Source organism: Rhinolophus ferrumequinum, chromosome 20, assembly GCF_004115265.2.
Source record: "Rhinolophus ferrumequinum isolate MPI-CBG mRhiFer1 chromosome 20, mRhiFer1_v1.p, whole genome shotgun sequence".
NCBI lineage: Eukaryota > Metazoa > Chordata > Mammalia > Chiroptera > Rhinolophidae > Rhinolophus > Rhinolophus ferrumequinum.
This window is the reverse complement of record NC_046303.1, coordinates 17,935,805-18,224,162: the sequence shown is the minus strand read 5'-3', so window position 1 is coordinate 18,224,162 and position 288,358 is coordinate 17,935,805. Positions and strand designations below refer to the sequence as shown.

The following is a 288,358-nucleotide window of genomic DNA, read 5'->3' as shown; positions in this document are numbered from 1 at the left end:
TTACTCCCCACCTGTCAGTCACTTATGTAGCGCTCTCAGGTATCAGATTGATTATGAGAGAGAGACAGAGACAGAGAAAGAGAGGCAGAGACAGAGAAAGAGGGAGAAAATATAAGAGGACACATTCACATACTTTTATTACAATATATTGTTATAATTGTTCTATTTTATTATTATTGTTGTTAATCTCTTACCGTGCCTAATTTATAAACTAAACTTTATCATAAGGATGTATAGGAAAAGACATAGTATATATAGGCACTTTGGTACTGAGAAATCTCATTGAGAGAAAACTTTTGTTCGATGTTTTGTTCTTTATTCTGGGCATTTTCTAATGCTTACTTCTTTTGTTTCATTGTTTACAAAGTTAAGATGACACTGCACATTCAACTTCGTAGTCTGCATTGCCAATTCATATTCCACGGCTAGTATTTTCACATGCTCAAGCTATTGAAAATAACATTTTTAATGGCTAGATAATATTTTACTCTTTGAATACACCATTGCTTCTTGAACCATTTTCCTACTGTTACATTTGTGGTTGTTTTCATCTATGTGTTTAAAATAGATGTTTTTCTCCACTGAAGTGTTATTTTTCAGTGATTTTTCAAAAAGGAATATATGTATCGAATGTATTTACTCTGCACCCTATTGTGTTTAGTATAAAATGTCATATTACTTACAAACTACAATGGATTCAATATTCAAATGTACCCATACAAATAAGGCTATTACCTCCCCTGGAAATAAAAGTAAAAGTTTAATAAGAATTTTGAAACTAAGAGGTGTCCTTTTTAAATATTTGCTATTTTATTGATTATTGGTCCTTTTGAACAACATCTTTCATTCTGCCTCCCCACTAGATATTTGTGATTATGACTGTCATATGATTTTGACAGAACTTGTTAAAAATCAGTATACTTTATACTGCCCATAAATAAGTATAATGTCAAAAATCTTTACTGATGCTATGGCTCTCCAAATATGGATCCCTTATCTTTAGTTCTCCATATTCAGTCTTTTTTGGTAGCTTGGAAGCCACCTATCTAAGTACTTTGGGATATTTTCTACAGTTAAAAAGTTAAAATTAATATAATTTTGAAGCTATAGTCTATTTAACATTGATTTTGCTGAGCTACCTTCTCTTTCCTAATAGGTATTTTAAAAATATCACTAACAAAATATCACAGTTATATTTAATAAAGGTAAACAGCATGACACCCAAACTAGTCCTAAAATTAATTAAACACATCATATTTTCTAAAAGCTCCCAAAGAAATTGAGCTTCGTAGTTTTTCTTAGGAAACTAAGTTCACTTCTCCTACAACATTGATGGGCCGATCATTCAGAAGAAAGAGATGCTGACCAGTTTGCTTATATTTCAATTTTAAAGTTCTTGGCACAAATACGACATGTTATAATGTGTTTGATAAGGAACGGCCAACTTGACACGCAATCCCTCTCTCTCCAAGTGTTCTCTCCCAAGAGATCCATGGGATGGAACAGAGAAGAGCCAGGTAAGAAGGAGAGAAAAGATGATTGTACCTGTTGCATGTTACTGTGAGTCTTTATAGGAACGTGTTTTCCACGCCGATGGACTGCTCCAGGGTTAAGACTATGCTGCATTCATCCCTGTGGCCCCCAAAGGCTGACACAATGCCTGGCATGAGGAGTACTCCATTTTAATATTTGTTCTAAGACGCAACAGGTAAACAAAGAGGATTCTAATTTAGCATCTTAAATTTTTTTTTTTTTAAGAAATCAAAGCACTTTAAATCTGGGACTTATTTCAGGATAATGACTAACTAATATGATTTGGTTGAAACCATTTACAGTCTTTCTAGGGACTTGTTAAGAAGATTAGAGCTGATCGACCTGGTGGGCACAAGGAGATATAATGACACAGTTGAACTACAGGCTTCAGGCACAGGTTGCTCAGATGCCGGAGCTGTTCCGCAGGGAGTTCTAAATTGAACTAAGTGGTTATTTTGTGCTATTAATGATCTGATGAATTTTTTCTGTCTTGAATAATTCCTCCTCTTCCTGTACATACATATTTGGGGATTAAAAAGTGTATTTAAAAATCTTTCTGAAGTATATGAATCTTGACTTCAGCTCAGTTTGGTCCTCTACCCCCAGGCAGGATGTGGATGCCTAAGGTGTGAGGATTTTAGCAATCTGACTGATTCCTGGGGCTTGGCCTGGCCAGTATAATGTGTTGGAGTCAAACAGAATTAGATTTGAATTCTAGGTCTGCCACTTTCTACCTGTGTTACCTTGACCAAATTTTCAAACTTCCTGTGCCTTGGTTTCCTTATTTGTAAAAACCACTATAATAATATCCACCACACTGGGTTGTTGTGATTAATTATTCTAGTCCTTTAATATGCCTGACACATAACGAGTGCTGGATAATGGTGTTTGCCATTGTTTTTCCTTTTCTTTTTCTTTTTTTAAAAAGAAAAATGTGAGTTTATTAAAAAACAAAAAACAAAAACAAAAGAAAAAACCACACAAAGATTGCAGGTGGTGTTTTCCTTTTTTAACTTGTGCCTGTCCTTATTTCCCCTTAGCACCTTGGTATTCCAAATCACTATTTTATTTTGTTTGTTTAATCACAGTATTAGTTGGACTTACTGTAGACGTGTCCAGTGGAAAGGGCTTCAATGAGATGAATGGAAACAAATGGCCTGCAAAAGGTTTTAAGGGCTGTCCTCCAAGAGAGGGACTGATGATGGCACGCTATGAGTCAACACCCAGATTCTCGCGCTGTAAGAACGACCCAGTGAAAAAGAGCTTAAACCGCATAGAAGCTAATTATTTCTTATGTAATCATTCCGACTAAGGAGTTCAAGGATGAACTGTTGACTCCACGCTGTTGGAGAACTCACTATCTCATCTGAGTCTACCTGTCTACCTTCTAGCAAGTGGGTTGGAGAAAAAGGACAAAGACGAGGCACATAGGCATATTCTTTCCTTTTAAGGACATGACCTGGAAGTTGTATATATCACTTCCTCTTATGTTTCTTCCACCAGAACTTAGTCATATGGCCACAAGGTATAGGGAAGCTGGAAAATATGGTCTTTCTTTTATGAGGCCATGTATCTAGCTAAAATTCAGGAGTTCTGTTACTTAGAAGGGAGAATCAATTTTAAGAAACAAATATCAATCTGTGCCGTAGGTATAGTTTGGCCATCAGCTGAGAAAGCTCAGAGGAATCTAATCTTTTCAATGTCCCAGAGTTGGTCACGCTCAGGGAGGCTGACTCACATCGAAAAGCTCACAAGAGCCCGATGTATAAAATCAGAATGCAATAAAAATGACTCTGAAAAATATTGTGTCTAAGGAGACTGGATGGATGGGTTGTTTTAAGCACAATTGTTTCATGTATATAAGCTACACAGGATGCAGAGGTTGGATACAAATTATCAGAAGGTTGCTTGGTAAGCAAAGAACCAGAACTTCTTAGTGCATAATGGCACCTAGCCCTGCCAGCCTGTTGCTTCCATCCTCACCCTGGTTTCTCTCCCTGGCAGGTTTCCAGTGGGCCCTGCCAGCCACTATCTCTTGGACTCTCCATGGACCATGTCCTCTTTGCTGACCTATCTCCTTTTGACCAGCATCTCATTTCTTTAGATATATTAATAACTCACCAGATTTAATCCCTTCCTACTCAACCTTGGAGTTCTTTGTGCCTCTCCTTTTCTCTGCTCGGATCCATATGTGTTGGTTTATGGTTTTGATCCCATCTACCACTCCACTTCTATAATACGTGAGCTTTCAGTTATCATTTTATATATGCATTTATCATTTTATGTATTTACAGCTCCTTTAGGGCAAGACCTTCACCTCATAGCCCTCGGCTCCCACGCTCTTCAGTAGTCATCCACCGTGGCATTCCCAAGTGTCTGTGATGTTGAGGATGACCAAAGGATGGCAAACGCCTCCACTGACACAAGGCTCACGATGTCGCTGTCAGCAGAGCCTGAGGTGGTTACAGGTGCCCCAATGAAAGTAAGGTTGGTGCCAGAAATAAAATGTTGATAGAAATTTAATGACACCGGATAGTCAGTAAATTTAAATATAGAAGTTTTGGCTTTCATACTTTGCAATTACAATAGGAAAAATGAAAACATATCACATGGTTGTAGAAACCTTAATGTAACCTTGCTGTATTTCTTCGATATTGCGTTAAGACTTTCTGTAGTAGCTGTGTGTGCATGTGTGTGTGTGTGTGTGTGTGTGTGCACGCATGTGTACATGCCTACTCTATTTCTGTATTTAGTGAATGATGTGGGGATGCATGACTGGCTTGGTGAAATTGGGTACTTAGCATTACTAAGACCAGATGCCCACTAAACAGAATGCCAGAGAAAAATGTTGGCATTTTGTTCTTTTGGAGAGATGACTGCGTCTGATGATTCCATGACAAGCTGGTTTGAGTCTGGGTGAAGTCACAGTCCATAAGCCCTCTGAACCTAGCAGACCAGGCTGAGCTATTAAATGTGAATAATTAGGATGTGCAGCTCAGCCATTTCTGTGCCAAGGAAATAGGAATAGAGTTTTGATGAGGAGAAGAGAAGGGAAACTTTTAAATCATGGGCACTGGAAATGTTCATGGGGTGAGGAAGAGGGACTGACTAAGGGCCCAAGAGCAGATTTGGAGGGGGTATCCTGGAGGTCAGACAAAAAGGAGGGTGGAGAAGTTACACTCTCAGAAGGGTGCTAGAGAGTCACTCCAGACAGAAAGGGGGTAATGGTAGTTTGGGCCAGAACCAGTCTTGGATAACGAGGAGTTTGAGTTGTGAGCTATTTAGAGAAATTTATCAGAAGACAAGGAGGAATAGAAAGGCAGATGAGAGGTACAGTTAGGTCAGGTGAACCTCCCCCTCTCCTCCATTCCCCTTCCTTGGCATCCAGCTTTGTGGGACGGGGGCCGTTTAGCCATATTACACATCCACGCTAGGATCATACTAACAATCAAGAGGGCTGTAGGCACTGAAGGTGCCCCACGCTGACAAATATGAGAATCCAGGACTAATGGGAACTGCTGGCATAGATTCAAGAAGCATGAGAAAGGGAATGCTTGCTGTACCCAGTTGGGCAATCAAGGAATGACAGAGAGACTCAGGGAGATGGCCTCTTGGACGGCCCTGGAAAGTGGCCTCGTCTGGGCTGGAAGGCTCAGTATACCCTTCTCTGGACCTGGGTGTATACATACTGGCCGACTGGTAGGGTAGGCCCTATTTTTGTGGCGGAATGAGTCTGCCTGGCTTTCAGGAGCCCAAGAGCCCTAATGACCCGTTTATAATGTCTTTCGGCTTATTTAGTAGGCTGGTTGGTTGGATTTTACTATTGTTGCTGCTTTGTGGTTGTTTTGCAAATCACTTTTAGGGCAACGTGTTTGGAGGCCAAAAGGAAGCAGCTAGAAAAGAGAGCAGCTGAGAAGCTGTAGAAGATGCCAGGGGGCGGAAGGTCGTAAAAGAACCAAAAAAAGATGAGACTGAGGGCAGAGAACTAACGGAAGTCTCTTTGCAGGTAGATATATTAGGATGGCCTGTCAGTCCACAGTCATCTATTAAGTGCCTAATAGCTGCAGGGTCTGTGCTTGGCAATTGTCATAAACCCAAAAAAGCAGGTTCTTAGAGGTCAGCTTGGGGTATGGCATTAAAAAAAAAGATAAAATATTTAGACTAGCTTTTGGGGTTGGGGTTTGATTTTTCATGAACGATGAACCGAAGGGTAGATCAGTGAGAGTCTAGTGGAAACTGGCCAACAGGAATTTATAGTGGATCTTTAATATCTACAGAGTTAGCTAATCCATAAGAACAAGTGAAGATAAGTGAAAAACAAAAACAAAACCAAACCCCAGAACTGCTTTATAACAGTAACAGGGTCTAGGAAAAAAAGGGCAAAGCACCCAGAAGGACTGTCCACACTCCTAGGCTCCCCTTTCCACTGGCGTTACCTCATGGTTAGTGAGAAGGCAGTTTCTGAATTCCCAGGAGAAGTGGAAAAGAAAAGGCACATTTGCTGTTGAGTGAAAGCAGTGCACCAGAACAATACAGGGGCCTATTTCTAGCAATGAGGGCTGAGGCACATTATTCATTCAGCGGCCCTATTGTTTATAATTCTTGCTTACATTTGCTGTCATGCACTGGGGTTAAAATTTACACCCTTTTTTGGATGCAAGAAGTTATTTTTATTTATCCTCCTTTGTTAGCTGTTTCACTTCACAATAATTAATCAAATCATCAAAGCAGCAGCAAATTGGGGAGTGACGATTTATTTGCATTATTTGGCTTTTCTAATGGGATATCTCAGAGGGTGAAGACTCGGCTATAATATGGCCCTCTTATTTTATGACAGGTTGCAATTTTCTTGTAATGTTAGATGCAGCTCATCTTAATAATTATGCTAAATTAAGTAGTCCTACACATTATAGAAATGGATGGTAAGATACATTAACTAATATTAAGAATTTTAATTAGGTCCTACATATCATAGAGATATGTGTTAAACAAGAATTCATCTGAAATTCAGAATTTGAATATAATTCCACACAATTCAAACAAATTATTAGTGGAGAGGGGGTTACCCCAACCTCCCAGCCTTTTTCCTGATATGAAATTTTAAAATGGGTATTAAGGCTACACATAAAAGTGAAAAGGCCAGCTAGTTAGGAATTCACCTCAGATTTTTTCCTTTTCTAGTCTGTCCTGTTCCATGTCTTTCTCTCTTGCTGTTTAAGTATCAATAGCAGGGGCACTGGTCAAGAAAAGCAACTTCACAGTTCCTGTGAAATCTTTGTGTAAAATGCTGAAGAAGGAAAGGATATAAGCAGAGAGCCAGGCTGTGGTGACAGCGGTGGGATTCGTTCTGCCTCACCTTACAGGGCTTTGCATCCACATCAGCTCCGTGACCACAGCTTTCTGGATGGCACTGGGGATCCCTGAACCAGTAGAAGAGGGAGACTTAGAAGACCATACCCTACCCTTCACCTGGAGGTCCTAGTCCACCCAAGACTGGGTTGAGCTTGTGCAGAGGTTGCATTAAAGGAGCCGTTACTACACAAGACCCTGTCCCCTCTTAGCAGGAGAGGAGTATTAGGAAGCAAGTCACCGCATTTAGAGGGGTCACAATTTAAATGCAATGATTAAAGAGTATGCAACTTGTTGATCTTCTGTACTAGTTACGTTTTTCAGTTTCCTTCCTTCCTTCCTTCTTTCCTTCCTCCCTCCCTTTCCTCCCTTCCCTCCCTTCTCTCCCTTCTCTGCTCTGCCTTCTCTCTCTCTCTCTCTCTCTCTCTCTCTCTCTCTCTCTCTCTCTCTCTCTCTCTCTCTCTCTCTCTCTCTCTCTCTCTCTCTCTCTCTCTCTCTCTCTCTCTCTTTCTTTCCAAACTGAAACCAACTTTCACTGCTTGCCATGGGCCAAATAGTGTCCCCTTGAAATTAATATGTTGAAATCCTAATCCTCAGTTCCTCAGAATATAACTATATTAGACTTTGGAGATAGGGCCTTTAAAGAGGTAACTAAGGTAAATGAGGTCGTATGGGTGGGCCCTAATCCAATGTGACTGGTGTCCTTGTAAAAAGAGGAAATGGGGACATAAACACACACAGGATGGACAATGTGAAGATGGAGAAGGCAGCCATCTACAAGCCAAGGAGAGGCCTTGGAAGAAAGAACTTGCCAACACCTTGATCTTGGACTTTTAATCTCCGGAACTATTTAAAAAATATTAATTTCTGTTGTGTAAGCCATCTAGTCTGTGGTACTTTGTTATGGCAGCCCTAGAGAACCAATACACTGCTCCTCCCACTTCCTTTTAGAAAGGTGGAGATTTATTGAAAGAATATTGGGGAAGCCCATGCTATCTACGGAAGAGCTGGGAATAATACCGTGTTTCCCGGAAATTAAGACCTCACTGGACAATCAGCTCTGATGTGTCTTTTGGAGCAAAAATTAATATAAGACCCAGTATAGATTAGATTAGATTAGATTAGATTAGATTAGATTAGATTAGATTATACCTGGTTTTATATTAAAATAAAACTGGGTCTTATATTAATTTTTGCTCCAAAAGATGCTCTGAGCTGATTGTCCAGCGAGGTCTTATTTTCGGGGAAACACAGTAATCCTGAGATGGGGGTTCCTCTTCTCCCAGCGTTCTGGGACCTCAGCTGCAGGATGGAGTTTGTGGATTTGCTCCCTGGAGATTTGCCATTAATGAGATTTGGCCCCAACCACTCTAGTTTCCAAGTGTCACATATGATGCTTACCTTCCAGGCTCAGCTTTGGTCAGGTGCCCAGGCCTCCATTGGTCAGCTGTGGCCACAGAGCTGACCACAGGGCCCCCGCCTGTGTGTCAGAGCTTGCCAGAGGAGGGGTGCTTACTGGCGCTGGGCATTTGCCTCACTGGTGTACTCTACAGCATCCCCCACTCTGCACACAATTGCCTCAAGCTCTTCCCTGATCCCAGGTCTGTCCACGGGGCAGCTCATGATCCAAGGTCAAGAGCTCAGAGACACCAGCCAAGGACATGCTTCGTCCCTTGTCCTAGGTCTAAAATTGTTGTTACAGTGTTATCATAACTTGCATGGAAATGTAAATTCTGTTGCTGACAGCTACATTTGACCATGGATTCTTTGCTCCTTCATCAAAAATCAACGTTAGTGTTTTATTACTTTTCTCCTCACCTTTAGTAGCTTCCTACTGCCTTCAGCATAAAACCCATACTTCTTCGTGTGGTTTATAAGCCCTTTACTATCTGGCCATTTCCTTTGGATTAAGTCTTGCCTCTTTCCAGAGTCCCACATAACACTGAGTTTCTTATCATTTCCTGAACCTGACTGCTAGTTTATGTCCCTCTGCCTTTGCACACACGTTTTCCTTGGCCTGATGTTCTGCCTTCCCCTTCCCACTTCTGCCCAGGTGAACACACATGCATTTTGCAAGGTTTAATATGAAAATTGTCTCCTGCGGGAAACATCCTTGACCTTCTCCCGGTCCTTGACAATTTATTACTTACTTCTCTGTGCAACCACTGCATAGTTTTTTCTAAAATCCTTCTCCCCTTTGTAACTATGAGCAACTCAAGGGCAGCGGCTGCATCTTACTCATCTCTGACCTGTACTCTCAAATCTCGTGGGTACTCATTCATGTCCCTGTTGTTGCTTGGGTGCTGCTGATGACGCAAGCCACGCAAAGCAGCTCGCGTCTACCTGCCATGCTGGTTAGGACTGGTCTTTCCTGGAACACTAATCTCCGCAGCCCTTCCTATCATGGAGTCTGTGGATGAGAGGCTCCCTAACTGACAAATGGCAACACTCTGTGACTTTGTTACAACTCCGGACATAGACTGTGTTTATGTAGCTAGCGTGAATCTCAGTCCATAGGTTCATGAGCACAATGTCACATGCTGTATTTTCTCTAAGCTGACTTGATTTCTGATCATCAGTCCTGCCTGCTGGGAAATTCAGTCTTCTCCTTTTGTTCCCCTGAGGCCATTTATTAAGCACCTAGTATGTGCAGTGCAATATGGAAGATATACGGTTGAAAAGGTATCTATCTTGATAGATATAGATATAATTGCACATTATTTTTAATAGCATCCCATTCTACAGGATTTGAGGCAGCACAAAATTGAATTAGAGAAAGATCTCTTTCACACACACACACATACACACACACACACACACACACACACACACAGCAGGTCCTCAAATAATATGTCATTCAATGTTGTTTTGTTATAACATTGATGAGATGCCTTAGGAATTTAACTCTTGTTTATATCAGTTAGCCTGTGATAAAACTGCGTTCATTATACTGTACATTTCTTTTAAAGTCGAACAACCTATCGACGTTAAGTTATGTTCTATTACAGGAATTTTTTGTTAAGAACATCATTTTTTCTTCCCATGCTTAAGAAGGGCTGGTCCCTTTTCAATCATTTAGTCCTGTTCCTCCCGGTTTACGCTGACCCAAACAGAGGAGTCCAAAACATAGATCTGGAAATTACGCTGTTTTTAGTGCAGCTTTTAAGTGGACTTTCTATTTATATTTAGAGAAAAATTAGAACCAACCCAGTATTACAAGAAATGTTAAAGGGACTTCTTGAAGAAGAAGGAGAAGAAGAGGAAGAAGAAAACGGAGGAGGAGGAGGAGGAAATATGAATAAAATGACAATAATTACACATCTATTACAATTACGTTAAGTGTAAAAAGATTAAATGTGTAAAAGATTAAATGTGTAAAAGATTAAATGCTCCAATCAAAAGACACAGGGGGGCTGAATGGATAAGAAAACAAGACCCATACATGTGTTGCCACGGGTACCCAGTTAAAATTGAAAGACACACACAGACTGAAAGCAAAGGGATGGAAAATGATATTTCCAGCAAATGGAAATGAAAAACACAGGGGTAACAATCCTTAAATCAGACAAAACAGATTTTAAAACAAAGGCTATAACAAGACACGAAGAAGGACCCAGTAATCCCACTGCTGGGTATTTATCTGAAGAAACCCAAAACACTAATTTGAAAAGACATATGCATCACTATGTTCACTGCGATACTATTTACAATAGCCGAGATATCAAAGCAATGTAAGTGTCCATTGATAGATGAATGGATAAAGAGGTGGTACATATATACAATGGAATATTACTCAGCCATAAAAAAGAATGAAATCTGCCATCTGCAATAACATGGAAGGACCTAGAGGGTGTTATGTTAAGTGAAATAAGTCAGACAGAGAAAGACAAATATCATACGAGTTCACTCATATGTGGAAGCTAATAAAACAAAATAAACAAACAAACAAAACAGAAACAAACTCAAATAAACAAAACAGAAACAAACTCAGATACAGAGAACATTTTGAGGGTTGCCAGATGGGAGGGGTGTTGGGGGGGGGGCTGGTGAAAAAGGAGAAGGGATCAAGATGTGCAAATTGCCAGTTATAAAAACAGTCGTGGGGATGTAAAGCACAGCATAGGGAATAGAGTCAATAATACTGTAATAACTGTGTATGGTGCAGATGGTTACTAGATGTACCGGGGTGATTACTCAAGTTATATAAATGTCTAATCACTAGTTTTATACCTGAAACTAATAGAGTGTATGTCATCTGCAATTGAAAAATAAAAAACGATTAAAAAAATATATATCTAATATGTCAGAACGTGACCTCATTAGGAAACTGGTTTATTGCAGATGTAATTGGTGAAGATAGGATGAGGCATGCTGGAGTGGGGTGGGCCCTCAATCTAACATAACTGGTGTCCTTATAAAAAGCGGAAATTTGAACACAGACACTCAAACAGGGAGAACACCATGTGAACATGGGTGTCACCATTGACAAGCCAAGGAGAGAGGGCCGGAATGGATCCTGCCTTCCCAGTTCTGAGGAAGAAATAACCCGACAAGCACCTTGATTCCAGACTTCTGGCCTCCAGAAATGGGAGACAATAAATTTCTGTTTTTTAAGGCACCTGGTCTGTGGTACTTTGTTATTGCAGCCTTAGCAGACTAGTGGAGACACTTACGTGTCTTGGCCCAGTACTTGGTGAATATCCTCTAGATTCTCATCACTTTTGGGTTAACGAGAGCTATTTTCCTCAAACTTCACTGTGCATAGGAGTCACCTGGGGATCCTGCTGAGATGTACCTTCTGACAGAGGAGGTCTGGGTCGGGGGGCGGGGGGCAGACCTAAGACTCTGCATTTCTAACAAGCTCCTGGGTGACGCTGATGCTGCCAGCCCACAAACCACACTTTCAGTAGCCAGAGGATCTGCCTCGCAACTGTGGCTTCATCTAAGAATCACTGGGGATCATTTTGCAGTGCGAGATATTGGATCTCACTGTGGAAGGGAACTGGGCATTGATGTTTTCCACAGCTATCCAGTGGTTCCAATGTCCAACCAGGTTTGAGAACCACCGAGCAAGGGCATGATTAATTGGATATTTATATTCCAACATTAGGCTACAGACTTGATGAAATCAGAAAGGTGGAACAACAGAGGAAATCTGTGGGGACAGAGCCAGGAGTGCAGTTTCCAGGCTCTCGGCCTCACGTGGAAAGGTGCTGGCTCAGGTAGTAAATGGCCATCGACTGTGATTGGATGGCCATCAGCTGTGGCTAGTTGGCCGTCAGCTGTAACCAGTGAGCCATTGGCCACTAATATAATTACCGTGGCTACGCTAGCAGAAAATGGGGGCTAGCAAGAAGATGGGGGGCTAGCAAGTAGATGGTGGCTGAGCTAGCAAGAGCGGATTGCAGAGAGGCGGATGCCACCAGCGAGAATATAGTGGTATGACCCCCCCCAATCTATGTCTCCGGGGGTGTTCCTTTTTGGCCTCACCGTGTCCTGTGTGTTCTTATGTGGGGAGCGGGAGCTGAAACCCCGAAGGTCACCCCGAGTGACAACATCCCTGTGTTAAATTCTGCGAGAGAATATTGTAAGTGGTGACTCTTTCCCCCAGTTTGTGTGTTTGTCTAAAACAGCTGAGCATGATCAACAGCTCTTTTCTCGTCATCAGAAGAAAGCAGGAAACCTCTATTTAATAGGTCCTAACACTACCGTGTTTCCTCGAAAATAAGACCAGGTCTTATATTAAGGTTTGCTCCAAAAGACGGACTAAGGCTTATGTTCAGGGGATGTCCTCCTGAAAAATCATGCTAGGGCTTATTTTCCGGTTAGGTCTTATTTTTGGGGAAACACGGTAAATAACTCAGCCCCTCCCCCTTGGCAGTTTTCAGACTCCTGTTCTTCCTACTTCTTTGGGAGCCTGGTTGCAGTCCCTCATCCTCAGAACACACCTTTCTCTCCTCTTGGTTTTCTCTTCAACCTTCTGATATTTCATTTTGCCTCCCTTTGATTTACCCGCTGCAATGGATGGCCTCCACAGCCCAAGTCCCTTCTCAGCTCAGCTCCAGAGAGCCCAGCCCAGAGCGGAGCCTGGGTTCCAGCTCCAAAAAGTGGGGAAGGACAGATGGATCCATCCATCCATCTATCCACCCATCTACTCATCCATCCCACCATGCATGCATCCACTCATCCTCCCATCCACTCATCCTTCCATCCACTCATCCTCCCATCCACTCATCCTTCCATCCATCTACCCATCCATGTATCTGGGTCTCCAACAAATATGTCTGCTACATTATTTGGGAATAAAATGGTGGCCATGACTGCCACAGTCCCTTCCCTCTCATTAAACCTAACGTACATCAGTCAGGACAGCTGTTGCACATTGCATATGAGATGAGGGTTACAAAGGAGGAAAGCAGGCCACTGTGAGAGTATACAGAAGGAGACTTTAACCTCTCCCTGTGTAAGCAATGAGAGCTTCTAAGGAGATGATTTTAAACTGAGACATAAAGAACCATTAAAAATTGTTCATCAGTTGGTGTAACAAGGATAAAGGGTAAGAGGAAAGAAAAGGCTTAGTGTCAGGAAAGAACATGGTATTAAAAAAAAAACACTGAAAAAAAGCTTGGTAGGACTAGAGCACAGAGAATAGGGGGTTGGGAGCGGTCAGAGAGGTGCTGTGGATGGTGGCGCAAGCCATGTTGCTGGGGCTTTATCCCAAGTATCCACGAATGTCACTCTAGTTCCTTGAGTCCGAAAATTCCCCAGCATTTTACTTCCCTTTGCTACATTCAATTCGAGGAATGAATTTTCGGAGCCCCCAGTCTACGTTATGCTCAGCACTGCACTAGACGCTGTGGGGCCAGGGACACGATGTGAAAATGCGAAAAAGCTTAGCGTCTGCTTCTGCAGACTTGTGGTCACAGGGAGACAACAGTGTCAAATGCCAGATGATGGGACAAAGTGAGCACCACAGGTGGAAAGCATGACAGGGTTTCCGCAGAAGAATAGGACTTCAGTGTAAATAATATGCCTCCATCCATGCATCCCTCCACTCGAATCTATTTAGATTATATTCACATAATAAATACAGATAAAAAGTTCTGGGCTATAAAAACATCTTCAAATTGAACCTGGGCATTTTGCTAAGTCTGGGGCTTCGATGTGGGGAGGAGCATGAGTTCTGCCTTGAGTGCTGTGTCTTTTCCTCAAGGTCTATACAACCCTCTTCTTCAAACCACTCAGGATAGAAAACCAACTCGTCAACTCCTCAATGGTCAGTTTGGCCAGAGTGAAAAATGGATCATAGTGTCGGTAGAAAACAAGATAATGGCACGTGAATGAACGTTTAGCATTCAGGACCTTCTATCAAAGATGAAGGAACCATTCGGGCTAAATTACAGTGGAGGCCTGAACTCTGTGCCTATTTATTCTTTTCCTGTATTCTTGGGCCCTGTATCCTAACGGAAATTCTTTTGTTTCTCTTTCATAAAATTTTAGGGTGCAAATTTAGACAGTTCTACAGGGGTACGACTATAGTGTTGAGGAGGGTTACGGCCAAACAATCTCTCTAAACAGCAAGACCCAAGAGGCTGATTACTGAACTCCTTCCTGTGAAGCTTTTTTCTTAATGGGATGACTCAATCCCACAGAAATCCGCAGTAGGGGGACCTAAGTTGGGACAATTACATTGAATCATGTGCCTTCCCCAAACAATTTACTCTGTGGGGAAGTGCCCAGCTTGTGCCTGCCATTCTTTCATAGAAGCCTTATTTTATTTTCTTTGCCTCAGTGGGAGAGGAAATGGATGTTATCATTGTCGTACCCAGAAAGGGCAACACATGCTAGATACATGCATTTTATAAACATCACTTTAAGAAAGCTAAGGGGATTTTCTTTTTTTTTCTTTGGTGAGTCAGAAGACTGCTTGGAATTTGTGCATTGCTACATTGGTGATAAAAAGTAAATAGTCTGGGATAGAAAAACTCAAGAAGAATTAAGTAGGGGCAAAGGCTTCTCCTGCGGGTGGGAGTAGAAGGAACAGGAGGGGGAGAGGTGGACAAGCTGGTCTGCCAAGATGAACTCTCTGATATATAACCAAGGTAGGACCAATCGCTGTGTATCTCGTGACCAGAAATTAACTGATGTACGTGCAACACTCATTTCATTTGCCTAATTACCATATGTTCACAGCCGCACCACAGGGCTTTCTTACAAATGATGCCCCAGCCCAGTCCACTGGGTGGAGGGTGGAATGTCACTCTGCCGTGGTGTGTGTGGGAAATTTGCATGTACCGTCTCCCCCACCAAATTATTAATTGGCTCCTGGTGAGGCCCTGGTTTCCAAGGTTCTGCTTAATTACTATTCGTGTCAAGGTTAAACATCTGCCCGTGGTAAACGGGGGTACCTGCTACCCCGTCTGCTCTCGCCACCCCACCAGCATCGTGTTTACATTCACAGCGAGGTAGCTCATGTCAACACATCCTTCCCATGAAAACAACAGCCTGTGTTGCCATGACACTGTTTATGCTGATCGCCCAAGGTTGTGTGGGTCGAATGTAAACAAGGAAAGGAGGTGGGGCAGTCGCCTGTTCTGTGCCATGTGTCACACAGTGTCAGGCGTCGGGCTGTGCGCTGAGAAGGCAACTGGCTCAGCGGTGGATCGAGGTAAGTCCCCTTCCCTCCCCTCCTTGCCAAGGAGCGACACTGCTGCCCAGTGTCGAACAATATTCTTAACTCATCTCGCAGCATCTCTGCCTTTCTCTGGGTTTCTTGGAAGTGACATGCTTCCGTCTCCCAGTCCCGTGAGCCACCACATGGAAAGGTCGGGTTTGGGAACATGATGCTAAGATGTGCTGTTATTTCATGCAGCTCATGTGTTGTCCAGTCTTCCATTTAAATGTACCAGTATCACTGATTTACAGATCAAGGTTTAGGGCAGAACAATCCCTGCTACACTGACTTAGTCAGGACCAAGCAGTGCTGTAAGCATCTGGATGTCAGTGATTTTGATATGCGCTTCAGGTTCATCTCAGATGCCCCTCGGTCCTGTAGGCCCCATATGCCCCTGACCTGATGGGAGTGTTAGGCCAGTTAGGGTACTGAGCAACCCCACTTCTTGGCCTTCCCTACACCTCTCTAAGACTAATCCATACACATTGCACATGCTAAGCTACATTTGCAATTGGAAAACCACATCTCATTTTTCATATCCTATGTTTCCTTCAACCTGCTAGGGGGAAACCAATTTTAATAGCAAAAAGAGATAGAAATTAACCTAAAGGTACAGTTTTAAAATAAATCAAGAAATGGTCTAGAACAGGGGTTGGCCAAATCCAGTCCACTGCCTGTGTGTGTAAATAAAATTTTATTGGAATACTGTTATGCTCATTCATTTACATATTGTCAGCTATGGACTGGATTGTATCCACTTCCCCACCCTACTCAAATTCTTATGTTGAAGCCCTAAACGCCAGTGTGGCTGTATTTGAAGAGAGAGCCTTTAAGAGGTCGTTAAGGGTACATAGGGTCCTAATCTGATAGGATTGGTGGCCATATAAGAAGAGGGAGAGAGATTTCTTTCTCTTCAAGAACACACATGGAGGTAAGGTCATGTGAGGACACAGTGAGAAGAAAGCCATCGATAAGCCAGGAAGAGTGGCCTTACCAGAATCTGACCACGATGGCACCCTAATCTGGATCACCAGCCTCTAGAACTGTGAGAAATAACTGTTGCTTAAGCCACCCAGTCTGTGGTATTCCATGATGGCAGCCCGGGCAGCCTTACACATCGTCTGTGGCTGCTTTGGCTATGGCAGAATTGAGTGGTTGGATAAAAACTGTATGATGTGCAAACTCAAAAACATGTACTGCCTGGCCCTTAACAGAAAAGGTTTGCTGGCGTAGAATGCCTGATGCATTATATTTTTAACCTCCTAAACCGCAATTACTTTTGCACCAACCTAATAGAATGCCACCTTCCCAAACCATATTTAGAGACTAAAACCATATTTAGAGATTAAACAATGAGGGGAAACACCCTTCTAGACATTCTACTAGATGCAGGCAGCAATGTAGCAGTTAAACAGGTGATTATAGATACCAATTAATACGATATAGATAGAAGAGATAAACGCTACATGGCTAAATATAGACAGAGACTAATTATTGATAGAAGTGGATTGAAGTGAAAGAACACAACTGAATGAATGTGAAGTTTGGAGCAGAATTTTGCATACATGGCTACTTTAAAATTGTTACTTTCTAAAACTAGGGAGAGTTACAAACTTAAATGCCTCCAGCAAACAGATAGGTAGTGTGTGGAAACCTGACCAGGAAGAGCACATACTCTCCCCAAATGGCAGATATAGCTCAGCTCCAGCTGATTCTTGTCAGTCCTTCTGATTTCATGGAAAAAAGCCCCCAAATCTGAATTTTTGTATGAAATCTCCGATTTTTAAAATTAGAAAATGCCCAGTCCTACAGAGCAATGTGAGGAAAATTCTTAACTCATGAGCCACTAGTTTGTAATTTTTTGTGTTAATATATTTCATATAAAAGATATTTTTTTAAAGAAAAGAAAAAAATTTCGTTTGCTGATTTCCTTAATAACCACTGAGGGCATTTCTTCTAGAGATGCTTGAGTTTCAGATAGGTTCAGTTACAGTATATTTCCCATGGTTCCAAATTTATCCAATGGATTAACCATTGGGGTGTCTGTCACTTAAGCCCTATTAGTCCCTCATTTCAGGCAGGTGTAATGTGGTGTGATGAAGGAAATATTGACTGACAGGCTTTAATTACACTTAGTTGCTTTCACTTGAACAAATAGTACATATATATTTATTTATATATGTATATATGTATGTTTGTTTCTATACATACACATATACATTTTTTACAGTTGTAGAAATTCTATGTTGTTTATTTTTAAATTTTTATTACATTTATTGTGGAGACATTGGTTAGTAAAATTATATAGGTTTCAACTGTACATTTCTAGAATACATCATCTATATATTGTATTGTGTGTTCACCAACCAGAGTCAGTTCTCCTTCCATTATCATATATACATTTTTTTTCTTAAGTGAAAGCAAATAAGGCAGCAAGATCACGTTCTAGAGAATTTCTAGCTCCCAACATCAATATGCCTGCAAAAAATGGTAAATAATATTGAATGATGACATTTCTTGCGGTCTGGTTAGAGCAACAGTTGTAAAATTTATTGCCTTGTTTTGTTAAAGCAAAATTTCCACTGCCTCTGGCACATTCAACTTTAAAAAAAATATAGTTGCATTGCTTTAACATTACCATTTTATTAAGGAGAAAAAACTGGGGTTGAGAAAAAAGTTGTTTGAACCCAAACTTATAATGAAAGGGAGAGCTACAACCAGAGAATCCTATGCTTTGTGGGGACTGGGGTTAGGTTCTTTGTGGTCACTTTGTGTCTTTAACAAAGCTTAAGTTATAGACAGCATCTGATACAGATTGCACGTACACTAGAAGCCCTCTTACCCCAGGGGTCAGTACCATTATTGGTTACTTAATCAAAAAATTTAGTTATAATGGGAAAACATTTTTTAAAAAAGATTCATACCTAGCTTATTAAACATTTTATTTTAGTGTAAAATTATAAACTGGACATTAACTTGCCAATTTAGTTTTCTGATGAGGACCAAGACCTTGTCTTTGAAAATTCTAATTAGAATTTCTCAACATCTTTCTTGAATTGACTATACCCACAATCCTTCATGCACAGAGTTTCCAGCTTGCTTTCCTCTAAGTGGAATGAAGAATTAACACACAGGCAAAGCAATCTGAATATGGGGGTACTTCCTGACTATGATTATTTCCCCCAGTCTATCATGCTTGTCTCATCACTGATTTGACAGCAATTTTTTAAGTGAATGTATATTTAAGTCTTCTCAATGTTTCAGCATTCATGGAAACCACAACTTTCATTATTCTCACATTCATACTTCATTGCTCTAGATAATATTTAATTATGTAATTATAATAACAATTACGACTGGGAAATATACATTTTGGGACATACATACTGCTAACTTTTGGGAAATATTCAACTCAACGGGTGGGGGAGGACAACTGAGGTTATACTTGAGAGAAACGTACCAGCTGGGAGAGTTCAGTGAAGTCAGTGTTTATGATCTAAAAGAGGGAATGGAGAGTTTTGCTTAATTCTGTATATTGTTTCCATAGAGGTAAACTCAGAGAACTTCTACTGTAGAGCATTACTTAAAGAAAAATACAGAGTGCAAGGGGAAGAAAATCCCTTTCCAGCATGTGATAGCTAAAATGGTTATATATGAGGTCGGACAATTAGGTTTGCGAATTCATCCTAGAAAAAGTGCTACATACCTCATTGTTGAATATCACTATGGTCACCTTCGAAGTAGTCCCCTTGAGAAGCTATGCACCAGTGCCAGTACCTACTCCACCCTTCAGAGCAATTTTGGAACTCTTTTTCTGGAATGGCCATCAGAGCTGTCCTCCTATTACCCTTGATGTCCTGAATGGCATCAAAATGTCTTCCTTTCAATATTTCCTTTATCTTCGGGTAAAGAAAGAAGTCATTGGGGGCCAGATCAGGTGAGTAGGGAGGGTGTTCCAATACAGTTATTTGTTTACTGGCTAAAATCTCCCTCCAGACAGTGCCATGTGAGCTGGTGCATTGTCGTGATGCACGAGCCATGAATTGTTGGCGAAAAGTTCAGGTCATTCTCATCTAACTTTTTCATGCAGCCTTTTCAGCACTTCCAAATAGTAAACTTGGTTAACTGTTTGTCCAGTTGGTACAATTTCATAATGAATTATCCTTCTGATATCACAAAAAGGTCAGCAATATCGTTGCAACAAGTTCGCGAACTTAATTGACCTCATATATTTTTCAAGAAGTTTTGCAGCTTCTATCTTAGCCCTTTAGCAACACTTCTGCCATTCTATAAAAAAGTTTAGTCCAACCTACTGGAGGATGAGAGGCCATGCAAAGAAAAAATTGAGGTGTCCCCACTGATAGCTCCAGGTGACTGTCAGACAGGGAGAGAATGGCTGTCCTGTTATAGCTAAACTCAGCCTCAAGCTGGCCCACCTGCTGAGTATTGCTGAACGAGTGAGCTCAGATGAGCCCGGTGGAATAATTTCCCAGCCATCCTATGGAATCGTGGAAATTAATAAACCACTGTTGTACGTGAAGTTTTGGGGTTGGCTGTTAGCAATACATACATGATACGATGGCTTAAAAGATAAATAAAATTTAAGGCAATATAACTCTCTTCATAACTAATGATATTTACAGAATTTTCCAATTTAATAAGGATTTTTGATTCAACAAAATAATTTGATTCAATAAAAAATGAAAGCCTGGGATTAAATTAGAGATGAAAGGGGACACAATCTTGTGGTTTCCCAAAGTCACATATTTTCATAACTAGCAAGAGCAAAGACGGCCATTAACTAAATGCATTGCTATAAATTCCAAATTATCATTGATTTTATAATCTGAGATTTGCAGTGGATAGAAAAATTTTGTCTATATTTTTATAGTAAATTTGATAGTGTGTTTAAAATAATATAAATCTCCTCTTTTAGAAAAGATAATATGATATCGGAAATATAAATCTCCATTTATGAAGGGATTTAACTTCTAATTAAAGGGTAACTATGAAACAATCTCTATGGATCTAAACCACTTTGTTTTTTCCGAGTTACTGTGTTGTAAATCCCATCTCCCTGTTGGCAAGGAAGCTTGTCAAAATGTTTTACTACAGAGCTTGTCTTTACTCACCTAAATTGTAGACCTTTATATTTTTATTGCTGTCAAAAGTTTGTAAAATACATTTCAGAAAATTGTGGAAAATCATAAAACCTGCCTGGGGTAGGAAATAATAATAGTTCACAAATTATGCTTACTGTTAATCAGTTCAGACGTAACTGAACTACAAATGAACTTTTATTTTTTCCTGCCTGAAGCTAAGCCCCATGTTCTCCAATATATTATGATTTCTTATCATGGAAACCACAGGCCTTTTTTTTTTTGTCTTTTCTCTGCAATGGTAACAAATATGAGAGCTTCTGATAGTTTCAGAATCTTACACAGAACAAAGCATTGTTTATTACTCTGGAGAAGTGGTAATCTAACACCACCTGCAAATAGACTAATACCTGCATGGATGACCAAACATGATGACTTGCATGGACCTCCAATGCAATAACAGTTACACAACTGTTAGTAGTTCCACGGAAGAGCAGGAAGACTGGTGCAAAGGTCACATGTCTCCTTGCCCCTGGATGGAAATTTCAAAGTCATGTGACTATTATTTTGTGTGCTGTAGGTCCCATTGCAAAGAGTAAGTTATTAGGAAGAAATTTTCCTGAAATCACAAATTTTAAATATAATTGTTCCCATAAGCAATTGATTAATTTTTTCTAGCTTCCATTATTAGAAGCTATGAACAATTAATAACCTATCAAAAATTTGTAAAAACTAACGGTAGTGCATTAAGTTTCTTTCATTATTTTCCAAGAGCCTATTCATGCTTAATCTTTGGTTTGAATGTATATCTAAAAGCTTTTTGTTCTTTCTTTCTTTCTTTTTTTTTTTTTGTAATTCCATAGATGTAAACACTTTGGTTAGGAGTTTAATGGGTTTATAAGATTTTGAGGAACATACCGTGTTTCCCCCAAAATAAGACCTAGCTGGACCACCAGCTCTACTGAGTCTTTTGGAGCAAAAATTAATATAAGACCTGGTCTTATTTTAATATAATATAAGACCAGGTATAATATAATATAATATAACATAATACAATACCAGGTCTATAATATAATACCAGGTCTTATATTAATTTTTGCTCCAAAAGACGCATTAGCGCTAACGGTCTGACTAGGTCTTATTTTTTGGGAAACATGGTAGTTACAAACCATCCAAAACCTCAGCTGAACAAGGACACTCTAATTCTTTCCCAGCACCCCCATCCCATACAAAACTAAAATAAATAAATAAATAAATTAATTAATTAATTAATTATAATTTAAAACTTGCTCTGTTCAAAAGTGCTTTAAAATAATCAGAAAGAGAAATATCCATAGTACTTTTATAAGAAGCAACTCAATGACCTTGAATACTTCAACCTATTAGTGAGGACAGTTAAAATATAACCTTGAATATAATCTTAAGTAGTTTATGTAGAACAAATTTTCAATAAATGAAGTTTCTATAAAGCACGTGGCTCTCCAGAACTTGGCAGAATTTAGAAAGAACCATTTGGAACTTAGTTGGGTATCAAGGTAAGCTTGTCCTAAATGAAAAGGAACACATACCAATTTTTATGTAATTTGTATATCCTCTGAGTGTATCTATGTTCCTCTTCTTTCCATTTAAACGCATCTACATGGATAAACCCATCTACATGAATAAAAGTTTTCTCTTTCAGGGGATGCATAAAGAGTTCAATGTGGACAAAAGCATCTTTCAGGTAAATGGAATGGGAGTTTGAAGACCCTTAAATTCTAAAGAGAGGAGTGATTTTTTTTTTTTTTAACCTATGGGTAGTTATCTTGGGGCATTTTAGTTGCACTCCAAACTATACAGACTAATACTCCTGATATTAAAATACAAAAAATTAAATCCCTTTACATTCACATAGAGAAATGCTATTTAATAAAATTACATGGAATCTATGCTGTTCTCCCAATTAGGAAGCTGTTTTTACCTCTTACGAAGAAGATAAGCTTAACAGAAATGGTGTTTTTGCAGTATCGACCTGGCAACTGCGTGCTGGATGCCTGAGAAGATGAAGGCATGTACGTACTTGTGGGGAAGTGTTGGTGATGAGAAGAACAGAGTCTAGGCTAAAACTATAATTTAGGTTTAAAGCCAGAAAGGTCTAGATTGGGGTAGTGGCAGTGAAAACTGAGAAAAATGAAAAAGACTTTGACAATGAACTGTCAACATCACCTGGCCAGACTGATTAGACAATAGGGAAAAAGCAATGAGAGGAGTCAAGATAACTTTGTAATTGTCACGTGTGGGGGACTGGGATGAGGGTGGTGCCATTGACAGAAGTGGGAAAGCATAGGGGCTCCCACTTAGAGCATGAAGAGGATGCTCAAAGAGAGCCGGCCCAGAGAGGACTGGATATAGAACACTCGGTCTCCCAATGAGACGTTGGCGCTGATTTGACAGTCAGGAGAGAGCCACTCAAAGGAGATTGAAGAAAAAAATAAAACCAGCAAAGGAGATGGAACAAAAAATGAGTACTGTAATATGGAAGCTAAAGAACAAGAATATTCAGTTGTCAAATACAGTCAATATGGGACTTAGAGGAGGTTCTCGATTATGTTACATAGAACAGTTCTCCCTGTGTTTCCATACCCCCAGCTCCTTTTCCTGATCGACGCTGTTTAATGTCTACAGTGATATGACAGAACTTCTTTCTGTAGTACTGCCTTAGTAAGTCAGTCACACTGCAGTACGCTCTGTGACACAGGAATGAATGTAGCAGCCTAAGGGCCCAGTTCACCTAGTGAGTGAAGAAGACAAGAAACTGAAAGTGAAACAGAAAAAAAAAACCGCTTCCCCTGATTCACAAGATTGGGAAGGCAGGTCTTGAAATGTCCCCTATTCAGATGCTAAAATCAGCTTACTTCCTCTCATCTCCCAAGAGGATGGGCATTTGGCTCAGCTGGTGCTGTAACATTCCTTGTTTCTTTCTTCCATCTCTATATCTATCATTTATTTCACCCCAACACAAGACTACATCTGAAAATTCTCTTTAATATCCTCTTTCATAAATCTCCTTTACTCCACATTTTCATACTCACTCAACAAAAGTTTACCCCCCCACCAGAAATAGCTATCCTATCCTTTAATAAATTTATGATTTTACGGATTGCTTTGAATGAGCTGATCAGAGTTGAAATTATCCACTGAGAATGAAGAAGAAATAAATGGCCAGAAAATCACCCACGTCACCCATGTATTCAGACACCCATTTAGTGAGCACCTACTATGTACCAATCACCAATATACGTGCTTGGGATACAAATGCCAATTAAGACATAGTCACAGTAGCCAAGGAATCTTCAGGGAGAGATGGAGTCAGCCTCTCTAGGTGGGCCCTGGAGAAAGGATCATTAGGACATAAAGCTGCCCCCTCTCACAAGGGTTTTTGTTTTATTGTTAGTCCAAAAGGGTGTGTGTGCTTTGAAAGATCTAGATTTAATCAGGGAACCAGGTTTTTTGGGAGGGTTGGTTGGTAGTTTTTCAAGAGTATAGTCATATCTGGAGTCTATCACAAACGTCACGTCCAACTTAGTTTGTAGGAATTGGTTTATGTCTGCGTTGGGTATAAAAATAGGCTAACTGTGGGGTTCAGTAAATGGTGAAAGACAGGAAAGCTTTCATGTGTATATTTAGGAAGTTGTTGCTGGGGCTTCACTGCACATGGAGATTCTATCCTTGGTCTGGGTCTTTGTGTCTTCTATTTAGAATCTATAGTTCCTTAGGAGCTTAATAGAAGTGAAATGGCAACTGGAGTTTAATTCTTTTCAAATGCTCTTTTGTACTGAAGTTTCTCTGCCATTTAGGAAAATTAGGCAGATTGAACCAAGAATCCTTAAATTAAAAAGAAATAGATGCCTTTATCTACTACTTTGTTTCACATTGCAGAATCCCACATAAGGCAACATTATGGCTTCCTTTATGCGCCATTTACAAGCCTTCTTGTCTGGCTTTCCCTATGGAGAGGATGAACCGGTTCTCAGCTATCACCTCCCTCTCTCCCATCACCACAATATTCTCACTTTGTAATTCAAATAAGTTTCTCTTGAAAAACAAGTGGAGGGGTGGCCAGGTGGCTCAGTTGGTTAGAGTGGGAGCTCGCAACAACAAGGTTGCCAGTTTAATTCCCACCTGGGATGGTGGGCTGTGCCCCCTGCAACTAAAGATTGAAAACAGCGACTGGACTTGGAGCTGAGCTGCTCCCTCCACGCTAGATTGAAGGACAACGACTTGGAGATAATGGGCCCTGGAGAAACACACTGTTCCCCAATATTCCCCAATAAAAAGAAAAAGAAAGAAAAAGAAAAACAAGTGGAGCAGCCTTAAATCTTCTGAGGCAGTTAGGCAAATTTTGCATTTTCTGAGCCAGGCTAATCCTTTCACATTTTCAGAAATAAGTTTATAAGCCCATGTGCCTGGTGTGCAATGGAAGTTCTGTGACAAATGGGGACACAGAGTGTCCTCCAGGCAATCTGTGGGACACGTAGTAAATCCTCCTGCTTTGACAGGTCGGCAAGTGTGGTGAGAAAACCAGATCGATTCCCCTCAGCCTCACAAAGGATCCTTCGTGGAGCATGGCTGTTAAACCAGAGGAGATGCTTAATGAAGTAGATGCTGAAAGCTGACAGGAGTATTGGAAATGAATAGAGAGAAAATGAAAATATTATGCACCAAATTGGCAGAACAGGAGACTGAGTGACTATTAGTGGACACAAAAATAGAGCATGGCTGAGTGTTTTCTCAGGCCAGCTGGTGACAATATCTGTGCTGGAGGAAGTAGTGAAACGAAAATCAGCACATGAGATGGGGAGTGCTTGAAAATCCAAGTTACACCACAGAAAGCTGGGCCTAAATTGGAAATTCAAGCCTGCCAGCATTTTGGAAAATAAACACAGCTATGGTGAAAGGGAATTTGAATATCTGAGTTGGAGAGGAAGGTGAAAGCCGAAAGACAGAGTAATGAAAGATAACCAACAACTAGAATCTGAGGGTGGCAAACCCTTTATCCCCTTTATCTCTTTGTTTTTCTTTTCCATCTACTAATTTGTTGCTTGGTTGGTCTATGATTGGGCACCATATTTGTGCTTTCTATTAGTTTTCTTTTGCATTTTCCCCCTGTGGAAAATAACATGAAAAATAACATTATAATTCAAGTGGAAAATTATTGCAAAATGCGGAAGCATAATGTTTTACAGTTTTGACTGGTGTTATTAACAGGTATGTCCATAGAAATAGTAGCGTGACAGAATGGGAAAATAAATGCATTGTAATCGATAAGTAGAAGAAAAGTTGCAAGGATGTTGTTACTCTTCTGCTTTCAAGGAAAAAAAGGTCTGGCCATTTGAAAGAATAAAAAATACCATTGAAAAGTACATCCTTTTAATGAGAGAGAATCTTAGCCAAGTTTGGTTCATCTGAGGCAGCAGGACATTGCTTATGGCTCCCTGATCTGTTTGACATATTGCTGTCATCACTGATAGATTCCATCCAGAAGTTGTACATGGAGTCCTGCCATTATTAACCTGAGTTCAGGTTAGGACAGAATCACGGGAGCAGGCTACCTCTCTTCTGAAGAAATCTCCTGAGAGAAACTTTGCTGCTCAGCAATTCCTGGACTGAAATGAGAACTCTGATGGAAAATGAGAAAGAATAAAGCAAGGGTTAACACTATTACAAGTAAATCCACTAGGCTAGACATGTTTAAAATATGAGAAGGACATCTCTGGACATAGATTTAGGCATCTTTACCTCTTATCACTTGATCAACATAGTAAGAGGTAATAGGAATACAGTAATACCGTGTTTCCCTGAAAATAAGACCTAGTCAGACAATCCGCTCTAATGCATCTTTTGGAGCAAAAATTAACATAAGACCCGGTCTTATTTTACTATAAGACTGGGTCTTTAATATAATATAATATAATGTAATGTAATGTAATATAAAATAATATAATAATATAATACCCCGTCTTATTTTACTATAATATAAAACTGGGTATGATATAATATAATCCCGGGTCTTATATTAATTTTTGCTCCAAAAGACGCATTAGAGCTGATTGTCCGGCTAGGTCTTATTTTCAGGGCAACAGGGTATGCTATGTTAGATCCATCTAACCAGTGGACATAGATTTAGGCAACTTTTATCATCACCTTGATTGACATGACAAGAGGTGATCGGAATACATAACATGCTATGTTAGATCTATGCACTGGATCACCATCTAACGGGAAACTGGCAGTCGGTGTATAGGATGCCAGGGTTCCCTTGCCTGCCTCTAACGGCAACCCCTCAAGTGAAACAATAGTCTTTTTATGATCCTACCCACAGGACTTGGAGCTTTGGTTCCAAATGGAATGAAATCTTTCCGTGGGAAAGTACCTGTTCTTTGAAGCTGCTTTCCCAGAGGTGTAAAGGTTTGCATCATGGTGTTTTACTCTTTAATTTCCACAAGGATGAGTCTCAGGAGTCTGAGGTCATGACTGGAGGAATCTATATCCCCACATCTTCGCTCCGTCACCAGTTTCAAAGTTGATGCCAAAGAATGGGGCACAGAAGCTAGCAGAAGGGACAAGGGGAAGCAGGGGAGATGAGTGAAACAAAATGGATTATGAATTTGAAAATTGCCAATTATCTTGTATCATACAGCTCAGAGCCCTGGCACAATCATGAGCCACAATCCAGATTTTTCAGCTTAAATGGCTTTACATTCAAGCAAGCAAATTAACCATAAAATAGAGGGGGGGGAAAAAAAACAAAATATCCCAAGAAAGAATAAACTGCAGATAATAAGCACCAATCTGGTGTTGAATGCAGCCCAAGACACCAATTGTTTTAAGTCACGACAAAGACAGCTGAATGCTCCTCTTGTGGATGCAGAGCGAGGATGATTGCCTGCCATGAGGATCTTCTCTCACAAATAACAGTTTTTTCGCTCTTAATTTTCTGCTAAATTGGAAGCTAACTGCTTCCCACATTGTCATCGGAACACCTGCAGCTGTGCTGGATTTCTGCGCACCATTTCTTTTAGGTAAAACAGCACTCAACTTCCTTCAGCTCCTCATTATGCCGAGGTCTTCCTTTCACGGAGCTGCCGCACTAATGATTCAGGCAGGCTGGTCAGTCATTAAGTGACAAGCAAATGATACCGTGTGCAACGTGTGAGTAATCGGTCTGAACAAATGAAATCACACACTTGCCTTTCCCATCATTCATTTCACAAACAGTAGCAATGTGCTGCACAGCAGGTAGTTCGGTTAAAACCAGCCTTGTAAAACGAATTTCCTGCAGCCGTTTAAGTGAGCTGCCATGGGCTGGATGCTTCAGCGAGTGGAGGGGGCCCAGAGGAATTAAAAAAGGTTGGGGTGGAGGGAGCCGGGGAGGGAGGTGCCGCGAGTTGAGCCTCGGTACATACATTAGAATAATTAAGGGTTTTGTGTCTTACGGGCATGTTTTTCATTTGTATGGATCTCAGAAGTGACTGTTAGATTAGCAAACCCAAAACATGCAGCATATACCTCTCTGTGCTTTGACAGGAGGTAGCTGCTAAGAGGCTGAAGCGAAGTTCCCAAATAAATATTCTAAATTTGGAGTCACGAGGACGTCATTGTAAATCAGATGGATTGCTAGGAAGCCAGTGATGCAAATCACAGTGATTAAAAAAAAAAAACAAAACAAAAAAAACAACTTCATGGCTTTTATTTTCACAGTAGAGCCCCTTTTGATTCATTAATTATTTTGTGAACAGTGCAACTGGCTACTAATAGAAACATGCCTTGCGTGCTAAAGCTTTGAGTAGTGGGGAAGGGCCAGAGGTGGTGGCGGGAGGAAGAGATGCAAAATTAGAATGACAGGAAAATCTTCAAAGTCTCAAACTTTTGTGCCTTCAGGCCTCTAGCCACTCGATCCCTCACCATGGCAGGTGGGACAGAGAAAGGAGGGCTGCTTTCTTCATGGCACTGGTGTCTCACTCACAGAGTCAACCCCACTGGCTTTCACTGGATGGTGGCGCTGGCCTATAAGGGAACCGACAGCATTTTGGTTTAAAGTTTGGTTTAAAGCATTTTGGTTTAAAGTGTTGTGAGTTGTTGTGGCAACAATGCCAGGTTGTGGGAGGACACCCTAGAAGTTTGCGTGCCACATCAGCCGCTCTTTTATTCCCATACCATCAGGAACACAACTGAACAGGGTCTCAGAGCTGGCACCTATTTTTCCTCTCACCGGTAATCCCGATTTTGGCTTCAAACTTACTCATCATGTTCTCTTAGGCAGCTGGTAAAAGCTCCCAGAAGAGGGCCTGGGCAATCTGGCTTGACTGGAACCACACGCTATGTGCATACCGAGAAGCTATGCCAGGCAGTAAAAGAGGCCACAGGGGCACAGGCTCTGGCATCCCCCAGGACTGGGCTTGCCTTCAGCTTTCCTAGACACTCACAGGCAAAAATTAGTGTCCACAGGCTCCCTCAATTCTCTGACACGCAGTATAACACAGAACGTGTTATAGGACTGAAAGGAAGAACATTCCTCAGTCAAGAACATTTGAACACCATGAAGTTCCTTTTGGGTGAGCCCAGTGTTCCCAGTCTGGGACCCCTTTGTGGATGGGCTTGAACTCACTAACTAAAGTGATTGCAAAAAGGGAATGCATTAAGGCCTCCTTGCAAAAGAATGATACACCACTCTCCCTTCAACCCCACCTCCATCTAGGCGCAGCTATGCCTCTACCAAAACAAGACTGAGGCAGCGCTGTCTTTGATTTGCAAAAAGGGTGCACATAATATAGAAAATTGTACAAAACACTCCCTCCTGTGTTCGCCTTCACCAGGGGTAACCACTATTGTGAAGTTTGTTGTACATTATCCTAGAGACTTTCTACGCTTATACCAACATACACATATTTGTAACCCGGCCCTGTTTTGCAACTGATCCCGACACAGTGGGCACCTTTCCATCGCAGCACCTGAAGATTTACCTCGTTTGTTTTAACATCTACAGAATACTTTGCCCCTGTGGGTGCACTTTAATTTATTTAACCTGTCTTCTACGGAAGGACATTGGGTTGCTTCCATTCTTAATCTGTTGAAAATCACAGGGCAGTGAAAATCCTTATACCTTCATGCATTTGTGTGAGTGTCATTGTAGGGTAAATTCCTAAAAACAGAGGTCCCAAATGGTATAATCCTTACCAATCTGACAGTTGATTGTTTTTCACATTCAGTCCTACTTAAAATGAAACATGAGGTTGAGAATTGTTTCATGTTTCAAAGACACGTACAATTCTTTTTGACTGTGGCTTGGAGGAAAGACCTAAAGGTTCTCAATCCTGGTTGCACATTCGAGTCACCTAGAGTCATCATTTAGAAAACATAATCGCAGGGGCACTTCCCTTCAATCCTGAACACGTTCAGCATCACCTGAGATGCTTGTTAAACATAGATTGCTGGGCTCCTCGAGTTTCTGATTCAGCAGATCTGTAATGGGGCCTGAGAATGTGCATTTCTGACAAGTTCCTGAGTGCTGCTGCTGCTGCTAGCCTAGGGACTTCACTCTGAGATCTTGATTTAGTTAGTATGAGGTAGGACTGGAATCCTCACTGAACACAGTTCTCAGAACTTCGGCAAAGCAACATATACAGACATCAGTATGACCATAGGCTAATGATATACACGAGAGTTCAGTTCTTTCAGTGTCTCCTCAACGTTATAAAGAAATGACGTTGAATGAAATAACATCATTCAAGGACATTGAATGTATTATTCGTTTTCCCAGGTGATTCAAAGGGGCAGCCAGGCTGGGGAACCACTGGGCCAGACAAGAAGCGTTGTCCTGTGGATACCTGACCAACATGGCCCCCGGTTTTCTCCCACATAGTAACAAGATAGCCTCAGTCTCCCTCATGTCTTCAGTACTTCTGATCTAAGGGAATACCGTTCCTGACAGGGCTCTGAAGAAAATGGTGACATTGCTTATTTTGAGGAGGAACATTTTTCAAGTACATGGATAATTAGGTGATCAGAATATGATTGGAAACAAGATTGGGAATTTTAGGTAAACTCTAATTTAAAACACATACTTTCCCCCCCTTAGAAGCGTAAGTAAATTGAAAACATAAGAGAAAGTTGGTTCCTTATAAAATGGATATAGAGAATTTACAATGGGGTGTTGTGTAAGAGCCCATTACAATTCGGAGCTTTCCTGTGTGTGAAAATAAATTTTGCTTAAAAATCACAGTGAAGTAGAAATTCCAGAGATTGTGCAACTAAATGATACCCTTACAAAAGAAACTTACAGAGCGATGATTGTCAGTTCATTTCTGGAAACCCCATAATTTATTCTTATGAAAAAACCTTTAAAAGAATTATAGAGATGAATGTCAAGATGAATGCTGTGTTTGAAATTTCTCATTCACCCAAGATTTTGTTTGTCTGTTGTTCCTAAATATTGGAAGAGGCAGGAGACATCCTCTAACATGCTAATTCACTTCCTGGTAGTCTGTAACACTAGACTGATTTGATTCTTTCTTACTTATTTATTGATTTTTTTTTTTTTAAAGAGTTTTTGGCAACATTGTTTGGCTTTGGGATAAGAGCCACTTGATACTGCCATAAAGAAATCCAGGGGGAGTGGCGGGTTAGCTCAGTTGGTTAGAGCACTGTGCTCTTAGCGACAAGGTTGCCGGGTTCGATTCCCACGTGGGCCAGTGAGCTGCGCCCTTCACTACTCAATTGAAGACAAAGACTTGAGCTGGGCTGCCACTGAGATGCCAGTGGGCAGCCCGATGCCTCAGTTGGTTAGACTCCATGCTCTTAACCGGTTGCTGTTTCAATTCCCGCATGGGATGGTGGGCTGTGCCCCCTGCAACTAGATTGAAAGTGGCGACTGGACTTGGAGCTGATGGGTCCCGGAAAAAACACTCTGTTATCCAATACTCCCCAATTTAAAAAAAAATTAAAAAGAAACAAAGAAATTTGGGAATTGTCTGATCTGTCTTTGTTTTCCAAATCTGTTATGAGGACATGTGTAATTGGTTCTGATGGATCATGAAGGCAGAAGTTAGGGAACATGGACTTTGCTGAATGAAACGGAACAAAAGGAAGTAAGTCTTCAGAATTAATACTGCTACTCTGTTTACCTCTGTGTCGGCATACTTCTTTATATGCTTACAGCAAGCCTCACCAAGTCTGCTACGCATTTATTTCACTGCTATACATTCTACATTCCGGTGAGAACACCAGCTTTTCCAGGTATTAGCAAGAAGACCAAACGACAACAAAGACTGATGTCTGGCTTTACAAGGAAAGGCTGCATTGAGTTTAAGTAACAAAGGCAGGAGTGCTTCTTAATTCCTTCCCTAATGTAGCTAATTGTGCCCAAGATCCTGGGATTGGTTCAGTTCCCTCATTTGGCTGATTTATGAGACAGTGTTTCACCACTGTCTAACCAAATAGGTTTATTTATTTGGATCTGAAATAGCTAGAAACCTAAGAGTTGTTTGATTTGGGGGAAATTTAGCATTTAACTACTTCTCAGCCTTTACCTACCTTCTTGGATAATAACACACAGATCCCTGCATTCCAGAGAAGAAGATAGGGTAAGTATTGCCTGTACGTTATCATCAACCCTTCATTCAGTGCCAGCCGTCGATGCACAGGACTTCCTGCTACCTGCCTCCATCTATTTGAGGATCATTTTGCCATTCATCCAACCTCTACCACGTGGATAAGAAGGGACAGCAAAGCAGGTTTTTAAATGCAAGCTATTCAGTTTTGCTACATATTTGCTAGTTGTAGGTTGGAGGCAGCGAGATATGAAGCTTGACTGCCTGGAGTCAAATTACAATTTGCTGAGAGATCAGAGCTCTAGTTCCCTAGCTGCTCTTTAGTAATCACACTCCGCTGTGGAAAGTGGCCTGGCTGGAAGCTTTCTGCCACCCTCACTGGCTAATTACTGAAAGGTCGTTAGTGTCTCTGAGTGGGGAATAGCAGCTGACTGAGGTTTTCTGTCTCCAATCCCTTCTTTTTTTCTCTCCTCGCTGCACGCCCACCTTGGCATGCTGTGACACTGGGCAGGCAGTCAGGAATTAGGGTGCCCCCCTTCTCTGGGTCCCAAAAGCTATTAGACACCATCCCATTGAGGAGTCATTCTACCCATCACAGAGCTCACACCACTTTCCACCATTTACATTCTCTTAGAAAGCCCTCTGCTTCTGCCCTTCTGTGAGTTCCCAGGCTGCCCTGGGCTGTAGGAGCTCTGAGCCTTTCTTCAACAGATTCCTACTTCCCGGCTTTGGATTTGTTCCCAGGAGATTTCCCCCAACAACTCAGGCCCTAAGTCCACAAAGGACTGTGGCTTGCTTTACTATCACGTTCCACTTGACAGGTAGCATAACAGGTTTGCTTCTTCCATTTGACGAAGCCCAAAGTCAACCCTGGAATAATGTCATTTGCAACAGGCCTATGTGATGCTTGCCGCTTAGTGTACAGAATCTGGAACTTCCCACTAAGACAATTATTTGTCAAAGGATGAGAAGCTAACATATAGAAGCTGTACAAATCAATTAGGAAAAGACAAACAATCCAAAAGCAAAAGCGGCAAGAGGAGATGAAAGGATCATTAAAAAAGAGAAATCTTGAAGTACCAAGAAACATTTGAGAGAAAACTGAACCTCACTACCATGTTTCTCCGAAATTAAGATATAGCTGGACAATCAGCTCTAATGCGTCTTTTGGAGCAAAAATTAATGTAAGACCCGGTCTTATTTTACTATAGTATAAGACTGGGTCTTATATAATATAATATAATACCGGGTTATATTTTACTATAAGACCAGGTATAATATAATATAATATAATATAATATAATATAATATAATATAATATAATACTGGGTCTTATATTAATTTTTGCCCCAAAAGATGCATTAGAGCTGATTGTCTCGCTAAGTCTTATTTTTGGGGAAACACGGTAGTAATCAGGGAAATGCAAATCAAACCACCATTAAATTAGCTAAAATTTAAACCTTTGTTCATATAAAATATTCCTTAAAACATTTACTAGGGGGGAAATGAATATTCTGAAGTCCTGCATGTAAGTCCTGCATGAAAATTGTGCAGCCCCCGGAAAGGCTATAGCAATGGGCGGGGAAGTTGATGGTGTACTTGACATACAGCCTTAACATTTTTTCCCAAAATATTATCCAGAGAAACTCTTGCAAATGCACACAACACATTGTTTACTGGGATGTTCATCAAAACATTGTTTGTAGTGGTCAAAAGAGATAGAAACATTCTCAATGTTTATGAATAGGAAATACAGAAATAAACCATGGTCTACACTCATATAATGGAATCGTATATAGCATTTAAAATCAACCTAGAGGTACGTGTGACAATATGAGTAATTCTTGAAAACATAATGAAGTATAATACAATTTACCTAGAGTTTAAAAGCGCACCAAGTGCTACTACTACCTATAAGACCCAGTCTTATATTAAAATAAGACCGGGTCTTATAATATAATATAATATAATATAATATAATATAATATAATACCAGGTATAAATAATATAATATAATATAATATGATATAATATAAGAACAGGTCTAATATAATATATATAATATATATATAATATATATAATATAATATAATATAATATAATACCGAGTCTAATATAATATAATACTGAGTCTCATATAATATAATATAGTAATATAATATAATATAATATCGGGTCTTATATTAATTTTTGCTCCAAAAGACGCATTAGAGCTGATGGTCTGGCTAGGTTTTATTTTCAGGGAAACATGGTATGTATACTATTTCTAAATATATGCCCATGTGGTCAAAGTATTAAAACATAGAAGAGCTAAACATCAACATTAAAACTGTGGTTAGCTCCAAATGTATCCAAAAGATTTTAATACTTTAAATAATGAAGCAAAATGGTAAAATGTTTGTGTATACAGAGGGTGCCAATAAAAACTATACACATTTTAAGGAAGAAAAACACTGTATTAAAATTGTAATACTCAATATGTACCATTAAAAGATGAATACAAGTCATGTGTATACAATTTTTTGGCACCGCTGGTATTAAATATGGGTGGACATGGGTATGGGTGCTTTTCTGTGTATTTGAAATATCTCTTTTTTTCATCATTATTATAATAACTTCCATTTTAGTCACAAATAAATCTTTTAACCTCTTGATATGATGGATACACCCAACAACTGTACTGAGTTTCTTCTTTCTTTCTGGTTCTTGGGCCTCTTCTCCAGGGCTTTCACATGAAGCTTAGGGATGGAACCAAAAGTTGTAAAATGGACATGCTGGACACACAGAATACTTTGGACCAGACTGAGACCACAAGTCATTGCTCAGACACTTACAGAAAGCTCTTTTTGTTTCATTCTCCTTTAAATGCTACATAGGAAGAAACAAAAGATGCCCCCCATGGCTTTAAGTCAAACCCTTAATTTTATTTGAATATAGTTTCTTTTGTCATTTAATTACTGCCATTTTTTCTTTTCTTTTCTTTTCCTTCTTTTTTTTTTTTTTTTTAAGGCTTCCAGATTGCTGTGTAATTTTGTATCTATGCAAATTAGACTAAGAGTCCAGGAAGACCCAGCCACATAATTAAGGACAGAACAGAATCTTTTCCTTTACATCATTTTCCCCTATTTAAAAAAATGACATTTTTTGTTTTCTAATCATACATTGTTGTCTTTCAGGTTTTCACTTTAGACAAATATTTTCTGCTCAAAACCTGTTGTAATGAATTTGCAGCCTCTCAAGTAAACATGGATTTAAGTTGACAAATCATCTCTAGAATTCCTTGGCATTTTTGCTCCGCACTTAATTCTAGGAAGAAACAGTGGGGACCATGTGAAAAAATTCCTCCCTCATTCAGGGCCTTTCCTTGAGGGCTTTTGTAGGATCTCAAATTAGAGCATTTATTAGATTTAGAAAGACCTCCTAGCTGCATCTGGATGTCTTTTTGTTGCCTACCTGGCCTTCGATTCTGAATTATTTTAAGAGCTGTCTATGCAGCAACAATGGGTTATCAGTCAGTATCTAGAAAAACAGGTGGCATACCTAAGTTTGGGGATTTGAAGAAAGGTCAATATAGGAACTGTTTACAAAGATGTCATCAGTGTAAATGAGACCACAAGACTAGTGAACCTGGGGCTGTTATCACCCTTTGGCTTCAACAGGCAAGGGAAAGGGAGTAGTTATCTATAGGAAGAGAGAGGTATGTGGAAAAGGTAGCCGATAGGAGCTATGACAAAGTCACTGCAGGGAGGAGGCCAGGAAATAAATACCCCGAGTCACTCTCCTTCCTCCATCCCTCCATTCCCTTATCGGTGCTCCCCATTGGCCAAACTCAAGGAATCACAAGGTACAGAAACTCACTGATGTCAGGTCAAGCTTTCAGGGCACAGAGTAGGGCTATTAGGGAGAGTGGACATCCAGCTTAGCAGCCAACCCAGAAAAGGTCTGTAAATGCACTTAGGTGTCTACATGCTTAACATTCCACATAAACTAATGGGCATTAGAAATTATTTCAAGGATAAGACAGTCTCCATTTGGGTAGTTGCAGTAGTCAAACTCTTTATGCAACTTACGTATCAGTTGGAGATGCTCTGATTCCCAAACTATTCCACTAGTGGGGCTTAACAATCACCCCACTCAATAGTATGCTCTGACTGTATAAATAAAGATGATGGTCTGAGTGTATAAATAAAGACGATGCATCGTAGGAAAAGGCAACATGTTTTGCACTGACCAGGAATATAATAAATTAAGAACAAATGCAATTAGGTACAATAATAGCTGATTTCTGACATCAAGAAGAGACCTTTGTGTACTTCTGTGAGCACTGATAGTGATCTTACTACTCACAGAAGAGAGGTCTGAATCATCAAAGGAAAAGTGTATTGTGTATTATGTTCTCTCTAATGTGAATATTTAGTAAAACATCTATTCACTATGATACATTAGTAAATTTGAAACAATGGTCAGCTGCAAAATATATTATTTCTATACTAGATGTTGGTAAGATGAGTAAAGGCACAATTCCTCTCCCCAACACAAAAACGAATGGTCCTATTCTGCAACCTAGGAAAGTAATATCTAGGTTACTTTCTGTAAAAATGGTCAAATCCAAGCTCAGACAGGCAGAGACACAGCCACAACCACACCCGGCCCACTGCACCTCGTCGCTGGCTCTGTCTGAATCCTTTCCCACATAAACCTCCTTCTTCTTTCAGTTAAATACCATAAAACACGTGTCTTGCGCTTACCAGCATGCTGGCACTTCGTAAATGTTTGGTAAATGCTAGTAGTAGTAATAAAAATATATGTAATACCAATAAGTACAAAGGAAGTTCATAGAACATCCAGAAAATGTTTTATTAAGAAATTAACATTTGAGATAGTCCTGAAAGGATGAGTGGATTCTAACAAGTGAATAAGAGAGTGGGATTGGCAAAAGAGTACTGGTTCAAGGGAACAGCATTTGCGAAGGTAGTAAGTATTGGTTATAAATTAGGTGCCAATTCATTAGTCATATTCTTGGGCTTAAACAGATGTTTGACTTAATATTGGAGAGCTGTTGAAGGAATTGGGGAGGGGAATGGAAATAATAATAAAAGTAAGAGTAGCTAATGTTTATTGAGCACTTACGATGAATTAGGTACTTACTACAAATCATTGCTTACGTGTGTTAATTCATTCATCCTCACAAACATACTACGAAATAGTTGATATTGACCACTATATTGGGTTAGGTCTACAGGTGATTTCAAGATTGTACACAGGGATTGAATTCATATATACTTGTATACTTCCTAGGGGGAGAGGAGAGAGGGAATCTTCTTATATAATTTTAAAATATCAGAGTTAGAAGGTGCTCTAAAGTTATTAACTCACATACTCTTCACAACAATCCCATAAGGTAGGTCCTATTATTATATCAACTCATAGACAAGGAAACTGTAATAGAGGAAGTTCAAGTAACTTGCCTGGATTCACACAACTAGCAAGAAGTAGCAGTACCAATATCTTTGATTTCAGTAGTTTAACACTGAGGTCGTTTTACTTTTTACCCCTGCTATGCTATTCTCCCACTTAACAGGTATCCCTTGTAAACCTGTTAGCTGTCCTTAACTAGGTTAAAAACTGGAGCTACAGAGATAGATGAAAAGTGGCTCTTGTCTTGAAGGAATCCAGGATTTCAGGGGAAAGAGTCATAGTCGCAGACAATTATAGTAATTATGCTAAAAGCTATGGTGAGGGCCTCCACCAGAGCTACAGGGACTCAGAACAGGGAGTTCACTCTTTGGGGGGTTCAAAGGAAGTGACCACTAACTAGGTCAGGAAGACTGTGTACTGGTCTGTCAAAAATCAAAAGAACCCATTGGGCAAGAAAGGCAACATTTGCAGGAAAGATGAAGAGGCGTGAGAGAACACAGTAGGTCAGGAAATGGCAGGGACTGGTTATGGAGACAAGAAACAGCTGAAAGGGTAGAATGAGAAGGTCTTAGAATTGCATTGGTTGGAGGGGTAAGTGAATGGGAGAGTGGCAGGATTCTGATCTGATGCAGTGGGGTAGAAAATAGGGTGACTCACCAGGATAGGAAATGGGCCACATGAAGGTTTAGAAGAAGGAAGGCTAATGAGGGGACTTTCAGACACATTCATCTGAGATAGGTGTGGGACCTCACGGTGAGGTGTATGCAGTAGGCAGTTAGAAGTAAGGGTCTAAAGGCAAGAAAGCTGACATCTGATGTGATGTCTAGGGTCTATAATAGCCATCTGTAATATATCATATCATTTAATCATCATGAAAGCTAAAGAATTCCACACCTAGAAGATGGTTTCAAGTGTCAACGTATACTATACACTACAAAATTCCTTGGAATTCCATGATGGCATTCTCTTGGAAATAAAACAAGAATTGTGGAATTTGCTCTTTCGAGAAGGAATTTGCATTTGGAAAAAGTGAAGCAAATTACTCAGGATAAAATATTTTGGTAAAAACACACACACACACAATTGTATATCTAAAAGACAGAAAACAATGTTTTTAATTATGGCCTGGTGCTGGTTCTAAAGGTAATTTATAAAGATGTCTCTTATTTCCTTAGAATGAGATTTGCTATCAGGATTGCTAAATATGGTAGAGACTAGGTAGGCTTAAATGGAGGTGAGAGGGATAAGTAAATGGTTGCATTTCAAGGGCAATCAAATACAAGGTTCTGTGAAGATCAACTGATTTGCAGGCCCAGGATGAGGGTGAAGCAAGAAAGGTGCCTTGGGACTCTGAGAGTGAGGGTCTCCTTACACCTTTGTTCCCTAGATGCCTCACTCACATTTCTCTGGTGCTGGCCCTGGTGATCTGATTAAGAATCATACAGAGGCAGAAGGTGGCATATAGTCCAAGGGAGAAGAGAATGGAATCAAACAGATCTACTCACAGGTATTCTTGAAGCCCAGGTGTCACATGATGAGGACATAGCTAGTGGTTCTCAACCTGCCTGAATATTGGAATCTGGAGAACTTTTAAAGAAACCGATGCCTGGATGACCCCTCCATAGGTGCTGATTTCACTGGCTTAGAATGAGACTCAGACACCAGGTATTTTTCAACATTCCCAGACGAATATTCACAGAGGGTTTTGAAAGGCTTACCTAGAAGAAACGACAACTATAGGCGGGGAAAACAGGGCAACACCAGATCCAGAAAAATGTCAAGTGTATGGCTGGAACCATCCAAATCCTTAGTTACTAGAAGTCATTGTCATTTACTAGTAACATTATAATAGTGTCCTTATAAGGCCATTCCTACTTTGGCCACCAACATAACCATCCAGGATGAGGGGGCGTGGCCCACCTACATAAAAAGGTATGTCCATGAAAAACACAAAGCTACAAATGGCCCCTAGAAGATAAAGAGTGCTGGATTCCTTCAGGTCCATTTCACAAAACTAGGGAACCTTCGTGAAGACTCTTGAATAAGAACTCTTGACAGCAACGGCTAGTGTAGGGCAGTGGGGCTCATTATGATGTGTGAATAGAAGCAGACTGAAAAGTGTCTATTATCAGCATGTCGGCAACATTCCAAAGGTAATCCAGCTATTTCCATGACTCCAGCTCTTGGCTGTAAATTACAGAACAGGGGAGTCTTGCTTTGAAGTACATACAGTCCAAGAGCAGAGAAATCCTATCCAAAATAAAAAGAAGAAACCCACCCTCCTTTGCTTTCCATCTTCATGGAAAGTTTCATGCTTTTTTTTTTTTTTCGTTTTCTCCTTGGCTCCTGACACCCTCTAATTAGCTCCCATCTCTGCCTCTGGCACCGTGCACGCCGTAGGTGGCTGGTGTGACATCGGATGCCTACCCCTGCAGTGCAATTAGGCACCCTGTGGCGCACAAACAAAAAGCCAAGAAAGCCTGACCCAACTATTTTCCTATGAATAGAACGTGCTGTCTTTATGAGATGAAAGGTGTTTGTGTGTGTCTATTTGTATAGAGATGAGCTATACATATGTGCATAAACACAGGGGACTTTATGCCCGTCTATTGCATGTGAGTTGCTATGTCTATTTAAAAAGGTTCAGGATTCAGGATCAGAAGTATTTTGCTGCGTCCTCAAATAGGACTGGAAACTCCTGAAAGACTAAATTGTCCTCCACCTTGGAAAGGCTAAGAGAGAAGATAGTGAAACTTTCTAAGAAGTAAGCTGGAGCTGAGTGAAACTTCCTTAATCTTGAGATTAGAGAAGTTCCCAAATAGGTAATCTTCCCTTCTTCCAGTGTCTTTAATGACATCATTAGGTGGAACTTCTTCCTTTGTCTTGGATATAGAAATCCCAGTGTCCCTGCAGTACCGGTCCCCTTCCACCTCCAGTTGTTGAAGGGAAAAATTTTTTTGTTTTCATGGTCAGACATCCAATGAGGATTTATCAAGTGACTAATGAGGATTTATCAAGTGACTACCAAGGGCTAAGCATCCTGCCTCATTGAACAAAAGGCACTTTAGATCTTACTGAGGTTTTTTTTTCCCTAGAGAGCTATATCACCACCCCACCATGGGTGCTGATGTGTTGAAAGCTGATGATGGTGGATGGTAATAATCAACACTGAAAACGGTGCCACAGAGGAGGATTTGCCAGGGGACAGCCTTTCACTGAGGTGGTGACATTAGTACCGGGAAGTCCCAGTACTAATACTAAAGGGATGAGTGCTAGGGCCGGAGTACTTGAGAATATGGTGGCTAGTTAGACCTACTGAAACCCACTCAACTCTTAAATGTAATGATGTGCACACTCTGCTCTTCTCCTTACTGATGACCCGAATCTGGGAGGCAGGTTATCACCCCCTGCCCTATGCCTGTTAGACCCTAGAGCTGATCCTTCTGCTATGGTCTCAATGTTTGTGTCCCGCCCCGGGCCCAACAATTTGTATCTTGAAATCCTAAGTCTAAAGGTAATGGTATTAGGAGGTGGAGCCTTTTGGGTGATTAGATCATGAGGGTGGAGGCCTCATAATTGGGATTAGTGCCCTTCTAAAAGGCTCCAGAGAGCTTGTTTATCCTTTCTACCATATAAGGACATAGCAAGAAGGCCCTCTATATGGTCCAGGAAATGAGTTCTCACCAGACCCCATATATAAGATTAATATTTTCTTTCTCTCTGTATAGTTTGGGTATATTTATATCTGTACCTATATATAGATAGACATAAACTATGTGTGTACATATACATATATATGTGTGTGTGTATATATATTGATGAAGATCCTTTGTTTGATCAAACTTTAGTCAGGCTCCTGAACTTTCTCCTAGGCCCTTCGGTGCACTTCCTTGTAAAATCCAGTTTTAGCAAGAACCCTGCTAGATCACCTTAGCAAGAGTCCCCTGTCTTCCATATCTGATCACCACATCTATCAGGGTCTTCATTCTCCACCATCCCCCAAGCGTTGTCTGTCTGGTCACCCTAGCCTGTCTCTGGCAAGAATCCTGTTAGGTCAGATTAGCCAAACCTCACCTTACTCCTGATGTTTCCTCTTAGTCATTTTCTATCCACTGTCCCCCACCCTACTCCTTAGCTATAAATTCCCACTTGCCCCTGCTGGATTCAGAACTGAGCCAGATTCTATACTGAGGTCTCTCTCCCCTATTGCAACAGTCCTCAATAGAATCTGTTTTTACCTCTCTAACTACAACTACTATCCAGCTCTGTTTTTTTTTTTTTTATACTTTTAATGTCTAATGATGGCCTCTCAGAGAGAAAGACTTTTGTCCTTTAAGCATTTTAAAATTATTATCCTGAACTAAAATGAGCGACAAGCCAATGAACCTCTCAGAAGACTTAGCAGGGAATCATCTAGATACTGAAAATTTTAATCTCTATATTTACATACATGCATTGACTTCTGTAGTAGGAAAAATACCAAATGTAACCTAGTGTTGAAAAACTGATCTGAAACCTAGCCTTTGTGCTGAAAAAAAAGAGAGAGACTTGGGAACTATTATTGAAAAAGTAGGAAAATTTCTGTAATCTCCCAGGATGGATGATGAAGTCGTCGTGTGCCTCATGCCTCCCTTCTGTTCAGCCTTCCCTAGTGCAAACACCGTACTCAGCTTGGCTATACAAATGTTTAGACCATTTCCCTGAAAGGCAGGAGGGGAGGCCTCTGTACAAAGGAAAACAAGGGAGATCCCCTCTGTGACTGCGGAAGCCACTTACGTCCGTCCATCCGTGGGAAGTTAATTGACTTTGGACCGAGGGTGGAGGTACTTGCAACAACCTAGGGAGAGACATTTTTACCGATGCTGCAGTCTGATCTGTACCTGTATTCTTAAATTTGAATAATTGAGAGGAAAAAAAACCAATTCTTGCATTCTCTCCTTTGATTCATCATATACAGGGGATGTTCTGGCAGGAAGGCCTATCCCTCAAAATTTCAGAAACTCTGGGGGCTAAAGGAATGCTATAGGAAACGATTCCACCCCAAGTGAACAAGGATCAAAACAGTAATATTCATTCCCTCTTTTTTCAATCATTAAAAAAAAAAAAAAAAAAGAACCTGTTGGGCCCACTAACATTTTCCTGGTCCCCATAACTTTTAAGGACAAGCATCAAAACCTATGTCTAAGATCAGGGTAGAATCATGGGATACTTGCTTCTTTTCAAAATTTGATACACCAAGGAAACGCTAATGGTCAGAATTCATGGTTTTCTTCCATCACTCACTAGCTACATTAGGATGATTATAAATTTACTATAAGTAACATATGGACAGAGACTTTCGTGGGTCCTAGAGAATGACACAATTATTAGTTAACAGTTCACACTGGAAGAAAATTGAACACACTTTTGCAGGTATGATCCATGCTATACTCCAATATGAGTAAAGAAAACAACATCTCTTAGAGAAGCCTTGTGATAAATGAAGAAAGCAGACACAAAATTGGGTAAAACTATCCTGCTCACCAGTGTTTCCCAAGAAAGTGCCTGCCCACCATGGTGCCTGGAACATAGCTGCTATAAAAAGTATTCACTAAATGAATAAACAAATGATTTGAGCTATGGCGAATGCATCAGGAAAAAAATACTGGAAGGGAAGTGCCCATGTGTTACAGCATTTTCCTGTCCCTTTTAACTTTTTTGTACTCTTTGTACGGATTTTCTACAATAAGCACATATTTCTTTTATAATTTGAATAAATTAATAAATACTAAAATATAGTACTTGTTTTCTAATTCCTCGGTTTTCCCCATCTGAAAATTTTGAGGTCTGTTGGCCTCTTGCTGGCAATTACTTTTATATTTTATCCTATGAAGGGATATTTTTTTCCAAGTATTGAAATATCAGTGTTTTCAATACATATTAAATTGTAAGGAAAAAAGATGCTCTTTCACTTGGAAAGCTTATGGTCAACAAAGCAAGTTAAGATAGCACTTAACAGAAAACTACAACTGGGCTTAATAGCAACGTAATAGGTGCAAATAAGTAAACCAGGAAAATCTGTCTAGAGAGTAGAAAATGACAATACTTCATTAGGTTAGTGATGCTCCCTGCCATTTAATTTGTTATCATTACAGAGTAAAACCTGGGAGGCTGATGAAAACCCTGCAGGCGGGCTAACCGTTCTGTGCATTAATTTGCATTTATTCGTTTCATCACTTCCGCGTTATCTCTTCGCGCTCATCCATCACGGTGCTTTGTACGAGGCTGGTTGACGTTCAGGTCAAACTTGTGGCAAATAAAAGACTCCTGAAGTTCTTCCAGTCTTAAAAGACTGCAAATAGTACTGACTTGTACTCCAAGTGCAACACTCTCATGAGTCACAAAACCTCAGGCAGAACAGCAGAGGGCCTCATCACCCGAAATGCCCTTCGGAGGAGCGTGTATGGCAGCCTCAGCGGGGGCTGGAGACCGAGACCATAACGAGAGGTTCTAGGGGCACGGAAGCCTTCATTTGTATCATATGCTCTATTTACACTGGTTTAGAAATGTTCAAACTCCTTTCACAGCCTTAATCATTTTGATCTCTGTAACTACCTTTTCAGTAAACATGGCAGATTGCGCCATCCCCCATTTACCAACGGGCACATGAGGATCCAGAGATGGAGTGACCTACCTCCCTTTGCACTGTTTGCTGGGAGGCCACTGAGGCAGGCCCGGACTGGGGTTCAATTTCCTTTCAATATGCCACACTGCCTTTATGTGCCCTGCTGGACTTGAAAATGCCGCTTATGGCACTGAGATACTCTAAAAGCCATTAGGTGAACAGTCCCAGTTACTGATCCAACGTGATGTGTACATGGGCAAGTAATTTTCTGTGAAGCATCATCATCATTAGCTTTCAACAATTAAATTGTTCGTCCCTTCAGCCTGGAAAAGGCCGATGGAGAAGCTGTTCAGGTAGTTGTGATCCAAATTTCACAGATCCAGGAGGCTTGGTTTTTCCATCTAAGGTTCAGTAAAGCATACAAATGGCTGGCTGTTGAAGAGTGTGAATGGCTGACCCTTCTGAGGGTTGCCGGCCACCATGGGTTGTTCTGGTCAGGCTGTCATCTGGCGGCTACAGCTTCCGAGCAATTACCCGTGGCCACTTTGTGACAGTGTTAGGAAAGTTAAGCTGGGATTGTTCCCAATTCCTAATTTACCTCTCAATAAAAATTGAAAGTTAAAGAGAAACTAGTTTGGCGGTAGCCTCTAAGTGTTTTTGAAAAACGCAGCTAGGGCAGGTGGGTGTGAAGGAAGCCATCAGAGCGAGAACTTCGATTAGCTGGAGATGCTGGGGGAGGACTTGGAGACACCCCAGGAGCTGATTTCGGGGGGCAAAGGAGCTAAGATTTTAAGAGGTGGAGGTGGACAATTTGTCATTATCCAGAGGGTGCTTCTCTTTCATGGATGTTCAGAGAAGACTCTGTGATCTCTGCCCTTTTCAAGCATGTTTTCTTTACCCTCCTTTGATAGTACATCTTAAACCCCATGCCATTAATGTAAAAATTGAGGACTCTCTTGTAATGTCAGGAAATTCTTATTTCTCCATGTGACTGCTTAGGACACTAACTAAAAGAAGGTCAACTTTGTCTTAATTATTAATCCTGTAGGTTGCTTATTTCTTTTAAAAATGATTTCTGATTCGGAAGAACTTTGAAAGAATTATAATCAAAAGAAAAAAAGGAAGTTGGGGTGAGAAACCCACCCACCATGCTACCACCCTAGTTTTTACTTTTCCTCCATTACATTTTTCATTTTAGGGACGTTTTAAAAAGAAGTTTTCCATTAAAGATGCTGAATATTTCATGGGCCTGGGTTTCAGCACTACAATCATGAGGAAGTGGCTGGCTTTGGCCGGTGACTACTGTTTTAAACATGAGTGAATGCCAGAAGTTTCCCCGAAGTCCTCAGCTGGCAAATGTTTAGCCCCTTCTCCACTCTACAGCATTGGATGTTCTCCCACGTCCCGTGGCTCTGATCCAAGAATTCTTGACATTGAAAATTAGCTCAGCTCCTTATAATTTAAGCAAGACTTAATTTAAACAAATGATTTAGTTCCATCTGGAAAAGGTCTGGCAGAGAGTTAGAAAAATCCCTTTAAAATGTTTAGTCTGTTTTACACTACATTTTCCTAATATTTGCTTCATGTGTGTCTTTCTAGTTAGCATTTATTCTTGGGTTTTCATCTTTCTCTTTGCCCACCTTCACCTGTTGAGCTTGAATTGCTGTCCTTCTTCCTTCTCTCTCCAGGTTTCTTCCTCTCTTGACCTATTTCTTCCTTTCTGATGAGCTAGTATTCAGCACGTCCCCACAGGCTTATTAAAGAAGGGTCCTGTAGGTGGTGTTGTTTACCTGCTTTTATCCATCCCGGGCAGCAGAATCTCAGTAAGTAGGTAGGGGAGGCACAAAAATGATGACTTAGAATGAGAAATGAAATCACAATTGCTTACGAATTTTAGAAAACCAACATACACCAAAGGCAAAGACAACAAAAGCAAAATAAACAAATGGGACTACAGCAAACTAAAAAGCTTCTGTACAGCAAAGGAAACCATCGACAAAATGAAAAGGCAACCTATGGAATGGGAGAAAACATTTGCAAATCATATAGCTGATAAGGGGTAATATCCCAAATATATTAAGAACTCATACAATTCTACAGCCAAACTCCAAACAATCGAATTGAAAAATGGGCAGAGGATCTGAATAGATATTTTTTCCAAAGAAGACATACTGATGGCCAACAGGTACATGAAAGGTGCTCAATATCACTAATCATCAGAGAAATAAAAACCACAATGAGATATCATCTCACCCTGTTAGGATGGCTATCATCAAAAAGACAAGACCCCGAAGGGGAACTGACTCTGGGTGGTGAACACACAGTGTAATTTATGGATGATGTGATACAGAATTGCACACCTGAAATCTATGTAATTTTACTAACAATTGTCACCCCAATAAATTTAAAAAATAAAATTAAAAAAAAATATTTAATGGAAGAAATCTTTTTACTTTAAGAAATTTTAAAGTAAAATAAAAATTTTCAACTCAAAAAAAAAAAAAGACAAGAAACAACGTGTTGGTGAGGATGTGGAGAAAAGGGAACCCTTGCGCACTGTTGGTGGGAATGTGAACTGGTGCAGCCACTATGGAAAACAGCATGGAGATTCCTCAAAAAATTTAAAATAGAACTACCATATGATCCAGCAATTCCACTCCTGGGTATCTGAAGGAAATGAAAACACTATCTCAAAAAGATATCTGCACTCCTGTGTTCATTGCAGCATTACTTATATTAGCCAAGATGTGGAAACAACCTAAGTGTCCTTCGATGGATGAATGGATAAAGAAAATGTGGAGATATATATATATATATATATATATATATATATATATATATATATATATATATATATATATGATGGGAATATTATTCAGCCATTAAAAAGAAGGAAGTCTTGCCACTTGCGACAACATGAATGGAACTTGAGGCCACTATGCTGAGTGAAATAAGTCAGATGGAGAAAGACAAATACTGTATGATCTCACTTATATGTGGAATCCAAAAAAGAAAAAAAAAAACAAACCCTGACTTCATAGATACAGAGAATAGATTGATGGTTGCCAGAGGCAGAGGCAGGAGGGGCGAAGGGTAGATGAAATGGATGAAGGGGGTCAAAATCTACAAACTTCCAGTTATAAAATAAATAAGTCCTGCAGATACAATGTATAGCATAGTGATGATATTTAACAACACTATATTGTATATTTGAAAGTTGCTAAGAGAGTAGTAGATCTTAAAAGTTCTCATGAGAAAAAAAATTGTAATCGTGTATGGTGATGGATGTTAATTAGACTTAGTGTGATGGTCACTTTACAATATACGAGTATACATATGTCGAATCATTGTTACATACCTGAAACTAATATAATGCTATATGTCTTTTGTGTCTAAATAAAAAATAAAAAGCCGATAAATAGCATAAATATCACAGAATCTGGACACAAAGAATTATATATACATTATTTACATATAATTATTGAAATAATAAATGAATAGACAAATACATCTCCTTTTCTCTTATTAGTTGACTGACCAGCCCACCATTATTTTTTCCTACATTTTTGTCTGCACACTTTTTATATGTTAATGATTTTTGTAACATCAATTAGAAACAACTTATTATTATTAATGTCATGTAAATTTTTAGGATTGTTGTCAAATTTAGGAAACCCTCCATTAAGTTTTTTTCCTTTCAAGTATAAGTCTTAAGAGTTTAAGGTAGTAACAATTTTAAATACTACAAATTAAAGACACTTATGAATCAGTTTGTCATAAATGACCTTGTTGTGGTAGCCCATTAGGAGTTTTTTAAAAAGAAATTTTGATCTCCAACAGGATACAATTTCTGCTTTGATCTAGCATCACCGAGAACTAAATCTTCTACGTACAGCATTAAAGTTCTGATGATTACACGAGTTTTATACAGACTAGCTTCTGGCTAATGAAACAATATCCAAAAATCCAAAAACATACCTCACAAATTAATTCATAAATATTCACTCACAAATATTTGTCAAATGCCAGCACTGAAGATTTAGCAGCCCACAGGGTAAAGTTCTGTCCTCATGGCCATATTCTAGTGGGTAAGACTCTAAACTGGGAATCAAAGAAGAGAGAGCTAAGTGGGCAGCAGGGAATGGTAGAAGATGAGGAGGGAGAGGGATCCTGGGTTCATAGCCACTAGAGCCTCAAGGGCCACAGTTAGGATTTTGGACTTGAATCTGTTGGAAGGTTTGGGTGGCATAATCCGATTGACATTTTAAAAGGCCCACTCTGCACCAATCTGCAATCCCACCAACAGTGCACAAGCGTTCCCTTTTCTCCACAGAAAAGAATAAGTGAATGAACTAATCAGAAACAGTTTTGGAGACAAAGAGGAAAAACTGAGGGTTGCTAGATGGGCGGGAGGGGTGGGGGGTGGGGGGAAGGGGGAGGGGATTGGAGGGCAGTCGGTGACCACAGGATGGCCACGGGTTTGAAAATTAATCTGGGGAACGTAATTTGGTGGTTACCAGAGGGTAAGGGGGTTGGGGGGTGGGGGATGAGGGTGAGGGGGATCAAATGTATGGTGATGGAAGGGGAGCTGACTCTGGGTGGTGAACACACAGTGTGATTTATGGATGATGTGATACAGAATTGCACACCTGAAATCTATGTAATTTTACTAACAATTGTCACCCCAATAAATTAAAAAATAAAAAATATAAATAAAAATAAATAAATAAATAAATAAATAAATAAATAAATAAAATAAAAGGCCCACTCTGGCTGCTCTGCTGAGAACAGACCGTAGGGGGTGCACAGAAGCAGGGAGCCCTGTCTGGAGGCTATTGGAATGAAAATGCAAGTGAGAGCTGACTTGGTCTATTAGGGCAGTTGCTGTAAATCTTCTTTTGTTCATCAGTACCAAGAACTGAGAACTCACTGATACACAGCAATGACCCATGTTTGACCAAATCTGAACCCTAAGCCCCTGCTGAGTTTGCATGGCCTCCAAGTCAAATCTCCAGCACATTTTCTGCATCCAGCTCCGATCTGAAGTCTGAAGAACTTGCATATCATCATCTCAGGGGTCAGGTGGACAGAGCAAGAGCTCAGCTTCTCTCATCCATTTATACAAACTGCACAGAGGATCACAAAGCTTGTCGGGGCCAAACAGACTCGAGGTGGAGTCAATGCTCTGCCACAGATGAGCAGAGTGACCTGGGCAAGTTCCTAAACCGCAGAAAGTCTCAGTTTCCCTGTGTGGAAATGGAGAGACGGATGCCATCAAGTTATGGGAGGACAAATGGGACAATTACGTAAGGAAGGGTTTAGCAGAGTAGCAGGCGTTTGACAGTAATCAGATCCAAACGTAGTCACATAAGCGGTGAAAATGGTCATTTTCTGTCTGCCCTTTGGAGGTAAAATTACTTACGTAATTTTCTAATGACTCAGTGAAATAGCTTTTGAAATTGTACCCAGATTCCTGGCAAATCTCCAGGAAATTGATTTAATTTGACTGATTCTCATATTTAGTGTTTTTCAAAGTAGGGACTGCACCAATTGTGACACCAGAGACCCTTGTTAAAAAATGCAGATAGCTGGGCAGTGTCCCATTAGTTCCACATAAGACACTAAGGTGAGCTCCAGAATCCACATTTAAAGCTCCCCAAGGAGTCGTGCTGCCTTTCAGAATTGTCAGCATTGTGGGCTCCAGGTAAGTCCAGGGAGAAGGGGTCCTAGGACCCAATGCGACAAGGAAGACTTTGATCCAGATCTCAGCTCTGATTTGCAAAAAAAGAACAACAACAAAAAAAACCCTTCTGCCTCTGGTGGGTACGTAGCTTTCAGAAAGGTCACAGGCGCTCACTTTCCTGACCACAGTGACACCTGCCTAGGTAACATGATATGCTCATGGCAGAGCATCCCAGCAGCTGTGTGGGGGCAGGGGGACCATACTGGACAAGGGACACAGACCCCTCGTCCAGCTGTTGACCTCTGACGGCTGCTGCTCAAGAGTGGCCTGGCAGAATTTCGGAGTGGTGCCCTGCTGGCACCCAGCTGGCCAGAGAGACCTTGCAGGAAGACTGGATGTCTTTTAGGTAATCAAAGAACCAGCACCCTCTAGGTGATTAGTGTTTCCCTGAGAGTTCAATGAGATCCACAGAAAGGGAGGGATGCGACTCTATTGTCCAAGAGGAGAAACACTTAATCTGTTGGAGATTCCCTGTCTGCCAGGCGCTGGAGCCAGGGCTCCTGCTTCCCCCTTTTACATGTCTCTGCACACAACTTGGGTCCATCCCACCCCATACCTCACACAGGAACTCAGCAGAAGAAACTAAAAAGCTAAGCAGAGTGGGAAATTTCCCGGGAAACCACTGTGGTGAGGCAGATGAAGAAGGGACAGAGGGAAAGAAAAGGAAAGGAAAAGAGATCAAGAGAGCTTTCCTGGAAAGGTTGAATCCTCCAGGAGGAGAGTGACGGGAGGGGAGACGGTATCTGGTCAGCAGGAATCCTAGCCTACCGCACTTTCCTCCCCATCTGCCCACAGCCACTCCATCTTTCTGTCCTTTACCACAGGGCACTGCCTGGAGGTCTCCCTCACTTGGGTGTCTTAGCTCCAGCCGCTGTAACAAATACCACAGTCGCCGCGTGACTTAAATAACAGACATATTTCTCAGTCTGCATGGTCTGGTTCTGGTGAGGTCTGTCTTCCTGGTTTGCAGACTGAGGTCGTCCTGCTGGGTGATCACATGACAGGAGAGAAGCAAGCTCTCTTTGCCTCTTCTTATAAGGGCACTAACCCCATTCATGAGGGCCTCCCCTTCATGACCGAATGACCTCCCTGAGGCCATACCTCCAAATACCGTTGCACTGGGGATTAGGGCTTCAACAGCTGAATTTGGGGGATGGCAGGGGCACAAACATGCAGCCCAGAAAAGGGTGCCTCAGGTCACCTTGGGGATTCTGAGATATAAATCTAGTACCCTCGCATTATATAGTCTCACCTTCTGCTCCCTCCATTGTCAGCTCTATGAGATAAGGGGACTTGTGTTTTATTCCCTTTTGTGCCCCACTGCCTGGCCCATAGTAGCTACTTAATACATATTTGTTCAATGAGCAATTGTAAAACACACTAATTTGGAGTTTACTGTGTGCCGGGCCCTTTTATACGATTTTTACCTGCAGTTATTCCTCACAACTTTAGGAGGTAAGGTTTTCAGATGAGAAAAGCCAGGCGCCCCACAAATACCATGCATGGGGTCACACTCCCAGCAGGTGTGGAAGCTGGGGTCAGACCCAGGCCACCTGGTTCCAGAGTCCTCACAGCTACCTGGGGCCTCATGCTGCCTCTTCCGAGTGAATGAACGGAAATCTTGGTTCTCTGGAAAAAGATACAGGCTTTGGGGATGCAAGAGGTCTTATTAAAGAGAACCCTTCTGACTTAGTGCTGGGGAAGCACTGGAGCTCCTGGGGTCCCCAGGCTCTGTGGACTCAGCCTCGGAACTTCACCCATAGGAAGGAGCCCCTAGGGACTTTTTACCAAGCTTGGGGCTGTGGCAGAGGTTCTTAAGTCTGTCTTCACATTATGACTGGGATCCTTATAAAAAGGGGAAAGTTGGAGACAAATGAGCACCCAGGGATGTCATGTAGAGACTGGAGTTATGCTAGGAGTAGAACTCCCAGAAACTAAGACAGACCTGGACCACATCTGTCACTGGTGCCTTCAGAGGGGGCACGGCCCTGCCCACACCTTGATTTGGGAGCTTTGGTCTCCAGAATTGTACGAATAAATGTCTGTTGTTTAAGCCCCTCGGTCTGTGGTACTTTGTTACAGCAGCCCTAGGAAATGAATACAGGGGGTCATTTGGGAGGACCCACATAGTACAATGTCCGCTACTAGTGGCTTCTCAATAATTGTTAGATTTTGTTATTACTTACAAAGGAAAATAAAGTGATTTTGTACACTGCATCCTTAAATAGGGATTAGATCTGAGAAATCGGAAAAGGAAAAAAGGAGGACATTCCACCCAGTGGACAGAGGCTGGGAAGGTGGGTGGGGGAGATGGTGTGTGCCAGGCCCCTGGCTGGAGGCTGAGAAACAGTGGACAGATGGTCACCACTTCTGGTCACTCCTGATCTGGACAAGAACCAAATGAGGGATCCAGAGGCAATGGTGCGTTCAGCTGTGATGTAACTGTCCTCATCTCTGAAGCACCCTATGGAGGCCTCCGTTGCCTTCCATGAATTGTCCCTGCCCTTCCCATCCATAAGCATCTCTGTCACAAGGACCGAGTCCATTACCAATACCTTGACCTTCTTAGACTCTTGAAAACTGTGTGTGAGTGTATGTGCGTGAGTGTGTGTGTGTGTGTGTGTGTGTGTGTGTAAGCTTCATTAAATCACCTGAGATGGAAATAAATGAAGCAGAATAGAAAGGTCCCCTTCCCCAACTCTCACCGCATCGTTATCAGGCTGCTGGTTAGACAGAGCCACCTTGGAACAGAAGGCCCACCTCTGTAAGCAAGTAACTTCTTTCACCTCTATTTGTCTGCCGGAGAGAGGGAAGGAGCCGGACTCTTTCAACCTTCCTCCTGTGCATGTTACCTGAGCAATCAAGCACCCACTTCTTTCTTGCCAGCCCCATCATGAACCCTGCCTGGCACTGGGAATTTGAAGCCTATTTTGTAAAAGCCAGGTTTATTGAGGGAGGGGGTTATTATGCAATCTCCAAGGCCCTTTGCTGTTTCAAAGACGGCACCACTTCTTTCAAGTCACTGAGGAAGTAGAGACATCAGGGACCATTGTGTCCCCCACCATCCACGACTGCCACTCAGTGCCAAATGGAATCATCCAGCAGGCTGGGCTGACTTCCACTGCTGCCCTAGGACCTGTGCGATCTCATGGCAAGTTGGGGGCGGAAAGGGGGCTCTAATCATACCAGGGCATTACGAGTGTGACCCTCAGGCCAGCTGTTAGCTGACTTCAGTACTTACAGGGAATGGCCTCCTGCTTCTGCAGGAAGCTGGCATTCCAACCAGCTGCCGAGTGTGAATTAAAACTCCCTGCCCATGTCCCACCCAGTTCTCCAATATCCCCCTTTCCCTCCAGGCAGTAAGGGACAAAAGGGGCACTAGTCTTGGGGTAGCAAAAGACTCTGCTCTATGATCCTATGCTCTTATGCAATCTCTCCGATTTCAGGGCTTTGGTTTTTCTTTAAAATGGATTTAATACCTCCTTGGCTTTTCTCATGAGGTTGTGAAATTCAAGGAGACTGTGTATGTGAAGTGGTTTGTAAACAACAAAGAGTGATACACATGTCAGCCCTGCGCGGTAGGGAAATTGATTACGGTGTTGGAAACATCTCCTGCTTGTAGGGCAGGGTACGTTGACCTTGGTGTGATGGCTTTGAACGTGTCTTTACAGAACACAGACGAAGGTCAACAGAAGTAGCAGGTTGAATAAGGTCAAAGTGATGTAAACTAACATTCAGTGGACAGGGATGTATTATACCTCCTCTCATTTAATCCACTCAAAAATCAAGTGAGAGAGAATTACCCAAATGTTAAACCAGAGGTTCCAAACTTCCTCCGTTCATGGTGCTTCTAGTGAGTCAGCATCTCTAGGAAAATAGCTAACAGCTCTATTGATTACGCCCTCAGGTTCAAACAACTTAATACGTATTCGTATCCTAACAACTGAATATCTGTCGGGCCCCGCACAGCTTCTCAGATTTGGGAGTTAGGACTGCCAGCTCATTTCTCAATCCATGTTGCCTGTCACATCGTACCAGTATTTTATCACAGCTGAAATCCTAGCTTCTCATTGATAGCACCTCAAACGGAAATGTAGCGATTTTAATGATGAAACAGAACTCTCTCAAGCTGAACAGATGTCTCTGTGTTTCCCTTGAAATTTAAAAATAACCCAGAGAGCCCCTGTTACTTCACTGTGGTGCCCCGGGGTGCCTCAGCGCACAGTTTGGCAACTGAGGCAATAAGCTAATACTCAAAGATAGGAAGTAACTTCAAGTCAGAGCTTTTCAAATTTTTAATGTGCACAGGAATCACCCGGGGACCTTGTTATGACGTGGGTTCTGATTCAGTAGGTCTGGGGTGGGGGCCTGAGGTGCTGCTTTTCTAACAAGCTCCTGAGTATGGAAAGTATAGCTGCTTCAGGGACCACACCAGGAGTATGAGGCTTTATGTGCAGCAGTCAGGAGAAGAGCGGCAGCTAGCATACACCACAATCCAGGTCTCCAAAGCCCATGCTCTTTCCCACAACCCTACTGCTTCCCATATAATTAAAACTGGAGGGAAATGTAAAACACTGTGTTAGTGGCCTTCGGTTTCCGGTGCGGCATGTAAGGAAGCTTGGAAGCTGTCTGTCCCATCCACACAATAACAACAGCAACAAAAATGCTGAATAAACCAAAAATCAACAACTCTTCTTAGATCCATCATTGAACTGAGGTCACAGGACAGGCCACCGCCCCGCAAACTGGAGAGACAACAGGTGGACACAAAGAATCACAACTTACCGGAAAAGATGCACAGGAGTAGAAACCTCCTCTGTGGAAGTCAATGACAGTGGGAAAAGCTAAGCGTGATGGACGAGTTGCTGGAGGCTCAGTGCAGATAAGCTTGAGAGTTAAAACTCCAGGGAGGCTCCCACGTTTTAATGAGTTACCTCCAGATGCCCTGCCAGGTTCACAGTGAAGGTCCGAAGAAAAATCCCCTCCTGCTTCAGAAAGGGGGAGGGGGAAAAACAGCCACCACTGACTACACCCAGAGCATTCTGGTCTTTTTAACAAGGCCTGCCCTCCAGAGCAAGTGTTTCACAGAGCCTCACCTGCCGGGGTTTTACCAGAGTCTAATTCACCTGGGGGGAAGGGAGATACCCAACTCAGCCCCCTCTAACCTTCCTGTCTCACCTAAGGGGAAAACAAGATGAAATAAAACTGAGAAGCTCTTGTGAAGGTCACAGCCCAGGGGTACAGGCTCACATACTAACAGACTGTGACTTAATCACAGGACCACGGCCCGCCTCCCCTCCACCGTCACCTTCCACGTCACTAGGGCTCCTATAAGAACTGAGACAACTGTGTATCCCAGAAGACATTGAAGTCTCGGGGGAAATCCAAAAAGAACAGGGGAAGCAAAAAACAAGGACACAGAGGACGGTTCAGCCTCCAACACCTACAGCTACGGCAAACAGTAAACAAAGCCCAACCCCCGGCCAGATAAACATAAATCCCCACACTAATGGTCTATTTCCCTCCGTTCCTTTTACCCAATACAGCAGGTCCAGCTTGCAACAAAGATTTATGAGGCATGCTAAAAAGACAAAACCCACGATTGGAAGAGCCTCCGAGCCCCTGGCACGTACCCCATGGTTCCATTGGACATCACCTACAAAACACAAATGCAAAACTAAAATGTTAAGAATTTCAAGATGGAAGCCACAGAGCATGACACCGCAAGCAGGGGCCCTTCTGAGCACATGTTCGTGCAGCCACCCTGAAATCTTGTTAGCACACATACCTTCGTGGTTGCTCATAGCTGAACTCTGTCTGCTTCAGATCCTGCCCAAGAACTAATTGCTGGTAAGGACAGAGTTTTGAGCAGTCGGTCGTACTCTATCAACTCCGTCTACCTTTAAGTCATAATGATGGTCCTGGAACCACCTCAAGCGCAGTTGGCCCATGGTAGCTCATGCGCTTTGTCGCTGGGTACATGCCCTGGCCTAGAGGGCAAAGTCATTGCCCTGCCTGCAGCAGACAGAGCCCCATTTCTGTGTGTGCGCGTGCCATGCTCCACCACACAAGGCAGCGATGTCTACTCAATGTGCTCAGCTGTTTCTAGGAGGAAACAGGATGTATGAAACGCTGCACGTCATCTGCAGAAGCAATCCAGTTGAGTGACCCTCTCATAAGATACTTACTTAAAGCAAATCAAAGCTATTCAGTAAGACAAACAAAAAAAACACAGGCAACATTATCACAGCGCGAAAAGGACTTTCCTCAACATCACTGATAGAGGCTCCCGCCAAAGAGAACAAAAGATAATTCAGTCAGAACGCAACAAAGCCCTGGTCCGACTGGGTGTGTCTGCCAGGCATCCAAACCTGGGCACCCAGATAGCGCAGGAGCATGTTGGATGCAGCAGCACAGGAGTAGTTGAAAAGGGGAATCGTGCATGGTGGATGACTACGAAGGCAACGTAATTGTAACACAGGAAAATAAATTGCTATCTATAATCACAAGTGTCTTTCTGAAGTCAGCTCCTAAACAAATGAAAGACTCTTTCATTCTGCCAAGTTCCTAAATGGACTGGATACGCAGAGTTTGGTCTAGAGCTAACCTCTGGTGGTGGGGACAGAAGAGCTGAAATGAGAAGAATTTGGTTTGCTTCCAAGAGGGACGCAGTAGAAGAACTGAGTGGGAAGCTGAAGGCTGCCTTATAGAAAAAAATGGCCAAGGGATTTTTAAAAAAAAAAATACAGGGATGTCTTGAATTCAATGTTAAATTGTACATGTTACTATAGTAACAGGAAGGTATCGAATGCTGACTGAGATCCAGCCTCATCTCAGCTAATTACATCTTCAATGACTCTATTTCCAAATAAAATCACGTTCTGAGGTACTGCAGGTTAGGACTTCAACATATGAATTTGGGGGGCGAGGACACCATTCAAGGCCCCAAAATGTGTACGGTAGCAATTATTATTAAACACATTCTATAAATACATGTCTTTGAAAAGGAAACCTCCTGAATCCTAGCTTTGGGAAGCAGATGACATTACTGGCGGTTGTTTGCCAGTGTGCCACTGTATTCTGTACCCCGGGATGCACAGCTGAGCCTTGTCTGAAGCCTTTCTCTGAAGATGTAGCCATTCTGGTGACATCTGTCAGAAGGAATGCTCAGCTGAGCGAGTCTCAAGTTGCAGAACAGATGAGGCTCCAGCGTGCAGCCAGTACGAGGTCATCTCAAGCTGGCTACAAGGAAAGACTGGCCACTTACCAAATGTGGGATAATTTTGCCTTGTAGATACAGAAGGAATCTCAGTGGAGACGAAAGCAGGAAGCACTGAGCGACTATTGCAAAGCCGATATTTTTTAGTATGTTAAAACTTGATGTTTGCAACTGGTGTCCACTTATACTTCCTTCAATGTGTGGTCTCAAGCACAAAAATGTTGATAACTACTATATTAAACAAACTGTTTGATGAAAAGATTAAACTGTTGGTTCTTCTCAGCTGATTTCGGGGTACTGTTGGGCTCTCATGGTGCTCTTGAGGTCTCACTTGGGCTTCCTGCCAATCAGACAATCTCAAAACCCAGTGTCCAGGGCAGTCTGGCCCTGAGTCAAGTACTAACAACAGGGATTAGGGCTGGTCTGGTACCTGAGAGAAGATTTTGCAGACTCATTTTTTTCGAAGTGGCTCAGCAGCCACTAGAGCATGTGAGCCACTAGATGGCGCTCCACGCTCATATTGATCCTGTGGAATTTCAGTACAACCAGAATCTGGCTGGCTTCCAGGGCTGGCTTATTCTTTAGGCCACGCAGGCGGGCAGTGCCTAAGGCCCACGGCACTTTTAGAGACCCAGGAACGTATTTTAATTTCTTTCAAAATTTGGAGAAAAAAGGAATATAATACTCCTGGATTATATTTATCTGTATATCAATGCAGTCGGGAAATACGTGTTCACATATGTATAAAGTATTCACATATATTTATGTTAATATATTATTTTATACATCTATTATATACACACACACACACATACCGGGCCAAAAAAAATGTATACATACGACTTGTATTCATCTTTTGTTATCGATATATACTATTACAATTTTAATACAGTTTTTTCCTTTCTTAAAATGTGTATACATTTTTTGGCACCCTCTGTGTGTGTGTGTGTGTGTGTGTGTGTGTGTGTGTGTGTACAGTTTTTTAATGAAGGGAGGGGTTTGTGAAGAAAAAGTGTCTATGACCCATGAAAGTCACAATATGGCCCTGATTGTTTCTCTGCATTACATTTGGCGTATGGATCAAAAATATCAGTGAAATTTAATGCAGTTCCCAGGGAACATCTCTCCTTGTGGACGTCTTTCAAGATGCAGACATTCATGTGTTTATTTAACGCCATAGCTCCATTCTTAGTCACATGTCCTCTTGATTTCACCTCCTAAATATCTCTCCAATCTATCACTTTGGCCATATGCCCGTGCTGCCACCTTAGTCCAGTCCACTGGTACCTTTCTCTTGGACTTTTACAACAGCCTCCTACCGACCTCTTTGCTTTCAGCCCCTTCTATAGCAGCCAGAGGCATTTTCCAAAAATCAGATCTGATCATGTCAGTTTTTTGCTTTAATCCAAACCCTTCTAGGACTCTCCACTGTGCTCTCTCAAGTGCGGCGTGTACTCAAGGAAGCAGGCAAGATAATTCACTGAAGCATAGAAAGAAAACAGAACTTCTATTTATATTCACCTTCTTTCTGATCCTTTAAACATTTCTGTTTTTTGTATGCTTTTATTTACACAGTGGGCACTATTTATATACAAGTACAGATACTGGGAAAGGTGTGGGTTTTCAACATTTTTTCACCAGGAGGATGCATCTTTGAAAGTGTTTGGAGACTTTAAAAGTGATGTCCAAGCCTTTTTAGAATTGCACATAAGGACTTCCCCAGACAAATCAAAACTACCTTTAGAATCATCTGACCTGCTTAGTTCTAGCCACACAAGGCTCCCCGAAAGTGCTCTAAGCTCTTAAGCTTTTGTGCATTTACAAACGGCACCTCTCTAGTCATCACCCCTCAGCTGATAAAATCCTCCTCCCCCATCAGTATCCAACTCTCAGGTTCCTGCTCTCTGGCTCCTCTCAGCGGTCCTGATCTCCCTGTGTAGCCTTAGCTGTGCCATGTTTATTTGTTCACATTTTTTTCCCTTTACTGTGTTATAAAGTGTGCGCGCGTGTGTGTCTGCATGTGCATATATGTGTCTGCATGTGCACAGGGACGCACAGGAGGGTTGCATGTACAGAGTAGCTATTAGACGCAGGGCACGGTGCTAGGTAGGCCCTTTCTATGTGTCACTGCTACTCATCTCTCATTTAGGTGACCAGCTCATCCTGCTTTGCCTGGAACTTTCTAGGTTTTAGCTTGGAAAGTCCTGTGTTCCAGGAAACTCTCTCAGTCTCAGACAAATCAGGATGGTTGGTCACCTTATATAATAACTCCATATACAGACAAGGATATATATATATATTCAGAGAAGTAATAAAAACTTAGCAAAACTCACAAGCTAATTAGTGCTGGGACCTGGCTGTGTCCCTCAGAAAATCAATACTCATTCTACCATTGCAGGCTGCCTGTTCACAGGCAGGGACAGTGTGTTAATCACCTTTGTATCTTCATGCCTGTCACAATTCCTGCACATATTAAATATTTGATGGCTGAGTGAAAGAATGAATCAAAACAGTTATCATATGGTGACATAGTGAACTAACCAAGCTGTGTCTCTTCCCTCCCTGTGATTCTGCATAGTCACCGAATGTTAGAAAATGGGCTTAGAAAGGATAAATGACTTGCCCAAGGTCACCCTTCTGGGAAAAACATGGAACAGGGACCAGAACTCAGGTTTCCTGACTCAAACTCCAGGGATCTCTCTACCAGAGCACTGACTGAAATAAACCAAAAGGCAGAGGAAACAGTGGGAGAAAATTCGGCTATTTTTTTTTAACATCTAGGCAGCTTTGAATTGCCAGAATTTGCACCATTTAAAAAATCCTAAGACTGGGAACTTTTCTTAAAATATAAATAAAAACTCTCTCAAAAAGGGGTGCCCTCCATGTCTGGAGGGTTTAGTACAGGAGGATTATTGCAGGAAGTGCCACATTTGTCATCCACAGGGAAGCTTTTGTCTTTTCAATCCTCCCCATTCCCACCTGAGACAATCAAGCCTTGGGTCCAAACCAACCTGGCATTTCCAAAATGGAAGGACTGTTTGGAGATAAAGTGGCCAGGCACTGCCAGCCAGAGAAGGGGCAATACCCCACGCCCACTGTCTGAACTGCTCTGAAATGCCCGTTTATCTCCATTTTTATGGGCGTCTCTTAGCTTCCAGGCTACATTTGTGCTTTGTTCCCGGCCTTCGTTGACGTCTGATTCTGAGGGGAAGCTCAGCCCCCGGCAAATGGGAATTTCAATGCACTACAGAAAACATGGGTTCTTCTAGGGCCACTGGCTGGTCCCAGCATCTTGACGCTGGTTTTTCCAGAGAAGTATGGCCTCAACCTCACCCCTGCCAAAGAACAAAATGAACCCAGAGGCAACCATTGGGGCAAAATACCAGTGACTGAGGGATGAAAAGCTAACGACTTTTCCTTCTTTTCATTCTGGATCTGCAGTCAAGGCTCTTTCATAGGAAAGATGGGAGGAGGGAAGAAAATGACTCTTTGTCTTTGTATCCCTCCCACTCCCACCCTACAATCTGGCAGGCTACAGGCTTCCCAATGAGGCCACACCTGGGAATGTTCCAGATGCTTACAAATGGCTGGGGAACCCACTGTAAGAGTCAGGGAAATTCTTAGCCCTCCTGTGAGTGGCCAACATGATTAGCTCTGGCAGGACTGCTGGGGTGACAGTGAGGAGCTGAAAGCTGAGCAGAGGACATGGATTCTCAGCACCCCCTAATCAGCAGGAGTGTTGTTTCTGAGCACCGCTTAGCCAATGTCGCCCCCGATCTCCTCTGAACTGGAGACGGTGCTCTGAGGCTTTCAGGAAGAACTTGACAATGGTGGTGCAGGGACCCCTGGACTGACTGCTACTGGCACAGACCTTGGGAGTGGCTTACCTGGAACCTGCTCTGGGAAAGTGAACTTAGATTCACCTTAGCAATCAGCGCTCAGGAATGTGCTGAAATTGCTACCAGCTCCTTGGACAGGCAGACACCAGAACACTGGGAGGGACCAAGGGGCACCTCCCTCACCCGCCCCCAGCTCCTGGAGAGCCTCACCTATCCGGCAGGGTCACCAGTTATCTCCACCCTCAAGGGGACTCGCTCTGTGATGGTGAGAATATGGCGGAGTCCTGCTGCTGTAACCTCTCTGTGTAGTTTTGTGTCGTTTTTCTGGGTCTGTGACAGTTACCTTAGTTCCTCCAACAACCATACGAGTAATTGCCATGTCCCTGGTGTTGTGATGAACACTGACAAATCAGTGGTTAAACAAAAAGACAGCCTGTTTCCTCAGGAGCCATTGAATCTAGTCGGGAGGTGAGGGCAAGGCGAGCAGTGCACAGGCTGTGATTTAACTGGACAGGGGTAAACCTGGGGGGGCCATAGGCACCCCTCAAAGGGTCATCCAAGCTGGCCAGAGGGGCTGGGGCAGCTTCCCTGGAGGTTCAGAGATCTGGGGCATGAGGAAGAGTGGCTTACTGAAAAGTAGAGAGGAAATGGGAGCAGGGAGAGGCCACATCTACAGTACAGTGAGCTCCATAAATTGGGGAACGAGACTAGTTCACCAATGTATTCCCATGTTTGTCACAGCGCCCTCTAGTGCACGGAGGACGCATTCGATAATTGGTTGTGGAATGAATAGTCCAAAGGTCTGGGAGTGAGGGCACCTGAAAGCTCAGCTGGAGTGAAGCCAATGTGTGTCTCTTGGGGAGTGGGGTGAGGGTGGGGAGTAGTACCCTGAGGAGAGGCTGGGAAAGGAAGCAGGGGTCAGATCAGGGTGCCTGGGAAGCCTGTCTGGGGATTTTCATTCTCCCCTGAGTCATGGCGGGGGAGCAGGGAGGAGTGAGGACTTGTCTGTGCATCCTAGTAGCCTGGCTCTCACCCTCCTCACCCACTTAGGAGACGACAGATGACAGTGCCTGCCTGACCCTTTCAAGCGTTAACATTCTCTAGCTCAGCTCCTTTCTCAGTCCCTTGATTTCTGTATTAAAACCAACCAACCAACCAAACAAACAAAAACCCCTCTGCATTGTATTGTAAAAACAAAGAACAAGAACCACACTGGACGGTGACCCAGTAAGGCAGAGCAGCCAAGCCATTGCCTCTCACTCTGCCACCAGCTTCTAACAGTGCCCCATTGTGTCCTGTGGTTTAACGGGGGCCCTCAACGCGCATTTTAAAACTTAAATTCTGCACATGATCCCCACATGCCCACCAGATGTCGCTAACATCTCGCATTTTGGTCACTGCAGAGGCCGAGGCCTCTTTCTGTCAATGAATTATTCATTGAGCATCAGACGGGCACCATGTGCTGGGCTGAGCACTTTGTAGGTAAAACTTCCGTTTACACAGGATTATTCTGAAGATAAATGAAGGTTATTTCCCATAAAGGATAAAGTTTGTCTCTGGCTGTGCAATGGACAACTTTTGAATTGCAAGTCTGGAATCACTATAAAAAGCTCATTTTGAGGGCTTATTACCACGTGTGACTTAGGCATACTGCATTTCACCTTGGCTAATTACAGGCTCCTGAATCTGTGACGACAAAACTGTAACTCACAGTCCTGATTTTCTCTGAGAAGAAAAACCTGAATGAGAAAGCAGCCCCGGGATGAATCTGTGAAGTCAAAATTGAAGGTGTGGTTGATAGAAGAGTGTCAAGAGCCTCAGCTGGTGACCCCACGTGATGACTTGCTGCCCAATGGGGTCATGTACATTTGGTGGAACTTAGAAGGGTTCTGTTCTGGGAAGGCTTGGAACGTTGACCTAGAAGTCTGAAGGATCATTACTTAGCTTAAGTCAACCAAAAGCACATATTCATTCTCCACAATGCCTAACTTTCACCTTTGACGCTGGTGAAAATCCAAGATGTGGTGGGGTTGACGGTCCAGCATATCTAGCATACAAGCTAGATCTGGTGTAAAGAAACTCCTGAGGGCTCCAGGCCATGTCTAGTGGCCATTTCAAACTGAATACACCCCAAACGGAGTCCTTGACATTCCCCTTCGAACCTCCACGATCTTTCTCAAAACATTCAGTTGCAATTCCATCATTCCAGTTTCTCAAGCCCAAATCCTAGGGTTAACCTTAACTCTTCTCTTTCCCCACATTCAGACTGTCAGCATAATGCTGTCAGACCTTCCTTCCAGATAGATGTAGAATTGTTCTACATGACCACCCACTGCCACCAATCGGTGAAATCACCACGGCATCGTGCTTGGATTATACATACCAATAGCTTCCTAACTGATTGCTCTGCTTCTATCCTTGCCCCTCTTTGGTCAGTTGAAAACTCAGCAGCCAGGGTATCTTGTTGAAACACAAACCAGAACATCTCTCTCTGCTTGAAACCTTCTAGTGGTTTCTCCTCTGAGTTATAGGAAACATCCAGGGTCTGCATGGTCTGGCCGTGTTATCTCTGGCCTCCAGACACACCAGGCTCTTTGTTGGTCTTTAGACTCCAGATGCACCTTCAGGATCTTTGCACTTTCTCTTCTCTCTGCCTGGGGTGCTTTTCCCTCAGATATTTGCATGGTTGGCTGCTGCCCTCCTCCTTCCTTCCATTCCTCTCAGCAAGGCTATAGGACTGCCATATTAAAGTACCACAAACTGGGTGGCTAAAACAACAGAAATTGATTGTCTTACGCTTCTGGAGGCTGAGGTCTGAAATGAAGGTGTTGGCGGTGTTGGTTCCTTCTGAGGGCTGTGAGGGAAGGATCTGTTCTAGGCGTCTCTCCTGGGCTTGTAGACGGCTGTCTCCATGCCCACAGGGCGCTCTCCTTGTATGGGTCTCCAAATTTACCATTCTTGTAAGGAAGCCAGTTATACCAAAGCAGGGCCCAACGTAATGACTTCATTTTAACTCGATAACCTCTGTAAAGACCTTATCTGTAAGTCAGGTCACATTCTGAGATCCTGGGGTTTAGGACCTCAACATGTGAGCATTGAGAGAACACAATTCAACCCGTAACAAAGTCCTGCCCTGGATACCCTATGTAACATTTCACTTACCTTCCCGACACTCTCCAATCCCCTTTTCTGTATTAGCTTTTTTCTTTTTGGAAACTTCTTATCATCTCGGGTACTACGACGTATTTTACTTATCTGTCTTGTTTATTTTCTCTCTCTCCAACTGTCCAACTGGATCGAAACTCCATGAAGGAAGGGATCTTTGTCATGTTTTGCCTGTTTTCTTGGTCTGTTTTCCTATCACTTAGAATAGTACCTGGCACATAGTAGGTACTCAAGAAATATATGTTAGATGGAGTTGATGAATTCTGTTGTAGATTAATGTTAGCTTAAAAGGAAGAGAAGGAGAGAGAGAGAGACACAGAGAGACAGAGACAGAGGTAACTTGCCTACAGTAGAACAGAAATGTGCGTGCGACGCTTCTAGCAGGCATCCAGCATCAATCATCATCACCGTCATGATTATCATCATTAATAGTCATCATTTGAGTACCGACTATGCACTAGACATTGTACTAAGCACTTTATATGCATTTTCTCATGTTATTCCTCATACAACCTTGTGAGATAGGGGGCATTTTCACCCTCATTTTATGAGATGCAGAAACAACAACTAACATCAAGGTGGAAAATTTTGCCAATTCTTCCAACTCTTAAATGTCTGAGCCTGTTTTGAACCTGGCAGTCTGGCTGCAGAGACTGCAGTTAACCCTGCTTCTCACTCTCCAGGCAGCCGCTGCTGGATGGGAGGCAAGACAATGCAGGGTGGTTCCCCAAACAGTCATGGGTGGGACCTGCTATGGGAATTCAGATAGGGATAAGGGGTTCAGTGTGCGGTCACCCAGGACGGCTGGGGAGTGGATGAGCTGGCTTGGGAGGTAGGAAAGGGGTCGAGTGCATGACATCTCCAGGGGTAGGAGAGGGTAGAGAAAAGACTGGCCAGATCTGAGTGCTGGGTCCAGGCAGAGAGCCTGGGAGACAGGGCATAGGAGGGCCAGAGGGCTGGGGGGCCAGGAATACAGTGACAGCAGGACACAGTTTACTCTTTCTCTGCACCTGCCTTACCTTCAGGAGGCAGTAGCTTGGTACTCAGAGGCAGGCCGTGCTGCATTGATTTCAGGGCCTTTATTTGGTTGTTTATTGCAGGCATTCATCCCTGGTAGAACTGTGGAGTCAGCACTGGGCACAGGACAGGGAAGGGGCCAGGCGCTCCTTTCCGGCTTCCTCCCACTGCCTTTTCCCTTCCAGCTTGAGGCCCAGCCCAGGTCAATTGAATACAAAGGAGCACGAACAGTTCTTATTTCCCACAGCAGCCAAGTCACTTCCTTAAAAAAAAAGCACCAAAAGTAATTAGCTCTAGCAATCACAGATCTGCACCAGCTTTCCTAACAGCCAGGGGCTGGAAGGATCTCAAAGGTCTCCTAGCACAGCTCTCCTCAGATGACCAAATTACTGGTTGTTTTTAGGTCTGTGTGCACATTTCTGTGGGAGAAGAGCTCATTATACTTCAGGCAATGAGCTGATTTTTGAGCTGGGAAAAACACAATCAGATTTGTGTTTTAGGGAAAAAAATGTTTTTGAGAGCAGTTTGGAGATTATATGGGGGAAAATTTAGACAAGAGGTAGAGAGACTAAATGGCAGGTTACTGTAATTATTGAAGTAATGGACAGAAAGGGTCTGGACTCAGGCGCGGTGGGGGGATGGTACAGCTGGTAGAGACTTGATGAGCTAGTGGTGTTGGGTGGGGAGTCGAGATAGTTCCCCTGTTTTGGACGTGGCTGGGTTGGTGGCATCACTCCCCGTAGGAGACTCTCCTGCAGAGACGAGGCTTCTGAGTTAGGAGACACCTGAGAGCCACCATGCCACAGAATTTGGGACAGATCTTGCCACTGCCTTAAGTGTGCCATGCGGGCTAATCGCTGTTGAGACTTGTTCTAACGAGAAATTACAGCCTCTAACCACACAGGCAACTTGGGAACCTCCAAATATCTGTGAGTAGGGGCGGTAAGGAGAGGAGGGCTCAACACCACTTCCCACGGTAGCATCTGAGGCACACGAGGCTCCACGCTGGGATTGCCTGAGAGTCTTCCTGGGAGAAGAAACATCCAGTCAGGAGTGCCTGCTTTCCCACCCTCCCCCTTCCCTGTTGAAAGCCTGGAGATGTTAGAAATAGCCCAAGACATTGGTGGGGGGTCCACAAAAAACGAGGCTTGTTCTTCTCTTCCTAGGGGGCCTGCTGAGAAGATCCGCACTGTGGTGTTGTTTTAGCAGAAAATAAATGGTGAGTGGTTAGGCAGCTGGGAAGGGCTTGGGACAGTTCCTCCTCTCCCCCTGCCCTGGCTTCACCCTGGAGTGCAAGGGCCACACAGGGAGGATCAGGCAGTTCCTTCACCTCCAGGCAGGGCTGAAGCAATGGATTTTGAAGGTGGCTGCAGAGCTTACTATGGGCGTGCCCTGGTGAGGCCTGAGGTGACCTTGTGGCGGAAATGCCCTGAGAGCTGACCGTAGGGAACCCTAACCCAGCCTCTGAAAGATCTCCACTAGCTCAAGAGGAGGGATGGCCAAGTCGGAGCCCCAGTAGGGCCGAGAAGCAGGTCCAGGACTTTCTGAGCAAACGCCATGTCACCATGAGGGAAACCAAACCGAGAGTTGTGGCCTGACTCAGCTCTGAGTGTGGCCAGAGCAGGGATCTCGGTTCGTGTATCCAGGAGCCCAGCGAGCGCAGGAGCCCTGCACCCACACAGCCCCGGGACCCAGAGATGCTGATGGACCACAGGGCCACATTGGATCTGCCCTGCCCATTGGGTGCACCACGGAACAGAACGGGCTGCTTCTCTGTCAGGTGAGAGGGATTTGTGCTGCCTTCGGGACCAGGAACACTTCACTAAAGATTAGCATGTCCGAAGCTTTAGGAACCTTCCTTGTATTAAGTAGTGAATGGAAAAACAAATACACAAGCAACTCGCTGGAAATCCAGGAGACCTGGAAGATGAACTGGATCTGATGGGGAGCTCTCAGTCCCTGAAATACGATTTTGTGGTTAGTGCACCAGGGCCAGGACAAGCAAGTACGTTTGGGGTTTGCAAATTTGAACAAGAACCAGCTTCTGAGTCGGCAGGAGCCCTCATCTTCCTAGCATTGGCGATCCCCGTGAAGAAAATCCTGATGTCCTGAGCTGTGGGAATTTCTCTTTCTTCTCCTATTCCTTTCTGAAGGTGGAGCCTGGGTCTTCCATCCTCCCTTCCTCTCCTGCATTGCTCCAGCTTCCAGGCCTGTCCCCACAGGTGTAGTGACTATGGGACCAGGGCAAGGTGGTAGAGCTCAGTGGTCTCCTCCCCATGTCTTAGAGGTAATGACCCCTACATTCCCTCTTCCCATTTTCCCTTGTTTCACAGAAGTGCCACTTCCTGGTGATGAAAAGCCCAAGAAAATCATCTTCTGGCATTCTTTACCTTTTCCCATATAGAGAAAAGCCCTTTGGATGCAGGACAATGGGTAGCTTCATCCATCAGGTACTAGGTAACGCCAATCCTATTGCCCACATGTGGGCTGAGGCTTTGAAAGGGCAGTTTATCAAGAAAAAAGCATCCTGCGAGACTATTTCCTAGTCAGCTTAGGCTACATTCTGCTGAGCTAACCTCCCCATCGCCCCATCTCAGAGGCTTCTAAGGACGATGTTTAATTTCTTACTCAAGTTATACGTCCTTCACCAGCAGGAAACCCAGGTAGATGGAGACACGTTTACCTGGAACACTGCAGGTCATAGCAGGAGACACGGCAGGCACAGGCCCCCTCGTAAAGCTTCGGTTCACAAGCCGCACAGGTCACTTCTCCCCTTTTTTCAATTGGACAGAGCAAGATATTTGGCCACTCCTGAGTTCAACGTGGTAAGACGCCTAATCCTCTTGCAGGGAGAGATTACCACAGGCCAGAGGCCATGTTTGACATCAACGGGCAGGAAGCGTAATCCTCCTTAGGGAGGGACGGGCAGGATTGTGAACGACAGGCTACCATGGTGTGCGTATACCTTGTCTCCCCCTTTCCCCAGAGCTACCCCTCTGCTTTACCATCCCTGTGGCTCTCGTGCTGTCGGGGCCTCCATTCTAGGCCCAGGCCATTACCACCAGGACGTGGAGTCTCCCCCAGGATTTGGGTGGGTAAGAAGGGAGCAACCCTGGTCCTATTCCAGCGGAGTGAGGTGAGGACGGGCGTCGATGGATTCTCCAAATCCTAGGATGCGAGAACACTGCTGCGATTTCCAATAACTCAATGGCAGCGTGATTTAGGTGCCTACAGGCTGTGTGAGAGTCTCTTCATCTACTTGTACGGTAGCTCTCTCAGTGAACAAGTGATTTCTGAGTTCCAAACAACTGAGCAGAATATGCTGCCAGCACACAGGCTATGCAGCCCACACACACCACAGACAAAGCAAGAAGCTATGAAGCATGAATAGTATCTTTAACATAATCTTATATTTGGAAAATCAGTTTTAAAAAAAACACTTGAAAATACAAGATAAGGTGACAGTGACATATCAGTTTTCACCTTATATTGCTTGGCCATTTTTACATATAAATTATTGCTCACTAGCTTCGATAAATACACAGCACAGTCATATGTACAGAAGCAGAAAGCATGAAATCAGAGAAAGAAAACACTGTTAATGGCAATTCTGGTAATTCAACCAATGTTTCATATTTACCAGCTCTTATAATGGTGGAAAACTACAAAGTGTAGTCCCTGAGAAGTTAGGTAGACACCCTGATTGCGGGTTTTCTATCTTCTAATTGTTAATGCAAGCTGGCAATGTCACAGCAGTCCTAACTAACGATACATTAAAAGGCAAGAGTCCTTGCTTCAGGTCATCGATTTCATCCCAGTATTTAATAACAGTGTAATACGAATACAATAAATAGGCTATGCAAATAAATAGTACTCTGCTAGAAAATGGTTACTCTATACAGCTTTGCTTTATACAGCAGTACATTTTCATCTAACTTTTTGGCAATTTTTAAAAACGGTGTTCCCCTACTAGTTTGAAGCACAATGGCCCACTCATTAATAAGCAGGCTGAAATTTTAAGGACATGTTTGAAGCATTAAAAGAAACTCCATGTTAGATAACTGCAGTGCACCTGGTCGTCCCCTCATTTTCATGTTTTTGCCTAGTTTCTGAGAAGCTTGGAGTCGTCATGCCATTTAGAAATATGAAGTTTGGGATTTGTGGGGTACGTGATGGCTGGGACTGGGACAGCAGGGAAAGCCCAGCCCTGGGGACCTGAAGTCACTGGCACCCTCTCTTTCACGCAAGTGTTTCTCCCACTCGGAGGCAGGTGTGCCTTAGTGCGACGTCTTCTCCCTTCCAACTGGGAGGGGTGGGTTTTTACTTTATCCTCATGCTTCTGAGGTCAATGTACGCTCCACCTGACTAGTCTGTGGATAGGGATCCAGGAAAATGAATTTATTCTAAACATAATTAATGATACTAGGAGAAAGTGGATGCAGGCCATAATATTTATGACTACAACCATTTGGCAATTGTACAGATGATAACAAAGAGTGAATTTCACACGTGGTAGTCTTTGGAGCATTTGCAAATGTGTATGGAAAACACACACTCGAAAAGGTTGTGATTTTGCCTACAGGAGCTTGTGCTGTGCTACCTTCTCAGCAGGGCTGTTTTGCTGGGATGCTGATGAATCCACAGGCCCGCAGGGCTGTCTTGAGAGTTTTGCTGTAGCAAAAAGAACCCACTTAGAAATACCTGTGCACCACTTGCCAGTGAAGGTGGCAGATTACAGATTTTCAGCGTGAATGCAGATGTTATGCAATCGTAAAAATCTAAAAAAGCTGGAAAGGAGCTTAGATATCTTCCAGTCCACCCTTCTAGCCAGAACAAAACCTATTCCAAAGAGACCTTGGCAAATATTTGCAGAAGGAATCAGCTCCTCCGTGTTACAGGAGCTAAGCCCCGCAGTGGCCTGCTCGTTCTTGGACAGTGCAGATTTGTTAGAAAGAGCTTCGTGTTGAGCTAAATGGCTTCCACGATTTTGCATTGAATTCTTTAATTCCAGATTTACGTCTTCTCAGAGTTTCTGAAATTTCAGGGAGCTGCCGCCTGGGAAACGTCTGGAGACAGTTATTAAATTTCAGAAAGATTTGGAGGTTTTGACAGTCAGAAGACGGGAATGGAAAAGCTAATCTAAATTAAACGGGATCCTCCCTTCCCTTTGCCGCCCTGAGAGCCACCTGACCACAACTGGAGGAAACCGTGGGCAAGCACCATTTTCTCCCCAGCCTGTTTCCACCCAGGCCGTGTGAGTACTCTCCTGACACCATCAAAACGTGTTTAAAGCTGATGCATGTGTGGATCTGTTTGGCTGTGTACATATCTGAATTGAGGGCTAAGCAGCAGGTGCTATGCTGAAATACTTCTTCACTGGAACAACTGAAACAGCTGTAGATAGAACACTGTAGATCTGACGTGAATAAAAATGTAAGTTGTAAAACATGAAGACTGTCAAAAGTGGCCTGACATGATTAGACTGGCCCAGCATAAGGGAAAAGTATGCGTGTGCTGTAAGCCCACTCTAGCCTCAGTGATCGCCAAGGGGAGAGCTTCTCCAGTGTTTGAGCAGACGTGCGAGACATCTGTCTGCCCCGGTTCCGATGGCGCTGGTCTCCTCCGGTGGGTCTCGTTCCATTCCCAGCAGCCTGGGGCATTTCTGTGAGTGGACCAGCCCTGGAGGGTGCCTTTCTCTAAGATCCTGTTAGTTTTCAGGACTGAGGTGTTTTACAAGCTGGGACAGACTGAATCTCTCTGAAAGTCCTACCAAAAATCTTCTCCCCATGGTTCCTTCCACCAGTGATTTCTCAAGCTCAGTGTGGCTCCTGAGCCCAGGAAACAGCACTGCTACCAGGGTGTCAGAAAGCACTGGACACAGCTCAGGAATGGGGTGCTGATGAGACCAAAGGGAGCAGTTCTGAGAGCGCACCTGAGAGACAAGCAGGCGGGAATGATGAGAAGTGCACCAGGATTTTTACATGTGTGGAAAAAAGAATGGACTTGACACCTGAAGTTGGGCCCTTGCATTTTAGCAACGTGACAATTATCTAGCTGGCAGGGGTGGGTGTCCTTGTTGTATCCCACAAGATTTTTTGTTTTGTTCATTTGAAGGTTGAAGGAACTCTAACCAATTCTTGGGATTAGCAAGAATCTTATTTACTGGAGGAGCCCTAGCTTATAAAAATGGGCATTAAAAAAGACTTAAAAGACTCTGAAAAAAAAAAAAGACAAATTACAGGAAGAGTCTCGGTCTTGGTTGGGAGGTGAACTATAAGACTTGTAAGTGTCTAACATAAATCAGACATCTGGATATTTTGGGGTTCTTCTCATTTGCTGTAAGATGGGCATCACCACGATCTTAACACCGTACTCTTCCCCAGGGAGTGCCAGTGCTTTGCATGTCCAATCCCACTTACCCTCCCTGGATTGGCTGCTGTGGGCAAGGAGCCTGCTGGAGGCATGGAAAACACTAGGGCATCATCAGGCACAAGAAAGCAGACCTTTGTAACTCTGCCACCTCAATAAACAGCTACAAAACGCCTAGATGTCAGGCACTGTGTTCTTTCAAAAATCATATTGTTCCCAGTAGGAGGTGACACCCTGGAAATTAAAGAATGAGTCAATTTCCTAAAGATTCCTATTTTTCCTTATTGGCAAAGCAACTTAATCTAACTTGCCTATAGTTGCAAATCAGTTGTGCAGAAAAGAATTTCACCTGCAAGCGGACATCCATAAGTGATTGTAGATGCAATGAAATGCATGCCTTGACATTTCCCTTTTGGAAATCAAAGCATGGATGTCAGCTGCTGGTCTCCACTACCTCCCTAGACACATGGGGCTTTTGGTGATGTCACAGTTTGTATAAACAGAGACCACTCCTTCTCCCTGGAAATCTAGAGATGCCATCACTGTCTTCAGGTGTTCAAACAAGCTACTTGACAGCCTACCAACAGTAATCTACCCAGGCAGAGTAAATCTCCCTGTTTCATGCACACTCTTGCTGATGTATCTGATCACTGTATAATAACACATGTTCTCTTGTCTTGACGCCGGCACAGCTCAAATTGAAAACTGGATGGGATCAACAATGTCAACACAAGAAACCAGACCTCTCCATTTCAAGAAGCCTTCTGACTCTTCTGCCTCCTGCTTCTGCGAGCAGCGAGGAGAGGCCTCTCCCCGTCTCGGGTGGCTCACGTCACTTCCTGAGCACGCTTTGGTTGGCTTTCCCGTGTATGTCTTGTGATTTACTGATAAAACTCAGCAACTTCTTTTCTCACAGGAAAGTGACACGCTTGGCATTGACATTCCCGTAGCTCAAAGTGCGGCAGTTACAGGGGACGTGAGGCGGTGGTGGCGGGGCTCACACCCGAGGCTCGATCCTGTGCGAGAGCTCAAACAGGGCCTGCTGGCTATCGATGACGTACAGATGATGAACGTAGGATTTCAACTCTTGGTGCTCTTTTGGAGACATGTCACCTCCTAATTTTTGGAGGAAAAAAAAAAAGGCAGTTTTATGAGAGCAGTAATGCTATTTCTAAATACCGGTAAAACCCATCATTAAGGCTTGGAGTAAATCTACCAGGCAGACTTCTCATCACTTAGAATCACAGAAGAGATAATCTTTCTCCAACAACAGAGTTGCTTTTTCAGCTCAGACTAGGTTTCTCAGGTCAGGTCCTTAGATTGGCAAGGTATTGTTTAACCAACACTTACATAGCATTTATTGCCTAATATTCCACAGCATTTAGCGATTATGTCATTATCCCCCTCTACAGAATGGGAAACAGCACAGACACACGGCAAGTAAGTGGCAGAAAACAGGACTGGACCCAAGCCATCTGGCTCCCAAGTCCATGGTCTGAGGTCCCATGTCACAGCAATTGCCTGTTTAGATGGCTTTCACTGGCTTTTATATCTCAGTCTGGAGCTGTCAGAAACCACTGCTAATCTGGTGAGTACATGGATACAATAGTTCTTTTTTTATTTTCCATAGACTTCGTATCATCCTTTGGTGTCCTTATTTTTTGAAAAAATAAAAATTTAAAAAATGAAAGGACCAATTGAATGAACAGATATCACAGAACTGAACAGAAGATATGGTTAAGAGGCAAAGCAGGTTCTGAAAGTCTCGGATCGGATGGGCTAATGTCTGCCCGGTTAAGGACAAGGCCAGGGGGCTTTCCACTCCCAGATCCAGGGTGGTTACGAAACCGGAGGACCACAAGAGGTGTTAGTGTACTGTGAACACACAAGTGCCATGCGGGTAACAGCTTTGATAAGGAACCAGAGATAAAGTAGCCTGGACAATGGGGCAAGCCCACCTCCCAGAGTCAAAAACAAACAAAATCCCCCCCACAAAGACCCCAAAACCTCAAGGCACCCGGAGGTTGTCTAAATTGCACTATAGCGAGACAAGGTAAATGTGAGTGATGGTGACAGCACATCCTCTTGCTTCCTGGAATTTCAGATAGCAGAAACAGGGATCGAGAGGAGTTCTGCTTGAGCAGAAGGAAGGGGCCTGCAGGAGGCTGAGCATTTTAATGCAGCAATTTTTTCTCATGGTAAAAAAGCCGGTTTTCCCTCCTCTATGACGATGCATTTTATAATTCCACACTGACATAAGGCTTGTGTGTCGTGGTTGGCTTATGATTCTTAATAGAAACAAGGCTTCCTGGTTTAAAACAATAAAAGCACCAGCAGTTAAAAGTTTTTACCATCCCACTTGTTTGAAAGTGACCAAAAAATAGTGTCATTCTAGAACACCTTCTCTGAAAGACACTGAGAGACTGCTCTTGGTTTAGTAAATACTGGTTTAGAACACATGATGCTACAAAGATAATTTAGTTGTCAAATTATTGGCCTTAAAAAGGTGATAGAATGAATGGTTCCAACCATGACACCTGACACTTGCGTGGACTTTAGAAAAGTGGTTTAACATTATTTTAGCCCAAATGCTCACATTGGTTTACTATGCCCTATAAACTTAATTAAGATAATTAGTCCCCAACCCGATTTTTAAAGATAATTGACATACAGAACACAAACAGGCCCAATGCTTATTAGATTTCTCCTTTGCTTTATGCAGATTTACTCTCTGGTGATGGGAGGTTCAAGACAGGGTCCAGGCCAGCCAAGCCGGTATAACTTCCTGTCCCCACTTGCAGCACATACAAACCAGAGTCCCTCGGTCAAGTGAGACTGATGCCTTAGAATGAGCTGAGTCTGCATAAATGCTTGGGAAGCAAAGAAGGATGGGAGAACTTATCAGCAACATCATGCTGGCACATTTGAGTGAATCTCCATAACAATGTTCTCACTGGTTCTATGACAACAGCACTGTACTGGAGTACAGTGGAGAATTAGTGGAGAATTATATAAGCCCCTCTCAAATGGAATATTTAGAAAATGAGGTCCTAAGTTTATAATTCTCCCTTTCACAGAGAAACTTTGTAATTCATGCGGAAGTTCAGTTGCTTTGTTGGGGGACATTATGGTCAGCCAAGACCAGCTCAGAGAGTAAAACGATTCTTAAGACACTATACCTATCCTTAGGAAGTGGGGTTTTGATTTTTCTACTTTATATATATTCTGTGTTGTTGAAAAAATTGCTTTACAATGAGGATGCATTATTCAACAAATTAAGTTTTACCCAGTGGTCACCTTTAGATTGAATTATAATTATTGACCTCCACTTTCTATTTTTTAAAAATTGCGCTTTATAGCTACAGAATTCGCAGAAGGCAAAGGAAGGATATGGAGCAGGAAGTCAGGCCGACTCTATCTGAACAATGGCTGAATGAGTTAACCTCTCTGAGTCTCCTCTGCTCTGTACACCCAGGATTAATAATCTCTGTTCACCAGTCAGCAATACTGGTGTTAGGATGCCACTGCCCATGTGAAAGCTCCTTGAATTCAATCAAGTGGATTTCCTTCCTTCCTGCAATGTTTCAACGTGATTTAAACATAATGTAAATTATGCCTGAGATTTAAAAAGGAACAAATATTCTTACATGCACTTGTCTCAGTGGGGAGTCTGCAAAAGTGCTCTGAAAAATACTTTTTCAGTGAAAGGCAGCTCCAGACAGGAAGTTTTTGTTGGAGAGGAGGAAAGATTCTGGAAGGCTGTGTTAGGCACTTTCACAAACTCTATTCCTATTCCAGGAAGGCTCTAAGCAAGGGGGTTAGGGACCAGGTCACCCCTGATAAACCCACTGGTAATTCTGCGTCAACGGGCAAGCAAACAAGACTTTCTGGGTCGGGTGGGAGGGGGGAGCTTCTGATTGTCCAAAGTCACACTGTACAGTGTAAACTTGCTGCCGTGAGACAATAAAACTCTATCCTAGCTTGTCCTCCTCTGCATCCCAAACACACAATGATGAAACAGAGAATATAGTCTATACATCTAAAATGCATATTACACGTTACAATCTATTTAAATTTATTGCCACCAAATGCTTGTGACACAGTCACAGTCTGTACCAGCATACAGTAAATTTACATTCCACGCCGACTTCAATTACTCACCAAACTGGTTGGTCCTGCAGTGTCTCAGGGTTCGGACAGTGTCTGCAATCATATGCTAGAAGGCAGAGCAGGAAGCATATCAGTGGAAGGGTCATGTAGGGTGCTGGTGAAATAGCATGCCTGCTCGGATTGACGGAGAGTTACACCCTTGGGTGTAATTTGGAGCTGGACTTAACTTTAATTAATATTGACCTTGGATTACAAAGAGTATTTAGTCCTTGTCTGTAGAAACAGTGGCTCCCAAGCCCAGGTGCACAGATTCTAACGGAGCTGTGGGAAACATACTATAAAGAAATGCAGCCCTCCAACCCCCAGTCTACCTGTCTGACTTTGCTTAGGCTTTTCAATTCAGGGGAGTTTTCACCTTCGCTCCACAAAGCCTTTGTGAGATCTCTCTTCTGAACTTGGGAGGCTGCATTCTCAACGTTTTCACTGATCTTTGTACAGTATATACGGGCTTTGTGTTGTAACTGCTGTATAGCTTTTCTCCTCCTCTAGACCAGGTACCACGTTTCCCCGAAAATAAGACCTAGCCAGACAATCAGTTCTACTGCATCTTTTGGAGCAAAAATTAATATAAGACCCGGTCTTATTTTAATATAAGACTGGGTGTGATAGGATATGACATGATATGATATAATGTAATGTATTATAATATAAAATAAGACCGGGTCTTATATGATTTTTTGCTCCGAAAGACGCATTAGAGCTGATGGTCTGGCTAGGTCTTATTTTTGGGGAAATGCGGTGCCACCAGAGAGCTGTGCATGTGTCATACACGTTGACTTACACACACTTGCTGAATGGAGGTAAGTTTTTGTGGAATCAAAGACTCAAGTGCCTCAAATGGTGACAGGAAGTGAGCTAGTCATGAATGACAAACATTTTCTAAAACTTCAATATTTTCACGTAGATGGTTTTCTGTTTATAATTTACATTCCCTCCTGCAGTCTTCATTATTCTACTTTAATTTCTTTCTTTAAAGTTCTCACTGAGCTCCAGGCAAAAGCCTTCTTAAACTCGCAGCTGCTTTTGACAAGATCCTATAACCTCATACTTAGGTACGGGCTACTGTCTTCTAAGTGCTACCATTTTCAAGTTTACATGTGGAAGGAAAGACAGCATTTAGGGCAAGACCATTTTCCACTTCAGTTCTTCCTACACAGTTGCTAGAATAATCTCCAAACACTGTTGTCATCATGTCCTAGTCCCCTGGAAAATGTGCAGTGACTCCCCGATTTGTTTCGTATCAAAATCCACATATCACCCTATTATTATTCAAGAATCAACATTGTTCATTATCTGGTGCTTCAAACTTCCCCAAGTGAGTCAGCACCCTTCATGTCCTGTGCGTACACACCAAACGGAGACCTGTCCATACACAGCAAACTCTCAATAAATTACTGTGTTTCCCCGAAAATAAGACCTAACCAGACCATCAGCTCTAATGCGTCTTTTGGAGCAGAAATTAATGTAAGCCTCAGTCTTATATTATATTACATTGTATTATATTATACCTGGTCTTATAGTAAAATAAGACCGGGTCTTAAATTAATTTTTAGTTCAAAAGACGCATTAGAGCTGATTGTTCGGCTAGGTCTTATTTTCGGGGAAACACGGTATTGCTAAAAGAATGTTAATACTAAAATAGTTGTTTTTCCTACTTAAAACTGGCAGAACTACAGAAACTGTATTCGAATATGACCTACTTATTAAATTGTTCTCACAGCTGTATTTCTACTGTATTTCTACTCAATAGTGGGAAATTAAATCGGACAGTGATTACAACAGTAGATCAAGCTGCATTTGTAAAGGAAATGAGACCTGACTCATGTCTGTGAATGTATTGTTAAATTTCCTTCCCCAAAATTTACCACTATTCCCACGACAGTTCCCTCATTGTTTTAAGCTATGGCGTCACATTGATTTCTATCATGTGCCATTTGCGTAGCTCATGCCAGGCTCGAGCTGACGCAAGGCTCAGTGCTGAATACGGCATTGAAACCTGAGTCCTGATCCTCATCTGTAGGTTTTCCGAAGCGGGAGAGAGGAAGATAACGGTAAAAGATGATGCTGTTAACATTGAGGGATAAAGAAAAGGGGAAGCATTTGTTTCTTTATTATTTTATAGTTTGAGACTGAAACATGGAGAATGGCTGAGGCAGCATAAGGAACGATGGAAATCTTATTAGACCCAATGAAGGCTTCTGGGTCTTCATGTCGTCCGACTTAATGTTTTGGCCTGTATCAGCCAGATAAAGATAATACACTGAATTATCTGCTGGCTGGCTTAAGCTAATATCCATCGTGAGAAATTGGCTCCTCACAAGTTAATTCAGTTCCATTCTATTGGTTCATTGTCGAGAAAAATGATCCTGTTTTAGCTTAAGTGAAACCCTATCCTTTGCTAAGAAACGTTACTTGAAAATACTGACTCTACTAGGAAATTCAGTTTCATTCTCCTCATCGAAGTATAATATAGGGCCACGTAGAATGTAAAAGAGGTTTTTGTCCTTCTCAATAATTCTAACTTCACCCTGTCTTCTCTGTGCAAGGAGGGGGGTCAGCATGAGGTGTGCTGTGTCTTAAGTGCCATCTGCTGTGAGGACCAGGGACACACTGATAATACAAAATCTGCGCTCTTTAGAAATGATGTGCTCGCAAGTGCCTGATGGGTGCACGTGTGCGCCAGGGGCACGCTGCGTCTGTGTAGAACGAACGGCACCAATCTTCTAGGTGTCTCTTTAAAAAAGTTTTCTTCAGGCATTTAAAATTTAAAATAGAATATTACCTGTTAATGCCATGCTATTTCCTTAAACTTTCTTAAAGAATTAAGGGTACAGCTCATTATCGACCCTAATAGAAATACTCAAAAGTTAGACTTTCTTTGTTTCAGCTCCATTGATTAGTTTGAAGTGTCGGCACATATGAAAGCAAGACTCTAGACTACATTAGCTGGCAGAAAAAGACTTTCACTGGATTGTTAGAGAAAGCAGGGGAAGACCAGAGATGCCGGTCAGAATGAGAAAGAGAAAGGTGTAGGGATCTTTCCATCGCTCTTTCCCATGTGTGCCTTTATCGAATTGTTTTCTCACTCTAGTAGCACTATCCGAGGGGAAACAACACAATGAGCTTAACCAAACAACTGCTTCACTTTGGAGAAAAGGCCAACCATCAGTCTTCCCTTAACAATGGACAAGGGTCAGCTTGTAAAGAGTACAATTGTTCTCCCGTGTTCCCTCTGGTTAGTCAGTGGGAAAGTTGCTAGGCCTTTGTATGTGACTCTGCTTGGTGTGACTGACGCACTTCACCCCACGTCTTCACACATATTCTCCAAAGCTTATGTAGTGTTCTTAACTGGATGTATTGGCCAGGATTTGAAGTAATCATTGACCAAAGGTTTCATATTCATGCAATCATTTCATTTATACCAAACACTGGAGGTTAACCTGCCTAGAGACTACAATGTTAGTGCCTACAGCCTTTGGTTACAAATCAGCACCCTGTGATCTTTGGAACATTACACAGCGACCCAGAACAAATATCTAAAGAATAAGTACAAAAACCCCAACACTTTAAATATCCATTTCCGGCTGTGTTGGTTTGACTGTAGTATCTGAAATAACTGAGCTCTGATTCCCAAGTACTTAGCACAGAGAGAGACATATTCACTTTAAAAATAACTAGCCAGAAAGTGATTGTCCCTGAGTGATTAAAATGGACCTATGGCAAGATATTCCAAGATGTCTGTCTTCCAGATTCTAGGTGCTTGGATTTTCACGTTGTACAGTGGCTCTGTGTGGCTGCATCCTGTGTGTGGCAAGTTATCCTGATGATTAGAGCAGGGCACTCATGAGGCAAAGGTCAGATGCCAAACCTCATTTGGACTCATCAGTTTATACTGTTCTTTGGCCATGGTCTGCAGCCCCCGCCTCACTCAACCTTCTCTCAAATGCCTGACCCACTCTCACAGGGAACCGGGGGTCAGTTCCTGAAAGACTTCACACGAATCCGTTACGGTTACTGAAAAGGTCACTCAAAGGTCAAGATCTATGGACAGGGGTCACTGGTATCATTTTTAATCACGAAGGGCAATCTCATCTATGACTAAAGTTCAGCTGTCAGAATTCCATTCTTCTCATTGTCAGCCGGGTCTCTTTGGAGCACTCCTGTTTTGTACTTGCTCAATTCTTAGAGGCAACTCTCCTCTGCCCAAAGAGAAGAAGGCTGGTCAGAAGGGCTAGGAGGAGCCCCCTGCATGACAAAGCCCCTGGGAACGTCCTGGAAATAATTCAGGAAGAGGCATTCCAGTAACTGGTAAGAAAGGGGCTCCTTTCTTGTGAGCAGAGAGGACACTCTGTCAGAGCTGCTCTCTCCACAATGGCACCATTTGTCCACAGGCTGATAAAAGGGTGGTCCTTTCCCTCACACGCAAACCCTACAAATTCCACCTTCATGTTCAAGCTGGGGGTATTGGGAGATGGTCACATCTCGCCAGAAGGACAGCTTTCTCCTGTGCCTGGGAAGCGGTGCATAGTGGGACATAGAGCAATGCCTTTAACGCAGTAAAGCTTAACCTCGATCGAGAGCGTGAATTCCTCCTTCCGGTTTTATTTCTGATTCAATAACATACACTCAATTGCTGGTGTTAATCTAATGAAGTTCCATTTTAAAAAATACAAAGCAGATTTTTATATTTGGTTCTCAAAGCCTTCCTAGCACACTTATTTTTAATTGCAATACATTTTATTGACAATATACAACATGCAGCAAAGAATCTCCTGGAAATCACCATGCACTCAATGGAGAAAAGGGCTTAATACATTTGCTTCTTGGAGCAATAAAGGAAAGCGAGTATTTCCCTTACAGTGGGAAAAGGAGAAATAATAAAATTTACTTACCAGCTTTTCAAAATTGACAAGATTATCCAAAAATGTTTTATTTCCTTCATGAATAAAAGTTACATCTGAAAATTAAAAACAAAAAGATATACATACTATTAGGAATGGATCATGTGTCAGGGACGGAGGTCTAGATGCAGTGCAACTTATTAATTTTTCTTAGACATTATGGATTATTCCATGCATCTGACAAGGCAACTTGAAATTGATCTGTGTACTATTCAATGTGAAAGGGCATAATTTATGTATGTGTGGGTGTAAACATTATAACATTAAAGCAAGCATATATTTTGCACTTACAATAAACCATTTAACATCAACCTGCTTAAAATAAGTTAAAACTATTTTATAACTTAACCAGTCCATTATGTTTTTAGGCCAGAACATTGAACAGAAAAGAACTGAATACCCGGAAACAATAGGATTTTAATGTGTGTGTGTGTGTGTGTGTGTGTGTGTGTGTGTGTGTGTGTGTTTAACAATCCCTGGCAAAGCGCAGGGGACCTGCTTTACTTAAAATGTTTAGATTTAGGTGTTCAAATTTAGATTTTCGATTAGCACAGTCAGTGCCCAAATGTGTATCCGAAGTAGTGAGGAGACAGGTTTGAAAATGTCAAGGTTTCAGGTCCTACTGAGCCGGAAGAAAGCATCACTGATGAAAATAACCTTGAGGAAAGTGGGATGAAAGGACATGATCGGAAGAAAATAAAGTTACATTTGGTTTGAGCCTCACTGACAGAAGATATTCAAATACAAATCTTTGGTCCCAATAAACATAGGACTGCCCCCTCAAGAGATAGGGATTTGGAAATTAGTTACAATAAAGACAGAAGCTGTGAGAATGGATGACACAAAAACTCAGATCAGAGGGTCAGTGACTGGGCCCTAGGGAATCCTCACACACAAGAATTAAAGTAAGAAATACACTACAATTTGAAGAGCATGAAAATAATCATGTCAGATCACAGACATGGAGGCCAAACCAAATCAAAATAATTTCCAAAAACCTATTAAAGTCACCTGATGTACAAGAGGGACAATAACAGCTTAATATTCCTATACATAGAAAGGGGAAGCCTTTGCATTTAATCAAGACTGATTCTGCTGGTTCCTAGGGGACAACTATGAGTGAGGCGGTCTGGAAACCTGCCTCCCATACACTCGGCCACCTAACTTTGCCCGCCAGAGGGCGACACGAATTACACGATTATTGGATACAGTGATACAGCACTTTCCTCACGGCATCCTTCACACAGCTTCCAGCAAGGACTGCAACGTTTTCCTATGCTGTTTTCCTTATGTCTCTCTCTTTTTTTAAAAAAAACTCATGTCCTAGCGGGAAAACATTTCACAATTACACAGTCGTCTGACAAACTATCTGGTTATTTTCTTGCCTTTCATGATTTTGCTTGCAGAAAAGAAATGCAAGTTTTCATTCTGTGACACAATATTTAGAAAAGAGTAGTCAACACAGTTAACTTTTACCTTTTGGCATAGCAAATAAACTGTCTACATTAACCACCATTTAAAAACCTAGTCTCTCCAAAACCCCCTGAGGATTTGAATTATAAATGCCCCCTCAGAGTCCATTCCCCCAGGGTCACAAGGTTAGTATCCCCTTTCCTATGTTCCCAAGGCTGAAGATGAGGGATGATGACAAAAATGACAGATTACGTATTTATTAACATCATCAGACATGACATTAACTCATTTAATCCTCACAAAAGACTGTAAGAGAAAGCCCTAGCAGGAAAAAAATGTGAAGAAACTCTGGTCCAAAGAACACGCACCCCAGATCCATGACCACAGCTCTACCTGTCACAGCCAGGTTTCAAACCCAGGGCGCCCATTTCCTCTCACCACTGGGGCTCGCCGGTACCTCCCCAGTTGAAAGGACTTGGACATTTCTTACAACCTGTTATAGTCAACTTGCTGAATTCATGGCATAGTGGGTGTCTCTGCAACTTTTAAAGTGTTTCCTTTGTCACTCCCTATATCTATTCCATCTGGCTCTAAATCTCTCCTCCTTCTGGGTGGTCTCACTTAACCTCAACTCTCAGGGACTTCAGGTCAGCAGGTAAGAATGGCTGCTCTTCTGAGGGCCGGGGCTGGCATGAGAATAAGGCAGGGACAGTGCATCTGGCCAAGTTGGGGGCGGCTAGAGCTGGAAGGGGCCGCTGCCTAGGCGAAGAGGCTTCCAGTGGTTGAAGGTTTTGACACAGTTGAACGGCAGGTGTGTGATGAGAGAGATAAACCAATAGGTGGCAGAGCTCAAAAACTGGGATCTTAGAACTTCAGTCACGGGCTGCGAAGCAGTTTAGGGTGTGGGAAATGAGCACGTGGCGGGCCAGGCTCCTTTCACCTGGACACACCTGAACGCACTCCGAACACCTGATAGAATACAACTGCCGGATGAAGTGACTCCGATTAAGGAGATGACGAGTCACAGAGGAAGAAGAAACATACAAGCACCCCAACACTCTTTTAATTTAAATGCCTCACCAAAAGTGCAAGAATCATTTCCACTTTAAGATCCACAGACAACCCACCACGGGACCTCAGTTCATCCTCAAACATCTGTTGATTGTTCATGCTGTTGGACGGGACTGCTGTCTCCAAAGAAACCACGAGATACAGACGACACAGGCTGCTAACCGGGGCCTTTCCCCAACATTTATTTAGGGTTCCCCGACTTTCTGAATGGATTCCACATCACAATAGAGGGGAAAGTAAATCAAAAGGCAAGAAATTCGGCTAGAAACAGGAAAGCTGATGGCTGCAAGGATCCTCAGGTTATGTGCTTACTTGATAATCTGCAGGCTTCCTAGGGTGGGGGGCACCGACTACCTCAAAAGATGACACATGGGAGGCCTAACCCTTCTCAATACCCAACGAGTTCAATTTGGTCCTTTTTTTCTTGCTAAAAGCAGCTTAAAGTAGGAAGCACAAAAGTGGGGGGAAGAGTTTTCATTAAAAAGGTGGTTCCTCTAAAGCAGTTTATTGCAACTTTTAAAATAATTTTGCACTTGAAAAACAACTAAGAATTAATGCTTAGTTTTTCCAAAATGTCTTATGTCAGGCACAATACATACATATTTCAAGTTTTCATCCTATTTTCCTTTGGAAATTATTTCACACAGAAATGGTAACTTTAAATACAATTGAGTGCTAATGATGTTTATTTTTATAATGATAAAAAATTAAGGTAAAGGAAAAATAAGTGCTTATTTAAACGCAACAAAGCTTCTAATGAAGAAAAGGAAAAACTGTTTACTGGAACAAATGAGTGAATGTATTTTCAGTAGAAAAAAATGGGAAATTTGTTTTGCTGCCAACAAAGAGATCTAGATAAACTCAGTAGAGCAGAAAATTGCATCTAAGATAAGATGTGTGAGACAATTCACTGCATTAAATATTTTTTTCTTGAAAAACCACTAATATACACCAGAAAGCATTGCTCATATCTAATTAAGTTAAAGGGACATTGTCAGGTAACTTCTCATTACCTTAAAAATATTTATTGTTTAAAAAACTTTAATTCCTAAAATCAATTCCTTTCCAAGATCTGTCTTCATTTCCTATTTTTCCTATTTGTGTCTAAATGATTCTAAGCGTTACTTCCCACCTGCCATCCCCACTCTCCAGATGAAGGTGTTTTATTTTGCAAATAAAAATCATAAGCGTGAATAAACTTATCATAAAAGGAAATAAATATGAAGAATCAAATGAAATTTTGAATTGTTATTTTGGTATTATAATCTCTCCTTATTTCATCCATTTACACTTAGCAGAATTTTTTTCAGCCTGAATGAAGCATCTGTGAGCCTCTCAATTGTCCTAATATATTATTGTTTCACAGAGATTCTTGCTTTATATTTATACTTAGGTGAAGATTAAATGAGTAGCTGCAGGAATGCATAGTAACTCAGGAATTCGTCAAGCGCTAGTTGTTCTTGAGAGAAGCTGAAGGGGGAAATATCAGCTTGATTGCCAGGGGGCTGGCAATGGACTAAGGTTGGGGAAGAAGATGGCCAGGGCAACCAGCAATCCAGTTCCCAGGGAACTCGTTTCCAGAATCACATTTTATGGGTCCAGGCATTGGAGCCTGACCCAGCAGACGTTACAAGCCTCTGAAGTACAGAGGCTATGCAAAAGGGTATTTCTGTAAGATCCCTTGGAAAGAATCAAAATATGGCCAAGAAAAAAGACCACGCCCCCTTTCCCTGGAAAGCACACAGATAAGATATATATACTCAACGTCAGGAACGTGGGCCAGATTAAAATGAAGTTCCCCTTCATGAATTCTCTTGGTTTGAGAGAGACCCCTGAGATCTCATTAGTAAATTTAACTAACATGTTTCATGCTGAATTATTTGCTGCTCTACAGAAGAGAAGTCAGTGGATAACTTGGAGCTGTCACATACTTTCCCAAATGGATTCCACTCCCGGAAAGAAAAGAATACATTCTTGACCAGTAATTTGCATCCACTACATTGCTTGCGTTGATCAAGGGTATTTCTCACACAGTAGCAGGCTGTGGGCTGTATCTCTGAAATTTAGGTTGCAAATGTAGCACATGATTGATCACCACTTGGGTTCTTTATGCCAGCCTGTCCTTGGTTGAATTAAGTAGATTGTAAACTCAAAGACAATAAAACAGCGCTTAGAAGCAGAGTAAAATAAAAACACAAAAGTTTCCAGTGCTAAATTCTCTGAGTCAAGAGAAAATGCTTTGATGTCTGCTCAAGTACAATGAAGTATTTGAGGTATCTCAGAAATAACTGAGCATTTGAAAAACAATTACAAGCAAACACAACACAGTAAGGTCTGATTTTCAAAAGTAAAGAAATAAACTGAGAGTCTTTTTGTTGTTGTTATTGTTGTTGTTGTTTTGGTCCTTTATAGTTCAAGTGAGAAATTTCTGGAAGATGGCATTATATAGCATAAAAGATAAAAAATCATTACCTTTGAGCAATAAGGGCATGAAAGGGATTTTGGGTGGCTTCATCTTTTTGAATGCATCTCTGTAGGCTTTGTGATTCAGAGAAGGATCCTGCCGAACCAAGCAGATTACAAAGAGAAAGAAAAATCAATGTGCTATAGAAACAATTCTAAATCCACTTTGGCTATACAATTTGAACATGATTTAGATATTGAGAGGTTCTTACTAAGAATGAAGTAGATAAAGGTTTCCTAGGAGAATAAACTCACTAAATTAGGGCAGGAAATCTAGGCAATGAGTGAAAGCCAAGTTATTGGTTTACAATAATGGGAAATGACTGTAAAAGAGAGAGACCTTTTGATTGCCCTATTATTTTCCTCAAATAGTTTCTTTAAATACAGTTTCCTCTGCATAATTTCTATCATGAGGTAACCCTAACACCTTTTGTTAGGTACAGTGCAAAGAAAAAAATGCCTTCATAATGCACAGACAATGCAGAGAAAACAAGAGAACACTGTCTTATTGCATTCTGAAAAGAAACTATACATTTTATATCTAAACCTAAGAAATGGTAAAATGGAGAAAACGGAGAAAAGAATAATGCATAAGACACTGATTGCACACTAAATTTACATCAATTAATGTCACAGGCTTTGAAATGGACTATACTTAAAATCTGCCTTCTGAAAATCATACCAACAGGACCATTCTCACTACCTTTTCCCATGGAGAGGAAAAAGCATTAACTGTAAACTTGCTTCAGTCCATAAGAAGCAAAGCTATATTTTTCATATACAAGTGAACTCGTCTAAACTACGTGACAAGATGGAGTACAGATACTGATTACTGGAATCTAGAAGGAAATTAAGACACTGGCAATTAATTTGAAGAACAAGTCCTGTCTAGGTCAACTACTTACCGTTAAACTTTCAAGTTCAGAGAAAAGTTTCTTAAACTTCCCAGGAATTTTCTATAAACAAAGAAAAAAGAAACGGTCAAAGAAGTCGGCTAGTTTGAGAGGCAAAAAGAGGGGTTTTCATTATGTTGTGCTTATATTATATACGTCACATTTCTAAACATAAATACATGTATCATCTGGTTCTATCCTGATTGCTTCTCACGATGCAATTTTCATCATCCCTTAATGTGACATTTCTTGGGAACGTGACAAAAAACAGTTTAAAGTAAATAACAGCCACATGACTCAGGAATCTGGCTAGTTAGACATTCCACACACTGGTGATTTTTTAATAAACACTTGGACTTTGTTTCCATGTCCTACCTTTCATTTGGCTGACGTTTTTTGCATAAATGATATAACTATGTTTTACAGCAGAGGGCTAAGTAGTGAAAAGCCATGAAAACTCGAAATGATGAAGCCTGTATTTTAATGGGTAGAATCACTGAACTATGAAGACCAACCACACCAACAGCTGGCATGTAAAATGACAGAAGAAGGAAACACATCCATCCAAATAAAAATTCAGGCCTAAGGAAAAACAGCCTGGAATTTCCCAGCCTGCCTCTAACATGAATAAGTGAAAAACTGGATGCCTTTCATACTGACGTAGTAGTAAGAAGACAGTCTGACTTTAAATTCTGACTCTGTCCCTTTCTAGTTGTGTGGTTTGGTACGCGTGTCGAAGCTCACTGACTGATATGGAGAAAACGCATAACAAGTGTATAATAGTCCATGGCTGGTGCTTAACAAATTCCAGTTATTAACACTAATGACAACGTTCCAGAAGCTATTTGTGGGACTCTCTGTTTCCAAAACTAATCAAAATATTGAGGCAAGCCTGACAATAATTGGACTTCATAATTATTTAGAAATAGACTTTTCCATTTGATAATTTTGAATCTGCCCTCAGTTTATCACAGCAAACAGGTAGTTTAATCTGTTTGGAAACTAATGCCATACACACAGACACACATTTATTAATGAGTGGAGGACAAATCGAACGACAAAAAGTAAAATTGTGGACATCTGTAACTGACTTCAACCAGTCTTCTGAGCTGCGTTATCTTAGTCAGTTGGACATTCCACACGAATATCCCAGGGGCACCCCAAACTCAACATATCTCAAGCAGAACTGATCTACTCCAGGAGTCAGCCATGAGCCAAATCTGGCTCACCACATGCTTTTGTCAATCAAGTTTTATTGAAACACTACCATGCCCATTCATTTACATACTAATTGTGGCTGCTCTTACACTACAGTGCAGAGTTGAGTCATTGCAATAGAGACCACATGGTCTGCACAGCCAAAAAAATATTTATTATCTGGCCTTTCAGCCCCTAAATTTGTTCTAGTTCCTCAACTCTACTTCTTTTCCTTTATTGTCTACTTAAAATACTGTGATCACTTGTCACCAGGCCTAGAGATCCTGTGGTCACCTCTGCTTGGGATGAAATTCTCAACTCAACCTCTAAGACTCGGGTGCTCAGGGCTTCCCTCGCGAGTCTTCTCGGGTCCCCTGAGGCAGAATGAGTCCCTCCACTTGCTCCTCTGTGGTCCGACTGGACTTGGCCTCCTTCATCAGAGCACGCTCTGTTCTCATTCGTCTGACCCATTTTCTATCTGCCGTGGTGATGATGCAATGCTTTACACATAGTAGGCAATCAATATGGTCTTGAAATGCATGCCGTTTGGATCTAATTGAATTATCTGTCCTCCCAATTTTTGCAAATCAAAGCTTCTTTCCAGGCTTAATGCAAATTCCACTCTCCCCTGGCCCTTGCTAGCCATTTGTTCTCCACCTCTTCTGATCAACTGGGGCATTTCTTGCCCATCTCCTTTAATCTTCCGATATGTATGCATGGTCTTGTTTGCTTAACCAGAGCAGGCAGGCCTTTCATTTGTTTTCTTTTGAACCCTTTTAAGGAGCACTGACCTGACCCTCAGGTTACCACTGTGTATTTCTAGCAGCGTATGACCCCAACTCACAGAAATTAAATTGCCCAAAGATCTATGCCGAGATGCGATGTAAGGGGAAAAAAATGCGGGCTTATCAGCTTCTCTCTTGCAGGAGTTTGAACTGGGAACCACGAAGCAATTGGTGACAGGAGCTGAATATAGGAAGACTGGAGATATAGTGAGACCACATGTAAGGAGACATAGTGAACCACATGTAGACTAGAGCCAAAAGGGAGAAGACTTGATGATTAAAGAGAAGAGATGAGGGAGGGAAATGGTACATGGAGCGAAGAAGCCAGTCAGTAGGGAAGGGAGAGAGGAGGAAACAAAAGTCCAAGGAAACACAGTGATGGGGCTATGGGAGGGGTAGAGAGCCAGACATCTGTTTCTGGCTAAACTGAGGGGTGCCCCAGGGTCAGTTCTTCCCGTAAAGACTCTTCAGGTCCATGTTTGAAAACTCGTGCTAACTTGAGTGGGTCTCTTCACCTTAGAACCTAAACAGCCTTCATCATACAACACTGACAGAGGCAGAGCCAAGATTTCAGAGGCATGAAACTTCTTTTGTGGACCCTCTTTAAGATAAAGAATGCAAAATTACTTGACTTCAAAAATTTTACAAAGATGTACATCATTCTGGTGTACACACTGCCAGGGGTGCTGCCAGTGAGAGGTCCAGAAGCTTAATTCATTAGCATCTCAGCCAATCGTCTTCTGGACACACATCACGCAGGTGAGCTTTTGTAAGGATCACCATGGAACTGCAACCACACTATCATCAGAGGAGAGCAGAGGAAGACTGATTCTAGTTAGGAAGCGTTTTACAGTTCTTACCTCTTTCACATATATTACAGACCATTTCGAAGATCATTGATCAAAACAGTCCCTACCAACAAGACACACTACTTTTTAACATTTTTCTGGTAGTACTTATCTTATTTAAACCATTTAAATTCATATATGCATTTTATTTTTATATATTTATTTGACATTCAGTATTGTTTTATATTAATTTCAGCACAGTGGTTAAACATTTGTATAATTTAAGAAGTGATCCCCCTGACTAGTCTAGTACCCACCTGGCACTACACATAGTTATTACCATATTATTGACTATATTCCCTATGCTGTACTTTACATCCCTGTGACTATTTTGTAACTACCAATTTGTACTTAATCCTGTCACCTTTTATGTTCTGCCCCCAAACCCCTCCCATTTGTCACCCCAGCAAACCTAGTACCCATTTGACCCCATACATACAAGCATTTTAAATAAAGACTTTTTGCTAGAATGTTTCCCGTTCAGTTTCATTTGTCCCTCCTACTCCCCTCTCAGCATGGACCTCCAAGGCTCACCTCCCAGGTCTGTGACAGCCGGCTGACAGAAGCAGTGTTGAGGCCCATCACAATTGCAAAGAAAGAATTCAGGTTTCTCTGGGCTTTGCAGCTATGGAATAAAAGAAAGCAGAAGGCACGTTGAGGCAACATCGTCTCTCCGGATGACCAGAAAAGATACAGCTGACAATACTCCCCTAGGCCACAGAGTTCAACCTCAAGGGCACGGCTGAACTCTGCTCCATAGCCCCCACACCCTTGATGGCCCCCGTCAGAGGGGTGGTGTTCTCTCCACTGTTTCTACACAAATGAAACGATTCCAAATGCTTCAGCTCATCCTTGCCTTTAGGAGATCTGAGCTCTTGATACCCTCTGGACACTTCAAAAGATTCCTCCTTTTTAAAATTCATTTACAATTTCAACTGAAAACTCTTAAATTCACGTTTCTTTATATATATATATATATATATATATATATATATATATCATACTCTCATTATAACAGCTCTCCAGTCCCGTCTCTTTCATCAGTATGCTGCCTATATTTTTTGCCAGACAAGCCCTTCTCACCTCACAGGTATAAACTCCTTCTCTCATTACATTTACACGTATTTTCTTTGCTGTCAACAAAATTGCTATCATATTACATATATATTTAATATATGGCACATATTATGGGGATACTGCCCCACGTTCCTCATTTAAAGATAAAAATAACATAAAAGGCAAAATAAGATCATGTTGAGCGCCATTCTCTCTGTAAGGGTGTCTGTTTTGTCAGTCATGCCCTTGACTCAATTGGTCAAAATTCCGCAAAATTCCAAAGCCAGCTGAAGGGGCTGGTACAGTTTCCGGGTTAGCCAGAACACCCTGTGAAGTCTAGACATCGCTTGATCTGGGAGCACATTAGAAAACAACTTCTCTGAGGTAAGTCTTAAAAATCAAGAAATTACCCTAACGTGATAATTAAATATGAAAAAATATGAAAGTGCTTAGTACTAAACTGGGTGCAGATAAAATACTTCGTGTATGTTACTTTAGCTTCCCTCAGATGCCATGTCTTCCCTGTCATACATACACTGTCCCCAGATTCCATTTGAGACATCTCCACCAAGGTCTTAAAAGGAATCTGGGGACAGTGTACATACATCACTTTGTAGCTTGCTTTTTTAGTCATATACTGCATTAAGTTATATATTTTGGATTCTTCACTATCATCATTGATGGCTATGTAACTCTATCAGAAACATATTTCATAATTTGTTTACTCATTCCTGTATTGTTGATATTTAAATTATTTTCAATCAATTTGATTCAATATGAAATGCTCCAATGAGTATCTGTGTAAAAAACTTTTTACTGTACTTACGATTTTTTTTTATTACAGTTAGACTTCCAGTCATTCCATGATTGGTCAAAAGCTACCATGACTTTAAAGGTTCTCGACACATTTAAAACTTCTGTCTCCCAAAACCGATTTCTACTTGCACAGGTTGTGTATAAGAGCATCTAGGTGTGAACCAGGAAAATGGGTTGGGTTGTGAATGTAGTGGTATACACAGCTGGCTGTGCCCTGGCAGGTCTTGCTGAATTGGCTTGCTCCTACAGCCAGCCTCACGGACTAGATTCCAGCCATGTACAGCCGAGGGTCCCACCTGGGAATGTTTTGGAAGTTCTAGTCCCATTCATAGTGGGACCTGGAGTGGCACTGCTGCCTCCACACCTAGGGTCCAAAATATCTGGGATGAATGCAGTCCTGCAGGCCCCTCACCGCTGAGTCCCCAGGGCAGGGTCTGTCCCTCTTCCTGCCCAGCTTTTGCCCGTGCCTATACTTTCCTGGTAGGCAAGAGGACCTGAAACTCAGTCTAATTGGCCTCTTCATCTGGTTTCTGCCAACTGTCTGACAACAAGCACCTTGTTTATTTATTCACGCAATATACCAATATGCTTGATGCTTCCTAGTCTCTGATTTAGAAAGTCACTTGTGTTTGACAATCACCGGTACCCAGAGGCATCAACACTGTGCCCTCCTTCCCGCCTGCCACTCACATCACACCCCTGGAAAGTTCACACCCTCCAGAACAGACTGGAGTCGGCTCCATCTCTTGACATGATGATTTGAAGCGCCAGGCTCTGCTGCTGAGGCCCTGCGACCAGTGAGAACTGTCCCATCCCTACGCCAGAAGCACCTGAGATGGAGGCTCTCCCTCACTCCCAGGCCCTCCCACCTTACTACACGATGGAGGCCCACTGGTTCGGCCATTCCCCACTAGAATTAGGTGCCTTAAGGTTAGAGTATATGTCTATTTCATTTTTATATTCTGCCCATAACCCAAATACTTAGGATACAGCAAGCCTTTCCGACAGCATTTGCGCAGTTGAAACCAAGACTTTTTAGGGAAATGGTTTTATTATTATTTATTATAAAAAGGGTTCTTTTTCTTTTTATTCAGCATCATTTATCTATATGGAATCTTACATGTAATCCTCATCTATTTTTTTTTTTTTAATCTTTTAGCCACCCACACACAATTTTCCTGGTCCAGGTCGCTTTTTCAGTCGTACTTAAAATAAAAAAGCACATATAACCAACACCTGAATCTGTAAAAAGGAAAAAGGAATTAATATAGACACGATTTCTCTAGAAGACAAATATCGGATGCCACTCCAGTCTGGAATCCTGTTACCAAGGTTCATTCATTCTATGATAAGAACAGACTGTCTGACACGAAACATTCCAGTTTAGCAAACATGCCTTTGTCTGTGTTGAGAAAGTAAAATCCACTCAACCACCGAGGTGGGGGATGGGGATGGTGAGAAGGAAGGGAAACATGAATATGCAAATAGGATGCCTTAGGCAGGGGAAAACACTTCGTGATCACGGAAATTACTGTTTTCCCTCGGTTATTCCTACTAGTGTGACTATGAGGAATTTAACTATATTTCTGCTGGCATTCTAGTCTACGGGCTAGGCATAGGGATAGAGACCAGCACTGTAAATAATTGAAGGTCATGGGGTCAGATGGGGAAGATGTGAATAGACTTCATGTCCAGGAGGAATAGATATAATCTTATACTGGGGACAGAGCTGTGTGGTGTCATTTTACTCCTTGGGACATTAAGGTCCCACTTCTCCAAGTAAGTAGCATTTATAAGAATGTTTTTGATCCAAAAGAGCCTTATCGCCAGGTATGTATGTCACAGTCTATTATGGAATGTACTAGCCAAATCAATAAAAGGAGCATTTACCACAAGAGAAGTCCAAGATTCAGGCCTATCTGTTACCTATTTCTCCTTCCATTCCAGTCACACCAAACCAGAAGTCAGGTACTTCCGTTATCTAAGTACACAAGATATCCTGCTTCTGGGGTCTTCTCTACTACACTTTAGTCTATGTGCTACTTTCAGATCAAACTTCCTGAGGGACAACTCTGATCACCGGTCTCCTGCACAAAAACTTGCAGTGAATCCCTATTGCCTTCTCAGTGCAGTCCTAATTCTTAATCTGACATTCAACATCCTTCACAATTTGGTCCCATCTTCCTTTGCAGATCAACTTCCCACAACATCCTTACAAATACCCTCCACGCGGGCCAGACTGGATGAGGTTACTTTCCCAGAACACAGCTCTGTACTTCTGAAGGGACAGCTCTGATCTCAGTTCTGTACTTCCGGTGCCTCCAATGAGCTGCTCTGCTTCTCTTGTCCAGTGAGTTTGATCTCCATAGAGAGTATGCTCTTTTGAATTCCTACTTGTCAAATTCTACCCAGAATTCAAATACAGCCTCAGAGGGTACTTCTTCCACAAATGTTTTTTGAATCCTTCTTTCCCTGTTGGCATATGAGCTTCCTCTCCTCTAAAGCCCCCACAGAATCTGACCTCACAATAGGGCACCTCCCCCTCCTCTATTTTGCACATTCACCATTTGCGTTATAGAAGTACCGCCACCCCCTTCCACTGGCAGTTTGCAAACTCCTGGAAGGCAAGGGCTGGATCTGCCTAGGCTCAGTCTGATTTCCCCACAGCACCTTGCTGCGTTATAGAAGTACCGCCACCCCCTTCCACTGGCAGGTTGCAAACTCCTGGAAGGCAAGGGCTGGATCTGCCTAGGCTCAGTCTGATTTCCCCACAGCACCTTGCATGGATCTGTACATACAATGAGTGATCCACACATATATCCTGACTGAATACATTACACTACACTGTCATGTACTCAAAAACTGTTTGATGCACAAACTATTTGGGAAGACAAAGGAGACATAAAATGGGAAGTCCTGGGAACTGGGAAAGATTTTTATTCCTGTTGCCTGCTTCTGTTGGGAAGAGCAGTCTCAGGATGCTAAGCTGGTATTTTAAGAGATACTAAAGCAAGTTACTAAAATGCCATTCAACCAACAGTATTTACTAAATTGTGTATCAGGCAGCTAGATACAATGATGGATTAGAATTGGTTCCTGTTCTCTGGAGGCTAACACAGCCCAGTGAAGGAATCCTATATAAACAAATAAGTTTTAAAAAAATACAATAATGAAGTTTAAAAAAGGAAAAAGGAAAGTGTGTGAGTGTGTGAGTGTGTGTGTGTGTGTGTGTGTGTGTGTGTGTGAGGGGAGTGACCCTGCCTTTGAAAAATCAGGGATGGCTTCAAGAAGGAAGCAGCATTTGACCGAGGGCTTAAAGAATGACAGCAATCTGCTGGGTGGAAGGGGCCATTCTTGGCAGACACAACAACATGTGTCCTGGCTTAGAGGACAGTGTTCATGGGAAAGAGACAACCGTTCAAAGTGGCCGCAGCATAGAGTGTACCCAGTGGGTGAGGCTCAGAGGCCAGCTGGACCCAGCCAGGGCAGGGCCTGCAAAGGAGTTTGCAAAGTTCATACGGTGGGCGTCAAGATAGCAAGAGCAGAATCCTAGAACACCCCTGAGTGTCAATGATTCTTACGGCCTCACATCATCTTCCCCCATTTTCCTCGCCCACTGTATGTAGCCCACCGGCCACACTGTAATTTAGCTGCAGGTGGGGATGTGTGCACTGCCAGCTTATTAGTTCTATGGCACAGAGCAGACAGCTCCAGTCTGGTGTTTTGACATTTACTTCAAAATATAAATACTTCAAATGCAAAGACATAAATATTCAAGAACAGACCTTTTCAATCATTTGGTCACTTCACTCTATTACACTTTGACATCCCGACCCTTCTTATCATTGCAAGGGGGAAAAAATGTGCTCTCACAAGGAGACCAGAGGAACTGTACTTTTCACCGTTAGAAACTCACTGAGCGGCAATTTTGATGAATTTTTTCACCAGCTGCACTCGCTTGCCCAGCTGGCTGCAGAGCAGAATCTCCGTGGCTACCCAGAGCTGGACTTCGTTGCATCTCTGGAGCAGAAGGCTGAGGTTCGCAGTATGCTCCCCACTTCCTTGTCTGCTGAACGTGAAGTAGATCAGCTCTTGCTGAAAGAAAATGTATTCATGCCAGTTTTCATTTTTTAGTACAAAGTCAAGTTGACACAAACTTCAGTCCATTTTTAAGAGCTACGTCAGGTAACCATTCTCATATCAGAATACGTTACAAGAATGTAACAAATATGTTAAATTCAAAACAAATTATCTTTAGTTTCAGAGCTGCCTCATTAAATAATGTTCATTTAGACTCCTTATATAAATGTACTATTTCAGAATGTAAGGATGATGCCTTCCCATGGAAATCTAAGCCTAAAGTTTAAATCACAGCTGAATCAAATCCACATTACTTGAACTTGTTATATTGGCAAATTCCAGTGTAAGTGAAAATTTATTACTAGTATTTGTTAAGACGCACATTAGACCCTCACGGGTACATTTTCTAGACAAGGATTCTGAAATGTGAGTGTGAATCAGGATCACGTGGTGGCCTGTTATAACAGACTTCTGTCCCCCCTTGTCCCCCCACCTGAGTTTCTCATTCAGTTGGTCTGTGGTAGGGACAAAAATGTACATTTCTAACAAGTTTCCAGGTGGCGCCGTTAATGCTGGTCTGGATACCTACCCTTTGAGAACCACTGATACAAAATATTAGATTGGTGTAAAAGTAATTGCAGTTTAAAGGGTTAAAAATAATTGCAAAAACCGCAATTACTTTTGCACCAACCCAATAGTATCAAATCATAAACAGACAAAGTGAGAATAGGTCAAGATCCAAAATTTACAAAAGCAAATAAGACCAGTAACTATTTACTATATATATAGATATATATATCTATACACATATATATATATATATATATATATATAGATATGTAGATATCTATATCTATATATATAGATAGATAGATAGATATAGATTGGTCATATGAAAAGCAATAGATTTGTTTCTAAATGGAGGGTGTGTGTGTGTGTGTGTGTGTGTGTGTGTGTATTTTACAGAAGTAATTCAACATTCTCCCACTGAGTAAGCAGGGATTCATCCCATTCCATTAACATTTCCAAAGCCGTAAGTCATTTAGCTAGAATGAGTTCACTACTTGCTAAAACTTAGATTACAACATTGGAAATTTAACGAGAAAATATGAGTCAATTTAAAAGACATTCCAAAATGCAAGTGAAGCTCAAGGATTTCCAAGCTGGTCATGAGTTCCTTCTTCAGAAGGAAAGGCCGTTTCATAATGAAAAATTTCACTACATGGCGAGGCAAATGCAACATATGGTTGCACAGAGCTGTCACATTTTTCATTTTCCAATGCTTGTGAGCCTTTCCACTGGCTTAATTTATTCATTGTCAGTAGCATTTTGCCCATAATCTATTGTTTTAGAACTGCTATAAGCTGTCCTCACGGGAGAAGTTGATGGACATAAAAATTGGAAACATATCTCAAAATTTTCAAGAAAGTACTTAAGTCTTGCAGCACAGTCTAAATTTATAGACGGTTCTTCAATAAAAGGATGGGTGTGTTGTGGTTGTGTTTGTGTGTATTTGTGTGTGTATACACACAAATATATATACATAAATATAAATGATACTTGAATAACTATTGTAAACTTCATGGGAAAAATTAAAATATCAATATGAAAGGTATCAAGTGCAAAGTGGCTCTTCAACCCCATTATAGCTCCATATACCTATATATATGCATAATATATATATACACACACATATATATTATACACATCAAAATATGGCATACTTATACTACCTTACACAAACATATTGTACCAGGAGCAAATAAAGCATGATCAGGTATTCTGATTTTCCTAGGATTGGGTCAGTCTTTCAACATGTTTAAAGTCCCCAAATATCTATTTAGACAATGGTATCTTAGCAGAACTATATCACCATCTTTTAAAAAACCTAGTCACATATATTCTTCAAAAAGAAATATTCTGGGGCGGCCGGATTGCTCAGTTGGTTAGAGCATGAGCTCTGAGCAGCAGGGTTGCTGGTTCGATTCCCACATGGGCCGGTGAGCTGTGCCCTCCACAACTAGATTGAAGACGAGCTGCCCCTTAGCTTCCAGAGGAGCGCTGGATGGCTCAGTTGGTTAGAGCATGAGCTCTCAACAACAAGGCTGCCGGGAATTGAAAAACAGCAACTGGACTTGGAGTTGAGCTGTGCCCTCCACAACTAGATTGAAGGACAACGACTTGGAGCTGATGGGCCCTGGAGATACACATTGTTCTCCAATATTACCCCCATCCAAAAAAAACAAGTTGTTTAAAAAAAAAAAAAGAAATATTCTCAGTTAAAATACCATTAGCATTTATTTGATCTTTTCACTCCTTCCTTACCTCGTGAATTGAATTGAAGAGACTCCAGTCAAAATTCATTAATTCCAGAGCAAGATCCCAAGTATTCATTCCCAAAATCCTCATCGACCTTTGCTGTGATTCCTCATTTTCTGCAAATGGGTTCTAAACCAACAGAGGTGAAAAGATCCTCAGTAATTCCTGAATGTTTGGCACCGAATTGGCTGGCATAAGAAGGCACTAGAAGTCCTGATTAGAAAAGCGATCTTGTCTGAGGGTACTTAATATTTCCCCTGGTCTGTTCACCTTCAGTGAGTTACAGCCAATTTAGGATACAGCCTGGGAAACAGTCGGATGTGATCAATGAGTTAGCCTGTCCTTCCCACCCCTCCCCATACATGCATGTACAAATCTGATTATAAAACACTGCCCGGGCAGACAACATAATGAAAGCGAAAGCCCTGAAACCACTTTGGCTTCTGGTAAGAATTAATGTGCCAGCAGGGTAAGTATAAAAACAAACAAAAGAAATGTCATGGTGCACTTCAATAAAGACAGACATGGCTTTCACAAGGAAATATGTTTAACAAGTCTCATCCCAGACACACATTTACAAATTTTAGTAAAATGCTCTTGGAAAGAAAAAAAAAAATTAAACATGAAATGAAATGAAAACTAAAAGTTACTTCCTTTATACCCCACAGTATAAATGATCCCCGTTGTGGATGATTATTTTAAATATCTATTGCTTCCCCGACACAAATAGGCACCAGTTTGGTGACGGTATTTCTTTAAAATTTGGCATGAAATCATTAAATGCCACTATAACTTTAATTCTATGGTCACTTTTAAATGTATTAAAAATTATTTGGCATTTTTTTCAAAATATGTGCTATTTTCTAATTAAAATATAAATTCTCCCATTTGAGGGGTTGGACTTACATAGTTAATAATGTTAGAATAGCTAATATGAAATGACAGAATTGGACTTTGCAAAAATCAATGACACAGCAGGATCAAGGGAGTAGTTCAGATTCCAAATATTCATCTCTATTTCTAAATTGTAATATAAATTATTTGCATTTTAGAATTTTTACATTTATGAAAAGTTTTCCTAATTAAAAAAAAAGAATGACAAAAGAGCTTTTCCACAGACTTGATTCTGTTCAAAACAGGTCAAGGTATACATTGTCCCTGTGTCCCGAGAGCTTAGTAAGGGCAGACGGAATGAATGTGCATGCAGATTCCCAGGTGGAGAGGTGGGGGACAAGCCACCATTTCCTCAGGGATCGGTCTGGCTGGGCCGGGACCAGATGGGTTCCAAGCTGCACTGCGGACTTTCGAAGGGAGAACCATGGCTTGGGAAGTAGTACACATCCCAGTAGTACACATCTCAGTACACATGGCTTGGGAAGTAGTACTCATCCTACCGTTCGGAAAGCAACCGCAAGACCGAGGTTTTTAGAAACAAGTCACCTACTTAGCTGTAAATGTTCTTACATTGGAACTGAAAATAACGTACAGTTTGGGCTCTACATTTCTTCAAACTCTCACTCTTGAGTGGCATCTGATGTCACGTTGTTATGAGCCCATCCCCACACAGGGAAGGCAGACGCGCCACCCTTTCTTCAAGGGAAGGGTACACTCCAAGTGCATCAAATGGGCGGAAACGAAGGACAGAGTCTCTTTCCCCTTAAATTTGCACAGGGTGCATTTCTCAGCCTGACCTCCAGATAATCCATGGATTTAAGATTCCACCAGAGAGGGAGTCACTTCTCTCAAATCCCTTGTTTCAGGGGCTCAGAGAAAACAGGGTTTGACTTAGGAAGGGTTTATATTCCTCAAGTTGTGAGTCTTTGATTTGCCAAAGAAGTGTTAATTTGACAAGTGTATTGTTGGCTAGAGGAGGAAATAGTTCCATGTATTTTTCTAACATTTGTTTTGTGTTTCAAGTACAAGGCTAAAGGTCCTCACCAAAGTATCAGCCAGGTCCTTCCGGTAGACATATACCCGACCAGATGCTTCCAGGGATTTGGAAATGGCCAAGTCATTAGGCTGAAGTTCATGCTTTTCTTTATTTAAAAAGAAAAAAAAAGAGTAATTAGAAACACAAAAATAGCAGTAGGCATACAAGATACATCTAAAGAGTGAAACTTGCCAAAGAAAAATATTTAAAACTAAATAGGATGTAAAGTAGATTTAATTCAGTTCTGCAAAATGACATCAGTGGGACCAAGGACATCACTACTCATTATCCATAAAGTGGAATCCACTTGTGATTCTTTCTTATAATATTTAGTCATTCTTTAGAACATAGAACCGTTTAGGGAAGAAATAAAATTCACTCATAATCCTATCATTCTAAGATAACCACATGATGGTGATATTGGTTAACATTTGGGTATAGTTTGGTTCTCATCTTTATGTAAGGGTGTGTGCGTGTGTGTGTGTGTGTGTGTGTACATATACATAGAGTTGCAATTATTTATACATGTGAATACATTCTTATTACAAACACATATATATTTGCAATTACCCCATATGTAGTTTCACATTCTGATTTGATTATAAGCACTTACCCACTTGTCAAAATTATTTATCTGTGTCATGTTTAATTGGTTCCATAAGAGTCCATTATACCATCAGTAATCTTCCTGCTATTGCTGAACATTTAATGTTTTCCAATTTTTTTCTGTCATATAAATTAGATGGCAAGATAATTGCTAAACACTTGCACAGGCCCTGGCACACACAGGGCTTGATAAATGGGATTTATTATTGTAGCAGCCATAACATATCTTGCTGAAGGCAACATCCTTATGCATAAATCTTTGGCGGCTTCTAGATGATTTTCTTAAGATAGATTCCCAGGACTGGAATTATTGGATCAAAGGGAATGAATATTTTTAAAGTTTTTGATGCAAACTGCAAATTGCTTTCCAATTCTTACACTGACCAACACTGATCATTACTTTTGCTAAGTTTGCTATTTTGCTGAAACCAAAAACAGACTTGCAGTTTACCTGGTATTTCTTGACGAGCAGTGAAGCTGAAATTTTTCATATATTCTTTTTCCATTTTATTACCCTTATTGCAAATTGCTCCTATCCTTTGACCATTTTTCTGCCATTGTTGGAGCTCTCTCATAACACAATAGCCTTCCTCATAGAAAAATGTCCTCCTCCTAACTACAAAACACAGATGGGAATCAACTAAAGTAATACTCAAGTTTATTCCACTGTAATAGAATCAGCTTCTTCTAAAGCAGCCCTTCAGTTATCCAGCATGGTTGGGAAATGTGATATTCCACATATCTTTTTCTAGATAACTTAATCAGTTCAAACGCCAAATTTTATTTTGAACATTTCTGCTTAATACAGAGCACACAAATGATAATCTAATATATTCTTTATGGCCCAGCATTATAAAGATCAATAGTGCCGTCATGTCAGGCTGTTGACATTGGAGTAAATGGTCCCACACGGCTGGGCTCTAACGTTCTTCCATCTCCTCCCTCTTTGTTTAGCTACAATTTCTTACAACCCTCTGTGTGCCCCTGTATACCTTAAAGCTGAATTTATGAGAACCATTAACACTTGCTGTGGAATAAAACGCTATGGCTTTCTGACAGTCGTTTTTCCATTTGCTAAGAAGATTTTTTTTTTCTTTCTTATTTTCGGGTTTGTCACTACACTATAAAAGATTAAAGCTGATAGAATTTTAAGCTGTGAATAATTGAGTAGGTTGCTGTTACTATATACATATACCTACCCTGGGTACAAAACAGCTAGAAACCTACTGAAAGCTATAAGGGTAACAGTACCAGACCTTTTAGAAAAATCCACAAAACCTACAAATTGCCAATATCTTTAAACTTTTTTGATAAAAAGAAAATAACAGTAGATCTCATTGTTATTTCATTTTGAAGTAGCATTTAAAACATTATTTACTGAAAACTATGTAACTGGAGCAAGGAATACATTAAGCTCTGTTTTTTTTTCCCTTCAGAAACACATTATTGTTTGGGGGATATTAAGCTGTAGGCAGAAAGATTCTTTAGCAGACGACAGAAACTACTAGCTGAAAGAAAATGCAGGCACATTTCCAAATCTGTGGGATAATTTAAGAGATAAACTGATAATTCTTGTGATGATTAGCAATGAGTCTACACACATTAAAACGTCACTGCTCACCCTGAGGAATCCAATTTAATAGAGTGTAAAAACGGTATTTCACGGCGATCAAATAGATACTGGGTAGTAAAAGAAGCACTCATTAATTTCCAGGTTCACCTGTGGCCCTGGGCCAGCCTTCAGAGGAGATGGGTCTCCATTGTGCTACCCAGTTGACTCAGGGTCCTTTCTTCTTCAGCGCTTTTGGTCTGAATGGGGACCCAGTGATTACTTTCTGGAGAGGTACTGTCTTGAGAGGCAAATGTTGGTTTTGATGAAGCTTCATATTATTTAGAATCATTTAATATTCTGGGTCACTTAAAATCAAATGTGAGATACATTTATCCTATCGCGAATGTCTGAAATATTTTATTCAAAATTCAACTACTCTCTGGTTAAAATTCAAGTAATCCACAGGTTTCTCAAATCTGTGCTCTGTTTTGCTAGATCACGTTTCCATGGGCTGCACAATGAGGGCCCTGGGAAAGGGAGGAGAGGCGTTTGTTAGGCCTAGAGAGAAAGGCTGTATCTCTTTGCATATGTAATTGACTCTCTTGTAGGACCATTTTACTTGGCCCTGAGTAACAAAGCACCAGAAGCAGTATTCTGTCACATAACGCTCTGATGTCAAGGTAAATTCTGATATTCTTCTCCTTACTCTAGAATGATAACAAAGGGCAAACAAGATGGCCTGTTATCGGCTCCTCCTACCCCACCAGCCCCATCTCTGGCTGATTAGGTCACATGGTCCTCCCATTTTTCAACAACTGATGCTAAGTCACTTTCTTTGTATTTTTCTCAGGGTTAATGAGATATCCAATAAAGATTATGAACCAAAAGGGAGGCCAGTGACACTGAGATCTGGCAGGCTCTGGTGAAAACGAAGAGGTCTGTTCAGGTCTGCTCAGGTCGCAGAGATCAATAGTGTCAGCTTGTAATCTGTGTGATCTTATTCAAAACAGACCATAACCCATTCTCTGAGGATAAATAAGGCCCAAAAGAAGAAAAAGCTATAACCAGGCCTTACTCCCCATGTCCACCTGAAAGAACACTGCCTGTGAGCTTCTGGCTTGTTGTACAGTTTTTATTTCCTTCAGTAGGGAATCTTTAAGTATTAAATCGTCAGCCACCAATCTGACTAGTTCAAGGCTGTCTTTCTTTTTTCTTCCTAGAGTAATTGCATCCTTTAGCAATTTCCCAAGTTAATTTAAATATGAAAATAAAAGGCTTATCTAGAGTACAAAATATGAAAAGCTTTATAATATATTTCAAAACACTGGCATGCCTCTCTATTCAGCTCTTGGGGAGGAAATTCGGTATCCAATAGTCCCCAACTGTTGTCATGGAAAACACCTCTGGTAGGCGGCTTCCCATTGTTACTGTGGTCATCCAGCTGCAGACCCAGAAGGGACGAGCTGCACGTTTAGTCTATAAAAATGTCAACTCACTCCTTTTGGAAGAGCGCCAGTGAAAGATGAATATTCAAGGACAGAAAATAATTTACCCCCGGAGAATGTGACGGCCACCAGAGCCAGATCCTCTTCTGCATGCTGGATCTTTTCTGCCACAACTTTCAGGATCTCTTGGGCTGTACTGGAAACTTTCGCTTTCACACTGACGTAGGAGTGCCCCGTTATATACACGTGGCAAAAAACTACAGAAGACAGAAGACTTGTTAGTAAACAGAGAACTGTGGCTATGAAGTACAGACTTTTCCAAATCCAGGCACCCACCCACCCTTCCTGTTCTCATTAGTATAAAACATCCACAACGAGATTTACATATTTATGTATGCACATCGGCGCCTGCGGCTATATGCATACAAATGTGTATTGGTACACAGAGGCTATACAGACGCTCTAAGCTGGTGTGAGCTTCCCTGAGTGGTACTTAGGCTTCCCACATGGTAATGAGACTCACTCACGCAAGTGCATGCTGATGGTTGAGACAGACTGACCACAACACAGTGGAGTCTGTGGAACATGTACTGTACTTTTGAGTCCCTTCTTGGAGGGTTACAGAGATCTCCCAAAGCGGTGTATTAAAACGTCTAACTCATACATTTTTATTTACACTCCTGTTTCTGGACAGTCACAGTGACTCAGTCAGGAACACTACATTTCATTACCAGAATTCTCATAATCTTAGCTAAAAATCTGTCATTTGCCATGGTTTTTGTGTTCAGGCTTCACGATCATTTAAGAATGACTTCCTGCTCCTCCATCTCCCCCACCAAGATGGTCTCAAATTTAGTTTCCAAATGGAGGTCACATTTCTAGCCATTTTCATTTCCTTTTTATTGTCTCTGGTACTAATAATTATTACTAAGACATTACTAGCAGGGTGAATGGGTCCTGGAAAAATTTTCCTTTATTATTTGATAGCCAGAAACTGTTTTAATAGCAATGGAGATAACTGACACATTATTTGCTTCTTATATCAGCTATTCTGAACAATAAAACCCTAGCTTCTTTAGAAAAGACAGGACAATAATATACTTACATATACTCTTCTACGTTACAAAAAAAAAACAAACCAGGAGTGCAGCTGCTAGAGACATTTCATATGCAATTTAAATGGCACCACAAAAATAAACCCAGGAATGTTTTCACCGAAATGCAAATAGAGCAAAAGACAAACTATGAGTTTATAAGTACAAACCTCAAAGTAAACACACCACCAGGGGGTACTGACAGTATTTTGTGTGTTTTTGGTTTGGTTGGGTGTGTCCCTAAACCAATAGCAACTAACAAATGGTTGTTTTATATGAGGTCAACAGACTTGTGAGAGACAAAAAGGCTTTCTTTCCCTTCCATACAAAAATGGAATTTTTGAGCAAGGCAAAGATCTGATCTACAAACCACTAAATGTGATGTAAGTTTATAGCTTGCTTAACAAACTGATGAACAAAAAGAGGCCAGGGCCTTGAAATACTCACTCTTCGAAACTCAGCTTGGAAAATCACACAATTAAATTCTAAGACAAACGGGCAAGGAAGGTCAGCAAGGAAGGAATTAGGGGGTATGAACACTGCTCTTCCCCTGGGCCCAGATGTCACTTATGACACAGCAGTACCACCGTGGACCGTGGGCAGCATTGTATACAAACAACGTAACAAGACGCATCCTCCTGACAGTTCACTGTGTAAGTGTTTGAGAAGTTGAGCAAATATTAAATGTTCACACTTAGGATTTCAGCACTTACTGAAAGGAGAGTTAAAAGAGAAAGTCTCTGAGTGACAATAGTGTGAATGTTTTAATTGCCCTAAGTATTTCCCAGCCCGGCCCTTGACTCAACCTTTATCCAAACAGGAGAAAACCATTATCTGTTCCGTTACAAAATATTACTGTAGGAAAGCTCGCCGGCACCTTCAGGAGACTAAATAAATGTTCCCCCCTCTTGCCGGTGGGTCGTGACCCCTTTGGGCACTGACGGGCAATGACGGAGGACTCACTGGCTGTGTAGCACTGCCTGGCAGAGCCTTGCCTTGAGGAATTTCCATCGCATTTCCTTCCTTTCATTATTCTCTCCAAGCTTTCTCCTCTAAATGTGCTTTAGTGGACTTTCCAGTTAGTCAGAGGCAATGGGCTGACAGAGCAGGGAAGACGAGGACACAGAAGGAAAGGCTGCGTTTCCAGCAACTTGGCACCTCTCCCCAAGAATGCACGAGGCTCGCTCTCTATAGTCTCCTTTCCAAATTTCCCAAATTAAAAATGTCCTTGGTCCCGGGGACACTGTTATATAACTGAGTAAGAAAACTGTAACGCCCAAAGCAAGACAAGAAAAACCATCATGTTTGATGCTAACGTGCTTGTTAAAGGGGTGTGACGGCTGGAAATGGCTACAGGCAGGGTGATGTGTGAACGCTGAAGAAAGATGGTGATTAACTGCTACTCCACCTACGCCAAACCCTCCTTAAAATCATACTCACTCTCCTCTGTTTCAGTCACAGTTCCTCTATGCTGGAGCCAGTTCTCCTTAAGACTGAATTGGTGGAAAAGGGCTTTATTCTGTGAGAAGGGAGAAAGAGAACAATGAATGAATGTATTCCTGCCCTTTGGAAAACCACAGCTGTTTACAACATGTTCCAAAAGAGCTAGCCAATTCCCCCCCCTTTTTTTTTTTAAATATGGAGTCCACCCATCCAATCTTAGAGGAATACACTGGGAGTTGCCTCAATTAATGCCTGTGGAGTTAGAGATTCTGAGCAACATGACAGACCTTGTCCAAGGCCAGCATCAGGCAAAAAACCCGATTCCTCGCAACATGCTGGAGAGTATCTGGTTACTACAAACATCCACAGATTCTTCTACTAAAAATAAACCATCATTTTCCCATCCCAACATCAGCCTAGCTTTTGGATACCGCAACGTAGAGATGGTTTCATACTTCTGCTGTGGTACAGTGACTTTCTTAAGGGACATAGGCAAGTTATTCATTATGAGTATCCACCTGCTACGTCAGCTTCTACAAAACTCGGGCCTGACACCTCATTTTGCATTCCCTCCCTCAAGTTGAATAGGAAACACACTCATTCTTGCTACGGTATCTCTTTCTGTTGGGCTAAAAAGTGCAGATCTTTTTCTTATATGACTTTTTTACTCTTGTAGTCAAGTTTCTTGCCTGGATGTTTCTTCTTTTTTTCATCGATGTTTAAAATTCAAATTTGTATCACTCTGGGGACACTGGGGAAAGTCTGAGACGCCAAAAGGCACCACAAAACTATGCAGAATGTGGGGAAGCCAAAGACATGGGGCTGAATGGAATCTGTACCAGCACAGGGGAACTGAAGTGAAGCAGGAAAGTGTAGGCAGGCTGTAGCCCCAGACTTCCCAGCGGGCTGCGCCCTGTCCTGCCTGAGGCTGTATTCATTTTAAGGAGGAAGAAATGTAGAGCCAGGCCAGGCAAGGACTCCAAAAGGGATCACCCCATTTCAGATAGAGAATGCTCTGCCTTACCTTCCTTTGTGGTGAATATTCATCTACAGTGCTGAAAGGATAAGAACGAGAAGTCAGGCCTTGTTCCGAACTCAGAGAAATACAGTTTTAGGCACAGAAGTCTAACTTTCAGGCACTGGGTAGAGGCTTTCGCTTTTCCAAAAGAGCAAATGCAGTATTCGTTAGTTTACTACGTAGAACACACTTGACCTTGGGCTCTGGATTGGACACGAACCAGGAATAAAAGAAGCTATCTCTTTAACAGTATATTTTGTTTCCTACCCACAGAAAGTGAGCATTGAGGGAAAAACTGGATTTAAGACATAAAATTTCTAAGTTTTCTCAGTTACGGACAGATTTTAGGTGAAATTAGTGTTATTCAGGTAGCTACATATGTCAGCTACATATGTCAAGGTGCATCTTCTCCAGGATGTTTGTATGCGTGGTGGATGTTTGGGGCGGAGCGGGGGGACAGTCTGCAGGTTCCCAGCTCAATTATTAGACCAGAATCTAACGATATTTCACAATCTTATATCAAAGAGGCAAAAATATGTCTTACATCATTTTATTTGAATCTATTATTTCCCATTTTTATGTAACTTTTTAATGGGATGTATTACATCCCACTAATATATTTAATGCATGAATTAAAGGTTCCCAACAGTAATAAGGCCTGCCTTACAGCATAGACCAACTTCCATGTGGGGGATTATTTTCATGTAAAGCCTGTCTTTCTTTTCTTGTTTCATCTATTTGTTCATATTTTCATATTAGTCTTAGGCTATCGAAAGGCCAGCAAAATTCACAACATTCATTTTAATATACTGTCCTAACTTGTACTTCATTTCTGATTTTCTAAACGTGTGATTTTCATGATTGAGGAGTAAAGCCTACATATGATTTATTTGTTCCCTAAAATTATATAGACATTTAATTTGCAATAGGATCTCCCTTTCCAAAAATAAGTCAGGCTTTAAATCTAAAATCTGTAATCTGGAAGGCCTGAATTAACGTTTTCTACGTATGAGACGTGCATTTGTGATTACTGAAATCTTAACAGAAGTTTTTTACAACTTGACAATAGATGTATTTCATATTTGCTAAATAGAAACTACATTGTAAATCACAGAACAATTTTCCCCTTCATATTAACTTTGCAACTATACCTGAAAACTGAGTAAAGACTTGATGTTTTCATTTGCCAAAATTAATAAGGAGAGTTAGTATAATCAGAGTAAAATCAAGTGTTGACAGTTTGAAAGAGTAATGATAGATACCTAAGGGATATCGAACAAGCCAAAAGTCATTGAGTAAATGGTTTCCTTTAATCTTTTTAAATTGATAAAGAAACCTCAGAGAGCCCATAAAATTGAGCTTTTAAAATGCCCCATGACTTGCTGGGACCTATTTATAAAACATTTTTTACTATTCCATTAGAGACAGCTATGAGCCCCCCAAATTACAAGTGAAATATTTACATTTTTAAAATGAAACGATAATTTATTAAATGATTATTTTTAGTACCTGGCTTGTCATGGCTCAGTTTGTTTCTCTTGTGTCAAATACGGTTAAAAAAATAGTGAATAAGCTTGATTTAATGTTCACTCATTTTGAGACATAAAGACAAAATACACAATTTACTAATAGAAAAACAAAAGAATCAAGATGAATCTCCGATTCAAAACGTTCAAAATGAACTTCATAAGACATCCCAATTCAAAACGTTCAAAATGAACTTCATAAGACATCCCAAATTCTATCATATTTGCTACTTTCTTTCATTAACTATAATATGGAAAATTAAATACTTACTGACGACGGTGCATTCCAAGTATCTTTTGAAATTCTTTCAATTCTTTTTCAAGTATTGGATATTCATATACATCATCCAGTACGTTCCTGTATATGGTCTTGGGGAAAAAAAAAAGGCAGTTCAATAGGTTTAATACCCACTTAGTAAGTATTAAGACTCATACAATGGTTAACGTGCCCAGTGAAATAGGTGGAATCAGGAACAATGCAGGGGGTTAACTCAGGTACCAATGAGATCCTGAGTGGGATTATATATCCTAGCCCCTCATGAGTGAGCCCCTCACCCGGCTTCCTCACAGTTTTTAGGGGCTACAGGTAGGGAATGCCGAAAATCTAAAGATCCTTGACCGGCTACTCCAGATTTCCATGCCTATTCTATATTTAAAAAAAATGATATCCACATAATCATTTGGGAGGGTAAAAAAGATCAAAAGAATTAAATTACTCAGTTGTTGTGAAATAACATTAGTTCAGTCAAAGCGTTGTTTAAATATTTTTTAACTGGATGTCGAAATGATATCTGAAGTTTGAATTCAGAGTGATTTCCTTCATGAAAGGCAAAATCAATTTAGACACTTGCCTATTCTGAAATAGAACTCTTCCTTGCTCAAATTCTATTCTACCCCTTCTCTGTGTTAACTGGCATGGCTAATATGGTTTTGGTGGCCAAAGAAATCCAACTGTCTACAAATCATCTGCAGAGATTAATTTTTGTTGAAAACATACTGTAGCCTATTCTTGATTAGAAAAATATATCAGTTTATCTAAGTCTAAATGTAAATCTAGGTTAGTAGTACAAGTTATTATTGCTTAAAATTTTCAAAATACACTACGGCCTAAAAAGTTTCATAATATATATATTGTCAATATAGTTTTTAAATGATAAATAATGTTTTATCCAAATCTTGTATGTATGATAATGGTTAGTTCATATTTATAATAAATCTCAACACATTAAATAGTATCAAGTTTTGATATACGTTTTATTTTACTTTCCATAATTATTTCATTTGCAATCAAACTTCCCATGACTTATATAACATAACCTTAAATTAGTGAATGTAAAATTTGCCCTCCATGTTTGTTCACAATAAATTGTCTAAAATTAAAAAACAAATTCTATCTATCTAAGGACTATCAGGCCTTAGAAGCCAAAACAAATTAATACTTCGTTTGAATCACAACTTGAATACTACAAAAAAGTGAATGACTGCAACCTACAAATGAGATTTTTGAAATGCATAACTGAAAATAAAATCAATCATTTGGCATCAGAATATCTGGAAGTTGTACATTACCTTTAAAAACATTTTTGAATGTTCATCTTCATGTAACCAGTCTTTGTACAGAGAAATCCACTGGGAAACAAGATGTAAGACCTTACGTTTTCGACAAGGAACATCTGAGGTTTCTTCTTTGCCTTGATACTTCTTAGCAGAATAGGTGCAAACGGTTAAGAAAGCATATTCATTGTTGAAAATAAAATATGAAGAAATTCATTCACTCTTGCTAAAGCACATTTTCTAAAGAATCTACAAGTTCTACGAATGCAGGAAGAAAAGAACATGTGTAGTGTAGGGAGAGCAAAAGGTGTGCACTGAAGAGAAGTAAACCCTGGGAAATGATGTACATACGCTCGGTGACAGGCTGTGAAGATAAAGGTTAGATGATGGCACTGACAGCTGCTGACATAGGTCCATAGACAGCATAGGTTTGTAATGCCACCTCAAAGAGATACTAGGTGTATCACCCATTAATTTCAAGGGTGGCTCTAAGAGATCTGGCCACATTATGATATAGGCAGTCACTGTTTCCACAAAAGTTATAAGAGAACTAGTTTAGATATTCTTTGATCCTCAGAAATACACAATTCTGTAAAACCAGTTACTTCTACAGTATCCCCCGATGAGCAGAGATTTCTGGAGAATAATTTGTGATATTTTTCAAATGCTTGTCTCTAGGAACTTACTTGAAAAAAGGGACGGGCTAAATGTACAAACGGTAAGTAGAAACGGCTGCTAATTTTTATGTTCACTGGAATGAAAAACAAAATAGAGATAACCTAAATGCTTCAACTATTGAGGATAGTTAACTAAATTATTACATATCCATTTAACGGGCTATTCTGCGGTCATAAAACTGATGGTCCAGCAGTACGTTTACTGACAGAGAACGCTCACAATATGTTGTTGAGTAGGAAAGCAAGAAAAGAATATGCTAGGATGACCCATTTCTATTAACTGCTTATTTATACAAATAATTCCATTATCTGGAAAGATATACTGAAAGTTAACAGTGGCTTCTCAAGGTAATGAGATTTCAGAGTACATGAATTATTTTTACTATACTTATAAGCATTTCCTAATTTATATACAATGACCATGTGTTAACTATGCTGTTAAAATTATATAAAATTAACAACCTCAAAGGCAATGTGCTTAAAGCCTGAGGGATGAGACAGAAGCTTGGTGTTTTCCAAACCGACCTAGTGTTTTGTCCCCCAAATTATTATTTCTGAGCATCTTGGACACATTGAAACGTTAACTAGGAATAGGAAATTTTATGATACTAAACACAGGTAGGCTTTGGGGTTGATGGACAGGATTCTGTATTTTCTTTACTGCAAAATAGGAATAAATTCCGTATCAGGCTTTGTAAGTAATTTAAAGCATAATTCAGTCTGTCTCCACAACCTGCAAAAATACATTAATGTCACCTGATTTCTTTGATTTCTACCTGTGAAATAAACTCAGGTAAACACACAAAGACTCTGTTAAAATATCTGTTTCTTCTAGTTTTTCTCTTGAAAGGCAAAAATATAAAGATTTATGCTACATTATTTCCACTATGCAAATGTCCTTTGCTTCATGTAGCTATCACGGCTTGACTAATCTAAAGAAAAAAAAAATCTGGAAAATAAAGAAATACTAACAACTTCTTTTTTTTAGGTCAGCATATGTAAGTGAAGAGATGAGCTTTTTACTCCAGTTGCATATACATTCTACAATTGTGTACCTGCCAGATAAAGCGATTTGGGGTAGGGAAACTTCAACTACTCTTCTTCATTCATAGTTACTAAACATGTATTTGCTTAATTTTGTTCTCCTCCTTACAAGATGAATTTAAAAAAATATTTACTGATTAAATTTACATTTGTGTTAGTCTGGTTTTCTATATCAGGGTATATTCATTCTTATACATTTTTCCCATGCTACATTATATTGATTTACAAATTTAGCTGGGCGTTTGGGGGGAGAAATAGTGAGAAGGTATTCGGTGAGAGTTACACCTTCACTGTAATGCTTGAACATCAGCTCACCTAGGGCTGTGAGCTTAAACAGTGCTCTTTAGGATGATAAAAGCGGAAAGGTATTAAATTCTACCACAATAAAAATATCCATCTAAGATATCCAAACACAATATGAATTACTCTAATCTACAAATAATGTTCAAAAAATAAAAAATAATTTGGGCTATTTCTTAGAAGGTGATAGTAGGATATATCCTCACTAAGATGTACATCAAGATATCTCAGATTAAATATGGATGCCAAATTTTTGTAAGTGGTTTGTATTATTTCATAAGAGGCAGAATCTGCAAATATATCAAAATAGTCATCTAGAGAGACTATCGTGGCTTAAAATGTTTGACAATTAGTAAAAAGGCCTCTAAGAATTTGAACTAAATTTTCGTATAAAATGTCTTAGTAAAAGACTCAAAACATGTTTATAGCCAAGTAAAGATTTAGAGAGTCTTCAGGGAAATTCTTTGAGGTATTAAATTGCTCAATGATAATCACAAATAATATTACGATCATATTTATACACCATAGTTCAAAGGCATCTAATATGTTATAAATCAAACTGTATAATTTAATGGACGGTAATTTTTTTGGAAAAATGTTAGCATTAAAATGTAGAAGAAATTAGCTCATAGAAATTTTTCCAAAGCATTTTTAAAGAAGGAGGAATTGAAAACCTTGTAATTATTGTTAAATTTCCTAGTAACACTCTACTTGGAAGCAGTGGAATAAATCTGTTTTTGAAATTTTCCAAATTCAAAACTAATAATGTTTCAAGATCAGTTTTATGAACTGATTCTAGAAAGTTTCAAGATATCTGTAGCTTTGCGTGGCCACACAATATAATACAGCACTAAAAAGTGATCACCATTTCTAGTTTATATATTAAGAGAGATTATGCCATTTATGGAGTTTTAAAGCATTATTTTAAGCAAAAAATGCTGTAAGGTGGGGGAGAAATGTAACAATTATTTAACAGGAAAGGGACATTACCAGGATCATTATTAGGGCTCAATAAAACTTAGGTAAATGAAAAAAAAATTCATCTTCCTAAAAATTTTCACATGGGCTCAAGAGAATCTTCAGTTTGGTTTAATAAAAACCTGATAGTTAACAGGCTACTTTTAAATGCTTCCAATGCATCATTTTCCTTAAGCAAGAAACACTGGGGACTGAATAAGTTGACTTGGCTTGGCTTTTTGACCTTTTCATCTGTTGCACCTCTTCTATTCAGTGTATAAATCATAAAGCTTCCTTAACTGGTTATTAACCTTCTAATCACATCCATTATTCTAAACAGCATGCCTGACAAAGCCCTGAAAAGACGACAGCTGATGCCAGGGGGTAGTTTAGATCTCCCACGTGGGGGAACGGCTCGTCTCCCCTGGGACACTCGCCCAGAAACATGGTATCACATATGTATACTTCCCTGCCCAAGTGGTCTGGCACTCACTGATTGATTGTCCTCTAAGTTCACTTATTATCAATTCACTCAACCTCTTGACTCTGGGGTTTACCCAGTAGGCCAAATTTGCCTCCAAATTTCTAATAGGTATGAAGAAAACATAATAAACAGTACAATTTAGAACGTGAAAACAGCAGCGCTGCATTTCGAGGCCCCCCCCCTGTCTATTCCGTCTCATTTCATCTTTTACCTCGGATATCATTACATTAATATTGAACATATCCACACTCGATCAGCGGGTTGAGTAAATTAAGAAAGGCAGTTAATTCCTAATGTGAGACATCTGCCTGCCGGGAAGGCGACACAGCATCCTGAAGTTAATGAAGGATATTGCCTCAGCAGCGCCTGGCACAAGTCATCAGTTGTCATGAAGACAGTGTACGTGAGAAGGAAGTCATCAAGGAGGGTCTCTGCAAAGAAAGGAAAACAAACACTAGGTAAGCAAGGCAGTGATAAGAAGGGCAAGCGCTTATCCAGGCCCCAGAACAGTGTGCACAGTAGAAATATGATAAATGGTGGTGGGAATGGGAGGGGTTAGGTAGGAGAATTTTAGCCACAAAATACATTTATTAAAGATTTTAAAAAGTCCTTACATAAAATGCTTCAAGCAATGAGATATGTATATTTTTTTTTATTGCAAGACTCTAAACATACAACTCTCATCATTCTCCCCACCCCCAATACATCATTTATATTTGTTGGTAAAGATGTTATGAAAACCCAATGCATAAATCATGTGCTTTTAGAAATAAATTTTGTAATATTTCTGAGGGATACACTCCAGTCCTACGGGGAATGAAGCCTGCATGTTCTAATAAATTAAGGCTTTCTAAAGCCATTTACCTAAGTCTATGGCAAGAACAATGGATAATAAAACCCAGGTTCCAAGGCCATTCACATTTATCTCTCACTGTATCTGTAAGAAGTTGGGAATCTGGTGTGTGAAGAGAGACAGAGTAAATCCAGTGAAAAATGGAGAGCAGGTATAACGTATCACAACATGCTTCCTCCTAATTCCTCTTCTATCTCTTCAACCAACAAGAAGAGGTTCCATTTATATTGCCTCTTTGTCTTGAGCGTTCCTTGAAAAGTCCAGCTCATACACAATATGGAACCTTAAACTGGCAAATGCTGACCTCCAGTGTAATTTCCAAATCGACAGAAAAGATGTTATTCCGAATACCAAGTCAAGCTTTGCCATAATGGTCTTTCTCTAGCCTCCTTAACTTGGCATTCATTTTATCACATGATTTCATTTTCATATCTTTTTCATTCTGGACATCCAATTTTCAGTTTTTTAAAATACTAATAAATGATAAGAATAGTGAGTGACCTTGTATACTCAGTAGCATTTATACTCTCCAAAATCTATACACTATAAATGTGGAGGCAGAGAGAATTGTGACAGCTCCATGCTGAAGATGGGAAAAATTCCAGAAGTTTTAGAAATAACCTGTAACATTTACTTTAAAAGTTGATCAATGCGAAACAGCAAGGCTATGTTTATGGACACAGAACTCCGATAAAAGCGGTTGTGGGTGACTACAGTCCTCTGTCAGCTGCAGGGGTTAACTTATTTCTAAGGTTTGTTTATGTCGCAGAAGTCAAGCTAATCCTGATCTATGCAGGTAAGTGATTGCAAATGGTAATATTTAACAACAACCAAAAAAATAAATAAATAAAAAGAAGGTATTAAGGAATTGTTTTTCAAAGATATCTATTTTTAGATAAGTAACAATACTCCTTCTTAAAAAATAAATTTGACAAATGGCACCTAAAACGTAAATAAGCCTAAACTTCTAATGTTGTATCACACTGCAATATGTGAACAGTCACTGGTCTCACTCACTATCACTCTTTGGCAAAAGCAAGTTCTCAAACAGATGGGCCTGGCCCTTGCTGGGCATAAATGAAGTCCAGAACAAGACAATTGTGGGAATGTGGCTGGTTGGACAATTTAATGTGAATGGACATGCACAGCCTACATTCATAGAAGAGCTAGGAGCTCTCTACTAGTCTCTTACAAAAGTTTCCAATCTAGGCACAAAAAAGCAGGAGAAGCTTTATTCTAAGATCTGCCCCAAAACTAGTTAACCTGGCAGCACAAATTTATCACTGGTCATCCTAACAAAAAATTTGGGATATACATTTGAAACTGTGCATGTCTTTCATTACCGGTTTTTAAACAGTTAAAATTAAAGTCAAACAATGGTAAAATGTCTGAATCCCTAAGATATTTTGGAATACAATTTGAGAATGATCACGCCGGAATGCTACTGCACGGCAATGTTCACAAATTGTAACATTTCTCTATACTAAATATAACTGATGAAAATCCTCAACTTCTCTGGTCTGATTAGAAATTGATTTTTTGTTTTTGTTTTTTGTACATTCAGTGTTAGATACACGCAGCAAGGAGCACAGAGTAGCACAGAATCTATTTTAGGGTTTTCAATAGCCCCTTATGGCTTGAAGCCAACGATGTACAGAAACCACTGGGTGACAGTGCTGAGAACCCTACATGTTCAGCATTTAAAATGCTTGCTGTGACATTCCGTTTCAGACTCTTCGGGATGTTCTAACACTTAGTTAATTTAATGAGGTTGGGATGATTCTCTAATCAAGAGTTACTCCATTAGTAGCTGAGATTAAAAAGAACACCATTAACTTTGACATAACCAGTCATTCCATTCTGGAACAGCCTTAGATAATGAACTGAGTGACTGTGAGAGTCTGGTTGGATGGTGGCAAAACAATTTGGCATTCAATTAAATTAATCAGCTCACATATGACAATATTTTGTTAAGGGCTTTGACCCAGAAATGCTTATTTTCCCCACAGCTACTACCATATTTAATATTCAACGCATTTACCTAATTATCTCTCTGCCATAGAAATATTAATTAGATAAGAACAATAAGGCTACATGAAAACATCTCCAGCTAAAATCCTAATGACCAGAATAGCTAAAAGTTGTTATGAATACAACAGATTCCCAACACTCCTCACTCAAATGTTCACTATTTAACTACCACATTATTCTGAAATTTTTCTCTATATAAAGAGCTTTCCTTTATTCTTTTTCAGCACTGGCATTTTTTTTTTTTTTGATGCACATGAAAGTAATTGAGCGATATCATCAAAATGACACACTTCAAACAAAAGTGCATTTTAAAATAGCCATGCTTCAAAAAAGGCTGTCCCACTGGTATTTAAAGATATTTTTAGAACCACGATGGCTATACGAATGATCCCCTGAAGACTATTAACCAACAATAGCCATTTAGGGAGACTAGCAAATCCACTGGCATCCACATTAAAACACTATAATTATCTATTATATTATATAGTGCTTAATTAATAGTAATTTAAAGCCAGGCAGAAAGGCACTTTTGTGTATAAAAGCATCGTTCATTTAAATACATTCATAGTTGCCATATACACTAACATTCTGAATAAAAAGATGTATTCATTTTGATTTCTAACTCTGTGATTACCTAGGCATTAATATACAAAAATCTTTTCTTTGAAATTCTATTCATTAAATCAATCACTAAATCTAATCTCAAGTTCTTGGCTCATCACTGACAAAACTATTCAGCCATCCTTTTAGGAATACGCCCTCCTCTACCCCACCCCAAAAACATAATTTTGTGGTAGTTGCTTTTTAAAATATAGGAAGTATTCTTGCAGTATAAAAGCAACATGCTGATGACAATCAAAACTGGAAGGCAAATACTATTACAGTTTTAAGTACTACGTAACTTGAAATAAAATATATCAATGTGCAGTCAAAACCAGGAGCCTTGATAGAAATGGCTCTAAAATTGTGTCTATAACTAGCCATAATGATGTTAATACAGGACTCTTCCCTATCATCTGTTATTGTTTTCATTTTAAGGCGTAAGAAAAGAATTGTCTATTTTTATTTGATTTTACTTGAATATATTTTCTTTTGTATAAATTAAAATATTTTTTAAGTCTTATTTTAAGTGCATCGAGCACTAAAAGTTTCCATTTTTATATTTGCAAAACACAAGTGTTTCTAGAGCATCCTAGAGTTGTGTCAAGGTGGAATAGTACAGATCCTTTTTATAGGGTTCTGTTATATAAATGTAATCAGATTAGAGGAACCGATCTAAATGTATCCAAACAGTCTAAGATTAACGCTTTTTTTTTCAAAAAAGTAAAAAACAGAAACATAAAAACAAACCCTGTAGTCTAGAAATCATAAAGAGTATTTAGGAGCCATTAGAGAAATCTACTTGAGTTATTTTTCAACACTCATAAACAAAATGCAGTGCAATAATGAAACCACTCATCTGTTAAAGTGAAGAAATCACCAAGAAAGCAAATGAAAAGAATTTGACAGACAACTGCCTATAGTAGCTATTTAATCTAAGTATGGTGATGTGAATATTCAACATTTCTGTACTAACTCATATTCCCTAAAGTACTGTTAGCAGTTTTGTTTCACCTGTATTTCTACCTCAGAGGCAATGGAATTTACGGCACTCTAAAATATGTACTACTTAACCTTGATTTCAAGGAGCCAAGAAAAGCTTTGTACTTGAAAGGGCCCATTTCTAGCCCTGGAATGTTACAACTTAACCATTATTTTCTGAGATGCAGTGCCAAAATGTACCATGTAATTTGATTAAGCACACACATAAAAAAATGTAATGTTCATGTTTGAATCACAGGTGAAAGTGCTATGCCGTTAAAAGCTATGCTTTTTCAGTGCACTTTATATTTCTGAAAGCAATATTAGTGACCTCCAGTGCAGCTGTTTACCACAGCTTTTAAATTTGCTCAATTCCTGCATACTATTACAATTTCACCAGAGGATTGCTTAGCCATTGTAAAACTATTTTATTTTTCGGTATTGGTTTCACAAGAAACGCTTATTCATCTAATGCTGTTTCCATAGCAAACCTTAACAGTCACCCCTTTAATGATAGGAACTTGTGACAGACAGGGCTTGAGTGGCACTCTTCAAATAATAAAATTTGTTTTCATTTCAACTTGTAAAATTTGGTTTTGGAATCCCATCATTCTTTCTTTAGGAAAGAATGATTTGAATACAGCAGGTATTATGTTCTTAGCTACATTCCATTCCACCTCTGCCTTTTTAAAATGTCACGAGAAGGAGTGTGGAGTAATAAACGCAGTGCTTGCCTACCTTCTCCACACACACAGTCATGTTTGCAGGTCCTGCTGGCATTAAGAGAGGTGACAGCCCCATGAGCTCCTGTTGTCCCAGCCCCATTAGCTGCTCTCAGTGGCTCGGCACAATTGTAACACTTTTGTGGCTCACGCGTGGGTCTGCCACGCCTGCTGGGCAGCTCTGAAAACCGTGTACAATGCAAAGGAACTCAGAGAGCTGGCGTTCTCCCTGGGTAGCCTCAGACATGTATGTCACCTCTGTGGGCCGTAGTTAAATCACCTGTAAAGCGGATATCATAGCCACACAGAGCAGAATTGCAGTCAGGATTAAACAGTCTATCTAAAGCATCTGCCAGAGAACCTGGCATACGTCAGGCACTCGATAAATAGTACCTGTTCTTTATTTTCCTAAAAGAAAATTTAAATCCTGTCCCAATTCTTAAAGTGCCACCTATCAACCAACAAACACTGAGTATTAAGAACTGACTGATATAAGGCATTTGGTAAGAGGCTGGGGGTTGAGAGACAGGAAAGCACAAGAGTGATCCATGGCTTCAAGCTATTAATCAGAGAGCGAAGACATACATCCCCATGAAAGGCACTAAGTAGGGCAACATTTCGACTGAGCGGCACCCACCGTAACGTCAAGGGAGGAAGGGCAGGCTCCAACATGCCAGGGAGCGATTTACCAGACAGGGGGCACGTGAGAGGACCCCTAACTTCTAAGAAGACTTGCTGGAGAAAGAGGTGAAGTAACTGTGAGTAAAGGAGAGCAGGTGCATGTGTCTGTGGCTGAGTCACAAACACGTGGCCTTGGGGCCTTGTTGAGTCCTTGAAAGATATTTTTGTTCGATGATAATATTTACAAATCAGAAGATCTGGCAACACCAGGCCTCCATCTCAGTGGTTAGCCCCAGCTTAGCGCTGAATTGATCTTTTTATGCAAGGTGCATGTTCCAGTTTATCACAGTTCTGACCTGGTTGGCTTCACTTATTCATATTAACTGTCCGTGGACATGCAAGTTTTAAGTCTTGGTCTATGGCACAGTTGTGAAACAGTAATGGAAGTGATCACATGGTATAACTGAAAAGTCAAGTTGGAAAGTAGGTTGGGACCAATTCCTAGAGGGACTCTGAGCACCACGCGAAGGAGCCTGGGTGGGGCTCCTTCTATAGGAAAAGGGAAGTGAATGGAGACTTTCAAGGTGAGAAGTGATAAGAGATACAGATTATGCTTGCTGCATCGAGGAAGTCAGACTGGATAAAGGAAGAATGAGAGCGAGGATGTGTTTACTTTTAAGCACCTGGAGCCTGAGTTCCCTGGGTTTAAGTGATGCTAGTGGGCCAAAATGTCAAAGACCAGAGCTTGTTAAAGAGGCTGGATGATTCCAGGCGCTACCGTATAAAGAGGATGGCTGGAAACATAAATTCTCAGGTACAATCCTGGAAAATGGGAGCAGTGGTCTGAGGGTTGAGCTGGGGTGGGTGCTCACATCTGGGCAATTAGGAGAAAGGTGAGTTAAGGAAGAGAGGAGAAAAGAAAGAGAACAATGAGAATTGGGAGACATGAACAAAAAAGACGAACTAGAAAATGAGAGCAGATTGTGCCAAAAGTAGTTGGAAGGATGTTCATGAGCCTAGGTATTCAAAGGCCATTGGATGTGGTGTGTGGATGGGTCCCTGATCTGATGGCTTCAGAGTGATGCCCCTTGGTCACTGGTAGGGGCATACTCTAGTTACACTAAAAGGAACTAAGGATATTCTGATAATCAGTTCTCACACCATCTATCATAGTGTTTTCCCCCAAGACTCTTCTTGCAGTTGTATAGCTCATTGATTAGTAATAGCAGTTGCTCTCACAAATGAGCCAGGAGGAAAAATGTCTTCATAATCAATGAAAGTATCATGTTATTTAACAGTATAGATTAGAACCTGGAAATTCTCATGGGTATGAAGGCTTCAATACCAATCTTCCAGCATCTACCAACAAAAATTAATATGTGGTTATGAGATTCCCTCACTTCCTCCATCTCGTATAATTAACGTCACATAACGCATTCCTAGAATACAAACTGTGCTCCTAAGTGCTTGTCAATTAAATATTCTAAAATTTCATGAAACAAAGAAAAAATAATTTAAACATTAAACCTTAAATAAGAAGTCTGGGGCATGGTTATTTTAAGCAGTAACTCTAATACTTGAATCAACCTCCCCAGCACCAAGAAGAATCTCTACGATCAGCTTTCTTCTAAAACTAGAAATACATCATGATTCTGAATGCTAATTTTCTCCTGATCATTGTGAATCATTAGCACTGAATTTCAGACCAGTAAAATTTTATGTATTTATTTTTGTCTCTGGTTAACAGAAATTCTAGGGATGCTAAAGAGAAGTTATTTTCCTTACAGTTTAGCAAAGGAGAGTCATGGGCCTATTTTAAAGCCAAGAATCAGTATGATACCTCGATATATTAAAGATAAAAAGATATTCTACAAACTTACTAATTTAAAGTAAATGCAACTAGGGCTCTTTGTAAACAATCTGGCACAAGATCTTACACAAACTTAAAACTTCCAATACAGGAAAATTTAATCTACTGCTTATGTTTAAAAATATTCCTAGGACAAATATTTCAACTAATGACTGACAGCAGGCATGCCTTTGTGTTCTGGTTTCCAGCACGGTCCTTAGAGTTCTTTTCAATAACACATAGCTGCTTTCTTTCTCACACGGCTGAAAGGGAGACCTGTGGTTTAGGGTCACAAAGAAAGGTTTGGTGGCAACCAATGACAGAACACCTATAACTTACGATTGAGCTCTGTGCTCTCTGCCATGAAGAAGACAAAGTTTTAACACAAGGCCTCAACTTCTGTAGGGGTTTGGAATTTGATTGGGGAGATCACAGAAGGACCATAGAAAGCTGCCTACAAACCCAGGCTGATAAATTTCCCATTCATGTGAATATCTGAGGAAACCTCCACAGCCCAAGCGCTGCCTACCGCCACCACCCAACACATATTCAAGCCCTAGAGAGCCCCAAATTTGCTTTGTACCACCCCTATTTCTTACTGTGTACCAGGAAGTTTTGGTGGTGGTTTTGGTGGGCAATGAGAAAAGTAGGGAAGACAGTAGCTTCCCTTAATTATTTGAAAATAACCATCCAGTGGCCCTTTATTGAACATAGACTATGTTCTGTACCGTGAGCTTTAACCCCATCATCTGTTCTCCTCACATGCACCGTAGGAGGTCGGTCTCTTTTTCACTTTTGCAGGATGATGACACTGAGACTGAGATAAGGGGAGTAACCACCAAGTTATCGCAAGTTACTGTCAAAAGGGGCCTAGGTCCCAAGGTGGGCTGAGCCCCAGCTCTGGCTCTTTCACTGTTCTATGCTCCCCTGAGGGTGTGCACCCTCAGTCCATCCTGGGGTGGGGGTGGGGAGGAGGGAGTGCAGGAAAGCCACAGAATCCTGGGTTTGGACAGAGAGACGTGCCATAGATATGGGAACTTGGTCTGTTTATTGGCCTTGAGTTGCCAGAGATGCCCCTCTGAAGTCATTTTCCACCGAGGTGCCCACGTGCTGAAGTTCCTTTATTCCTCCTCAAATTTTGTTATTTGCTATCGAAAACCTGACAATAGGAAATAGCTATAAGAGATGGACCAATTTTCTCTTCTAAAGGTAGAACTGACAAGCCCATGGAAGGATTTCGATAGAAGCATTCATAATGCTTTTAAGATGTGTTAATGGTTAAGTATACATATTTATATTTTTAAAAAGTGAAATGTATAGGTAGAAACTTAAATAATTTTTTTAAAAGGGCTAACTATAAATTTCTTTCTTTCCTTCTAGATAAATTTCTCCCTATTAAATACTATGGACATGGAAGATCATCAGTCACATTATATTTTGTTCACAGGTTCCTAAATCAAAAGAATTAACTTTCATGTCAAAGTCTTGGCTGTCGTTCAACTCAACTCAGTTATCATCTATGACTTTAAGCCCAACATTTGTGTAAAAAGTCCATTAAACATGTGTCAGCTGCCATTGGCCAAGATATTTTTGCCTTTTGGCTAAAGGTGTTCAAACAAACTCCTTGTCTCAAATGGCTCTAATGTACCAGCGTTGTTTTGTTTTAAAATAGGTTTACTACTCACATACCTAAGAATACCCTTAGGCTTTTCTCTTAGTATTGAAATCACATGATTCATGGTATGTTGATCCACAGAGCAGTTATGTAATAGGCACATGTGAGTTCTGAAATATTGCCAAGGTTATAATAATTACATAGAATTATATACTATAAGCTACTTTTAGAAGAACAAATTTAATTTGTGTTGTTAAAACTTCTTTGAAACCATCATATATGAAATATTCCTTAGTATATGTTTAACTTATTTTATAAAAAGTATTTCTAACAACTCATAGGGAAGATTTTGGAGTGAAAGACATAGAATTCTCAAACATGAATTCACTGGCTCAAATTGGACACAAGAAAGGTACCTACAGTTAAGTAAACCTTGAATGCTAAGAATACATGAAATTATTGTCAATATTCATGTGTTGAGAAGAATATAAGAGCTAATCCAAATCACTTTATAGTCTTCATAAATTGTTATACAATGCTTTAAATCACAATATATTTATATATTTTTTGAAGAGACAGAAATATATAATTACGGCTTAAGGTGTAAAGTATCAAAACAAACCAACATAAGTGTCCATTTATAAAATTACATAGCATTTTCCTTTTCTTTAGGAATCAAACTGTGATTTTTCTTGGCTATAGTGTTCCCCACCTATTTTAAAACCAAACCAAACAATATATTTCCCAGCTCACTTGCAGCTAGATGTGGCCACACCTAAGTTTTGATCCATGAGATAAAAGGAGAAACCACGTGTGATGAATAGGTGTGTTCATCTTGACTTAACTCCATCGGACTACCTAGACTATACTCTAACTAGCATTCATCTGGGTTCGTGAGACAAACCATCTCGGTTCATCAGATTCTAGGGACACCTAGCAAAGAGCTAGAAGGACTCTCAGTCCTGGCTGATTTCAGAGTGGCTTTGCCAGCTCTGAACTACATTTCTCTATTTTTATTTTCACTTGAGAGAGGAGGATATTTATAACCTGTTTAAGTCACTGTCAAGAGTTTTTCTGTTATACGCAGCCATGCCTCAATACAAATGATACATACACACAGAAAATTTTTAGGAATTCAACACGTGATCAGTTAATGTGATCTGGTTCTCAAGCTTCTCAGTTAGCAAAAGCAGGAAAAGTTTATTTAAGGAGACAAAAGTATTGTGAACTTATTCTGATCTCACTACTGTGGATTCTAGAATGTGCTGATGATGACACATTTGCTTTCCATGTTTTTGGTTATTTTTTAAAAGAACAAACACCCTCAATCTCCTCCCTGGGGAGACTGTTAAATAGTGTAAATTGTCATAATAATTCTGAGATGTGCATTCATGTTATGCCAATCAGCACTGGCAGAATCTGAGCTTGCTAAAATATTTCAGAACAGTCAGCAGTGAAAATGGCTTGTGATACCTTCCAATTTAGATCAAACTGAACCAAGACACAAGAGGCCACAATTTAAGTGACCAACTCTGGGGAAAAGATCCAAAATTAGGATGAAAATATCTTCACTCTGTTCTTTTTTTTTTCTTAACAAAACACATGACATAGATTTATAATATCTGTAAGCCTACTACCCCCCCCCCCAAAAAAAATGTGGTATCAAGCTAGACAGGAAGAAAATGTAAGGGGGAAAGAAATTTCTAACTCACTGAGTACTATGTAAACTCTCTTCAAAATAAGTATATTTAAGGCACATTGAAAGGGATGCAATGCAAAGGAAAATACCAGAAGCTTTAATATTAGAACTACTATCTATCATGAACCCTGCTACATACACCCATTCACCTAAAACTACAACCATTTTTAGACTGAGAATTTAGATAGAAATATCCAGCCAGGTATGCAACGGGCAATTTTAACTTGTACTTTTCATCTTCACACTAAGTCAAGCTAATCCAGAATTAAACAATTTAAAAATTAAAAGATTCACCGAATATCCTGTATGCTGAGGACAAACAAGAGTGGTAATTTGGAAACACAAATTAGATACAGAATTGCTCTGAAAATAATTTTCTGTCACTATGTTGATTACAACAGGATATTTGGGGGATTACGACAAGATATTTTAGTTTTCCACACTTTGTGCTCACCCACATTTAACAATTCTGTCTAATTTCATTTTTATTTCTGAGATTTGGGGGAAGGACTGCCAGCCAAGTAGCAGCCTTCAGTAGAAGGCAAAAAGCTGCAAACAGAATGAAAAGAATGGTTTCAATTGTAGAACAAGAAAGCCCCAAGGGCAGAAAATGAGGGTAATGGGAAATGGGGGAGAAGGTTACAAAGAGAAAGACTGCAAAATGAAATGAGGAAAAGCTTAATTATAGGTAAGGTAAAGGCAAAAATTCTCCCACTCGAAGATATCTATCCCTTTTAGACGTGTGCTTGTCAAGTACAGCAATTCTGTGGCATTGTACCTTTTAAATGAAACAATAATTTGACTGAAACATGCTGTGAGAGATTAACAAGCAGTAATTATAATCAACAAATTGCCATCCACTAACGTTCCCTCCTCATGCTTATAAAACTATCTACTCTTACATAGAAAAACCACTTTTTTTTTTTTCATTTTCTAATAGGATGCTCAATTTTGCTTGAGGAAAATGTCACAGCATTTAAAAATACAAGCAAGAACATCTGATGAGCTCACTTTAGATGCATCAGCTGTGGGGAGATGACACACAGAGATCTCTGAGGGACAAAAGGAGAGAGAGAAAAGAGATGTTTTTCATCCTTTGACATTACCTTAAACAGTCTCAAGTAATTTCAGTTGCTGATGTTACAGTAAAACTGTGGTTTTGCTAAGATTACTAGATTGTCAAAATCACTATTGACACAATATCTTGCCTCCATGAATTTCAGAATCTGTTGCTCCTTGCCATTTGCTACTCCCCAAATGCCTAAATCACATCACGCATTTATGTCTGGAAATACGGCTGGACACTGAGACAATCACAAATGTTTCTACTAAAGTTCAATATTAAATATGGCAATAGACGCAAAGCTCACTGAGAAAACATGGTAAATTTAAAGACTTTAAGATTTGAGAACAGCATTTTCTTTTTATAGGAACAAAAATCCATTTCCCTTTCAGAAGAACAAAAAAAGAAAAAAATTTCCAAGAACAAAAATCAGCACCAAACTAACTGAGAAACTGTGCTATAGGGATTATAGAACCACAGATAGAAAAGAAATAGAAGTACAGCCTTCATTCTTAAAGGGCCTATATTAGGAAGAGAATATAAAAAGAAAACTAAACAAAGCTGTTATCTTTCTCAAATTTATTTTTATGAGGAAAAATGCAAGATATATTGAAGATTTGTGTTTCAAAACAACCTTCATCCTATGTCAAAGAGACTATAAATTTAAGCCAATATTTTATTCGTATAATAAAATTGAAAACTACTAGGACTTCATAATTCTACGCGAACTTTGTGACTTACTAGACAGGGCCTTTATATTTTGTATTTAAAAATAGATTGCAATTTCATATATTCTGATTCTTTGAAAATTGATAATTCATGTATATACTTATGGCAACTCTCAGTGTACCACTGTATTTTATTATTGGTAATAATTTATCCTCCAGCCATTCGAGGAAATTAGAGATGTACTGAGCTACAAAGAAAGAAATACCTAAGGTTTCCATAGTCATCTATCTAAAAAGACGAGTATCAAATTAGGCATTTGAGGTGGAGGGAAAGTAATCCAGGAGAAGCAAATACAGTGTAAATAAGCAAATAAAATGTGCAAATGTGAATAAAGGAGAAAGTCCATTCATTTCTACGCCCTCCTTTCTGGCTGCAGTTTACATAGGGAAACTCCTCATGCTTAGGGGGTTTAATGAGATTCGGAGTTGCTTTTCAGAGATGACAGACCAAAACCACAAGTCACGCAGCCTAAGCATGTGAGGAGGAGAGAACTTTGACCTCCAGCTGCACCCAGAACCAAAGTCCCGCTTGCCCCACCCGAAAACCAGGACATAACGGGAACTTGAACACTGGAGCCCTTTCAGAAGCAAAGCAGTTGTCCACGAAGATCCAGTGTTGAAACCCCTTTACCATAAATGGCCAAGTTCCAAGGTCCTCCAATGAAAACTTGCCCCACCAGCACTTCTGCATACCTGTTCCCCCTAACCTCTTAAAAACCCTTAACCTAGTTCAGCGAGCAAGAGGGATTTGAGACACTGTTAGGTCTCCTATCTTCTCGGTTGGCACGTTCTTGACCAATCAACAAAATTTTCCTTCTTCCAAACTCTGACGTTTTCAGTTTTGGCCTTTTGAAGCGGGCATATGAACTTGGTTTGGGTAACAAAATCACAACCAGGACTGACTTTACCGAAACAAGCAGTCACATGTGTATTTCATTTAGAACACAGTGTGAAGGAAAATCTCAAAGACCGTCTATCTCACATCGTCTCTAGGATACGGCCTTCGCTCTAACCTATCAGAAAGGGGTTGAGATTTTCTTTAGAAGTATTCGAAAAAGAAAGTCTAAAAACTCTTACTAAGATGCTCACGTTTTTCAAGATTTTTATAGCCAGGAGGCTTAAGAATTTTAATTTGTAAGGTAATTCTTAACCCCCGGAATATTTCATTTTCTATTTCCTATCTTTAGATACTCTTGAAATTAATTTCCCATAACCTGACAATATTTTAGCTTGTTTCTAGTGCTCTAGACTTATATTTGATCTCTAAGTATCTTTAGAGATCATGTGGTGTCAATATGAAAATGATGCAATTAAAAAAAATGCATTCCAATGATCCATTTGAATTCTAAATAGGGACCGTTTCCCTGAAAAGCACGCAGGACCCCTACTTACATTCTTGTGCATTAAACATCTTCCTTTGCCCATTGGTTGTGCTGTAATGAAAACTTCCACGTTTCCATTATTAATCAGTGTATGCTAATGACTTATGCTTCAGCTCTGCCTCACTTCATTTCACCTTGCTTCATTACCAGCAAGAGTATTCATTAACCCACCATCTCCTGGCAGCGTAAAAGCATCAGTTCCCTTGTTACTACGCATAATATTGCATGTTCAAAGGTGGTGCGAATACATTAGTCCAGAAGATGAACACCTCAGATGAAATCCATAGTCAAAATCTAATTTTTAATCACTTCTCACGTGACTGGCCTGCTAGAGCATCCGCTGGAACGAGGACCCTCACACCCCATTTCTTTTGTAACCATCCTGAAGCACTCAGCTCACCCAGGGGCCATCCTGCTCTCAGCTGGAAACCAAGAAGCAGGTCTTTGTGCTGGAGATTAGATAGCTCTGAAGTGGCTACTAAAGCTCCTGATTTGGGGTTTATAGCTAGAGTTGAATGGTAGGTTTTTACTTCCTTTATGCCTTCCATCCATGATTCTAGCCACTAGACAAAAATGATCTCTGGAATAAAGCTAGTAATACACCTGGGTTCATCTCCATATTCAAACGATCACTCTATTTCCGAAGTAGTTTAGTTGACTTCTTCCTTAGCTTCTCTGCCCATAAGATGAGGGTAATTATCCTGTACCAGGATCCATCTAACGGAGAGGAAGTTTGGATAAATGGAGTGGTGTCTTGAGCAATCTTCAAATCCTGGCTTTCAAATCTGGAAGGGGCCTCCAATGTCACATGGCCTAAGTCCTCTGCTTTCATAAATGAAGCAACTGAGAAAAAAATTTCTACACAATTCTAATGATTTCATCACTTTATCAATAGTAATGCATAGTCTCCCAATGCTTCAATTACAACAAATACATTACGTTCTCCATATCAGTAATTAGGAGAGAAGCTAAGGGAGCCACCAAAAAACCAAACCACACCAAAGAAACAAAACCCAGAGTACAAAAAGATGCTAGAGCAGAGCAGAAACCTAATGTGAGCACCTTCCTCCTAGCTCTTTCTGGACAGCACTTTGGGGATTTTTATTGCCATGTGAATAGCTGTTTGAAGCCTTCTCTTTACCTGGAGAAGCCAGCCTTCACAGAACAGCGGTTCCCTACATCTGCTTAAGAGGCACACCCAGGGCAGCTGGAGGGGCTGCTAATGAATTTAGTTAGACTTTCGTTGATTTTTTTTATTAGTGTCTATGCAAACAGAACTAACCTAATACTTAGAATTGGCAGTTTCATAAAGCTGAAAAAGCCCTCAAGAGGCATGGTAGTCCAGTGATTTGTCTTTGAGAAAGCTATGTTCCCAGGTCAAGATGGTTAACGGCTGATACCAAACCTTTCCACGGATGCAGATTCTATGGCTTCCAGCTGTAACTACCATCTGGAATACCTATACCTACTATACCTACGTCACATTTCTTTTACTTCTTTCCTTTTTGTTTTTCCTCAATTAAGTCTATTTCTTTTGGTTCTGAACTTCGTTGAACAGGACCAGAAATTTCGTGTTAGTTCTCTAAAAGACGTTAAATACACATATCCTCTAGCTTCTTTATTTTTAAAGACACGTGGACATACTCATCTTAAACCTGTAATGATATTGATTATTTAGCATCCATCATTTAATGGGCACTATTTCCCTACTTGTTCTTGGTCTGACTCCCTCCACTAGAACGCAAGCCCCGTGAAAGGAAGGAGTTTGTGTATTTTGTTGACAGCTGTTTCCTCACATCTGGAAGAATGCCTTCACAATAGCAGGTCGAAGATATTTGTGGAATGAAGGAATTAAATTTTCCTAAGGTATTCAGTCCTGTGCACATAGAAATTGAGGAATTAAAAATGCACAAAAATAGTGTATGAAGCTACAAGGAAAGGAATGACAGGAGGATGTGGCTAGCATAAGAAAGAGGGTGTAATAGTTTCATCACTAGGGGAGAACTGCTTTTGTCCAGCAACAGACTGCTTCTGAAAATCCCCAAACAGCTCAGTAATAAAACTCTGCAAATGGGTTTTACTAGTAGGTGATAAATCAAAGTTAATCTTTGGAAATGTTACAGCATCATTTCTCAGAGGAACTTAAAAAGTTTCCCATCGGACAAGGTTATATACAAACATACTTAAATCATCACCAGGCATGGCCACTGAGCCCTGGATGCCAAGCTTCCTACCCCATCAACACTTTAACTGCTCTCTGACGTGAAAGAAATGTAGTCATTTTATATATATATATATATATATATATATATATATATATATATATATATATATATATATATATATATATATATAAATAACGTGAAGTTAGACTGAATAGCCTAAATCCTTGTGTAATGGCTCAGTAATGGTGATTTCAGCTTCAAATGACCGCAAGTTTCCGGAGGCCGTCTATGTGAATTCTAGTGTCTCCTCCAGATCTAAATTTCTATGGTTCTGTAAAATATGGAGAAAGAGAAGAGGTTGGTATAGATCCTCTGAGTCAAGGGGTTTAGTGATGAAAGATACTTCAGAGATCATCTTGTGTATGACTTGCTCAAGGTCTCGGGCTGGTTTAAGAGTGGAGCCCAGATCTGGGAAGTGAGGCTTCAGAATCTCATTTTAGTACCTTTCTACTCTGCTGTGTGCATTTTCTCCTTCCTTAAAACATTATTTCTTACAGAAGTACATTCTGGGCTGTGAGACCTAAGGACCACCCAGAGATTTCTATAGTGTGACAGAACCTGGGCACAAATCCAAATGGGTTTTGTTTACTATACCATCCCCTTCTCATTCTAAGAGTTGAGAAATCAAACAGCTGTGTGTCCAATACTTCTGTCTCCTCTGATTGTTTCCTTTTCTTGAAACCATTTCAGTAGATGGACCAGTAGTACAAGTTTGTGAATTCTGAATTTCTCAGGCTGCAGAGGCTCCAGGGCAGGGGCCAGTGGACATGAGGCTGGACATAAAGCCCTGGAGAGGGAATGGGGAGGGGAAGTGAAGGAAAGGAGGAATGGGTCCCTAACTCTGAGAGGGAACTATATATTTACAACTATTAGAAACTTGGAATACATCTTTAAAAAAAAAAAAAAGGGAAGTGAGACAAAGTCAACATTGAATATTTGCATCACCGGTGGAAATTTTAAAGCCAATAAGGCTTAAGCCCCAACTCAGGTCCACTGGATCAGAAACTCTGGGGTGGGACCCAGGCATTGGTATTTTTTTTAAGGTGTCCCATGTGCAGCTAATGTGCAGCCACAGATAAGATCCACTGCTCTATGTGTTACATGACATTACAAAACTAAAAAGAGAAGATAAATACAAGATGATTTTATGTGTACATAAATTGCACCAAATCATTGAGAGACTTACCACCATCTAAAAATTTCTGTGCCTACCCTCAAAAAATTTTAGTCTTGCAAAAGCCACGCTGCTGCTACAGGGTTATTAAGGTCTTGCCACCTTCAAGAGAAAACCTGGGTCAGAGGCACCAAACATCCTTCCAGAAATCCTAAAAGGTAAGGAAATCAAAGAAGTTCACCTAACGTGTATTCTGTCTTTCCAATGATCAGGAGACAAGCATTCTTAACGTTTTCTTCATAAGAAATATGTATCAAGTGCTTATGTCAGGCTTGTTCTTGGCAGGAAAGATTTTTTTTTTTTTTATGTTAGTAGAAAATGAAATGCCAGTCCTAGCTTTACTCAAGTTTCCGTCAGCGCAATAACGCTTGAAAAAAGCCATGAAGCTGGCGAGGGAGAGTAACTTTTGGACTCTGTGGATGGAGGGAGACACTCCTACAATATAAACCAGGTACTTTCACAGAGCTTGTTGCCTTGTTACAAAGGTAAGGGACTCACTTCCTCAGTGACAAGCACCACCAGGTAGGAGGTGCCCCTGAAAGCTCACCACCAATACTGAGGTCTCCATGACACAATCAAAGCAGGCTGAGGAGCCATTTCCACACCGAGTACACATTATTAGGTTATGCTGAATGAAAACCTCATGAAGTAAAAAAAATCAGCCATACGTTGAAGAAATCATGCCAAGCCTCGTAAGAATCAGCAGGTAGGCTTTACCTAGTCCCTCCATCCTATTCTCTGCTTGTTTTTCTTGGAAACTTGTAATCATGAGTACATTTGCATCAAAAAGATGAATGAAGAATAAGGAAATGAAGAAAAGGAGGGGGAGCAAATCACGAATTTCGTCTTGTGTTTTCCCTAAGATAGACCCACCATAAGGCAGATTTAGCAAGAAAAATCAGTAACAAGGTTTTTCTCTATATAATCCATCCAATACATAGGTTCCCCCCTGCTTTGAAACAGGAATCGTTATTCCCAGAAGCACCTCTAATTAAACACAATTTATCATTTCCAGGGCAGGGAAAGGGTTACGTAGGAGCAGGAATCTCTACAGTCCAGGGTTGGCTGCTTCCCACTTGCTCTTCCTTCCTTCTTGCCTTTCTTGTAATTCTCCTGGGCTGGGAATGCCTAGTGATGTCTGCCCTATTTCTGGGAAGATGAAAGATAGAGCTGCTTGATTTTTCTCTAACATTCCAAACGGTTCAAGTCAGAACTTGAACCTTGGGGAAAAAAGAAAAAAAAAAAAAAAAACACGAAATCTTTGAAAACAGCTTCAATCCCTTTCCATGTTCAGAAATAGATATCCAGTTACCAGACTCGAATACTTGTTCCATTTTAAATAATAAAGAATTATTCATTCATTCATTCCACAGACATTCACTGGATGATTCCTTGTGCCTGGAACTATCAAGGAGGAAAGGTATGCACATAGGGGATTATGAAAACCAGCGTGGTAAGTGCTGTGTGGATCCAATCACTTAGGAAAATCATTAGGTTGCTTTTAAGCATCTCTAATATTATTTTGATCCTAAAACGCAGTTTGGCTTGGTGATAGGATATTATATGAATTGTACTCTATTCTATTCTTGATTCAGGTAGCAACAGGAATACATTGTCTCAATAGCCCTGACATTTACCTTCCTATTCCACTTAATCAAGCAGACTTTTTTCCACTTGCATGTTTACATCAGTTAGTAATCAGTTCAACTTGTGCTTTGTGATATAGAAGGGTTCTGCTATTGGGCCTTACACCTACATTTTCACAACGAAGTGACTTTTGTGGAAAAGAGATGGGAAGTAACTTACATCTCTTGCTTGGTTATCTTCCCCAGCCTCCGGAGGGTACAGATGTGAGAATTCAGAACAGGTTCAGCCACCAGGACCATTGATTTCCTCCCAGGTACCCTTTCCTCCTCATTGCCAAGGGGGCCGTGTGGAGGACCACCATATGGCTCCCCACCAGCCCCATATGGCTCCATCTCCCTAAAAGGGGCGCTCAAGAACATAAAAATGTTGCTGTATACTTTTATTGCAGCCCCTTCTCATTTTCCTCCATCTGTCTTCCATATGTTTATGTGACTCTATTAGGCTCTCATACACGATAGGCCTTTTATAATGAGGGTTGCCAGCCTGACCAAGATAAAGAGCTGGAATTCACCTCTGTCCGTGACAAGGGACCTCAATTACTTTAAATATGTGAATCTTAGTATTCATACTAGAACAAATTCATACCCACTTTTCTTCAATTTGAACATAAAATGTGTTTGATCTCATATTTATGATATTTCTTCTAATGTTAACCAAAAACCTCATGGTGGCTTTTCTGTTGTATTTTCTCCAAAGCGCTGTATGTGAAGTATTGAAGAACTGCATGTGATTTCCACTTAGGCATCCCTAGTATATACCCATCCATCAGTCTCTAAAGTGGATTTTTTTCTTTTTGATAAATTTCTCCTTTGATTGGAGGGAAAGTTGTTAACCATTTTTCACCCCCTCAAGGGTCTCTGCAACAATCTGGAGTTTGTCCTCTGCGTGTGTCCATCACAAACTCTAAGGAAGTGAGTAGGAATGAAGAGGGGTTGATTCCAATGGGTGTCTTCCTGCCCTGCTTAGGTCAAGATACTGAGTCCTGGTCTTTTCGGCTTTGCTGAACATGTGGCTAAAGTGATATATTCAATCCCACTGTTTGTATCATTGAGAAAAAACAAATGGGAATCCCCGTCACTAGATACCATACACAACACCATTTCCCACCAGGCGGCAGCTCCTAGCATTAGTAACAGTAATCAGAGCGATTTCTCACTCCCAGTGTTAAATAGTGGGAACTTGTTAGTGGGCACCTAGGCCGTCTTTCACCAGAAACTCTGTCAATGAGAAAGAAAGAAAAAAAGAAATCAACTTAGGCCTAATATTGGCTTTATTTATTTCCACTCATCAATATGAATGACCTAGACACAAAGTCTTATATTATAGAATGGAACTGCGGTGCTTTTAAGAAGAAAGCATTCAATTCCCCACAACCTCTATCCATGTTTAAAGGTACCCTCTTCGTGGCAGGTAATGTGCCTGTGATCTAGTCCAAACCACCTGTGTAAAGCAGTCAGCTGGCAATCAGTACACAGAAAATTACGGCTAGTTCCATGATGATTATCTCTGATGAAGCAGAACACAGGAATAGTGCTCAAATGCACAAAATATTAATCGATAGATATACAAAAACAACTCAGCAAATGCCACGAGAACGCATTTTTCTTTTAGCTTGTTTGTGTATAAAGGACAATTACTGATTTTTCCCCCCAAACATACATATGCACAATAAGGTATTTATTTGAATTTTGAGATCAAACAATAACATAAGATATGTGATTGGGTCATTTTGCTTTTTTTCTTACCCACTTATATATATCACACACTTTTGTTTCTCTCTTAATGCATTGTATAATGCAATATAGAACCAGACATCAATTAGGTTCAGACAAACTACTGGGACCCAAGGAAATTCTTGATCCCACCTAAGCTATCAGTTCACAATCTTTCCTGCATGGGAAAACCCTTACGAGTTACTTTGTATTAATATAACCCAAAATGCCTTTTACTGATGCAGTCACTATATTGCAAACCTGATCATCACAGGTGCTATGGTGGCAGCAAAAAGTGCATTTTAGTCAGTGGATCAAGTTACAGAATTCAGGCTACAGCCAGAGGCCCATTCACTAGAATAATTGCTGCAGGCTGGAACAAATTACAAATTCTGGTTAAGAGAAGCAAGTGCTCACCCTTCTGTAAAAAAGGAAGTACGAGTATGTCATTCTGTAACTGCAATGGTAGTGTTTCCGAAAGTGCAAGAGTGAAAAACCTAAACGGGCATTTGGCTCCCAGATTGCATAGAAAGGACAAGAGGTGGGATCGGTTAAGGCTTCAGTGAATTATAATTTCTGGTCTGAGAAGCTGTGAGTATCACATTCTGCACAGCAGGGCATGCTCTGAGCAGTTTGTAAACCACTTGGAAAACGGCCGAAGTTGCTGCTAAGCTTATAGTTGCTGAGTAGTTGCACTAATTGTTGACATGTTGGCGGGGAGGCTACGCCCCCCAGCCCAGCGCTTCCCATAGGCCAGGTGAATGCTGCTAACCCTCATGCCTTTTATTTCTTCCCATCGAACACTGGTTATTGAATGTTGGCCTGTTGCCAACTGCCTTTAGGTAAGATTTGGTAAAAACTGCCAAAGAGACAAGAACATCTGCCTCTGTGTCATTTTCTTTGTACAGCTACTTCCCAGGCAGCTGCTTGGATCGACATGTGTCCATTTACTGGATTTAAACAAAACAGCACGGGGCCAGGGGGAGGGGCGCAAAGCATATGCTCTGTCAGCCCACCGCGGTGTGAGCAACAGTGGGTGGGAGTCCTGCCCCTGAGGATGCTGACAAGGGCCCCCGCTCAGGGTCTGGAAACAGGAGACACCCCCAGTCTTACCTGTTTCTTTGTCCTGGACTTCTTCCAGGTGCAAGTCATTCAAAATGTGCTCCAAAATCTTCTCCGGGGTCCCGGACACGACCACATATCTGTCAGAGAGCAGAGAGTCCACTGAGTCATCCTCTGTGGAAGACTGTGAGCGGCTGCTCCATTCATCGTCCTCGTCCTCCTCGTCAATGTATTTGAAATAAGGCACATCGAAGGTAGGCAGGGGCAGCTCTCGGTCGGAGAGCGCTGCGGCATCCTTCCGCTCTAAGTGAGGGTCAAAGACCCTCAGCCGGGAGCTGCCCATTGTGAGGGGTTACTAACAAAGGCATTCCCCCTACATGCTAAAAGATCTTGGCCATCTCCGTCCTTTCCCCGGGAACTGAGTCCATCTGGCTGCTAGGAGCTCTGCAGTCAGCTAGAACGCTCGCTCGAGAGGCGGAGAAAGAAGGGAGGGAGGGAGGGAAGAGGAGGCAGAGCGAGCGAGTGAGATGGAGCGAGGGAAGGGACGGACGGCAGGAGGGGAAAGGAAACGCCAGCGCGTGCCTCGGTGGAAACTCACCTCCAATCGCTGTCCGCGCTCCCGCCCGGGGGGGCTGGGCCACAGCACAGCACTTTCTTCAGCACCAGGACGTTCTGCTCTTGCTCTCTCACAGTCGTCACTTCATCATCCTGCTTTCATTGGGGCGGGGAGTGATGGATGGAAGAAGGGAAAAGGGAGAGAACGTTAACAGGGAAGGGGGGAAAAAGGGACTAACGAAAGCTGCATTTTATAAATTAGGAGTCTGGTCAAGAATCTCCCTCTTGTCCAGTGCCCAAGCTCAACTTCTAAGGACACATAAAACATCAGGGAGACAGAAACACTTTAAATAGAGAAAAAACAATAAGTGGGGATAGGATTCAGAGAGTTCGTTTTTAAAACTACCTTAATGATTTGAATCAAGGCATCCAAACTTCAATGTTTCAAACAACACAACATACTAACTGCACATGTATTCTCTTTTACCTGGTTTAGTGCTTACTAAACAATCACTGCGCTGAAATGGGAAAGTCAAATAAAACATCATTTAAACACTAAAACAGTGAGCAAGCCATATTAACTAGCTGCAGTAGATACATATCAGATTCATTTCCATCACAGCCCGTCTTTAAAAGGTGGACCCAAACTACCCATTCTATCTTCCAGTTCATTTTTTCCCCCCAGATTTGAGATGGCCTTCAAATTTATCATGGACTTGTTTTGCCAGAATGCAAGCAAAAATGTATCTCCAGCTAGAATCTCATCTAGCCTGAAATTTGGATGTCATGGGTGAGTGCCCTGACTTTCTTCACCTCAGTCTCTTTTTAAAAGGAGAGAAAGCTGAACAATCACTCATTTCTGCACACACAGCTTCCACAGCCCAGAGCCCGCGTGGCCCGCTGACTTGGCTCTGTCAGATGTGCTCGCTGCTGACCCAGCAGTGTGCAACCCAACTCTGTGTGATGCATACTCCCAGCGCGTGTGGTGTGAAATTCGCCCCAGGGGCGGCTCCCCCTAAGTGTAAGATAGCCCGGGGGGGGGGGGGGTGGGGGTGAGGGGACTTTAAAATGCACGTAAGAAAATGTAGCTTCAGTATTTCTGAAGACTTGAGTAAAAGATTAAGGAAAGAAAAGTTGATAGGATAAGCTGCACCTTAAAAATGATGTCACCACTTTAAAAGGGGAAACATGTCCTAGGGTTCCTAGCATGTTTCTGCTACTGGCAGAAAATCCTACCTATAATGAGGCACAAACATTAAAAAAATATATATTTATCCCCCGATGGATACAAAGTACTATGTCCTTGTACCTTATTTATCAGTTCCATAGATCAATCAGAGATGTCAGTGTATTTTATTCATCTTTCATAAGAATAGGAAGGCATTCATCTTGTTACAACTGACAACCAAATCAGTGATAAAATTATGATTTCAACTCCCAGGGTCCTGATTCCTAAGAAAATGTAGTGACCTAGTCATTTGAGTTCTCCAGGATTTTCTTAAAAACAACACCAAAAAATATTGGTCATTCGAAACAGCAATACAATTCTATGATGATTCTTTTTAAATCTTTTAGTGGCAAATAATTTTACTATGTAAAGCTGATGTATTACATTTCAGCAAGGTCAGACATGCGGTTACTGTGGCAATTAATGTTGGATATTCATTGTTAAATTCCCCAAGGACAGCAGCGTGACTCCTGTAACATGAATACCAATGTGTAATTGCTATCTTTCATTTTTCCAAAGGGGTTCTTTTGTTATCCAAGTGAAATAAGGTGGCTGGAGAGAGGGGCACATATTGATCAAAAAAATAAAATAAAATAAAATGCAGAATGTGTGGCTGAGATACCAAGACACACAGAAAGAAATAATTCCGTAAAACAGATTTGAAAGGACAAAAATCTTTCCCCGGGTTTCCTCTCGTAGTAGTAAGCCAATACTCATTTTAGCTGAGCTCGCTGTCATCCTGAAGTACATTTTACATTTTACGTGCACGTGATATATGGCATTATTAACTTCCACGGGCCATGCACATACATATGGATGGGAAGGGCTCCTCTAATGTCTGTGTAACTAATATGTATTACAGGACTGCACAGAGCAGCCACAGTCTGCTGGGCAGGGGAAGAGCTGAATCATATTGATGTACTATCAATAGCACCTTATGTCATAGTGGTAGTTTCCATTTTGAAAACTTGTTAAAAACAAAGAGGAGAAAAATCAATGTATAAAGTTATCTAAAATTGCCATGGAAACATAATAACCCTATGTATTATATCTGGCTCTGAAATAGGAAGGGTAAATGAACGCCTCCCAACCCATGCACCCTTACCTGATTGCTCTTCCTGAAAAACAGCAGAAAGTACCATGGTATGAAATTTTATTCTAGTGCTTGATCGGTTAAGAATAAAAGTATTTAGAGAACTAATGATGGGAAATATGTTCAATGACCAATAGTGCAGGAATGCAAGAAAAGCATTAAACACTCAGTTTACAGCCATTCATTCAGAAGACAGTGAGTATCTCCTTTGGGAAGGCATTGTCCTTCCCAAGCGGCAAGCAGAGACTAGTGAGACAAGTACCTGCCCTTAAATGACAAGTTAATAGGTTCCGTAGCAACATAAGTCTAACTAAGATGAGGCCCCAATGCAAGAGCCGATACAAAGCTGTAACCCATGGGATTTCGTGGTCAAAGATGATTGTGGGTGACAGAGAACAGTGATGCCCTTAAATGGGACAAAAGTGTCCAGAGAAACTGGTTCTGGTGAGGCTGATGACTCTAGTTTCAGACAATTGATGTTTCGGTACTGATAATACATCATGCTGTTGATGTTTAGCTGGCAGTTAGAAAGGAAGAACTAGGCCCCTGGACAAAGGTCAAGGACAGAGACAAATTTGTGAATTATTCAAGTTTAGAGAGTAGAAGAGATTGTTAAGGGGGAACAGGAGAGAAACGAACCATGAAGATAGGAATGAAGGAAGAAAAAAACACAGAAAGTAGGGGGAAGGAGGAAGCAATCAGGGCCACGGAGGAAACCTACTTAGGGAAATCATGAAACAGTAAAACCAAGATGAGCCAGGAGAACCTGGAAGGCACTGTCTCAAGAGATTGCAAGAAAAGGCTTGTCTGACGCTGTGAATTTTGATGATAAGTCAAAGACCGTAAATCTAAGAAAAAGTGATGACAAGATCACTTCAGGTCGTGGTGGGCAGAGAAGTGTTAAGGTGTGAGTGAAAGAGGAAGTGCACAGACAGGGAAGATCACGTGCTAAGGATGTCATCAGGAAGGGAAGGAGACAGGCTGAGGAGGCTGTGTGGCTGGGGCAGGCAGTGAGGTGACAAGACCAGGAACGCAAAGGGAGAGGTTAGGCTATAGGAGGGCTGAGATTTTGTCCATTCAGAGAGGATCACAGGAAATAACACGAGGGAAGATTTGGAAAAAAATTAGAGAAAATAAGGAAGCTGAGGTAGATCATATGAGATGGCTTCTATCTTCTTAGTAGAGTGGGAACAGAGACCCTCTTCTGGAACTTCAGGGTACAGTTGGTGGCCCAAAGAGAATATTATTGGAGAAATGGATTCAGAGGGTGCAACAGGGGATAAATAAGTTATGAAGAAAAGGATTGCCAGGCAGCTTTGTGGACTGCTGAGGGCAGAAAACACTAAAATGCTGAAGTGCTCAGAAACCTCGAGGGGAATACTGAACGATAGGGCTTACCCAGGAGAAGGGACTGGCAAAGGGGACAACTACAGGAAGTAAGGTAACCAGGGGAGGGACTCTGGGCAGCCATCAGACACCATGGAAACAGCTCATCACCATATGGTGTCTGTCTGATCAGGGAGAGCAGTGAGCCAAGAAAGGAGCTGATAAACTGCAGAAACATGGAAGGGCTAAGGACAAGTCCCCACAGGAATTCAGGGAGCAGGCAGCTGGTGGAGGCTCTGCTCAAGGAGGCAAACAACGCCGCTGAAGTAGAGCGGTTCAAAGTGTGAAGGCTGCGAGAGAAAAGCCGCCCCCGACATCCGGGAGCTGGCCTCACATTCAGAGCAGGCCTTGCTCTCCTCTTGTGGAACATCAATGATTTCATGGAAAATCAGCACAGACAAGGCCACTCTGCGACTGAGATGGAACAAAACAGAAACACGGCCACTCAGTAATCGTATCTGAACACAGGCAAAGCATGAACAGTGGCCAAGCCAGAAAACACCCCAAAGCCCAGATAAAGGGTGACTGCTGCTTCTTCTCCAATTACAGCTTTAGCTTTGCTCTTGGGTACCTTCCCTGTAGGTGAGATGTAAGATATCTAGTCACAGAGTTACCCCATTTCCTGGCAGCATCTAATCCAGAGCAAAGCCCTGCTTCTTTAAACCCTTCCCCAAATCACCTAACAGAAGCCCAAGTCCGGTAAGTCCTTTTTCTAACGCCCTCTTACACTGAGCTGCCCCACGGGTCCCCAACGTGAGGTCTCCGTCACTGCAGAGCAACAGACACAACTTGTTCAACTACAGGGGTGTCCCTGGAGGTCTCTGGCTAGGGGACATTGACAGGAGGTACAAGATGCAGTCCCGTCATTGGTACGGAGTGATGGAGAAACGGTGGTCACTGGAGTCAAGGAAAGAAGCATTTCCTTGTCAGGGTGATGAGAGTCATACACAGGAATGTTCCTGAAAGTGATTGCAAGGGACGGGGCTCAGAAGGTGGGGAGGTAGGAGACAGATATAAACCCACTGAGGAGAGTGGAAGACCCTCCTGGAGTAGAAGAAAGATGACCTGAGCCAGTGGCACAGACCTCCGGAGGGAAGGGACTTTCGCAGGTACAACAGCTGACATGGAGGATTGGGAAGGGAATGAATGACACGATGCCCCTTCAGGCCTTTCCCATTCTGCTCGGCCCTGGTTGGAACATGCTCAGTGACAAATCTCCCCTCTCCCCAAACGTGCTTTAGCCCCCAGATCTCTCAGACCGAGTTTTTTTCCCTACTCTCTTAAAGGGATGATGGGGAGAACAAGGAACGCCTACAACACATAGATGTTCTCAGCTGAAAATGGGGGAGGATGAGTGATAAGAAGAAAAGCTGTTTGCTCCTTGAATCACAGGACCTTTGAACAGAGCTCCTCAGGGGTATGAAAACAGGAGGGCTTGCAAGTTTTCCCTGCTCCTCGTCTGTGTTCCATTCTTTGAGTGAATAGCTCTGATTTACTTTTTCTTTATGGCTATACGGCGATCCTGCCTGTGAATTCTGAATAAATAATAGACCCAGTGCCTCTGACTTACTTCAGATTAACTTCCATGATCATGACCACCTTTTGTACTTATAAATCAAACTTTTTTCTATCATTTATTCACCTAAAAGACAACTTTATTTTAAAAGTACCTACAGAGTAAGTAATAAAAGTATTGAATTTTGTTTAAAACAGGGAGGTAAAGAATTAATGTTCCCAGTTTAGCAGGTCTTCACTCATACTGTCCTGAACCTCGTTTCTGACGGTATTTATATTTTCACTTATCACCAGTACAAGCAAGGAAAAGTGATTACTAAGGGATTTCTCAGGCCCGCTGGAATTGCCACACGACTTGCTTGATTTTCCATTATCAGAGATAATGGAAAATATTCCTCTCCCAAGTACTCACATAAAGCAGTCGCTGGCATTTTCCATGGCATTGTCTCTGCTGCTCTGTGAGCATAAACTCTTAGCAGAGTGCTTAACTAGGGGTTCAAGGATGGGCTTTAGGGACCCAGAGAGCCCTCTGAAAGTACATAACATTTTTATGTGTAGGCACATTTTTTTAGGTAGAGTCCAGACTCTTATCTCACTGAAGTCTATGAAGCCCAAAAGGTGCAAACCATTCCATATGATGGAACGCATATTTATTACGTCATCTTTGACAAGTCTCTTGCCACTAACATCCTCTTCCAGAGATGCCCAAAGAACCGTCATGACACCCATCACACTGACCTCTAATTATCTGCTCCCTCTGTGTTTTCCACTAAACCATGACATCTTGAAGGCAGGGACTGTGATTTCTATTTCTCTTCCTAACACACAGCTCAGGGCCTGGCACGTGATAGTCACTTGATAAATGTTTATTGAACATGAAAATTAATGAGCAAACAAGAGAGTAAATTATCTTTAAAAAGCAGAATTCCATCTCACATGGTTCAAAGATCATTGTTACTACGAGGCTTCCTTTACCCTCTCCACGTACTCACTTTGCTATTACAAAGCTCATCAGATGAGATAGCTATGTTTGGACTTGAATATTATAATTATTTATTCCATGTGTCAGAATTCTACCAAATTAAACTCCCATGCAACTAACATATAAGAGGCCCTGGAACTAACTAGGAAGTCATTCATTCAATGTTATGTCCCTCAGTCTCGGGCACATGAGAAAAGGGAATGGGAATGAACAGGTCAAACTGTGGGCTGATTGCAAACTGTGCCTGATGTGTATCTTGTGCCCTCTAATGTCCCCTTCCTGCTCCATTTGGCCCCAACCAGGAACCTCAACACTCCCCACGTGGCCCAGGCCTTCATAATCAAACCTGTCTGAAGCAGCAGCACCAGACACCCTTTCAGAGAAGCCCACAGAGAATCACCTCGCTTGATGCCATGGCATTCAAGAAGTCACACAAGTAGCACAAGTCACAGTGCTGTTTTCCCTCAAGTTTGGGAACATAGTATCTGAAGACGCTAACTTACTTATAGGAAGGCATTTGCTGTGGATTGAATGTTTGTGTCCCCACTCTAAAAATTCATGTGTTGAAATCTAATCCCCAGTGTGATGGTGTCTGGTGGTGGGGCCTTTGGGAGATCAGTAGGCTCTGAGGGTGGAGCCCCCATGGATGGGACTAGTGCCCTTCTACAAGAGGGCCCTGAAAGCTCCCCATCTCTTCTGCCATCTGAGGACACAGTGACATGATGGCCATCTATAAACCAGAAAGTGGGTGCTCATCAGACACTGAATCTGCTGACACCTTGGTCTTGATTTTCCAGCCTCCAGGACTGTGAGCAATAAATTTTTGCTGTTTAGAAGCCACATAGTCTGGAGTGTTTTGTTATTGCAGCTCAAACAGACTAAAACAGCATTTATAGACAATAGCTTATTGTTACTCCTTTCATCTCATAACCTTCTTGGTCTGACTTTTATTCATCTCACTAAGTTTACTTCAAGAATCGCCTCCTCCAGGAACCCGCCCTCCTCCACCTCCAGTCTGATTTGGTTGGCCCTTCTGTCACCCCCTCAGCAGCACGTGAGTCCTTCTGACTCAGCATTCTGAGGAACATATATTAATACACTTCTTTATCTCATTTGTGGGCAGGTACCATATCTTCTTCTTTGTTGAATTTTCAGCAAATAGCCAGGTCTTGAGACTTCACAGGTACTCAAAGAACATTAACTGAATGCATAAATAAATGAACAAAAAGATGAGTGGATAAAGGTGCATTTCAGAGAGAGGCTGAAAGAACAATACTTTAAACCTCACAGAATACATTTTAAGTGGTGAGTTCTGATGGTGCTGATAGAGGGGCCATTTTTTTGAGAGGTGATCTTTCTAAACAAAGGTCATCAAACTACTCTAATAATGGATGACACTGGCCTGCCCTGTTCTGCATCTTGACCATCAACTTAGATGAGGCACTCAAACAGCTATGGATAAACTCAAAAGAATAGCTGGCATGCTTGTCAAAATGAACAATGATAAAGATAGGCAAGGGGTTACATATGAAACCAAAATAACCTGCTCTGACTCAGGATCTTGGCCTGAGGGGCATTGATGACTTGGCCAATATCTAAGAGAATATATGATAAGTATTTTGTGACATATAAAATATCATGCAATTATTAGTTATTGGACCGTTGAAAGCTGACGTAACTTTATCTCATAGTGGTAGAAGTAACCACAACTCAAGAACTATGGAGACAGCACTGCCATCTGCAACCAACAGGCCCCCTTAGGAACAGGCAACAAGGGAGGAATCAAGCCATGACCCGACAGATAAATCTGTAACAACAGCAAACATTTATTGATGTTTTTACCATGTAACAGACAAAGCTAGGAGCTAAACAACCATTACCTTACCCAATCATTACAACAATCCTATGAGGTTAAAACCCGCACTTTGATAAAGTAATTGTGCCAAGAAAGATCACAGGGCGAGGGTACAGTGAAGCTGAGATTGAATCCAGACAAACTCAACAACAGAGCTCTAGACCAGAACCACAGACGTCCCCTAAAGATGGTCAACAATACACATTAGAGACTATTAACTATCGAAGGGGACTTGGTTTACCCTGGTGCTGACAGCCAAAACAGGCTAACCTGCTTGGTGGGTCAGGCAACAGATGTGTCTAAGTCATGCTGAGATTCCAAACCACTAGGGTGGCTAGATTTTAGTTCTAGATGGCCAGTTTGGCTTGTGAAAGCTTCAAGGGACTGAATCCCAAGGGAAGCAGAGGGTTGACAAGGGCTGAGTATGGTATCGGGACCAAGCTAAACCAGCTCAGACCAACGCAGAGCTCAGCAAGGAGACCCAGCTCAAGACCCAGCAAGGAGAAATGCAGTGCTGGCAGGAACAGAGCTAAACATGGCAGGGATTACCTGTGCCCACACAACTTGGCCATACAGAGATAGGCAGCTTAAGGCTAGTGGGGCTTCCAGTGCATAAGTTGCCTTGGGCCTGATGGGGTGAAGCACTGGGCAGACACTAAACTGTACACTTGAAGAATGGTTAATTTTATGCTATGTAAATTTTACTTCAAAAAAACAACAACACAAAAACAAAAAAATAAACACTTGGGCTGTGATGAGTTTGTGGGCACAGGGTTTGCTGATGGAGTACCCAGGACCCTGCACTAAGGAGCTCCAAGGAGGCCTGAAACACATGCTCTGTGAGGTACAGTTCAGATTGCTGGAATGTCTAAAAAAGAAAAGATCAGGAGAAATATACCACAGTGGATAATCTCCACTCTCTGAGCCACCTTGCCTTGTGGGCCAGGGAGCCATAGGATTACTGGTGATGTTCTACAAAGGTGACCTTCTATTAATGGTGGCTAGATAAAGGACCGCGATTGTGGCTCAATTTAAGGGAGTATTGACAACAGAGGAAGAATGTGCTCTCTCTCTCTCTCAAGCTGGAGCAGAGCCTGTCAACAATGTTACAGAACAAGTGAAGACAGCTCTTCAGTGGGGGTGGGGCTGGACAAGATGACCTTGGCATCTTTTCCAAGAGTAAGATTAAAATCCAGCCTTCTTGACTCTACTTTTCTCACCAAAGCCCAAATTGTTGGCTCTCCTAAATAGGAAAGACGCACATGATTTAGCAGCGAGGTATCTCTTCTAATCTTGCATTACGGAAATTCACACACAGCTTAGTAAACCAAACCACCACTGCCCACATCTATTCTTGTTCTATAAATGTGGGTACAGCAGAATTGAAACACTTATCTGCAAAAAAAAAAAAAAAAAAAAAATCTCTTCTGGCCAAAAACAATTTTGTCTGAGAACAACTTTCACAAAATTTGCTGACAGTGTATCTCATGATTCCTTTTTCTCATGGAAAAAAGTAAAAAAAAAAAAAAAAAAAAAAAAAAAAAAAAAAAAAAAAAATATATATATATATATATATATATATATATATATATATATATATATGGTCACCAGAACAGTGCTGGCAAGATAGACCTGATTGAGGGAGTGTACTAAGAGGAAGATGAAGTCAACAGCTGTGCGTCAAGGTGAAAGGTGGTTTAGATTTACTGGACTGTGAAGTGCTGGCCTGACAAACACATCTGTGGACAGGTGACTCTGGCAGAAAGAGAGTATTTAAATAAGGACAATTGGTTCCTTTTTTGGCCCACACATATTAAGATTAATAAATCAAATTAAAACCTAAACAGGACTAACAGGATTCATCATCCCCAAATTTACAAAATCTAGGTAAAGTCTGACTTGCATAGGTGTGAAAGCAAACGCAAAATTGGTATGGAACATGACCAAACTCCCACAGAAAACCACCAAACGTGACTGGATAGAAACCTCCGGCTGCTAGAGAAGAACTGTATCAAATCTTATTGCCACTAATGATTATCACCACGTAGGACACGTTGTCTAAGTACCTTAAAATTCAATCAAGCCTATGAATCTGATCCCGAGGCCTACTGTAGCCAGTAAACCTATTGTACAATACAACAGAAGAGACGGGGATGGACGGTAATATCCTGAAATATAAAGTCAATATCTTCGCATCCCAAGTATATTTCAATACACTTTATTAGCTTAATGGATCATTCTGGCAAAAAAAGAGAGGCACACTCAGCGAGGGTTCTGAAAGCGTTTAATGAAGGGACTATTTGCAGAAGGTAGGTTTGAGGAAATTAAACACACACACACACACACACACACACACACACACACACACACACACAAATGGTGAGACAACCCTAAACCAGCCACGAAGGAGATGTTAACCACCCCTGGGCTTGAAGGGGAAGAGGAGGTAAGAATGAGTACTGGGTCCCATTGGGAGCGAGAGACATAAATGAGAGGCTCCCAGGGAGGAGCTGCAGACAGAAGGGTGTAGGCATGGCCAGAACTACAGGAGGAAGCAGGACAGAGGCGAGAAGAAACACCCTGACCTCTCTCCTACACTCTGATCTCCTGAGACATCTCCCAATGGCCAAGTCCCACTTGGAGGAGGAAGGCGTGAGATCATGGGTGACACAGTCCATAGGGGTCAGGACTCAATCTCCACAAGCACAGAGCAGAGGCGAGAATGGAGGAGGGGATGCAAATGGATATAATCCAGCACACTTGACCTTTCAGTTTCCAGAGGAACGTGTGTCAACTTACCATGAATTTAGATGCCCCTATAGAGGTCATGGAGTCCATCATCTTGCTGGTAGGAAACAACCCAAACTCTAGTAGCTTTAGAGTAGGGTATGTTAGCATTTTCCCTACCTGACTTAATCTAACGTTTGCATGCTTCACTGTCGGAACACTCTTTCCTGTCTAATACCTTCATCAGTTTACTGCAATTCACATTCTATAATTTGCTTCCTACTCAACACTCCCCATGTGACTCTTGAGAGTTCTTATTAAATCACACAGGTATTACTGTTTTTATCAGAAAAGCTTAAATTTTATTAAATCTTTGCCAGCAAGTCCTCCAGCTCCAGGATAAAAGTTCTTAGTTGATGACCAGATTTTGGGGTGGGGCTGCAGGGGAGACGAGAGAGGGGAAATTGCAGGACAAGGTCCACTATGATATTAGCTGCATGAGAACAGGGACTAGGTCGCTTCTATTCTCTGGGTCATCCCACCATCCAGAACAACAGTGTCTGTTGAACAAATGAATGGTCTGGTGAATAACAGATGAGCAGACAGATACTATACATCCGAATGGTCCAAGGTCAAGAATAGAGAGGTTGGCAAAGACAAGGAGGCAGAGGTTCAGCCACAGAGGGACACAGTCCAGAGAGCAGGCTATGGCAGAAATGAGAAATTCAAGTTGGAAACCTGCAGAGCAAAGGCCAAGATCTAGACCACCTGTGGCCAGGAACCAAAGCTCCAAAATCAGAGGTAGGCAGATTCTGATTAATGGGTACAGCGCACCCGCAGCAGAAGTGGAGCCTGATGCTGACTCTGGGGGCTTTTGAGCCATTTCTCATCCAGGAAGAGCCATGTCCTCAGAATAAGGCTGGTTCACAGCTGTGACGACCATATTGAGGAGACAGGGGTTACGGGGTTTGCCTTATCTAGAGGGAAATCCTCACAACCATGTAATAGCTGTGTCCCAGGTGGAAAATGTACTCTTGAAATCCCAAAGTATCATTTGAAATATTATATCCCTCAGGAGACTTTTAGATTTAAAAAAAAAAATTAGATCCTTAAGCATTTTCTAACATGTGGAAGAAAAAAAGGGGGGAAAATGTCAATGAAGGGTCACTGGAGAAAACTTTGCCAATATGTGCTTGGAACATGTGAATTCCGTCCGTCCTCGGCATCCATACAGAGTCTCTGTACGATATGTTCACAACAGAATTCCAAGAATTCTCAGATCATTTCAAGAGTGTGTCTATGTGTGTGTGACATACACACAAAATTATTCTAAAGGGAAAATGTCAATATTGACACTTTCCCAAGCAGCCCGAAGATGGGATAAAAATCTATGCTACATTATAAGTCACACAAAGTTTCCATATACTAGCAGCAGATATACTTGTCACCGAGGGTTTGAGTAACTCTTGGTAGCAGTTTTACAGCAGCCTTTAAAATCTGAATAACAAGAGGACAGCATGGATTTCCAGAGCAGCACTTGAGAGCTAGCCCTGACTGGTTTCTAGAGCTTTGGCTTCTCCTCCTAAATTCCTTACAGGAAGGAAACTCAGTTGTGTTTCGAAATGCCTCTTGATTAAGTAAAGACCTAATTTATAAACTGAAATTACTTCAAAAAGCTACCTCTTAGCTCTGAATAGACCCAGCAGAAGTATTCTTCAAATTTAAAAAGTACTGAACACTTGAAATTTGCTAAAAGAGTGGATCTTAAGTGTCCTCTCTCTCTCTCTCTCTCTCTCTCTCTCTCTCTCTGAGAGATACAAATATAGTAATTAGTTTGATTATGGTAATCATTTTGCAATGTTATACATATACCAGAATATCACATCATAAACCATAGATACGTATGACTTATTTGTCAATCGTACCTCAACAAAGCTGGAAAACATTTTAAAATAAAATATAAAGATAGTATAAAGTAATATGCTTAGAAAATGGTAAGGCGTCATTCAAGTCAAGGAACTCTATAACTCAATCTCTTTTGTGTGCATGTAAATGTGCATTTACGTGTGTGTCTGTGTGTATAGGCAGATATGCTTGCATGTGTGTGTACACATGTGCATGCACGTGCAACGTCAGAAAGGGCAAAGCAGTAATCAAAAGGGCAGCCTCAGTACTTATGGAAGTTATGCAATGAAAAATTCCCAGTTACTGTAGCAACTGCTAGATCATATGGCATGGGAGCAAGAAAATACAAAGCATCTTAAACAAACACTCTGTTTTTTCATGTTTTGTACATTCCTTGGTGTTTTTAGTGAGGTATCCCTTTGGTCTCTGCAGCAACCATCTCAGAAACCTGATTTCACAGTTTTCAATGGATTGGGAAAAAGGTAAGACCATGTCACTCTTGGTTCATTGCACAGCCATAGAAAGTTGGTATTAAAATAGATTAAGAGAATTTAAAATGCCATGAAATATCGCTGAAACTATTTGAAAGGCAAACAAAATTAGGATGACGGAAGACAGAAGATTAAAATAAGACAAAAATAAATTTGGTTGTGTGAAGTAGTAGTAAGTCATTCTCCCTCTTTTTCTGGGTTGGAGGATAGATATGGGGGAAAGAGTAGAATGGACTGAAAAGAAATGGAAGTATTTAAGAGATAATACAGACAAAAAAATGTTTTCTTTTCCTGAATATTAACGTGTACTTGGGATGCCAAAGAGGATAGAAATCCTCATACACAAACCTGTCCAGGTAAGATTTTGCTTCATAAAGTGGGGCTCGTGGAAGTTTGAAAGTTTGTATCTACTCTTTACCAAGTATGAGTTTTCCCAAAGGCTTGTCTACAGTTACAAGTTGACCATTGGTCAAACCTCCCTGTCTTTTCTGCTTGTCATTTTCAGATTAACATTCCATGGTACAAAATCTTTAATTCAAAACTTTAAATCTCCAATGAACTGGGATCTTGGAGGTGGTGCAACTTGGGAGTTGTACGGATTTGGTTTGAGGACTTGAATTTGGGAAACATTTCAAATTACCCACAGTTGCCTTCTCTACGAGATTCAGGTCCACAAATATTGACTGAAACATAGTGCTAAACACGGGATAAAAGTTCAAATAAAACATGGGGAATGCCCTCAAAGAGCAAATTCTTTATGAGAGAGATAGATATGGGAAAGATGTAATTTTGCATTTTTTAAAAACAGTGTTTTAGAGCTAGGATGTGGATAGTGGTTAGTTCATGAACTTAGCCAGTATAAATAACTAGGGCATTTTCTTGATATTTCTCAGAGTTCAGACCGTAAGATCTAGCTTTGTTTGCTTGTTTGTTTGTCATTATTTAGGAATTCCACATCTCAATCCTCCTTAGGACATTATGAACTCAGAAAAACAATTCCAAATATTTAATGACTTGGCGTGAAATATGGCTTTAATACTCTGATAGCAGAGAAACTTCTAGCTAGATATGCTAGCTCAGCCATCTGTCCTAAATAAACATCATTTCACAAAGAGTAAAATTTTAGACGTTCTATCCACAGGAAAATTTTTAGAACATAAAAGAACAGAATGATTCTTGGCATTGACAGGCAGGTTAAATCAGAGTAAAAACTGGATATTCAAAACCTGAGTAATCAGTTGGTATCCACTTAACATGGTGATGTTTTCCCAAAATGTGTTCAACACTCAAAAGTATGGATGCTGCTGAACTGGGGGGAAAGGGGTCTTCAATTTTAGAGCTAGAAGAAATCTTAGATCTCTAATCTCCTAATTTTATAGATGAGAAAAATGAAGCTCAGAAAGGTCACGTGATTCACTAAATTTGTACTCAATATATTTAATTTGGAGGAGGTTTGTTAACAGAATTTCAATTCCTCTAGAATAAAGTGGATTTTTAAATGCTGGTAACAAAATAGTAAATTAACTGAAGAAAAATTTTGCACGTGATAACTAATCAAGAAATCTTACTTTTATATTACAAAAATAAATCCCAGCTATGTTGAAGACCTAAGTGAAAAGTGCAACTCTAGAAGAAAGAGAAAATAAAATTGAGTAACTGACCACAGAATGGGGAAGGACTTTCTAATTTTAAAGGCAATTAAAAAAAAATGAATCAACAGTTTTACTCAGATACATATAAAAATAAGTAAATAAGGAACAAACTGGGGAGAACTACATGCAACAGATATAACAAAGATTTATATCCTTAACATATGAAGAGATTATTCAAATCGATGACAAAAATCCCAATGGAAAAATAGGCAAAGGAGGTAAATAGATTATTTACAGAAGACAGATAAATGGAGTGATATAAATTGCAAATATTCAAGCTCATTAGGAAGAAAATTTGAACAAGATAATACTCCCGACCATCAACCAACGAAAATGTGGTTTCTCCTCCGAAGAATCATAACCCTCAATGAGGGTGAAGGTGAGGACGAGGGCATACAAAACACGTATTTTCATATATTACTGATGTAACTGAAAACTGGCACAAGCTTCATGGAAAGTAGTTGTGAAAAACATAAAAGAAATTAACACAGTTCATACCTGTAAGTAATAATTACTCAGCTAGGTATTTACCCTTAAGAAATATAAATGTAGGTAAAGATTGTTGTAGAGATGTGCATGTCAGATCATTTATAACAGCAAAATTTTTAAAACATACTGGACCCTAAATGGAAGTGGTTAAGTAACGTATGTTATGGAAACATAAGGAAAGCCTCATACTGATACACAGGGAAGGTGGGGGAGTTGTGGTTAACACTCAACTTTTCTTCCTTGAAGCTTTCTATTATTTTTAAAATTCTCTATAAAAGGCATGCATCACTTTTACAATTAGTAGGACTATTTTCAATAACAAAAAATCTTTAACAGAAATGTACTACAAATTCCACAAGTGACCTAATACGTTGTTCTTCAACTGTTAAACACAAACTTCTTCAGGAATGAAGTCTGTTTTCAAAAACAAATTCAATCAGTAAAACAGGTCAAGAACTAAACACAATATACTGTTGTGTTTTTTTATTTTGAAAAATATATTTTGTAGCTAGAAAATGCGGGGAAGGGAGAATGATGAATGCCAACAATATGTATTTCCTTTCCATCTTAAGCTTTATCATCCTTGCCATTTATGACTTCTGTCCTTACCTGGTCATAACCCAGGAAGTAAAAAGATGATGTTTACTTTAGCAAATGCCTCACAGGGACGTGAGGAAACAATTTTCTGGAAACAAATACCTTCTTCAAAGGGCACCCCTTTCTGTCTTCTGGAAGTCCTCCCAGGTCCTCTCTTCTGTCTGCTGATTGTCCTTCTTCATTCGCCTGCCTTTGTTTTCTCATCCATCTCCCTCACTCGGTGGTGGGTGCCTTTGGGCTCCCGTCTAATCTTGCTCACTTCTCCCTCTGTTCTATTTTCTGTGATGCCTGGATCATAGGTGCTCAACAAATGCTTTTCTCAATGAATGGAGGCAAGAATAATTAATCTCAGCCAGATCTTTAAAAAAAAAAAAATTACTCTCTATAAGAAAAGGAGAAAGATCTCTTGAGATCAAAAATGATTTAAGCCCTCCACCGAGTCAACTTTGTGTCTTGTGGCTGAAGGGCCATTAATGGTGACAGCAAGCTAACTAGCTATTTGGTTGCCTCCCACCTTCTCCCAGTGTGATTCTTTCTAGTCACCTCTATGAGCTCAAGCACGGGAATCTGAGATAAGCTGAATGGTAGAGAAACCAAGTGACCGACTGTAAGGGATGCTGGCCTCTTTCTGAAGACCTCAGTGCAGTTCGGTAAATGACCACTTCCCCGTGTCGGCAGCCCAGCACACTCGGCTAAGGAACACACATTCAGGTCACTCTGGGTTTCCCATAGGACTGTGCTACCCAACTCTTCTTCTTTCTGTTTTTTCTCAAGGGCCCCCCAGACTGAGATGTCTGCTGCCGGCCATCCTCTATCAGTCAGAAGAAAAAGACACCGTTCCTGGCTTTTCCATGCTGGGTTGAAGCAGTCTCAAAACGTAGGTTTGGGCCAAAAGGGGATCAAAACACTCTTCCGCTACATGCTTCCCTGCAGGTTCTGGAGTAGCCAGATATGGAACAAAAAAGTAGAAGTCAGAGCTCAGATGCAAAATTGGCAAACCGCAGAGGGTGTGACATGGGGGAATAAGCAGCTGCACATGTTGACTATACCTAGGGCCACTCTGATCTTTATTAATAAGGATTTTTCCAGGGTGTGGTGAGCTTCTCTCAGGTCTGTGCAGATCTCTTCCATATGCCAAGATTATGAGTAATACCGAAGGACAGGAATTTGAGATTTACTGACTTGGGACGGAAATCGGTCTACTAAAAATTGAGATGAAGGTCAGATTTGATTGCCAAGTTACAATGGAAATGGCATTTAATAGTTCAACAAGTCATGAGAGGTTTCTGACCACAAGCATCTGGCATTCCAGTATATTCCTTAAGGACAATCAGAATAAAATTGGCTCTTTGCTTTGTTCCAAGGTTTCTTCTCTTGGATTTTAAGGGCTAGTCAGAATTCTGCCTTATCCAAGCTCAAAATCTTCCCTTGATCACCTTGTGGGTTTATCGTCTCCAACCTGTAGGTGTAAATCAGTACCAATTTGTGTCATGTGTCCTCCTGTCTCTGCCACTTTATGTTCTGTAGTTTTACTCGCACTTTTTAAAGTTCCAGCCATATAAATTCCTAGAGGAGACAGTATGATCTCCATGGCTTCAATTACCCTCTCGGTTCCAATCTGAGTATTGTTTTAATGCTGAGATAATTTTTAGATCTGTGCTTCCCTGTGGGTATTTAATAAGAAGCATTGAATGATCTCACTTATTTTTTTTTTTAAGTTTTATTTAAATGTGTTCTTCCAGGACCCACCAGCTCCAAGTCAAGTAGTTGTTTCAATCTACTTGTGGAGGATGCAGCTCATACTGGCCCATGGGGGAATCGAACCGGCAACCCTGGTGTTATGACCATCGCGCTGTAACCAACTGAACTGGCCGCCCCCCGCTTATTTTTTGCTGACAAAATTGTTTGTGCCTGATTTCAGGAGTCGCTGTGTTCATTTCCCGAAGGGGTAACTGCTACTAAGCAGGGAAGAAGCAGTTCAAGGGACACGCTTTATCAGGGCCAGGGTCATTTCAGTGGGGTTGGCCTCACATTAGGGCCCCACAAAAGAAAACTTCAGGAACACAAAGACTGAATTACAACATCCTCTGACAAACCGGAAGGATCTCTGGTAATTACTGTTTTTATTAATTATTTTTTGCTTCTAATCACAGAGGCTAAAACGTATTTATTTTACTAAAAGAATATTATCAAAGCAAATATTTTAAACATTTTCTTGTGTTTAACGAACTTTGACCAGAATTAATGGATTGTATAGTGTTTCTTGCCCATTTTCCATTTTAGGGGAAACTCTTTACAATCCGATAGGGCAGGTGCCAGTTTTTGAATGAGATGTTTTTTCTTACCCAAACAATCAAGACGTGATATCTAAAGTTCCTTCCAATGCCTATGAGTCTCAGAGGAAAACTCCAGGATACTCAGATTGATTGTGAAAAGTAACGCATCTTCACAATCCCCCAACTTGTGATAACAATAAGTTCACAGAGCAGGGAGAAAGTGATAGATAGCAACCATCAACCATAAAATTCAGTTTGGGATTTTCTTATGCATTCTACCATTTGGGGATCATTAGAATTCTTTATCCATAAGACTATCTAAATATAGATGCTTGTTTTACCTCTGTAATTCCTAGTCACGTCAAGATCATGTGGGCTTAAAGAATCATCTGTACGAAGTACACACTCTTTCCCCTCTGACTGCAAAGGGCCAAAATTTTACCTTGACACATTCTGCCCCACCCCCCTTGGAAGTCACCAGATATGCTCCTATATGACTCATTAACTTTTCATGAGCCTCCTTACAAATCCCTACCCCCAAGCCACTTCCTGCCATCTTAATTGTCTTATTATCACCATTATTCTCTCCCTCTGTGTTTCTTGGATCTTGAGGAACCCCTAATCCTTTATTCTGACTCAGCTTGCCTCAATCATGCCCAGCTATTCCTGGAACCTGAACAAAGAGAACATTTACAAGGGTTTGTTAAAATTGTTGAGCCTTGTTCACTTAATTATGTGCAAATGTACAATAAAGGAACATACATGCCATATCTTATTTCTCTATTTTTTTATTATTATTATAGGAGGGAAACATTGGAAAAGGAAAAAAAAAACACACAAAAACAAAATTGAAAAAAACTTATTCCAGGCAAACCTAAATACTATTGCATTGACTTCCATAGACTAAAACAAGTTCTTTTTGCTTCAGTAATGGAGTGGACTCTTTTTTTTAAAATTAAAGACAAATTTTTATGTAATGACAAATAAGAGCATGGCCATGTTTTAAGTAAAATATGGGTATTTAAAATGATTTATTAGAGAAATATGTACTGCACATTTGCCCACAGTCTGTTATGTTCTGTTGTGATATTTTCAGCAATCTTCTATTTTTGCTATCTTAAAACAACATGTAGGGCTGCTGTACGCCAGATGGAATTTTTCCTTTCCACCCACTTCCCATTGCAAAAGGTTCTTTGCATCTTACATGGAAATCTTTTATAAATTCCTTTTCCTCGTCTTTATCAACTAAGAAATTTGAAACACTCAGAAATCACCAAAGTTTGGCTGAATCGATATGAGGAGTAAGTATATTTAAGGTGAACATATATGCCTGCATGGTGTTTATTAACAGAAAATATTCACATTACACGCAAGCTCAAACTTCATTTCTACAAAAGCAGGAATCACAGTCAACTGTGTCAAGAAAATGATGATGTAGTAGCATACTTTTGGATAAAGCTAATGAACTAGAATTGAGCTATAATTGGACATTCTGTCTTCAGCGGGACTTCAGCTCAAGTCTCTGGACTTGGTCCTCACAGCAAAGTCTTAATGTTTATGCTGGTTACCGCTGGAAGCAAGACCAACAGAAAGAACTGTGAAGAAAGGAGGGTCAGAAAGCTTTAAGAGGAGTGAGTGGGACCTATTCTCCTGCAAATCCATTCCTACATGGCAACAGAGGAACCTCAAAAATTCGAATCTAATCATCATTTTCTCTCTCTTGCTCATTAAATTCCTCACAAGAGCTCAAGCTTGCTCTCAGCACACAATTTTTGGCTAAGTCTGTAAGGCCCTGTCTGCTGTAGCCCTGTGTCTCTCTCACCTGCCCTGCCCTTCCCTCACCCCTCCTCCTCCCCAGGCCCCAGCCACTTGGCTCTGCCTCTAGAGCTGCAGGATTCTTTCTTGCATCAGACCCTTCACATCATCACACATGTTCTTTCGTCTACCTGGAATGCTCATCCTTCTTCATTTCTCTAAGCAACTCTTCTGACCCTTCAGATTCTGTCTCTTCATCAAGGACCCGTGCATGTCTCCCTAGACCAGCTGAGTTGCCCATGACAAGCTTCCATAGCAGCCTGTATAACACCATACAGATAACTGAATTCAGCCTCCGAATTTCTTGCAGAATGCTAGCTCCCAAAGACAGGGATGTATCAGGGCAGTCCCAGGGGACCAAGGCACATTGTAGTTAGTTCCTGTGTCTCCCTAGTCCTTGAAATCGCATCATGTTTTCAGTTCTCCCAGCCTCTGTAGTACACACGTGTCAGGAAGGACTGTCCATCTCTCTGTGCATCTTTTCTCTACCTTTTTGTCTTCAAGCGCCTCTTACGTATAAACCCAAATGAAACCAAACTACAGAAGCTTTCTCGTATTACCTGATCAGACGATCTATAAGGAGATAAAATTGTTATATTCATGCAGATCAGGATTTGACAGGGGTAGAGAAGAAAAGAATATATAGTTGCCACTGAGATATACCACTGAGGAGGACAAAAGCCAAAGAAAAATAATCTATTTTTCAATATTTCACTTTAGTGATTTCTCAAACATACTACTACCGTGTTTCCCTGAAAATAAGACCTAGCCGGACAATCAGCTCTAATGCGTCTTTTGGAGCTGAAATTAATAAAAATTAATAAAAGACCTGGTCTTATTTTACTATAAGATCGGGTATAATATAATATAATATAATATAATATAATACCGGGTCTTATTTTAATTTTTGCTCCAAATGATGCTTTAGAGCTGATTGTTCAGCTAGGTCTTATTTTCGGGGAAACACAGTAGAGAAGATAGACCTATTTTAATTTAACAAGTATAAGACTTAATAAACCTGCAGAGCAGCTTTTGTATCACAGACAATATGAGATCCTTGGAGAACGTGAGTTCGATAAATCCATCCAACTGAGCCAATATCAATTTTCTTAGTTAGGTCTTTTAAAAATAAACTTGAATATTTTCAGAGAAATAAACAAATAGCATAATGATAAACTCCTCTATCTTTAAAACTACTGAAACTAATTTTTTTCAATTGTCAGGACTTGCGGTGGACTTCTTGTGAGAACCTAAAAATACAGGTAATGGGCAGATGGCTCCATCACCCGGCATGAGCACATCACTGACTTTCACTGGCTGCCTAGCTGCTATTTTTCTGGAGAAAAACAACAACAATAACAACAAACAAGATCAGAATTTAAAGAGTACACAAAGCAAACTAAACTTACAATCCTTGCTGTGAATAAACAAGTAGAGCATGATTACTGCAACCATGAAAAAAGTTTATCGGAGGTATTTCCTCCTCTCTGAATGCCTGCGGAATTACTTAAACACTTCATTAAATGCTGTCTTGAACGGTGACTTGTTTCCCATGTGTGAGTTTTTTTCCCCAGCTAGATTGTAAACTCCCTGGAGACAAGAACTATCTTCTACCACTTCTGTGTTACTCTGGTGGCCATATTAATTCTGGTTAAAAACAAACTAAAAAATCACTCCCTCCAGGAAGCCTATTTCCTCTGAAATACTTGGTACTTTAGTAGCAAACCAAGACAAAGTCAGGATTTTGCTATTAAGAAAAATAACATGGTTTCTACATAGCAATTTCTCAGTTTATAGGTGGGCAACTTAATGTTATAAAATTCTATTTGTCTTTAAGTAGTTTCTGGGTTAAACAAAATTATTGGTAAACTTCAAATAATGCCAAGATTGCTCTTAACTTTACTTGACTAGATAGATAATACAAGTTTAAATACATAACGATAAAACCATTTTGCTTTTAGTATTTCATAGAGAATAAAAAGAAGGCTTTCACCTTATACTTAGGCTGTCTTTTCTTTTTTCCTTAGCAAAGTAATAGATGAAATGAAAGTTTGGAAAAGGTCAAGGCCAACTTTTAATAAGGGAAATAAGGGTGACAGCAGCCAGAATACTCCAAATCACTTCTCCCCTAGTAATCCTTGAACAAGGAACCCTTTGACGTAGGCAGAATTCCAGGATGAGGCTGCAGGAAACAGGGAAAAGGAAATTCCAGTAGGGGTTGAGTGAGAGGGACCCTACCCTGGCAGTAGGCTATGCCAAGATTCAGTTTCAGAATGTGCAAAATCCCCTTCCCACCCATGTTTCATAAGTGAATTCGAAAAGGGGAAGGAAGTAGGGTGGGTCCCAGACCTAACAAAGGGACCGAAGAAAACGGGGTGGGGAGAGGGAAGGATGCAGACCGGGTCCCTTGGGAAAGTGTTGCTCAGCACGCTTTCCACGTACATTTCATAGCCCCATGTCTCTGCAACGTGGAAAGTGGGAACTCGGTTCACGAGCTGCTGTTGGTATTTTCATTCTACCAGTTAATACACTACAAAGCATAAATTACATTTCAGGAAAAGAAGTTTCGGTTTTCTGATAAGTAGAGTAATTGTATTCCAGAAACTAGGATCCATGTCTAAATATAGGTGTTAATACAGCTATTTCACTGATAAAATGTAAACAGTTTATAGGCTTTTCAAATCTAAGTTAGGCCTCAAATTATGCAAGCACCTTATCATTCCTTTTTCTTGCATGCTTTCCACACCTACCATAATCATTTCAATAAGTGATTGTTCTGTCTCTTTCCTGCAGAGCAGTTCTCCTACTTGGCCCTCTTTCTCAGGACTAGCAGGATTCTTAGCATCTTGGCTTCTTATCCTCGTCTTTGTCCTCTCTCCCATGATTGCTGAGAAAAGATGTACTCCAGAGGCCATCAGACTTGAGTTCAGTCTTAGCCCAGCTCTGTTTAATCACTCCGCAGCCTCAGCTTTCTAATCTGTCAAACTGAAGTATCATTTACCTCACATAAGCCCTCCCACACCAATCCTCCTTTTTATGAAAACTAATAAAACTAGTCAATGGCTCCTTGTTATTTCTAGAATGAAGTGAAATTCCTTAGCCCTGAAAATCCTCCACAGTCTGGTCCCAATCTCATTTCTCACTAAGTTTCTTCCTTCTCCTGCCTTTTCGTCACCATCTCCTCCCTCACCCCCAACCCTTGGTACTCTGGTGACACAGAATGGTTTGGGATTTCCAAAAAATCTCTCATATTTTGACATTTCTGTGCATTTCCTAATGCTATTCTTCCCACTGGGAATTGATTTTCTTTTATTTGAATTATTTAAATCCAATCTAAAACCTACTTCAAGGTCCACATCAAATTCTACCTCTGCCGTAAGAAAGAATCCTGTTCCTCCAGGTGTAAATTCTTCTAACTCCTCTGTCTCTCGCTTGAAACTATCATCACTGCTTCCTTGTAGCTGTTACTTGTGCCAATGTCTTTTCTACACAAATTGACTGGAGTCCTTCAGGGTTGGAGCCTATCTCTACTACTTCAAGGTTGAAGCCACCACAGTTACTCAGGATACTCTACAATGTCAGCTTTAATAGAGGTGTATTGAATGAATAAGTGACCAAGAGTATTCTAGAATAACAGTTTTGCAATACCAACTCAGACTCTATGGGTAAGGAGAGTGATCCCTAAAATCACAGTTAATTCTGAAGAAGACATATGCATCATTACAGCAAATGCCAAAGCTTTGGCCAAATAATCCAGTTTATTCTGGGCCTACCCGAGATTCTCCCTGCTTAGACCAAAGTGTCTGGTCTAAGAAGATTTATGTAGTCCCCACACTGTGAGCCAGACCCCCATCTAACAATTTGTTTTTGAGATAAACACTATGTGCCCTTGCATATATCTCAGTCATACTGCAGGAAACATACTGCAGGAAAACAAAACAAGGTAAATATCTTATGTGTCTTTTTGGCAAAGGTGACCAACCATTCTAGTAATAAATAGAACATTCTGACATCTACCACTACACCAAAGAAACCTTAACAAAAATTCAAAAATTGCTTAATATAAAAGAGCACACACATCCTCCCATTACCAGTCATCAAATGCTGTCAATTTTACCATCTAAGTGACTCTCAACATTGACGACCTTCTGATTTCCAATAGTTACCATCCTGGTTCAGGCTTACAGCTTTCACCTGACTCACTACAACAGCTTTCTAAGGCTTCCCTCCACACTTCCTCTTCCCCACTCAATTTTGCCTCTAAAGCAATGCCAGGAGATCTCATGAAGACCACATCTGATTACGCCACTTCCCATCTTCAATGGCTTTCTTCTATCAGAAAAGCAGGTCTAAATTCCTTAGGGTGGCTTACCAAATCTTTCAACTGAATTCTAGACTTCCTATAGCCCACCGCCTTCACTCCCCATGAATCATCCAGTCATGCATCTTCCTGCTGGTCCCTCTGCCTTAAACGCTCTTCCCCAACCTGCCCTTCTACAACCATCAATTATCCTTCAAAGTCAAGCTCAAAAGTTCCCACTTAGTAACACATGCTCCCCCATCACCCCTCATGCCATTGATGTAATCATAGAATTAAAGCTAGGCAATAGGACGCCTATAGAAGAGGTTAATTTCTTTAAAGAATTAATGACCAAATGTTAATCTCACTATCGGAACAGTTAGAAGAAATAGCCAGTTTCTGTCCTCTTCTTTCAGTTCTCACGTAATAATTTTCAACACTCAGGAATAAGTGCTGGTGAATTTTGTCTACAGCTAGTTCACAGAAAATGGGAAAACCAAGTGCTTCCTGAGAAACTTGTGATAATTATATATTTAACTTTTTAAATTTCAGAAACACCTTGGCAAAAGCAAAGAATGAAGTGTTTCTCTAATTGCATGCATTTATAATTATGGCATTTACCAGTTTAAGCAAATATTAGAAATGCCAACTCAGAAAAGTCTAAATCCCTTCAATTTGTAACAAGACATACCAGCAACAGAAGCTTTATTCTACCAACTTCATGCCTTTCTCCATGCAGTACTACTTCAAAGTAGCTTTCTCATGTTGGTACACATGTATAAAAAGGCATTCTAGAACTGCAGAGACAATGTAGTTTAGTAACAAGAATGACTCACTAGGCAACTTGGGTGCTAACTTGAATTCTACCACTGTCTTCTTCACTAGCTTTGGCCCAGGAATGGTGGATGAGGTAGATGAAGCATTTTAAAAACATAAAAATAAAGGAAATCTGTATGTCACTCTAGGGTTTGGTCATTATTGTTACTGTTATAACAAGAAGAGGAAACTGCAGACTTGGGTTTACGTTAAGTAAACTGTAATTTCCTCTGTACATGCTGTGTGTTATAACTGAGTTTCATGAGTCAGAGCAGATGACGGCTATTGAAAAGCAAGAGCAGGAAACACGAAACTGCTTCGCCCACCTCACCAACACTGTGAACTCAGCATGCAAGCAAAGGTATAGATACAGTGAATGCTTAAGACGTAAAAGCAATATAATCTATCAGATGGTGTTTTTACTCTTAATAAATTATTGCAAAAAGTGTAAGCATCTGGTATCAAGTAATCCATTTAGTAGAGCACCATGTAAATATCAGCCTTGAATATGGAAGCAACCTAAGTGCCCATCAATACATGACTGGATAAAGAAATTGTGGTACATATATACACTGGAATATTTCTCAGCCATAAAAAAGAATGAAATTTTAATCACTTGCAACAACATGGATGGACCTAGAGGGTATTATGCTAAGTGAAATAAGTCAGAGAGAGACAAATACCATATAATTTCACTTATATGTGGAATCTAAAGAAGAAAAACTAACAAACAAAACAGAAACAGACTCATAGATACAGAGAACAAACTGATGGTTGCCAGATGGAAGGGAGGTTAGGTGGCTGGGTGAAAAGGTGAAGGGACTAAGAAGTACAAATTGGTTGTTACAAAATAGTTACCGGGATGTAAAGTATAGCACAGGGAATATAGTCAAAACTATTGTAATAAATATGTATGGTGTCAGATGATGGGTACTAGATTTATAAGGGGGGGGACACTTTGTAAGTTATATAAATGTCTAACCACAATGCTGCACACATGAAACTAATATAAAATGGTATTGAATGCCCACTATAATTGGGAAAAATAATTAAATTAAATTTTAAAAAAGAAAACATAAATATCAGCCTTGAGAGTTGATTAGTTCAACTGGTGTCACCCTGCAGGAGGGAGATCACAGAACAGCTAAGTTTATATTTATCACTAAGGAAGAAAGATCCTTAATATTCATTTTTCCTTACTTTCAGCTTCATTAGGAAAAGTCTGTGTAGAAAGGGCCATAATTCCAATGTTTATTTATACAGCTTCTTTCCTCTCAGAAGCACAGACACTTCTGAGTGTTAGTTAATACATCCATGTTATGACACTCAGGCAAGAAGTAAAAAACCTCACTGTCCCATTTTACAATCTTAAAATGAAGGTTTGAAGGTAATAGAGTAGCTTTGCATAAGCAAAGCTGCAAATCTACCACTAAGTTTTTTTTCCTCCTTCTTCTGCCTGCCCCCCCCCTCCACTTCAAACTGTTGTTTCTCAGTCTAGTTGTGTAGGACACAGCCCCCTGGCCCGTGCTGGAATTATGAGCCTTGAGCTTCCCCCCCCACCCGGCTGATGCAGTCGGTCGCCGGTCGTTGGTCAGCCGCTCACAGCAGCTCTCGCCAGCTGCCGGCCGCCCACGATGGTTGCCAGCCACTCATGGCAGCACAGGGTAGCCCATGGCAGCACACAGCGGCCCGTGGCAGCACACAGCGGCCCGTGGCAGCACACGGTAGCCCGTGGCAGCACACAGCGGCCCGTGGCAGCTCACGTCGACCTCCGGCTGCTCAGGGCAGCCCGAACCGGTGACCTCGGCATTAAAAGCACCGCTCTCCAACCACCTGAGCCCCCGGGCTGGCCTGCATTAAATTTCTGTCTCATGTTAAAAGTCTTTACAATTATCAGCACCAAATTCATATTTCTATTATTATGTATTTGGAGGGTATTATAGTCTCATTAGCTGTAACTATAGCATTCTGAATTGAACTAAATATAAGGTAAAGGCAACACAGGTACCTCTTTAATAAGCATAACGTTTGTGGCCTAAGGCTGATGATTTCTAACCGTGGTGAAGTGGTACTCTGTTTGATTTTAAAAGATCTTGCCCTACGCTCAAGTTGCCGCTGGCTCATTAAATCGAAAATGCGATACACTGTAAAATATATCACTCATTTTAAGGACCACTAGGAAAGAAAAATGCCCACAACTAAACTACGACATGTTCTCATATCACCCGTCGTGAAGACTCATCCTGATTTCAAAGATACTAAAATGTGGGGGAAATGTGTCTTGAAATCAACAAAATATAGCATAAGAAAACTGTTGCTCTTCTAATTAAAATGAATTAAAAGGGAATTGTTTTGAGAAAGTTAATATTAATAGGTGATTGGATATTGAAATATGATGCTAAGGACACAACAGAGGTTAGAAGTCAGTCTTTGATACAGTCAATTTTCAGGCTGCTTTTAACAACTAAGACGAAGTCCCCGAACTTTTCAATAGTACCTAGTAAAGCGAAGGCTCCTGAGGCCTCCATTTGTACTTAAAGGCAACAGTCACCCCCGAAATAGTTCAGTTATGAGGCTTGGAAACTGCCGAATTGTCCTTCCCCCTTGAGACGCCAGTTGCTGTGGGTGGATGTTGCACCGTTAGAGACGCGTGAGAGTATTAAACAGCCTGCCTCACCTCCTCTCCTGCTCAGTAAAACCCTAGCATTTGTATTTGAGGGCCTTGGAGCAGAAAAAGCATGAAGCAATTTTTCCCCCTTCAAAAGGGTTGAAAATAAAATTCCAAGGAAGAATTAAAGTCAGAGAAAGACATGTTTATAAGCACTGAGGAATTTTCCTTTATGAGCAATCCTGGCTAGTTCAGCACTGAGAGTGAAGTCTTACAAACAACAACAAAAAGTCAACAGACAACAATGTGTAGCCGAAGAAAGTGGTCCCATTGTCTTCCCAGCATGACGGCAGCTGTCTCGGTTCTAAGGCTCAATCTGAATAACCGCTTTCAGGAGAACCGAGCAGAGCGTCCCTTTCCTCCAGTTAAACTACATCTAAACAATACAACACTTGTTGGAACACAAACATTCATAAGCCACCGGGAAAACTCCCTTTTGGACTCTCCTGCTTGGTGAGAATGTCTATAATCTATTCTGTTCTAGTGTATTTCTAGTGACTTCAGATATATTTGTTGGGTAACTAGAACTACCCTTGTACTAAACATAAAAGTACATGTTCTTTCAAAATTCATATTCCACAAACTATCTGATGGGTTGAAATTCCCAAGGCCAAATTTGAAAGCCATCAAATTAGGATCATAAATACACATGCATTCGTATTTCCTTACATGTATTCGTATTATATTTCTACATGACTTACTTTTGAGAAGAGTTCTCTTATAAATCCAGGGTCATAAACCACTGGCTATGAGCTGTCATTTTTACTAAGGAGGATGCTTTTTGGAGGAAAAAACCCAAACACTAAAGAATTTAAAATAAAATATTCTTTCCTTCAAACATACTACCAGGCAGAAACCTTTTCCACCCCTTCGAATGTGCATCCCCAAGAAGAAAAGGGCTTACGTGTTCAGACTTCTCCTGTTCCTTTTTGTCTGTCTGCAAAAACTGATAGTTTTCTCTCGCCAACTTCTGGACCAGTTCAATTCGTCCGATGTCATCTCTCTCCTGAAGCTTGCACATCACCCCCGCCTTAAGAGTTGGAGAAAAAGCGAAGATATACTTAAATCCACAGTCCCAGGACATGACACCGCTGCAAAGTTCCCCTTAGAATAAGCTCATCTTCTCTGTTGCCTGGATTAAATCATGGTCTTGGTAAAATGTTTGGCCTTTCCAAAATGGAAATTGTATTATTTTAACCTAGGCTTGCCACACCAAAAGCCTTCAAGTTGAGCTCATTTATCAGTCTACTTTAACAGAGTGAAGGGCAGAGCGAACTGTATCATTTGCTACTAACGTGTACTCCTGATATGCCACTATTTGTTCCTGACAGCCTGTTTCCTGTTACATAAGCAAAGCCTAACAAGAGGTTAAAAACTCATGGGAAAGTTAGCCAGGAACCACTCCGGCAAAAAGGGTGAAGTGATACAGAGTACTAAAAATAACAGTACACAACCTCCTATTTCTTTCGCTCCACCAGATCATTCCATGTACAAAAACACAGTTAACAAGATCATGAGATTTCTCCCCCACCCCCACTACTGGAAAGTTACTATGGGGCATTATTAGTAAAATATCTCCAATGTTAACAATGAAATACGGTGGAAAAGTTTATTAAAAATAAACTGGAAAAAAAAGCTTAAAATTTCATCAGGGTTTGGAAATGGTCCAAGAAACATATTTTTTTTTATTATGCCAAAGTACCCAAGTCATAATAATATGAAGGAGGAGAATCAAGGACTTTGACTAGAAAAAAAAATATGTTCGTTATAACACACAAGTTATGAACTGTTTTTGCTCAAATTCTTTCAAAAATGGTTCATACTGACATATTAGGACATGAGCTAATAAAGAAATCTAAAGTTACTCTTGGCAGGGATAGTCAAAATTATGGAATTTTTGTTTTAACCAATACAACCTACAGGATTTAAATGTACTCAGCAACATGACCAAATACGGAGAAGGGGCCAGAAGTAATCACAGCTTCATGGTCTTAATGCTTGGTTCTAAAGATACCCATTTTGTTGAGTCGGCATCAGAGAAATGGGACCACAGATGCAAAGCAATGACTAAATCTTTATTCCCAGGGGCAAGGATATCTCTTTATCTAGTAGTTTTTCCAACGAGTAGGAAGGAAACAAAAAAATCTGTGAAGTGGCCCAAATCACTGATTTCCAGAGAGCAGCAAGTGGAATTCCTCCACCAAAGTCAAAGATTTATTTTTACATCCCTCACAAGAGGTCTTCCAGTTCATTTCCATCCAAAGTTTTCTTGGACAGGAATCTCAGTTTATCTTAAGACAGCCTGTGTACTGTTGGAAAGCCAGAATTGTTGGAAAGTCCCTTATCACACTAGACAATGTCTGAAACTACTGAACTTCAACCCGTAAGTATTAGTTTTGCCTTTTAAAGCAACTAAAATTATGTCTATTTCTTATTCAATATAACAATCTTTCAAATACGTATTTAAATACCAATAGTTATGATATCCTCCTTTGATCATTATATATATATATATATATATATATATATATATATATATACATATACAATCCCCATATATATCTCCCTAGTTCTCTATTTTATTTATTCATTTGTTCATTCATTCATGCAGTCACTCAACAGATTTTATTTGAACAACAATCATATGCCAAAATCTCCTGTAGGTTTTAGGGATACGGTAGCGAACAACAACAAACGAAGTCCCACATATCATTAAGCTTACAATTAATAGGGGATTTGGATTATATAATGTACAGATATGAAATATCAGATGGTAATATATGATAGGAAGGAAAATAAAGCAGGGTAAAGGGGCAGAGAAATGATGGGAGGTGTTATTCAGAAAGGAATGTCAGGGACGGATTCTTTACTAAGATGACATCTGAGTGGAGATCTAAAGTAAGGGAGGAAGGGTGCTCCAGGCAGAGGAACAGGAGTGCGTGGTCCCTGAGGCTAGGGTGTGTTTGGCTCAAGGAAGAGCAAAGAGAGCAGCAAGACTGGAGCACAGTAAGGGGGAGGGATTAGTGGGATTGGTCAGAAAGGTGATGCCAGAACCAGATCATGTAGTTTCCGTACAGACTGTGTAAATTGTTTAGATTCTTTTTCTGAAAAGATGGAAATCCTTTCGTGAAGGTGTTGAACATAGGACTGGCGTAATCTGACTTACATTTTAACAGGATCATTCTGTCTTTTGGGTTGAGATAACACACTGTTGGGTGGGGAGAAGGAGTTGAAGTTAGAAGCCCAATTAGGAGACTGGTCTTCAGAAAAGAAATGGCTTAGAACTGGTGGTAGTGGTGGCGATGGTGAGAGCCAACATTAGAGAGTAAAAGAAGATGAATGCTATTAAGGTACTGCTTTCAACTAAGAAGGCAAGAAAACTATTCAGGGAAAGTTCTACCCAAACGTGGTTAACATGCTTTAAACGTTCTGACACTTAAAGGCATAAGTTTTTGTTATGCAGAAAATTCATTTATGTTGACCATCTAGGATTTCTTCTCTTTCCATCCATGTCATCCTCGCCGTGTTTAATATACAGTCCTGCCAGTGAATGACCCTGCGACCTCAGGACCTGCTCCATGGTTGTTTATTCAGTAGTGTGATGGATTAGACCTACCTTTCTGCTCCCCAGTGTGGCAGCCCTGCCTACTAGAGGGCACGTGTGGGCCTGGGGCCAGACAGGGGTGGTCCACAGGAGGATGGCACCATGGAGCTAACTAATTAGGCAGGTAGGAATGAGCCTGTTACCTCTTCCAACCAGCCCAGGCTCCAAAGCTAACCTCCTCTAGACACCGATTGAGAGAGTCTTTCCTTCTGTCTGTGGGTCCCACACATGTTTTTTTTAAAAAAACAACCGATAATATCATCAGCAATAAAAGGATAGGACTGAGTAGAGGAAATTAAAGAGACCTTGACTTGTTTCTTTGGTTTCCGTGTAAACATGAGTTTTTAAGGAACTCAAAACATTCTTCATATCATATGCTTAGGATTCTAAAGACAGACTTTTCTTTCTTGAAGAAATACATTTTTATTAGAACCAGATACTTTTGTACACACATTCTGTATTTTAAACACAAAATGCTATTACTTTTAAAAATGGTTTTCAGATTGACTTAATTATTTCATATTTATAATTAAATCAACTTATAATTAAAAAAAGGAATACTATTCTCTTGATTATCTGGTTTCCCAATAATTCCTAGATGCATTTTCACAAGTTAATCAATTCTAAGCAATCCTTAATGATACTATCAGAAAAAGCTTTCAAGGAAGGTTATGAATGGTTCTTCATTCCCTGGAGAACTTTAAGCCCAGAGAGATATCCATACATCCTAGATAGTTATAAGGCACTCCTCCTTGGAAGTACCTCACTAAACCCGATGTTTTCTTTGAAAGGGGTCCCTTTCAAAGCTCCGAAATTCAGTGATTTGATTAAAAAAAACATGGATTTATTTTAGAAGCTTCGTTATGGCAAGAGAAGCAAGATAACTAACAGCTCTCAATCTAGACTTTCACATTCCTGGGCTACTTAATTTACTGATGTGAAATTAATTATAAACAGTTTACCTTGCTATGCCAGAAAGAAAAACAGGGTAATGTGTAAGGATCAGACGTTATTTGAGAGCCTAATTTCAAGGTCTACTTTGAAAAAATAAATCTCTGTAATGTATAATTAAAGCTATTCATATGATCTTCAGTATTTGAGAAATGTTACAACTGTAAATGAAAAAGTCTGTTTCCTTTATATATAAAATGGAGTCATAAAATCGTTGGGTTCATTTATCAGTGGTTAAATGAAACTTGGACAGGATTCCCTTAGGAAACGCTACAAGGATAATAAATGAACCACCTTTATGACAAAAGGTGAAAGAGCACAGCTCTATGAATGAAACATTTTCTGCATTATTATAACTTTAAAAATCCCTCTTTCAACAACACTTAAAAAAACACCATGTAAAAACCGCTAACAAGGGAAGGAAAACCAGGATGAAAGAGTCTACCTGTCATGAAAGCACTTTTGCAATTACAGAACACTATTCAATACAAATTCAGGGTATTCGAATAAATTCTTACTGATTGCTACATAATAGACACATTTCTTTAAAAATTAAATCTTGAATAGAAACTTATAAAATAATTTTTTTTTGCTACTTTAAACAGGAATTCCAAATAACAGAATAAAACACTGATGGGTTGGGATAATAATTATTATCATCATCATTTTAGAGCAACAAGCATTCATTTTCTCAAATTTCTTCAGAGAAAGGAAGAAAACTAAGAAAAAATTCTTCCTGGTTGGGATAGAAAAATATACTGTTTCCCCAAAAATAAGACTTAGCTGGACCATCAGCTCTAATGTGTCTTTTGGAGCAAAAGGTAATACAAGACCCAGTATTATATTATATTATATTATATTATATTATATTATATTATATTATATTATTATTATGACCTGGTCTTATAGTAAAATAGTAAAATAAGACCGGGTCTGATAGTAAAATGAGACCGGGTCTTAAATTAATTTTTGCTCCAAAAGACACATTAGAGTTGATTGTCCAGCTAGGTCTTATTTTCGGGAAAACACATACCCTTTGATACTTGGGGAAGGACCAAGAAGCATTCATAGTAAAATTGCATATGATGGAAAGTGTGATGGTAAATACAGGTTTCCTAATTAATGGCCAGGGCATTACTAGTACAGACCTCAAAGCAAGCTGGGGCACCATAGAGCCTTAGCAATCATTCAATGACTCCTACTCCCTCACTGTGCAGCTGAGGTAATGCACGTTCAGGGAGGTTCATTCCTCTGGTCCTCCTGCTTTATAGAGTTACTGGTGTTAATATACCATGTTGATCGGATATAGCTGTCCTATACAAACAGGGTGTGTGATACTGCCCCCTCTTAGACAATGCTAGAGCATGCTGGGGGCACGGAGGGAGGCAGAAACCATAGTTACTTGGACTTTATTACTGTGATTTCCCTCATACTGTTTTTTTAAAATTTTTATTGGGGAACAGTGTGTTCCTCCAGGGCCCATCAGCTCCAAGTCATTGTCCTTCAATCTAGTTGTGGAGGGCGCAGCTCAGCTCCAAGTCCAGTTGCCATTTTCAAGCTTTAGTTGCAGGGGGCACAGCCCACCATCCTATGCGGGAATTGAACCAGCAACCCTGTTATTCAGAGCTCGCACTCTAACCAACTGAGCCATCCGCCGCCCCTTAAATACTTTCTTAATCTACTATACTTACATAATTTTTCTCTTCTGATGAAACTAAATACATTATATATTTACACAATTGACAAAGTAAGGGGTTCATTCATTATATCGTATATTTAATTCCTTGAACTTTCAGACTACATTAGGGAGGTCACCAATATTTTATCTTGTTTTGACCTGAGAGAAATTACAGCTCAGATCTATATGTATTATCGATCATACTGCTAAGCAGGGCAGCAAAGTTAACAAATAATAAAGTAAAAAAAAAAAGAGGATAAAATTCTAATACATTCTAACAAAGGATTTAAAAGGATTATGTGTTTTCTATGACAGCTATCACAGGCTTAAATTAGAGCTTTCTTCAATCTATTACCAAAAAAGTCACACTTTGGCTACTGATAAATTAACCATCAAACGTGTCAATTAATTTGTATAATCAACAGTATTGTCACTTAATGTTAAAGTGATTGATTTCAGTGGGGGATAGGAGACAATGAAAATAATCACTGAATCCAGTGGCCACTGGCCACCGGAATATGAGTGAGAATGTCCAAAGTTCAACACGTTATAAATTACTCATTGAAGATGTCATGGAACCCTTCCTTAAACTAGAACCTGGAAAAAGTCTGTATATTTTCATAGAGTCTTTAATCCTCAGTCCTATATAAAGAGTTACAACGAGTGATGGGTTGAGAATGCTGGAGGTATGTGACGGTACCATAATGGTAGACAGAGCACTACTGCAACCCCGCCAGGTTACACACCTGAAATATTCAAGCCAAAAGGCCATGTGATAGGTACTCCTGATGATAATGACAAGTCACAGAGGCTAACGGTTGTTTGAGCACCATGTGCCAGGCGGTGATCTAATTGCTTCACATATCCTCATTTAATCTTCACAACAGGCCAGTAATTACTCCCGTTTTGTAGAGATTTAGTTAGAAAGGCAGTTTAGTACAGTGGTGGAAAACACGAGGATGTTGGAGCCAGATTGCATTGGCTTCATTCCTGGCCTCACCACTTACCAGCTCATCTGTCAAGTGGCGGTGATTCTATTATCTGCCTCATAGGGTTTGTTGTGAGGTTTTTAAACACATTAATAAAAACGAAAAGCTTCGAAGAGTGCCGGGTGCATACGAATAAGTGTTAACTCTCAATACTACCCTGTTTCCCCGAAAATAAGACTAGGTTTTATATTCATTTTTTGCTCCAAAAGATGCATTAGGACTTATGTTCAGGGGATGTCATCCTGAAAAGTCATGCTACGGCTTATTCTCCGATTAGGTCTTATTTTCGGGAAAACATGGTATTCCAGCAAAGGAATGTGGGGCACAGGAGAGTAGAGTGTCTTGCCCAAGGTTGCTGTGACAGCCAGGAAGGAACCCAGGCAGTCTGGCCCTGGGGACGGTGCCCTTAAACTTCATGTATGCTGCCTGACATTTATGGAACCTCTTATGTGCCAGGATGGCAGGCATTTTTAATGTTGCTTCATTTCACAGTCATGTCAACTTTATAGTAGCTCCACTTTGCGGAGAAGAAAACCAAGCATGCTCATTCATACTGCCTAGCACGGTGGGGATACTTTGGTGACTAACACACAGGTACGACCCGACAGAACTTACAGGTTTAGAGACACTACAGAACTTGCCCGTTCGCCCACAGGCACCAGCTATGAGGAAGAGGGCTGGGATGCAAATCAACTCTACATGAGCTCTTCACTCTGCCCACACATCACTGCATTAAAACAGGGAGTTTCATAGGCAGGAAAGAGTTTTTAGTGAGAAAAGGAAGACAGGAACCAATATAGCAGGGCAGAACTGGAGTTTTCTGGGAGGTGGGAAACCTGTATACAAGGTCCAGTCTCTCTGGGGTTAGTGACTGTCTTAACCCTCCGTAGAGGCAAAGTTTTCAATAGCCTAGGGGCATATTTTTTCCATAGTGACATATGAGTATGTCATCACTAATGGGGAAGGAATGAAAGCCAATTTCCACTTAACTTGTTTAAAACACACTCTGGAGTGAAGACTGCAATAATGTGAAATACTCGCCATACAGTTTGGCATAGAGGGGCTCCATCAATTATATGTATATACCTCAAACATCAAATTAATAAAAGTACACATATGTATACACTCATGAACACACACATACATCTATATCTAATTCTGCCTAGATAGCTCATGGTGAAACTCTGAAAGTTTTCTTTAAGCTCACCTTACATGACTTGAACTACTGATGATTCTACCCAGAGCTTTTGTATAGACGGACCTGCAGAGTCAAACCAATAAAACGGGTGCTTCTCCTGTGCGGGCAGATCAAGCTTTCTCAGACACATTAGGGAAGGTTACAGCTGCCTTCCTTCCTATGCACCTAAGCCAATAACACTCGTAACTCTGCATCCCAGTGAACTAAACTCATGACTTCCAAACCTAAACACAGTCTGTTCCTGATCTAATTATCAATTCACTGCCTTCAACTGGCTTCATGATTTCATTCCTCTGTACATCCTGTGCAATTATGTCACTATTGCTGGAAAAAAAAATCAAACTCTCTTGAAGAGCAAGGTCTGGGTATCCTTTTGAGATACACAAAGAAATAAAGCGTTAAAACAGACTTTTGCTGTTTTAAGAACAGAATAAGTTCAAAACAGATAAAAAATAACAATTTAAATTTAAAAACATCTGTCCCACTTTAATGATTTAAGAAAAGTTCCAGAAAGGAATCCCTTCCTGGGTTTGCTTGGAAGCCGGAAGTGTAATTTCAGTATGACCTTGTGGATTGCAGCATTTTGAATATTACTATAGCAAGACAATTCCAAACAATTCCTTATACGAACTTAATAAAACTACAACCTGTGCAATCTTGACTGAAAAGCTAATGGGATTCTTCTAAACAGTTTTAGAACGTTAACGGTGAAGTGCAACGGGCCAGCCAAACTAAGAATCTTTTTTTTCAGCTTTATTCAAGTATACTTTCATATACAAAAGACTGCACATATTTAATGTGTACATCTTGATGAGTTTGGACATACGTGATACCGTGATCCCGTCACCACAATCCTTCAATGCAATTTCCTCTGCAAGGTGTAGTAGAACAGTTCAAAACCGGGCATGCAATGAGGGCTCACAAAAGGGCTCGTGTGCGTCCCGAGTTTCTGCACCCCTGTCTGCCTGAGGGTAGAGTCTGTCAGATTCTTCTTCTTGGGTAGACCAGCCCATTGCGCTGTACACACTACAATCAATTTCCAAGGAGTAGACTCCCCTGGACCCACTCCTTTCTTGTTGTCATGCATAATAAAACCCAATGGCTTATTTATTCTACATGCTTTTCTTTTTAATCCTCACAACTGCCCTATCAGGTAGATTTATAGATGAGTAATCTAAAAATCAAAAGGGTTGAGAAATCATCTTAAGGTAACTCGATATTTAGCGATGTCACTTAAGGCTACAGCTGGGTGTCAACGGGGATGGAACTCTGAGGAGCTGAATTATTGAGGACTTACAAAAGAATTATTGGGGACTTGCAAAAGAATGTCACCCATTCTGCTTCTCTCCCTGCTGTTCCCACTAAGAATCTTTAAATGCTCTGCTTTTACATAAAGTTAACAGTTGATAGCAGTAGGGTGTCCAAGTTTTTATGCTGCAAAAGTGTTTGGAGGTAAGGTGCTACCAAAATCATATCCATGCCATGAAGTAGATACTGGGGGCTGGCACAGAACCTTTAGCAGGTGTGGCATCACAAGAACCTGTCTGGCCAAGCCCCAGCTCTCACGCTGTCAGCTAGCTGAGTCTCCTCTGCCGTCTCCAGGGGACGGTGTTCCCTAAGAGTGGTCTTTCCTGGTTCTTCACTTACTTTCCTTGCTTTGTTCTGAGAAGTGGAGTATTCTCCCTATGTGTTTCTCCTGCATGAATCAAATTATGAATGCGATTATCAATTTAGAACCTTTCTTGTGAAAGATCTCTTTATCAAAAACAAGTACTTTATTCCCATAATATGACTATTTTACAGAACGTAAAAGGTAAAACCTATATCACACTTGCACTATGTCACCTTTCTCAACAGAAAAGATGGGTCCCCCCAGGGACTGTCACAGAACTTATCATACCTGAGAAGCTGGAACCCCTTCAGCGTCTGTCACAGTTACGTGTTTGTCACTGTTTTCTTCATCTTGTTCAATTGCTTAAATTTAAAAAAAAAAAAAAAAGCAAATTAATCAATCAAACAAATGTAGCATCATCATAAAACTGTTTCCGATAATTTTCTTTCAGACAGCAATTTGACAGGAAAAAATGATATTATGCAGATTCACAAAATGTAAATATTGGTACTATCTTTTTATTACTAGGATGAAAAAATTAAATAACATTGGGCACTTTCATGTCCATTATCTCGTTTATTAAAATCAATGACAATGGAAAGCTGACCTCATTCTGCTTTTCACCAAAACCTATCAAGACATCATGTCTGTTTTGTGCTTTACCCAAAGGGGAGTTGGGGTATAGATGAAGGCTTCTAGCAAGTTCACGTGAGAATGTCATTTTTTTTAATGTGATTTTTTGGAGGGGCTAATAGTGTAGTGTTATATAAGAAGCATACTTTATATGTGGATTGCTCAGTGCATTGTTACCACAAAAGTCTGAGCTGTGGAGTCTTGAATCCACCTCTTCTCCCATATTCCCTCAGCCTCTCCCTTTCCAAGTCCTTCTCTCCCTTTCTAAGCTGGTGCCATACCCTCGTGACACAAAGCCCCTGATTCCAGCCTCTCCCTAATACAATACAGCTTGGGCACAACTGTTGAACTAATCGATCTCCAAAAATATAACTACAAGTGCCACGCGTTGGCCTACCTATTGCTTATCTTATCAAGTTCAAACTCTCTGTTCATCCATGAAGGTTTACCTTGAACTCTCTAGCTTCCTCCTCATCTCCAACTTCACACTGACATTCAGTACCACGACATAGTGCACCCAACTCTGACCCAGGTACAGTGATTTCATTATTTTTCTCTTTATATAGCTGGCTCTTTCATCTTAATAAATATTTAGTGAGTATCTACCATGTGCCTGGCACTGGAGTTATTCGTGTGAACAACAGATAAACCCCTGACCTCATGAACTCTACTTACTACCATGTTTCCCCAAAAATAAGACCTCGCCGGACCATCAGCTCTAATGCGTCTTTTGGAGCAAAAATTAATATAAGACCTGGTCTTATATTATGTTAGATAAGACCCGGTCTTCTTTTACTATAAGAAATAAGTAAAATAAGACCAGGTCATATATTAACTTTTGCTCCAAAAGACGCATTAGAGCTGATGGTCCGGCTAGGTCTTATTTTCAGGGAAACACGGTATCTGGGGAGTTAACCAATGAACAATAACTACTACTACTACAACTAATAACAACAACAACAAAAATAATTTAAAAAATAAAATGGAATTAAAGATTATGAGAAATGGGGAAATGACAGAAAACCAAGGGGTGGGGCATTTTGGAGAGGAGGCCAGGGAGGGTGCTTCTCTGAAGAAGTGGTATTTGGGCTGCGACCTGCAGGTTGAGATGGAGCCCCCCATGGCAGGTGAGAGTGATATGAAACAAGCCTGGAGAGAGTATGGCCCATGGTAAATTCAGATTTTGGCCTAAGAACATAGGGAAGCACTAAGGAATTTAAAATCGGAAATTGCATGATTTGATACATACTTTCAAAAGTTCTTTTGTCTTTTTTGTGGAGAACAGACTTAAGAGACTCAAGAGAGGGATCAGGGAGACCCGGCGACTGTTGCTCTCGTCTTGCCTAGAGATGACATTGGCTTAGACCAGGGAAGTGGCAATGAGCTGACGAAACATGGAGGATTTGAGCTTTGTTTGCAAATAAAATGGACACAATGTGCCAGTGAATTGAATACAGGGCTGGAGGTTGGGGTGAGGAGGGAGGAGAAACTCAAGGTTGACCCCTAAGTAGAATGAGTGAATGCTCGTCCTCATATCATTTATTCTTTTTGCTGTCTCCATCAAAAACAGACCAAAAGCACACCAACCTCGCTGAGAATGAGGTAACCCACTGTACTTTTGGATTCAGTTTGCATTTTATGTACTTTTAAATACTATGCTTTCTGCTCTGTATTTTTAAAAACATCATTCCATGTACCTTTTGCTTTTGTATGCCTTTTATGCCTGCTGTGTGGTGCTAATTGTGGAGCCCACCTAAAGGCCGTGCATTTAATATGAGCTCTGTAACAACTAACGGGATAACAATTCCTCCCCAAGTGACCCAAATGGCACGACTTGACCACACCTACTCATATAGCTACGCCTTTCATAATTATTTGTCAAAAAAAAAAAAAAAAAAAAAGAGGGGAGGGAAATTCTGTTAAACTCCAGGGGTAACTAGGATAATTCCTACCAGCTGAGCATCTAAAGGCAAGGCAGGAACAGCGGAAGTGGGCAGAAGCTTTTCTTCTATTTTCAGCAAAAAGTTCCATTCAGTGCTATTCAAAGGGGGTCCCCTGTTGCTACTGTTAGAAGGAAACTTAAGAATAAAGAAAAACACTAGTGTTTTCTCTGAAAAACTAGAGGCGAATGCAAAGGAAAAAATAAAATACAGAATAACATCCTAAATTTCACTTAAACATGCAATGGGCTAGAGAAGGAACTCCACTTAACTAATTGAAACAATACAAGAAGTCTTTCCTCACCCTGTATTGGGGAGTAATTTTTTTTTTGGGGGGAGCACTTTGATACTATACCAATGAGGGACAACTACCGCATTTCCCCGAAAATACGACCTAGCCGGACCATCAGTTCCAATGTGTCTTTTGGAGCAAAAATTAATATAAGACCCGGCAGCATATATTATATTTTATATTATATTATATTATAACATGCTCTTATATTACATTAAAATAAGACCAGGTCTTATATTCATTTTTGCTCCAAAAGACCCATTAGAGCTGATGGTCTGGCTAGGTCTTATTTTCGGGGAAACACAGTACACCCACATGAAATACCAACAATACCTTGGCACCTAATTTATGCTTTATTTGAATGTTTGCTCTTCAAATTTTTAGTTTTGATGAAAATGAAAAAAAATAAATTTTGGTATATTTTTGCCTACTAAATTCATGCGTTTGTTTCTAAAACAACAATGTTCTCGGGATAGAGGTATTTCCTTTTCTTATCTTATGATACTATGAAATAGGACATGCAAGATAATGAATAACAATTTCAGGATTGAGAATTAGCACTATGTTTTTGAGATTTAGGCAAAATTCTTAAAATATCTAAATAGAATCAAAGGAGGAAGAGATTAGCGCAAAAGCATACTTAGGCTAAAAATTCTGTCCTATATTTCTAGATTCTCCCCAACAACAGTGTTACATTTTTTGCCACATCTTTGAAGACCCCAATATTTGTTGCCCTATGTTACATTTTGGTTAACATAGCAAAAAATTAGAAACACAAGGAAATTAAGGGACGTGGCAAGGGAACTCAGCAATCCATCTCAACCAGGATAATGGAGAGCCTCTCCAAGTTCCGGTGGACTCTTGACCTCAGGCTCCTGATGATGAAGAAAAGAGCATGGCCTCTTCCAAAGCATAGATAACGTGATTTTCTTGGAAATTCTGAAAAATTATGATTCCAAAAGTGCATTTTAGCCAGTGGTTCCTATATACCAGTTGGGAACAAAAACTTATTATACTGGACTTTCAAGGATTTATGATCACCCCCAAGAAGTCTCATGTAAATAAATAGTCAGTCACCTAAAAGGGAGTACTCTATGACCCTTTAATACAAAGATTGATGTCAAGGAACAAATAGGGAGGCAATTTCTCTCTTTATGCCTCCTAGAGGTGGGGCTCATCTGGTGAAAGGAGGAGGAAACAGTTATTTAGATTTCTGAGCTTAGTTTTTCTTTTATCGGATCAGAATAAGAGTAGGTTCGGGGAAATTTCCTATGCAAATATTGATTCTGGGACAGTTCCCTCCAGTGCAACACGCAACACGTACACAGGAATGACAGCTCCTGGGACCAGGAGGCATGGAGCCTCACTAGCTGCCAACACAAACCATCCCCTTATCTCTCAACACACAGAGTCTAAAAGCAAGAAAAGGCCTTTGAAAATAACTTACCACAACAAAAGTCACAAGCACAAGATCAAAAGCATGTATTCTAAACAGTGGACACAACAGCCCACATGAGAACTAAGAATACACATGGATTAATTAGCACTAACTCACATACGAGCACTTAGTTTAAAATGTCTCTATTTGTAAGTTAGCCATGAGCAATTCCAGAGGAGCCCCTGCTGACAGCCTCCAAGGGTTGTAGGGCTTACCTGATATCACCTTCTTTCTGCCTTGGGGACCACAGGTATTCCCTTCCCCGCCCCCCACCACTTACTAGGATTGTGGATAAGAAAATTCTCCTAATAACTTTACTAATACTATTGCTAAAACACAAAGGGGATTGACATCCTTTCAAAATGGTGCTCATTTAATTTTTGCTAATCAATATTTTAAAGGTAAGAGCCACGCTAACATAATATTAAACACACAATGATCACAAGGCATTAGGTAACTATAGTTGAGAGTGTTCTTTAAAAAACAACAGAAATATATGTATTTTTTAAATTTATAAACCAACGAAAAATTTAACTACAGACAGAAAGTTAGCACTTTGAGTCTCAATGTCAACAAGTATCGTCAGTTATAGTTAAGGAAAGAATTTGTTCGGTATTTTGCCAAGAATTAAAGTTTTGGCAACAATATACTCTTTCACCTGTGAGGCATTTTACAGAGAGAAAGCTCTTTCATAAAGGGTCTCATCTGATGTTCACACACCCTGAAGAGTTGGGCAGGTAAAATCAACCCCATTTTATAGAAGAGGTTAAGTAACGTGTCCCTGTCCCCATATAAAATCTATGTCTCTCTGGCATCTCAAGTCTGCCTTGGTCAAGAATGGAGCACACAGAGTGGGTGAACAGCACGGTGTAAATCCCTTCATGTGGACCAGTGCTTCTTTTCATTTCTTTTCTTTAATGAAATAGAACAGACTAGGATAGTAAGAACAGGGAAGAAATGTAAAGATCAAAATGCATCCCAACTAGTCAAGTTAAGTATTTTTCACAAATGGGGATGAGCTGTGTACCAGGTCAGGCTCTTCTGTGTGTTCTGTGGGTTGTGGACATAAAAACGTTAGGAAAACATTTCCAGGCCCCACAGGAGGCAGAACCCAGTTCCTCATTATCTAAATAACCAGCTGTTTTTTTGTACCGTCCCTGGAGAAGGGCCATAATATTTATTTTAGGAAGCCCCTCAGTGATACTCCATCCACATTCAGCAAGCAGTACCTTCCCTGCAGGGTGGCATGGAAACATGCTTGTGGCAAGAAATACTGGTCGAGTCTATTTAATTTTGTTTACCAGCAATATAATCACAAATGCTTCAAAATGCTTAAATCTTTTCTACTCTTTTTTAAAAAAAGGAAAACAATCAGTTGTAACTTCTATTGCATCCCTGTATTTTTTTTTAATGTTAAAATTTGAAAAATAGTGGTCGGTATTCACCAGTAAGACGTGTCTTATAGTAGTATAATCGGCCCCATCCAGTGCCATTCGAAATTCTCTTTGAAAGCTGACCGACGACCACTTTATCTCTGTCCCAACAATCTTTTCTCAGCCCCAATCTGTTCAGCTTGTCAGCTGAACTTGAGACTGTTGTTTTAAAACTCTTTTCTTGGTCCTTATCATCCTTTGAACCCTCTAAAAATGCAAGTTTCCCGCAGGCTCTCTTTTCTCTTTGCCTCTTTTCTGGGTGATCTTATCTGTTCCTATGGTTTCGACTTTCACCATTATGCAGGTTATTCCCAAATCGGTGTCTCCATCTCTTCCCTCTTCCCTGAGTTCTAGGACCACATCTCCAGTTACGTACTGAATATTTTCATTTTGCAGACCATCACATATCTTCTGTGTACAAGCTGCTATGATAAGTGCAGTGGCACAACCTCTGGGCTCAAGAAAGAGTCACCTATTGAATAGGGTGTGAGGACACGAAGGTCTGAAAGTGCATCTTTCACCTTCACTATACTCCATAAGCTGCTTCCTCCCCTTGGGGTCTATGTTTTAGTTTGGATCACCACGTTCTTTTTCCTTAGTCCTCACATCAGCCTTTCACTAAATCCTGTCACTTCTACCTCTGAAATGTTTCCATCCTTCTTCCTCCCTGCCACTGTCATAGCTCAGGACCTCACCACATCTCACCTGGGCCACGGCCACAGCCTCCAAGCCAGCCTCTCCCTCAATCCATTTTCCACACAGCTGCCCGAGTTCCCCTTCCAAAGGCAAGTCTGATCATGCCATCCCTCCATTCCTCCAGAATCCAGCCTCTCCCCACGTACAGAATGTGAGAAGTACACAGGAAGTTCAATACCAAGTCAGGCTCCAGGCCCCATCCCCAGCGATCCTGGTACAGTAGGGCTTAGCCCAGGGATGTGCAAGTTGAGCACCTTCACACCTGTGATTCCAACTTTATTAATCAACACTGGCCAACATCCAGGCTGAAGCCTCCACCTGGCCTGGGCCATAGGGTCTCAGATTCTATCGCCAGGTATACCTTCCTTGATTCACTTCACATGGAAATCTGAGTTCCATGAGATCGTGTATCTGTTACCCCACAATGGATGTTTAATCCCAAGTAATGTTTTAGGACAGGTATCTGGTTGGCCTTCTCCTGAATCAGATTCCTAGCGCTGTTATGATTGTCTTCATTTTACAGATGAGAAAACTGAGGCCAAGAGATGCTAAATAGCTTACCCAGAATTGCATAGGAAATTGTGGAGGAGATAGTGAGTACCCAGGTCTTAGTCTTTATCTGCTCCAGCATGGTATGAAAATTGAAATTGTCTAAAATGAATTGAACAGGAGTGAGACTGAAAACACAGAAAACAGGAGGTTTATTGCAAACAGTCTAAGTAAGAACTGACTTGAATTTCCTACTAGGAATTCAGAGTCTTTGAAAATTAGGGCCTTAATGACTTACTCATTTTTAAGTGCTCCTACAAACTCCTTTCCCCTCTCTTGCCATGACTCGGGACCCATGGGTTTATATAGAGCAAATAATAAACGTTTGCAGCACAAAAGAAATGTACTACTTTTATGAACATTTGACTATAGGTGGCCCGATGATCTGAAACTTCACAGCACACGGACAACATAAAAAAAATCTACAGTGAGGAGACTAAAATCAGAAGTAGTTGGAAAACTGCCATCTCCCCCATCAGATACTCAGACACTTGGCTGGAGGCAGTTCAAGCCACTGAGAAAGGGCTCTGGCCTGCTTCTCTGCCTCCTGGCTGGCTGCCTGACTTATCCCGGCCCTAAGGCACAGCGGATCCCATTTCAGTCCCCCGTCTTTGTCTTACAGCAGAGACCCTCCAAACTTCCTTTCCTCCCACTTCTTGATTAGGTTTTTGCTGTGTTTTCTTTTGAGTAACACTTAATACATGTCCAGTCAGTGGAAAAGCTATTCAACAGAGAAAAATGATAATGTCACCAGAGCGAACTATATCCTGTATCAGTTCCTTTCATTAGGCCATAAATATTTGCTCTGTAGGCCAGACTTATAAAGAGCTAATCAGCACTTGATCCCAGGAGCCCGTTCAGTGGACCATCTTAGGAGGAAACGTAGCAGAAAAACAAAAACAAAAAACAAGACATGTTTCCTTTTAATGCAAAGACGGCTTGTATATGATGTGACTAAAATAAAACTTCAGTTAAATAAATCGAGTTAACCTTAGGCACAATTTTTCTTCAACATTTTAAATGAGAAATAGAAAAACTTCAGTTTTTTAAGTGCATTTTTAGGATGTGTTCTGGTGCCAAGACAGGTTCAATCTGCTGTAATCACAGTGAAAAATAGAAGCTGCAGTGATGCTCAGACGCTGCGAGATGTTCATTTTAAAAGATCCTAGTGTGCTCTGCTGCTCCTCTCTTTTGTATAATTTCTCTCAGGAATTAAAAAAATTTGAAGAATATTAGGTCAGGGGGTAAAAGAAAAGTGATTTCTGAGCCTGATTATGTGCCAACAGGAAGCTACATGCTTTACGCCACCTTATTTACTCCCTCCCCCCCCAGCCCCCCTTCACCCACCCCCAACCCCCCAAGCCCCAGAGGCATGTGCCTTTAGCTCCATTTCACAGAATAAGAAAATGGGCCTCTGGAAACCACTGAGTCATAGCACACGGCTAAGGCAGAACTGAACCTGAGTCTGTTCATTTTCTTTTCCCAGCTACACAAATCTGTCTCTGGGATTATAAACCAGAAAACACAACAGGTCAGATCTACACTGACAGCCTTGTTAAGTAAGGTTTTATGGTAGGCAAGCATCTACATTTTAAAAATAACATTGCCGGCTTCTGCCACTCATATGATGCTCATAAGGTTTTTTTGCTCCTGAATTGTCAGTAATTCTACGGCTAAATCTTCCCATTGACGTGACAGTGGAATTCTAAAACATACAGAGGAACCACCAAGAATTCCCTAAGAGATCTTGTGTTTGCAAATACAAGCCAAGTATTGATCTGACTAATTAATCAATCCATCACTCACTCAATCAATCAATCAGTGGGGGGTAGGCAGGCCAGGAGGAGGCCAGGAAAGATTTGAAAATGTTCCTTAACCCTCGTCTAAATCTAACCTGCTAGAATTTGAGGCAATTTCCTTTTATCACATATTCAGGAGAAAACTATGACATCATTCCTATAATATTTCTAGTATATGACCTTTGTAAAATGATATCAACTCACCAAGTTTCAACATCATTACCTGCAAAAGGGGTAATGATGATAAACACTACCCCACAGCTTGGGTGTGGGGAAGAAAGGATGGATAGAAGGTGCTTAAGCAAGGGTAGCTACTTTCTACTACGAAACATGAAATGTGCTTTTTCCTTTTGCATTTTCATCTGTGGATGGAAGCTTGTTCCTAAGGAGAGCCACCTACTGTTGCAGTAGAGTGGAAGATAAGAAACAAACACAAGTCATTAATATTTGTATTCAACATCCAGGGGAGAATATCGTAGCAAGACAACAGGCTTGAAAGGGCAAATCTGTAGATAAATTTTACTTTCCTTTGCACAACCAGCTCTGGATGTCAAGGATCCATGCTCCTTCTCTCCTGGGGAGTCTAAGCCACAGGTTTATTTCCCGCAGGAGGCAGTCAGGATGTAACAGGCTGTCGCCATGTTGCTCCACGTACTGTGGGAGGAGAAGGGTAACGAGGCAGCAGAGATGGAACGTAAGAGCTGTGTGCCTGATCTTCCCTGGTTGGGCTTGGGCCCTGAGAGGCTGAGGGCAGGTAGATGGTTGAGGGCACACTGAGGGCGGGAGTGCAGCTTTACACACAGATCAAGCCTTGGCAGACAGAAGACTGCCTCCGAGTCTTCCCTCAGCCCCACGTGGGCGCCAGCATACCCACAGTGGGGCAGCAGTGAGCTTAGTTTAAAGCTAGTGACAGACAGGGCACAGAGCTTCTTTTTCCTGAGTTGCTCTTCTTTCCCAGGATGGGATGTTTGCAAGGACTCAAAATTTTCTACATGACCTGGGGACAAAGGCCAGCAAAGGCGCCTACCCTCACAAAGAGCCAGAGCCCCGATGGAGCATGTGGCTGGGAAGAGGGCAGGTTTGCAGCCCCAGCAAGAGGCAATATGGAGTGGGACAGCCAGGAAGGCCCAGAGACCCTGACCCAGGCGAGATGGGCCCCTGACCGCCACTGCAAATCCCACGGGGGCAGCAGCCACTGGCACGGCCCCCTCTGCAGAGACCGTGGGGTTCCAATAACCCTTATAGGCCAGGGACTCAGTAGTCCAAAAGGGAGGATTTAAACTCGGCAGGAGCAACCATCTGAACAGACCATTTATCACAAAGAGAGTTCAAATGAGAAACAGCTAAAATACAGCTCACTGGCAGTAGGTAGCAGCTTGTGAGGGTCATAGCACAGTTGTCGAAAATAAAGAACACAGCATTTCCCATCCATATTGCAGTGCAGTGAATAATTTTGAAAACCTGTTACATTACCATTTTTGAGTACCAATGTAAGTGCTTTAATGGCTCATAAAACAATCTCATAAGATTGCCAGGTGACAAAACTAAGCCAAAATATATTTGGGGGAGAAAACAGCATTGGCTATTAGCCCAAACTATTTTTCAACTCCATGCCAAAGGCTCTGAGCCATATTTCCTCTCACAAAAGTAAAAAGTACATGTATTTTGAATTTTCACAGAAAATAGATAAAATATAGATTATTTTAATTGTCTGGGTTTCTTCTCAAAATATCAATAAAAAACTGCACTAGAGCAGGCCCTGGGAAAACGTACTTAGAGCGTCCTGAACCACACAAAGAAATGTTATCTTTTGATGAGACTGTCCAATTGGTCACAAAACTAACCCTGAAAATCATTGACTCATGCAGGCGTAACGTTACCAGCAAAATGAAGCAACTTTAATCGCTTGGATTTACGTACAAATGCTAAGCCTGAATTCTATGCAGTGATGACTCTGAAACCTCTGGAGCGTGGGAGGTGCCCAATATCCAAGCCCACGGTCTGGGTGTGCTGCTCCCACATCAAGAAGCCTGATGATGGAATCTGCCTTTTCCCTGACCAGACTAGGTACACACACCACTCCCTGGGGACCACAAACTGCTGGAAAAATGCCCCACTCCATGCACTGCCAGCAGGAGGCATTCTTGGCCAGGGCTTACCAACAATCTCCAATCTCCCTTAATGCCTCCCACATGAAGGATGGGGAAGTTTGCTTTCTTACTAATCGGTGATAAATTTGCATTTTCTGTATAAGGCCCCCCTCAGACAGAGGAGAAGGACCTTGTCACGCAGGGTGTCACGCGGGGTGGCTGGTCCCGCTCCCCACGTAAGAACGCAGGATATGGTGAGGCCAAAAAGGAACACCCACGGAGCCATAGATAGGGGAGTCATACCACTATATTCTCGCTGGCGGCTGGGTTGGAGACACAGGAAGCAGGAGCCACGGAATCCGCAACCTGCCATCCACTTCTCTCTGCCAGCCAACCCCACTTGCTAGCTGCAATCTGCCGTGCTAATTGCAACCCGCTCTCGCTGGCTCAGTCACCACCTTCTTCCTATCCCCCATCTTTCTGCTAGCGTAGCCACAGCAGTTATATTAGTGGCCAATGGCTCACTGGTTACAGCTGACGGCCAACTAGCCACAGCTGATGGCCATCCAATCACAGTTGATGGCCATTTACTACTCGAGTGAGTACTTTTCCACGTGAGGCCGAGAGCCTGGAAAAGGCACTCCTGGCTCTGTCCCCACAGACCTGTACTTGTCTCCCCCTTCAGAGCTTAGGATATAGAAATGGGCCTTTTAAACATAGGAAAACAAAACTAAGAATCAAAATGAAGAAAATAAGAACATACATAACTAAGATGGCAATTCTATCTGTCGTGCTTTGTTCTCTATCATAGAGTCGGGGGAAATGGACGTTTCTAAAAATTATCATCTATTCCTAAGGATATAAACATAACCTCAATCTCAAATTTCTCAGTCATTTTTCTACCAGAAAATACTAAATGATAAAGTGGAAACCTCCTCAACTGACCTTAATAAATCTTAAAGTGAATGCTTCATTTTTATTAAATATTTGAATTTTCAATAGATAGAAGTTAGCTACTTTTTTGGCAAAAGGAGAACCAGACAAGTCCCTTAGTTCTAGTGACTTGGGATCTGCCCACAATTTATAAGGATATGGCTTTTGTGCAGGTGCCCTGATTTGAAGCCAGGGTTAAATTCACTTCCTTTTAAACCAGTGCATTCCACTCCCACCAAAACGTCTTCCTGGTAAGTTTAGCATAGAAACTTCAGTAAAAATGTTTGCTTGCTCCTGAGTCTGCCCAACAAATAAAACTTGGTAATAATTCTCTCCATTTATAAACCTTTTACTGCCAATAACATGAGAGCTTTATAATAGTTCTGCTATTATTCCCATGAGAAAATCTCCATTCACGTAGAGAGAAGTTAGGCAGTTGTCCAATAAGTGAGTTAGTAGCAAACATATAAATAACATTTTGATTCCCTCTACCATGCTTGGTTCATTAGACCAACACAGACTTTGGAATGTGTCTGTCAAATCATGGCATCTAAATCACCCCAGGGTGAACCATGGTTAAAAATTCAGATGCTGGGGCTCCATCCGCACTTAGTGGGGAGGGGAAGGCAAGGCAGGGATTAGCACTGTTAACAAGTTCTTCAGGTAACTGCTATGAAAATTCAATCTAAAGACCACTGCTTTAGAAAAACAAAATTTTCGGGCCGGCCTGGTGGCTCAGGCTGTTGGAGCTCCATGCTCCTAACTCCGAAGGCTGCCGGTTCAATTCCCACATGGACCAGTGGGCTCTCGACCACAAGGGTGCCGGTTCAACTACTCGAGTTCAACTACTCGAGTCCCTCAAGGGATGGTGGGCTGCGCCCCCTGCAACTAGCAAGGGCAACTGGACCTGGAGCTGAGCTGCGCCCTCCACAATTAAGACTGAAAGGACAACAACTTGACTTGGAAAGAAGTCCTGGAAGTACACACTGTTCCCCAATAAAGTCCTGTTCCCCTTCCCCAATACAATCTTTAAAAAAAAAGAAAAACAAAATTTTATTTGGGCAAGGAGGAATTCTGATGTACCTTTTGAGAAAGAAACCTACAATCATTTTTTAAAAAGTATCTATCCATCTCCGTTTCCTAATCTCCAAACAAAAACACTTAATGTCAAAAAATACTGTTGAAGCGGAAGTTGTACAATACAAGCCTTCATTGGCTCCAGGGTCAAACTTTCTATCACCAATCTCATTCCAAAAACAGATCACAATCAGTGTACACAGTATGAAAATGAAGTGTTTGTATAACCTATGTGAAAAACGCAAATAGCTAGAACCACAGTTTGGCAACTTACAAGGAAAATGTCTGATTTAGAAATTCTCAGATGGTAAGCATTTATGTGTTATATCAGTGGAAGGAATAATACATGAAGTAAATTTCACTTTTCCCGTAATAGCATCACTTATGCTGGCAAAAGTCAGCTGAATCAAATTGCATGCTTCTCATTGCGTACTACGCAGCATTATTTACTTATATTCACACACATTGTGTTCATGTCATTTTCAGTTTTACAGAGAACAGTTCCATTTTCATGGCTGTTTACACAATTAGACTTTTAATGTGACGAATGATGGACAATAGCTGGGTCATATGGCCGAGACAAAGATTTCCCTTGATAGCTCTTTCTTGTCAATACAAATGACAGCAGAAAATGTCCCCAGGGGGACAGGGACAGAAGGGGGCTTTCTGTAGATTTTCACTGAGGAAAAAGTCATTGAGATGAAAAAAAGTTTGGAAAGCAAATGAAATCATCAGCAGTTATTCCTATATAATTATTGAAAAAACAGCAATGTATGATTAAGAAAAGTAAAGCTGCCTGGTACTAAGTACTTAGGCCTTAGTACCTGCAGGCCTAGCATGGGACCAACTAAGCCTGACTTCCTTTTATAAAAAATGGAAACAGGCTGAGGGAAGCCAGTGCATTACCAGAGTGAACACAGGCCAGGGTGGGAGTCCAATTTCCTGCCTACATGCCTAGGACTGCCTGCCGGATTTTGGTAGGAGACTGTGTTTACAAGACTGCAGAATGTTATAACTTTATAAAAACAGCGTATGGTAAGGATTCTTGTTCTTAAGGAGTATTTTAGTTCATAAAAGAGATGTTAGCTATTAATCTAGCTTTCCATTTAATTATCTAATCTTCTTCTTTTACTACTTCCTTAAATATTCTACTTAATATTTTTAAATATCTGCAGATTGCTTTTATTTTGTACCTCAGGGATGTACAGAGAAGCAATCAAAGAATTATAAATTCTGAGAGTGGATTATAGCTCCATCTTCCTCCCGCCTTCACCCATGCAACCCTCAAATGTAAACCTGTGTTCAAACACACAGAATTAGTCAGATACAGGGTTTTAAGCGGATGCTCATCCTTTCGGGGCACTTAGTAATTAGCATATTAGCCTCTCAGGCCGACGTCTGGACGCTGGGGGGTATATATCATAGGTTGATCTTGGAAGCAGCTCCCACTCCCCAGAAGCCCAAGAACAAAGAAGTTGGCAGCCTTTGGGGAAACGCTGTCCCACCAACAGTGTATTAAAGACACCCATTAGTTGCCTCAATCAGCTAATTAGCTCAACAAATGCAAAACCTAAATCATTAAGAAAGTGGCCCTGATTGCATTGCTAGCTTCTGATTTCGTTTCACTAACCCAGCAGGGTGGGAACAGGGTAGTTCCACGGAAAACAAAAACTGTCTACACTGGGGAGCTGGAATGGGATGGGACTTAATTTGTTATGAAAGTCAAGCCCTGCCAGGAAGTTTCACTGAGGAAAAAGGGGTACCAGGGAGACCTCTATGTTTATGCTTTGAAATTTAAATCAATTTAAATATAAATTGCTCTCCTTTCCTGTCATTATGAGAAAAAAGTAAAATGTGGGTTTCAGATCTCTGGTGTGCAAATGGTCATTAACTTTCATTTGACCTTGGGTGTAAAACGAATATTGAATTTATGCACAGGGTACACTCATTATACTCATTTAGTTTCCTCACAGAAAATATGTTCCCAGGAGCTGCGATGCTAGAAGCTGTTTTTTCAGCCCTTAAGTAGAAAACTCAATCCTCCCTTTAATTCCTCTCTCCCATCTCACACCCACTGCTCTGCTCCAAACCTCAGGAAACTGTTTCTCTCAGCTTGGCAACATTAATGAAACACAAGCAATAACAGGTAGGAATCTGAATGATGTAAATCATTGCCCTGGATCGCACAGGACCAGAAAAGGCCTTAGTCCGTGAGCCCTCACCTTCCTGGGGACAGGGAACTTCCGCGCTGGGATCTCTTTCCCAGTATTCGCTTTTCTAAAACAGGAACAAGATCCCATCAACAGCAATAATGACCTTTTGTCTATAGAGCCTTATAAGCTTTACATACCATCACAGAAGTGCCCTGCAGCGAGTTTTTGAAAACAAAGGCCTCAAAAATCTTGCATTCTCAAGTGCCCTCTGTTGTGGTTATGATTATTCACCTCCTTGGCAAATCAGTTTCATTTACTATCCTGATGGACAGGACCACGTTGAAGGATGAAAAAGGAAATCATCTTGTCTTGCTTTCTAATTTTTTTAATCCCAAACAATCCTCAGGGTTAAATGAGTCCAACTACCTATACTTGCTACTCTCAGATCTCTTGCTCTTCAGGAGAAAGCAGGGCAAAAGGCTATTTTATTTTATAGTATGTCATCAAATGGTTATTTATCATTTCGACTTAATAGCTCTAATTACAAAAGACAGTGTTGCAGGACTTTTTTTTTTTTTAAAGGCAATTTTCTTTGTATCCCAGTGGGAGAGTTAGGAAAAATTTACAAAGCATCTGATGCATGCATTTTCAATTGTTCCTGGGTTTTACCAATGGTATTCTTTTCTTGCTTACAGGAATTGTACCTTTTCAAATATCCTCTGCCTTTACACTGCACTGAGACTTACAGTTTCCAGACTCTTATTAAAAGTTTTATACTATCAAAAAAAAAAAAGGAAGATGCAACCTGTCAACCACTGAACTAACTGACCGCTGTTCAGTAAGAACAGACACTGGTGGAGAAGGGATGTGAATGTACAAAATCTGTTAGCAAGCAAGGACAGAAGAACAGTCTCTGGAAATGTCAGAACAAGGAGATATTATAGCAGCAGAGGACAGAGACTTTACAAATTTCAACAATCGGCATGGTGTTAGACAAAGCTCTCTCTTCTAGGGAAAACATCCTAGGTCATCCATCAATCAGGGAAGACCGAGAATGTGGTTGATTATTTTAGGCCAAAACACATGCTACTTCTTTCCTCTTGGTTAACAAATGCTAACTAACCACATTCAGTGGGGTAATAAGTCAGTGTAAGTCTGTGTAGACCATAAAAGGGAGTGATGGCCGCTGGCTCTCACGACATCCAGGAGGTGGCAAAGAGAAGAAAAGGACGAAAAACAAACTATGTGAAAATAGCAGTTGTGAGAGAACCAGCGACACATCTTTGCATGATAGGCTGTGAAAGACTTGGGAAAATTTAAGTGGTTGAAAGTATTACTAAAAATTAAGCACAATATCTTAATTACGTAAAATATAGCTAACAGACTTCTGCCATTATAAACTAGTCTTTTTTAGCTCAAACATTCATCACAAGAAAACTCAGAGATTAGATGGGGGAAAAAACATTCAAGAGAAGGTACCTATAGCTTTCAGTTTTAAGAGCAACTAAATTATTTCCATAAGAATTATTACAGAAAACCAAAAGGTAGAAGGAATTTGAGATAGCAATAATTGCACTAGCATGTGAGTCCATCTTTGCTGGCCCTTAATTTTATTATTAACATCTACTAAAATCCCATCATATTATACATTCCTCTATATATGAGCAATGTGTTTACAAAAGGATAAGGGTCAAGTGAAACATGGTGCTACGTTAAAAGAAGAATCTGTCAACTAAAAATAAAAACTAAACATTTACAGGACCATAAAAGAGCAATTCCATAGGTTTAATGGTTATTTTTTTCTTCTAAATGTGCAAAAGAAAAAGTCTTATTCTCGTTAAAAATAATCAATCTATTTCACTTCTCATGACAAAGCGACAAGAGTATCTTTTCTTTGAAATCCTCCTGCCCTGAAGGAGAAGATGTCTTTTCAATTGTGTCAACCTCAGACAGAACTGCTTGTTAACATTTGACTTCCCCCAATCTTACATACATACACTTAAGAAGAGGGATTAAAATTTCCTAAGAAGTGTTATTAGTGATCAGTACTTGTTACTAACAGTAGACCTTAAAAGCTGGGAATTTAAATGGAGTACAGGGTGACAAAAGACCCTCACTTGCCTGGTGGGTCCACCATGATTACCACACCCAGGCGTTGCCTACTTGAATGAAGGTGTTACGGAGTTCGATGTATGGAGAACAGTAGTAACCAGGTTGTTGAAATCCCACAACCATTCAAATGCGTACTTAAGCTTGAACATAGGATTCAAAGATGATAACACAAACAAGAGCATCTCTGAGGCTAGGAGAAACAATTTACCTCTAAGGCGAAGCACTGACTTCCCTCTTGTCCTTTCTAGCCTATTAAAAAATAGCATTTATAAAAAGCCAATACGAAACACAACAGGCAGACCATTTTATACCATTGTTTGTTATAGATTTTAATATCTCGAAGAAATAATAAAATATCTTGGTACACAAATAACACTTTAACCTGAATCCCTGGTTAATTTATCTTAGAGAAAAAAAATGCTGCTGTACACTATTTGAAAAGTTTTTCAGTTTTCACTCTGTTTTTTTCCATTTTCAGAAACAAAAGTGGAAAACAGGAGTGTGTTCACAAATTGTATCTTTAATTCTCATAGTCCAGAAAATTACTAACAAGGGAGGGGGCATAGTGTAGTCGGAAAACCTGGGTTTGCATTCTGTCTGCAGACTTTCCAGCCTGAGTGATATCAAGCATAACACTTCCTCTCTAAATTTTGAGATTGAGTCAATACAAACTCCTCTGGTGGTGAATACACGGTGCTCATGGCCCAGCAGCCATCCCCCTTCTGCTGGTTTTCTTTGAAGAGCCAATGCCTGCTTGTTCTAGTCTCGTCCATGTGTCTTTTGTGGGGCTGACATGATGCCCCCACCACGTTTCTACTGTTCCAGAGGTGGGCATTACATCCTTCCAACGAGGTCTCCACCAAGACTTCTGCTGGGTCTGCCAGGAAAGAGCTGCTCTCTTTCTGCTGAGATTGCTTTACTCCATAGGGTCTCTGAGCCAATAAATTGCCTTTCCGGGTTTCAGTTTATTTTTCTATCACTTGCACCTAAAAGAGTCCCAAATAAAATATTCCCAGGATTGTGACTCCATTAAGGATAATGAAGGTAATGAATGAAAGTAGTCATTGTTATAATTAAATGTTAGAGCTGGAAGGAAGGTTAACAGATTCTACACCAATTTCCCTTATGATACAAACTAGAATCACTTTGCTGAGGCCAGAGAGACATTTAATGGCAAAAACAGAGTCTAGAACCCATTCTTTCTTTTCCAAACATTAATATCCTAGATACTTAGTTTTAAAACACTTAAGCAGCCATGGGCTAGGCAGAGACAGTGACATATGAAAACTGACAAAGAGATTTACCAATATGAGATTTCTGGCTTTCCATTTATAGAAGCCATCGTGGCTCAAGGTTCATATGATCTAAAGATAATGAGAGCTTAAAAGTGCTTTGGCTGTGGATTCCCTGGAACGGGGAAGAAACATATCTCCCAAGATTCTAATTAGCGCCAGAATAAGCAACCCAACAAAAAGAAAGATGTGCAAGGATGTCTGGGCTGATTTCTAAAAATCTTGTGATGCCTTAAATAAAAAGCTATTCACATTCAAGGTTAGCAGTTAGAGGAGAAAACTGTTTAAAGGCACAACCTAATGGCCTGTTAGAAAATTGCAATAAAATGGATTTTTTACTAAGCTAGAGCCTTGAATCATTTATATAATTTATCGATTGGCTGTTACTTTCATTTCTGTTTGTATGGTCAGCTGAAACCAAAAAAAACCCACAACTTTTTCTTTATACTAATTCTTGTTTTAATAACCCTTCGCAGTAAGACATAAATCTGATATGACCACCTGAACCCTAATTAACAGTTTTACTGCAAGATATAAGATACTAGGGTAATTAACTCCTTCTGTCAAGACACAGAGGTGCCAGCTATTATTTTAATACTTTTTTTTATTAGATGTATACCAGCTTCTTTTTCTTCTTAAAAAAAAAAAAACAACCCTCAAAAATAGGTTTAAAAACAACAAGGACACACAGAAAGTGCCACTTTGCTGCTTTAATTAAGGTGGTGATTAAAAGTTTTGTGTTTTATTACCTCCTAACTGTATAGTACCAGTAATAAGTTTTCCTTTTTCAGACAACTATTGACTACTCATATTTTTTATTTAAAAACATGTTGTGATTTAAAAACAGCAGGGGCCATATTTGTTCTGCTCATCATTGTATCCGCACGCTTTACACTGTACCTGGCATACAGTGGGTGCCAGATTAGAATGTGATAAAGGAATGAATGAATGTAATACCTACGACTCAGCATCTCTTGTACCTTGCCATTGTTATTCTTCATCTATCTCAATGCCAACTCAAGCAATGAGAGTGCAGGGTGAAACAGGTAGGTATCTCTACTACTTCCATATATGCACATTTTTTGAATACGATAATATACAACTTGTTGGTTATTTTTGTCCCTAGATTGCTTCATAAATTTGTTTGGGGTGTGGGAGACAAATGTCTTCATTTTTCTCTAAAACAATCTTGTTTACTCATATTACTTTTCTACTCAGAAAATACTATATATAGTTAATGTCAGGGACAAAATAACAGTGCCAACTATTAATATCAATGATATCAGTCAACCTTGTATTGCAGAGCCATGATTAATACAATCATATGAGAAAAGAAGGAGTGATTTGGATTGGTTAGATAGAGACAAAATAGTATGTGTATGACACATACACGTGTGTTTTCCCAAAGAGAAAATCCAATAGCTTGTTTTAAAACAAGCTATTGGAATTCATTTGAGTTCAACTTTTTTGCTAGACACTAAATCAAGAGCTCTCATAGAGCAAAAAATAAACAAATAGAAAAGATAATAGCTGTGTATATCAACAAACTGATTCTAAAGTTCATATGTTGAGGGAAAAAAATCTAGAATAGCCAAAACAATATTGAAGGAGAACAACAAAGTTGGAGGACTGACACAACCCAATGTCAACACTTAGTATATAGTTACAGTAATCAAGACAGTGTGGCATTGGTGAAAGAATAGACACATAAATCAATGCAACAGAGAGCCTACAAAAGACCCGTACAAACATAGTCAACGGATCTTTGACAAATAAGCAATAGCAATACAATGGAAGAAAGATAGTCTTCTCAACAAATGATGCTGGAACAACTGGACATCCACATGCAATAAAAAAAATAAATAGCCAGAAAGACAGACAAATCTAGACACAGACCTTACACCTTTCACAAAAATTAACTCAGTATGTAAAATGCAAAATTACAAAACTCCTAGAATGTAACATAGGAGAAAAGCTAGATGACCTTGGAATGGCATGGCTTTTATCGATACAACACCAAAGGTGTAATTCCATGAAAAAAAGATAAGTTCAACTTCATTAAAATTAAAAACTTCTGCTCTTCAACAATGTGAAGTGCATGACAAGACAAATCACAGACTGGGAGAAAATATTTGTAAAAGGCATATCTAAAAAAAGGATTGGTATCCAAAATGTATAAAGAACTCTTAAAACTCAACAATAAAACCACCGACCTAAACAAAACAAAACAACAACAACAAAAAATGGAGCAAAGACCTTAACAGAGACTTCACCAAAGAAAGTACACAGATGGCAAATAAATAAATGGAAAGAATACTCCACATCATATTTCACCAGGGAAATGCAAATTAAAACAACAAGGAGATACCTACACACCTATAAAAATGGCCAAAATCTAGAATATGACAAAACCAAATGCTGGCAAAGATATGGAGCAACAGGAACTCTTCATTCCTTGTTGGTGGGAATACAAAACGGTACAGCCCCTTTGGCACACAGTTTGGTGGCTTCTTTTACCATACCATCCAGCAATCATACTCCTTGGTATTTACCTAAAAGAGTTGAAAACTTACATCCATACAAAACCCTGCACAGTGATATTCATACAGGTTTTATTCATAATTGCCAAAACTTAGAAGCAACCAAGATGTCCTTCAGGAGGTAAATCGATAATCTGTGGAACACGCAGACAATGGAACATTATTCAGTACTAAAAAGATAAGCTATTGAGCCATGAAAAGTCATGGAGGAACCTTAACTATATACTACTAAGTGAAAGAAGCCAGTCTGAAAAAGCTACAAACTGTATGATTCCAATCGTATGACATTCTAGAAAAGGCAAGACTATGGAGACAGTAATAAAAAGATAAGTGGTTGCCCGGGGTTGGAGGGAAGCAAGAATGAATACGTAGAGTACAAGGGGTTTTCAGGCAGTGAAACTATTCTGTATGATACTGTAATGGGGGATACGTGTCATTATACATTTTTCCACACCCATAGAATGTACACCACCAATAGTGAACCCTAACATAAACTGTGGACTCTGGACAATAATGATGTGTCAGTATTTATTGATTATAATGAATGTACCATTCTGAGGGAGGCTGGACACGTGTGGGATCAGAGGATATATGAGAACTCTGTATACTTTCTGATTTATGCTCCTGTGAACCTAAAACTTCTCTAAAAAGTAAAGTCTATTAAACAAAATGTCATAAAAGACTTGAGAAACCGTCACAGGATGAGATGAGGACAGCTATATAAAAGAAGAAAGAGAATGGAAAAAATTAATTTCTTCATAGTAGTACCCAAAACCACAAAATATCTAAAAATACATCACATAAAAAATGTGCAAGATTTTTATGGAGAAATTTTTAAAACAGTATTGAAGACTTGAAAAAATGGAAAGATATCCTAGGTTCGTGGATGGAAAACACTTATCTCCAAAGTGTCAAATTTATCTAATGATCTATAAATTCGATATATGTTAAAAAAATCTCTATAGGGCTTTCATGGAACATGATAAAATAAAACTCTAAAGAAAACAAGAAAACTAATTAAGAGACTTGCCTTACCCCCATCCCTCCAAAAAGTCTTATTTATAAAGCTTTTTGTAATTGAAACAAGATAGTACTGGCACAGGGAATAAATAGATCAAAGGAATACAAAAACTAGAAATAAATCCACGCATATATATAAACTTCATATATGATGAAGTTAGCATCATATCCAATAAGTGCTCCTGGGTAACTGGCATAAGGAAAACATAAAATTTGGTAAGAAAATGAAATGACAAAGTTACAGACTGGGAGAAAATATTTGCCAACCACATATCTGACAAACGACTGGTATCTAGACTATATAAAGAACTCTCAAAAATCAACAGTAAAAAAACAATCCAAGTACAAAAGGGCAAAAGACATGAACAGACATTTCACCAAAGACGACATTCAGATGGCGAATAAGCACATGAAAAGATGTTCAATATCATTAGTCATTAGGGAAATGCAAATACAAACCACAATGAGACATCACTACATGCCCATTAGAATGGCTGAAATAAAAAATAGTGAAAATACCAAACGCCAGCAAACATGCAGAGAACCTGGATCACTTCTGCTTTGCTACTGAAAATGTAAAATGGCACAGACATTCTGGAAAACAGTTTGGCAGTTTCTTAAAAAAACTAAACACACAACTTCCCAACAACCCAGCAATTGTACTCCTGGGCATAAATGAAGATTTACATTCACACAAAAACTCACGTGAATGTTTATGCATGTAGTTTTATTCATAGTCCCAAACCGGAAACAATCAGATGTCCTCCCATGGTGAATGATTAAATGTACTGGGGTACATTCATATAATGGACTACTATTCAGCAACAAAAAGTAATGAACTATGCATTGATGTACACAGCAACCTCCAGAAAGACTCTCCAGAGAATTATGGCAGTGAAATAGCCGCTCCCAAAAGGTTCCATACTGTATGACTGCATTTATGTAAAAGTTTTGAAATGACAAAATTACAGAAATAGAGAACAGATTAGTAATTGTAGGGGTTAAGGAGGGAGTGGGGTAGGAGGAAAATTGGTGTAGCTATAAAAGAGAGACATGAGGGAGCCTTGTGGTGATGGAAATAGTCTGTATCGGTGTCAGCGTCCTGATTGTGATACTGTTTCTAGTTTTATAAGATGCTACCATTAGAGAAACCAGGGGAAGGGAACTGGGGATCTCTACATTAGTTCTTTTTTTTTTTTTTTTAATTTATTTTTAATTTATTGGGGTGACAATTGTTAGTAGAATTACATAGATTTCAGTTGTGCAATTCTGTATCACATCATCCATAAATCACACTGTGTGTTCACCACCCAGAGTCAGCTCCCCTTCCATCACCATACATTTGATCCCCCTCACCCATATGAATATACTATTATCTCAAAATAAGAGAGCACATATAAGATGATCCCACTTTTATAATATTTGCACATTACTATATAATAGTATCTATATATTAATAGAGAAATGTCTGGAAATATATACAAGACAAGAGTAATCATGGTCATCTCTGTTGGTGAGACGATGGGTGATTTTTCATTGTCTTCACAAGTTCATGCATTACCAAAGTTTTTTCAATGAGCATGTTATACTATAAAATAAGAAAAAACGATTAAAGCTATTTTTATTATGAAAAAAGAGAAGTAATACATGCTCATTGTATACTTTTTTCCCATTGAACATTTTATTACATTAATTATTCAAAATATCATTTTACAAGCTGTTCAACATTCTACTACACTGATTTATCAATTTTACCATTTCTCTACTATGGGAAATTTAAGGATTGTTTCTAATTTCTTATTGTTAAAAAAAAAACCACACAATGCAATAGATTCCTTCTACCTGAATCTTCACATACATTTCTGATTATGCCCTATACCTGGAACTCTAGCCATGGAGTTACTGGATCATACAGTAAGGGAACATACTGAAAAATTGCTTTTCTGAGAAACTATACATTTATGTCCCATCATTAGTGTACGTGTGCAAGACCATTTCACTGTCTCTGAGAAGTTGTCAAAGCTGTGTTCGCATTCTAAGCTTCACAGATCAAACAAGGAAAACATCATACTACCTGCATACAGCCATATCAAGGCATAGTAAAGTTGACTTCATACCAATCTTGGGCTTTGCACAATCTAATGTGTATGGGTCTTGCTTACTTACTCTTCTTCATGTCCCTTTACTTCCAGAAAGTTCAAACTTCTTAGCCTGATATCCAAAACCTACCTCTTTTCACCTTGTTCACCAGGCTGCAGCCACTCTCACCTCCTTGCTGTTCCTCAAACACATACCGACCTCTGCCCAAATACCCTTGTCTGGATATCCACGGGGCTCACTACCTCACCGACTTCAGGTCTCTGCTCAAAAGTCCCATCAGAGGCCTTCCCACCCTACTCTGTGAAATTAGCAACCCCCTTCTCCAGCCTTCCTATCTGTAGTTACTCATCTTGTTTTTCTCCAGCAATGTCACACTATAAGTTTTGATTATTTCCCCAACTTTTTCTGAAACTTAAAAAAAAAAAAAAAAGAAAATCCTATCCTCCAAGCCACTGACATCCCAACTTGTACAGGCTGTAAGTCTTGTCTCCTGAGGATTACAGGAACCAAGATCAGCTCTAGCACAATTTATTTCTAAGCCCTCTCTCTTAAACCTTTATATTGATGTCTTTTCTCCATCATGGCCTCCACCTATGCAAATATCCACAATCTAATGCTGTTCACTGAGGAGCCCTATTCATGCTACCCTCTCTGTACAATACCCTGTGGGTCAAGACTGCTGTTCTTTACATCTTCCTCTCTATAGCATCCAGTCTCTGTCGCCTCTACAGTGTAGCAGCCAAATCAACAAAGATATATGTAGTATAATCAGCGAATACATGCTAAGATGTGTGTGATTCAAAAAGCAACTGAGAGAAAAGCAAATTCTTAGAGTTTCTAACTGGGAAAAAAAAGATGTAAAATGTATGGCTTGTGTTCCTAAGACACTTGCATTCCATTTATTTCTTCAAATTTTCTCATCTCTTTGATTCTGTCATAGTCTTTCCGCCTGAAAAGTCTTATTCTAGTTTGACCTTATCCAAGAACCATCTCCCTGTGTTTGTCATTCCATTCAGCACCGATCCCCTCCCTCTGAACAGCAAAGGATGCCTTCTTCTGTCACTTCTCCTCTCTAAGCAAGGGTTTTTTCTACCTCAGTGAGTCTCTATTTCATATTGAATTTCAGCCTCTCCTTCAAAATGTGCTTGAAAGCTCCCTTTTCCTTTCCACAGATCACTTCCACAGATTATCTATCTCCTACAGATATTAGGAATCAGATCCATGCAATCAGTACTATGTAAAATGCTTGCTTTTAAATATCATTATGCAATTCAATTATTTTTAGAAGAAACTATTTTGAGATAAAAAACATATCCTTAAAAATAAGACCACCTTTATGTTATTTATTTTCCTCTGTTGTTATATAGGTAATGCAACGTGTTTGCTTTCTTTTATTGTATACTTAAGACTTTTTCATGGTTGCAATTAACTAGAAACATTTTAAATTTCATTTTTCCCTTGAAATATGAAATAAATTAAAACAAGGCAGTGAAAATGTAAAGAACCGTATATAACATCCTGTGCTATTTTGATTCTCAGGCCCCAGGAAAGACTACTCACCAGATTTCTTTGCCTTCAAAGCAATAACAGCTGCGAGCTCTCTCTGAACCTGATAAAATATTAGGGAACAAAAATCAAATTAGAATAAGTAAAATGTAGCCATCAAAAGTGGTACTTCATTTTTACATATGTGACCCAAATTAAGAGCTATTGCAATTAAAGCTAAGTTTGCTCCTACATTTTGGGTTTTTGTTTGTTTTTAATAATGTGGAAAACCCTCTGCATAGGAATTTTAGGCTAAAAATCTGGAAGAATTATGTTGACTGACTTTAAAGAGAAATCACAGTTGCCAAAATGTATGTATTATAAACACTGGTATTTTTGCCATGGTGATGGCAAGAATCTCAAAATATGATTATAAAACATTCAGAAAATTCTTAAAATGAGCATGATAACTTGGCGACGATATTAAATGTTATTTATCACTCAAAGATTGCTTATACAGAAAATCTAGAACAATTAAGATAGGTGACCATGGATAGTTTCACTGGACCTTTGCTCAAACACAATGAATGTTCACTTTTAAGTCTGAAAGCAGTTTGGGAAATACACCACAGGAAAGCAAATGCTATCGACTCATAGGGTTGAATGTGAATACACAAGACAACCTTTAAAACCCTAAGTGCCGTAAACGCCCACATATTGGTCCAGAGTTTTGCTTGCTCACTCTCGCTCAACCCCGCACACATTTTGAATGCATAAATCCTTTCCTAAAAGCCTTCCCAAAGAGGAACATAAAACAGAGACAAAAAGGATAACCTCAAGGACTTCCAAAGTTAACATTAAAAAAAAGAAAAGATAACGAAGATAATCTTTGGAAAATCTCTTTTTGATAGCAATAAACATTCCATAACGAGCAAGTTCATTCCTCTTCAGGAACAATCTATTAAGTTTAGAAGTGTGCATGTGGTGTGTGTGTGTGTGTGTGTGTGTGTGTGTTTGTGTGTGTGTGTGTGTGTGTTGCAATATTTGGAGGTGGTGGTGGTGAATTTAGAGGGGTCCTACTAATGAGATTTTAAAGGAAGAACATGGAAGTTCAAGGTTAAAGAAGATTTGCTATTGAAATTAATGTAATTTATATTCATTTACTTGAAGGTGAAAGGAGCACTACATGCTAGACACTGGGACCCCACTTTGGACCGCTTTCAAAGCGGCCAGGGCATCATCTCCCGGAAGAAGGCAGCTTTCCTGGCACTGCGTTACGGCCATGCTTTCCCTGGCTGGCTAGTTTGAATGCCATTCAAAAGGGCCACCCTCTTGAGTCAGCTGATTCTTTGATACCTCCAAAAATTACACAGTGATGAGAAGACAGTCCCTCTCCAACCTTGGAAGTCTGAGCTCTGAGAATGCTCCCGGCAGGAAAATGTGCAGTTAAAGGACATATGGGGCAAAAAGAGGGCTGGGGGAGATAGAAGTGATGAATGACCACAGGAAAACCTTTACAAATATTGCTCTGGTTAGTCAAGTTAAAAGAACAAAATACAACATCAATTATTGCATAGTTCCTGTATTTGAAATTGTCTATTATAATATAATAGTAAGGTTTATTATAGTATTACCATCCCTTTTCAGCATTGTCTCCTTCACAGTGTCACAGATATTTGGGAGTGGGGCCAAGATACAGACTATAAATAGTCACTGAGAGCTTGTCAAAAGCTGCCTGATTTTATGACCTCCCTGGGAAGATCCCACCATGGCTCAGAGACAGAAAGAAAGGGAGATGGAAAATGATGCATGAGGTGGGCCACTTAATTTGCTGACAGAGTATCAAAAACAATCTTCTCTCTACCTTTCTTTTTCAGTTTTCCATGCCTGAAATTCTCTTCATGAGATCTTCAGCTTTTCTTTCTCTAATTAGAAATAAGTCTCAAAATATAGCTCAGAAAAGGAAAGTACTGTATTCTTACCATTGAATAACAGTACATCTTGCAAAGATTTGGTGAGGAAAGAAAGGGAGGAATGGGATGAGCAAGCAATCGATAGAGCGTTTGGGGGAAGCTGGGAAGGAGACAGATGGTAATGTGAAAGAAGTGCACCGTTTAATTGAGAAGAAACCTAAACTTTTTTAGTTAACATAAAGTAAATGAGATTACTCTACTGTACACACTAAATCCCCTGAATGCCTGCAGTCAGGGAGAATGTCAGAGTGTTTTGTGCATGGTGGGGTATAGACTAGCTTTCACTGCCCCAGGATGGAAAAGGTTTATTACAAAACCCTAAAGGCGGTTTGTGTTTTTTCCGACAAAACACAAACCACAAAGTGCTAATCAAGCAAAAACACAAATTAGCTAAGATCCCATTATATGCTCCTATAGCATCTTCACAGCACTTTTTTTTAAAAAACACACTGGCAATCATTTAATCATTTTCCATTGTCTGACTAATGCTTGTCTTCTGGATGGAAGCTCCACTGAGGCAGGAACCTGCCTGTCTTTTTATGGTATTATCTAAGGCAATCAACACTCATTCATTTGACCCACAGGAGGTAGATGCATAGGCAACCTTAAAAGAACATAGAAAGATTTCTTTCTTCCTTATGGCTGCATAATACTCCATTGTATAAATGTACCACAGTTTCTTAATCCAGTCATCTACCGATGGGCATTTTGGTTGTTTCCATGTCTTAAGGAAGAAAGAAATCTTACCATTTGCAACAACATGGATGGATCTAGAGAACATTATGTTAAGTGAAATAAGTCAGACAGAGAAAGATAAGTTCCATATGATCTCACTTATTTGCGGATTCTAAAGAAAAGAATAAGTGAATGAACTAATCAGAAACTGTTTGGGAGACAATGAGGAAAAACTGAGGGTTGCTAGATGGGCGGGGGGAGTGGGGGGTGGGGGGGAAGGTGAGGGGATTGGAGGGCAGTCGGTGACCACAGGATGGCCACGGGGTTTGAAAATTAATCTGGGGAACGTAATTTGGTGGTTACCAGAGCGTAAGGGGGTTGGGGGGTGGGGGATGAGGGTGAGGGGGATCAAATGTACGGTGATGGAAGGGGAGCTGACTCTGGGTGGTGAACACACAGTGTGATTTATGGATGATGTGATTCAGAATTGCACAACTGAAATCTATGTAATTCTACTAACAATTGTCACCCCAATAAATAAAAAAGAATAAAAAAAAAAAAAAAAAAAAAAAGAACATAGAAAGGACTTAGGAGAGAAAAAAGCTGTCTGACGGAGGGCAACGAAAAATCAAAAGAAAAGGCATTCCCTACTAATAAACTACTCCCAGCAAGAATCTTCAGAACATATCAGGATTGAAGGCCTCCTTTGTAAATAATTGTTAGGTTTATAGTGCAAAATAAACCTTTGAGCAACTGCAGAGAGACTAGAATTTTCTTTAAGTACCAATAAGGGACCTGTTGGCATCAAAAAAGAAATACCATACTCCAGAATCTGTCCAGCCTTTAAGATGGGTGTAACATTAGTACACGGTTACAATCCATTATTCGGTTCTAAAATATAAAAGCTCTGGGAAAAAAAACAACAGTTTTTGTTTGACTGATATCCAGGCCCACATTCTGGCAACTTCCTGAGAGACCCTGAACAAAAACCATCCAGCTGTAAGATGCTCCTGAATTCCTGACATTCAGCAACCGTTTGAGATAATGTGTGTTGTTTTAAACCATTCTGTGGGGGTAGTTTGTTATGCTATAGGACGATGATTATTCTTGTATTTTAACTACCAGTGTTGTTGGTGAACCTTAGTTTCTCTCACCATGACTGAAATGGAACCCTCTTCTCAGATCAGGCTGGAGAAATGTACACATGTAGAGTCGACCGAACAAGAACATCGACTAGATAGTCTGTCACCAAAAGGATTTATTCAGGAAAAGGAAAAAGTACTGCAGCAGCCTGAGAACAGTGCAGATCAGAGGAGCCATGTGCACATTCTGCTGTGTGCCAAGATGGCGGATACATATATTTAGGGCAGGGAAACAGAACCATAGAGTTTTACGGAAAAGGAAGTTAAGACCATAGAGTTCAAGGAGCCCAGCTTCACCCACAGACCTCCCAGGCTGATTAGTTTCCTTCAAGTCCCATTCATCTTTATCAAGAGCCAAGAGTCAATTTCTGATGTTGGCCATTGTTTTTATTTAACGTGGGTGCCAAGCCACAATCTAGGTAGTTAGAAGAAATGCATTCTTCTTACTCTGACAGAAAGTACATCATTACCTTGGCCTTCCCTATAAACAATCCTTCCCTACTTTGATCTGAAACCCCTGGGGCTAGACAGATTTCAAAATTCAAAATTTTATACGTTTCAGAAAGGAACCCTATTTCCATCACACACACAGTGAGGTCTAGGGCAAGAACTTGTAATCAGAATTCAGACCTTAATATTTTTGCAATGAAATGTATGATTTTTCGTACTTCATGGGCTAAAGGAAGACAAAAAGAAGCCTCAGGATTTTCCATTTAATATGTTCAGTGTAGGTTAGATATTGTCATCAATTAAGTTATGGAAAACTTTTGTTTTTTTCAGAGCTTTTATATTTTAGAGCTAAATAATGTATTGTAAATGTCTACTAATTTTACACTAAGTTTCTCTCCCTCCTCTTTTTCTCATGTTTCTGCTTGTTAAATAGCTATGTAGTCACTACTTAAGAGTACAAAGAAATGCTTTCTTTGAATAGCTTAGATAGCTTTCATCTATCTATTTCAGCAGTTCTCAAACCTGACTGCACAGTAGAGTCACTTGGGGAACTTTAGATTAAGAACTTTAGGTTGGTGCAAAAGTAATTGTGGTTTAAAAGGTTAAAAATAATTGCAAAAACCGCAATTACTTTTGCACCAACCTAATACTTGGGCCCCAACTAAATGGGAATTTCTGGGGGAGAGGTCCAGGCATCAGTATTTGTGGCTGCCATTTTTTCAAAGGTCCCTAAGTGAATCTAGGTTGTATCCAGGGTTGAGAATAACTGCTCTATTCAATAAAATATCTTAGTTTTCCCAAGACTCAACCTTTTAATCTTATAATCATATCAACTGACAATCAATCTTTACATTTTATTTTGTTCTCCTCTAATCGAATTCATTTGGAAAGGAACATGGCCTTCATTTTGTGTTTTAGGTATAAAATGATGCGCTAATCCAATCAAATGGTAAGATTCAGTTACTACATCAGCAGTTTGACAGACACAATCTACTCAAGCACCAGGAAAATTGCAAGGATGCTTTTTAAGAAGCTTAAGTTTTAATTTAAAAAATAGTTTACTCAATATAAAAAGAACTACACAATTCAAAACACACCGTAGCTTAGGGTATATTTGATCTTGTAAATATCTAAATAGAGGGTAATTAAGGGACTGATAAGACGCATCTCAAACATTTCCCTCTCCCTTGGTTACCCGCCAGAAACATGTTGAAATGTTTTGGTTTTCTATCTTCAATAATCAGCAGGGCTGTTCACAAAACAGCCCTGAAATTTAACAGGAACAAGGGTCAATCATGTTTCCAGCATTTTGTCTTCTTTCCTCTCTGGCACTTTGCTAGTGCCTTCAGCCCCCAAATCCAAATGCTAGCAAAGCTGTTTTGCATCAATGCCAAGAATCAAGAGAAACAGAAAGTGTCAAATGCAAACTGAGTGTCAGTAAGCATCTCTGTGGAAGAGGTTAACTGAGGAGGCAGGAGCAGGTTTTGTGCAGCAAGAGGCCCTTGAAATCCAAGTGAGAAGCTGGAAAGAATAAAGGTCATTTTGAGAGAACAGACCAATAGTGGCAAACGTCTTACAGAACCAAAGGTTCTCTAAGAACTATTGGTGAATAGAATCACCGATTCATACATTTCCGAAAGGTCTTTAGTAAATCTATTAATTTTAGAAACATTTAAATTTTGATACCACGATACAAATGTATTTAAAACATAGAACTCACTTCCTCAATTCCCCAAATTAAATATGACAAGAAACATAATCCAATATTTTCCCGTTTTACTCCAAAATATATTCATTTTTAAACATCTGTAAAATCTTAAGCTAATAAGGACTTTAAAATTCTAGGAAAGAACAAATAAATATGCTTCTTAAAGTCATTTTACATAAAACACAAACTGGGCAGTAATGGTGGCTAGACTTTAGTCCCATGAAGGAATACTAAAGCTAAGTGACAATTTTCTTTGTTCCTCAGAAGCCCGTTTTCCTGTTTCCAAGTTCCTTATTTTGTGCTGAAAATCTAATATTGCCACAAGTCTGACACATGGATAATCCTGCGATTACCTGTTAATGTCAACCAATAATTAGAAAATTAAGAAAGTTATATCTGTGCAGATACCACCGCTCTCCACCTAATAGGTTATTTAACTAACAGTTGTTTTCCTAGTAATTGCTGTCACCACATCAAAGATGTGTTTGTTTAGCATCCTCGGATAAAATATGCTTATGCTTACTCATCTATTTCAAGGCTATTAGGGATATTTTTTAAATCTCTTACATAGACTTTTTGTTGCATACATACAAATATGGCTACTAATTTTATTATAACTTAGACAACACCTGACCATTCAAAGACTAATATATATGTAGAAGTCACCTGAAAGTAACAAAATGAATGGGACTAAAGTCCTATACTTCGGTTTTTAAGTCTGTTATTTAAGTCGGCTACATGTACATACCTCTATTTGGACAGAGGTTCACATGAAAAAGATACGATACTTTTTAGTTGATCACAAGCATGGTATGAGCTAACAATGGAAATGAGATTATTTAGAATGGATAACAATGTTTTTAGGAGTATAACTAGAAGAATGACATCATTCGGGACACACACACACACACACACACACAAATGGTAGACTCCAGAAAGATCAACATCTGGATTGTATTTGTGTTGGAGTATCACTTATTTAGGTTCATGAGGAGTAGACAGTATCCACATGAGGCCAACTAGGACGCAGCCACCTCCTTGTAGCTAAATGCAATAGATATTTAATCTTCCTTTAGCTTGTCCTCCCTGCTGGATCTGACAGTGTTATCCACTCTCTTCTTAACCGCTGGGATTCCATGACACCACATGCTCCAGGTTTTTCTCTTTCCTCTCTGGGTGCTACTTCTCTTCTCCCAAGGCTCTCCTATTCCTCTATCTTTACATTTGGATGATCCTTAGCGATCTAGCCTCTGCCCTTTCAACCTCCTTCTCATCGGTTCATTCTCCCTAGGCAATTTCATTTAGTCACAGGCTTCACTTATATCTCCATCTCCAGAGCCTTAGAGCCCCCATCTCCTGGACCTAAATGTCCCACTAGTTTCTCAAATTCAACATTTCCCAACTGTCTTACCACTTCCCACCATCCCATAATCTACCCAGTCAGTAATGGTACCACCATGCACCCAGAGTCTCAAGCCAAGGAGTGAGGCATCCCTGATTTATCTCAGCCCACCATCTTCTCCCACTCAGACTGTTGTCTCTAATTTATCTCTCTTCATACCACATCATTCTTTACCCTACAACAAGACTAATCATCCTAAATTATAAATTTTATATTATATCACTTGCTAAAAAGCTTTCAAAGATTCCCTTGTGACACCATGACTGAGTCCAATGTCTAATGTTGGACATATTGTATTCTTCTGATCTGGTCTTCAGTATCATCTCTATCTCCATTCCTCCTCTCAAAATCCATGTTTAAAAACAAGAAATCAATGCTGCAATCTTAATAAAATGGAACACTTCTAATTCTTTGAGGAAGCCAGGCTCTTTCTTTGCTCTGGGCCTTTCCATATGCTCTTCTCTCTGTCTGGCATGCCTCTCCACCTCCCCACTTTGTGTGCCTGTCATTTACTTGTCCTTCAGGTCCCAACTTAGTTACCATCTTCTCTTGAGTGCCAGCCATCTTCCACCTCCCTCCTCCCTTATACTCCAGTAGCATTCTACACTTCCCTCCATTATAGCACCATCACAGGCTGGTACAGTCTCCTCTTTAACTGGGACTCTCCAACAGTAGATTAAAAGTCCACTGAAATGGACTCCTTTATGCGTCATTCTGACCCTGGCTCCTGGTACCACTCTTGGTACATATGTTAGTGCTCAAGAACACAAGTGGAGTACATGTTTGTAGTTGCCGCTGGGAAGAGAAGATTTAGGGGGAACATGATCATTAATTTCAAATATTTAAAAGGTTGAAAGTAAAATTCAGACCAATGGAGAGAAGTAGCAAAAAGAAACGTTTTAGCTCTAGGAAATTCCAAATAACCAGAGCTGTTCACAGTGGAAATGGTCTACTATGTGAGGTTCAGGAGAAGATGCTTCATATGAGAAGGTAAATATCAGAAGCACCCAGCCCACAGAATCATTCTAAAGATTTGTTTTATGAATGTCTCCTTTCCAAATCATCCACTATCAAAAATGAACAAGCATGAACCTTCCGGGGGTGGTGATGTCTGTCAGCCTGCAACTGAACAGTTGGTGATGTTCTAGCCATTGAATTCACACAACAGAGACAGAGGTGGTGCAAATCTTAACAAACAGATGGAAAAAAACCCATTGGAGGACATTACTGGTTGTGAAAATCTCATAAACTTCATGGTACAAAGAACAGGAGAAGTTACAGATGTACTCGTTGAAAGAAATCTGAAAAGAGCAAGCTAGTGATGCTGACATGGTTTCAAAACTGCGGGTGTATCTATTCCCTCAGTCTTCAAAGCTGCTCTTACTGCTCCTGATCAGTGATTTCCCTAAGACCCTAACTGCTGGTCAGTGTGAATTTCTTGACAAATAAAAATTTCATATATATGAAATGTATTTTAAGGAAACAAGTACATATTGGACATTCTGATTTTTGCTATAATAATGAAATAAAACATTATGTTTACATCATTAAAGTTTTAATGTTTATGTCTCAAGTTATTTTTTCCCATTTTCTGGGAAGCCCAGAATATTTTCAATCTATACTACATTTAAATGCTTCTTCAGTGTATTTACATGATAATAGTTTAATAAAGTATCTTTAAAGTCATAATTTGCAAACTCATGTCTTACTATACCTTTTATTCTATATTACGTGTCATTTCTTACATAGTAAAAACATATTTTCTTAATCATTTTTGGAGGTCATTCCTCATAGTAAAAATGTCTTTTCTCAATCACTGCGCTTTTTGGAGGTAAGCTTCTGAACTGGAGCAATAGTATAACCACAACTCCAGTCAGGCCCCAAGTGTCCGAGACATCTCTTATGATAGGGGTCTCCTATCTGTAGGGGTAGATTCCTGTAAAACCTTGTAGGGAGATTACATTAGAAACACTGTATTGAGACGAACCCAGATCAGCTAAGACCCTTTCCAACTAGAAAATCTAACTATGAAAATTGCTACCATGGGAGCCTGGGAGATCAAGATTCAGAATTCAAGATCCAAATGTCTAAAAGAGGTGAAGGAAATCTGTGTATTTTATGCCAACCTTGAGAGCAGTTCTAGGATTCCAGGTGGTGGGATAGAATCACAGACCTCTGCCTCGTAGGATTGTTGTCAGAACCAAATGAGTTAATACCTAAAGCATCTGGAACTGAAATGGTGCCCAACACAAAGGGCTTTTTTTTTTTTTTTTAAAGATTTTACTGGGGAAGGGGAACAGGACTTTATTGGGGAACAGTGTGTATTTCCAGGATTTTTTCCAAGTCAGGTTGTTGTCCTTTCAATCATAGTTGTGGAGGATGCAGTTCAGCTCCAGGTCCAGTTGACGTTGTTAGTTGCAGGGGGCACAGCCCACCATTCCTTGCAGGAGTGGAACCGACAACCTTGTGGTTGGGAGCCCACGCTACAACCATCTGAGCCATCCGGGAGCTCAGCGGCAGCTCAGCTCAAGGTGCCGTGTTCAATCTTAGTTGCAGGGGGCGCAGCCCACCATCCGTTGCGGGATTCAAGGCAACCTTGTGGTTGAGAGCCCACTGGCCCATGAGGGAATCGAACTGGCAGCCTTCGGCATTAGGAGCATGGAGCTCCAACTGCCTGAGCCACCAGGCTGGCCACAAAGGGCTTTTTGAGTATTAGCTATCATCATTATCATCAGCGCATTATTTTAATAATTAATATAGTTGAGCTCAAAAATAAAATACAATAGAAGAGAAGACAATCCAGTCCTGAATTGCTGTCATATTTCATATGTTTGAGCCCCCTTTTCTCAACTAAATAATAATCTCCTTGACACCAGTATTAACTCTGCTTATTATATTCGACCTACCTTAGCCCTCCATTGCAAATAGCATAAAAGGGACTGATTCATTTCATCAAAAAGTTGTGAACAGTCCTTAAAGGGTTTGTATTTTCAGAGTTTACTTTAAAAATAAACTTTTAGATTTCCACAGATTTCTGAAGCCTTTATAAATGCATGAAGGCCAGACTTTAGTTTTAGAAATTCACTTTGAAAATTCAGAGGTTTCAATCAACTAGCTGTGGCCTGGCAGCTTCTGACATTCAAGAGATAACTGTTGTTTTATGAATCAAGGGATTGTGGGTATGTATTCCACAAGGAATGTGTATTAATTTTGTATTTCTGCCATAACAAATGACTACCCATTTAGCAGCTTAAAATTATATTCATTTATCATCTCACATTTCTGGAGGTTAGAAGTCCAGCACATGTGGTTCAACCGGATCCTCTGCTTACAGACTCTCAAGGCCAAAATCAAGCTATGGGCAGGGCTGTGCTCCTTACTGGGCCTTGGAGGGAGTATATGCTTCCACGTTCTTTCAGGTTGTTGGCAGAATCTAGTTCTTGCATCTATCAGACTGAAGTGTCTTTTTCTTTGCTGGTTGTCTGGAGCCTACTCTTAGAGGTGTCTCTCTGGCCACTGCAGGTGGGCGCCTCTTCTTGGAGCCACAGTGCTATGCTGAAGCCTTCTCATGCTTGGAATTTTTTTCTAAACATCTTCTGCTATTTTTCTTTGACTCTCACCAGGGCAAGTTCTTTGCTTGGGGCTCAGGATATTAGACTGGGTCCATGCAGACAATCCAGGTCTATAGCCTTAATCATATCTGTAAAGTAGGTACCTTTCGTGGTATTTACAGGTGCTGAGTAGGGTACCCTTCTACCTACCAAGGAATAGTACCATGGATCCTTAGAGCATTCCTGGAAAACTATCCCTCAACACCTTTTCACAGGGCCTTACAGTCACTTGCTAATAGAGCCTCGTACTGGAATATGATTTACCTGCTATAAAATTTTTACCAGAGTTTGCACACTTCCGTGTTCACACAATGGAACCAGAAGACCTGAGAACCAGTGTGAATTAATTCCTAAACTGCTAAACCATGCAGCCATGTTTATCAGTATTTAATGATTCCTGACAGGTTAAAAAAAATGCTATTTAATATAACTTCACGGCTCTCATTTCCTAAAATTCTTCAGATAAGAAAAGACTTCTATAATCAAATCCCAAACCCAATCTGTTGAGACCTATTCAGTAACTATAAAGTGTTGTAAGTGAAGATAATGTGAAAATTGCTTTTTGAACCTTAAATTGTCTGTAACTTATGTGGACTCTTAATTAATACTTACTGTCTCAAAAGCTTCATCTATTCAATGTGAATGATAATACACTCTGCTATGTGAGATTGAAACGTGATAGTGCATGGAAAAGCATAAGCAGAATGCCTGCATAATGTAAAAACTCCACAAGTATTAGCCCCTTCGCCTTTTACCCCTTTCTCACTTGCTCTTCTGAAATCAACAACAGGGTAATGAATTAACATCTGCAAGCAAGTTTCTTCACTAATTTACCCATGCAGAAGTTCATCTCTGTGTTATTTATAATTGCAAAAGATTGAAAGTAAGCACAATATTTAAAAATAGGGGTAATGATAAATCAGTGGACTGGAATACTGTGGAATCACTATAAATGCCGTAGGAGGTACTTTTAGCACAATAAACTTACTAAGTGACAGGTACAGACAACAACATAAAAGGGTAATTTTTTTTTTTTTGGTAAAAAAAAATACACACAAGAAGAAAAACCTAGGAAGTAATAAACACTAAACTTAATAATGAGTTATTCTGAGTGGTTTCATTATGGGTAATTTTTCTATTCTAGCGTTTTTTTTTTTAAATTGTAAAGTGTTTAAGTTCAAGTTAAACAATCCACGTATCAGATAAATTTTTAAAAATTGCAAAGCATATTCCACGGTAATGACAACTCACTACCAGATTTATCATCATTTTGACACACACAAATATAGGAATAGAACTCACATGATATCTACCCAGTATTCACATAAAATTTCATTATATTCTAATTTTTACATCAATATAAAAAAACAGTATCTACCTTAAAATTTACTTTATTCCATCACCACCAAAAAATTCAAGTAATTTTCACTTTTTTATATGCCTCTGGGTCCTTCTGTATATATAGACAGCTATATAAAGCTATAACACTGGCTTAAGGATGCAAAATCGCATTTCATCTAAGCATCTATAAGAAGTTCGACTTTAAACAAATTCACAGAGAAGTAACCCGGTATGAAATGTTCATGGATCGTCCTTTTAAAGCTCCTTCAACTTTCCTCAGATAGGATTTCACAGTAACACTTGACAAACCCATGACTGTCAATACACAAACTGACAGTGGAATTGTATTTTTCCATTCTTGTCAGTCAAAAATGTCTATGTTTTCTACATGTATTGCACATCAAAATAATTTCCTTCACCTTGTTAATAGATATCCAAATACCTAATAGGCATGTAGACGTACACACACAAACACACTTCTTCCCCTATTCACAAGGGATTCATTGAGACGTTTTATTCTTCAATGGGTTCTACACACTCACAGCTTTCTGATCAGATGCTTTTAAATAAATGACCCTGCAATGGGCTCATTTCAGTAGGCAAAACAACATGTATTATACTGCCCACCAAAACTAAATTCTCAAGGCTAGAGTTAAATTAGATCACCACATGATCTGGGTAGGTGCAGATGGTTTCTTTGGAAATAAGATGATAACTTAGGAATTAATTTTAAAAGGTTATGTGTGTACATCTGCAACTTTCAGTATTTGGGGATCTAGTCCCATGATGAAGAAAAGTATCTTGATGTGCAATAGACAGAGACCATATATGCATTTTTCTATTGACAAAAGACAGAAGTATTATCATTCAGGTATCTGTTTAGGTATTGGCAGTCATGATAGGTTTGTGAAGTGTTACTGTGAGATCCTATCTGAGGGAAACCGAAGGAGCTTTAACCAGCTCTCCAAGTGGTCCTAGAGACCTACAATCCACCGCCCAAGGCCCCTTGGACACTCTAGCTGATGACGGTAGCTCTACAGAACAATGAAGGAAGGTGCTAACGAGCCCCATGGCTTCTTACAAAAGCCAGAACAAGGAATACTATACCAGAAATGTGCTACAATTCCTCTGATGCTTTTTAAATGCTCCTTGAAACCAGATCTGTCTTCTAGGGTCTCACTTGACACTTTCTCTAAAAACTCAATCTACCTGGCCCTTCTCCAAATCACATAGTGGCTCTTAAGCCACTAGAAGAGTTGGAGCCAGGCTAAGGATTCCAAGTAGGAATTTTATGTTCCCCACAGATAAGAAATATAAGGTAACAAGATGTTCGTGATCTTGTGGCAGCCAGACAGAAGGTTAGTCATTCCCTGAGGGGGTAACTTACTTTTATTCTCTGAACAAACATGCCCACTCAGATCTGTGATAGATGAAGAAAAGGGAGATTAACTACAATTTGTTTCTCCATTCCTCAGAAAAGAAGAGGCAGATAGCCAGGAAAAAGGGTGGGTAAAAACGGGTATTTTAGTGTTTTTAAAACCTATTTCTAAATGTGGTAAAAACCATCACTGGATTGTGCTCATCATGTACTAAATGTGACAGACTCTCTCCACCCTGACTAACCTGAGATTATTTCCAGACTTTGCTAACTTGACCTACAGTCTCTTAAGTAAGTCTCTAAAATCCTAACATTTTAAGATTTAGCAAAACCAAAGCCCCATGCTATTTCTGCTTCCTGAACCAGTACCAATTTGAAAGTGTCCAAAGGAAAAAGCTGTCGTTGTCATCTTCAGCTACTACTGTTCAAAAAGCAATTTCTCCAGTGGATCAAACCCAAACTGCAGATTCATCAAGGACAAACTATAAGAGTGTTGGCCAGTGTATATACTTCCTGGACCCAGGAACAGTATAAACAGAGTCCTGAGAAAGACTCATCCTTAAAGAAAATGACAGAAGCTTCAGGTGAAAGATTAGACACAGTAAAGGGGAGTTTAAAATGAATGAAAGCAAAACATGAGAACAGGTAATATTAGAGGAATGAGATAGCTGACAAGACAGAAAATTTTGAAAAGTTTGCATCTTTGAGTTTCATAATGTCATATATTCTGTGATACAGGACAACTGGTTGTTCACTAAGACCCAGTTCCTTGTGGCTTTGTAATCAGTATTTCCCACGAGAACATTAATGAAATGAGGATTTGGGAGAAGTATCAGACAAAGGCACAAGTTAAGTGCAGGTCTTAGTTAATTAGAATATAATCAGATCCATTTGATCTGTCAAATAAGATCCCAAATGTGGAAAAAGTGAGAACAAGACTAACTGGAAACAATGTTAGAAATCATGAGAGAACGAGTTCACAATTGATGTGAAAGTTGATGGAGTTACGTCCCAATTTCTGGACACAGAGCAGAGAAAAATGTTTTTCGAAGTTGACAATGTGCAGCAGTCAGTAATAACCATCTCTTTTTTTCCTAGAGAGATGCAAAAACAAACTTCATAGTAAGTTTCTTTTAATCCAACACTTTAACCAAAACTATAGCCATTTGCTTCTTGAGGTTTCATTTGCTTCAAGATCTTCTAGAACTTATAGCAAACAACTTAATTAATAATTTGGGTTTCATTGTCAAGTAAGATTTTTTTTTTTTTTTAGCTCAGCAGTATTTCTCAGAGAAGTGATAATGTACCTGAAGACCCCATGAGAAAGAATTGAGAAAATATCATTAAAAGCCTCAGAAGCAGAGGTTCTACATTAAAGTTGGATTGGCCAGAAGAAAATGAGTGAGGGGATAGAGCAGAAACATACAAACAGAGAAATTTAAACTGATGGAAATTATAAACTAAATCAGCTCTGAGAAGGAATATGAGACTGTAAGAGTGTCTGGTGAAATGCTTCCAGAGTATTAGATTTTGTTTTCAACCCCAGTGAACTCTCCCTGAATTCTGAACACTTGATTTGTAATTTTAATTCACGTCTCAGGATTTGGTCACAAACTCTCCACCACGATCACCACTAAGTTAATGTTTTATTGTAGACACTCGACATTGTTTTCTTTCACCATCCAAGTGATGGTTCGCTTCACTGGAGCAGCAGCACAGAGAACCACACCACTTGCCCCCCGTCCTTTCGTAAGTGCCACTAATGTAACCATCTCACCAAGCAGGCAACTGATATATAAAATTCACATCTTAGCCCACCTCACGTCACCTCAGTGTTTTGACAATTAGACCGTGTAAACAAAAATCACAAATTTCACTCGAGCCCAGATAACATGTTTGTCTTTTCTTATTTCCACAATTTCCATCATGAAAATTTAGCCTAAAGAAAGAAAAATAGCCTACTAGGGTTTGTTTTGGATGCTGATTTTAAGAAAGCAAGAGATGGAAGTCTAGTATCAGTTTTTATCTCCTATTTAAGGATATCTATGTTTACATTTCCTGTCTTTGGATGCTTCCCAAATACTCTAAATAGTTTACAATGCCTCAAAGTTTAACATATTTCCTAAATTGACATTCTAAGAACTATGGCTTTGAAAGCAATACTTAATTCACTGTAGACTCTTCCCTGTATTTAGTTTACCTTGGATTGTAAGACACATACTCATATATAAAAACTGTGTCATCAGTTCTGAATACTTTCTGTCACGAACACGGGAAGAATTCATTTTTAAAAATAAAATAAAATAATGCTTAGAACTTCAAGGATGGGAACTGATAGGCCATGTCATTCAAGAACCTTTCTTAGCCTACCAGCTTTATCTGACCAATGGAGACTCACTGTAAATGAAAAAAAGGTTTCAAGGTAACAAAATTTGTAGGGTTAGAAGATATTAGAAAGGAAACTAAGGTGCTAAGGCAGAAACCATATGTACAACTGGGAAATAATTTCCTGATAATAATGCCCAGAGTTTTTCTGTAGACTTTCTATAATGAATGAGCCTATTAGAAAGATGTCCTTTTCCCCTAAGCTCAAAACTTCTTACAGAGTTTGACTGTTTAGGTTTGGAGATATCAGGAACTTGCCAGGGTGGCTCTTTAGTGAAAATCACCAGAAACATGGCTGGAACACTTTTATTGTTCAAGCTTGTATAAATTTAACAACTGTAAATCTGACTCAATTATAAAGACACTTTTATTTCTACACATGCACTGTCTTCTCATATTCCTTTAATATGAAAACTCACTTGTGTTTTCTTCCAGGGTAAAATTTCAGGTATTATTTTTTTATATATGACAGGACATTTCCCTTGATGAACCTACGCTGGGACTAAGAAATAAACTATTGGGGTTAAAGAAATGAGGAACTTTTTAAAGACAGCCACCTATATAACTCCCAAGTTTGAATAAAAAGAGTTGAATATACAAGAGAATAAACTGTGTTGCTGGAAGCCACTGCCCTCTTAGCAGGGTCCCCAAAACACACAAACCCTTGAGGAGCACATCAGCAACTCTGCAGTACAGATGTCACTTTTGCTTTCCTTTAATGCATTTCGGGGTCCTGGCAGATGAGAACTGTCACTCGAGGGAGGTATGTAAATATTCGCCTTTCTACATGATGTTAACACCTAGATAGCAAAGTTTGTACACTATTAGCAACAGGAACAACTACATTATGAAGACTGACGCACAACAGTCCCTTGATAAATGTTTATATGATGAACAACTTTTAGAACTTAGATATTGTATAGTCCAACCACTCAACTTCACCAAGGTCATACTGTTGAAAGAATTAAGAATCAGGGTCCTCAGTCTCAGTTCAGTGATATTTTTCACTAGGTGGGGCCAACTGAAGAGATGAAGTTTTCTCCTCTGCCCTTTATTCTCATTCCTAAATACCTCTGCTCTAGCACCTGACCTCAACTTATTCAGTGTTTCAACATGGAGATTTTTCCAGTAAGATTATCTCAACCAAATCTATAGCAAACATTCCTGTCCCTCCCTCCTTTTTAGAGGCTCTCTTCAATTTGACTTCCATGGTATAAACCATTCAGTTATTTCCACTTCCTCTCTCTGTCCTTCATCTCCCACTGACCTCTTACGGTGGGTGCTTCCCAGACTCTGTCTCCCACTCTGCTCTTCAATCAACAACCCCCCTGTGACTGGTTCCCACAACTTTAGCCCTGACCTGAGCTCCAGATTCTTGTCTCCGGGTATTTCCTGAATATTTTTCTGTTCCTATCTTCTCAAACTCAGCAAGTCCAAAAGTATATCATCTCTCCTTCTACCTATTTTACTCAGCTTCCTAAGAATATCGTCACTTTTCCATTCATGCAAGTTCAGAACTTTAATCATCTGACTCTTTCTCTACCTTGACCCAGTCCTACTGATTTTTAAAAAATTCTTTGCACTCCTTTTTGAACTCATTTTTCTTTTGGTTCTCACAATACCTCCATACATTAGATTTCCATCATCCTCTCCACCACTCTCCCCACGTCCAACTCATCATCTTCTTTCTTAAACGTCTATTTCATCATGTTAATCTGTTGGCCAAAAAATCTTTCACTTTTCTTAACTAGGATCCTCCCTAATCAGGTGGGTCTGCTCACTATTTTCCCTCTGTACTTTCTCATTCCTCTGCCTGCACACAATAAACCTGACAGCTAGAGTACACGTCCTTCCAATTGTCACCTGTTCAAATCCTGACTGCCTTCAATGATGGTTCAAGTCCAGTCTCGTCAACAAAGCTTTCCATGACTGTTCTTGAATTTATCATCTATACACCACAATTTTTGGTGCGCAATTACTAATGACTTTATATGTTAACTTTCCACATGTACTTGCCTTCCTGGTATGGATGTAGAAACCATATCTTACATGTCTTTGCCACTTCTGAAAATATCCCAATAACTATATTACATTATATAAAAAAAATGAAGCAGAGGAGTTAAGAGCTAAGGAAGTAGAAACTTCTGATTTTAGATCCTGGCTGCGTTCCTGTCTAGATGGATAACCATGGGCAACTTACTTAACCTCTATAAGCTTTCATATCTATAAAACAGAGATAATGCCACTTATTTCAGAGGGCTGTAATGAAGTTGAACAGAATGTGTATATACGTGTATGTACATACACACAATGTTTAACACAGTATTTGGTCCACAGTGAGTCTCTTTTTAAATGACTTTTCCCACCCTAGGCCCTCTTTGGTCAATATTTTAAATTACGCAATCTATAGAATCAATACAATCCCTACCAAAATTCAAATTTTGGTAGGGATTGTATTCTAATTTTTTCACAGAAATAGACCAAACAATATTGAAATTTGTATGGAAACATAAAAGACTCCAAATAGCCAAAGAAATCTTGAGAAAGAAGAACAAAGCTAGTGGCATCACATGCCCTGATTTCGAACTATATTACAAAGCTCTAGTAATCAAAACAGTATGCTAGTGGCATAAAAACAGACACTCAGATCAATGAAACAGAATAGAGAACCCAGAAGTAAACCCATGCTTACGGTCAATTAATGTATGACAAAGGAGCCAAGAATATACAATGGGGAAAAAGACAGTTTCTTCAAAAAATGATGTTGGGCAAACTGGACAGACACATGCAAAAGAACGAAACTGAAACACTATCTTAAACCACACACAAAATGGACTAAAGATTTGAATGTAAGACCTGAAACCATAAAACTCCTACAAGAAAACATAGGCTGTAAGCTCCTTGACATTGGTCTTGACAATGAATTTTTTGGATCTAAAACCAAAACAAAGGCAACCAAAACAAAACAAAACAAACAAACAAACAAACAAACAAATAAATAAATAAATAAAAAAGCACAACTACATCAAACTAAAAGGCTTTTGCACAGCGAAGTAAACCATTAACAAAATGAAACGGCAACCTACCGAATGGGAAAAAATATTTGCAAATAATATATGTGATAAGGGGTCAATATCCAAAATATATAGAGAACTCATACAACTCAATATCAAAAAAACAAACAATCCGATTATAAAATGGGCATATGATCTGAATAGACATTTTTCCAAAGATGACAAACAGATGGACAACAGGTAAGTGAAGAGATTCTCAACATCATTAATCATCAGAGAAATGCAAACCAAAACACAATGAGATATAGCACCTCACACCTTGTTAGAATAGCTATTAACAAAAAGACAAGAAATAACATGTGTTGGCAAGAATATAAAGAAAAGGGAACCTTTGCATACTATTGGTGGGAATGTAAGTTGGTGTAGCCACTGTGGAAAACAATACGGAGGCTCTTCGAAAAATTAAAAATAAAACTACCATATGACCCAGTAATTCCACTTCTGGATATTTATCCTAAAAAAATCAAAAACAATAACTTGAAAAGATATCCACACCCCTGTGTTCACTGCAACATTATTTACCATAATCAAGATATGGAAACAACCTAAGCGTCTATTGACAGATGAATGGATAAAGAAAATGTGGTGTGTGTATACACACACACACACACACACACACACACACACACACACAGGAAACTATTCAGAGAGAGAGAGATAGGGGTCGACAAAATGGGTGAAAGGAGTCAAAAATACAAAGTTCTAGTTATAAACTAAATACTTAAGTCATGGGGATGTAATGTATAGCATGGCAACTTTATAACACTGGATTGCATATCTGAAATTTACAAAGAGAGTAAATCTTGTAAGTTCACATCACAAGAAAACAAATTCTGTAACTATGCATGGTAACGGATGTTAACTAGACTTATTGTAGTGATCATTTCACAATGTATACACTGGAAACTAACATAGTGTTGTATGTCAATTATACCTCAATAAAAAAATAAATAAGATAAATAAAAATAAGCTGCAAAGGTCATGCTAAATAGTTTTTAACATGCTCTCAAGATTCCACTTCACATGAAGTTTTACACCACCAATCACTGTACTACATCAAAAATTACTTTTCTAAGTTATTTCCAGAAGAGTAGGAAAGGCAACTTTTAACTTGCAAACTGTGCCCAGCTGCCAAGACCTGGTGTCTAAAACTGGGCAAGATCAGTTTCATCCACAAGCATAACCCAACCCAGTATGATTTTCAGCAATCCTCATTTTAATAATACAATTAAAGCAGAACTAAAGAATCTTTGATAACGCCAGAAAAGTTTCCAGAAAGCCTAGCCAATGTATAAAGATTTTGTGAAACAGGATTGTTAGAGCCCGTCAAAAACTGAAGCTCAACAATTAGCAACAGTAGCTAGCGCTTTCTATGAAGATGGGAATAAACTTTTCTTCAACCAACAAGGCACTTATCAACTTTGATTAGGAGCTTTAAAAAACACAATGAAAATAGTGCAATCTAGTACATTAGAAACCAAAGCCATGGCCTTTTGTTGGCTGAGGTAATTCTGTGTTTTTTTTTCTTTTTTTCCTAATGAAAGAAATCCTTTTCAACACCTACAGTCTTCTCTGCTGTGGAGCATGTCACAACTTTCCCTAAGTTAAGTCATACGGTATTTGAAAAATCAGATATTATGCCTTCACTGAGGTTCCAGGAATTTTCCACCAGGAATATCTAAGATCTCGCAGGAGAGGCTGCATCAAGTGTAGAGTAAATGCCATTGTCTCCTTCTGCCTTGATCTGCGACTCCAACACTGGTGAGCAGCCACGGAACAAGTGTCAACATCATTACCCAACTGCTGCCCTTCAAAATCCCCGGACTCATTATTTCTGCACCCCTAGGAAGGGAAATTGCATGGGCTTACCGCAGATGTTAAGCGAGCAAGAATTTCGTCACTGCTTTCTTCTGTGTCTTCGATTTTCTGATGAGACCTTTGAAAGACAAAGAACGAAATACCCTTCAGCTTCTGTTGCTCAAATTTATCTACCAAGTTATGGGGTATACATGGCAAATAATGGCACTATTGTTTAATACACTGGTGAAAGTGCCCACGCAAATACCGAGGTGTCAATAAGACCATGGGAACACAACTTTGTTGTAGCCCAGCTGTCCCTTCACAATCAGTTAGCAGGAACCTCTTTATAAAACACCAATTAAATCCTGAGGATCCAGTATTGTTCTCCAAATGATTTCACAGAATAATCCTGACACACCAGATTTACAAATCTGAGCAGGCACAAAGCATAAGTAGATGTGAATACAAGGTGGTTAAGTACTGAAATTCCCTCTAGCCTTAAAGAAATCCATTAAGATTTTGAACAGATGAAACATGAATTTTCCACTACATTTGAGATTCAGCCAAAACAGATGTATTATGAAATGGTCTATTCTAGGCCTAATACTATGATAGGAATTATGTGGAATACAATAGCAGAAGAAGCCCTTTGTTCTTTTTTAAGACACCACAGCCCAGCTGATAAGCCAAGAAAATTATGCATATGTTAAATAACTAAAGAGACAACATATTACACAGTATAAGATCAGTTGGTTTGTTTAGGAAAATCATCTTTCTCATGTAATTCATGAAAAAATTTTCACCACACAAATATATATATGCACTAACATATAAAATTATCCACTTCTTAAGACAAATCTTATAAAACTACATTTTCTTCCTGGTTTGGTCAAACAAACAAACAAAAAAATGAATGCCGACTGAATGTACAGAATTGCCTCCCTGATCCAGTTCCATAAGCAATCCCTTTCAGCACCGTCTGTAGAATTGGAGGGGTTGTTGGTAATTGGCCTACAGGGCAGTGTTATGAGAATGGCAGTCCAGTGACTGATTTCAATCTCCGTAACTGTGGTGGGCCAGCTGGAGTGCCAGCCTGTGGGGCAGGGGGCCTTCTCCTGGCTCACAGGAGCACTCAGAAGCTCTTTAAGAAGGGAAACGCTAGTCGGATCAACTCTGACATTGTCTTCCTGTTTCTGTACATGTTACTAAACTCTTTTACAGAAAAAAAAAGCCATCACTGAAGTCAGAGCAATGAATGACAAACCACTGCCTTGACAAGACTTGCATGATACAGGTATGAAGCAGTGCCGATGTCGTCAAATAACTTAATTACTGTGCAGCAAAATGCTTCAAACGTCAGCTAATAATCTGCCCAAACAAAAACCGTGGGAATTGAGCATTACAATTTACTGTATCCCCCGCCTAAAAAACAAGCTACCTTGATGATTAATATTTCAAACAAGGAGCTTTATTATTAAAATAATCTATTCACAAGTTTTCCCTATACTTGAAGCTGTACTAAGAGACTTGCAACGCTTTTTATAACTGAAGCCACCAAACCAGATTTATATGATTGAGCTGCGGTGACTGCACAGACCCGACAGGAAACTAAGCGCCAAAGGCACCAGGACACAAGAGCACGTCACAAGGGCCTCCACGCTCCATCTGTGTCTGTAGAGAAGCGTGGGCTGGTCGTGTCGTGTCATGTTTCTCAGACCCCAGCAGATACCTGAAGGATTAGTTAACGGGATGAGGTATTTTGCACTACCACAGATTCTGTCAAGAGTGTGTTTTCAACAAGCTGCTGAAAGAAACTCAAAGTTCCAAGGGAAGCTCTTGGGTATGTGACTGATAATGGTTATTTCATGAGCAATGGCTGAGCAAATGCTGGTTTAGTGACAAATCATTTAGTTCCTATTCAGAAGCAAAACTACCTTTCATCATTCTTCTAGCACAAAACATGCCTTGGCAAAAAACGTTTCTAAAGGAAATGTGTGTGAGAAAGACAGAGTGATGATCTCCTGAGAGCTGCCCCGCAGCCCATGTCCCATTTTTATCACCAAGATTTATGCCCCAACTCCCAAGTCTTTCTGCAGCTCCTGAATCTCCCCTGAGCTCACCTTGTTTTCCCATCTGTCTTCAAAGTGGTTCTAGGGGGCAAGTCCAGATTATTTTCACGCACTTAGGGATCTTACAGGCTCCGCAAACTCAAAATAACTTACACTGAACTCCTCTTGCCTCCTGCCCTCACTGTTTCTACTTGGCTCCTGTCACAGCTCAGCTTCATGGTACCCTGTGGCCGCTTCCTGCCTCCTGCATGCCCCACCTTTGCCAGACCCCAGATCGTCTCACTTCTCTTCCTCAAGCTCTGCTTTCCTTCAGTCCCTCCCTGCCACGCCTCACTAATAGTCGAGGATCTCACCTTCTCTGGGACAAATTATTAATATTTTAACCACCTTCTTTCTCGCTGACTTCTCCTCTTGTGCTCAATTACCTGTAGATACCAGGATTATTATTCTAAAACCCAGATGGAGTCCAGCTGTACTCCGGACTCCAAACCATCAAGGATTATTCCACTGCCCCCTGAGAGCTCTAGAATTCAGAAATCATCTTCCTTTCCTACTAACATGCCCCATGTCCCACTGCACCAGCAGGCACATGCATCTCACCTGGTGGAGAGGAGGGTCTCGGGAGCAGAGCTGGTGGTAATGGGCCAACAGTGGAGGAACTTGAAAAGGGGAAAGGAGGAGAGAAGAGGAATCATCACGCTCCTTCCTTTCTAATCACTGTGGTCCCTCCTCAGCTCGATGCCAAAATGCCCAGAAATACCAGACTTTCTTTTCCCAGCCAATTTTTTTTTTTTTACAAAATGTAGATTAATTGTGATTGTTTTATGTACGTAAATGTACATCCATACAATCCAGTGAAGGCAAATTACTCATGGATCAGATCAAATAGCTAATGAAACAGATGGGGGCAATGGAAAACAAAGAAAATCAACTGTAATTCCTGTATATTTCCCCATTGTTAGCAAAAGAGGCTGTGCTGCTCAGTGAATGAGAGAAATAGAGAAGCTCTGAGGGCGGCTTATCAGTGGTTAGAGAAGGGAAAGAGACCCTGGCTGGAATCAGCAGGTAATGGCAGTAACAAGTTAAGACAGAGAAAAGGAGTGACCCCAGGAAGGAAGACCCATCCCTGAGGGTTTGTGCCAGCAGGAAGTCCCTGGCCCAACAGGCACTCCCCTTTAGGAGCCCCACACTTCCCAACAGCCCTAGCCTGAACCCAGCAATTCTCCAAAGAAAAGAGCTAAGTCCTAGTGCTGGGGGCCAACGTCTTTACATGTCTGAGAGGTCGGCAATATGCGGGTGACGTTGTGAGGACACAGGAGTACTGTCCTATCTGTATCCTCTTATAACGTCTACATTCTATTTTGCTTAACAAAGCAGATTCCTATGACGTAAAGAAAACATAGGATGGCAAAAGAATGAAAATTGAATTTTTCTTGAGCTCTTTGCGATCATGAATACAAACACCAGTTAAACCTTCTCAAGAGAAGATAATATTTCATAGCATCAGGGTACTAGTCATGTGTATAGAGGAAATTTACCAAACAGTAGTAAATTGTGAACGTGACGTTAAGGGTCTGGGATATATAGTTATACATTCATTTAAAATTGACTGAAATTAATTATTACTGGTATCTCTTTTACACATTTTATATTGAGGATTTGAAAATTCATGCTTAATGTGTAATTAAACAGTTACATTTCAAATGCTAGCACAACCAGGACTAAACGTTCAATTTTTATGAAAATTCCTGTACGACTCTGACAAGGATAATCAAGCTGCCCCCACCCGTGGAATAAGCCTTATTTGTAAACAATGGAAATTTTGAAGGATTTAGTGTTTCCTTGGAAAGGGGGTGATGAGTAATAACAAAGACTAAGACCAGCTGAGTTCATAGCAATTTTTTATACAAACAATTTAAGTAATAAATAGAAATGTTCTTCACCTATGATCCTACTACAAAACTTATGCCAAGTTCCATCATGAAAACATTTTTTGAGAAATACTTTAAAAATGTTTGTTTACTCATACAGTACTTCCTCCTCTCCAAAGATCACAAAATGAAAATCTAATTAGGAAAAGGCAGGAACACAAAGGGTAGGTTTGGGTTGTAGGAAATCTACCTTGAAGCTGATCTCCTAGTAAGAAGATATTAATCCAGCACCATTTCAGAAATTAAGAACACCAATGAATTTCTTATGTTGCTTATATATGTCAGGTGGAAAAGTTAGGGAGGATAAGCATAATAGAGAGAGCAGAGGTGACAGGGTAGTGGGTGGTGGTTGTGCTATTGTATATAGGGTACTAAATAAGGGGAGACAGAGACCTAAATTTTGGGAGTCATCACTGTTGAATTAAAATTAACTACATGACTGTGTGGGCACATCCAAAGTCATAGTAGAAAAAGAAGACAAGTCCGAAGACTGAGCTCTAAGATACTCCCTGTTTTAGAGATCAATGTTTTCAAATTAGGTTTTATTATTATTATGCAGGTATGGTGAGGCCACAGATCAGGAGATAACTGAAAAAAATAGGTCAGTTTGGGGAAAATTAACATCTTAACAATATTGAGTCTTCCAATCCATGAATACAGATAGATCTTCCACTTATTTAAGCCTTGTCTGATTTTTCATGTGACTTTTGAAGTGTTTGGCATACAGCTTTTGCATACATTTTCTTAGATTTATACCTAAGTATTTCAGTGTGTTTTTTTGTCCTAATCCATGTAGATATACTTGAATTTTGTATATTGACCTTGTATCCTGTGACCTTGCTAAATCCACTTATTAGTCCTAGCAAGTTTTTTTAACAGATTCTTTGAGATTTTCTATGTATATAATTATGTCATCTGCAAAGATAGATGGCTTTTTTTCCTTCTCATCTGTATACCTTTTATTTCTTTTTCTTGCCTTATTACACTGGCTAGTGTTGAAGTGATAACAAGAGATGTATTAGCTTTGTTCCCAGTCTTAGTGCAAAAGAACTCAGTCTTTCACTATCAAGTATGATGTTAGCTATAGATTTTTATCACATTGAGGAGGTTCCCTTCTATTTCTAGTTCTCTGAGAACTTTTATCATGAATGAATACTGAATTTTCTCAAAAGCTTTTTCTGCCTCTATGGAGTTTATCATATAGTTTCTTTTTTAGACTGTGAATATGGTGAATTACATTGATTTTTGAAATGTTGAACCATCCTTATATTCCTGGTATTAAATTCTCCTTTTTCATAATATATTATCATTTTTACATATTGCTGGATTCCATTTACTAATATTTGTTGAGAAAGATTTTTGTGTTTATATGCATGAGTTATATTGGTCTTTCTGCTTTTTCTGAACTTTATCCTAATAATGCTGGCCTCATAAAAGACATTATATTATTTACATGTCGTCATATCCTTCACAGAGCGAAGTAAAGTATTTTACACAAATCTGATGATCAGCAAATACCTGTTGAATAAGTCCCTTAATAGAGTGCTGGTGCCAAGTGGTTGTTTTTACCCAGGACCTGTACTCTCTGCCCTTTTTCCTCACCTAAGAATTAAATGCTAAGAAATTCATCTTAACCACTGGACTGAACTTTCCCTGGAGATGGTTAATGAGGAATCTGAATGTTAGCACATCAGTCAATTAAGTACACCACTCAACAACATAACAACAATGAACAGGGATGATTTTTTTTTTTAAAGGGTTAGAATGAGGAAAAGTCAGGTTGGGACACAAAGAGAGGGAGCTCTTTGAGCAGAGGTGGCGTGGCTGGATGGGAAGTCTGTGGAAGGCACAGCCAGACCTCAGTAGCACTGGCAATGCCAGCGGCATCCAGGAGGGCATATCAGCCAGGCAGGACCACCACACACTGATCGAGCCAGAAGAGAAGGACCCGATTTACACCAGCCCTGGGCTTGACAACAGATGCAACAGAACACCCCTGTTTCACCCCTGGGGGCACGAGAGAACTGGCTGCCCATCAACTAGGCAACATCACTGAGGATGGGAAAGGACCCACCCTGACAGGGCGGTGGGCTCTGCCAGGGTCCAGGGGCCCTCGCCACTCACCATCTACCCACAGGCTCTCTTGTTGAGGAGCAGGGAGAGGGCCTAGAGAGACCGAGACTTTTAACCAAAATATACTAAACATTAGCTAACTAAAGGATGATTTTACCAGATTAGACTAAAATGACGGGGCTTCTTTTCCTTCTTTCTGGTTTCCTTCTTTTCTGGTTCTTTTCCTTCTTTCCAGTGGGATGGGGACCCATGGAGAAACTGCTTAGAGAAAAATGAAGCTACGTTTTCCTTCACATGCCTGAGTGTGGCGTGAGTTTAAGTTTGGCAATCCTCTGAACTCTTTTAAAAACAGCATAAATGTTAACTGTCCTGTAATCAGTAGAATATAGCTTTATATATTCAAGGTCCATAGATTTGGCTATTCAGAGCAGCCCCCACGCCCACCCCTGGCAAGCAGGGAGCTGCGGCAATGGTGGCTGAATTGAAATAGCAAAGCTTCCTCTCAGCTTAAATTCTCAATCGAGTCAGTGTTAGAGAGAAACGTCCCACTGGTCCTGAAGAAATTATTAAGCTGCTTTCCATATACTGTTATTTCAGCATTCCTACTCACCCCCACCCCCACCTCCATTAAAAAAAGGGTTAGAAGAAAGTATATTCCGGATGACTCGATTTGGCTTTCCCTTTGAATGAGATACCGTAACTATTATTTTTTTTCCCAAAGAGATAATACCCTTGACAAACGATTTACTCACTTCTTTCAAATTACCTGTTCAGTTTGGATATAAAAGTTATTTTATATAGAATAGGAATTTTGTTTCCTTAAATTAGCCTAGAAACCTGCAGCAGCTCTATGCCCCTTCCTGCTTAAAACATTTTTTTTTTTTTTTAAGATTTTATTGGGGAAGGGGAACAGGACTTTATTGGGGAACAGTGTGTACTTCCAGGCCTGTTTTCCAAGTCAAGTTTTGTCCTTTCAATCTTAGTTGTGGAGGGTGCCATTCAGCTTCAAGTTGTTGTCCTTTCAGTCTTAGTTGTGGAGGGCACAGCTCAGCTCCAGGTCCAGTTGTCGTTGCTAGTTGCAGGGGGCACAGACCACCATCCCTTGCGGGAGTTGAACCGGCAACCTTGTGGTTGAGAGAATGCACTCCAACCAACTGAGCCATCCGGGAGCTCAGCGGCAGCTCAGCTCAAGGTGCTGTGTTCAATCTTAGTTGCAGGGGGCGGAGCCCACCATCCCTTGAGGGAGTCGAGGAATCGAACTGGCAACCTTGTGGTTGAGAGCCCACTGGCCCATGTGGGAATCGAACCGGCAGCCTTCGGAGTTAGGAGCATGGAGCTCTAACCGCCTGAGCCACTGGGCCAGCCCAACATTTTTTTTTTAATGGAAAAAAAATTCACCTTTCTTTTCAAAAAAGCATTTGTACAGAATGGATTGTGTTTATATAGAGACATTAAGTGGTTTCCTCACATAGTTTTAAAGAGATTTAGAGAGGAGACACAAAATTCGAGGGACCTAATGGAGAGCCACATAGGCAGACCCTGATAACCTTCAAGTATCAAAAGGTCAATAAAAAGACCACAAGACTGGGTTTTCAGCTCATGAGTGGTCAACCTAAGTTAATGAATCAAGCAGACTTTAGAGGGCATTTCAGTAGAATGGCTAAAAAGTAATGGATAACAATAGTAGAATGGACAGGGCTAAGAATTACCGAAGAATGGAAAAAAATTTTTGATACAAAACAGCAAGAATAGTCAATTACAGAGAGAAAGACCGACATGGGCTGGAGACATCATGGAAGTTTTGCAGTCAAGGTAGGACTTGGGCTCCCCCTTGAGGGGTGGGTAGAATTTGACTAGACAGAAAAGAGGCAGAGGAAAGAGCAGAGCAGCACATGGGCATGAGAGAATAAATAAATGTGGGATTTGGGACGGAAGAAACGGAGATCACCAGATTAGAGCAGAAGTTAGGACAGGATCATATGCATCAAACCAGGATGGGTTGTGACAACTGAAAGAGGACAATGTCCCTGGGCATGTTTTTTTCTAACTATAGTTTACTCCAAGTCTGCACAACCTAAACCTTGGCTTTCCAAAATTTGGCCCAAAACATTTTATTACAGCTTAGAAAATAGCTTATAACTCTAGTATATAATATAACCTCTCTCTCTCTCTCTCTCTCTCTCTCTCTCTCTCTCTCTCAGAGGCTTGCAGTGGTTCATTAATTTTATATTTTTATATTTAGTACTTATAATATGGGACAAAAGATCCACAGCTCCCCAATGATAATCTTCCCAGAGGAATTACCACTCCAAATGTGCATGTTCACAGCAACAGAAAAAATTTGCTGATAAACAAGGCACGCTACAGTAATTCTCAAATCCAGAGGCATGACATTTGTGTTCAATTATCAGTGTGACAAAAGAGTAAGTAATCTGGAATGAATATTAAGACTCTAATCAATTTTTTAAATTAAAGTTTATTGGGGTGGCAATGGTTAGTAAAGTTACATAGATTTCAGGTGCACAATTCTGTATTACATCATCTATAGATCCCATTGTGTGTTCACCACCCAGAGTCAGTTCTCCTTCCATCACCATATATTTGTTCCCTTTTACCCTCATCTCCCACCCTTCTCCCCCTTTACCGTCTGGTAACCAATAAACTATTGTCTGTGTCTATGAGTTTCTGTTTCTTTATTTGTTTGTCTTGTTCCTTTGTTGCTTTTAATTTTCTATCCCATATATCAATGAAGTCATGTGGTTCTCGACGTTTTCTGCCTGACTTATTTCACTTAGCATAATAATCTCAAGATCCATTCAAAAAAATTAAGAATTATCATATGACCCAGCAACCCCCCTCCTGGATATATACCCAAAGACCCAAATTTTAAAAATATTTTCTGTTTCAGAACCTAGAGTAGACTCAGGGTTTCCTTGGCATTCAAATTGGCTTTCTAAGTGGGGGAGAAGGGTAAAGCATGAGGACTGCTTACAAGTTGATTTCAGTTGCCCGTATGTGCCTGTTAATCTGCATTTGCCCAGGGGATTACACACACTTCCATCTTGCATTCAGGACAGGAAATGGTTAAGAGCTGCTAGAGAATGTTAGAGTCAAAGCAAGTCACAGCCACCTCTAGCTTAAAAAGCCCGCCACTCCCTCTGAGAAAGCTTGTTCAAGTTCATTGAAACGCTCCTTGATTTTTCTCAGGAAACGTCTGACCTATACTAAAAAGCACATTACCCACACATTTTCCGTACTCAGACAATTGAGTGGTGAGTTACATTTGAATTTTGCTTTACCATTGCAAGGTCCTCCATCAACAGTGGTGATGAATTCATAACCATTTTAGAGTCAGTCTAACATTTTTATAGCTTCTGTTTATAACATCTCAGAAAGGGGAGCTAGAATGACCCCCATAACTCCTATGAACCTGGGAGCAGGTGGTAAAAGCATTGGGATTGGAACCAGACAGACATGCATTCAAACCCTAAATACTCCACTCACCACTGATGTGACCCTCGCCAGGTTACCTGATTTCTGTGCCTCAGTTTCCTTACTTACAAATTAGGGATAATACCAAGTAGGAACTTATAGAATTCATCTGAATATGAAATAATGAATATCAAGCATTTAGTATAATTCCTGACACAAAACATGTTCTCCACAATCAACCTTTCTATTAGCACAGAATCTCATTAGTTTTCTAACACTTATTTTTCTAAAAGCCTGTATTAACTGTTCAGTATTAATGATCATTTTTTAATAAGAGTAATTTATCTTTGTTATGGTCGGAGGTGTTTCTTCCTGAACCTCCTTTCTTATCCATGAGATAAGGAAAATGTCTCTTGCCCTGCTAATCTCACAGAACTGAAAAAGTCAACAGTATGGGAACGTAATCAGAAAACTGAATATGTAAAAGTTATTAACTAAATATGTAAAAGTTATTAACTGAATGTGTAGAGGTTATCAACTGAGTATACAAAAGTTATTAACTGAAATTTTCAATCTGCAATTCACTATACTGAAGCAAGCTCGTCATTAATGCTGTGGATAAACAAAGGCATGTCAGAATTGCCATATCATGACGAGTCCTGTTCCCAAACGAGTTCATTTTAATTCACTTTAATCATACAGTGATTCAGTATGTACATGTGATAATGACTCATGTGTTTTAAATTTGCCAAATGTTGCTTCTAAATTTTTTTCAGAAGTGTCTGTTGAGCTCTTTCTTTGGAAAGTCACGACTTAGACAGTGGATAAAATCTGAGTTATTATTTTAATCCCCACTTAAGCCAAATCATGTTTATTCCTAATTTAGAGCATCTACTCCTATCATGATGATTAACATAGAAGAAGGGGCATGGGACAGCTGGTGAGGCATGGACTTCTGGGATTTGAATACCAACCAGGTCAGTCATTGATTAGCTGATTTAATTTTCAGCAATTTATTTTACCTTTCTGAACTTGCATCTGAGAAATGGGAATAGAATAAGTACCTTTCAAAGGAGATGGTAATCTTAAAGAGCACGGCAGAGTCCCTAGATGCTGTAAATGTTCTCCTATTGAGAACAGGTTAACAATGGAACAAAGTAGCATCTACTTACAGTTCACAGATGCCAGCTCTGGTGGGAATGAGAGGCACAAGTTGCAGTAGAAGTTTGACACCATTTTGCCATTCTTCTTCTCTTTCAAATTCACAGTACAAGTAGCTACATTCATCAGATGAAAACTGATAGAAAACATAGGTATCTTGAAAGTATAAGTGCTGGTCCACTGTTGGAAATAAAAAGGTGTAAATCAGTTTTTTTGTAAACATATTATTTAGAGAGTCATAGACGAAATACTAAATTGAAAGCCCTACTAATTATTAGGGAGAAGCCAGGGATAGGCCTACAACTATACATTCTAAATCCATTCATGTTCACAATCCCGTTGAATTAAAAAGGATTTACCGACCAATCGATTTTTATTCCTTAAAGCTTGGCTAGCATATTCACATGTTATTTTATCATTTTTCTGCGTCAGGAACAGGTTAAATGTATAGTAATTTAAAGAGAATGGGGAGCAAATTTTTTTGTGTGTCCCAAAGCAAATAAATGCATTTAATTACTTAAGTGGTACTCAAATACAAAATGATGGCAAGTTTTAGATCAGTGGTTCTCAACCAGGATCACTGTGCCCCCCAGGGAACATTTGGCAATGTCTGGAGACATTTTTGTTTGTCACAGCTAGGGGGTGCTACCGGCATCTGGTGGGTAGAAGAAAGAGATGCTACCACATCCTACAACGCACAGGACAACCTCCTACAACTAAGAATTGTGTAGCCCAAAATGTCAATACCACCAAGGTTGGGAAATCTCGTTTTAAAGGAATCAAGAAGTGGAGACCTTTCCCAAAAACACCAACACAAAATGTTTTAACCTCACAAACAAGCTGATAACATTCCTCAAAGGTAGATAACTGATTTTCTAAATCAGAATATCAGATGTCAGGTATTATTAACTCACTCAGATTGTACCCACATCCTGATCTACACCACTCTTTCACAGGGGGACTTAGGGTGTGTATGCCTTTCTGAAACTTACAATGTTCCCTGGCCCTGAATGTGTATTACCTACAGAAAAACAAAAGGGGTTTCATAGTGACCAACCAGCACCTGTGTGATAGAGCTTTGACTGCTAATTCTTCAATACCCTGGCTCAACTAAGAAAAGAGCTATCCATCATCTCTTTTAGTTTCTAGTTAACCTCAATTTTCTGTTCTTTTTAAACAGCTAATTTTCATAGGTCATGTCTCTAACTGTTCACAATCACTTAATCAAAATGGCATACACGTTCCACTCGTAAAATCAGTTTCTGATGATTATTCTAAGTACAGCAAAATAAATCACACATTTAGGGCAACTAAACATGCCACTGATTAAGAGAAAAAAAGTTGTGAGCATCATTTTGAGTAGAGAAGGGAGGAGGTAAGGGAAAGACTTAGAGGCAGACGTCTATGAATCAGCAGCTACCTAATTATTTTTACAAAAGGTGTGAGAGAAATAACAATCAAAAGATGACCTGTCACTTTGATTTATAAAATAAGAGAGAATGCAAACATTTATCTGTAAAACCAATTTCCACCCAGATTGTAACATCCTCTAGAAAATTAAGTATAATTTGGTCTGGTAGTTTAATAAAATAATGATTCTCTGCCTTCACAACATATCATACTAACCTGATGACATAATTCCCATATCCAGGAGGAGCTGCCAGACCCCTACAGCCATAGATCTGCACTGGACAAAAGGACAGTGTTCCAGAAGCCAGTCTACCAGTTCTGACCCAACACAGCTTCTCCTGAATCAAAAAAAAAGCCATTCACGTAAGACTTTGTTGCTGCACCTTTGCCAAAAAATTGATATTTATTGCCACCCTCTCGTGTGCTTGCTTTTTTAAACAAGTGACTCAAGAATAAATGATATATACCTCTTCTTCAGATTTCAGCTCAAAAATCACTTCCTTCGAGAAACTTAGAATCATATCCTCTTGTACTTTTTCTTCACATCACCTATTATTCAGTAATTATATATCACCTAACATTTAGTAATTATGCTTCTTTCTGAATGAATAATATCTGCTTTCCTCACCTAAGAATAATTTTCAGGACAACAAGGACTATGTATAATTCACTATTAAACTCCAACAACTAGAACAGGCCAGGTACACAGTCAGCTCTCAAAATATATGTTTGAATAAATGAAGGAAGAAAGTTAGCAGTCTTTTAAGTAAAGATAATGCTTCTGTCTTGGTAAGACAAGGTCTTTAAGGTGGTGGTGATAAACCCTGATTCAGCCATCTGTAGATTTTTATCTAATCTCTTTGACAGCAAAACAATGCCAAGGTTAGACAAAGTTGGGACCACAGTGAGAAGTGTAGTTTTGTTTGCTACTCTTTAGAGATTAAATACTACAAGTTGTCTCAAAGAACAAGAAATTTGACCGTTAATCTTTTTAATATAATCGAAGCAATCGAGTTAAGCAACCTAGATCATAAAACCCATACACCCAGATGTGTGTCATGGATCCCACTAACCACACACACACACACACACAATATTCTCTGTAATCTGTCGTAAAATACAGAACTGGATTCAATGACTGCCCCGATCTGGGCATTATAAGCTGTATCTTCACACCTATGTTGCCATCTTTATTAGCCTCTAATGAAAAACTAAAAGAAGAAAAATTTCTGAAGTACGGTTTTTCATTTGCAGAAATATCATTGAATCCCACTTTCCCTCATGAGAAACTGTCACCAAAATGTCTTTTTTATAAAGATGTATCATGTAAATGGCTATATTTACTCTATCTTTGGTATTTAAGGACCAAAAGGTATCAACTTTATTTGTATTCCTAAAACAGGAAAATTATTGCCTATCTCTTGGGATTGGCATAGGCACAAATACCTAGAAAACATACAGTAACCTACATTTTCTAGAGTAAAGAAAATATAAGATAGAAAGATTTTGTGCTGAGATATTTAATCAAATAGTCTAGCGTTTGATAAACCATCACTTTTTTTGGGTACAGTGTTACTATTTTAAGATACTCTAAAGCAATTAAGGCAATACCAGACATGTTTAATTGCAGGTTAGCATTAAGACATTAGAAAGACTAACTGTCAAATAAATTGATGTTTTTTGAAACAAAATGAGAAAACAGATCGCAACAAAACAGGCAATTAGACCAATATTAACTTCTAATTCTATAGGACACCTTTTATGTTACAGGCTCAAAGTGTTAATTAATTCCTCCACACCTGTCAATTAGCCAGCATCTTCAAGCTAATTGACCGAAGCACTTTTATCACATGGATTAAACACTATCATTTTTTTTTAAAAGATATTATTGGGGAAGGGGAACAGGACTTTATTGGGGAACAGTGTGTACTTCCAGGCCTTTTTTCCAAATCAAGTTGTTGTCCTTTCAGTCTTAGTTGTGGAGGGCGCAGCTCAGCTCCAGGTCCAGTTGCCGTTTTCTAGTTGCACGGGGCACAGCCCACCATCCCTTGGGGAGTCGAACCGGCAACCTTGTGGTTGAGAGCCCACTGGCCCATGTGGGAATCGAACCGGCAGCCTTTGGAGTTAGGAGCACAGAGCTCTAACCGCCTGAGCCACCGGGCCGGTCCAACACTATCATTTTTAATCCTTATTCTCAGAAAAATACAGCTCCTCAGCCTAATCTATGTCTGACATCACCTGGAATATGAAAGGACACAGCAAAACGATGACTGAACAAACCGCACTGCCAAATTGCCAAAGGTGGCTAGACAGATGCATATGTATGTTTACAGGCGACAGGGAAGAAATTTCGTAGTCCGGGCCTTCTCAAAATCACATGTAGGAGTCACCGGGGAGATCTTGTAAATGTGCAGATTCTGAGGCAGTATGGATGGGGGCGGGGCCTGAGAGTCCTCATTTCTAACTGGTTCCTGGGTGATACTAGCGTCCACAAAGCCCCAATCCCCCAGCTATACCTTGTCTCTGGGGAGGGCTCACCCTGTTTGGGGGGCAAGTCTGAGTCAATACGCTAAAACGTAAGACAGCCACGACAACAATTAGTTAATAATGAGGGGAGCTGCCTCTGCATTTAATTCACTCTCCCCTGACTTCTGACAGTCCCACGACAACCCAGTTAAAATACCTAAATCCACAGGATTTAGGCAAGAGCAGCGAGGGATAAAACCGAGACGGGTGGAAGGGAGCAATCTGAATACTGACAGCAGTTCTTACTCCCGGAATATTTTCAGTCTTGTACTGAATCCAGAAACTGTTCTGAGTACATGCAGATCTACATACCGCTGGAAGGCTAGGTAGAACATTGTGATATGGAGGTGATTAGTACATGGCCAATGTGAATGCTGGAACAAAGCGTCAATTTTACCAGTCTCTCGAGTTGAACATTTGATATCTCTTGGCTTCCTTCTGTCTCTGGTTATATTTTTAGCAATTAATTCATGGTAGTGCAGACAGAACCCTAATAAATGGGGTGTTGGTATTCAGAAAGTACTTTTGAAAGTAATTCTCCTGTGGTACATGGGGAACACTCTACCTCAATTTACTACCAGGGATATGAAAATAATCTGTCCTACACCATCATATTAGCACTTTGTCTTTAAAGCCTCTCTCCTCATTCTGTTACCACTAAACCCTAAGTATGTTCTGACTTGGCTGGATGGTGCTTTTCCATGAACTTGATTAATGTACACCTCCCAATCTTTTTTCAGTCTATATCCATGGAGATCACATAAACTAAACTGAGAACAACAACAGATGTTACATGTAGCCTTATGTGCTAGCTAAACTGAGTTCTATAAGCAGCTTGCTCCCAACTAGACCCAAAGACTTATACAGTTTCAGTTTAAAATAAGGAAAAAAATGAGTGTCTAAATTTAGTTAACTTAAACAAAGGTCCTTTATATCCTGGGAATCTTTCCTACTTTATTTTGCTGTCACTTATTCTGAATACGCCTATCCTTTTTTTTTTTAATTTATATATATAAATTTTATTGGGGAATATTTTTTTATAAATTTTATTGGGGAAAATTTTATAAATTTTATTGGGGAACAGTGTGTTTCTCCAGGGCCCATCAGCTCCAAGCCATTGGACTTCAATCTAGTTGTAGAGGGCGCAGCTCAGCTCCAAGTCCAGTCACCATTTCCAATCTTTAGTTGCAGGGGGCACAGCCCACCATCCCATGTGGGAATTGAACCATCCGGCCGCCCCTCCGGAAGCTCAGCGGCAGCTCGTGGTCTTCAATCTAGCTGTGGAGGGTGCAGCTCACTGGCCCATGGGGGAATCGAACCGGCAACCCTGTTGTTCAGAGCTCACGCTCTAACCAACTGAGCCATCTGGCTGCCCTGAATACTCCTACTCTTTATGGTATTACAATCTCATTTCTATAAGAAAGAATAATGGTAATAAATGGTAGTTTTTTTTACTTTTGTTTAATTTTTGTAGTTTTCTTTTGGTACTGTATGATGCGGTTTAATAGCTTTACTTAAAATAAAAATAATAAAAAGATGAACATTTGCTTTTGTTTCTTTCTTTAAACTGCTCCAGAAAATGAAAACATGTGCCCTAAAGTTTCTAAGTGCCTGCTCTCTTGGTCCAGCTGGCCTTTAAAACTGGCCATTAACCCACCCATATACTCTAACACCTCTGCCCTTATTTCTAGCCAGGGCAGGGGAAACGCCATCCCTATGGCAACCCGCCCCTCCCCCTCTTCACAGCACCGAGGACGCTCACTCTCACCCGGTGAGTTGCGCAGGGGTTCTTTCAGCCCAGGGACCTACAGAGCGTCCTCTGAGAGCCTTGATTAGGTCTCTGAAGAGGGGATCTCTATTTATTGAAGTCCCAGTGCAGCACGTGCCCAATAAAATTACCATGAAATATCCCATCGCAGAGAAAGCAGAGACTCTCAGGAACCCATCCACATGTGGGGCTGGGGATTCCAGGCCCTAATTTCAGAACCAGGAGTCCAACTACTAACAAACACTCAGCTAAGTTTAAAGAACAGGTAAGTCACCACCAGTATCCCGAATATACACTTCAAACAAACTGACCACCCCCTCCTACTGCTGATACAGCCCATCTCTCAGTGATCAAGGTTACGATTTTAACACATTTTTTTTTCACAAGGAGAATTTTGGACAAGGTGTTAGAAAACTGTGTTACCTGTAAAATCCCTTGAGGTTTACTCTGTCCTTTATCAGGTCAGCTGCCTGAACGATAATGATATTCCTTAACGCTCTTCCAGCACAAGAAGAATTCTCCCCATAAATCTAAGTGGAAAAGCAAACAATCACTGTAAATTTAGAATGAGATGATGTGTGAGCATACTATATGTAAAATATTGTGACCAAATCCTTAAGCTTCAGACAGTTATGTAACTACAAACCTAAAACTACCTATTTTATTGTACTTTTGCTATTGGTTCATTTATGCTATAAAGCCATAAAAGCTATTTTCCATATGTTAAACTTCTTTAATTGTAATTAGAAACTCCCTTTACACAAAATTTTTAGCATAAAATATCCACTGTTTTTTAAAATACAGTGTCTCTATCAAAAGAGCAAATTGAAGAATATTTTTATTATACATTAACTCTGCCATATTGATAATGCATTCATGTAAAGGTCTTAGAAGATAGGAAAATAATTTCTTCCTGTCTAGTGAACATTTTGCACCATGTCACAATTTGATAGCAGGCTGCTGTCTGCTTTGCTTTTAAGCTTCACTCAAATGCAGAATTCATAGTTAATTCCAAGAATCCTGTTTTCATCTACTTCGCAATTCCATCTAGCAGATAAAAATTTCATTTAACTTCTTTGTTTAATACTTCTAATTTGCCCATATGAGTCCCTGATTCTTGGAGGATGAAAGAGGATATTCCTTAGATCCAGAGAGGTCTACGCCCTACTTTTATGCTGCATCCTTTCTCTATAATTGGCATCTTCCTCCATAGTACAATGCTGCTTCACAAACGACGGAAGCTAAAGGAAAATGGAACATCTTCGAAAGTACAGGCTCATGAAAATTAATATATATTGGAGGTGTGTGCTTACATCTGTTTACTTGTTTCTTAGTGAACTCTTTTTGCACCTACACAATTTTGCCCCTACAAAATATATATTTTCTCTTGAAGCAAACAAACTGATAATATATTGATTATGATTTGACAGGGAACAATTCAACCCCATCTTTTTATTTCTTTAATTTTCCTGTTAGCACCTCCTAAACACAACCTGATGAGAAAGTGAGAAGGGCAGAGAATGATTTATTTTTAATACATTAAAACTTTAAAAAAAATAAATAACTTGGACAGGTCAGGTGATAGAAGCTATTACCGTAAGAGAGGTACAAGTCAACTGACACTTGACGAGTCCGGATATGCGACCAGTGTTCAGTCATTCGATCATTCAAAACAACATTTAATGAGCAGCTATCAGGCCTCATTCTAGATGCCGAAGATACAATAATGGAAAAGGCCAAAAAGGTCCTTGCTCTCACAGAGCTCACCATCTCCTGTTATTTTTAAAAATGCAACTCTTTGTTGACTGATTCTTTAGCACAACACAATAAAGGCATTCTCATCTTTTCTTACCAATTAGCATACAGTGATATTCTACTACTGAATAACTAAAAATAACCCCCACTCAGTTTTCCGTGTAAAATATCCACGATTTTTAAAATAGTGTTTCCATCAATATAGCAAATTGAAAATGTTTATGTTATAAATTACTTCTACTGTATTGATAACACATTCATGTAAAGGACTTGGAAGGTAGAGAAATTCATTTTTTGCTATTTAGTGAACATCTTGAACCGTGACACAATTATGGGGACATCTCAAACACCTTTGGCTGTGTCATCCCCAGGTGAAGGATATGGCATGATTAGGAGCGAAGGGGACAGCTATAACTAGAGGATTCTACATCGGGATTTGTGAATCATTGTTTCAGAAAATACAGTGAGAGGAAAAAGAATCATACCTGGGAAGAAGTATGTTCAAGGTATGGATTGGAGATTCTTCTCGATAGAGTCTATTTTAAAAGAAAAAGGGAAAAGATTAGAACCACATAGAAATCTTTGTATCATAAGGGCTCGATATATGCTGTTAACAGTGGCAGGCCCAGTAGGAGTCCATGCCAAAAAATGAGCTTGAATCTGAAGTCATAGACCAGAGAGGATTAACGTCCTTATTTAGTCTCATTCAGTGTATCTGGTCAATATTCATTCCACAGGGACAGATTACGCTATTTGACTGGTCCCCAATCCAGACAGTACAACTTCAAAAAGTACGATAGAAAGACTGGGATGGTTTTGTACTTGTCACTTTATTCTTAATGTGACTTGGGTTTCATTTCTCTTTCCCTTTCCATTTCCACTTTCACCAGTCTAACTCAGGTTTTCATCTCTACGCACTTGAACTGCTGCTTCAGCTTCTCAATGGATTTCCCTGCCCTCTAGTCAAGCGCACTCAGGCCATCCTGCAAACCTCAGCTTAACAAATGTCTCTAAATCATCCTCTGGATTCACACTGGGTCCCTTATTGCTTATATGCCTCAATTCAACCCTTACGGAGCCTGCCTTTCTGGGCCCACCACAGTCTGCCACCAATAGGTTTCTAGTATTCTTTCTACCTGGCTTCTTTGATTTCTCAAGACGTACTCATCAGAAGAACCTACCACTCATACCCTGCCTCTGCTCACACCATTCTGCACATCAGAAAACCCTCCATCTTCCCCAAAACTTTCCCAAATCCCACCACACTCTGAAGTCCAGGTCTGTGTAGTCATCTCCTGGGTGAAGCTTCTCCAACCCACCCCAGTCCACTAGGGTTCATCGATCTTTGGAGCTCTTCCTTTTTTTGACTATTCATGTGGCAGCTCCTGGGTGCTCTGCATTGCCAGCTGTCCTGCTGTGAGTGCATTTGCCTCAACTAATCCATAAGCTCCTGCAGGGAGTGCTGGCAGCTTATGCGGCTTTGCCTTCATAGCATCTAGCATACAACCTCACCCCAAAATGTTTATTTTTCTACGTATTTATTTGTAGATATCTATAGCTCTACCTCAGCTCAGTAAGGCAGGAGCTAATTTCTCCTACGTAACAGTCCAGTCATCAGCACGTCACCCACATATGCTTGCGCACCACAGAACTTTATCATCATTTCCCAGTGTAGTATTGGAAAAAGAACAGAGGAACTAACATCTACTGCGCTTCCAACCTATGTTTTCAAAGCTCTTTACACCTCTATTCCAAGACTTGCTGGTGCTGCAGATCCCATAGTTTTTAGTCTGCCGCCAGCACTTAGAATTTGCTAAATTTATGAAACATACCCTGCCAATCATCGCTGTCCAGCATCTGAACATTCTACTAAAATGTAATCTAAGACGAAATTCCTGTTCTGCTTCTTCCCCACTCCACATGCCTCCCACACTACTTATCTCCTAATTAAACTAAAATAAATCTATAGACTCTTTATCCAAAAATGCCAGTTGGTACACTCTGCTAAAGATTTGCGATGACTTCAAAGTAAATGGAATGTATAAGGTAGACAGGCCATTTAAAATTCCCATGTGTTAAAATAAAACATTCGTCTACCCCTTCTAGTCTAGTCTATACACACTTCCAATTGGCTCTTCCTAGGCCTTCTGGCATCCGAACCGAGGTAATGTATTCATTTCTTGAAATACTTAAACAATTTAAAATTTGTATATGCACCAGCTTTATAACTTGAAGATGAATCATCATGATAAGAGATTTTTTTCCCCCCGGAAACAGAGAGACTTTTAAAAATCAATATGGCAGGCTAGAACTGACAATCTTTATGACTCATCTAATGGCCTGAATCAGCTCAGAAAAGCAAATACTTCACATGATCTAGTTTAAAAGAAAGCGTTTAGGGTAGAAACAAGTTCTAAAGAACCAGGCAGGGGTACTTTCACAAAAGAAAGCCAACTACTTCCTTTCTCTCTGCTGCCAACCTAAATCTGGCTGTCTCAACAGTGCTCTTACACTCACACAATTCCACTTCACAGAAACTTTCCCTGTGGATGGCTTGTTTGCAAAGATTGGTAAGGTGAGTCAATAAAGAATGGGATTCTTCTACGCTGACTAGATAACAGTGTTAGATAAGCTATTAGCCCACAGGGAATCGACAAGAGCAACATAACAAGAACCGCCTTGTACAGGATACAATACCTAGATCTGTTGTAAGAAACTCCTGTGAAGCCCTAGCTTAACTGGACCCGGGGGAGCTTTGTGTCACTAACACTCTAGGACAGCAGCATTCAAACTCAGCTGAGCTGGGGGAAGCCACAGAGCCTTCTGTAGAACTCCGTAAGGGATTGATTTGTTAAACTTAAAATAACGACCATAACTTTGTACTTTTTTTGGAGACCGCTCTATGTTAGTTGTTACAAAAATAGCAAGTGCCAAAGACTGAAAGAAAAAAAAGAAGATGGAGGAATAGTCCATCCATTACCTCATTTTAAATAGATGTTGGGAAAGGATTGTTGCGTAATTTTATCAAGAGAATACAGCCCATGGACCAGCTTACAGGAATCTGAGAATCACTGCTCTAAGTCACCTCACAACTTGCTCTCCCAGAATTTACCTGAAGGACTATCACAAGAGCACCCTTGAAAATGCACCCCTCTCCATTTCAATATTCTTTCCCTAATATACAACTATCTAGCTGTTTTCATCCCATCGTTGAATCCCTTGGTTTTATTTCTCCTCTCAGCATTCCAGAGCTTCATCTAATCATTCCTGTGGCAACTACCTTCCATTCATTTCACATTTATGAAGCACCTACTGAGCTCCGGGCCAAGCACTGTGGGAGCTTCCAGAAACATACATACGAACAAGATACCATTCCTAATTTAGAAATCAATTTACCAGAAGACATAGGATCTAAAGAACATTTTAAACCCATGAATTCTCTTTCTTGATCCCGATTTCTTATCAATTCATTCTATAATCTTGGATGACTGATCCAGTTGATACAGGATGTCCTCTTTTAAATGGCTCTTACTATCATACCTCATAAATACAATGCCCAGATGAGGTGATGATTCTTTTCTTCCCCTTTATTTCCAATTTCCTAGAATTATTTAAACTAGATACAGTGATTCTGTCATGAAAGATATATATATATATATATATATATATATATATATATATATATATATATACACACCATAGAGAGAAGACTGGTAACAACACAAACACAATTAGATTTTAATTCCAATTTATTTTTCCTTTTCATTTTAATAAACCAAGGAAAATGATTCCCTAAGTGATTCCAGGCAAACCTCATATTTTAAACATGTATTTAGGAAATTGCAACCCTTTAATATTCACAAATGAACCTCCAGAAAAAATAATGGCATAACTCAAAAGGATAACTGGTTAGCAATCATATACTATCTTCATTTTTTTTAAGTTAGCTGTCCACTAAAATTAAACTATAATAGTGTATGAGGTTGGGTCTGAACCAGCATGGAACTCATTCCAGAGTCACTGAAAGTATCTTACTAAACTATATGATAGACTTAGGCATACTTTTTGCCATCTCTTAAAGGACATGCCTTAATACTCTTCTTGGATTGCGTTCAAGTACCGGGGCTACCAAGGGAAAGAGAAATGAAAGGAGGAAAGCTGTATTACTTCAATCACCACAGAAGTATGACCTGCTCTATTACAAACAGGAACCAACAAGAACCACCAAATTTATCGATAACTTGAGAATTCAGTTCATGATACAACTTTCTGTCACCTTCAGCCATTGTCCTTTTCCCATTCTGGGTAATCAAGTAGAATATGAAGATGTTAAAGTGAAATAAGTATATTTAGATTCCTTACAGTTCCAGAAGCCAAGAAGCTTCATAAGCAACTGGAGAGCAGATGGGTTAAGAGATTATCAACTAAAACAATAAAGGTTGTGATCTAGTAGGCTGTCCAGTAGAGTTCTAACACTGCAGGTCCTTTTTTAAGCCCCAGGATACACTTACATCTCAATCAAAGCTTCATCAAGATTAAAAGTACAGAATCCCAGCCAGTCCGTTGGCTTGGGAATTACATGGTCATCACAAGTTAGGCATAATGCAAACCGGAGATGTGAGCCAGTGACTGAAATGGCAGAGCAGGGCAGTTCGCCGTGACGCTCTTTCTGCAAGCGCTGGTCACAGCTGAGGCCCACACCGCTTCCTCAGGGCCCCAAGTCAGTCACAGCCACGAAGGTCATTTGTAACATTAACTTCTCAACATAGCCTGGCCACACCAAAGTCCATGATGTTCTCGAAATTACATTTTTCTCTGGCTCTATGAGGTGTTAAGAAAATGGAATGAAAGGGAAGGTGGCAGAAATGCTTACTGAGCACTTACTTTGTCTTCGGCACTTTCCCTATTAGTAACTGCACCCACCTATTCGTATTTTTACAGACAGGAGGCCTGAGGATCAGAGAAATTAAGAAATTCACTTAAGGTCCCAGAACTGGAAAGTAACAGAGTGAGGACTGAAACAAAAGTCTCTGATTCCAAAGCCACCACTCCACTGTAACATGCTGTTAAATAATAAATAATTGAGTTACTAGCATGTGTTAGAGATTAGATTGTTTTACATGCAACACATCACTGAATCCTTGAAAATCTATTAGGTGCTATTATTAATCCCTTTTTGCAGATGACAAAACTAGATGTAAAGAGGTTAAGAAATTCACTCGAGTTTACGACCTCAGCCTGTCTTTAGTTACCGCCCCGTACATGCATCTGATAACATAGAACTTGGTGACTTAAGAGGCACATGACAAACGAGGCACATAACTCAATGTATGAAGAAGTCACATCTGCTAGTTCCAGTGGTTCTTAACCCTGGATGTAAATTAGAGCCATCTGGGAAACTGATGATAAAAACGAACAGGTGTTCAGGTCTCACTCCAGACCCACAGAATTAGAACCGGTAGGAGTAGGGTCTCAGTGGTTTTTGGCAAGCTTGCCAGGGAGTTCTCATGTGCACCCAGGTTTGAGGAAAACTGTAAAAATCAGTGGTTGACATTGGCAATTTGAACCTTTCATCATCCACTTCAGCTCTAAGGCTGAGAGCACTCCTCAGACATCACCTCCCTGACACTCCTGGCTGAGGAATAAGTCATTTGACCAGTAGCTCTGGGCTCTGTGGCGGAGCTTCTAAGTCTGGCTGGTACAGAACAAAGAGCCAGTGTTTCAGTAAATCCCACCTTGCACCTGTTCATGTGGTATGTGTTTTTTATTTACCCCAGCCCAGACATAGCCCTAAGCCAAGGTACCTTCATGTCTGCAGAGCAGCACAGCACCTACATACCTTCTGAAAGGGCATCCCCTTTTAATGGGATCCACAGCGTAAAACTTAATTTTTACTTCTCATTATTAAAGGACTCTCTTCTAGTATAAACATGTTTGCCCCACTTAAAAGCTCAAGTAGAAAATCAAAGTGGGTTCTAGGAATACTTATAAATATTTCACAATCTTGCCTGCCTAGGGACATAACTCAGCAAGAACCAGCAGCTTCTGGGAAATATATACACAATAGGTACAATAGAAACAAACCCTGGGGCGTCATCAACTTGATTTTATTCAATCCTTCGGAAAATATCTTCCCCTGTGTTTACAAACAAAATAGTTTTGCCTAACAGGGTGGGCTTCCTTTGATAATGCAATCACAGAAAAGCCTTTACATTTTAGGAATCAAGTCGCTAAAGATTTGGAACAATAGGCAAATTAACAAGCTTACTTATCTCCCCTTTTCACTGAATTCCTGACTTGTATTAACATCAACCTGCCAGTAACACTCAGACTCCAAGAGGAGCCCTTTCCACAGTAGCCAACATGAAGCAACTCCCACTGGCCAAACCTGGGACAACTTGAGCAAAATAATTCAAGTATTACACTAGATCCATGAGTATATACAGATATAAATAATTGAATAAATAAACTTTGGGGGCAGCTCTTCCTTAAAGAATAAATCTAATGACTAAATGCAATAAAAAGAGGAAAACAGAAAACCACCATGAGGCAGGACTGAATGTTGCAGACAAGAAACATCAATGGACACCAAAATTAGTGGACGAAAGTATAATGAGATCCAGGATATTTCCATAGTGTCAAAGTGTCTCCCCACAAAATATGACTGAGTACAGAGAAAAAAATAGTAACTTGTCTGTGGAAATTAGCAGATACCACCTCAACAAAGTGAAAAAAGGCAATCACAAGGCATGTTGACATCATGTGCCTGTTCATACGAGACACTGAGCAAGGAGTCTCATTTTTGTCAAAATGCATACCTGAATTAAACGAGAAAACATCAGACAACTTCAAAGTCAGGGACAATGTAACAAGCCTTCCTCTGCAAAAATTGCCCAGGGTATGAGAGACCAAGAAAAACTACCTCAGATTGGAGGAGACCAAAGGAAACGGACGAGGAAAGGCACAGTGTACTTCTGGACTAGGAGAGGGGCCTTGGTAGGACAACTGGCAAAATGTGAATGAGGTCTGTATTTGGGTTAATTGAGTGTTCATGCTGCTTTTCACCAGGGTGCTGTGGTTACAGAAAATGTTAACATTTGGGAAGCTGGGTGATGGTTATCAGGGAACTCCCTCGGTACTATTTGTACAACTTTTAAGTCTGAAATTATTTCCCAATGAAAAGCTAACCAAAAAAGTAATGGCCTCCTTCCTCCCCACAAAATCTCAAAAAAAAACATTCAAATCTTCTTTCAAAAGACAGCCTCTATTTCCTTGCTGACAGCTGCTGTGTCCCCAGCACATTAGCGTCTTCGGCTGCACAACCGAGTGACCCTACTTGCTCCCTGCCCATTCTGGCCTCTAGCACCTCCACACAAATCCGATTCATCTTCTTGGAACATCTCCTTACCTATCACCTTGTGCTAAGAAATAAAAGAGCTGCTTAAAAACAAACACAGTTCACTTTTCCTGAGTGCTCACAATGTTCCAGGTCTTCACTGGAGCGGTCAGTGGCCTCCCTGCCACAGAATCCCCGCGGCCCTTCTCTCCTACACACTCTCTGTTCCGGCCAAGCAGGTTGTCCGATTTTTCTATGCAAACCGTGTGCATTCTCACCTCTTCCTGAGCCCCTGCCACGACCTCTGCTCCCTGTGGTTCTCTACACTTCCATTTCCTGCCCTTCCTTCAATCCATGTAAAGGCTGCATGCAGCCCACCCAAGCCCTGAGCTGCCCTGATTTCTTTCTTCTCCCAAGCCCTCTACCACTTGTCTATTTTTGGCACTACAATATAATGCCTCCAGGCTCCATTTGTATGTGTGTGCCATCCTCTCAGCCAGCCTGGTAAATCCCTGGAGGGAGGTATACCTTCTGTACATCTAGGACCTTCTACTGTGTGTAGCAGGGCTAACCTTCCCAGTCACGCGGCCTGATGATCCAGACTCGCAGGCCGAGTGGGAAAGCATGATATTACCACCTCAAAATCTATGAAACCCACTGCCACCTTTGACAGGGCCCCGCCACCACCCTTCCTTTCATCTATCAACTGTCGTAAGTGTTCACAAGTGGCGTCTTTAGAGAGTACAGAAAGTCTTCACTGAACGTTGTCGATACGTTCTTAGAAACTGTGACTGTAAGTGAAATAATAAAACCAATTTTACCACGAGCTAATTGATGTAATAAACAAGAGTTAAGTTCTTACGGTATATTTCTGGTCACAAAAGCGTCACCAAACTCTTCAATAAAGGCCCAAAACACTTCTAATATTAAACATTGAAATACATGTGAGCCATACATGCATTTAAGAAAGATTAATAAAAACAAATAAGAGAATTATTTTCCAACCCGCTTATTCCACTTCAGGCTCCCAGGTGGTCAGAGCCTCCACCAGCTGCTCAGGACGCAAGGTGGGACCCACCCTGGACAGGACACTCATCCGTTGTAGGGTCACTCACACCCACACTCACTCACACTGGGACAGTGAAGACCTGCCAGTTCACCTGACGTGCACAGCTTTGGGATGTGGGAGGAAACCGGAAGACCCAGAGAAAACCACACAGACATGGGGAGAACGTGCAAACTCCACACCGAAAGTGGCGTTCCCCAGCCAGGAACTGATGTGTTTTCTTTTTTTTCTTTTCTCATCAATGTTATAATGAAACAGCGGTATTCGAGGACCTGCTGTATATTTTTATACACTGAATTAATTGATGTGCTTGTTTTAAAAATTAGAGATCTACTTGAATGCCAATTATGTCTACATAGTGAAAAACACTTCAATTAAGTCACTTTGTGTTGGGTCTTTAAGAGGGCAAAATGTTGACTTTTCCTTTCCTACATTACTGGCAAGTCAGGATGAGTGAAAGAAATACACCTTTCTTCCCTTCTTTGGCTCTGGAAATAAATTAGCCTCCTAGATGTTGCTTTTCAATTTGTACATAAATTTTTGAAAGCTGCAAAACAATAAAGGTGATAATATACAGTTCTCTAGCAGAAGGCAGATTTAGAAAACTATTTCTAACTTTTATTTCTCAATTACTCATCTAAGACACAATAAGAACCTCAGAAATTGTAAGCACCACAACGGACATTCTGAGATCACCTGGCCCATTCCAAGCCTTCATTTAAATATGTGAGTCCTATGGGAATCTACTTTGGGGGCTTGAAAACTACCGCCCACAGGCCAAACCCAGCTGCCACCTGTTTTTCATAAAGTTTTGTTGGAACACAGCTGTGCCCATTTGTTTACATACGGTCTCTATTTTTCTGCCAAAATTATTCACTATCTCGCCCTTTACAGAAAAAGTTTACCAATCCTACTACAGATTTTCAAATTTTACAGAGGAAGGGGTGCTTTATAATCTCCCTAGCAATATATTCCAGTGCTTAACCAGTTACTGATACGAATTTTTCTTTTTCATTTTGAACCAAATTATCTCCCGCTACAATTTAAGATGATTTCTTCCAAAGCTGTTTAAGGCACATTTCCATCTTCATTTACATGTTACATGAAAGCAAGAAATAGGTCAAAACAACTGTTGGCTCCCAACACGAAAACAAACAGAAAAGGAGCAATGAGTTTCACTAACTCCTTTTAAACGCGGAACTTCCAATCTGTACCATAATGTAGACAAGTCTAGACTGCAGAAAACAGATGCCAAGGACCAAATGTACAAAAGTACTGGTAAACCCAAGAATATGTTGTTAGGTCAGACATCTGAATCCTACATGGTATTCTCCCTGCCTAGAACGCCTTCCTCCTCAAACATTTAAGTTTTCGTACAGTTCATGTTAAAATGCATTCAAATGCTCAAATCTCCTATTAGAATTTCTCTCGTATTTACTTCCAAAGCACTTTAGATTCCAGATATTTGTTACGTTTGGATGTCCCTCATTCATTACGAGAATCTTAAAAGATAGGGTCTATATTCCTCTCATATTTATAAATGTCCACAGCATCTAACACGGTCCATTGCATAGTTAATTCACATTCAACGTTCGGAAAAGGAACACAATCCAGCTCTTTTACTACCTTCCTGAACTCTTTTCACCTCTGGAGCTTACCGGTCCTCGCTTTGGGCGCTGCACCTTCTCCAGGGAGGCGGACCTGCCCTCTGGTCATTAAGAGCTGAGCTCGGAATCTGCACGGTTAGATTCAAAGCACCCAACCGTACCACCCGGAAGTTATGTGTCCTTAGACAAGTTACTTAACTTCTCTGTGCCTCTGTTTCCCCCTCTTCAACTGGGAGAAATAAAATCTACTCACAGGGGTTGTTGTAAGGATTCAATGACTTCAAACAGTGGTTCTCAAACTTCAGCTCGCATCCCCCGCAGCTGGAGGCTGATTACACCAGATCCCTGGGCCCCGTCCCCAGAGGTTTGGGGTTCAGTAGGCCTGGGGCGCGGCCTGCAAAACTTGGTTACTTACAAGTTCTCAGAGCACGTGAAGGCTGAGGGGCTACATTTGGAGAAGCACTGACTTAAAATGGTACAACGGAGCTAAGAGCAGCGCGGGCTGCAGCGGCCGTGCTCGGCGGGCGCTAACTACTGTCGAGCACTCAGCAAACTTGACTGTTACTCCGGACATGAGTGTGGGTCTCCCTACACTGTAAGCTTCTCAAAGGGACAGCATTGTGTCTGTTTCATCCACATCCCTGGAACACAGCAGAGTGCCTGTGACAAAGCAAGGCCCGGGGAGCACTGACAGAATTCTCTGTCTCACCCAAGGTTCCTCCTGGTTGGAAAACAGGATGTTTGTGAAGGAAAACTGTCCTACTGGCAACATTCTCATGGGTTTCACACCAAGTGTCTTTTGGACGTAGGCTCTTTCCTTCGTGTACTTGACCCCATGAGGGTTAGGTCCCATTTCCTACATTCAGGAGTATGGAAGAGCTAACTCAGAATCCATCAGCTTTTATAAGGTTCTTGGGACCATGGTCCACTCCCAAATGGCTAAAGAATTTCTCTGGGCTTCTGTCAATGGTAACCACCTGCCGCCATTGCTGCTTAACATTCTAGGTATTGTCAGTTCTTACCTAACAAAAGCGTGACCTGGAGACTTCCAAATGGAAATCCTGACACTCATTCTAAATTTATACTGTCTTCTGGTTATTACTACTTACCTTCCTTAGCGCTCCCAGCGCTTTTAGTTAATAATTCATTTTAGGATTGGAGAAGATCAATATGAACCTCAGCAGTCTACAATATCATATACACAACTGTTCAAATTCATGACACTTGCAATACTCGGGGTCTGACACAGATCCTCCACAATTCTGCAAATAACCCTAACCACGGTGCTGTGATCCCATGGGCAGACTTCCGGTCTCATGGAAGGTCGTTTTCCTAGCTCCCTTGAAGTCAGTTAAAGCAGACGGGAACTCTATTGCTGCCTATCTTGTGTGATTCCAGTTGGAAAAATCCTTCTCTTGATGGAGATAAGAATCCTGTCATCTCATCGGTCTAGGCCTTCCTTGTTTTCTTGCTCTGATCACACCTAAAATTGTCAGCTATACTGACTGGCCTTCGCTTATTTCACAAGCCTTCAGTTAGCTGGCACTTGAGTCCTACAAGCTTGTGAAACTTTATGTATCCTGGGTCACATGTCCTCCTTACTCTTCTGAACTTGTCTCTTTAAAATCTGAGGCCCATTGAAAGCTCACTGGATAGCTGCACCAGTTTCTTTCACTTCCTTCTACTTTTCTAATACATGCTAACAGGAATACTATAGAATCAGAATTCCATTCACATCTTGTGTATATTTCCTTTTACTGTTTCCAGCTACGACACCCTAACTATCACTTCTCTTAATTTGTTGAAATCGGATTCCACGAAGGGCAGGGTTCAAATCAGGGTCACTTCCTCCCTGGCTCCCTCTCTAGCATGGCAGCCTAACCAGTATCAGGATGCCCTGTGCTGTATATTTGCACTTTCCAGGACCTGCCAACGACTTACAGTTCCTTCTCCCTCCCCCGAATCCCTTTCTTTCTGATCCTTCCACCAAATTACCTCTTCTAACCTGTCGAGATAGCCTTTCTTTTCTCTCATAAGCCAACACAGAGAGGCCTTCTTCAAACTGTTTCCCTCTTCCCCCCAACTTTTTACTCTGGTACAAAGGCCCACAGACATAACCAGTGACCCCTTCCGCCAGAACAAAGCACATACCTCGCAGGTCACCAGAGCAGCATTCCGATGTTATGGAATTTAAGGGGAATCTCTGGTTTCCCTCTGAAAATTCCCCTTTCACCACAGTAGGCATCACCAATTGGCAATCAGTTCTCCCTGCTCCCTGCTCATCCGGGGCCTCCCAGTAGAGGCTTCTGGAATGCTGCTAAAACTACCTGGCAAACATTGGCTTCCTCGGGCCCCATCCCAGCTAATCTCAGAAGCCAGTAACCATCAGTTATTTACACCCTTCCTCCAAGTGTGGGCGTTCTAGCAGCAGCCTAGGCATCACCAGAGCACTTCCCCAAAATTCAGACTTTTCAGGTTCCACCTCTGACCTATACATTTACCAGAGGACGCTTAAGGAGATCCCCAGCCAAATCACGTCCCAGTCAAGTTTGAAAAGCATTCCTCTAGACCAGGGGTGTCCAAACTGCGGCCCGCGGGCCAACTGCGGCCCGCAATCCATTTTTAATTGGCCCGCAGCAAATTCCAAAAATGTATTTAGTTTACTTAAATAAACCAGGTGAGGCAACACGTACTTCACCTCGAGTGAGTGGCCCGGCTGTTTGTGTGTTTTACCGCATATGGCCCTTGGTGAAAAACGTTGAAAAAAGTTTGGACACCCCTGACCTAGACTATCTAGATAAGAAATCCTGCTTCTACCACAAACGTTTCTAAATCATATAAAGCCCTCAAAGAGATCCTCCTAAAAAAGGATAAATAAGTTTTGAGGATGTTGCTTATTCTATTCTCCCTCCTTAAAGATGAAAAATGCACCAAAGCATATCAAAGGTACTGAAGAATTCCTGCAGTAAACCAATGTTTAATCCAACGTTTCTCAAACACATGTAACCAAGGAAGTTTTACAATCTATTTATCTAGTTTTATAAACATCTGTTACCATCTCAAAGCACATTTGTTGGCGTTAACAGGAAATGTAAATTAAAAAGCCTTTCCCAGAACATAAGCACCTCCATTTGACAATGACAAAGTATTGCACTCACCCCAAACCTCTCCTGCTGGCCTGTTTACCCATGACTTTTAATACACGTTAATCAAGTTTAGATGTGATGTTGCCTTCTACCTTCTTGGTGGTGGTGGGTGGGAGGTCAAGCAGACACCAGCCTGGGTCTCAAAGGCAGGACCTTATGCAGCCATGATGAGCTGAAGGGAAAGAAGCCAGCACCAGAGCTACCAATCCTCTGATGAAAGCAGCCTGTGATTGCCCCACGTGTTCTGGACATATTTTGCCTCCTCTCTTTACTATTTCTTACCATAGTCTAAGAGGAAAGTCACATTCAGATTCCAGTGTACATGTATTCTGCTGTATCAGATCCGAAAGCAGCTCCAAGTTTCTTGCATTCACCCCTCCTCGTTAATTATAATCACTGTAAGATGTATTTCATAAGAGGTTTCATTTTTAGAACTCCCTCAATTTTTACTTTTAATCAAACTTCATTTTAAACTTCATTCTGCTTTCTCTCTGTAGGAAATGAGGTAACAAACAGTATCTTCTCTAACTTTATGCAGCTCGGCTAGCTTAAATCACAACTCTAATCTTTTAAGACGCCCCTTTCAAAGTATATTAACACTGACTGATTGATAATCAATTTCGAGACGAAAGATCTAAAGTTAATAAAGTGCCCTACATTCCAAAAGTAGGTGACTGAGGCATTAGCTGACACAACGTGCGTGAATTGTAGAGGAGGAGACTTTTTGCTACAGTATTTTTACCGCTTAAAAGGATTTTTACAATCCTTGGTTATCTAAAAGCACTACCCTATCTCTGTTGTCCCCACTCCCACTCCTGTTCCACCCACACTCTTCCCCTCCCACATCCTATTCCAAGTACATGATGAAATATCAAGAAGCCGTTGCAAATATTTCAAAGAACTTGTAACACATGTAAGTATTTTGGTGAAAAGAGGGGGTGAAGGGACGTAAGTAAAACTGAAGAGACAGCATAAGGTCGACTGAAACAAACAGGGATACATGCAATGCTAACAGTAATGGTCTCGGTGTGATCAGCTACTGGTAGATTTTTGTTTCCTTGCAAACTCCAAATTCTTCTATATTAAATATACTACTTTTATAACCAGAAAAATAAATCTACCTCAAAAGCAAGATAAAACCTCCACTCACACCACTACCCTCCACCTCCAACCCTAAAAGGCAAAGGTAAGCAGATAAAAGTGGTAACTCCATACATAAAGGATTAAGAATATGTCTACAGTCAGAAATCTAAACTTAAATTAGCTCTAGCGTAAGCGTATTTATGAGTGGGGGAGAGTAAGATAAACCTCTAGGTAAAGAGCCACAAAGATAGGACAGGGTAAAGATTCTGCTGGGAAGGATGTTTTTAGTCCTTCCTCCTTTCTGCTCAATGGAGTCCATTTGGCCAGTCTCTCTGCCTGCCTTAGAGAGAGACAAGAGCAAGCAGGAGAGGCATGGAATAAGTACTAGGAGCCATCGGTGAGAGAAAAAGGGAAAGCAAAGACAATGAGAGACTCTGGCGGGGGGGATGTCAAACAGCACAGCAAGAAGAGACGGGCAGCCCTTCCATCTCTAAATGGCCTTTTGATCCTCTATACAGGACATAAATTGGGCTCTGCCCAAAGTTCCTCGTCTAGTAACCTCAGTGCTCAGAGTGTCTGTTTTGTGGTCCATTTGCTGAAGTGTTTAGGATAACTTTCTCTTGTCATCAACGTCTGACTACTCAGAGCTAACAACATCTAAAGAAAACAATTCAGGAACTAAATACCCGAAGGTCAAATATCAATCATTTGGGGGTTCCCAGTGTTTGAATTTAATTGTCTGTACATGGCTAGGTCAGATATCAGTTCCAAGGGAAGAATGAGAGAGACACAATGGATCATATGACAGCTACATTTAATACATGATATGAAGGCTCCTGGCCGATGTGCTTTCTAGCAAAATCTCAACTCCCTCCTCTGTCCCAGAGTACAGGTACTACATTCACGACTATTGGATATGCAAATTGCACATCAATTCTTTTTTTACTATTGATCATGATCTTCACATACAGGACACTGGCTTCATCAGAGCCATAAGCAAGAATTTACATTTTGATCGCAGCTTCATGGCCTTCACTGTCCATCACATTCCTTCCTGAATCCCAAGGTACAACTCTCCAGTTCCATGCAAGAGAACGTCCGTCCGTCTTCCGAGTTCAACATGCAGATGGGGACAGTTCTCAACCCATGGGAGGAAAGGCGGTTTAACGAGGCTTTAAGTGCATATTCAATCCACTACCTTTCCACCATAGATCTTTCAATGAAGTCAAGATTAAATCACCAAGATACCCTGTTTCCCTGAAAATAAGACCTAGCCAGACAATCAGCTCTAATATGTCTTTTGGAGCAAAAGTTAATGTAAGACACAGTATCATATTATATGTTATATTATATTATATTATACCCGGTCTTATAGTACAGTAAAATAAGACCAGTCTTATATTGATGTTTGCTCCAAAAGACGCATTAGAACTGATTGTCTGGCTAGGTCTTATTTTCGGGGAAACACGGTAGTGGTTTTTAAAGCAGTTTCTAAACTAAACTGGAAACTATTTTAAAATACACAGATAGAATATAAAACTGAATTAGATCAAAGTCTTTGCAAAAGAACACAAGATTAAGACTTTTTCTTTTCTTTTTTTTTTTTTAAAGAGATGTGCGGCTCTCCGAGGTATGAGGCCCACAGAAGCTTGGTATTTTTATACTGATTTAGTTTGATATAACGTGTGTCCCTTGGAATAAGAAGCCAAGATTCCTTTAAAAATAGGTACAAGAGATACTGAGCTGACCAAGATTTTTCAAGAAAGAAGGGGGCAGAGACCACGTAACCAAGGATTCTTCCATTTCTATTACATATTTCAAAGCAAAGAATTAGATGGCATTTGTTAAGTAAGGGAAAAACTTAGAATACTACAATGTTGTTAAAATCCCAGGGTGAAAGCATACTTATAATGCAGCTTTTACACTCTCCTCGCTTTAAACCCAGGTATAATGATTCTGGAGACTGCTTGCCCAGCAGCGGGAGTGTGCTTACCACTATTGAACTGTGCACTTAACAATGGTTAAGAAGGTAAATTTTATGTTATTTGTATTTTACCACAATTAAATGCCATATTTGACCCATATTTGATAGATTCTGAAATTCCAAATTAGCTTTCAAAGGATAATCTCCACAACTAAGTAAATACGCACACAATGAAAGCCAGACTCTCCAGGTTGAAAGTTCTCTTCTAGGGCACTTGCTGACTCTGCCCCTGAATTGCCTGTGGCTCCATGCTTAACGCCTTGGCAAACCTACTTCTTCCTTTCAGGGAGGTTTTAAAGGACAACGTTAGAAATGAACCCACGAGCAAATGAAGCCCCAGGAGTTAATTAATACAATTGTGTGCCCATGTTTTCCTCGTATAAATGTATTTAAATTCAGCACAAAAAAAGTCATCAGTATAAATAAAGCCTTATGTATGAAGGTAAAAATGAGGACTGTTCCACCTGCAGAGAACAGAACTTTGTTCTTTCCTGGCAAAGCACTTTCTCCCTCCACTCTCACCCACCCTTTCTTTAGTCAAGAGTCAATGCTAACAAAAGGTTTTCAACAGTCAACCTCCATTTCTTATTACCAACTATGTATTTGCCACACATTGGGAAACTTGGTTTTGAAAACTTTCCAATTATAAGTTAATTCCATGACTCATGGCAGGCAGTTCCTTTCACCTATGTATCTCAAGCTGGACAACAAATGCTTCGACAAAATCACAGTCCTATTAACCATCAGGTGATGTACTTAATCATCATCCATCTTCTCTCTGACTTTCTCACACTCTCCTCCGCCTGAGGGAGCAACCCACTAGGAGGTGGGCAGGGACACAACTGGAAGGAGCTGTAGCTGTCCCTTAAAATCATTGCCTTTCAAACTTTTCTGACTGCAATGCACAGTAAGGAGTACATTTTATATGTGACTCAGTTCTCATAACATATATACACATATATATATCTATATGTGTGTGTGTATATATGTATATGTATATGTGTATATATATGTATATGTATATATATGTATATGTATATATGTATGTGTATATATATATATATGTTTATAACTGAAATAAAACACTTGTAATCATCCCCTTATACTGCCTGCCAAATAAGATAAACTTTGAGTCCCGTATTATATGTATTCACATTAAACGCTAACATTCCATTATGATGATTCTACATTCTCATGTTAAGTTGTCAATGAAATAACTTCCACTTTTTTTAGCTACTTGAATCTTCAAAATCGTCAATAAGTTAATATTTAAGTACTTACATATTTACATATTCAAAATCAGGCTGAACTGCCTGACTATATACCTAGATATTATATGTGTGTTTATGTGGAGAGAGAGTAACTAACCTTGGGACCCAAAACAGCATTATTCAACACATGGAATTTTCTCAGTCATTGATTTTCTTTTTTCTTTTCTTTTTAAAGTAAAGCTTCTCTATAAATAGTCTATGCTCTGGTTTGCCAGAATAACCAACACTCTTAATAATCGTACTTAAGGAAAAGAGTATCTCCACAAAAGAATGGATAGATATAATTTTCCTTGAACCAAATTGAAGAAAGAAAAAGAACATGTATTGGAAACATCTCTTGTTCTTTTTTCTTTTTAAATATTCATGCTACATTTAAAAAGAGGGGGCCTCCTAAAAATCTTCATAGAGAGGATGGTTTAATCTTCTACAAGTGTTTCATTTGGGCCATTTCTCATTTAGCAAAATAATAGGAAGAAAGAGTAAAAGAGATGTTAAAGATTATAAAAACATAATGTCAAAAAGAAAGAGACAAAGTGGCAGAAAAAAAATTGACTAGACTTTCGTTAAGAGTGGTGTAGGGCATGAAGAAACTTTCCTCTACCCCCAAGGTTCTTCAGGTGGTCTAATAATCAAATACACATGAGAAAGATAAGCGAGAAAAAATGACCAAATTTAATTATATACGTATGTATGGGAACCCTGTGTATATGAGAGAGTCAGAGACCCCACATATATGACAGGTTCCAGGCAGAAAGGGAAAAGGAGGTACATATGACGTTCTGGGCTAAGGATACAGTAAGGCCTGCTGGGGCTTCAGAAGGTAATTGCAGAGAGAGCACAAGTTCAGTAACCAACAGTTTACCCTGCCACATAGCAGGTTATCTCTGATAATCTCTTCTTATGGGTCAGGCCCCTAATTCAAATTCCTCCAGACTGTTGGGGCAGGAACAGAAGTTCCTCTTGAACCCACAGGCTCTCAGTTGCCTTTAGCTCAAAATAATCCACATACCATAGAGGCACAACTTGGAGTGGCTTGTTCTGAACCTCTACAGTGGCAAAGTGAAACTAAAACCACAAATGTAAAGACCGGGATCTTTATGTACTTTCCGTTGTTAGTAATATCCCAGAACCGGTGTTTCTGAGGTAACCATGAAGAACTGAAGCAAAGCCCTTGAACGAGGTTGGCAGTTTGTAAAAAGGGAAAAACCAGTACGAGCAAAGAGGTTGCAGACATGGAAAGAAAGTCTGTAGCCTGGAGAGCAACCCGGCATATACAGAAGGTCCCCCAAAAATGTATACACATTTTAAGAAAGGAAAAAAACTGCATTAAAATTGTAATAATATATACCAATAACCAAAGATGAATACAAGTCATGTGCATGCATTTTTTTGGCACACTTGGTATTTCACAGTTATACACACACACACACACACACACACACACACACACTCAATTAGAAATATATTGCTTATTATTTGCCAGACACTGTTTTAAGTACTTTTTACAAATATTAATGCATGTATTACTCATAATTATCCTTGGAGGCACAGAACAGCTAAGGACATTGCCCAAGGTCATTCAGGTGGTAAGTGGCAGAGAAACCCAAGCTGGTCGGTTTCAGCATTTGTGCTCCTATTACCTCCATTCTGTGGCTTCTTCTCCATAAATGCTCTTGATTCCTGCCCCTTTGGAAGCCCACCTCTCCAGTCATCCAGTAATTCTGCAGGTCAACTTGCACTCCAACATCTTTCTAGTAATTTCAGAGGTGGTTTCTCTGTTTGCAATCAAGTCCCTGATTGACTCAGTCCCAGATCCTATTATAGAGACAAGCTTAGGTGAGCACAAAAGGCTGCACTGTACTCTGGCCCCAAAACAAGACAATTCCCCGAGAAACACTGGGAAGGGGGAGGCGGCATACTTGTCACCTAAATGAGTCAAATCCTCATCTTACAGTGTGAGAAGCAACACCTATCATGAAATTTGTGAAAGCAAGAAATAGTGGAATTCCTTATTCTCAATTTCAAGCAGAAGGCAGATGGCTTTCGACAGAAGTTCACAATTTTCTACCTGAGTCTGCTTTGAAAAGCAGCTATGAGTATCTTCAGGCCACAATTCCCTGGACTTCACACACAGAGAAATTTAAGAACTGGAAAAAATCAGGAGTGATTAAAGGAAATAAACACTCTCCTTTCTAACCAGTCAGCTGCCTCTCTTCCCACATGAGCTATCTTCTACCTTATCATCCTCGGCCTAACTGAAGGTTGAGTTTGAGGGCAGCTGGCACAATGCTTATCCGGCACTGAAGGTGGAGACCTGGCACAGAGCAGATGCAGCCTGAGGACAAGGTGCTGGGGGAGGAGGGAGAGTTTCAGGGAGGGGAAGAAGCGGGAGAGGGGAGGTGTCCATTTCCATCTGCCCAGAGACCACGAGGCAGTACCAGCTCAGCGGGACACACCGGAATGGTCCAAGACTGCCATTTACTTTCTCCTTCCCTAAACCAAAGAACTGAAACTTCAAAACAATACCCTAGAGACAAATACCACCATTTAGTATCTAAAAAGCATCCCTCTTTCCTCTTTTTCCTTTACATAAGCTGACTTACGCACACAGAGACAACTTTTCATTTAAACACACACGCACACACACACACACACACAACTTTCTCATAATTTCTTAAATAAGAGTCTCAGGAATCAAGGAGACCTTCTCTGTAGAATAGAGACAACCTTTGGTCATATTTCCAACAGAGTTATATTCCCCTCAACACCAGGAACTTATTTTCAGTCCTTGCTGATTTTCAACTGTTCATTAAAACAGGAAGGAAATCACTAAATCCTCGCCTCCTGTTATTCCCCAATTCTCAGATTTCTCACTCCCAACGCCTCTATTTCAGATCAGGCCCTCAGCCCCTGCCACCTGGACTGCAATCCCCTAAGTGACTTCCCTGCCCTCAACCTCTCCTTCCTCCGATCTGCACAACCCCCACCCCAGACTATTCCTTCTAAAGAAATGCTTTTGTCAACTGATAGTGATTGCCACCTTACGTCTGTTAGATCTGTCCCCAAACCCAGACATGTACTGCATGAAGTGGTTCCGAAACGTCAACGTGAGGCACAGGAGCAATATGGACACCGCAATAAGCTTTTTATAAAACTAAACATATTTAATTACGAACAGCAGTCCTTTCTTTGGGGTTGTGTTCTTTTTGCCTTTGTGCTAAACTGTCTTTCTCTTATGACATATAAGAGGTATTAGCTTTTTTTTTTTTTTTGGTTGGTTTTTTTTTTTTAGACCCTTATTTGGCAAAATAAAAGAAGTCTGAAGTCATATGTTAGTGTCCTCTTTTTAAAAACTAATTTTACCAGGGAATGAAATATAAAGTCTGGTAACCTCTACAGTACAGTATACAGGTTTTCCACTGACATTTTCCATTGCTGATAATAACAAAGTTAACACATTGCAAACTCAAGATCACTGATCACCTTCTCTCCATTTACAGATCCAACCTTTCTAGCCTGTTCTCTCCTGCCCTAGCAGGCCCACCCCTCCACGTCCCCACCACATGTCCTGACCTATTGTAATGTCTTCTCTACCTATCAGTCTTCCCACCTAGTGAAGTCCTATCCTCAAATACTACCTCTGCCCAGTAATCCCTGTAAATCCTGCTAATCAAGCTCAAGCACCTTCCTCCTCCTTACAGTACACGCTGTCCAAGCCAATTCTTCTTACATGAACCATCATGACACATTTAGCTGCTATATGCCATAAGAGCTTTATTAGTAGTAAGTACTGAGGTTTACGAATAATTTTTTTTAAATCAAATCAGATTGGTTTTCTAAAACAACATCTATTTCCAATATACTTTTTTTGAGTGGGAGAACAAAAGGTGCATGTTTAGTTTGGCGGAATTCTTAGGGAAAAATTATCCACCATTTATTGACAGAGGATTCAACATAAGCCGGGATGGTCTAACATGTGTGCACCACTCTTCACGTATCTCATGGCAGAGAAGAGGCTAAGAGACATTGGACTGGACCAAGCGACACCAAGAAACAGGCGTTCCATGGAAGTTCATGCTGTGAAGAGACAAATCTTAAGTCCTAGCATATAACATTCAAACAGAAGAAGCTTCTAGAATGCAGAAATCTTATTCAACATCTACGTACATTAGGCACTTCAAAATTTGCTAAATTTACTTAAATATTACAAGAAGAATCAGACAAAGTTTCTCCACCAGACTGTGAGCTCTTTTAATGGCCCTCAATCTTGCTCCCTTAGGGAACATTCCTGGTGCATTATGATACTTATTGAATTAAAATATGGTGAAGTTTTATGGATGAAACATATATATATGTATACAACTTTGTGTACCATTTAGAGGAACTCTTATGGGGAAAAAAAATATCCCCCATGTGTTCAACAAATATTATTGAGAGCCCACTATGCTCCAGGCACTGGTCTAACTGATTACAGATACAAGCATGTATGAAACAGACAGTAATCCTGACCCTTGAATAGCTATTAGTGGGAGAAGACTAATCATAAAGAAAATAAACAAGTTAATTATCAATTATTTATGTTAGAAAGTGGTACAGGAATAGGGCAGGTGGAGATAGATGTTGCAATTTTAAATAGGGTGGCCACGGGGCCTCATTGAGAAAATGGCCTTTGAGTGAAGACTTGACGCAGATGAATGGGTATCTGAAGAAAGAGGGTTCCAGAAAGAAAAAAACATCAAGTGCAAAGGCCCTGAGATGGGAGCACATCCATCGTGATGGAGGACCAGCAAGAACACCAGTGGAGTGACCGTGAAAGAGGACACGACTACGGCTTGATTAGATTGGAGAATGAGATTGTCTTCTTCTGTCTATAAGGCAAATTCTTTGCACTGTTAACATACCACTCACATTAATATCTAATGCAAAATACGTATGCCAGAAATCTCTGGGCAAATCAAAGTACGATATATGCAAGCTTTGTTGCCTAATAACTAACCTTGATTGTTATTTTACACTTGGCTTTGTTCTCTTCTTACTGTAACAGCAAATTTAAGTTTTGAGATCAAAGAACTGTCAGTAGCATAATTACTCACTAAAAGTAGCTTTTGCAAGTCGTCATTAAAGGGATCCTTGTGAGTTGCACTTCATGTGAACTAATGCATCTGTTCTACTGTGACAGATGGCTTTCATTTCTTTCTTGAAGTCTTAAGGAACAGATAACCCTATTTCTTTCAGCTGTATCCCAAATTATTAGTTGAGGTGTTACACAGCACGTAAAATAAAATTAGACGCCACCCTTACTTACCAAGGTCACGTAGATCTAAACCTGGCAAACAGACAAACCCCAGCTCTCAGGTGACCTCCACTCTGAGGTCTTCCTCAGGGAGATAAAATCCTCCCTTTGTGCTCCCAAGATACATTCTGTTCTATCATAGTGGTTATCATGCTATGTATTTTGTAATTTGTACAGTTTTGTAAAACTGTATTGTAATATTATTAACCTGTTTATCTTCCCTGCTGGACTTAGACACCGGGATCATGCCTTTATTCATTTCTGTATTCTCAGCTTCTGATGCCTGAGGTAGACATTACTGATATTTGTGCTTCTTTTCTCCTTCAAAGCTCCTGGGAAGAGCACACTTCCTAAAGGCCTTGAAATCAGGTAACGTGACTTGTTCTGGCCAATGAGATGGCAGAAGCATTATATGCCTGTGAGATATTCTCCATTCTTTCTTCATATGCTGCAGTTCATTGTGGAAGATGATAACAAGGAAATGTCATAAGACAGAAGCAGAATCACCACATGAATGATGGCTACTCTGGAGAGCACCCAGATGAAAAACGTTCTTTTTTGTGAGCAAGAAATGACATTTTGGTGTATTTTTGTTACTGCAGCAAAACCTAGACTATCCTGACTGACAAATCAGATAGTAGGTGCATAATACAGATTTTTGTAAGGAAGATACCAAAAAATGCAAACATGGGGGCGAGCACACTGAAGTTCAGTCTGAGATGTGAGGGTTAGGTGCTACATTACACGAAGCTGCCTGCGGTGAAAGAATGATTAATAAAATCGTCAATCCACTTTACTTCGTCTTCTGTTTAGCCTTTACTCCCAAAGCTAATTGCTTACATAGAAGCTTCTACATTTATTATAGTTGTGAAGAAACAAAACTGATGTTGAATTTCACAATCTCACTTCTCATCAGAGCAACAGTCCCTATTGAAGTAGGTAGTTTTAAAAATGTAATGCTAATCAACAATCCATACATTTGTAAAGTCTCCGTCCCCTTAATGCAGACCAGTTAGAGAGTGGTTACTTGCAAAAGTTCCTCTTCCCTTGTGGAGTGGGGGCAGGGTAAGGGATGGAAGAGAAAAGGATAATGTAAATTCTGCAAGAGCTTAAATAGTCTAAAAAAAAAAATTAAAGGGAAGTTGGATGAGGGCTTCTCTGAGCGTCTTCACATAATTATCTTTAACATGCAAAAGTAGCCTTGACTCACCCAAACTCCTAAAAAGAGCATCTAGCATCCTCTTCCATATGAAATAGGGCCACCAGCTGGCACCAGGTACATAATAAAGGTGTGAAGAAATAGGAGGGCTGCACAGTGAAACAAGAAGAGCAAACAATAGGATGAGCTGATTCAGAGAGGACATGCTGGGAAAAGAGCCCACCTGAAAAGCCTTAAGGGAACAACGCTTGGGGGAGGAGGAGAAGAAAACAAGAAAAGTAAAGCCAGAGGAAAACAAACCCAAAATGAAGATGGACACCTTATTCCAGGAGAAGGAAGGGGATGAGTCTTCAAAACACCAGGAGAAAAGCTAACTGAGATTTCATGGGACCAAACCATAGAGGAAGATGGTGAGAAAGGGCTCCTTCCCCAGCGAGGGGAATAGGGAGGCCCCCCAGTCCAGGCTGGAGGTGTAAACAAGTAGATCAGCAAGAACCAGCCCCACCCCAGGATCTGAGACTGGAAAAGACGGCCGCCATGAGGACCCAGCCATACCCGCTGCTCCACACTGGGTTCCTCTTAGTTCCCTGAACAGGCTATGGACTCCCCACCAGAGTTGTCTGCACTAGAGCCCCTCTTATTTCCTCTGGTCAGTTTCCACTAACAGGTGATGCTCCTGCATCACCCCTTCTGGGCACCCTCCATCCTCTTCCCGGCAGATTTGGATGCTCTCTTCTGTGCTTCCGGTGGCTTTTCCTCTCTGGGTGCCCAGCCACCAAACCTTATCGGATACATGATCAGAAAGAAAGGAAAATGGAGCAAAAACAAAAGGGCTCATATGCCTTAACTCTGTGCCACAGTGAATAACATGAGGTGATTCATCATGATTTGCCTCAAATGTATGAGGTCACACTCCCCAACTCCCTCAAACATATATGTTTTCTGACACATATATGAAAACCCAGAAAGAGAAGAATTTCAGAGTTATTTTTTCCTCACAGAGAACTTTTTCTTCTTCCTAAAGAATCATAACACCAGAAAATTTGAGATTGAGGGCCTGTTTTGTCTTTAAACATTTCACTTAGTAAGACAAGGTGTTTGGATATTGGCATTCAAACTTTGCTACCCCAAAATTATCTATAAAAGCTGTGAAATGGTTTCAACCTGGGCATGATATTTCAATATAAAAGAACTGACCGACACACAGAATTGGTATGAGTCTGTATTGTGGTCCTGCTTCGTGGTGAGATTACTACAGAAGATGATTTGGCTGAGCACCAAAACCATGAGAAACGTTGTTCCTCTTATTGACACACCCATGAATTGGAACCCATGGGCAAAGGAACCGAAGGTATAATTATTCTCCTCAACTCTTTGTTACTTTGTGAGTGTCATTTTGGCAGGCATTTCAGAACATGTTCAATAAATTGTGACAAAATTTAGCAAGATCAAAGTACCACATAAAGGCCTTATAACTCCTGTGTATAGACTAACAATGCTAAGGGTGCCTGGGGCAAAACTCAGGGGTAGGAGGAAAAACTCAGGCAATTGTAGAGAAGGAATGTAAATTCTTCATATAAAAGCTTCTCCGATTCTGAACCCTAGCCATCCAAGCATAAGCACAGGAATGATGCAGGAAAGGCACTTGGGTCGTATTCTAGCACAATGTAGCCTCTACCGGGGACCACTCAGGACCTTCTGTGATTAAGCCCAACGTCACTTTAGAGGAGAGCCCCTCCCCTGCACTCCTCACCCTCTACCCTCTACCTGAACTTCAGGGGCTACGCAAGCTTGTTTGCCTCAATTGCTGCCAACGCCAGCCAGCTCCATTCATGAGATTCTTCTCACCAAGGCTATACTTTCTCCTGTCACTCTTCCCAGCTCTGCTCTTCCCTGGGCTCCTACATCAAGGGTCCTCTCAGAAAAGAGCTATCAACGGTTTGTGGGCAAGGTTCAGAGCCCCCCAGGAGATGCTGTAGCCCACAGGGGCTGGTGATGACAAGCCTTCAATGTCCATGGGTGGGAGGGACTCGGGGAAGATCAGCTTGACTGAAGGCTGGAGAGAGCTGAAGTGACAGAGGGAACGGCCCCGTGGTAGCTGCGTATACATGGTCACAGCACAGCCAGTACCACACTGGAAAACAGAAAGCAGGAGGAACAGAAACCCCTGCCATCTCCCTCCTCTTCACCTTCCATGGCTGCACCCAAACCAAAGCCAGGTGGCCAAGAGAGCCCTAGGGATGAACATCCACTGAGGGCAGCCTCCCAGGTACAGATTAGAAGAGAGAAAGGTAGAGAGTGCCTGGATGGACAAACAGAGGATAACCAGCACAGATGCCATAGGCCCATTATCTTCCAAATGCGCATCCCTTCTTTTTTAACCACCAGTCACTCTGTAGAAACCACTAAGGGGTCGTTTCCAAGATTATGAATTCAATAAAGGTCTTAGAGTTGTGGCCCTCCTCCTTGGTTTGGTCTTCCATCACAAAAGTGGCAAAGAGAAATCCTGGCCTCAGTCCTTTTCTGATGATGAAGGCCACCAGACTTTTGAGGCCCGTTAGACCAATGCTGCTAAGCATGGTCCATGGACCAGCAGCATCAGCATCACATGGAACTCGATAAAAATGCAGATTCTTGGGCCATATCCACACACTATTAAATCAAAGTCTCTAAGATTGGGGCCCCAGAACCTGTGTTTTTACAAGCCCTCTAGGGGGTCTCACGTATGTTCGAGTTTGAGAAGTCCTCCTTTAGACCTCGTCTTTGACAGCTTCAGGGAGAACAGTCCACAGATAATCTTTCAGAGACCTTTGGACTAAATGGAGTCCAGCCTAAGGAGCCTCTCTTTTCATTTTCTCACTATGACCTTCAGCAAGACACCAGTGCTTGAGCCTCAGTTTTTCTACTGAATTGCTATCAATCTCACCAGCAAGAGCTCTGTCAGCTTTTCAGAGGGATTGACCTCGGAATCCCTCAGATGTGTCATTTCAGGCGGTGATGATGACGATGATGACGACGATAGCTCAAGTCAGCAGTAGCTCACACTCGGCAGCCTTCTCTACTTAACTAGCTCTGTCTTAACAGTGCTGCACATATTAATTCACTTAGTCTCCCCACCCTGGGACGCGGGCACTATCTTTGCTTCACAGATGGTGAGCTTGTGGCATACAGAAAAGCTCAGTAACTGCCCTTGAGTCTGTGGAAGAAAGGAATACCTATTCCAGAGGTATGAAAACAGTAAAATAAGAATATGTGTGAAAGCACTTTGCGAATGTAAAGCATTAGATAAATGACAGCAGAGTGAAGAGCCAACTACTGATGAACTGAATTTGCTGAGTTTATTTAAAATTCTAATTCATAAAATATTCAAGGTAAATTAGAATATGACTAGGCGCCTTTTTTTTTTTTTTTTAAGGAGTTATGTGCCAAGAGGAGTGGGAAATTTGAATGCTTCCACGGGTGCTATTTGAAGATTTGCGCTAAATGTAAAATAGTAGAGGAAAACCAATACTGATGCTAATTTGAAACTAAGAAACAGCTTTCATTGATGACAAGAAATAGCAACAAACTTCTCATCTTAAAAAAAAAGATAAAACCACCTGGTAAGAGCTCCCCCAGACACAAAGAGTTGGCAATCACAAGTTCTCTTCTGACACGTCTCCCAGAATTCTGTTTATGGCCAAATAAACAATTTAATCTTCAAGAAACAGATTTATAGATATGTTCTTTATACTCTTTTGATATGACAGATTCTTGATTTAATCAGATTCGTCCCGCATCTTCAAATGCTCTTTGAACCAATGCATTATCTTCCCTCTCCCCAACTCAAGAGACCTGGTAAATATTAAAGATCCACCTTCCCATTTGTCTAAGACATGTCCCGAAGTGTTCTGGGGGTTGAGTTGACATCTCAATGGAGAAAGACTACTGCTCTGACCTTGGTCAGACGAAGAGCATGAAACGAAAACTGACTTCCTCCCCCACCATTTATTCCCATGATAGAATACTGGTATCCATTTTAGAGACAGAGACTCAGAAAGGTTAGTTGACTCACTCCAGGTCACACAGCCATTAAGTGACAAACACAGAAAAATGTTCTCTCTACTATACCACAGCGAAATTCTATTTGAATGGATCGAAATTGGCATTATACTTCCCCTAATTTCTAAAAGGTAATTTCTAAAGATGTATTATCACACATCTTCCCTCCTTTTTTTTCTACAAAAGATTTCATACCTCTATATACATTTATAGCACAGTGTGAAGGAGTAAACCATTTGTAGTGTTTGTTCATTACAGTCAACATTTAGAGTGTTAGACCAAGCAGAAGTGATAAGCTGTTCACTTCCCTCAATAGTAACAGGAGAGAGTAAAACAAATTTACCGTCAGCACCAAAGGCGTCAGAGTGGAGCAATCACAAGTATTTGCCTATATATCTCCTAACAGCTGCAGGTAAATTATTTGACAAGGTCAAATTCAACTGAACAACAAAACCACCAATGGGGCTGGAGTTTAAGCTGCTAGACCAGTTAGGGGAAAAAAAAAATACAGGAAGAGAGATTGAAGAAGCCCTGGTTTTCCGGACTCTTTAACTATTGTAAAGGTTTGTTTTGCCTTTAATAGAAATCCTGAATTAGTTTGTATTTTTTCTCCTACAGATCACACAAATAGTGAAAAACGAAAGACAAGAATTTTACAAGCGAGAAGCAGAACAAAGCAGATAAAATAAAAGAATATGAACTGAGTCAGAGGTAAGATCTGCCAACTCACCACACAAAGTATAGTGACTCAAAGACAGTCTAAATCCATTGTCATTTGGATATATTCATGATTCTTAGTTTTAAAAAGTAAGAAATTTATATGGAAAGTTTAGCTTCTAAATTTTACATTTAAAAAAAATATCTGAGAGGAAACCAATAATAAATTTTATATGTATATATACTTTCACTGAGAAGAATTTTGGTTTCTTCCATCTTCAACATTACTCTGAGGCCATTATTCATACTTTTTGCAGGAAACATTTAAATTTATTCTCCTCTGACATTTAAATCGTTACCCAATATGAGTATTCATATAAATTGTTAATATATCTTAATTCATAAGTTTCACACTTCATAAGTAGATATGGATTTTGTTTGTATGAACAGTTTTAAAGCGGCAATTTCCTTTGGTATTTCTATGGGTAAATTCTACAGCTAGTTTTAAAAACTAAAACATGACTAACTATAGTTCCTTTATTCTAAGACACCAAAATTTTAAGACATACTATCACTTTAATAATAGCTTTACAGGGGAAAAAAGTATCCTATTAAATGATCACATCAATTGTAACCTACATCCCTCCTTCAAAAGTGTTAAAACAGAGAGACAGAGAGACTATAATCAAGAAAAATACATCACTTATTTTATTTAGAGACAGGATACAGCAGAATAGGTAGACCCCCACTTAATGGGTGTTCTCAGGCAACGTAGCCTCTCTATACCTCATTTTCCTCCTTGGGAAAAAACAAGACAATGAGAACATCTGCCACCTCAGCTTGTTCTGAGGATTAAAGGAGTTAATATTCTTAAAGTACTTCAAACAACTGGACCCCACTGGTGTTGTATAAGGGTTCGTTAAATGGTACTCGTGACCACCATCACCACCATCACCACCAAGGCTCCCTGATTTGTTCACCAGCTTCAGAGGCGCACAATTTCTGATTCAACGAACCCACAAAATACTTAAATTCAAGGAAATATTTACCGATAACTGAATCAGTGCTTGAGACTATGCTAGGTTTTTAGAGCAAGGAAAGCTAAAAAGTAAAATAATTATAGAACCCTGGTACTGTGCTCTCGAAAGCAAGGTAGGGAAGGGCTTTTCAACTATGTAGGGTCTATGGTGACCTGGACGTCACAACATCCGCAAGCCATCTGAAATGAGATGCAAAATTATGTCTGCACGTGCATTTTACTGGGGTGCTATCCTCTGATTCTTAAAAAGCCCTGGGATCCAAAATGTCAGGAGCCATTTGCTTAGTAGGGTAATCACACCATATGAGAAGAGATCTACACCCAAGTTTAATTTTATTAAAATATATTTGCGTATTTTCAATTTTATTCAATTGCAAACAACCTATTTATTTTAATAGGTATGTGCACTTCCCACTTCCTCATCTGAAGTTTCTTAAATATCAAACAAGTTGCCATCAGAAACGGAAACCCTGGCTTCCTAGAAACGCTTCCCTCTTCTTCCTTCCAGTCTCCCATACACCCCAGAAAAGGAACTTGTTGGCCTTACAAATCTCCCAGTGCATTTGTAATATGGAGCTAGTCAGCTCCCAAACCTCCTGAGAAAACAACGGCCTCCCAAACCTTCACATGTCTCGTAAACAGCTGGTATTGCTCGGAGATGATGGACAGCGGCTGCTGAAGCCATTGCCAAACTTGTGTTGTAATTAACAAAGACTGGTCCTGGAAGCCATTACTGAAGAGACACTGGAAAGAAAATGAGCCGTGTGTTACACTTGAACTTGAAATATCTGATGCATCCATTGTTTCAATACACCTCGTGTTATAATGATGTCAAAGTCTTAGATATCATGGTATTGTAGAAAGGCCACAGATTATGGAATCAGACAGTCCTGAGCTTCGTTCCACCTCTTCTACTCCCTAACTGGGCGACCACGGAAAAGTTACTTAACCTCTCGGCACTGGAGCTTCCTCGCAGATAAAAATACCTCCTCCCTTTGGGGGATTATCGAAGTTTCAATCTGGACTTTCCCTTTTCCATATCCATTTATGAATGATTTATCGTAATAATAATTTACAGCGAAAAGTTCGGTCATTGATTTTAACTATTCTGCCTTCACAAAAGACTGTACAACTTCTCACAGACTACTTCCTGATCACATATCATTATTGAAATGATCATATTCCTAAAGAGGGCTGTTAAGCAATATTGAAGCAAAAAAAAAAAAAAATTACAAGTTCTCCAAGTCATCACCAAAGACTTATCTCCCACCTTCCCATCTATTTTCAGCTATGCAAGTTACTGCCAAGTCAATTTAAGAGACAGTGCAAGTGGGAAACTCAAGAGTGTTTTGTAATGACACCAGTAGTTATGTGAGGTAGAAGTTAGAAAATGTAGGAGAAGGGGTGGGAGGGGTCCATGGTGACTACAAAAAAAGCTCATAACTAGCTTTGATTAACTGCCTCCAGCCAGGTATCTGTTTTGACAACAGATGACAGGAGGTGGCCTGGAGCAAGATAAGGACCTGAGTCAACAGACCTCCACCCATCTTAGGAGGCCACGCCCTCCCGTGGAAGAGTGTGCACCACCTTTCCCCGCCAAATTAATATGTAACTCCCTCACCCCACCCAGCAAACTATATGTCTTCAGACAAGGGTCCTAGGTCTCTCTCTCCCTCTCTCCATCTCCCACCTAGGCTAGGCCCATTCAGAGAATGCATCACTGATACCGGAAGCCTCTGGCTCGCTCTCTCCCACTTCAGCTAGGCCCGTTCTCAGAGAACGTATCACTAATAAACCCTGTCTGCACACTAATCAGCTTGCTGACCTTTGATTCTTCACTGCATTGGCAAGAAGAACTGAGACTTCTATAACAGTTAGACACCACTTAAAATAGTCACTAACTGTTAGGATATCATGATTTTTAAAAACATAGAATCTGACATTGCATTCAAAAGCAAAAAAAATTTTGAGCCTTGATTTCCATAAGCGTGTCTATGAAAGCCCAATTGCCTAGAATAAGCATCCGCTGTGCCCAAAACTTTCTATACCTTGTCTCTATTCTTGGAAAAACCTGACGCACAGTGCATCTCATTACAGAGGGAAAAACTGAAGCTTAGAGCGCTCAGAGAAGCCTGATGGCAATGGCATTCAAACCCAGTTTCTGAAGCCATAGCTCAGGCTATTTTCCTGATCTAATTATGTGACCAAAGCCTGTGTGAGGGATCAGAGGGGAGGGAAAAAAAGAAAGTAAATACAGCATTAACTTGCTATTGAGTTCCTTTGCTAGAATTCACATGAAATTAAAATAGAATAAATGCATCTATAATTTCTTTTTCTTCTCCCCAAATAAATATTTTTGGAGATGACATCCTTGGAGTTTTAGTTTATTTGTCGCCATGGTCAACATAGTTTATAATACTATCGAGGTTCGACCTGGTATGAAGTCAATGTTTACCAAATAATATCATCAAAAAATATCCTCACTGTGTCCCTCATACCTGATCTGACTCAGTTTCCCCGGAAGACGCATGCCTCCCATAACGGCCTTTATCTTCTGATAGGCTACCATAGCAGATTAAAAACGAGTAAGCTGTGAACTCACAAACATTTTGGACTGGCTCTGATTAAAGTGGGCCTGGGTGATTTTTGCTTATGACACACTGAATGCTACTTTTAATTTTAGTAAATATTAGTTACCACTCACCTATAACCACAATAGTCCCCCTCCCTCCCTACATTCACACCCAGTAGGTCTATCACAAGCGTCTGCATGCTCAAATGAGAGAAAAGTTAATGTCTGACATTATCAACAGCATGAACTAACCCCTCGCAGAGTAGTAAGGTGCTATCAGCAGGTACTATAAGGCTACGGTAGTTAGAGGAAACAGATCCTTTGCCCTCAGTGCATTTGAGGAAAACTGGAGAGTCAATTCAGAGCATGGACTCTGCAAACAGACTGGCTGGATTCAAACCTTCCTCCCTCCACCCACTCTGTGATCTTGGGCTAGTTACATACATCTGTGTTTCACTTTCCTCGTGAGTAGAATGCAAATAATAGCATCTCACCGTTGTGAGTGTTCAATAAAGTTGATTTCTATCAGAACATGCACGGTACCTAATTACGTGTCATGAAGTGTTAACCATTGATTTTAATTTAAATACAAAGAACAAATTCCATGCTTTGCCTGTATAACATGTGTATAAAACGACTATACATGGGGCCTACTGGTATAACTCGGAGCAATATAAATGTCTCCCAATCAACAAAGCCTAAATTCCAGCAGAGGAGGGTAGTAAGTCACACCTAAAGCATTCCAGCTTGGACAAAGGAAGTGGGCTACCTTGTTCCCGTTTGAGAGTGAATCACCTGGGTAGTGACAATAAATGAAAATGAGACACTATCATGCACAGAGCCAGCAGTTATTCTTTCGGGAACCTGCCACGCCACCGGGACCCTGCCTGAGCTGTCGGTGGCGACAGAGAAGAGGTCAGGGGAGAGAAGATGACCCCAGGCCTGAGAATCAATGGAGGGCGTTCGTGAACAGTCTGCACATTGGTGAATCATTCTGGCTGCTGGAAATGAGACAGATTTCAGGAGCTGAAGAAAGGGGCAGAGCACTGCCGAAAAGATCACAGCAGCCAAAGCCCAAAATAAGTCAGTGCCAGCGCTCCGATAGTATATATAGCAAGAGGGAATGGCAGTCACCAGCTATTTTATTAGAGGGAGAAAATGACAGCCTTAGAAACAGCCTGATGAGAAGGATTTAAAAAGAAACAAGGCTTACAACCAAAGTAAAAATGCACCCACTAAGAGAGGCAAAAATTGGGGGAGACAAATGCGTTTTGGTAAAAAGCATCAGTGCTCCTTGGGAAAATGGCCGACTTCAGGTCTGGAGCCAGGAATGGACAACATCAGCTTAGAATATCTAGTGCCAGAAAGCAAGAAAAATATCAGAGACTACGGGGGTCTTGTAAAAAGTATATAGGAGATAAAAGACAAATTGAGCATCAAAATGAATATTGACTGCAATGGACTAAAACAAATACATTGAGATCCACAAGTTCTTAAAGATACCTAAAAAAGAGAAACTCATTGATTATCATGGGAGGTTGTTAGAGCACAAAATCATTACTCAGAAAATTGATAAAAGAAAAAAATTAAGCCTTTCGCTGTCTTTCTACACAATCAAAATTTCAGGAGATGCAAATAGCCATGAGGGTAAATTCTTTACAGACAGAATTCCAATTAATAAATGCAAGAAGAATGATACAAAAAGGCAAGAAGTAACACATGCTGGCTTAGATGAGGAAAAAAAGGAACCCTTGTGTACTGCTGGTGGTGGAAATGTAAATTGGTGCAGCCACTATGGAAAACAGTAGGGAATTTCCTCAAAAAAATAAAATTAGAACTTCAATAGGTTCAGCACTCCCACTTCTGGGTATTTATCTGAAGGGAACAAAAACAACTAAAAAAGATACATGCACCCCCATGTTCACTGCAGCCTTATTCACAGTAGCCAAGACATGGAAATAACTTAAGTGTCCTTCAATGGATGAGTGGATAAAGAAAATGTGACTACACACACACACACACACACACACACACACACACACACAGGAATATTATTTAGCCATTAAAAGAGAATGAAATCTTGACATTTGCAACAACATGATGGAACTGGAGGGTATTATGCTAAATGAAGTAAATCAGATAGAAAGAAGACAAATACCATATGATTTTGCTTATATGTGGAATCTAAAAAAACAGACAAAAATAAATAAATGAGCTCATAGATACAGAAAACAAATTGGTGCTTACCAAAGGAGGAAGGTGCAAGGTGGGCAAAATGGGTGAAGAGAGTCAAAAAGTACAAACTTCTAGCTAAAAGACAAATAAGTTATGGGGATATAATGTACAGCATGGCAACTATAGTAATTAATAATACTGGACTCATATTTGAAAGTTGCTAAGACAGTAAGTCTTAAAAGTTATTACAAGAAAAAAAAATCCTGCAACTATGTATGGTGACTGATGTTAACTAGATTTATTGTGATCATTTCACAATACATACAAATATCAAATCATTATGTTTTACACCTGAAATTAATATAATGTAGTATGTCAATTATACTGCAATTTTAAGAAAAGGAAAAAAATTATAAACATTAAAAAAAAAAAAAGGAATCATAGATTTAGAGCATCACCTTTTTGCAGCCCCTAATGAAATGTATCTAGGCTACAATCATCTGTGAAGCTTGAATCATTAGGTGAAAAGTTGAAAGGTAAGTTGACTGTATCTGAACTCACTAGTCAATCTTAACATCTCAAAGAGAGAGACATCCAGACATCGTGTGTCTTGTGATGCGATGCAATAGACTTTATACAGCACCACCTATGAAGGATGCTTGCCTTTGAACTTGAATCTAATCAAGCCTCTACATCTAACTGCCAGATTAGAGGAATCATGGAAAATAAAGAAACAACACCACAAGTAAGAAATCAGTCCAGGAAGTGGGACATGTTACTGGACAAATGACCTACTCGCTCCATCAAATCAATGGCATGAAATAAAGAGGCACAGGGCGTGGGGAGAACTAATAAAATAGATTTAAAAACCTAATAACCAAATGCAAGTGTGTGGATCTTGTTTAGTTCTTGATTCCAACAAATCACAAGTAAAAGGACATCTTTGAGAAAATCTGAATATGGGAATTATATTAAGGAATTATTGTTAACATTTTTAGGTATAACAAGGCATAGAAGTTGTTTCTTTTTCAAAGAAAAATAAAGTCCTTACCAGAGATGTAAACTGAAACATTTATGAGTGAGATGACATGTTGTTTAGGATTTCACTTTAAAATATACCAGTCCCCACAAAACAGTAGGGGAGGTGAAATAAATGAAACCAGACTGGTAAAATATTAATAACTGTTGAAGCTTGGGTGCTTATTATACTATTCTCTCACAACCTCCATAACACAAAGTTCTAAAAAACAAAAAATGATTAAAGGTTTTAATGGAAATTTAAGCTGTGCCTTATCTTACCACTGATTTTTAGGAGATAGCTACCGTGTTTCCCCGAAAATAAGACTGGGTCTTATATTGATTTTTGCTCCAAAAAACGTATTAGGGCTTATGTTCAGGGGATGTCATCCTGAAAAATCATGCTAGGGCTTATTTTCCGATCAGGTCTTCTTTTCGGGGAGACATGGTAGGGTCCTTCCACAAAGCAAAATTTAGTCATTCCCCACTTAGCCTGAAGAGGTGCCAAGAGTCTTAATGAGAGTGCATTTGGAGTTCAGTATGATTAGAAGTGACTGAACCAAGGAACCTTGGAGTTCTGCAGTAATAACCAAATATCAGCTTAATTCTTCCCAAGAAGAGATTCCCCTACAAGGTACTGGGTTGGGCAACACAACCCACAAAGAGCTTACTCACCAAGTTGATATCAGTTGATATCAGATTGTGCAGATTCCTGGAAGCCCAAGGCCATACGGACAAGAGCCAAAAGCATTCCTAAACCAGATGTTGGTCAATACAGAAACTGCAAAATTTCTTACCAACTTGTGTAACGCACAGAGCTGGTCTTTAAAAAAACAACAACAAACAAACACAAAACAAACAGTAGTAATGAATTTGTGTTAACTTGCCTGTATAAATCATTCAGCTGTAATCTGGAGAGGTGGCCCGTGAGATAGAAAACTAAAGGTCCCCAGAAGGATCTAAGCCATGCCTTGTTTGCATTTAGCATCACAAACCCAGGGGCTAAGCAGACGACCCCAGATGCTCACAAGTTGCCAACTGGTTTGGTACAAATTTCACCTGTTTTTCTTTTCACTTTCAAAGCGCTTCTATTATGGATCGAGTGAAAGTGTCTTCCTCTCAAGTGAAAGCCCTAAACCCCAGTGTGATGGTATGTAGAGATGTGGCATGTGGGGAGAATTTAGAGTTAGACCAGGGCTTGAGGGTGGGACCTCCATGATGGAATTAGTGGTCTTAGAAGAAAAGGAAAAGAGAGAGAGAGATCTCTCCTTCCATGTGCACTGAGAAATGGCTGTGTGAGGACACTGGGAGAAGGAGGCCCTCTGCAAGCCGGGAAGAGAGCTCACACTAGAAAGCAAATCAGCTGGCACCTTGATCTTGGACTTCCCAGCATCCAGTACTGTGAAAAAATAAGTTTCCGTTGTTGAAGCCACTCAGTCTATGGTATTTTGTTATGGCAGCCTGAGCACACTAATACAGGTGCATATTTCACCATTTTTCTTTCTTTCACATTTCTACCTCTTTCTTAGGGAAGATTCCAAAATCACAAGTGTGGTTCCAAAGCCAAAGAAAGGGGAAATAGTTGAAAATTATGGGTTTCCAACATTGGAAAATTTGACAATCTATCCCCAATAAGAAACTGGCCATGTACTTATGAAATGTGTTCGAAATGTTCCAAAGAGAAGTATTAGGTTGGTGCAAAAGTCATTGTGGTTTAAAAGGTTAAAAATTATTGCAAAAACCGCAATGACTTTTGCACCAACCTAACAATACAGTATTAGAACCGAAGAAGGGTTGATAAAGTATACATTATTTGAAGTAACCACATTCAGAATAATTAAGAAGATAAGGGTGGCAAGGCACATAACACCATCCCAGGCGGCGAGAAACTCAAGCCTCCTGTGCAGATGAACGCTACAGATCTATTTACACAGAGACCCTCAGCAATTCTCCTCACAGATTGCCTGACTGCCCTCCTGTCTTCAGTATTCTGCACCATGAAAAACTGTCAAGGATAATAGGAACACGATTTGACCTACTTTTCCCTAGATTCCAGCAAGGTCTATAACTCTGGTTCTTGCATATATTTAGTTATCACATCTTTGGGACATATTTCCTCGCATTTTTTTTTTGTAGGCAATTCTGTATGCCACACGTTAAGGTCACTGGTGGGCAATCTAGATTCCTAAATTCCCGTGGTCATGTACTTAAAGACATCCCATCATACCCAGCTAATCTTCAGAACACCCTTCTGAGGTACATCATATACAGTCATCCCAACATGGGAAAGAAAATGCTGAAGAAAGAGGAGTGCAGCCTAAAGAGGCTGAAGACCCACGGACATCAATTCAGACCCTTTCCTGCCCAAAAGAAGCCACACCAAAACAAGTATTTTTCCCTAACTCCCCAGCTTCCACCAACCTATCCTTGCAAGAACCAAAAGTTCCTCTTTAAGGTCTTCTTTACAAAGCAGACAACCAAGACTTTATATTTTAAATTATAGCCCCCAAACTCTACCTTGCCGCAGCTTCAAGGTAAAGCCTGCTTAGTAATGGCAAATTAAAAAAAAAACCTGAGTAGAACCCACAAAAGGTGCCCCGAAGCCCCCTGGTGAGCAGGGAATCTTGAGTAAGTCAGCCAGGGAGCCCAGGCAGGGACTTCTGAGGGGCTAATGAAAGATGTCAGATCAGCAGGCCGTCCTGCTTCTCTAACATACAAAACATGTCTGACCTGCTCAGGCCATCAGATGCACTTAGAACCCAACGAGGGGCACTCCTTCACCAGGAAATCATATCTAAACACATTATCAGGAAGTATTAAGATTTAAGATTCTGGAGACCGAGCACCCTTCTGCTCAAGGGGGCGTCACCGAGTACTAAGTGTTGGAGACTCTGGAACCCAGGAGCTAGAAGCTCGCCCAAGAACTTCTAACTCCTGGGTCACCCCCTCGGCGGTGGCGGCAGCTAGAGCTAGTCCGGATGCCCAGTGCTTGCAAGGGGGCATCCAAAACAAGCCCACACGTCTCATGCCTCCTGCAAATTGGGATTCTGTGGCTGCCGTTTGGACATGGCTGGCTGACTGTTAGGCACCGGACACCTGCAGCTTCCCCTCTGGGGAGAGGAAAACGGCCCTTCTTCCGGCGATGCCCACCGTCCGGCTGCCAAAATCCAGGTGCCCTTGGGTTAAGTCAGGTGCATCGGGGTGCAAAGGGAAACCGAGGCTCACGGAGGGCACCCCATGACCCCGCCGTCCCGGGCACCTCTTCTGCCCAGTCCCGTACAAGGGGGCCCAGTCCGCCCCCTCCCCAACTTCCAGATGCCTGCCTCAGCGGCCCCCGAGGGTGGGCGCGAGCTCCACGTGCGCGCGGCCCGTGACCACTCGGGCCGGGCCGGACAGGACCCGGCCACTCACCCGGCCCCCAGCAGCGCTCCGCTTCCTCCGCAGCGTGAGCCCGCTCCGCAGCAGCGCCGGCAGGTCCCTTAGCCGCGGCCGCAGCGAAGCCGGCGGCTGCTCAAGATCCGGCTCGCGGGCGCTGGGGCTGCGGCGAAGGGCGCTGTCCGCCGCCGCCACCGCCGCCGCGGCGGCCAGGGCCGGGCTCTCGCAGGGCGGCTGCATCTTGACGGAGCCCACGGCCATCCTCATACCCTGACGGCGGCTGCGGCGCCCGCGGCTCCTCTCCCCCGCGCTCGCCTCCGCGCACCAGGCAGCGAGAGGGCGCGACTGCGGCTCCCGCGCGGGGCGCGCTGCCAGCCGCTGCCCATTGGCGCGCGCCTGGGCCCCCGCCGGGCTCAGCCCCGCGCGCCTCACCCTCCCCGCCCAGGTGCGCCCGGCCCCGCCCCCTCCCGCGGCTTACCTCCGCCTGCCGACCTGGCCCCCTCTCGGCCACTCCCGGAACCTGAGAGGGAGACGGTGGGACACCTTGGGCAGCGGCTCATCCATAGGTGCGGGGTTCCCAGAATCCTCCACCAAACCCACTCTAATGCCCAACCCCCCTTACCCACCCACCCCCAATTCCCTTTAGGCTGAAAAACCCCACTTCACTCCCTTTTCCTAACAACCAGAGTTGACTTGGACTTTGACCAATGAACTGGGAAGTCTGGGACACTCCCTCCCCTCAACCCCTTTTTGCTTTTTGCACAGCCTAGCCCCAAACCATAATCCCATTCCGGGAAATGGTTTGTGCCAAAGAACTTCAAAATAGGCTCTGTATTCTGCTACAAGTCAAACACCATTGAGACACAATCGCTCCCACACACTGGCCCCTCTTTGGCACACTCATCATGAAAGGATAAGGGGAGAAAACTTGTGTTAGTTATGATGAGTGTTTAGCAAAATAGATGCAAGTCTGGTGACCTGAAGGTGTATCTCTGTGAACATGTTGGAACCTGAGCTTCCCTGAAAGCCTGATGCATGTGATGAATGTGCTCGGTAAACTGTAAAGGCCAACCGTGGTGTGAATCATTGTTTACACCATTCCAGAAGCCAGGAATAGTGAAGCGGGGAGAGTGGAACTATTCCAGCAGGCTTAAAATCCAAGTGGCTCTGAATCTTCACAGCCCAGCTCAGTCTGTCCTTGAAAAGGGCCAGCTAGGGCTTCTACTCCTTATTAGTAGGACACTCAGGTCTCTCCATCTTTGCCTAAGACTTGTAAGAACTGAATAAGCTTACTCACATTAAAAAAACAAAACGGACAAATAAGGATTACAGGAGGTCAGGACCCTGAGTTGTTTTAACCATTGTACCCTCAGCCCCTCACCGGGTAGATGGTTGGCAAATATATGTGGAAATGTGGCCGTGGAAGGAAAAAGGAAGAATACCTGTGACCTTTGCCCGCAAAGAACTTAAGATTTGGCACTGGAAAAAATAGACATATAGAAAAGCTGAATTACCTTGTACTCTTGGTAATTGCCAAGTGAGTGTGGATCATCAGGATTCTGAACCACAGCAGCAAGAAATGCTTCTGGCGTGCGGTGGCTGAAGAGAAGTCAACAAAGGGAGTTTAAAATGTGCCTTAATGTTGAGTGCAGAAGAATCAGCCAGGCAGAAAAGAGGGTGAGGGTCCTTTAAGTAAAGAGGAAAAACATGAGAACAATGCGAAGGAGATATCAGACAGAAACCACTGGGCACTGAATGTATTATCCTGGTGGGAAATGTAATGGGGAAGCAGGAGAAAAATATCAGACACACACTGCACACAGGTGTGTGACACATTGCAGAAAGCCTTAAAACCTAGCATCATAAGCTGTGTATGTTTACTGGAAAGCACTCTACAATAAACTCTATAGTCCATTACAATTTCCAAATACCTGTCACCTTTATTAATTCAAGGCTGAAATCCCACTTGTACATACCATTTAAGACTGTACCAGTTTGTATAATGTTGAGATACTTCAGCTCCAGTTGGTAATCAGTCATTGCCTTCAGCCCTAGAATGCCACCCATACTCCTTCAGACTCCTTCCTGAAATACCAACTGAAGGTCCGGTAGTCCTGGTCCAGCAGAGGTCCTCCAGGACACTTTTGGTCACCATTCACTCTGATTAATGAGTGGGTGCTTGTGCCATCTCACTCCTGATGGTACCTTTTGAATCACACCATGAACCTACCCTGCTCCAAAACTGTATACACGCGTTCTGTCTCCTAGTCCAGAATCTTGCTCTTCCTGTCTTTCACACAGCTTCTCAATGCAAGACCAGGCAGTTTATCTCATCAGTTCAATGGCATTCGCCAAGGGTCTAAACTCAATATCAATAAGGACCTTTGGAAAGTTGGCTTAGCTTAAGATGATAAATGACAATTGCCATTCAGCTATGGCATAAGGCAGACAACAGGGAATAGTAGGAATGTGTAAACAGAAGAGCCATGCCACGCTTCAGCTCAAATCAAGCAATGTCCCACCTCACAACCTTTGTACTTGCTGTACCCACTGCCTGGAACACGCTTTCTCTGCAATGCTATCCAGTAAGACTTTTCACAATGGTAGAAATGTTCTATATGTGTTTTACACCCACTAGCCACATTGAGCACTTGAAATGTGGCTAGTGTGCCTGAAAAACTGAATTTTAAACTTTATCTAATTTGAATTAATATAAATTTAGATAGCTGTATGTGGCTACTCAATAGGGTACTCTATTGGAAAACAAAGTTCTAGAAATCCATGTTTCCCTTCCTCTACTCTGCAAATTTTTTAACTGAAATATTTCATTTCAGTGAGGCCTTCTATGACAACACAACTTAAAATTGTAGCCTTTCCCATCTACTCTCTTCTCCGTCCCCTTCCTGTCCTTCCACAGAGCTCACTGACATTCAATATTCTGTATATTTTACTTATTCATTTGTCTGTGTGGTCTGCCTCTCCTCACTAGAATGTAAGCTCCACAGGGGCCTGAATCTTTTTTTTTCCCTTTTCCAACATATTAGTGGAGTAACTAAATTTGTCCACCTATGAGAACCCAGTTTTGCAAAAGGAGCCTAATCTGGATTTTGCAATGTTGCAAAATCTAAAAAAAAAAAATGTGAGTATTATATATGTCAACATCACACAGGTCAAACAAAATGACTGTGCCATTGGAACTGATTTTTGCTTAGGAGAATGACATCATCAAAGCTAAAGTTTATGGAAATACCTATGGTAAGAAAATATAAGTTTTATTGGCTGTTTGTAGTGAAGGGAAATTGGAGACCGGGAAGGTAACTGACAATTAACTAGCTACAAAGACAGGAGGGTCTGAATCAGTGGGGTCAGTGACAATGGGCGGGGGGAGTTAGATGTCAGACATTATAAAAGAAAGCTCCTAGGCTTTGGACACATGTTAGGAGGAGTAAAAAAAGGACATCAGGCAGTGTGACGGATGGTATTTTACAAAGATGACCAACAACACAGTTTTCCTGTCACCCAATATCTTCTCCAATATGCACTTGCGATACCCCCATGAAGATACAGGGTTTATTTCTCCATCTCCTTGAACCTGGGCAGGCCCTGTGACTACCTTGGTCAATAGAATACAGCAGAGGTTACAGTGCCAATTCTGTAAGTAGCCCTTAATCGGCCTTGTACTAGCTTCAACTTCCTGTACTCTTGGAAGTTGCTTGCTTCTTGGATGCTCCTACTGGGAACCCAGTCTCCTTGCTGTGAGAAGCCCAAGACACCTGGGGAGTTCATGCAGAGATGCTCTGGCAGCTGATCTCCCATCCAACAGCCAGGCCGGCTGAGCCTTTTGACTCCTGCGCTAACCAATATCAGATTGCAACCATGGGGGAGAGGACAAAGCAAGAACTGACTACCCAGCAGAGCCGAATCAACCCACCAAACTATGAGAGAGAATAATAAATTGTTTTAAGTCACCTAAGGTGAGAGGTATTTGTTACACAACGATAGAACACATGGTTCAGAAAAGTGTGAAGAATATAATCCCCTGTGAATAAGAAAGGAAGGACATTTATATTCATATTTGTATGTGGGTGAAGAAACTTGAAATTTGTTGCAAGGAGCTGGAATTGGCTACGTGGGGAAATGAAAGATGGGAAATTTTTCATGTATACATTGTTTTGTTTTTCCTAAAATGTGAATGTATTACCTATCAAAAATTATATTTTATAAATGGTTCCAGATTTAGAGAAGTCATGGAGGTCGGGGGGAGCTGATTTTGGGGGATTTCGTTTTATATAGCAGTTAAACTGACCAAACTAGGAAGCACCCAAGTGAAAATCTGACCAGTAAGAGCAGCTGGAGCTCAAGAGAATGGACTAGAGATACAGATATACCAGTGTCCAAAAATATGGCCATACAGGTTGGAGCCCACGATGATGCTGAGAGGATACAGGAGAAGCAGAGAGAGTCTACACCTTCCTAAGGTCGACTCTTGGAGAACACACAGCAGATGACTTTCCAGTCCCAGCTGTATGGAATTTGGCAAAGTGACTCTCGTGGATTTTCCTCCTTTAACTTTTGTGGTCTCATGATTATCATGAATATCAAGGAAAGCATCTATTCGCTGGGCTTTCTGTGGTGTTTTTCCAGCTTCTGGGTACCTGTTTGTCTCCCGATAAATGTACAAAATGCATGTCATGCAAATGCGTCTCCTAACAGCACAGTTATTAGAACTTTGAGGCCTACTCCTTGGAGTCCAACGCTTCCCAACATCTTCTGGTTTTAATTTTTCCTCCACTGAAGATGTTTCGGATTGCCTTACCAGCTCTCAAAAATAGAAAACCTAAACACATATTTGTCTCCCTATTCAAGCCTGCCAACACTTCCGTATGTAATGATCAGAGTGCATTGAACATGACCTTCTCAAGGACTTAGGTAAAGCAGTGGGAGATCAGAAGGCAGATCTTAACGAGAAACCTAACACTGCCCAGGCTGCCTCTACAGAGAATGCCGGATATAACGGTTTGTATACTGGAGACTCACACTATTTTTACAGTTTCTTATGGAATGAATATGCAATCGGGAGAAATATAGCAGAATAATGAAACATGTTTCAAACCTAAAAATGTTAAGCCTTACTCATTTCATTTTAGTTTTCGAGAATCATAAATAGAACTATCTGCCATCAAACTGTTCATGACACATCTATGTGATACTGTGCTATTATTTTTGTAGTACATCACCTCCTATGAGTCATGCAAATATTCTCCTCAGGGATGACACATTTTCCTCACACTATTTGCATTGGTGGCTCCAGGCAGAGACTGGTCGATAAAGAGGGGTACCATTCTTTGTAAGTTCATCTTCTATTCATTACACTCATAATCTTGAAACAAAATCTGTCTGTTCATGCCTTTTCACATGCTATTTACTGTTATCCTAGAAATTTCTTTCAGTAAGTTAGGTGTGCAAGTTTACCAGGCCCTTTGGTGTTTAGGACACTTTTCAAAAAAATATCCCTGTGGTCAAATGCCCAATAAGATAGAGAAGGAGGGCAATAAGAGAACTGACTTCACAAGCAGACAGCAAGAAAGCCAAGAAAATCTTATACCGTCCTCCCTGCTCTGCTCTGGAAATTTACTCATCCTTACACAGATCAAACAATACCTCCTGCTAGAAACCTCTGCTCTTCCCATTGTGATTCATTCTTCCTCTGGTAAACCTACAGGCTTACCTACAACTACAAATCTACTTTTACCACCCCTCTTATCACAGTCTATCTTACATTTGAATTAAATGTTTGCATGTAAGACCTATGTGGGGATATAAACCCCTTGAGGGCAGAGATTATTCATCTTTGTATTCCCCTCCAATGCAGTGCCTAGCACATAGTAGATGCTAAGTTAATAAATGCATGCATGAGAGAATGCTGGATGGAGGAACAAACAAATGAACAAAAAATCGAGATTAGCTCAAGACTGCCATCCTTGTTGAGGAAAGCAAGACAGAAGTCTTATGTAGCAGATGCATAGTCCCAAAGGTCGCGGGAAAATACATTACCCCAGGGCTGATGGGAGGCTATAAATGGACTCCAGATGGTGGCATGTTCAGATCATCAGGGAAGGAAGATGATTTTAGCCTCAATATGTAGAGAGATTTAGAATAGGGAGATGCTGAAAGCTGGGCAGCCAGCAAAGCAGTTTATAGAATCCTAGGCAGGAAGTATTAAAATAGTAATCCACAAAATCGGGTTAATGGAAACTTCTTCTGTGTTTTCCTTATACTATTTGCATTGGTGCATCCTGTGCACAGTTTCTGTGCTAATTAAATGAGCTGATGTTTTTCAAGCTATTTGCAAATGTTAAAGTGCTGCACATATAGCACTGTGTTTCTGTAAGGGTAAAAGGGAAGGGAGAGATGAAATGACCCCTTGGAGAAGGGTGCCAAAGATCATACCATGCCCATCCAAGAGAGACCTTTAGGAAGATGTTTCCTCCTGTTTGTGACTAGTAAACATTTGTAGCATTGACCCAAGCCAAACACAGAATAAGCCATAAGAAAATCTGCCTTAGAGGGTTCTGGCAATATCATATGAGCTCAAATAGGCTTTTGAAGATCTTGGAAAGAAAATATAGAACTGAGGCTAGAGAACACTTGAAGCAGGACAGTCTCCAAAGTTCTTAAACGTAAAGAAGGTCCTTCACTTGGGGAAGATGATGGCACTCAAGGGACGACAAGTTCGTTGTTTTCTAATATTTTGAATATGTAGAAGAGGACTGAACTTATTCTATACAGCATTAAGTCCAAGTTGGAAACCATAGAGAAAAACATTTTTCTTCTGAACATAATAAAGGCTTTTCTATCTATTTAAAGTCCTTTTGAACACAGACGAATCCTTATCCTTGCAAAATGGGGAGCTTACACTGGACTTCATGGGATTTTGTTTCATCAGATGGATGATTGGACTCAGTGATCTGTAATGTTTCTTCCAACACAAGATTCAGTTCTTTCACTGGCCCTAGTCCATACTGACGTACTTACAGGGCAGCAATGTCCAAAGTATGGTCTGGAGAACTGAGCATCCTCAAGACCCCTTTAGGGATTCCAAAGACCAAAACTATTAATATTTTTTTAATAATGCTAAACTGTTCTCTGCCCTTTTTTTTTTCTTCTATCGTGAGTATACATTGCTGTTTTTTAGAGGCTACAGACGTGATATTGCCACAGACAAATGCAGGAACAGATATGAGAAGCCTCTATAAAATCAGACATTAAAGAAATTAATAGAAATGTAAACCATGCCAGTCTCCTCACTGAATTGTGTTTTGTTTTTGAAAACAGTTATATTTCATAAAACATTATTTATAGTAACATAATCAATGTATTATAAATTAATAAATATTTTAAAATTTGTGCTGTTTTAAATTTTAATATAGTAAATATCCACAGACATAACCCACATAAACAAAAGGCCTTTGGACTCCTCAAAATTTAAGAGTGTAAAGAGGTCCAAACACCAAAAAACTTGAGAACTACTATTAGAAGGCACGGTCAGAAAAAGATGTATCTCTGCTCATAAGAATGACGGAAGATATGAACAGGCTAAAAAAGCTTTCTTACTTGCCTACTTCCCAACTACCTTCATAGAGCTAATATCACGTTTATCCTGACACAGAACTAGTGATTTCCACAGAGGTGATCTGGAGTGGTAAAATGGAAGGACCCATGCTTTGGAATCAGGGGGCCTGAATTCAAGTCCAGATTTTTCCATCTTCTCGTTTTGTAGCCTTAGATGACTTGGCCTCTCTGAGCCTCTGTTCTGCTCTATGTAACACTCATGCTACCAGGTTGTTGAGAAGATTAGACAAGATGGATGTGAAGGATCTAACCCAATGAGGTACCTCCTCACTTATAGCTGTCCAATCAGCTGGAGCTTCTATTAGTCAATTCCCAAGGAGCTTCTAGGAAGCTGCATGACCTGATGAACCAATGATGGTTTAGATACAGCTTTCCCCAACTGTTCCCACATATTCACCTCTCCAGGCAAATGCCAAATCTTTATAAAGGGTATACAGGCAATTCCTGAAGTATGTTTTTAGCTGCCAACCACCAAAATATAATTTCCTCATCCTTTACAGCCTGAATACAGTTGTGGGGCAGGAGAACAAACATTGCACGTGGAGTCAAAATACTCAGGTTGAGTCCCACATTTATTGATTTATTAACTCTGTGACCTTAGCCAAGCACTTCACCTCTCTGAGCCTGTTTCTTTATCTATAAAACAGGTATAATAAAACCCGATCTGTAGAGTAGTTATAAAAGCTAAAGTAAATAATACTTACGAGAACACCTTGCAAACTGCAAAACTATATGTGTCAGCTGTCATTAATAAATCTCATCTATTCTATGTTCAAAATTGGTCTAACCTAAAAAATTCCACAGTGAATATTTAATCAAAATTTTCTCCACAAACACACATGTATACATATACACAAATACACATTTATTGGATATTAACATGAAACCTGAACATAGTTTTACAAACACACTTTGTGAATGTGTCCTGGCCCATCCCCCAAATTTGTTTTCCTATTCTAAAACTTTACATCAAGCCCACATGAAGAGAAACACTGAGACATATTAATCTTTATTTCTTAAAAAAAAAAAAAAAAACCTACTTAAAAGAGGTAATATTGCTAAGAGCAGCAATGAAGACCTTTTCTAGAAAATTAAAATATGGCACTCATCTGATTCTCTCCCTGTGACCCGATCCCTTGGAAAGGAAAGGAGGACTAGAAAAAGAGACGCTTGAGGAGGTAATAATTACTAACTGCTATTAGCAGAGCTCCTAATTCAATCTTTTATCTACCTATCTCGTTTATGTCTATTGATTTAGAAAAAGGTATTAGTCATCATGCTTCTGTTTATTCCCGGTGAAATGTCCCAGCCTGTACTGTCAAGGCTGAGAAAATCTGACTCTGTTCTCCAGTAGATTCAGAACGAACCAGTTTTGGTCATAGTCTGTTGGATATCTGTACATTTTTTATCCTTGACTCCTCTTTGGCTATGAACTGCCTGACGGCTGATGTGACTTCTGAATACAGTGTAAATTCCCCACTACTTACAGTGTTCTCTGCACGGTGGGCATTACGTGGAACTGTAATTTTATAATTCCAGATCAAAACTGATACTGTTTTTCACTTTTCAAATATGTAGATTTGAAACATTCTCTTAGACACCATTCACAATAGTAACAACAGAATTTCATATTTCTTTACAAGGGAGACTCAGAGGATCAAAAGGCCTTAATGTTTATAAAATTTATTAGTTTCCTCGAGGTCTATGAACAAGATTATTTTTAGATCTTTGTTTATGGTGCAGACATCAGAAGAGGTGAAATGAAGTCAAGAGTCCATGAAATCACAGGAGAGATTTGGAAACATTGTATGTTTTGTCTTAATAGCTGACTTCTTATCAACTTTGCCTGTGGTTTCTAATCCTGGAATACTAATTGAGCACTACTCTAGGTAGTATGGCGGTCTCGGGGGCCAGACTGGCTTGATTTAAATCCTCCCACTGCCTGTTATCAGTCCTGAGAAGTTAAGCAGGCTGTATCTTCGGCCTCAGTTCCCTCATTTGTAAAATGAGGATAATCACAGGACCTGCCTCATTAGGGTATTGTGGGAAATAAGAGATATTATATGTCAAGTATCGAGAATGGCGCTGGCACAGTCAGGAATACTGGTGTTAGAGATTACCTTTATTATCTTTTCCAATCTGGAGTCTGTACACTATACACAGGCTGGGAAGCTCCTGAAATTATATGAAAAATGCCTGTGCACTTTTCTAATGAAAGAGACAAAGGCTTCATCCGATTTTCAAAGTAGGTAATCTAATAACGGAGACTTCTAAAACCTATAGGTGTGTTTGGGTTACAGCCTAACTTCCTAAAGGGGAGCCTGTATAGACAGAGGATAAACAAAGATGGATGGTAGCTGCCCCATTTACACTGAGGTGTTAAGTATGAATTCCACTAATTTAAAGGAATGCTCTTTCTCTGGGTGGACACCTGACTAGTACAAATGGATCTCCCCTCATCCCTACCACTACCGTAAGATACCGAGCTGAAAATGAACCAAGGTTAACACTCCACACGGGTGTTTGTGAGGTAGACCAATATCTGCTGGCGAAGAGATTTTTGGAGGGATTGGATTTTTGGAGGGTCTGGGAAAGGCAAACAAATGGAAATCCAACACTTCTGTTTATGCCCAAATCCTAAAACTGCCCTGAAAAAGTGACAATCATCACTGGAGATAAATCATATGAGAGGTAAAATGCGATGGGAGAAAAATGCCAAAAGAAAGCATCTGCAGAAGGAAACTGTATTTTCTGTTTTCATTTTGCATTTGTCTTTCTAAGGCAGCACAGATTTTCCATGAGAAGAAAAAGACAGATGGGATGATGGAATTTTGTGACTGCGTTTTCTGGAGCATTTACTAGAGAATTTATGACTCCTGATAGTTACCATTGGATGTGTATTTAGAATAATTTTCTGCCTTGACAACAGGTAATCCTCATCAAATTTCAATCTCTAACAAGAGGGAAGAGATGTTGCCTTTCTAGCTTTTCTGCCTTTCAGTTTGCATATAAATGACCTTCAGTAGCTACTCGGTATTCCAAATTTGCCTTAATTGAAATCTATTTTATTATTGTTGGTTAAAAAAATATTAATTCTTTCTTCTCTCTGGACAGTTTGGCAACTTCCTGGAAAGGGCCTATTGCTTCAAGATCACATTTTTGGTTCACGTTAGATATCACTGGAATCAAAGTGGAGATGATGCTGATTTTGCCTTAAGAAACATAACGACATTTGATGTTCTTTTTTCTTTCTGGTTTTAATCATAGATCATAACAATCAATATTTAAGGGCACCAATCCTGGGCTCAGCATCATGCTAGCTGCATAGGTGAATGGCAGTGTCCATTCCCTCAACAGGCTCAGAATCTAATTGGGAGAGTTAAAAAATCACATCCGAAAAAAGAGAACACTGTTCAGTAGTCACTAAGCCCCACTGTGTTCTGCTGTGGAGATGGAAAGATGAATGAGAAAGGGCTCATTGCCTCTGTAGCAGGGAAGTCCTTACAAGGAACTGTTTTGGAGGTAAGAGCTTATAAGACTTCCAGAAGTTCAAAGGAGGAGACAAATGAGAGTTGGCATAGTTAAGGAAGAGATCATAGCTAAGGTACATTTTGAAGGATGAGCAGGATTTAGACAGATAGGCAATGGGAGGGA

At 40.4% G+C, this 288,358-nt stretch overlaps 1 protein-coding gene across 2 annotated transcripts; it reads right to left on the bottom strand.

Moving 5' to 3' along the window:
• Positions 1 to 69,119: 69,119 nt before the first annotated feature.
• On the bottom strand, positions 69,120 to 277,414 carry RAPGEF5 (Rap guanine nucleotide exchange factor 5). 2 transcript variants are annotated; one of them, XM_033088310.1, is made up of 26 exons: positions 277,109 to 277,414; positions 238,737 to 238,787; positions 236,920 to 237,026; positions 232,419 to 232,540; positions 230,804 to 230,972; positions 220,196 to 220,262; positions 199,263 to 199,311; positions 173,894 to 173,967; positions 164,478 to 164,603; positions 135,822 to 135,934; positions 135,275 to 135,363; positions 113,612 to 113,690; positions 109,813 to 109,957; positions 108,515 to 108,612; positions 106,724 to 106,754; positions 105,697 to 105,775; positions 103,270 to 103,419; positions 99,568 to 99,665; positions 97,636 to 97,758; positions 95,147 to 95,325; positions 89,893 to 89,983; positions 86,541 to 86,591; positions 85,645 to 85,732; positions 80,680 to 80,744; positions 75,779 to 75,833; positions 69,120 to 72,733 (listed from the first exon to the last, which is right to left on the bottom strand). In XM_033088310.1, exons 1-26 carry the CDS (start codon positions 277,337 to 277,339, stop codon positions 72,615 to 72,617), a joined length of 2,649 nt encoding a protein of 882 aa, XP_032944201.1. In that variant the 5' UTR covers positions 277,340 to 277,414; the 3' UTR covers positions 69,120 to 72,614. The 2 variants fall into 2 exon arrangements, with proteins under 2 accessions (XP_032944201.1, XP_032944202.1); XM_033088311.1 differs by having other exon boundaries at positions 135,822 to 135,931; positions 277,109 to 277,408.
• Between the last annotated feature and the right edge of the window lie 10,944 nt (positions 277,415 to 288,358).

Excerpts from the sequence above, each read along its gene's own strand:
- RAPGEF5 (XM_033088310.1), bottom strand. The coding sequence starts at position 277,339 with ATGAGGATGGCCGTGGGCTCCGTCAAGATGCAGCCGCCCTGCGAGAGC. Across the intron at positions 113,691-135,274 it reads AGTCCAGGACAAAGAAACAG|AGACCCTCCTTGATGACTTC; the intron begins GTAAGACTGGGG and ends CTTTCTTTGCAG. Across the intron at positions 108,613-109,812 it reads ATTCAAAAATGTTTTTAAAG|ACCATATACAGGAACGTACT; the intron begins GTAATGTACAAC and ends TTTTTCCCCAAG.